The sequence below is a fragment of the Podarcis vaucheri genome (assembly GCF_965113315.1).
Source record: "Podarcis vaucheri genome assembly, chromosome: Z".
NCBI lineage: Eukaryota > Metazoa > Chordata > Lepidosauria > Squamata > Lacertidae > Podarcis > Podarcis vaucheri.
In genome coordinates, this window is record NC_138758.1 from 14216194 (window position 1) to 14504551 (window position 288358).

At 42.3% G+C, this 288358-nt stretch overlaps 2 long non-coding RNA genes across 2 annotated transcripts; both read right to left on the bottom strand.

The window, feature by feature from the left end:
• Positions 1–123883: 123883 nt before the first annotated feature.
• LOC309523847 lies at positions 123884–128348 on the bottom strand. Its single transcript, XR_014215668.1, has 2 exons — positions 128243–128348; positions 123884–124179 (listed from the first exon to the last, which is right to left on the bottom strand). It is a non-coding gene; the product is annotated as an uncharacterized lncRNA (long non-coding RNA).
• A 130167-nt stretch (positions 128349–258515) lies between these two features.
• On the bottom strand, positions 258516–259997 carry LOC309523508. Its single transcript, XR_014215425.1, has 3 exons — positions 259882–259997; positions 258871–258943; positions 258516–258548 (listed from the first exon to the last, which is right to left on the bottom strand). It is a non-coding gene; the product is annotated as an uncharacterized lncRNA (long non-coding RNA).
• Between the last annotated feature and the right edge of the window lie 28361 nt (positions 259998–288358).

The following is a 288358-nucleotide window of genomic DNA, read 5'->3' on the forward strand; positions in this document are numbered from 1 at the left end:
TTTCCCACTCCACCAACTCTCTATTTCAGTTTTTAAACTCAGTCTGGCTCTGAAATTGCATCCCCCCTCACAGACAGACCTGTCCATTTAGATCTCTCTCAATTACTCACTTTTATTGTCCACATCAGTCCATATATATATATATGTGAATTTGTGCTCGTCTCCTAATATGCAAATGTTATGAATATTACTTATTTGTGTAGCTGAAGCCATTACAAAAACAAAACAAAAACAAAAACCAAGATACATAAAACAGAATTGCACAGTTAGAACAATTATTAGGGCCAGGCTTTCAGTAAGACAACAGTTTGCTCCCCTGAATAATGTAACTTATCCCCACAAGCTTTTATACTTAAAATTGCCATTCTAAAAGCAAAACAGGCTACTTTTTCAGAAATGTGATAGGACCCATCACCTAATAAAAAATTAATCAGATACCCAATCACTTGCTCAATTGAGAGATTTAAATATTTGAACAAGACCTCGTAGATTGGGCAAACCAGTAAGTAGTGTGGTAGATCTTTAGGCCCCTTGTTTCCACATGGGCAAACTCTTTTTTTCACAAGGAATCCAGTGATAGCATCCTTAAATTATTCCAGAATGCATAGACTGGAACCACAGAGCCACAAAGGTTTTTCTCCATTCAGCATTTGTGATGCTCGTTACATCTTAAGCATGAGGGGCCTGAATTGGCGTGCCAAGGGACACATTTGGACAGAAAGGCAGACGGGTGATCAGTACAAACACCATAATTTAAAATATGAGATTTCATGTGGTGATGCCATCTCAGTGCCTAACGAACTCAGAATGCCCAAAGAGAGACCACACATGTCAATAACTTCATGATTCCAAGATAGAATCACTCCATTGTTAGACTCAACATCTCCTTGAATGCAGAAAGTGCTAAAATTGGTCCTATCACCTAAATGCATGGCCTCCTGAGGCTCCAGAGTACTAGTGTGGTATTTTGGGGTGGGTCTATTTGCTTTCTTAAGTTATCTTTTTTTTTTAGATGTAACCTATCTTGGGACCTTAAGTTGAAAGGCAGGTAAACAAAAATAATGAGTGAATGACTAATGTCCCATTAGTGCATATATGTATGCTTACACAACAGATCCCCCCCCCTTCTCTTGTATGTGCCAGGCACCATCCTCAGAACTACTTCAGAGAGTTGGGAGAACCTCTAGAACATATTTAGGGCCACAGAGGTATAGGGAAGGGGAAGAACACTGTGCAAGCATAAATCACTGTGCTAAGTAAAAAGCTACTTGGCAGTGTGTTGGAAGAACAATAACAATATAATGGAGTTGCATCCTGCTAAGACCTACTCAAATAGACACATTGAAATTAATGTAGCCCAGTTAATCATGTCCTTAAATTTCAGTAGGGCTAACACTGGATACAGCATATCATCCCCAAAATTCTTGCATGGATTTTCACATATTAAGATGTCCCATATGGCACAATCAAGATACTGTATTGTGTGCCCACCAATTCTTCATTTCACCCGAAGAGAGGAGTCATTATTGAGGACCCATGGGGGTCATTATTATGTTGTGACATTTCCAAGAAGAAGGCAGAGGAGATTATCATATATATATAGAGAGAGAGATATTAGCTTTCATAACTGGGGGCAAGTCTCTCAGCTTCTTCTTGTACATTAAAGCCACAGGCAGGTAGCAAACATTTCTTTTAAAAAAAAATCAAGGCCAAAGGATTTAAGACAAATAATTAAAAATCAATAATGATGGATTTTATGTTCATCTTCCAACCTGTTCTGATGATTTGGAAAACAACACCACCAATAACCAATTCAGGTGCTCAACCACAGTCTTTTGACCTTTCATAAGAATGTCTCTCTCAGAACACTAAGAGAAGACCATTCTTGAAAACAATGGAGAAAATACTCTTTTTTTAATCCCAGCAGTACTGAAACATGAATCCAGCTCAAATTCCTTGGCTTGAAATATCATTGTTTTTTAAACATCACATTCGGTTACATCACTCAGGTGCTGCTATGCTAATTTATTGTGATGAGTCCCAGAAAAACTGTAGCAAGCCAACAAAACTCGTTGAGCTGCGTAGGGAATGACAAGCTTAATGCATGACGATGCAAGGCCAGTTCTCCAAATGCATTGCCATGAATGGCAAGCTTTTTCTGGAGTCTTGCTATACTGAGAAGATCAGAAGGGGTGGGGTGGGGGAGGATTCGGGCCAGCTGGTTATCAGAAAGCCCTCCTGAAATGCGCCAACAATGTACCAACCTCCTCACCACTAGGGATGGGGAAGGGGAGAGAGAATTTGGTTTGGTTGGGGTTTTACTGCAAACCTACCTAACAATGAGAGGGAACAGAAGGATTACCAAACACATTTGAAAGTGACATGGAACAGGAATAGATGGAATTGTGTTTCCCAAATCACACAATCTCCTTTCCTGGTAGAAGAAGAGTCCCAGTCAAACTGTTGGAGTTTGACAGAAGAGAGAAGAAAGGTGCAAGTGTGACCTAGTAGAGGAAAGAGTGCACTTAGCTCCAGGAACTGAAATTTCACCTCAATGTCTGGGCACATTTAAAAAGGATAGCAAAGAAAACACCACATCAAGGACACAGATCAAAGAGCAATATAATCCTTAGAACTGCACAGAGGAGACCATTTGCTGTGACCATGAGTACCTCCACGATGGTCATGGATAATATCACTAAAACCCTTCTCCTACTCTCCTTTCACTACCGTTTCATTCAACAGCTATGTCTTGTCTAACTTATCTATTCCAAAGGAAATACAGTAGTGAATCATTTTGCATTTGAAATAAATAAAAAAATAAATAAATGTGCTCTTCCAAAGAAGGCTTATACTTTTAGCTAAGGCTCAACAAATTACTAGTCAATACCCAGTTTCAGTCTAAAGTCATAAATGTTTAATATAAACTTTTAAATGTGTGTGTGGATTTGAATGTGTGTTTGCAAACCATACAGTGCCTGCAGGTGCCTAAGTGTACCCAATGTAACCAGTTGTCAGTAAATTCATGCACCATTCATAAATGTAGCTGATTTTTTCTGACTGCTGTTCATCTGGGCATAAACACATTCAATCTAATGGTTGCTAGCGTTTGATATATTTTATTTTTAGGGTTTCTTTTAAAAGCAATATATCTAATTATGTATAGCATCTATCCACTTTTTAATGAATGTCTTGGTGGAGAGTCGATCTGCCCTCTCCACTTCCCAAATTCTAATCAGAAAAAAAGAAATTATGGGTGGGTTTTTTTGGAACTGACATTATGCTGAGGCTGGGAAGGGAAGGGAAGTGACCTGCTCTTGATAGGGTTGCAATCCCTCAGAAGGAGCAGGTAGACAGCTTGGGGGTACTTCTGCATCCATTACTGTCACTTCAGGCTCAGGTGGCCTTGGTGGCACCAAGTTTACTATCTACATGAGTGAGGTCATTCAGAGTTTGGGAGCATGTTGTCAGCAATATGCTCTACTTTGCATCCTTTGCATCTTCAGGTGTGGCAGGAGATAAGCAGGGCTGTTGTCTTGCCTCAGTAATGGACTGGATGAGAGTCAACAAACTGAAGCTCAATCCAGATAAGACTGAAGCACTGCTAGTGGGCGGTTCTATAGACTGCTTGCATGGGAGATGGCCTGCTCTTGATGAGGTTTCATGCCCTCTGAAAGAGCAGGTATGTCACTCAGGGATGCTTCTGGATCCATTGCTGTCACTTATCTGCTTGTCACTCAGGTGGCATTGGTGATATGGATTGCCTGGTGGCCCAGCCGGGGCCCTTTCTGGATATGGATAGCCACCCATGCTTTGGTAACCTCTAGGTTAGATTACTGCAAAATACTATTTGTGGGGCCGCCTCTGAAGATGGTGTGGAAACTTCAACTGGTGCAGAATTCTGGTGCAGAATTCAGCAGCCAGGTTGACCACTGGGGCTAGATGGTTTGAGTGTATAATGTTAATCTTGCCCTGACTGCACTGGCTGCCAATTAATTTCTGGGCCCAATTCAAAGTACTGGTTTTGATCCACAAAGCCTTAAATGGCTCAGGACCTCAATATCTTAAGGGCTGTCTCTTTCCACGTAAACCTATCTAGACCCTGCTATAATCATGTGAACCTTTTATTTGTGTGCCTCCTCCATTAGAGGCCAAGGAGTTGGCAACACGAGAATATGCTCCTTTCTGTGGTGGCTCCATGCTTCTCCCCAGGCAGGCTATCTCACAATTGGTAAGTAACCAATGAGATTTCCCTACCAAAAGCAGCAAAGCCAATTGACAGTAAGGGCAGTAATCCCTAGCCAATCAGGGATCAAACAGTGAACAAGACATGAGTAAAATACTGTGTAGTTTTGACCACATGATGATTCAGAGAGCAATGGCATTCTTACAAACAGTACCAAAACCTTTAAGACAGGTGGCCCTTTTCCAGCACTGCTGAAAATGTTTGTGAAAAGCTGTGAAGACTTATGCCCTAGAGATTCAGTAGGGTGGGTCCCTGTAATCTTGCCATGCTTTTATCACCAAGCCTGTGATGAATCTAACCTGCCACTGGATGTCACTTTTCCATGACAGTTGAAAGACCACTGACACTGAAGAGAATATTTTAAAGCAAATTTCTGCCATAGAAAAATCTTTCTCTCCCCCCTCCAACCCATAGATTAAAAGCGAACCATTTCCCTCCCTCTCTTCTTTTCATGTTCATTGCTTCATAAGCCTGCATTTAAAACCACTTTCACAAAAGAGGAAGCATACTATTGCTCTCTCAGAAGACTTCCTCAGGTACTTCACACAGATTATTCCACTTAGAAAAAGAGGGAGCACAGAAAAGGGCAACAGTGTTTGCCATTACTACATAATGAATACCTTTGCAGTGACTCAATAGGCTGACATGATAAGGAAAGCAGAGATGAGTTCAATTTAGGATTTAACACTTCATTTAACTACAGATACTTGGTAGAATCTCTGAACTGGCCAAGGCTCACAGCTATAGAGGGTGTTGCATTATCAGGGCGTGTGACGGGGTAAGCTTTGGATATGATTGACAACAAGGGGGAAATTTCCTGTAGTGGTATTCAGAAATTCAGTGAGAATTGGTAGCAACACCTTATTTTACCTCCCTTAAAATTTCCATGGATGCTCTGGTAATGCAGGAAGATATTAATAGGAAGCATGGCAAAATGGTTAGGACTACAACTAAACATTATGGTAAGAAACTGGTATAATATACAGATTTAAATAACAGCAGCAACAAACAACACATTCCCTTCTAAGCAACCTTTTTCAGCTCAAATGCTAACAGTGAGCAAAGTGACAAGCAAAAGTGGCCAGAGCAATGAATGCATACCCTCCAAAATTCTTCAGATGAAAATAGGGACATTTCTCACTCCCTGCACCAACTGATCCTCCTTAACCCCCATTTTTTGCCCCCCTCTGCCATGTAAAGCATTTCTATCACCACAGCGCCAATGGGACACAGCACATGTTATGGCTTGGCCTCTCCCACAAATGTGAGACGACTCTGGCTGTTAATTATTTCAGATTTATTGCTAAAACAACAAACAAGAATGGAGCTCCTCTACTCATCGTCCTCCCCAGAAGATGGAGTTGCCTAGACTGAGCTCCTCCCCCTTCCCAAGCAAGGAAGCCCCCACCTTCTTTTCCGGTATTTTGAGAGTCTACGAGATTTGGGAGAGAATGCTTCCTGCATTCCAACATCTGACTTACTATTGGAGCTCTCACACAGCCGCCTGTCACTCTGGCCCTGTCTTTTGTCTCCCCTTTGTTCAGAGCTCAGATTACAGTGGCTCGGCCCCCTCTTCTCTGCCTTCCACTGTTAACTGTTCTCTCTCTATGCCTGCATCTTCTTCTCCTCCTGTCAGCACCTGAGCTTCACTGACAACCCTCCACTTTCCTAAGAAAACCCCTTAATTCCAATTTTATCTCATTCTTTTCTATGGTAGATTTACAAAAAGAGAAACCCACACCAATAAATATTGTAGAAAGGGGGCAAAGTTAGACATGGATGCACAAAGCATTAAAAAAAAAAAGACCACCAAGACAGCTTGTGCTCCATTTTGCTCCACCTATCTGCCCATCCTGGGCAGCCCTGCCCACTGCCTCAGAGCTGGCACATCACACAAGCCTCTTCAACTCTTGGCGATTCTCCAACAACTGTTGTGAGCTGCCCAAGGGAGGAGGCTGGCAGTGGTGGCTATGGAGAGGCAACAGAAAGGCAATGGGATGCTCCCTGACAGCCACAGCCGCCATCGCTCAGGAACCGCACTGGCCTATCCTCCTCCTAAAGCTCAGCAGCAGTGCCATGGCAGGAGAAATAGGGACATTCTGGGATCAAATGAGAAGCTGGGATGGCTTTTGCAATTCCAGGACTACCCCTGGAAAATAGTGACACTTGGAGGGTTTGTGAATGTTATTGTTACCTTTGTACAGATTTGTTTCTACATACAAAAACATGGACATTCCTCTAACAACATCTGGAAGGCACCAGTTTGTTGTACACAATGCTGTTGATTGAGAATTCTAATGGAGCTATTGTTTGCTTCTGCCTAAAGGTAGACTGAAAAAATCACTTCCAACTTTTGTGGATCCATCTACAAAAGTGTATGTGTGTGTGTGATCTTCTGTCATGAATGAGGGTAGGTAAAAATCAGGGGATTGGGGTGTGGCTGCAATGTTCACTCTTCTTGCTTAGTTCCTGTTTGCACTGACTTGGCCACTCCTATATTGAACACCACTCACTTAAAGATGCCTATGCCTCATTGACTTCCAGAAAGAGTTGTCCACAGATTTATCCATTGCAGACCTACTCACAGTGACCCCTGCCACAAGGAGAAAAGGCTTAGACAATGTTAGGCCCCTTCATATCATATGGCCTGAGCAGTACCTTAGCCTTGATGTTGAATATACAAATTTCAAACAGACAATTCCAGAGTTGGGGAAGAAATTACCTAGCTTGTTTCCTCATTGCATGTTTCCCTTTACCCTATGCTGTTTCATAATAGCTACATTTCCTCCTGTTGCCTCCCCATACTTGCTTAATTTGTTTTATGTTTAACTGGAGCAAATAGGCTTTTTGGACGCAGGGAACACATTGTTACTTCCCTTGAACAGTAGTGTGTTAATTCCGCATGCTGTATAAATAGTAAATAATAACAATAATTCCATCTTATTATTTGGCTCAGGTCCTGCTTAGAGTTTATTATTATAGCCTCTGGATTCTGCAAGCTTAACAAAGAACCAGATCCAGCATGTTTCAAAGATACAGTGTTAGTCATGTAATTATACTTCAGGGCATGCTAAAAAGTATTATGGAGATCAGGAAGAAACCTAAAATGAGCTTAAATGAGCACAGATTTTGAGGCTTCGCTGCCTGCCTTGTCAGGCAACACATGAGTGCCAGGGAGAGGGTGAACTGCAGGTGAAACTCGTAGAGAGATGGGTGTTATAATAGCTCTGTCTCAATAAGAATGTGCCTGAGATGTTTCTCTGCATTAGTGATGCACTGGCCCATTTGCTGCTTCAAAGGTGGCTCTGCTTTACCCCCACAGTTAGTTTCAGTAATGCTTCTGAATTCCAGTTGCTGAAAACCACAGAAAGGAAGAGTGCTTGTATCCTGCTTGCAGGTTTCCCACAGGCATCTGATTGGAAAAAGGCTGCTGAACTCAGAACCAGCCCACCAAGGAAGCAAGGTGAGGCGACTGCCTTAAGTGGCAGAATCTATAGAGGGCCTGAAATCTAGCCTTCAAGGAATGCATCACCCACTGCTGCTGCTGTGGAGGCCCAGGATGCCTCAGGGACTATCTTCCCCTGTATGTCTTGAAGCACTGTTAGTGAACCAGAAACATGACTGATAGCTATGAGGAGTTACGACTTCAGTGTAAGGGGCCTAAATCCCTCCCACTGTCTCTGCTACCTTTTAGATGCCTGGTTAAAGTGGTTTTATTTCAGGAGGACTTTGCACTGTGGTTTAAGTTTTGTACATGGTTTAAGTTTTATAATATAACTTGTTTGAGACCCAGATGTGGTGAAAAGGGGGTTAGAATTTCTTTAAATTCACAATTTTAAAGAGAAAATTGGATAAGGAGTACCTAGGAGCTGAGCCTTAGTCTATTAAATCTGGTTTCACTTGTTATGTAGGCACTGCACTTTTCTGAAAAGCAAGCAGTTTAAAAATTGGGACAGGCAAAGTTCGTTGCTCACAATATGGATGTTATTTCAGCACACCAATGAGACTGTTGTGTTGCTCTGTTATCTGATTCTATTGCAACAATAATCCATTTTAAACATTGTCACAAGAAAGTAATATATTACACTGACAGCTACATTAAACTACCATGGTTCCTTGTGTGGTGCTCTTGACTTTACAAAACAGTGTTAAGATGTTTTTAAACCAATTTCCAAGATGAAAATAACATGGTGTCAAAATATTTCTTCCCCTCCTAACTGATCAACAGGACTGAAAGCATCATAAGCTTGGAGTTGCTATGACAACTCATCCCAGATGCTGAAAGATTGATCCAAGCTATCCAACAGAGAATGTTCCAATATGAGGAATTATAATTAAAACAACTACTAAACAGTATGCCACCACCTCAATAGGCATTTACAGTACTAATTCTAGACATGACTAAGTTTTGCCTGAAGTGAAACTTTGAGACAAAGTCGAAGAGCTGGTATAACATCTGGAAGCTCCCAGTATAACAGGTTCGAGAGTCCATTTACTGGCCACAACTTTCCAGGGTATTCAAACCAAATTTTTCTTGTCACCTGCTGCCAGGGATGGATGTCAATTTCAGTTTTTCTCATTTACTCATTTATTCCAGTTTGAAATCAGTTCACCTTAGACAGTATCCAACTTTCTCGTCTTGTCAGCACAAACAAGAGTTTCATTAAAATTAGCGGCACCTGTTGCACAACCGAATCCAGAACTGGAGATCAGAATGTCTCTTGCAGACTAACTTGAGGACAAGATAACACAAAATTATGAAGACTTTTCCATGTAAGCTTAGAAAGGTGGGAAAGTATCAATGTTCTGGAACAATGTGGGACCAGAGGTTTCATGTGTACCCTCTTGAGAAGCATGGGAGGAGCATCATTAACTAGTTTCCCATGTGAACCACACAAGGATATAAAGCAGCAACAACAACTATGTAACGATTTGTTTTATTTATTTCAGAAAATGTATACACCACTTGATTATAATCAAACCCCCCCCCCCAAGATGAAACAATTATACCATACAAAATTTAAAATACTAAAACAGGTTAGAATTCCTACAACTTTGTAAGGGTCATCTAAACATGAATGTTTTTAGCAGGATCCTAAAAGAGTACAGTGAAGCCACCTGCTTGATCTTAAGAGGTAGGGAATTCCAAAGTGCAGTGCTGCCACACTAACTGTGTTCTTATGTGGCACTTTTAGTAGTGCCAATTCGACCAATCAAAACAGTTACAACCAGGTATTTGAGTCCCTCCACTACACTGGGAGTCAGTAACCTCTGGGCAATCCGAATTAACTATGTCAGACAGCTACTAGAGGATGCAATGAGACCTGCAAAATAAGCCTTGTTTTTCACAGACTGCATTGCCACATGGTATGCACAATTAAATGTTCTTATCAGTGTTTGGTGAGCTTCAGAGCAAGATTTAATGTGACTTACACTCCAGTCTTTGTCTAGTATGTTTCATCATCTGGAGCTCCTCAGAGAATGAACGAGCTGCTTTGGCTCAAAAATGCTGGAGAGGATTGTGCAAAAAAGAAAGAAAGAAAAAAGATTGTACACACGCACACCTTCCTTGCATAGAAGAAGGGATTTTTTAAAAAAGAAGAAGAAGAATGAAAGTGTGTTAAATTTGAGTTCACAATTTAAAGATGTTATATAATGACTGATTTAATTTGATTTCAGTAAGCACATGCAAACATTGTATGGACATGATTTCTTTCTTTGGCTCTAGGAGCAGACACGTTTGTGCTAAAGCAGTAGTAGATGTAGGTAGTATATGATTCTCAATTGGTTGCAAATTAAATTTGGGATAAGATTGTAAGATATCAGTAGGCTATCGAACTGAATAATATTTTTTTATGGTATCCCATTTTTAAATATGCAAATTCTAAAAATCAAACCACGGCAAAAGCCCATGCAGAACTAAGGAATGGCTTTTGTCCCCTTATGATTACAGGAGAAATTAAGATGTTGCTGGCCAGTCTGATCACATGAGTTATCCTCACTTTGTTCTTCCACTTTGTTCCTATCCTTTGATCTCTTAATTTCCCTTTATCCTTTCATCCACACTTCTATAGCAACATTTCCCCACTTACGCTTTTTAATAGGAAGTCCTAATTTTTTTATTAAAAAAAATATCACACATGTACACACAAAAAGGAACAGAGAGCTCCATTGCCCTCTATCAGTGAATATGTGATCTCATAATTGGAGAGTGAAGGTGACAGGCAAAAGAACCAAGGGCCCCTTCAGGTATTTCCACAATGTGGCCTTTCCTAATCCTAGGTTAGATTACTACAATGTGTTATATGTGGGGTTGCCTCTGAAGATGGTTCACAGACTTCAGCTGGTGCAGAATTTGGGGGCAAGGTGGTTTGAACCTATAATACTAACCCTGGCAGGATTGCGCTGGCTGTCAGTTAGTTTCTAGGCCTAGTTAAAAGTGTTGGTTTTGACCTGTTAAATAACACAGGACCCCAATACCTCAAGGACCACCTCTCCCCATATGAACTGATCTGCACCCTGAAATCATCATGTGAGGCTCTTTTTCACATGCCTCCACAAGAGGAGGAAACATGAGGCAAGTCTTTTCTGCCGTGGCTGTGCATCTTGTGGAATGCTCTTCCCAAGGAGGCTCATCTGTCACCTTTGTTACATATCTTTAGGCACTTGGCAAAAGGATTCCTCTTCTCCCAGACCTTTGGCTGATTAAACAATCTATGGTCTTTCAACATAGGGGTTGGTCATTGTTTTTGTTTGTTACTGTGTTTTGTATGTTTGTGTTTTATTATTGCAAACTGCCCTGTGATCCTCAGATGAAAGGCAGTAATATATATATATATATATATGTGTGTGTGTGTGTGTGTGCATATGTATATATGTGTATATATGTATAGTAGTACCTCAGTTTCAAACGTAATCTGTTCCAGAAGACCGAGTTCTGAAACATTTGAAAACGGAAAACTCAATACAGAAAACTCAATATGGAAGCCACGTGACATGTTCGACTTTCGAAGCGTGTTCGAAAACCTATTATTTAAGATTGAACTGGATTAAAAATCACCTCAATGTCCACCACAAAAGGAATTTAATTCACATTCAGGTCACCCAGAAATTATAATTATACTACTTCCACATGTACTTACAGAGATTTGCTTCCAGATATTTTTTTTGAATTAATTCAGTTAATTAGTTTATCTGAATTAGTTCATTTCAAGCACTGGCCACACCCCACCATTGCATTCCTCTGCTCAGTTCAGTTATTCTCAATGTTTTGGAAGCATCACTTCAACAGCAGAGATACCCATTTAGCCTCACCTCTTGATTTTGAATCCTGAGCATATAGGTTTCAGATTGCCTCTGTGACATGCAGAGGGCTGATCAAACAATCTATGTTCTTTTAAATGTGTTTCTGGGAAGAGATTGTTTGGTGTTGTTCTTGTTATGATATGTATTTTGTCTTTTCATTTTGTGTTTTTATGCTGTAAACTGCCCTGTGATTTATAATGAAGGGTGGTATAAATTTAATACATAAATAAATAGATCCAGAGTGACAGGAATGTGGCAGAGGGTACAAGGCAACAAGGGGTTTTTAATCTCTCAAATACCCACCCCAGTTCTAATCACGAGTTGTATCCATTCTGACTCAGAATGGACCCATTGAAGTGAATGGACATGACTAAATTAGGTCCATTAATTTTAATGGGTCATGCCTGAGTAGGGCTATTGTTGCCATCGACCTGGGGTGGTGTAACTTAAGCCCGAATTAACCAACTGGTACTGATAAACCGACTTACATATGAGTAATGCAGTAAGTATTTCAACAATTTGCAGATAAAATTGTCAGCGTATACAACTTCTATCGCAAAAGAAAAAGACCCATGATTCAACCTGCTTGTCTTTTCCAGCCACTTTAAATGACCAATTTAAGAAAATAAAGTTGAGTAAACAGAAACTCTTCCATGATCATGGGATCTCCTCTCCTACAGACTTCCATTTTCTTAATATGTGCCTCATTTCCTATTGTTCTGCAAAGCCATTGTTTAGCGTCTATTTTTGGAAAGTCGTAGTTCATGAAGCTCTAGAAAAGAAAGCAGGATGTCGGCGTGTCCTCCCATGTGACTGCAGCTTTCTTATATGACTGTAGCAGTGCAGGAATAAGAGCTTCTTTGCCACCCCATCAAAAGAGATCCATAATGCATCCATATATTGAATTAAACTTTTTTTTACCAGCAAGGAAGATGGGGAAATAATCAGTTACTCTATCACATTGTAAGCAAAGGCAGATAAAAATGCAGATTGGATGAGTCAGGAGTTCTGTAATGAGTCATAATGAGATAGTAGTGCAGGGACAGAGAACCTGTGCACTTCCAGATATTGCTGTTGGCCCTCAGCTCAGATCACCAATAATCTTTGGTCATCCTGAATTGGAATGATGGGAGTTGGTGTCCAACCACATCTAGAAGCCAACAGATTCCCCCCAACTTGTGATTGATATTAACTAGGACCTTTTGTGTTCTGGAGCACTGCACGGAAGGAAAGGTTCCACATATTGTATTGTATGAACCAAAGTTTAGTTTCAGGAAACCATGCTGATCATTAGTCCTAGGCTGAAGGCTGGAAGAGCAGAAAAGATGCTGGCTTAGTGTATTTTAACGCATGGATCATTCTTTCTATCATACAGTTTTGAGGTAAATGAGCACTATATCTTCTTTTCTAGATTGGTATCTTGACAGTTTCCACTTCTCTGATGGCAGTACCAAAATAACCCCTGGATGTACAAATTCTGGTTGCTCCCTATTCCAATTAAAAAAGAGAAAAGAGAGAGCATTTATCTCTGTGACCCATCTGAGCCCTGCTGAAAAAACACAAAATTATATCAACTCATTATCTCACATGTGTAGGCCATAGCCATATTTGAACCTCAAAGCTTTGTGATTCCATTGCCATGGATATTGGGCAAAGGCCATTCCAAACAATGGCCAAGAAGACAGTAATAACACATTACTGGTGAGTTATTGTTGAACACATTAGTTTTGCTTCATTATTAATAATTTTCTCAGAACCTCTGCAATCCTCCCACAGCTACATTGTTAAACTATGTATTGCAAAAAATAAAATAAAAAAGTGTTTGGTGCAACAGAAAGTAGAATCAGCCAAGTGTGAAATGGATTTGTATTTTTATAGGGCTAATAATGACACATAGCATATAGTTCTCTCTAGCCCAGCATATTGGTTGCTGAGAACCTTGACTTTGATGTCATTGATGAATGGAAACATGGTACCAGTAAGAATTTGAAGCCTAATTGCTGACGGATGGTCAAAAATTTCAGTGTTACTGCAAGATGCATATCAACTCAGAAATTGAATGCAGATGACAAAATGGTCACCCGTCGCACCACTCAAAATCTATTGAGATCTTTTGTCATGTCTGTCATTTGTGTGACCTTCTCAAAGAAGGTTAAAGCAATCAATAGGTTTCAGTATTTATGTGTATGTAGGACACATAAAGCTTACGTGATCTGGATCCTTCAAAGGAAGGCAGACAGACAGTCAGACAGTGACTTTGGCACTCTTTTCAAAACTATATATGAACTTTCAGCACTTGTTTCTGGATTTTGTTTGTAAACTTAACTAAGAAAACTTAGGTGGCCAGGCCAAATGGGCTGTATCCAACATTAGTCCTACTCAGAACAGACCCATTGAAATTAATGGACATGAGGTAACCGATGAGTCTAAAACCCTTGGTGAGTTAGGGACTTAAATTTGAATCCTGATTAAGGCTCTGGTGAATTGAATGGACAAGACCAATAGTGAATCCAATAGTCAAGAAGGCCATTTCTGCACGTGCTGTAGTGAGGGGTTTTTGCAAATGAGGGGCAGGTGGTGCTCGTCAACCTGGGAAGGCAGCCCATCTGGGAGCTCAAACCTCTGCTGCCTTGTGGAATATCTTCTGGAGAAGAAAAGGCTAAGGAGTAAACTACACAAATTTGAAGTGGAGTCCCTGAGACAGTTGAATGGCACCTTGTATGCCTCCTTTTGGCAACTCCTGCAGCCAAACTGGTGCTAAACATCTTCCTCTGTTTCTCAGGACTGCCATACACAGGACTGCCCAGGCTTGCACCCCAGGGGAAGTCACTTTGGTGCTCCTAATGCAGCCGTTTGACTTCATCCCCAGAGGCATACTCCATTGTCTCTGGAGACAGATGGATACAAACAATTTCAATGTGCCTCCTCTATTTTGAAAGAGACTTTTTCAAAGACTTCTTTCACATGGGCTGAATTTTAAAGTCTTATTCCTTTTTCTCTCACACGCTTTAAAATTCTCCCTGCTTTCAGCATTGCAACATTACACCAAATCTTGAAACTTCATTTCAAGCAGTTTTTCAGGGCCAATGTGCCCAGAGAATTGTGTCATCTTCCATTCCATGTTTGGCCCACTTCATCACTCAAAGTTGAGGTTAGTTACAACCCAAACACAATTCATACAAAACACTTAATATTAATGTCACTACAACCCTCACACTATAAAGAATGTATCCAGGGAACTTTTATTTATTATAACTCCAGTCAGTGCTTTTTTCTAAAAAAAAAAAAAAAAAAAAATGTTTAGGGGCACTCTCATTTTCCTACTCATATTTAAATACTGCCCCTCAATGAGGACAAACTTACATTCTCAAAATGTTTAAGGGTATGCGTCCTGTGTACCCCCAGAAAAAAAGCACTGACTCCAGTTATCCCTGAAATTTATCTGTGCTGGCTAGAACAGGTGGGAATCTGAGGACATATATGGAAGACTGGAAATTCCTCAATCATGGGTAGAGCTTTCGCCCATTATGAAATGAATTTACTCAAAGTATCAGACAGTCACCAATTTTGCACATAGTACTGTTCAAAACCAAATGATGACTTGCATGTGTGAAGCAGGATCTCAGATCACCTATATACACAGCACAGCACAGCACAGCACAGAGTCATTCTTCAATTATGACAATTCTCACATTCATAGGTGAGTTACTACTGAGTTGTAATCCACTGGTTGATGCATGTGGATTGGCCCAGAAAACCCCTTTCTGTGCCCTCAGTTCAATCCTGGAAGCTTGTATGGAATAACCAAGAGGTCTGCCCCAGATAGTCTGCTAGATAGTGGCTAGAGGTTAGCCTAATTCAGGCAATTGGAATTTCTGGGGGGCGAGGGACACATGAAAATAGTCATTTGGGTAAGCTGAATTGCACAGCAGTAGTGACCCATGTGGTGGGGCAGAACTGTGCAGCCCCCATCCTAACAGCAGCACCACTGCTGCTATTCCTAAATGGGGCTGAGGTGGGGTAGTAGCAAGGCTGGGGGCCTGCAGTTCTATAGTGGGGCTACTACCACTACCAATTTGGTGTAGCCTTGCTGCTGCTCTACTCTGTTCCATCTGAATAAGTAGCAGTGATGCCAGTGTTAGGATCAGCTGCTGCTATAGCCACATAGGAGGCAGTGTGTTGCACTGGTTAGAGTGCTCAATTTGGACCAGGGAGACATAAGTTCAAATCCTGATTAAGTCATGAAGCTCATCAGGTGCCCTTGGTCCAGTAACTATCTCATGGATTCATTGAGAGGATAGAAAGAGTTGAGAGGGTAAAACCTTTCATTTCCTCACCCCAAGAGCAACTTGTGCTGAATGTTGGGTATAAGGGACGTGGGTAGCACTGTGGTCTAAACCACTGAGCCTCTTGGGGTTGCTGATCAGTAGGTTGGTGGTTCAAATCTGATTGACAGGGTGATCTCCCATCGCTCTGTCCCAGCTCCTGCCAACCTAGCACTTCGAAAGCATGCTAGTGCAAGTAGAAAACTAGGTACTGCTGCGGCAGGAAGGTAAATGGCATTTCTGTGTGCTCTGGCTTCTGTCACGGTGTTCCTTTGCACCAGAAGTGGTTTAGTCATGCTGGCCACATGACCTGGAAAGCTGTCTGTGGATAAACACCAGCTCCCTCAGCCTGAAAGTGAGATGAGCGCCGCAACCCCATAGTCACCTTTGACTGGACTTAACCATCCAGGGGTCCTTTACCTTTTACCTTTTTATATGAGATATAATTCGCTTGTGTAAATATTAACTTCACTTTACATAGCACAGAAACACAATGCATGTGTCACTCTATCCCCCCAATTAAATCAATACTGGAATAAAAACTTGGTACGTTATTGTTCCTCTAAATATAATATATAAGAACTGCAAAAAAGGAAGTCATTGTTATAATTGATTTTGTTGATTATCTTTTTATGGATATTTTAATTGTTAATTACTTCAGGGAGGTTCATGGGAAATGATTTATAAATGAAATTAAATGAAATGCAATAAGAAAATAAATAATGGAAGGCACGTGAAATACAAGTAAAGTAGTGATGGGTGAACACGAGTGGATTGCCTAACACACACACACCAATTTCCTTTAGTGTGTTCTGAAGAAACCAAATCACCCCCCTTCTGCTGCGCGTAAGCGGGTCTGACTCTGGTCAGTGCCTAGTGGGAGATCACCAGAGAATCACATGTATGGCTGCATTTAGACAACTTTGAGAACATTAGTTAAAATAAAACCCACAATTATTGGCCTCCATTCAGCTACAGATTTGATAGGGGCAGCTGGGGCTTTCCTATATTATTTCCTTTGGCTGCTGGAATTGGTGGGAGCAGGGAGCAGCCATTCAAAATTCCCCAAATGCCCTTGACTGACACTAGTAAGGTGTGCCTGCCTCTATCATTGTTAACTTTCAGGAAGAATTTGAAAACATTCCTTATTATCTATGCATTTGGTGGCTGAAGAATACTGCTCCTGGCAACCCTGAGATCATTGGGTGGAAGAATGCTTTTAATAGTAATAGCTTTTGGAATGTTTTAAACTATAATTGCTTTTAGATGTTTTCAATTGTAATTGTATTTAGAATGTCCTAATCTGTTTTAGAATGTTTTTGCTTTGTAAATTATGTTTGTAAATTGCATATTTGTTTGCTGCCCTGGGCTCCTTAGGGAGGAAGGGTGGGTAATAATAGTAGTATTAGTAGTAGTAGTAGTAATACACCAGGTGAACTGAGAAAATCAAAATGATGACATGCAGACTCAGGAAAGGTATCAGAGGTTCCTACTTGGGATCTGGCCCCAGAAGCTGCCCAAGGGTTTTAGCACTGGTCTTCCCTCTACCTTACCTGGGGGTGTTTATTTATTTATTTATTGAAAAGTTTGGCATTTTATTCAAATGTTCCATTTCCCCCTATTGAATGCACTGTTATATCCAAACAGACAAATGCATTTCTTTTTTCCTAAAAGAATTGCCTTTTTCTATTCTTTTTTTGGCTTGGTGGACATTGCTGGACCAAAGATAATAATCAAACAGGGAGCATAATTCAGTTTGATGAGTTTTCAAGTATGAAAAATAAATGTTTTTGAGCATTGATTCCAGCACATCTTGCCACAATCTTTCCAAGTTTCCCTGATTGATTGACCCTTGGAGCACACATTTATCTGAATGAAGTACTCATGCCATCAAATCAATATACTGTTGTGTTCTTGCATTAAATACTTTCTTTGGATGGGGGATAGAGAAGCAGTGGGTGGGTGAGGGTATGAATCATTGAAACTCCTCTGAAAACAGATGTCACAAATTTACCTCCAGTCTGGATTGTATATAAACAGTGAAATTCCAAGAATAAAATCTTGTTTTATAAGGTTGATATCAGGACTGAGATACGTTAACTAGCAACTAGATTGAACACATCAGGTGAGAGAGCTTTAGGAGTTGACTCATTTCTCTAGCTAGCAATTCTCTTCATGTGGTAGAAGAGGAAATGCATGCACGCAAAGACCCCAGATTCACACCTTCCTTCTGATAACCTTTTAATGTTGTCAAGACTTGGGTTGAGCACAAAATGGCTTCTAAAAATTCTGCTTGTGAGTGGTGGAATGTGGGGTATTCATAGAGGGGAGAACGACACCTTCAAAGGGATTTCCCCCTTGAAAAATTGTTTTCTAAGAATGTTGTTTTAGTTCGCATTGGATGAAGGGAGCAATGGGAACTAAGCGAAGAAGACTAAAATGAACAGGGCTTAAGTGCTTTCCTTCCTTCAACAACATTAAAATACAGTGGTGCCTCGCAAGACGAAATTAATTCGTTCCGCGAGTTTTTTCGTCTAGCGAATTTTTCGTCTTGCGAAGCATGAAATCCCATAGGAATGCATTGAAATTCAATTAATGTGTTCCTATGGTCAAAAAAGTCCAAACAAAGCCAAATTTGGTACAACAAGAGTTTATTAAGTGCTCTTTAAAGTCACACATACTGTAAAGAGCATTTCAAAAACTGAAGGAACAATAAATTAAGTTTCTAAACATGACAGAAAAACTTTTTTTTAAAAAAGAACAACATGGCCCAATGGCCACAGAAAATCATAAAAATTCAGAAAACACCACACAAGCTCCCAGATTCTTGCAAACCCCTCCTCAACTGTTCCCCCAGCCACCCACCACACAGAAATTCAAATCCAGATTTTTTTTTAAAAAAACAACATGGCCCAATGGTCACAGAAAATCATAAAAATGCAGGAAAAACACACACACAAGCTTCCAGATTCTTGCAAACCCCTCCCCAACACCAAGTCCTTGAATTCCAAACATCCCAACCCAAAATCCAACCCCCCAAAAAAAGTTTTAAAAGAAGTTTTGGAAAAGCTTCAAAAATCACCAAAAACCTCAAAAAAGGCTACCACACCGCGTTCTATGAGTTGCTCCTCGAAGTCAAGTCGCAACTGTATTAACGGTGTTAAGAAAAAGGAAACAAACTTGCAAGACGTTTTCGTTTTTCGTCTTGCGAAGCAAGCCCATAGGGAAATTCGTCTTGCGAAGCAGCTCAAAAAACGGAAAACCCTTTCGTCTAGCGAGTTTTCCGTCTTGCGAGGCATTCGTCTTGCAGGGCACCACTGTAATATTGAACAAAAGTATATCCATGGTTGGGTTCAAAATGCATGGATGGGGGATAATTTCTTTGAATATGCTCTGGTAGGGATGAAATGCTTCAACAATTCAGGAGGAGCTTAAAAAAGAAATAAATAATTCAAAAATTAGTGAGAAATTGTTATTCGTATTAACTTTTTGGGGGTGGGGAATTCCTGAGATTTGTTGAAGTTCAGACACTTTAAAATTACACCCCTGCAATGTGAGGAGTATCAGATGGACAACAAAAGCAGAGCCCTTATGGCTGCAAAGGGACTTCAAGGTAGGAAAGAAATACTCATCATCTGTTACTCAATGGTCTAAAAGTCCTATTGCCCTTTCTACATTTAAAGATATATCCTATAAATCGTGGTCCTGTGTGTGTGTGTGTGTGTGTGTGTGAAACATATGGACTACTTACATTAATCCATATGTTTACATTTGGATTTATGGTATAAATTAGGTTTGAATGATTATTCTTATTGCTAATGTGAGCTGGCATGTCTTTATTTTTTCTTCTGTTATATATTTAAGATAATTCTTTTCTGAGAAAATTCAGCTCAGCACAAGTTTTAAGAAGAGTTGGCCAGTGTGTTTCCCCCAAATATAAGCCTTGTTGTGTTCAGCACTGACCAATTTACATACTGTGCTCAAAAGGCTCATAATAATTGAAACAGCTTGTTTTTTTCAAGGTATAGTGTAATAACATCATGTTCATTTTGACCCCATTAGCACTAAGCTTTCCAGACCCATGCATTCCTAGAGCCAACACAGTCTTGCTGCACCATTCAGATACCAATTCCTGCCCTCTCCTCTCCTCATACACTGCTTTACCTTGTTGCACGGTAGGGCCAGTTTCCTCATTGATTCCTGCTGCTCTTTGCTATCTATGGATCTTTTCCAACCAGCATCTACCTTTTCTGTAAGCAGCCGGTCAGCTTGCTGCTTGTAGCCCTTGATTCAAGGTTCTATGATCTGTCTCTTCTGTTTGTCTTCTTCCTCCTGACTGCTTCCTTCAATTCAGCTTCTCTGAAGGCCCTGTTGCCTTCACTGATTTGGGAGACAGCCCAATTCCCTCCATACTTTTGGTCCACTTCCTCAGAACTAATAAAAGTGCTTTGAGGATATGCATGAAAGTAACTAGCCAGCATCAAATACAAAGACTATGCCAAACAGCCATGTGGAGCACCAGCTTGGGAGTCTGCTTCGAATTAATACTTTGTCCTTAATTGAAGGTAATTTGGTGGACTGTATGAAAACAAGCATACTTTGCCCAGATGATTGATGGCTGACTTTTGCCCCGCAGAACTCATGTCAATAATAATTTTGCTCAACTCCTGTTGCTAGCTGAGATCTGTCTGCTAAAATATACACTATGGGGAATTGATTTACCATGGAACTATTAAAATTGATATACAGATGCTAGCAAGTTAATATGAAGAATTGGTAAGGAGAGGCAAGGTTCAGTGACCTGTTAGATATCAATATAGTCTAAATAATATCATTACAAGGCTACAAAACAGAAAAATTAAAATGAAACAGAAAAGTAAAACATGGCAATCAATCAATGGGAGCGTGAACAAAATCCATCTACAAATCCTTTCTAGAAAATCAGCATAGAGGTTAGGAATATATTCCAGTCTGGCCAACCATTTGGGAGACACATGCTAGTAGTGGACAAGACCAGAGGCAAAAGTGGGCAGAGCAAGAGATGTATTTTTACCATTGTGAAGTAGGATAGTTGCTACAATCTACAATCCAGGCAATCAAGAGGCATTATCAGAGTTCAAGACTTCTAGCCAGGCAAGAAGAATAAATATGTATAGCATGGCCAGTTAGGGATGTGGAGAGAATTCTGGTGGCCATAATTAGAGGGCTTCCTTGGACCCTGTGCCTGAGGTTGCCACTCCTGGTTTTGCAAACAATTCTGGGAATAAGCCATCAGAAGGTTCTCCTGTTTAAACAGATGGGAAGTGCATTAGATTGTGCCTTTCACCCCTAACTGTCCCTACAAAAAGCAGGGAAGGAATCATGTGACATCAAGTCACTGCCAATCAGTGTAGATCATACACTAGATGGACCATGGGTCTGACTTGGTACAGAGGTGGATTTAGGGAAACATGACTGGTTCAGCAGCACCAGGCATAGAGCCTTGAGGGCGCCACAGGCTGCTCTGCAACTATGACGTACAATGGAAGGCAAGAGGTAGGGGGTGCTGAATTTTGGCTTTGCACAGTGTGCCACTGAAATTTGAAAGCCCAAGGTCCTCCACCGCTCAGTATGAGGCTACTTCCTATGTACCTGTGGCATTAACTGAGTTCCTGTTCCCTAAATTTCATTGTTTTTCTGGAAACAAACTCCTTCCAGCTTTCTATGGATTTGCTTTTAGTCTTGTTGTGGTTTTCATTAAATCCTTGGAGTTTGATTTCTACTTTAAAAACAACAACAAAAACAAACCATACTTAGTTCTGCCCAAGTCTGACCAAAAGGCATCTTCAGGAACCAAGGCTGAACAGTATCGTCCTCTACTAAATATGTAACCAATCATGCTATGCCTCTACATTCTTATCCTTCTCCTTAATATTTTGTTATGACCTTGTCAGAAATAAGCTTATAGAACTTGGAGGAAGAGTCAGATATATCCTTCCTCCTCCTCCTCCTCCTCCTCCTCCTCCTCCTCCTCTTCTTCCTCTGAAACTTCTCAGGAAATTGCTGGATCATGTTAACAACCCATCTAGTCTAGCATCCTGTTCTCACAGTGCCTGACCAGCTGCCTGTGGGAAAACCACAAGAAGGGCATGAGTGCAACAACAATGTGCCCAATGATTCCCTTGTAACTGATATATTGCTGAACTCCAACTCCAGTCAGCCCCAGCCAGCATTGCCAATGGTCAGGGATGATGGGAGTTTTAGTTCAACCTCATCTAGAGGGCCATAGCCCCCCCCCCCCCGGCTAGATAGTTGCTTGAATGGATGGTCTGGTTTGTTTCAGCAAAGTGTATTGCTGGATATGGAAAAAGAAAGGTATACAAAATTTTGCACATGCAAATGTTTTTGCTGGTAGATGGCTAATATAAAAATCATTCTAATACTGAAGAACTCGAAGAAATCATTGCTGATTACTAATTTTTAGAAGTTTTTGGCAGAAGGGTGAATATTTGCATTTATACATTTCTTTAATGCAGGTACAGAAATGACATCTTGTTTTCAAAATTCTAAACTGATGTTTGCCAAAACTTGGAGAGAAGAGTAAAAATAAGTAAAGGGTTATTGTTCATGCTTAGGATTTGCATTGCTACCTAAAAACTTTAAATTGTAAACCTAGCAAAAAAGGGCAGAGGGAAGTTTTACAAAATCACTGTCTTAAAGTGATGCTAATTACTGTAATTACTTTTGATATTTCCTATACACAGAAGCCTTGATTAAAGGTGTCCAGTAATTGTTGAGTTTTCTATTTTTGAGACACTGTTTTGGAAGTCGATGAAATAAATTCTGGGATTCAGTCCAAATGTTGAGTTCTTTGTTCCAGTGGAATCTGGAAGTGTCCAAAGAAGCATCTGAATTTTGTTGCCTGATCATAAGCGGTGTCCATGCCAGGGACAAGGTTGGGGCCAATGTGGTTTTGGCATTGAAGAAGATACTGTAAGAAACCTGGAGTATGTAAAAGAACATTGAAAGTACCCTACCCAGAGATACAAAATGAACTTTTATCAAGATCTGTTGAATCCTTGCTAGCTGAAGATACTTAATGATATTTGATGGCTGGAGGCCGTTAGCTGTTAGACACACCATACATCCTTGGACAAGGGCTGAGGTTAGCCTCTTGAGTATAGCTGGAAATAGAGATAAAAGGCATTCCTATGCATGCTTACTCAGAACTAAGTCCTGCTGTGTGATTTATTCAATGGGACTTACTTCATAGTCTGTGTGTATTGGATTGCACCCTGAATTTTACAGCTGGTTGGCAAAATTTTGGGACCCCTGAAGATTGAACTGCTATGGGGGCCCCTTCACAATGAGGTTTGGGTAACTGCTGCTATCATCTTCAGTGAGGTTGTTCCATGACAGATCCCCACACTTGTACAACGTCTCTGCTACTGACTCTCAAACTTTGGGATTGTTGAAATGTATACAAAATAAATAAATAAATGCATTTGAGTTGTGCAACTCATATTGTGTCTAGTAGACCCATTTTTTTAAGTAATGTGTACTAAAGTCACTTCTGGGGCCCTTCCAGATTAGGGGACCTGAAATTTAAGATTCATTAGTTTCATAGCTCCTCCCCCGGCAAGAAGCAGGTTTAAGGGATGTTACTTCAAAAGTATACTGTTTGCTTTGGGGATAATTTATACTGCTTTAAATACTGGTATCATTGCTTGTGCATGGATCTTTCTGCTTTCAGTTGCTTAACTTGGGCATTACAAACCATCCTGCAGCAAAGGAAAGGGAAACTTTCGCAGGTGGTTGTGGCCACCTACATACAATCTTCTGATATCATGATGACATCACATGTCTGTTTCAAAGGGTTTGCTGTCAACTGTGCTGATCAGCTGCTAGCTGCTAGTAGTGAGCCCTGCTTTGTACCTTCGGAAGTGTGGTTTGGATAAGGCATTTTGCAATGTCTGAATGTACTGCAAATATACATGTTGCACATAAGTGGAGGCAGACAGTTTAAGCCTGTGGGCTCAATGCTTCTGATACTTCCCTACTCACCTCACTGTCCCCTTGGTCATGAGGTGCTTCACCATTTGAAATAGAGCTGAAGGAGAAAGTTGGAAGAACGGTGCTTTTTCCATTTCCCTTTCAGCTCTATGTGCTTTTCAAGGCTCAGATTAATTCTACTGGATCAGACTTCTAACCAGATCTCTGGGGAAAGCAAAGTATCTATGTGAAGTTTTTCTCCTGTTCTGACTCCCAGAGGGGTGGGGGGTGGGGAATGATCTGAGGGAGGGGAAGAAATGTGACCAGAGTGGGTAGTGCCCCATAGCACTTGCTTAACGATACAAATGTTTCCACAGGCCTACAAATGTTGACTACCCTTGGCTTGAACATCAAATCCACTGCCCCACATTTTCCATAGCTCAAACGTAGCCCTCTGCTGTTTCCTTAACACCATCCAAAAATCTTAGTCTCTATTGTTTCCCTCAGACACACTTGGGTTTCTCCTTTCCATCTGGTTTTTTTTCTGGGGGGGGGAGGGAAGTTATGATGAGAGATGTCCAACTACCTCACCTGGAGATTTACCTGTGATTTCCCTAACAAAACACGTGCCCATTAACTTGATTTATTAACCCTTAAGGAACTTTACACAATCATTATCAACCCATTAACATCTTCTGTCCAAACTCCAGACTCTTTTGCTGCAGCAATCATATAGCAATCTCATAGCATTATTTTAGATACAAGCACAGGAAGCACAGCTATCTAATATTGCCAGGTTGTTACTGACTTCTTGTTTCCTAACAACCACCCCCACTTCCCATCCTCCTTTCAAAATGTCATTCAATTTGCAAGCATTGGCCTGTATAAGATGATCACCTTTATAGGAATCAGGTAGCAGCAGCCTCCAATCTACTGCAGTTCCTTGCAGGCTCCTTGCAGGTTTAGTTTGCCTCTTTGAAATTCCTTTATTTGGCAAGAGCTGTGTGGTGGTGTTCAGACTGAATTCCTCCCTTGCAACTCTAAGGCCTCTGGTTTGAGACATGCTACTGGCTTAAATCTGGATAATACTGAGGAATAATCCTACCATTAGTCAAAGGGAAGTGGCTGCTTAAGGTAACAGAATTAGTGGCGAGGTGTTGAAAGACAATGATGCCCTGCACCAAATAAACTACCCTGCTAGCCTGTGAAAGAGGATACCATCTCATTGCTTTTGTTAAGTAAGTCTCAGCTGGTGGTCCTGTTAGTTTCTGTAAAAGGGGGGTGGGATCTCTATTGTCTTTCTCCAAATATCTTGAGCCACTTATCTTCCTGCCCCCCACCCCATAAAAATCAGCCTTGAGGAGCATTTGAGCTCTGCCCAAGTCTACCATCCTGTTTCTTAAAAGTTTTCTTCCTCTGCCAAATATGATTCCTCCCCCCCATCCTCTTAAGAATCTCCTTGGAACTTCCCTACAGGAAAATAGGATAAAAATGCCAGTTTCAAAGTGCAGTCTCTGCTGACAGGAACCTTGAGCTGCCTCTTAACCCTCATCATTCTTGAATGAGTTGCCGTCCCTCATCAGAGGTGCTTTTCAAAACTCAGGGCTTCTCCACACTTACATTTCCTCCATGCTTCCTAGGTACAGTTCATGCTTTGAAGTGCTCCAGAGCATACCCCACAAAAACCCACTCTTTAAAGCTGAACCAGAGCAACTGGCAATTCATAGAAAACCTGAATTGTTGTTTCTTGCACTTCTGCTTTAAAGAGGGGTTTTTCACAGGGATAGCTCTGAGACAAAAAGATTGGTCAGACATGGAGCTTTAAAGTGCATACCGTGCCTGGAAAGAGTGGGGCAAATGTAAGTGTGGATAAGCCCCTTGATGAAAGCTTGAATTTGTGTCACTAAAGGGAGATTGTGCCCCTCTTGAATATATGTTGCACTGTTAAAGCATGGTCATGGTGGCTGGGAGTTCAAAACATCTGGAGGGTACCAGTTTAGGTGCAAACTGGCAAATATCTCTCCCCTCAAGGGTGTCTCTCTCCCCCTTTCCCTCTCTCATTAATAGAAGTCTGAATATTTTCGTCTTCTCTGCATCTAGACAAATTTCCCACTCTAAACACCACTCACTCTTCTTCACAATAAGTTTTTCACACCTTTTTTGGGTTAATGCTAGTTTCTAACCACCAGAAACCTGAAATGTAAATCACAAATTTGAAAGAAGTTGTCAAGAATATTAGAACCCAGAGCCAGGAACAATATTTTGACAGGCAATCACATTTAGCAAAGGTTGTTCTCCCACGATAGTTCACTGCATTACTTCCAAATTACTTAATGTTCTATTTCAGGAGTTCTATAACTGGATCTGTTGCATATGCTTTGCTTAATGTTTCTGTCTTGAGTGGCGAGCTCATCCAACTTTAGAATGTAAGAGCAGAAGAAAAGCCCTGCAGTATCTAGGTAAGGGCCTCTCTGTTTCAACACCACATTTCCCACAGTGGCCACCCAGAAAGTGTTGGATCCACACATTTTCCCAAAGGGGACAAATATCTGTACTGCACCACCAACTGCCCTCCACTGTAACCACCAAGATAAGGAAGTTTGCCCTGTGGGCCCTCAGCAGCCAGGTGTGACTCCAAGCTTGATCTCAATCAGGTGGTCTTGGGAACAGAATCCTGCCCTCCCAACACTTTGAAAACACTGAGAAGTGGTGTCTCACTCTGCCCTAGGGAATGACATGCAAGGGTGGAGGTGGGGGTAGCAGCAGAGACCCTGATGGGCAGCAATCAGTGGCCGGCTGGCTGGCTGGGAGGCTGATTCAGTCAATACTCTCAGCAGCAAATCTCTGTCTCTACCCCCAGTTCCTTGTAAAGCAGAACCTTACTGTTCTCCCCAACAGGATAGGTCCAGCTCATCCTTGCTCCTCCCAAATCAGGTGGAGGGCCCTCATGAGCACAACAATTTGTGTGATGTCCCCACCCCCTCATGCATGACTAACCATAGAAGCTGCTGTCATTGCTAGCAGACTCTCGCTAGTGCTGGCAGCTCTCCGGTGCCCTCGAGACCCAGCCAGAGTCACCTAGATGAACTTGTCCCACCTCATAATGTGCCCCACCCACAGCCAAAGAGAATGCCAGGCCAGTGCTATAACCTGACCCCCTTGCTTGTCCTCACCTGGCTTGGCTTGGCTTTGCAGGTTGCTCCAAATCCCAAAGCCCGGCAGCCTCCCTATTTCCCCACTGCCACCAAGGTGAAGACCAGCTGCAGTGGCTCCCAACACCTGACCTCTGGTCTAAGCTGCAACGACACTGCCACCAGGCAGCCTTTGGGCACTCGTCTGCAGTCCACTGATAGAGATCAGCACCACCCCAAAGGATTATGGAAAGATCTGCACACACATATTTACAGCCCTCTGCACTCCAAGAATCTGGAGGAGGACAAGTCCTATGGAAGGGTGAGGTGAGGTTTGCAATAGGAGGAATAGGGCCTTGGGAAGAAATTCCATGGCTGGCAAGGACAAAGTCTTTCTCTCCTTTATGCCCCATCTCACCACTGCAGCTTCTAGTGAGCTGGGCCTTTCAATGGCCACATGCCTCTGTTTTTCCTCCCCACCTAACCTGCTGTCAGGGTAACATGGTCAGAAGAAGAGGGCGGATCCTAAAAACACATCTCTCAACTGTCAGAGGCCAAAGTAAAGGTGTGTATTTTGAGCACATTATAGATGCAGCTCTGTGGTGAAAACTGACATAGAAAATGCCCTCTCTTGTGCCACTTACAACTAGAGCTTCTGAGGGCACTGGAATTATCAGGAGGGCCCCCTCTGCTGATCTCAACACTCAAGAGGATCTGTAGGGAAGGAAGCAGCCATACAGATATTTGGGGCCTAAGTTGAGAAAACAAGTAAAATAATAAAACACTAGCATGAGCACCTTGAATTGGGCCTCAAAACAAGCTGGCAAGCAAAACAACCAACCCTTGCTGTAAAACAAGGGTTACATGAGATCTAAATGGAACTGCAGCCAGTACAGTGGTACCCTGGGCTACAGACACTTCGGGTTACACTTTTTCAGGTTGCGTACCGCGGGAAACCCGGAAGTACTGGAAAGGGTTACTTCCGGGTTTCACTGCTCGCGCATGCGCAGAAGCACCAAATTGCGTCACACGCATGTGCAGACGTGGCACTGCAAGTTATGAATGCTGTGGGTTGGAGACGTGCCTCCGTCACAGATTACGTCTGCAACCCGAGGTTCCACTGTAATCTCGCTGTTGCGAAATTTCTAAATTAGACTACATTACATTAATCCAGTCTGGAAGTTATTAGAGTACAGAGTTACAGTGGCGAGGTCTGTCAAAATATGGCCATTGCTTGCTGTCAGGGAACTGACATCAGAGGGAAAGGAGGTGATAGGGCTCCCAGAGACGGGGAGAGACTCAACAGCCAAAGCAGGGACCAGCAGGGGGAGCGCGGGGTCTCTGGAGGAGGATCTCAGTAATACTGAGAGAGACGCAGCAACGCAGGCAGGAAGCAGGGGAGAGAAAGGGGTGAGAGACACGTCCAGCGAAAATAGTGGGGAGGTGTCAGAAGCAACTGCAGGGAGACCCATGCTTCGTCGGAAGCTGTCACGTCGTGAGTCCAGGAGACGTGTTTCCGTTAAGGAACTTCTTTGTTGGAGGCGTTTCCGCAAACAGCCACTGTCGGACTCTAATAGTGACTAGAGCAGACATGTCTGAGGAGCTCTGTCACACACAGAGGTTTGTGGGGCCGCACAAACTCTGAAGGGGCACCATTTTAAGCACAAGCAGCTAATCATCCCCTGATAGCAGTCCGACAGTCTCTGTACGCTGCCTGTGCAGGAGAAAGCATCATGAGCGACCCAGCCGGAGCCGGAGTAGCAGGGGGAGGAGCTGATCCAAGCTTGGAAGAAAGATACCGAGCATTGGAGGTCCAACTGGCGCTGCAGACGGCGAGGCTCGAGGAGAGGAGGGCTCAAGATGCAGACAAGAAGGGGAGAACCACTCAGTTCCCCAGAAAGGTACCAGGATTGGTGCAGAAGTTTGGGGGGGACCCCAAGGATTACCATGCCTTTAGGACTGAAATGCAATATGCCCTGAATGTCCAGTTTGATGAGTTCCCTGATGAGGAATCTCGAGTTGCTTTTGTAATTGGGCATCTTGAGAAGGGCGCGCGAGACTGGGTTCGACCCCTGATGGCAACGCACAACGATATCCTAAAGGACACTATGAAATTCTTTCGTGCAATGGATATCATGTTTTCCAGCGACATTGAGGAAGGGGTGGTGCGCAGACAGTTAATGGCTTGCAAGCAGGGAAGCAGATCTGTCCGTGAGTACTGGACTGAATTTACCATGCTGATTCACAGATTGGGGTGGGATTTATCGGCAGCACCCATTCAGATGCTATTTGAAGAAGGTCTTTCTTCAGCTGTGAAAGACGAGCTGGCCAGGAGCCCCAGGGCGGTGTCTATGGATCAGCTGACCAAATCTGCGCTGACCATTGGAGCGCGCCAGGAGGCAAGAGCCTTGGAGAGGCGGGAAGGGAGAGGGGAACGTTGGAAGGAGTTACGCATTCCAGACATTCCTGAGCCAGCTTTCCCGCCGGCAGAGCCGATGGAAATCGGAACAGCCCGCGCGCGCGCAGTTTCAAAGCCCAGTGAGGGGGCGAAGAAGGAGGGAAAGGGAGCCCGGAAATGCTATCTCTGCCAACAGCCAGGCCACTTTGCCAGAGTCTGCCCCCAGAGGAAGGAATGGCAAGGAATGGTGGGAGCTGTTGAGGGGGAAGAGCAGGGAGAAACGGAGCAGGTAAAAGCCAACGCCTGGTTGCCATCAGGGCACTGCAGCCAGGCCAAAGAGCAGTGAAAGTGCCCCTTCCCCAAGTGCCAGTGCCAGAAGCTCCTCGACCTGCTCTAGTGATTGAAGTGTCGCTAGAGCTGCAAAATGGACACCCCCTAAAAATAAAGGCACTGTTGGACTCAGGCAGCTCCTGCAATTTTATGAGCAAGGAGTTTGCTGCTGAACACCAGATACAGACTATCCCTTTAAGCAACCCCCTGCAGGTGACCACGATCGATGGCAGGGAACTGTTGGGAGGAGGAGTCAGCTTGCAGACCATCCCAATGATAATGAGGGTGGCAAGGCACACAGAACTGATAGCGTTTAATGTGGCCACCTTGGGAGGTGCTCCCATTATTTTGGGAATGAGCTGGCTAGCCCTACATGATCCGCTGGTGGGCTGGCATCAAAGAGTGGTTTCCTTCGGTTCCGCACATTGCTTAGAACACTGCAGGGGGGAAAAGGGGTCAGCAGGGGCCCAAGCCACCCTGGCAGGGACTGAAGTAATGGAGAAGGGGAAGGTGCCACCACAGTATGCTGATCTCAGCGACGTGTTCAGCGAGAAGGAAGCTGACCAACTACCTCCGCATAGACCCTTTGATTGCCAGATCAATTTACTCCCCGGAGCACAGCTTCCTGTAGGCAAGTTGTATGCCATGTCAGACAGGGAAATGCAGGAGTTGCGAGCGTTCATTGACAAGAACCTGAAGAGAGGCTTCATCAGAGAGTCCAAGGCAGCGGGGGGTAGCCCAGTGTTTTTTGTGGACAAAAAACACACGGACAAGCCGAGGCTGGTATGTGACTTTCGGGCCTTAAATGCAGTGACCGAGCCGGCGGCTTTTCCTATGCCCAGGATTGATGATATTTTGACCAGGGTGCGGAAGGGAAAGATTTTTACAAAGCTGGACCTAAGGGGGGCGTACAACCTGATACGTATAAGGAAAGGGGATGAATGGAAGACCACCATGTTCACCCCTTTGGGGGCATTTGAATACTTAGTTATGCCTTTTGGATTACAAACAGGCTCCGCGTGTTTTCAAGCTTTCATGAACCACGTACTGGGGCCTTTGCTCTACAAGAATTGCGTGGCCTTCTTAGATGACGTGTTGGTGTATTCGGAGAATGAGGAGCAACATGTGAGAGACGTCAGAGAAGTGTTGAGCAGGCTGCAAGCCAACAGACTGTGGGTGAAACTGGAGAAGTGTCAGTTTCATACCAAGGAGGTGGAATTCCTGGGGTACCGCTTGTCAGATAAGGGGTTGGCCATGGACCCCGGCAAGGTTCAAGCGGTGCTGGAATGGAAAACACCCAAGACCAAGAAGGATGTGCAGAGGTTCCTAGGGTTTGGAAACTTTTATCGTAAGTTCATCCGAAACTTCGCCCACCTGACGGCGCCCATCACGGACTGTCTCAGCAGCAAAAAGAAGTTTGTTTGGACGGGGGAGGCGGAGCGAGCGTTTGAGGAACTGAAAAGGGCCTTCGCCTCTGACGAACAACTTCTACATGTGGATTTACAAAAAAAGCTGAGGGTCGAAACAGACGCGTCGGACAGAGCCATAGGGGCGGTGCTTCTTCTGCAGCCGGGGAAGGAGGGGTCAGAGTGGCGACCGTGTGCCTTCTTTTCGCGAAAGCTGAACAAGTCTGAGAGGAACTACACGGTGTACGACCGGGAACTTCTTGCAATTTATGAGGCCTTCCGGAGATGGAGGCACCTACTAATTGGTGCACAACAGAAGGTGCAAGTGTGCACGGACCATAAGAATCTAGAGTATTGGAGAACTGCGCGAGTGCTCAACCAACGGCAGTTGAGATGGGCCCAGGAGTTCTCCAAATTTAACTTTGAGATTTGTTACGTACCAGGCCCGGAGAACGTTAGGGCGGACGCTCTCTCACGCAAACCTGAATATTTGGAGGGAGAGGGTGCACCCGAAGAGACCCATGTCATTCCCGAGGACCGCTGGGTGTGTGGGGCGGCATTGGTGGGGCAAAGGGAACTGGTAGAGGGAACGGGGCAGGATGAATACGCCCAGGACAAACTCAGGAGTCTTAGGAGGGAGGGAGACAAACCCGGGGGTTTTGAGGAGAGAAATGGGGCGTTGTACTACAAGGGAGCGTTATACATACCTGAAGGGGAATTGAGGGAAAAGGTACTCAAGCAACTGCACGATAACCCCACAGCAGGGCATTTTGGGCAACACAAAACCATGTGGCTGGTTACCAGGGAATTCTGGTGGCCCAAGGTTAGGGAAGATGTACGGGAGTATGTGAGAGGGTGTGACCGATGCCAACGAGCCAAGGGGGAGAGGCGGGCGCCGGCAGGTTTATTAGAACCACTACCCACGCCGGAAAGACCGTGGGAGGCAGTGGCAATAGATTTCATGACTGATCTGCCCAGGTCCAAAGGGAAAACAGCCATTATGGTGGTGGTAGATCTGTTAACCAAGATGGCCCACTTTATAGCCTGCTCACATGCGGTCACAGCAGAAGAAACCGCCAAATTGTTTGTGGAAAATGTGTTTAGGTTGCATGGCGCCCCCTTGAGGGTGGTTTCGGACCGAGGGAAACAATTTACTTCCAGGTTCTGGAGGAAGCTCATGAGCTTACTGCATGTAGAGGTTAATTTCTCTACTGCCCGTCATCCAGAAACCAACGGGCAGGCGGAAAGAGCTAATGGTGTCCTCCAGCAATATTTGAGGTGTTATGTTAATGACAGAGAGAATGATTGGGTGGAGAAGCTGGCGTTGGCAGAATTTGCTTTCAACAATGCAGAGAACGTGTCCACGGGGATGAGCCCTTTTTTGGCCAATCACGGGTGTCATCCCCGAGCCTTCCCAGGGGGGGAGGGGGAGAACTGGAGCGTTCCAGCAGCAGAACAGTTCGTTGAAGAAATGGAAGCGATCCATCGCCAACTCCAACTTAATTTAAACCGGGCGAAGGAGGAATATAAGAGGCAGGCAGACAAAACCAGAAGGGAAGGGGAAAGCATTAGGGTGGGAGACCAGGTGTGGCTGTCCACCCAAGGGTTACCATTTAAAGGAGGTTGTAAGAAGTTAAGACCCAAAAGACTGGGCCCATTTGAAGTCACGCAACAGGTCAACCCAGTGGCTTTCAGACTCCGGTTACCGAACCACATGAAGTTGCACCCAGTGTTCCACAGATCGTTGCTGTCACCGTATATAGGGGACAGAGAGGGGAGGGTCAATAGGGGACCAGCGATGGAGGAAAAAGAACACAGCTACCATGTAGCGGAGATTCTAGATTCCAGGTGGAAGGGAGAGCAAGTAGAGTATTTGGTAATGTGGGAAGGGGAACCGGAGTCGGAAAACACCTGGGTCAGGGCAGAGGATGTAGATGACGAGGTTCTAATTGAAACTTTTCATCAGAGATTCCCTCGTAAACCCCAGCCAGTGGCGAGGTTCCGGAGGGAATACTTCGCCACCACCGACGAAGAAGAGGAGTTGGAGGGGTTCTCTGATTCCGAGGTGGAGGAGGATTCAGCGAGTCGGAACGAAGACCGATGGAGGGAAATGTTCGAGACGTCTGAAGATGAAGAGGATTCGTTTCGGGGTTTCAGCTCCTCACCGCCCAGAGGAGAGGGAGGGGGCGGGGGGGAAGGGGGCCCTGGAGGGGAGGTGGATGTCAGGGAACTGACATCAGAGGGAAAGGAGGTGATAGGGCTCCCAGAGACGGGGAGAGACTCAACAGCCAAAGCAGGGACCAGCAGGGGGAGCGCGGGGTCTCTGGAGGAGGATCTCAGTAATACTGAGAGAGACGCAGCAACGCAGGCAGGAAGCAGGGGAGAGAAAGGGGTGAGAGACACGTCCAGCGAAAATAGTGGGGAGGTGTCAGAAGCAACTGCAGGGAGACCCATGCTTCGTCGGAAGCTGTCACGTCGTGAGTCCAGGAGACGTGTTTCCGTTAAGGAACTTCTTTGTTGGAGGCGTTTCCGCAAACAGCCACTGTCGGACTCTAATAGTGACTAGAGCAGACATGTCTGAGGAGCTCTGTCACACACAGAGGTTTGTGGGGCCGCACAAACTCTGAAGGGGCACCATTTTAAGCACAAGCAGCTAATCATCCCCTGATACTTGCAAAAGGAACTCCTAGCTAGAGAGGCTGCCGTGGCTCCAGTGTCATTTTTGAATCCAGGAGTATTCCCATGGAACCAGTTCCTTCCAAGGGAGTGCAAACCAGTCCAGAGCAGGCCGCCTTCGCACACCCTAGATTTGAGAACTTTGGACAAAGAGCACCTCTGTTGTTTTAGGATTCAGCTCCAATTTATCCAGACCATCTCTGCCTCTCAGTAGTTGTCTGCTTGTGGGCTACCCAAAGGCACATGGCTAACCAATGTAGTAGCAGAATACTGCACTAAATAGGTCATTCATCAGATCCAGCAAGGACCTTCTTATGAACTTGAGCTTCCTAGGTATAGAGTGATAGTTCCAGCAACCAAGTCTGATACATTTATTCTTACATATAATGAAGTAATGGGGTCTTCCTGTCTTTATTTTTTATTTTTTAATGATCCCGAGGAAGTCACAAGGAGAAAGGAAAATGAGGCTTTGCAGGCAACAAACACCGTAATCTCCCTACTTTAAGCTCCTAGCCATTTTTGTGACACTTCAGCAGCTGTGTTTGCAGTTTCCAAATCATTTCAAAGTATTTTGTAAAGATATTCTAATCTTTGCCAAGACATACTTTTTTTTACAGATTGGAAGATTGGGAAACTGTAGGGAATAAATTCTTTTTAAAAATACTTCTTCATTCCAAAGAGATTTTGGAGCTGTGCAAAAGGAAATTGAAAGTATTTGATAGTTATTTGTAAAGTATTACATCCAGACTCATGAAAGATTTTAATAGCATGCTACAGTGTAGATAAACTATTTCTTTAGTACAGGTGTTTCTATATAATCTCCCAAGGATTCCTCAACAATCTCAAAAGTAATTGAAAGGATTATGAAAGTATTTCAGTATGACAATGGAAACCAGCTAAAAGCATACATTTGTGAGCAGATAAGGTTCTTTTTTCAACAAACTTATTCCTCTAACAAAGTTTTTTTTTTTAACTGCTCCATTGCAAACTGCAGCTTGATATGCCGAGAGCACTTATTTCTAAATCAGATATTTACTGGTTATTCATAAAATGTAAAAGAGAAAATGGAAAAGGTTACAAAGTTCAAAGGAAATTACTCCCTGCTTGCAGTTTGACATAGCTATGATCAGTGGAGGCTGGGTGAACAGGGCACTGTTCCACCAACCTCAGTCTGCCCTTAGCCAGCCCCTACCTGCCTCTCTCCTTGCTTACATCTGCTCCAGAGGTTAGCACAGCCTGTCAGTTTCCTCCTCCTCAGTGCTGCCTTTGTAGAATTCAGCAGGGAGAAGGATGAGGACACAATTTGAGTTAGTTGACTCTGCCTGTCATTGGCTCAAGCTCCATCACCTCCTCCTTGCTTTCTGCCCTATTACCAGCTACCAGGGCTTGCCCAAAACATTTATGCACCTGATGAAAACTAGGGTAGAAGTGGGGAGTGAAGACCTACATCAGAAACAAGAGGGAGTGAAGATCTACACTGGGAACAATAAAATCAACGTTACCCAATGATTGAAGTGGGACTCAAAGGTCACTGCAGGGGGGGCCCTCTGAATTATGGGTGGGTGCAGACCCCAGAGGGCAGCCCCCACCATTTCCTTCCTGGGGGTGGGAGGAGACCAGCAGACCTTCTATTTGCCAAGAGACCAGCAGACCTTCTATTTGCCGTAGAGGTGTCATGGTAGGGAGCTGCTGAGGAGGTGGCAGATCTAGCCTCAAAGGAGTGTGAAACAGCAGCAGCAGGCATTGCATTCCTTTGAGGCTGGATCTGCTGCCTTTGTGGATCCTGCTACCTGAGGTGGGCACCTCACCTTGCTTCATGGGTGGGCCAGCCCTGCCAGACACCACAGGATAACATACTGTACAGATGAACAGTTGTAAGAAAACTTATTTGGCAGACGTAAGTAATAGTTGGGGCCAGTGAACGTTTAGTGTAGACAACAGGTATGTTCACCACTCATTGGCTGCAACATCAAGTGGTGGACTTCAATCTTTGTATGGCAAGTCAGATGTATGACAGAACTTTCATCTCACCCCAAACACAGTTTTGTCAATGGATTGAGTTCATATTTCCAGTGATCCTTTTTTAGATGTTAAGGGACCAAATCTAGGGGAGGAGGTGAGGAGAACCAAGACCACAAACATTGTCCCAACTACAGTACATGTTCTTCCATAAATATCAGTAGAATCTATACAAATACAAGTGATACATGCATAGCTTCTCTCTCCATGATTGGAACCACTGCAAAAAGCAGGATATCTAATTGCACACATAGACCTATGAATGCACATATAAAGATCTCCCTCTTCTTTGACCCAAAGGAAGGAAGGAGCAGTCAAAGCCTGAGTATCTTGAAAGCCCCAATCCTACTTCTTACAACAAAGGAGGATTGATGAATCTCTTGCTCCTATATTAGGAGGGCCAGGACTCTGCTGATTCTTGGGCTCTCATTTCTGTATATCTAATTCCTGCACAACTTTCATTTCCACTGTTTCTTTATATTCTCCCTAACTCTGTGGAGTGCCAGTTCTGGGTTGCTGATTTTCCTGGCTCACCACTGGGTTATTTTACCTAGAAAGGAAGTGCCTGCTGAAATCCCTGAAATCTGCTATATTGCCTCCTACACTGTGGCAATGATAAGGATGGAACTATTCCTTGGATATGCTGCCACTACTCTTTCAGCTGTCTTTCCCCATAAATTGGAACCAGTGTGGGTCAGTAGGGGTGTAAGAAGGTATAGTTTCCCATTCTACCCTGTTCTCATCACATGCAGCACTGTTTCCATTTTACTATAGTTCCTCTTCCAACAAAAACTACATTATTTCTTTTGTAACTTACATAATTTACATATTTAATCTTCCCCTGTCTTCCGCAGCCCTAATCTGGAGAGGATGAGGCTTGAAGATTGAGAGAAATCATGTGTTTTAAATGGTCATTTCATGTGCTTCAAATATATGGTGTGGATATGACCAAAGTTGTGTTTAAGAAAGAAAGAAGGTGAGCAAGACTAAGAAGCTGAGAAGTGGGAAGGGAAACAAGTAGGGGTGGGAACCCACATTTCCTCATCAGGAATCTCCTGAAGACAACTGTCAGGGGTTCAGGAGCAGAGGCAAGGGCAAGGGAGGAAACAGAGAGCGAGGGGGAGGAGGCAGAAGAAAGGATGAGTGATGACGACGACCCGAGATCTCCGAGTCTTTCCAGTGAATCAGAAGATTCACAGAAAGGAGCACCAGTGGCCAGGGCAAGGGGGGAGCCTAGGGGGACACCCCAGGAGGAAAGGGCCAGAGGGAGCTCAGAGGGGAGCAGTTGGAAATCGGGACCAGCGTCACCAACAGGGAGAGGAAGGGAGTCAGGTATCAAGCGCTGGCAGCTCACAACAGGAGGGAGGGCACGAGTCAGGAGTGGCCACACCTCCATCGGGGAGCGAAGAAATGGTCAGACGGAAAGTGGAAGGTTGGGCGCGCGCGCCAAGTTCAAATGCACAGGAAGGTGGCGCAGTAAGCAGCCCGGAAAGGGAGCCAGGTCCTAAAGCCCGGCGCAAGGAGACAGAAGGGTCCAGGGGGTCAGCGTCAGAAGAGTCCCGGAAGGAAGAGACCCCGGGGGGCAGAGGGACCCAGAGAAGAACAGTCAGGCGGAAAAGGTGGAGTAAGGCTAGGATATTAAGTTGGTGTACAGGAGGCGGGGACCCAGACAGAGCTTCGCCGATCTAACCATAAGACGTAGAGTTGCACGCAGCAGCTTGAGAATGGGAACTGTAACTCAATAAAGACTTTTACTAAATGATCGCTGGCTAGCGTGATCCTCTGTGAGCTAGGATCAGGGAGCAACTCTGACAACAACATACTACTGATCAGTGTAACTGGAGGAAAAATGAATGTGACCAAAGACAAAAGTGGGCAGTCCAATAATTGTTGCCCTGGCTCCGTCATGGAAACAGTATTTAGACTCTCGGCAAAATTATTTGCAAAAGCTTTCTTCCAGAATTCACCACAACACACAAACACAGATCAGGTTATAAGGTACACACACCAGTGGTTAAAACAGCTCTAAAGTTCTTGTCTAGGCATAAGCTAAGTCATTGCCCCAACACTTGACACTCACTCTGAGCTCCCCTTTTTGAAAAGCCGGGCAGACACACTTAATTGTGTGGGTTTTGTCCCCAAACCAGAGGCCTAGGCAAGCAAGTGAGAACTTCTACAGGTGGGCTGGGTCTGCTTATCCGACCCAAGTCACATCCTATCCCTGGAGACAGAGGCAGGGTCAACAGTGTCTGTATAATATTCGGTTCAGGCTCCTATGCCTCTCTGAGGGTGGGAATCGCTTCACTGGCAGGAGACAGAGCAGAGTCTAAGTCAGGCAACACTCCCTTGAGGCTCAAGATGTCCAATGGTACTGAAACAGGGTTTTCTTCCAACAACCTGATTAGCCTCTCCCAGGATCAGGCACTACACTGTCTTCCCATTCCTCCTGACCCTCTCACCAGTCTGCCAACGTGTCTCCAGAGGCCTGACAACAGATGTGCTACTTTTCTTTGTACATTTCAGCCACACATTCCTGCACACTCTTCCCATCTTTCACCCACTTCAAAGAGAGAGTCAAAAATCCCACAGGGTGCTTAAAAGCTTTTGGGCTATTAGGAGCCCTTGGGCATGCCTGAAGTAATACCTTGCACACAATCATAAAAATAAATTAATCCAATAGCTCTTTTTCCACAACAAAAACTTCACTTGGAGTCCTTGTTCTTTACACTGACTATTATTAAGGCAGGAAATACCTAAACACACACACACACATTCTTACAACACTTTTTCATGTTTGGAAGCTGCTCACTACATCAAAGCACATCCTATTTTATTAATCGTAAGCATCTTTGGCAGCAAATTTCTCCAAAAGCGCTCCTTCCCGTAGAACCAAAAGCGAGTTTATTTAATATACAACATTGCAAAATATCATTTTACTTCTGCTATTTGCCCAAAGGCGGTTAATTTCAAATATGAGATTCTGACACAAAATTTACAGCTCATGTATCACAACTTTTATTAAAGTGAGTAAGGGATGATGTCGGGGGATTTAAGAGAGAGAATTAGCAATAACTACTGCCAATTTAGCCCGATTTGGCAGCTTATTGAAAAACCAAATATGAAGTTAGAAAAAGAGAAGTTAATCCAGTTGCACTGGGTGGAGGAGGGATGAAAATATAAAATGTGTACACCGAAGTTTACTAACACTGCTGTGCTGCAGTGTTAAGATGTCTGGATTTTAATGTATTGTTTCTTCCCAAGAATGCAAAAACAATTAAGATAATTACACTGTATAGATAATATTTTCATTACAGCTAAACTGAAGCTGCAATGTGTTCTGCAAGTCTTTTTTAGCAATGCCAGACACACCTCCCCTTCTTTTCTTAATTTTTAGGGTAATCATTGAAAATGGCTTGCTTGTTTATTTAAATTGCCCTCACCCTCACTTGCCCTCAGTGATGTCACCCTGCAACCAAGTATCACAATGTCACCCATTCACTGTGAGATATTCTACTATCTATATATAAGAACAATAAACATGAAAGAAATGCAATGTGACATGCTAGTATATTGGTCAAAGAGCCTCAGTTCCATAGCACTACAGGTACTGAAGAGTGAAAGGAACATTAGTGAAAACAGGACAGCCCTAGTATTATAATCAGGAAAGCTAGCACAATATTCCCCACATCGGAATGCACCCCAGGATGAGATTATATGTTTGTCATGTGATTGCCTCTCCAGGACATCTAAATGCAAACCAAGTCCAATCCAGCTGAGCAAAGCTGACAGACAATACATGTGATTGGGTATTCACTCTCCCTTTATATATATGTGTGTGTGTCAACCAATATGGAAATAAAAAGAAAAACAGAAAAATGATTTAAAAAACAACAACAGAATAGATATGATTTTTCCTCTTCCCCTATGTTCTATAGTCCATACACCTGATAAATTAGAGAGGTTTGGTGGTAACACAAGGGTGTTTGGTGATATATTTGTCTCAGATCATGCATCATATTCTGACATTTTCAAATGATAGATCAATACAGAGAGGGGGGGGAGAGAGGGAGAGAGAGAGAGAGAGACCCTGTAGTATTTTATAAATAATGAGAGGTTAGCAAAAAGTGCAGGCAACAAAGAACAAATCATATTTCTACCTGAGGATTTTTTAAGATCATGCCTCAAATGTGATAAATGTGGTGCATGAGAGTTCTAGTAAAGCTATTAATATGCTGGTTAATATAAAGAGTTTCAGAAATCAGAGTGTTTGTGAGCACAAAACAAACTAAAACATCATAAGAAAAGTTCTGCTGCATCAAACCAAGGATCCATCTCATCCAGTAGTCTATCTTCAACTCTGGACAGTAAGATGCCCTAAGAAGCATGCAAGCAGGTGATTAAGACAATGGCCTGGCTCAAATTCCAAGTTAAGCTATTCTTAAACCATTATTTATTTAGGTGAAGAGTGGGGAAACTGCTCTAGCCAGTGGGCAACATTGCTATCTCTCCTATCCCTCTGGGCTGCATTTGGGAAGTAGGTTGTGCCATTCACCTGTCAATCCCCTGACAGCGCAATGGCACCAGGTCATGATGCTTAGGACTTCAACACACCACAAAGTGTAAAGATTTCCAAAGGTACTTTGAAGTGCCACTGACCCACAAGTTTGAAATCACTGCCCATCAACTGATGGATGGTGATTTCTGTATCCTCCAACATTCCTCAGATGAAAATAGGCCATTTCTCACTCTCCCCTAACTGACCCTACTTGACCCCTTGATCCCCTCCCCAGCATTTCCTATAAGAAGGGTGAGTGCCACCTTAGGGCTGGTTTTATTATTTATTTACAAAAAGAAAAGGGCACACCAATAAATAATTTTTAGAAAGGAGCAATATTAGATGTGGATGCACAAAGTGTTGTTGCTTTTGTTTTTTAAACAAGACTCCTTGTGCTTCGCACCTCCTTTCTTCCTGCCCCACACCTGACACATACATTGAATCTCATTTTCAATCTTGTTACCTGTTCCAGCTTGTCTAGAGAGATCCTACTGAAGTGGTTCACTATCTGATTAGGTGTTCATCCAGAAAAAAATGCATATATTACAGGGAAAGTGTGCATAAAAATGTGTTATATTTGTGAAAATAAATAAAAATGTCCATTGTCATAGGGAGTATAAAAATGTATATTGTGAGGATTTGAACTAAAATTCTGACATATTTTCATGGGGGATTTAAAAAAAAATAAAAAATACAAACCCTGACAAATTATAAATAAATGAATTTAGAGTTGGAATATTGAGAACCCAAGAGAAACTGAAATTGACACATTCATCTATCTCTTTTCATAATTCCACAGTTGGAACACTATACAAAGTTTTGGTAACTGCTCAAAAAACCTTGTACAAAAGCAACTAAAATTATTTTGAGCCAAAACACTTGTCTTATGAAGAAAAACTAAACCATTTTATGCTTCTTTGTGGGGAGGGAATGACTAAGAGTCCATCCACACTTCTGTTTGTAACATGGTTTTTCTTTGGCCCTGCCATTTCCCCCAGGAAAACCCACTCTTTACTGCTGAATCGGAATAAATGTCAATCTGCAGAAAACCTGATTGATGTTTGTTCTGATTCAGTAGTAGACAGCAGGTTTTCCTCCGCACCTCTTGTACCAGTGACTTGAATTCATGGGACAAATGAAAGTGTGGATGGACCCTAAGATATATTGGAGCTTTATTAATGGTATGGAAAGATACAATAGAAATTGATTTTTCTCTCTTTGTCTTATATTAGAACTCAAAGAAACTGAATGACCCAAAGAAGCTGATCAGCAGTAGGATGAAAATGACAATAGAAAATGTGAATGTCGGGAAAACTCTGCTATAGAATGTGGTACACAGGGCACTATGTTGGATGTTTCTGTTTGTCTGTTTTAAATTAAATGAATGTATGGTGGACAGGCATACCACAACTAGTCCCAATATCTGCATGGAATCAACATGTGCAGAGTTGATATATATAGTGGTGGAAACATAAAGCAGGGGAGAGCTGGTGACTTCATGCTCTGTCTATACACTTCCCAGAAACATCTGGCTGACCACTGCTAAAATATTGCATGAGCACTGTTGGTGTGATATTGGATTAGAGGAGTCATCATCAATGCCTGCTACATAGGGCAGGGAGGGAGGGCTCTGCTTTGCTTTCGGTTCCCTTCCCTGGAGGGCCTTCCTCGTTGCCTCCAAAAGAGGGAGAAAAATCAATGCCTGCTACATTTGGAGCTGATGGGAGATGTAGTCCAAAACAACTGGAGGGCACTAGGTTGCCAAAGGATAGACTAGAAGTACCCTCGCTCAGATCCAGCCGAGCTCTTCCTATACTCTGATTTTAGCTCTCACCACTATTCTACGTCTAAAAATCATAAATGGTCTTTAAATTTATTGGCTTTTATTGCAACCTCAGATGAGGCTAAGTGCTTTCCAGATATATATCAAAACGAACAGAGACTCTCTTAGGTAAATTAACCTCAATCTTCAGCAATAACTTAAAAACTAACTGTATGACTTTGGGGTTGGTCTGATCTATCTGTTATCTGCCAGCTATAAAAATCACTTAATGAGCCTGCAAAAAGGAAACCTAATGCTTCCCCCCAATTTTGAAAACTTTGTTCAAACTAAAGCAGAGGCTTCCTCCTCTAATCCACTTTGCTCAAACTAAAGCAGAGGCTTTCATATACATTCATATGTACGTACAAACCATTGGGGAATCTGGCAATGTTATGGCATACTACTTTGTGACTAATTTTAGACAGGTAGTTGTGCTAATCACAGCAAAGCAAACAGAGGCTCATTCCAACAACTTGACCCAAAATGATTATTTTGGGAGGGGCCTTTACATCTACTGCCAGATATGAGTAAGGAATGAGTAGGGAATGCTCTGGCACATGTAGAAAGGGTTGGGGTCAAGACCAGGCAAAGCCATTTTGGCACCTGAAGCGGACCTCAAAATGGTTCTCCCCTCCCTGCCAAGGAAGAAAGGGTGAGAGAATATCTATATCAGGAACAGGGGAGCAGGAAATATCTATATTGGGATCTGCTGCCCCAGTGAATCCTGCCATCAGAGGCAGTTGCCTCACTTTGCCTCATGGGTGGAACTGCCTTGGAATGGACAGGCAGAGTGTTTTAAGCCTCCACTGCCCCCCAAAGGGATCTCTTTTTGACATTTCATCAGATCTTGCCCATCCTCCATATGGTATCTCTGTAGAATTAGCTGTTTGCATTTGGTCCTTGAAGAAATGCTAAGTAGCGTGGCTTTAGGAAACTGGTTTTTCACTGACTCTGCCCTGATCACTTAAGCAGGTTCAGTTCTGAGTGCCTGGCTGGGTGTTTGTGTGTCTATTAGCTCCGTTCATCAGCTCTGTGTATACCATGAATAATGAGACAAATCATGGAGATTCAGGTCATGAGTTCACATTGCCAAGTCAGATTGTGCCATTAACAAGGCACCTCAAGGTAGATAAGAAAACTCTTAAGCTTCAGAGTCATTCTGTTGCCTCCATTTTTCAACAACAACAACAACGAGGTTACATACACAATCTCTCACTTCTTTTCTTTTCTGATAAACAAAATCCAGTTAACTGGGTAAATGACCAGGGCTCCAGATGGGAGGGAGTGGTGAGGGAGGGTTAGGGAAACCTGCCTTTTTGACAGACAGGTCAAGCTTTCAGTCATAATGAATTGTTTTCTGCAGTCCTTCCAATCAGAGCAATTTGGAGGCAGGGATGTGGAGTTGTTATTTACATGGGTCAGTCAGCATTCTCCAAAGTATGTCTGTGAGAGCAGGGGGTAAGCAGGGGAGTTAGACTGTTGGGGTGACCTGCTTCTTTTCTGATTCAACTACCTACCCACCCACCCCCCAAATAACAACCAAACGTTTTAAAACCACAGCTCTCTCTTTTTTTCTGAAGTGTACTTTCAGGAAGGGGGATGAAGAAAGAATGTGATTTTCTACTTTTATAAATAAATGTAAAATCACTTAGCACAATGGGTCCCTAAATCTGTTATTCTCTAAACTTTGGCAGGTATCTTACCCAGGGAGCTATACATATGTTGGAAGCCACCCAGAGTTGCTGGGGCAACACAGATGGCATATTATTATTATTATTATTATTATTATTATTATTGATGACCCTGTCTTCATCAGATAAATGTTAGAGGGTATGACAGAGGCCTTATTGAGGTTATTCAGCTGTATAAGCTAAGTTTGAATCTGCAGCATTCTACATGCCAAGCATGCCAGTGAACAACACAACATTTTTTAACTAAGTATTTTATATAATGAATAAATTCAGCTGAGTACAGAACAGAATGGAAATTCTGTTGCTCTAGCTTCTGACTGCTTCATGACTTAAAGGGCAGGGAGGTGGGGGAGGTGGGCTGTTTGCACTCTGCTTTGCAAGTCTAAAGATCTATTTCCAGTATTTAGAGGGGCCTCAAACTTGTTTATTTTGTACCATCTACTCTTCCCCACTTAAATGTTTTGAACGCATTAATCAGAGTGCATTTCTTTTGCACTCAACCCCAGAAGAAATATTTATTAGGGCCTAAATGGAATATTTTCTCTACAAGATGTCATCTTTATGTATGCATTTGTTTTTATTTTGTACTCCTGGTGTACATTGCATAAAATTCATTCATCTGAAGCTTTTGGACACCCTTTTAAGTTGATGAAAACAGCAGTAGAACTGGGGGAAAGACACATACCAAAGTAGCAAAGCTTTTTTTTTTTTTAAAAAAAAAAAGCTTCTGTAAAACCACAATTTAAACTCAATCCAGACCACAGTATATATTACCCATCAAAATTTCATACTCCATAAACAGTCACTTCAGCTCCAATATATCTTCTGCCAATGTCCAAGCAAAAGAGCTTGCCGTCCAGCATGATCTGAAAGTCAACAATCCATTATTGCTTACTATGACAGAAATGCACTGTGCAGTTAAAGACCCTTCGCTGAAAATATAGCCACCATTTCTTCTTTATTAAATGAAGGTGACTCCAATGTCAAGTGCCTCTATTTGTCGAAAGTGCAGCAGGAGAAAGAAGACAGTCCATTAGGCCAAGACATGGTAGAGTTTAAATCATTACTAAAATAAATATGAACTAACAATCTGCCCCTGCTGCTCATTATTCACTGCTGTCTGCATTTCTAGATTTAAATTTGAATCATCAGGAAACATATATACATGCATGCCCACACCTACATACACTCTCACTCTCACATACATCATAACTGTCAGGACTCATGCCCATGATTGACTTTCTACCTGGATGTGTTAGACAGCGATTTGTCCAAGAATCTAGGGATCATCTATAACAGCCAAGAAAATCTGCTTTCACAAACTGGTAAAATGGTTCACATTGTGGTTCCTGGTCCACCACAAAAGCTTTCAGGACAGGCTTGTTTGCTAGCATGTAAAATAGGGGACTCTGATCTTGCTGCTCTTTATGCCAGCTACAGACTGTCATTAGCCTTGTCCTCAACTTGACAGAAGAAATATGCTTTGGAATCTAGATGTGCAGTATTCTCATACAAAGGGAAGCCATGTGGAGTGAGGTATGAGCCAAACCTGATCGTGATCTTGCCAGCAGCATCACTATCATCACTATAAATCAGTGGCAGGTACTATTATGCATATATTACTTTAACACAAATGGATTCAAATCTGCTTACATGCAGACATGAAGAGGGAGGGTCGAGTGAACAACCTGATGATAATAGGGGCCACAGCTTTACCGAAGCTTTATGGGTATTGAACTGGTCAGCAAGCTGGATGGGGGAACCATCTGATATGCCTTATAAGAACTGGATATGCAGTGTAAACAAGTACTAAACAAACACAAGGGGGGGGGAGGAATGCAAAGTAATTCACCAGGGAAGCATTGCATAAAGAGATGAGATAAGGGTCAGCGTTGTTGCCAAATTCAACAATGATGCAAAGCTTGGCAGTATATTTTGGAGTCCAGACAACTGGAATATGCCATGGAATTATCAAAAGGGATCATTTTTTGGATCTCTCATAATGCCAAGCAACAAAGAACAACTGCAGGACCTCTAGAATGTGTCATGAACTAAATATATCAATTCCACACACCATGGTTTAAGGCCTTTTGTCAAGAGCCTGACAGAACAAATCATTCTCCAAAACAATGCATCAGATATCCTAATGTTATCCCCCCAAAAAATGTACATCTAGAACAATGTCAGCAAACCTGATTGGCTCATATGCAACAAAGAGGGGAAATCTTGGATCCTATGACTCAGTAAAGAGAGAGGCTATTGGTTCAACTGAGAAGGATAAGCCTCAATATATTGAGGCAAACAAAGAATGCTCCATTTTTTTCAACCATGGTCTGAACTAATGCTTTGAGATATCATGTAATCCAAAGGAGGCCCTCCCTGGAGCTGTGAAGGAAGAAATCAAGGCCAGGGGGTCGACTGGTGGACAGGCTTCACTACTTGACCAGCTGGAAGCTATCCAACAAGAAACCCATGCTGAGGATTCCTGGGGTCCCCCCCCCCTTTAACAACTAAGTAACATGAAATTAGGCCACAACTTCCTACAAATCCTCAAACAAATATACTCCCAAGCTTCAGCAAAATGCAAAACTAACAGTATGGACTCTAATACTATAGCAATCCAAAGAGGCATGAAACAACGATTTATCCTGGCTCTGGAACCCTTAGCAATCCGAATCGGAGCAGCCACAGACATCAAGGGAGTGGAAATAAAAGGCAGAACCTATAAATTGGGGCTCTTTGCAGATGACCTAATGGTCACAACACCAGACCCTGTAAGCACAGCAACCTCCCTAATCAGAAAACTCAACACATTTGCAATGGTGTCGGGCCTACAGGTAAATTTTGCAAAGTCAGAAGCTATGTGCTTCAACACCCCTCCTCACACCCAAAAAGAACTCACTAATGTCACCAAAATAAAACTTGCCCACCAAGTTCAGATACCTAAGGGTAAAAATAACCAGAAACCTCAATAAATTGTACCTCCACAACTACAAGCCCCTGTGGCAACAAATTAACAGACCTAAAAACATGGAACAACATGAATTTTACTCTCTCAGACAAAATAGCCATGAACAAAATGATCACCCTCCCAAAACTAACCTACCTATTCCAAACCCTCCCAATCTGGATTCCCCCAAACCAACTCCACAGATGGTAGAGAAAACTACTGTATTTCTTTGCTCTATAAGACTCACTTTTTCCCTCCTAAAAAGTAAGGGGAAATGTGTGTGTGTCCTATGGAGCGCATGCAGGCTGCGCAGCTATCCCAGAAGCCAGAACTCCTGGCATTACTTAGGTCAGCTCAAAAGTAAGAAGAAACCAACTTTTAGTTAGGTTCTGGTCATGAATGCAGAACACATTCAGGACTATCAACACTATTCATAGTCCACTCCGTTTCCCTGTTACTCATCAGAGGACACATATGTGGGATTGGGCTCTAGAACCAATCCATATAAAACAACAACAACACCAAGCATTCGTTCAATCCAAGCCTTGAATAGCAAGAAGCATGTAGGATTCATTTATTTAAGGAGAGAGGACAATAAAAAGAAAAAAAGAAAATTTCCTCCATCTTTACATTTTCCCTTAGGGAAACACTCTGGAATGTTTGTGATGTGGGGGGGATCTTTTTACCCATTTTTTGTGTTTGGTGTGTGTGTGTGTGTGTGTGTGTATATATATATATATATATATATATATATATATATATATTGGAAATTCTTATCATTGTTGTTAAATCTTTTTGCAGGAGAAAGTGCCTTTTATTATTCATTTCATCAGACCAAAGAATCTGCGGGCCTGAACAAGAGCAATCAAAAGGGGAGAGAGGAAATTAAACAAAGTGGTTATGTGTTTGGAGAAGCAGGATGATTGAAATTCCATTATTCTTTTGTGAAGAAATACCGCTGTGTTTGCAAAGCCTTTGGGCTCTCTGGTTGTGGGGAGGGGGTAGAACTAGAAGAAACTTTGCTAAGGGATCACATATCCCCCAAAGGCTGTTTTGCTACCTGTCTGTTGCAGCTGAGTCCAGAACAAAAGCCCTCTTCATCCAGCTTATTTGTCAGGAATGATATGCACAGCTGGTCTTGAATTTGGAGTTCCTGGAATGGCTGGATAAGGACTTCCTTTCTGTTGCACATGTCAAAGGTGTCTGATGCCAACCTTACAACATACTCTGACTAGCCAATGAGTCTCCTGATGTGATTTAGACTGTGGAGTCTGAATGGATAAAATATACCTGCACATCCAGCTTTCTTTACACAGTTCCATAGCTGGAACGTAGTACTTTATCTGCTTCCAGCCACTTGCTTATGTGTGTGTGTTGTAAGTACATCTCTAAACTGTATCATGGGTATGAGGATCATTCTCCTCCCCACCAGCCCAATAGCCCCATTCCCTGAAAAGCAGCTTTTTAGGGGCCACATGCCATTTGCAGGTGGGGCCAGAGCCTATGGATGTCCCCGTCCCCCCCCACTTTTTTTTACAGATTTTACTATCACTGCTGATGCCATGACAATCCTGTGTTCTCAACAGAGCCAAGAAACAGCATCACATTTTCTGAAGGGTGACAATGAGTTTTTAAAAGTGACTTTAATGTCTAAGGACATCATAGAATTCTGAACAAAATGGAAACAAAAGCAGAAATTGCCAATGTTCATTTATTCATCCCATGTCCAGAATGGCAATCGATCTAGCAAATATCAATCCATGTTCCCTGCTGTTATTTTCACCCCACAAACAATAAGTAATTGGTGAGTCCCCGCTCCCATTTAAATTGTTTTGCCTTTGTGTGGCCTTTACATTGAAATTAATGGTGTGGAAAGAATTATGTGAGTAATTATGTCAAATTTGTGAATTGTGAAAATAAGTCTGCAAAGTGTGTTAAATAGCAGACAGCAAGGCAAAGAACACTGAATTTGTCAGTAAAAGAACTGCACCAGATTAAAAAACAACAACAACCAAACAATTCTAAGGGCACATTCAGTTGTGGGTTGTCCTGCATTCGTTTTTCCAGTTATCATGCTAGGACTTATGTTCCAGTTTCCAATATTCCTTTTACACTGCACTATTTCTTGCATTATAGAACTGTAGCTTTTTTATTCATGCTAAATTTCGCTCACATCAGTGGGTGTGGTCTGACACAACAGTGGATGTTATTGAACATGTAACCACTCTTTATGCACGTACATGTTTCTGTTTTCCCTATGATTCGGCCATGAAAAGGATGGGAAAGAACTGTATACCAAATGTCATCCATGAAAACCACTGGGACATTACAATGCAAAACGCCTACAATTTTCTGGGTTAATGGGTTGCAAATGGATTTTTTTTGGGGGGAAACAATTAACATGAAAATGAACTCAAGATGTCCACTAGAGATTATTTTATGTCCTGTGAAGATCACATAAAGTGCAGAATTTTTTTGTTAAGGAAATATCAGGGAAATGGAATAAAGTGCTGTCTTGATGCAGCCTAAGACAGCTAGGAACAGAAATTTCTGCCTTCCTCCATCCTTGTCCGCTCACATAATCAAACCACACTACAGACTGTTCCAAAAAGCTAGCAGTGGATGCCTCCTTCCCTCCCTTCTTCAACTTGCTTTCTTTGTTTCCAGGATTATTATTTTTTTCTTGGTAAACTGCAGTTTGTTGAGATGCATAACAGCATTTCAGAATGGTCAGGCTCTGAAGTTTCTGCTTAGAACTCTGTGTGAAGTGAAAGCTGTTTTTCTGTTTCTAGCCGGAGCTATTCATCAGTGGAAGGAACGTCTTGTAAATAATACAGTTCTTCCTCACCTCTGGTGCACTCCCTTCTCTCTGTCTCCCCTTTCTCCTTGAAAGTGGACCACTTGCAAATAGGCCCTTGGGAAACAAGCTTCACAAAAATTCATCTATAATTCTGTGGTCATATTGTGTTTTTTTATGAGATGCATTTCCCCCCTCCCTTTGATTTTCTCAGCAAGTGTCATGCAGACATAATGAGGATGTTGTTGAAAGCTCATTTCTCAAACACATCACTACTATCCCTCCACCCCCTGCAAAAGTCCTGAAACAGCAAGGTTCAGCCTTCACTCACTTTGAACTGTGATATGCCTCCACATCAATAAACTAGTGCAAAATACATAATGCCCAATCTTGGTTTGTGCAGAAAAATATAAAGTAGTGTCTTTCTTTTTCCTTTTCATCCCACTAAAACGGAGCTTGTAAGAAGTACAGTAACCAAACCTGTGCCAAATAATTCGGCATCTACCAAGGTCATGTCCACAGTCCATCCATGAGGTGGGCTTGGGCAGCAGAATCCTACAGGGCAGAACATGGCAGTGGTTGGAGGTTGCAGCTTCCCATTTAGCCTCAGGTGGCAAAATGGGGTGGGCTACCCCTGCTTTTGGCTAAGCTAACAGATCCCAGCATGAGACTTATGCAGGTAACCACTGGCTGATTTCTCAAATGCCAAGCTCATTGTAACCTCCAGGAGTGTATTCCACGTGCTCCTTTTTGGTGTCTTCAAATGATGCCTTTCCTTTATATTTGGGTAGGGTATAGCTCAGCAGAAGGCCACTTGTTTTGAACGAAGAAGCCTTCAGATTCAATCCTTGGTACTTCCAGGTAGGGTTGGGAAGGACTCCTGCCTGAAAACTCTGGAGAGTCATTGCTAGTCCCTCTCAGTTTAGACAATACTGAGCTAGATGGAGCATTGGTCTTTGTGTGGTATTGTCTTATGTTCCTATGATTCTCTCAAACAAGTGGGTAAAATTCAGTAAATGAGGAAAGACAATGTTGCATTAGGGACTGTTGTTTGAAAGACATTCAACCTAGTTTCTGCCTATGACCTCAAATGGCTCATGGAGGGGACACACACAAAAAGGCTTCAGATGATTATCTGTAGTGTCTGGGTTAGTTCATATGGGTAGAGGTTTTAATTGAGGTATTGCAGTCCTGAATCATTTAAGGCACTTTGAATTGGGTTTGGAAACCTTGTGGCAGCCAGTGCAGTTACTTCAGGACTCATGAGCCACCTGGCCACTGAATTTTGCATCAGCTGAAGCTTTCAGGGCAGTTCCAGAGGCTGCCCCACATATAATGCATTGCTGTAATCTAACCTAAAGGTTAGAAATGTAGGGAACAGATTAGGCTATCCGTGTCCTGCTAGGGGTGTAGTTAAGCTACCAGCTGAAGCTGGTGGGCCACTGTGGCTACCTGAGCCTCAAGCAGCAGCAGTCGATCCAGAAGTACCCGCAAGCTACATACCTGTTCCTTCCAACTGATCTAGAGAACCATTCACTAATAATGCCTCAATCTTATCTGGATTGAGCTTCAGTTTCTTGGCTCTCATACAGTCCACTACCAAGGCAAGACAACAGTCCAGCACATCCACTGCCACACCTGAAGAGGTAAATGAGAAGTAGAGCTGTGTGTCACCTGCATATCACTGACAACATACTCCAAAACTCTGCATGACCTCTCAGCAGTTTCATGTAGATATTAAACAGCATGGGAGATAAAATTGAATCCTGAAGAACCCCACATTGAAGGTTCCATGGGGCCAAATAGCACTCTTCACGCATCCCCCTCTGGAAACAGCCATCCAAGTAGGATCAGAACCACCACAAACTGGTACTACCCACCCACATCTTGGACAGTCACTCCAAAAGGATACCATGGCTGATTGCATCAAAAGCTGTTTAGAGGTATATGAGAATCAACAAAGACACATTTCTCCTGTCTCTTTCTGAACAGAGGTAATCATACTGGGCTACCAAAACTGTGTCAAAACTGGGCCTAAACTGGATCTGAATCTTGGGACTCAGCTAGATTGGTAAAGAAAAGGTGGTTTATATGTGTTGTCTATGTGATACAACATTGTGCCACCAGACGGCGCTGTGGAGTCCTGTTTTTCTCTACCTGTTTTCCCTGTTTAAATTTACAATGTGTTTGACTGAAACGCTTATTTGATGTGTCTAGATCCAGCCTTGGTGTTCCTCCAAGAGCACCTGGATCTGTATGCAGCTTACAGAGATATAAGGAAGTCCTCAAGGGTGCTTGCAACACTCAAGAACTCCTCACTTCATCCTCCCACAACCCAACTGCCCACTGTAATTATTGCAAGAGGCTGAGAACCTTTGCCCATGTCTTTAAACAAAATCACCACCAGAGCTGGATGGAGGGGTTCAGCTGTTAGAGCTAGATTTCTGAAGCTTATTAGCAAATTGCCCTAAAATGCTTAAAATTCAAGGAACACAGAGACAGTACAATAAAGTGCAGAAGCTTCCATATGAGGGGTGAAAGTGACAACACATCAAAACTCAGGTGACCCCACACCTCACCAAAAATCCTACCCCTCTTTTCAATAGGTTTCAAAAAAAACACCCCAAAACCCCTAGGCAAAATGAAAAGCAAATCCATGTGAAGTTTTACCTTCATTATGTGATTCTGCATAAAGGCTGAAGTAGGATGATTTCACACATTAAAGAATACTGTACATACTCCCCCCCCCTTTTCTTTTCTTTTAGCAAGACAGTCTGCTGTGTAATCTCATGGGTGTATTCTACCCCAGCTTTTTACTAACTCTTATTTTTCCTCTGGTCTGTTAATCTGTAAAATGCAACCCAACTCATATTCTCACTCTTCTGTCTAAATTCCTTTCTTCTGTTCTACTTTCTCACTCATACAGATTCTAACATGGACACATGTGTGAATGCACACACGCAAACATCATATATGTGCTAAACTCCAGCTCGTATCCACAGACATTCCCCACATTGGCAGGAATGTTCACTACAAAAGGCACACAAGAACAGCCCGTCACTTTTCTTGTGAGTGAATAGTGTTCTATTCTGTAGAGGGCAGCCTTGTTTCAGAGAGTGAATGAGAGAATGAGAAAGGGAGAAAGAATACAGAGTGTTCCCCCTCCCCTGTTATCATGTGTGCGGTAGCTCTAATGGCATTTTGTCATGTTAGAGATTGTCACATCTGTGCAATAGCGAATGACTTTCTCTGATGGTGATATTACAATGCGTGGAGCGGACCTGGGAAACAGAACAAAGCACAGCTAGCAAGGGGGAGCTCACTCACTTTTCCTTTTCAAACAGTATTAATGCCTCTCTCTTCCTTTTTGCCTTAACAACTGATCATGAATTTAATTTGCTGCCAAGTACTACATACTTATCTGTAGCCATACTATCCGTCTGCCATTTCTTTATTATTATGATTTCGTTCCATTTTCTTCTTTATTCTTTCTTTGAGGGTTTCTGTCTTCCTGGGATTCAAAGGGGCTGGAGGAATGTTCGGGGGTGGGGGAGAGAGAATGAGAGCTCAGACTGGGATAAGGTAGGGACACATTGCCTCTTTATTTTTTTACATTAGATGTCCATGCTCTCGAGCTCAAAGATTTCAGAAATAGAGACTTCAAGGGGGATGGAACGATCAAAGGTGTCAGAAAGTGGCACAGCTCCCTACACAAACCAATTCCATTCCACAACGCATGCCACATACAATAAAAAAATGGGTTATTGTCACTTGTGCTACATTGCTGTCATTGTATTCAATGCAACAGAGCAGAATTGACAGTCACAATGGTGTAGTATCTGGGCAGATGTACACCCTCCCATTTCCCTGGCTCTGTGCACTGGAAGCTATGAATCCCAGCTGTTTCTGACCTTCCCTGGAGTCCAATATTGATTCTTAGGTCATCCATCTAAAAAGACATGTCTTTATAATGATCTAGAAATTCCTGCCAGATTCCCACATGCATTTTCATTGATGTAACCTGAAATCTATGGTGGGGTAGCCTGATACCCCATTTAGCCTCACAAAAGCATAATAGGAAAACCCTAAAAGGCACGATCACATGATGGGCAACATGGAAATGCTCCAACCATTACTGCAGCTCTCTTAGCATGACATTGTATACAATGGTGAGCTAATCTAAATGGATACACTGGTCCAAACTCTTATTAGCAGAGGTCCCACTTCGTTGGGTTTCAGTAACAATGGTTATGCCTAGAGAAATCAGGTAAGTTGCCGAATGTGAGCACACTTACACTTTCACCAGTTCTTCTGTTGAAAGGGTCCATGCCAAGATAGGGCCAGCAGGTACAATCTTTTTTCATTCAGGGAATGTGCCCTATGTGCAATCTGAGCAAGGATGATGCCCGTGATGAGATCAACGCCAAGAGTTTATTCTTCCTTCCATTTGGCAGCAACTTGTGATAACACTGATTTCTTCATTTGGAAACCAATTAAGGAATAATGCTGTTTAATGATTATATAATAATGCAAGCTGATCTAAAATTGCTGACAACAATCGATTTGCCATCCTGCACTGAGATGGCATCAGATTTCCAATTCCCATAATTTTAACCTTTAATATTAATAGCATTCAGGAGATGCAACAGTCTCCTGTCCCAGTTCTGCAGAATAAACCTCCCTCTGAAATGGGAAAGCTTGAGAGAACAGTTGCAACATCAGTGCAGTTTGGCTAATAAATGGAGAACGTCTTCCACAACAAGAATTGCTAAGTAACCAGTATTACTGATGCATAGGGATGCTGAAGAAATGAGTTTCAATTCACATCTGAAGACAAACCTACCCAGTTCATACTATCCAAAACAAGTTTTGCAATGCAGTTCTCCAGCCATTGTGTACAGAAGTGTACACACACAGAGACACACATGAGGGTAAAGGGTTCATAAAACTGTATATATAGGTGAAATTAATATTAAAATGCATGATATTGGGGGAATGTGTTTTGTAAAAACACACACAAATATTATATATTACAAGAAATTCACCCTAAAATGCAGATGCATTTTCTTGAGGACCTTTTTATTTTTTATAAAATACAAACTGATGTGGAAATGCAGAGAGCTGGGATTAAAGTTGAAAAGGTGAGAAACTGAGAGAAATTGAAATAGAGATCCACCCATCCCTGTTTGCATCATTCACCTCTTTTCGCAATACCTCAGATACTATGCTGCTTTCTAGTAAAGTAAAGCCACACATTCAGCTGGCTGCCATCATGGGTAAAGTAACAAAATATACAGAAATCTACAACAATATGTACATGTGTGAACCAGACCTTGGAGCAACAAGCTGTCCTTTAGCTGCTGCAAACTAAACAGTGTAAAGTGACCCTGTGTTAATTGGATTACAAACTCCTCAAGTTTTCATCAATGAAACTGCTTTGATTTCTTTCTCCTAGGGATACTTGAGGAATTTAATATTTGCAGATTCCCTTATGAACCAATGCAATCCATGTTAATAGAACAATTAATAGAACAATCCAAACCTCCCTTCCACTGGGCTGTGTGTGAGAGGGGTAGCGGATTAAGTTAGAGATGTCACTCCACTCAGCACTGCTGGCTGAGATTGCTTCCTGCTGGCCACTGGAACATTTTGGTGGGAAGGAGGTCCACCAGTGGTATCCCCTCCAGCAGCACCCAGCAGAAACTCCTGAAAGTCTAAATCATTGTGGAATCCATGGGAACCTCAGGGATTCCTCAAGTATCCCTAGGAGAAAGAAATCATCCATGGTACAACCATCATCATGAATCTGGGCCTGACAGACCCTCCAAGTGTCTCTATTTTCCAGGGACATCCCCAGATTTACAAAAGCCACCCCAGTTTTCTGAGTTAATACAGGAATGCCCTGCTTTTCCTTAGGACATCCCCATTTTCATCAGAGAAATGTTGGAGGGTATGGAGTTATGCCAACCCCGAGTTAAGGAGATAAGGAACTATGCATCCTTTAGAAGACATCTGAAGGCAGCCCTGTATAGGGAAGTTGGGGGAGGGAGTTTAATTTATTATACCCTTATATATGTTGGAAGCTGCCCAGAGGCAACCCAGCCAGGCAAGGTATAAATAATAGAATTATTGTTGTTATGGAATAGAACACCCTTGTTTCCACTGGGGAAATGTTGGAGGGTATGGTCTGAAAGCCAGTCTGAAGCTGGTGTAAGGATCACGCCTGATTGTCCTCCATACCCCCACCTACCAGTTTGACCTTCCAGGCTGTGGACGCAGCAATGACTATACCACTCCGCAATGCCCTGGTGATAGGGTCAGGGAGTGGGAGTTTGGACTACAGCCTTAGTTATCACCTGGCTTTCACACTTCCCAAATCAAAATACATTTGAAATGTATATTTAAATAGTTCTATCTTTAGTAACAAGTCATGCAATTTATAAAGCCTGATTAAACATATGTGGGAGACAGGAGAAGGAGACACACATCTTGTTTTCCTCGCCTCCCAACTGCCTGACTATACAATCTGTTTGTGACCTGGATTTGGGTTGGTTCTGCTATGGATCATCCCAAGTTGGATCAGGGCTGCTCCAAAGAACTGGATCAGGTTCTGACTCAGATCAAGGTGGTATGCACAACCCTAACAAAGATGTGCTTCAGACACACTATTTAAGTGTGAATTTCCATGCACACACACACACACACACATATATATACACACATACACGGTTGTCGCAACGAGTTAGAACTGATTTATGAGCTAGCACATGCAAACACGGTATAGCTTTGGGGAAAAAAACAATTTTCTCCCTTGTAGAACAAAGACAGCAGAAACTTTTAGAAAGATGTAAAGGTGGGAGGAATTCACTCAGGAAATATAAAGAAACTATTATTGCGCAGCATTTATTTTCTACCTCAACTCCATTCAGGTCATCCAAGACTCTTGTAAGGTCAGAAACAGATACAGCATTGTACTTCAGATGTTGAAATGAAGATTGCAATCCTAGGTTCCTACTGGGTCAGGCTAACCTCTACTCAAACAAGTCTGAATAAGGCCTAAAGATGTCTTAGTAGTCGCCTCTTCTCTCCTTCTCTTACATTCTTCCAGTTGCAAAATCTTGATAATGGTTTGATACAGGCAGAGGCATACCTAGTGGTTGGCCCAGGGGGCGGGGGAGTGACACAAAAATCACCCCAGAAATTTGTCTGCAGTTATCTGTTTAAGGTAGCGAGTTTAGACAAGAGCTGGAAGCTGAGCGGTTGGAGAAATGACTCCAGGAGATGAAAACTATGGAATGTGACGGTGCTGTCGCAGTGAGATCAAACATGGAAGAAGCTTCCTGTCCTTCTTGCACAGTGACACAAAGGCAAGGATCCCCCCTCCTGCCCTTCCTCCTTGTCTCACCATTACTTCTGATGCTTCAAGTACTTAGGTAATATGAAGTCTGCTTAGGTCATGTAAAGTGTAGTAATTACTAATGTGGCTATTGTGGTACAGTATATTCAAGGCATGTGGTATGCTGAGGTGGACAATGTAGCTATTACCTTCATTAATGCACTAATCTTCCAGGAATGTGAGTCAATCTAAGCATGGTCCAGGACCTCTTCAGGTTGAAGGTGCCCATTTCTGGATTTTTCTGCAACCATTCAAACCTTACCAGAATTAAGGCACTATGAGAATGTTTCTGACGAGTCAGAAATTGCCATTTCAGACCATATTCGAATGTTTGCATATTCTATTATTTAGAAACGTTATTGTTTCATATGTTGTGATTTTTCTTGATGCTTCTTGTTTAATTTAAATACCTGAGTCCCATATTTCACTCAAGGTTCATGAACCTTGCAAAGCTGTTTTCTTTCTTTTGGAACTGACCTTGTGTTGTTTGCCTGCACGCCTTATATTTATATTTACGTATTTGAACAAATGAGGAACATAACAATGCATACAAGCAGCTTAGAGAGAAAACCTATGATTTGCAGAGTTGCTATTGAGACCTTGCAGCATGTGACTCAGTTCTCTATGCCTAGGACGTGTATTGTGCCATGACCCCATTAATGCCCCATTGCAATCATCTTCATAAAGGGGAGAGATTTGCAGAAAGGACATCTTGAAATGGGCAACCAAAAAGTTGTCCGAAAATAATCTTGTTCCATGAAGAATACCACTGAGTTTTTAGTTTTCATGTTTGTGCCTTTTGCTGAACAAAAGGTGTCTCGATTAATATGGGTGTTTCTGTTTGCACTAAATTACACTGCCTGACGGTGATCATGGTAACTTCAACATGACTCATGCACAGAAATTTAGAGCCTGCTGGAATGAATAAGGTGTAACTCAGGTTCCAGTCAAAATATGGGTGTGTGGTTTTTTTAATGTAAATGTCTTAAAATCCTTAGTACCCAATGTTCCAATTTAATGCTAAACATGAATAAGTTCAGTGTGACACATAGGCACTCACTATGGCAACCCCAACAGTGATGTGCTAGAATCCAGTGCAATGATTAGTCCAAACCTTAAATCCACAGCGGTTTTGATATTTGAGTACTTAGCTAGTGCTTTAAAAAAGAAGCAGTAAAAATGTGACAATTTGTTCTTTGAAAGAAGTACATCTTTTGTAAGGTATTTTCTGTTCTCATTAGGGAGGGAATTCAAATAGGGCAGGGGACCCATACAACTGTTTACCATTCTATTTGACAAAAAGGCAGTAGCTTGAAGGCTTTGAACAGTGGTTTTGAATACAAAGAGCTTCAGGTTCAATCCAAGGCCAGTATCAGGAATTAGCATTGTTTGGCACTTACTGAGACGCCGTATTCTATTAGAGGGCCCACTGCCCAACTGAAGAGGAGCCTCACCTTGTTCCTCCTCCTCCTTCCTATTATTGCTGGTTCACCTGTCCTGTCGGAATATGCAAGCAGTGAGAAGAGCTTTGCCCTTTCTGAAAGGGCAGTGGTGGAAGCAGCAAGGTGGAGAGGATAATAAAAGAAGGGGTGTCCTCTAGGGGTGTCTTTGCCAAAGGTCCCGCTAATGCTGGAGTTGAAATTCATTCTATCCATGGCATCTACATCTCCAAGAAGATCCCTGGAGAGCCACTGGCTATCTGTGTGGCAACTACTGAGCTACTGCTATACATCTGCCTCCTCTGATGAACCACAGAACTGTGGTTGTTTTCTGGGTACTGAAGTATTTTAAAGCCTCTGGACTGGTCAGTCTACACATCCTAGACAAAAAGGTCCTGTAAGAACACGGGGAGTTTCCCATTTCTAACCCAGGTTGTTGTTGTTTAGTCGTTTAGTCGTGTCCGCCTCTTTGTCTTTGCCTCCTGCAGTTTGGTCAAACTCATGCTGGTAGCTTCGAGAACACTCGTCCCTTTCTCCTTGTGCCCTTTATCTTTCCCAACATAAGGGTCTTTTCCAGGGAGTCTTCTCTTCTCATGAAGTGGCCAAAGTATTGGAGTCTCAGCTTCAGGATCTGTCCTTCCAGTGAGCACTCAGGGCTGATTTCCTTCAGAATGGATAGCTCCTGACAATTATCATGAGATTTTGTGTGTTCCCATCAGCCACCACCATGCTACTTTCTATCACATCCACCCTCTGTACTACTCTGTTGAGTGACAAAAGGCAGCAGGAACAAGAGCCACTTCAAAACTTGCCTTCCTCTGCTGGATAAAGAGGATATATTTAAAGCACTATGACACCACTTTGAACAGTCATTGCTTTTCCTCCCAAAATCATGGGAAGTGTAAATTCAGCAATGGTGCTTTGAGTTGTTAGGTGACCCCCTTTCCCCTAACATTTGCATAGCTGGAATGTAGTATTGGACAAAGGTGAGAGTCACATCCACTCACTTTTGCTACTGGCCCTGCCCATCACAGGAATGTGTCACCATGAAAGTTGCCTAATGTATATACAGTGGTACCTGTGGATGTGAACGGGATCTGTTCCGGAGCCCCGTTCACATCCAGAAGCGAATACAACCCATGTCTGTGCATGTGCGCAGGTTGCTATTTGCCACTTCCGTGCATGTGCGTGACATCATTTTGAGCATCTCTGCATGCTTGAGTGACAAAACCTGGAAGGAACGCATTCCGTTACTTCCAGGTTGCTGCGGAGCGCAACCCAAAAATGCTCAACCTGAAGCAACTTTAACCCGAGGTATGACTGTATCAGGTGAAATAAATTTCCCCACACTTGCTCTAGCAGGATGAGATGCCAGCTTGTGCTGGAAACAACTTCAATGCATCCAGCAACCCACTATTTCAGTAGGGACTAAGTCACAGGAAGCTCATGGTGGAGGAGAGCTTGATGTGTGCAGGGGAGGGCTTCCAACTGTCCTACCTAAGGCTCTCCACAGGAACATAAGATGGATCGGGACAGAAGTCCACCTAGTCCAGCATCCTTTTCTCACAGTGGTCGACTTGATGCCCATGGGAAGCCCATAAGCAGAACCTGAGCACAACAGCATTCTTCCCTACTGCCCTTCCAAGTGACTGGTATTCTCCCAGAATGTCATTATGAAGAGGATTTAAGAATGGTGGTCAAGCCAGAGCTCTAATGGTGCCAATTATAACAGCAAAAATAAAAGCGTTGAAGAGGAATAAGAAGCTATATTGACACACACAAACACAGACAAACACACATCTCATAACCCGTAAATAGAGAATCTCAGGGAGCCATTTTCACTCTGTGCTTATATACTTCAGAGCTAGGTTTGCAGCTATGCCATTTGTCAGTCCTGCCCTTCCTGTACCATCACGCAGTGTCACAATGGGAGCAAGAAAGTGTGTGTGTTGGGAGGAGAGAATAGAGACATACAGACAGTCCAAGTTCAGAAAATCTGACCTTTGGGTTTTGTTCTGCTTGCTTTTGAAAAGGAATACATGAAAGCAGTAACCTTGGCATCCGGCTATTGTTTAGGACTCTGCTCCTATTTATTAAAGGAATGTTCCTATTCAATTCTCTCTGCATGTGAAACAATTAGGATGGTACTAAAGTCCCACTCTTTTGAACATGACTACTTACACAAATCACACTCCTGCTGTATAATTATATATGTCTTTTGTGTTGGATGGTTTGAGTGAATTAGGGCTGAGGGTACACTGAGAAAACAAAAAAAAAAAAACAGCTCTTCATCAATAAATACGATAAAGACATCTGCACATAGGTATTCTTTTCTTGCATATTTGATTATGCTTACAAGGTTAGGGTCTACAAAGGATGTATAAAACTGGAGAAATCTGGGGAAGGAGAAGAGGGGTTCAGGAACAAGAATGATAATTCTGTGCAGTTGGAAGAGACATTTAATTGTATGGGGAAGGATGAGGAACTGTGTAGACTGGGGATAGGCGCAAAGTGTGGTCTGAAGGCATTTGAGGCCACAAATTCTGAAGCGGAGTGATGAGAACTTTGGAATCACATGTACCCTGTATTGGATTCCACATGGAAGAACAGTGAATACAAATGCAAGAAAACATGTATTTCTTCAATATACTTTTAAGTATAGCTGTACCTGAGCCTTCTGATCTTCTGAGGAAACCTCAGCTGTAATTCCACATACAGCAGAAGCAGGCAGATATTATTAGTAGGAAATTAGCTAAGACAAAGAAAAAGGATAGTCATGCATGCACAGGGAGGCAGCACTATGGAGTTGGCCACAGCTCAGAGCACACACTTCACAAGTGAATGGCCCCAGGTTCAATCCCAGCATCTTCAGCTCTGACATACTAGAGAAAGTGTGTTCTCCCTCATAGAGAGCACGTGTTGCATTGGGGTCTGCAAGGCCCTCCTCTGTTGCCAGGCAGGGTTACTGAGGTAGCCTGTGGTAACGATTGGATGGCTGGGTTGCTGGGGTAAATTCCATGTTGCAATTTGGTGGGAGGGATCGAACGTTTTAAATTCTGTGCATGCAGCTTTGAGCTTTCTCTTTCGCTGTGTGCATCGGATCACCCGCCCTAATTTTAGGGGTTTTGTGTTGACCTTGCTATGCCTGTAATGGGGTCATCTGCCATTGGCACAGGGGCCCGGTAGGAATTTTGTCCAATTGGCTGAATGGCTGGTGCCATTAGGTTTTTGCCTACTGCATAGCAAATCATCACAACTTGTAAGGTTGCGGTTAGGCATTGGTTATCAATTGGTTGGAGGAGGGGCAAGGATTGGCTGGGCCTGCCCCTCCAATGCTGCTGCAGAAAGGAATTCCATTAAAGGAATCCAGGGGCTTGCCATCTTTTTGTCTGAATCCCTGGAATGGGGTTAGGGCTGGCAAGCCCCAGGGAGCATGCGGGGAGGTCCTGTAGCTCAGCTCCATTTCTCCCCATTATTGTTTTCCCTTCGCTGGAGTCCAGAAGTCAGTTCTGTCCCCAGGCAGGGGGACAGATAGTCTTAACCAATGCCGAAGCAACCACTCACATTTATGTATTTTAATAAAGTTGTGGCCAAAATTATGCCAAAAACCTTAAACAAAAATTATGTGTGAGTTGTGAGTTATTTGAGGGGTGGCTTGGGGACCTTGACACACAACTACAAGCAGCCAGTGTTTGCTATAGATGGATAAATCACCTGACTCAGTATGATTTCTATGAAGTACTGGAAATTGTTCCACAGTTTCAGGCGTTTAAAAAGATGTTTAAGGAAGGTTGAAGCTAAGGGACGGAGCATCTGCTTGCATGTTGAAGGTCCCAGCACCTCAAAATTCAAGAAACACAGAATTCCTGGCATGTCTAGGTATAGCTGGGAATGCCTCCTATCTGAAGTCACTAAAAGCAGCTGCTTGTCAAGCTATATGGAGAAGTGGTCTGACTCAGTATAAGACAGGTCCTTATGTCGTTGTTGTTGATATAATAAATAATAGCAAATATATGTTTCTATTGTTATTGCTGTTAGTTGCCTTCAGTGCTACATGCAGAAAGGTGAAATGTAAAATTAAGCTAATGACAAATGGCTATTGTCAGGGAACTGACATCGGAGCTAGAGGCGGAGGGAAGGCTCTCAAATGATGCTGGAGAAGGGCCCAGCAGGGAGAGAGGCAGCTCCGCAGATGGGGAAGCAAATCAGCGCAACACCAGGGATATAGAGGGGCTGATGGGGGAATCGGCGAGAGGGCTCCAGGACTCTTCACCGGACACCAGCGGGGAGAGCACGGGTCCTCCGCTACCCACGCCCACCCTGCACAGAAGACTTCCGCGCAGAGAGAGTAGGAGGAGACTGGGTGTCAAACAACTTTTATGTTGGAAAAGATTTAAGAAACGCCCACTGACGGATTCTGCTAGTGACTGAGGCAGCCACGAAGTAAAGGGCTGCCCAGACTGAAAGGTTTAGCAAGGCAACAAAGCCTGGAGAGGCGGCAACTTACGCACGAGCAACCCATACACATTACAGCTACCAACCTCTTTCTACTTTATTTTACAAGGACTGCTGAGAGTTTGAAACAAAGAAAGCAGGGAGGCCTAACATGAGCTTGCATTGCAAAGAGAGGGAGTACTGAGAAACAGTCCCTGCCAGCAATATTCTTTGTTCACAATCTTGGTGTCTTCATTACATTTTTCTCTCCATCAAAACACCCCAGACATCACCCATGAAAGAGCAATACAGAAAGCAGAGCAATAATGGAATATATCATTGACAAATTCATGTGCTGCTTGAAAGTGAAGCAATTAGCAATTCATGTTTATAGAAATGTACTCACCAATATGGAGCGTGTGGGGGGGGGGAGAGAGAGAACTGGAATCATTTCTTATCACAGGAAGGAAAATTCTCTACATTTCAACAGAAAGTGTTGCGTATGTATTAGATCGTAATGGGGCTCAGTTTTATGAACCAGCCTTTTATCCAGTAAATATATTACTTTCTGAAGTAGTTATAATTTATTCTTTGTATATAATTGATTTATGCATGCACTTTAAAATATCTTTTGAAATTCACATTAGAACTCTACTGTAACATAATAAAACTGAACACTTAATTTCAAGTTAATTATTTTCCATTATTCTGCATTAGTAGACAGAGCGAGAACTTGAGCTCCATAACGGAACATAAAAAGTTATTTTGAACTTAAAATAACATGTGATTACTGGTTTAAATATGAGGCATCACTCATGTAAATGAGGAACTAACTAACTGAAAAGGTATTAACATTCTGGATACCGGAAGGCAGCATGCAACCTTATACAAATGTTGAATACCAAGACAATGATTTCACCTTTAATAATGTGGTTTGTGTTGGCTGGTGAAGGTAAAAACAACCACATTTAGTGCTGTGGTTGGGTTAATTAGAAGGCTGGGTAAGCAGGAGTGCTATTTTTAGTGTTTTCTACAGACTGAGCTTCCTGTTGGTGAAAACCTCAAGAAAGGTGTGTTCTTGAGGAAGGGCATATCCTCTTGAGTCTAAGGATAACTTACAGCAGAGAGAGGCAGCCAGAGGCCTACTGGCCCATCCCACACCACAGTACTCACCATCTAGTTCCAGAGTGACCCCTGATCTCAAGGGGGAAGCAACCCAATCATTTTATTTTATTTTATTTTAAAAATGTATAGTCCATCTTTTTACCAATGGGCCTCAAAATCGAACACATATTTTGAGAAATGGTTTGTTTACTGTGCATTTGAATACCTCTTAAAATATATGCTAGGAGTTGTTACATTTTGTTTTCCAATATATTTCTTATCCTTTAAAAAAATGGTGTGGTGTGAGCACATTTTTATTCTGAAAGTGTGGCCCAGAAAGGGAGAGGGGGGGAGTTTGAGGACTACCGCCTTAACCGAATACCTCCTCAGTTATTTAGCCCACCATTTCTTGACTGGACTTTCCTGCCTGGAATAACAGCCAATCAAAACACACCATCACTTCAGCACATGACTCTCAGCACCATAAAGTAGAATCATAGAATCATAGAGTTGGAAGAGACCACAAGGGCCATCGAGTCCAACCCCCTGCCAAGCAGGAAACACCATCAGAGCACTCCTGACATATGGTTGTCAAGCCTCTGCTTAAAGACCTCCAAAGTAGGAGACTCCACCACACTCCTTGGCAGCAAATTCCACTGTCAAACAGCTCTTACTGTCAGGAAGTTCTTCCTAATGTTTAGGTGGAATCTTCTTTCTTGTAGTTTGGATCCATTGCTCCGTGTCCGCTTTTCTGGAGCAGCAGAAAACAACCTTTCTCCCTCCTCTATATGACATCCTTTTATATATTTGAACATGGCTATCATATCACCCCTGAACCTCCTCTTCTCCAGGCTAAACATGCCCAGCTCCCTTAGGCAAAGAGAGGAGTGCTGAGGCCAAGCAGGGTCCACCTCCAAATTTCTAACCAGCAACCAAAGCCCATAATGGACTTTCCAGGGGAAGGCGGAGCATGACAAGTTCATCCCCACTCGAATGTGGAACTGAATGGGGAAGCAGTTTTGGTTACTTCTAAGTGACATATAGGGGACGCGGGTGGTGCTGTGGGTTAAACCACAGAGCCTAGGACTTGCCGATCAGAAGGTTGGTGGTTTGAATCCCCACAACGGGGTGAGCTCGGTCCCAGCTCCTGCCAACCTAGCAGTTCGAAAGCACGTCAAAGTGCAAGTAGCTAAATAGGTACCACTCCAGCAGGAAGGTAAACGACATTTCCGTGCGCTGCTCTGGTTTGCCAGAAGCGGCTTAGTCATGCTGGCCACATGACCCGGAAGCTGGATGCCGGCTCCCTCGGCCAATAAAGCAAGATGAGCGCCGCAACCCCAGAGTCGGTCATGACTGGACCTAATGGTCACGGGTCCCTTTACCTTTTCCTAACTGACATATAGATTCCAGGGTGTTTGACTGCTCTTGTTTCAAAGCATGTACTTCAGAGTCAGGCTTTGAGAATATTTTTTTGCCGCAGAAGAAATGAGAAGAAGCTCAGTGTTTGTTTGTTTGTTTGTTTGTTTGTTTGTTTGTTCGCTTGCTTGCTTGCTCTGCGGCTTGCTTTCGGTATGTGTGAAGCAGGGACCACTTTTCATGAAACAATCCACATGAACAGAAGAGGATGTCTTTTTTTTGAGGGGTGTTGTTTTTTCCTTTCGGTACAGACTCCGATCAGAACCATTTGCATTGCGTTTACAGGCAGGGAAAGGAAGAGCCAAAAAACCTTCATTTGTTTGGCAGCAAGGCAATTGAAAGTTAGCACGAGCACTGGCAGATATTCATGTGTTTTAGTCCCCTCACTGTGACCACGGTATGCAAACAAAGGGTGCTTCATGTCATGCAAACCAGAGGCATTCCACACAGTTAGCCCCTAATCAAATGTACAGATGTTGCAATATTCATAATTGTAATAAAACACATTGTAGCATGTGTGCTCGTGATGACCGATAAAGCATGATGTATATGGTGTTGGCTGCCAAATTAGCAAAATTGCCTGCACTTAACCAGCAAAGAAGAAGCACTACAAGTGAAGGGACAGTTGGATTAAAATTTAAAATTGGAGGAATAAAATCTGTCCTACAAAGCAAGAGGAAGTTAGGCCTGGAGAGGTGACTCAACAAGAACAAAAATGTCTGCGGCCCATATTCATTCCCAGGGACTCTGCAAATCTCCATCATTCCTTCCAATAGTGAACACAATATTCCATGTTTGTGAGGATTGCATCTAAAATGGGGCCACTAGGAAACAAGATGGAATCATAAGCATGCTAGGATGGATCCTGAGTTGAAGAACAAAAACAAGTAAATAAATAGGGAACAAATCTCCTTAACCCCACCTGGCTCAGATAACATTGATCGTCTGTGAAAGTTGTTCCATTTGGGCAAATGCAGAAGTGCCCCATCAGCCTCCAACTGCCCTCAGTCAGTTCCCATCTGCCTCCTTTTTGCTTACAACCAGTGGTTAGTACTTCCTATCAGCTTCCTCTGTGTTTCCCCCTGTGCAAGTCAGCAAGGGGGGAAGCAAAGGACAAAACTAGAATTAATTGACTCCGACTTTCATTGGTTGTTGCTCCACCTACTGTTGGTGTCCCTGCCTTTCACTCTACCAGTCCCAATCAGCTGCTGAGCATGTTTGAGGTCTCCCAAGATCCTTGGAAAAAAGCATGTAGGTTAGGGGATGGAGATGAAGAAAAGCAGAATGGAGCAGTGAGGAGAATGACTTTTTAGAGTTCACTTAACTTTATAACATCAGGGAAGGAGGCAGGCATGACTGGCTGGGATCTTAAAAAAGAGCACACTCGCTGAGTTTGCAACATTTTGTTGCAAACCACACGGTTGTTGTAGATAAGTTTACTGAAAAGTGTTTTTTTAAAAGAACTTTGTTTTATATATTCCACGAACCTAATCTGTGTCTTTTCCAACCGTATCAAGCTTCAGGTATCACCTCCAGTTCACACATCTGATCCTTCTACCAGGTGTCATGTCCTTTCTGGTGCGAGTCTGTCTCCTTGAATGATACTGCACTCCATCTTTTTGTAGTGCCTTTGCTCTGTATGGCTGCTTTCTTGCCCCAATGGGAAGCTACAGCACAGCAGGCATATGGCTAGCTACGCAGCTTGAATTTTCTAGAATTTTGTTGACTGCCAATGTTTACATGTGAATGCTGCTGAATGCCTCAAAATTGACAAACACAGGCCCATCTTTTAGAGCGATACCAAGCAAATTCTGATCATCACATTTAGATGACTGTCAGCAGTCAATGGTATATGTCATATTTACAAAGTTTGCCTGGGATGGTCCGCATTCACTTGCAATTATGGACATGTACTAACTTGAAGACAACAGAAAATGAAGAAAGCTATGTTGTATATATGAACTAGTATTTGGAAAAGTACATTCCAGAAAAAAAAGATAACCAGGAAGTTAGTGATACAGCAACAACAACCCCTTTTGTGTGCAGATATATTTCATATTCATAGTTGATTCTGTGCAATATCCATTAGGACAACTCTTTTCTATTCACATATGCTTTTATCACTTTTGAATAAGCATCCTTTGCCATAAGTCATTCAAGAGCCAGGTTTTTGTCATCCCCCCTCCCAACAACGCTTCAATTTGTCCTTCAGTCATCATCATAATGCTGTCTCTTTGAATAGATCTGGGTGTAAGAGGGCTGAATGCAACTGAATTTTATTTCCAAAATGTGTGCATCAATAATGGAGCCTAATTAAGATATCCATTAAAGTCTAGAATGTTAACTTAACAGGAAAAATTCAGCGTTCTATTACATTTCCCCCCATTAAAACTAATGTAGTTGGTTTTTAACACAAATTCTAATTAGATATCATTATTAACGGCTTTGTTCTCAATATGTCTTTATCCTGTTTATTATTATTACTGCATATGCTATGGGGAAAAGCAATTGGCTTAATACATTTTATTAAATAACATGTTGTTGCTATGTGTTTAGAAAAGAAAAATGGCTTCCTCCTTTCCCTTAATGAGTTATCCATGTTGCAATTTTGAATAATGTCAGGGAAAACAGAGTCAGCGCAACTGGAGCTATTGGTGTTGATCCACTGCAGTTGTGACTGTGAGAATTAGCCTTCCCAAGAGTAGCTGCATATGAGTGCTGCAGCACTCTTTGACACATGTGTCTTGCAGCGTACAACAACAGGCCAACAAGCCCCAAACTGCAGACAAGAAACAGGCAGAGGTGCCCAGTGTTGATCAAAGCTGAAACTACTCAACAGGATGTCAGGTAAAATATACATACTTGGTGGATAAGTTTGTTAGAATCATTGGTGGGTGCAAGTCTAGTAGCTGAATGATAGTGTGAGAAGGAAGAGGCCTAAAAGTTACTGGGGTGGTTTGTAGGACAAGAGGGGTAACCTCCACCACCTCATTTGATTTATCAGATGTTTCTTGGCTTAGATTAATAAACTCGACTGCTTCTGTTTCTTTGAAAAAAATCACTACAGTGGTACCTCGGGTTACATATGCTTCAGGTTACAGACTCCACTAACCCAGAAATAGTGCTTCAGGTTAAGAACTTTGCTTCAGGGTGAGAACAGAAATCGTGCTCCAGCGGTGCAGCAGCAGCAGCAGCAGCAGCAGCAGCAGCAGCAGCAGCAGCAGGAGGCCCCATTAGCTAAAGTGGTGCTTCAGGTTAAGAACAGTTTCAGGTTAAGTACCGACCTCCGGAACGAATTAAGTACTTAACTCGAGGTACTACTGTACTATGCAATCCACCCTTACAGTTTGAAGACACATACATCAGTGGAGGCTAGTCCATGAGGGTGAATAGGGCATGGTCAAACCAGCCTCAATTTGCTCTCACCCAGCCTTCCCCCCCTCCCTTTGAACTTGCAAATAGCTCAGAGGGTGTCTTCTTTCAGCAGGAAGAAAAATGGGAACAAAGCTTGATGGCTCCTCCTGTCACTGCCCTACCAATCTGAATGGGCATCAGCCACTACTGGAATGCATTTAATTCTGAGCGATTGTCTTCCCTGCCACTTCCTCCTTGGCTAATTGACATACAGGGTCTATCATGTTCTGGGGACATACAAGCACACACACACATTAAAGAAAGCAGAAGCAATGAAGAACATTCTACTGGTTTGCTCTCCATGGGCAGAATGTTAGAATACGGTCACTCACTGTCAAAATAAGCTAAACATTTGTCAATGCCAGTGGATTAGAGTTAGAGGCACATTTCTGCATGGCCTGTGTATTAATGACAAATTGTTATTTCATCACTTCTTTATTATAAGTATGTGGTTCTGTTTTTACTGTAGAATGGTGTGGAGGGGAGAGACAGGGACATATACATATTTTCCTATTCTTTCCCCTCCACCTTACCAGAAAGATAAAATTAAGGCCCTTATCCAGCCTAAGAAGTGGTGTAAATGATTCAGTAGTAAATTTCTTTCTATCACAGCAATAGATGACTCTGATCTAAACAATTTTTTTGGTCACAGATGTCAAACCAGTGCACTGGGCTCCATCCACTGTGACACTATTGATTCCCTAATGCAGGGGTCTGCAACCCGCGGCTCCGGAGCCGCATGTGGCTCTTTTACATCTTTGCTGCGGCTCCAGGGCGGATACTAGCGAGGGGAGGAGGCGCATTGTGCGCCCCAACACTCCTCACTGTGGCGGGCGCTGTACTGGCTGTGACGTCGCATGGGGGCGGTGCGTGCGTTAGTCACGCACCGTCCCGACGTCACCTTCCCACCTGCTGTCAGATCGCGGCTCCGGAGATATATTTGTTTCAAATGTCACAATGGTTTTGCGGTTCCCAGTTGTTGTTTTTTCTTCGGAAATGGGTCCAAGTGGCTCTTTTTGTCTTAAAGGTTGCAGACCCCTGCCCTAATGCATATACCTTGTTCAATGATCACACTCAATAATGGACAAAAGACAGATAGGAAAGGTTGCACATAGTAGCAGTTGTGCATCCAACTTTTGTAACCAGATGGCACAAGGCGAGCATCAAAACTCTCTCTCTCGCTGTCATAGTAAGGTAAACAAGAAACTTGGTGGACAAAGAAGACATAGCATTTTTTTGTTTTGTTTTACAGAGCAATCCTATGCTTGTCTACTGAAAAGCTGGAGGAGGAGGAGAGGACAGACAATGAAGAAAGAGCTATGAGTGCAGGGGGTCCTCTTCCCATCCTGTGAATCCCATGGGAAACTGCAACCCCTGCCACAGTGCTACACCTGGAACTCGGTGTGGAGAGTGCAGCTGAATTGAACACAGCTGTGAGCAACCTGAGGAAGTGTCATCCACTATGGGCCTGCTCATGAAACCAGATGAATCAATGTGAAAGAATATTGCCGCAAGCAGAGGTGCCCACCAGTCAATATTGGACTTCAAAAGTTCTGGGGGCAGGTGATCAATGCCTGGGGCTTTATTGTTTTTTTAGCTGAGTAATTAGGTCTCTTACCTCAGTCATGGACACTGGGGGCCAAGCTGGTAAATTTTCTGGAGATACTGTTTAATTATGTTGAGCATCCTGGTCTTGGTAAAGTGAGCGGTAGTACTGCGTCCATTCTTGGGGTTCAACAGTGCAAATTGGCCCACTACGCTCATGCTCCAGAAGGCCTGATACGGTATGCCAGAAACAGGATGTGTCCTTACCGTGCAAGGCCTTTATTAAGCTATACCAGGCATTTCTTTCGGCTCTCTGTCTTTTCCATTTTATTAGTTATTTATACTTCCGTCTAAGAGAGACGTATGCAGTAAACAAGAGAGGTGACCTGGAGGTCCTATATTTATGGTAAGCTCTCTTCAGGTGTCCCTTTGCCTGTTTGCATTCAGAGTCAAACCAGGTGGCAAATTCCGTTGACCTTTTTGTGGCAGTGTTTTGGATCACGGTTGTTAAGTGTGGTTTCAGCCTTTCTGTCAGTGTCTTGAATAGTTTCATGGCCTCAGCAGCGGAGTTAGCCGATATAATAGCAGTATGGATGTCCTTTAGCTCAGCTGTCTGAAGAAGGTGAGTCAGGGCTGCATTGAGTAGGAGGGACCATTTGATTCTTTTAGCTGCAGATATGCCAAGATTTGCATTATACAAGATATTGCAGTTTTACAATAGAATTGTTGAGGAGTGGACCTGCAAAAACCAGAGTTAAGGGTAAGTGGTCGCTTTCAATGTCACAGCCCACTTGGAACTCCATGACAAACTTGTATGCAAATCTTGAGATTAGGATATAATCTATGGCAGTACCGCCAAACTTTGTGAAGTGGGTGTATTCCCCAAGGCGACCCCCCTCTATATTGCCATTTAATATCAGCAGGTCCCTCCACTTTGCGGCCTGGGCTAAGCAAAGCCCTGGGTGTTTGCATCAAAGATCTTTAGAAAGGTGGGCAGTGCCTGTATCTAAATGGATGTCAGAGTCCAGAAACTGGTTGTAGTGGGTGTATAAACTGTCATCATTTGCACCCATGTGTGCATTTAAATATCCACCGATAATGAGCAGAGCAGCAGGATGGATGGATTTGAGAGACTCTATATAGGACTCTAAATCTGCCCAAATGTCCTTAATTGTAGATTTTTTTCTGCAAGGAGATACTGTATATAGATGTTGACCAACAATAAAGAGGCTCTCCTTAGTTTGAGTAGGACAGCAATTGCAAGTGAGTTGCAAGTGGTTGAAGCTGTTGTAATGTAGTCTAGCGCTGTGGAGATAAAACAGGCTAGACCCCCGCTGGACCTTCCTCCCCTCGGGGAGGGGGTGGCAGGCAAAGAATGGCAACTATAGCCATTGAGCATAATAGGGTTGCTATGCCATGTCTCTTGGAGGAGGAGGATGTCAAATTGCGTAAGGTAGGACATTAGGTGTTGGTTATTATATGTGTGCCAGCCTGCTATGTTCCAGGACATCAACTTTAGACCCCGTGCCCTCTGAGACCTGTTTCTGTCATTTCCACCTTGTCTAGGAGCCCTATTTTGTCTGAAAAAAACCTACCCCCATTTGTTCTATCGGTGGGGGTCAATTTAGTATAGCTGTAGAGTTCCTTTGTTCTTGGTGGGGGGTAGCTATCTCATTTGGAGACAACCTGAGGTAGCCAAGCCAGGAGCTTGAGGACTTCACATCCAGGTTGGCCCCTGCCATGTCATACACCAATGGAGGCTGGGACTGAAGGTCCGCATCTATGCATTTGAATGAGCCTCCGGACATCCTCTTGCCAACTAGACATTTTGGAGAGATGGGCCACAAATGTGGACCCTCCTTGGCCCCATTGTGAGCATCCTTCCCAGCCAATCTGTTTCTTGGTGTTTCTAGTCTTTCCAAAATTTCAGCTTGGGCCGAGGACGGCAATGATCAAAATCAGCTTATTAGAGTGTTTTCTTCTGTAGAGAAAATATCCTTTCACTCACTCATAGGGTATTGCGAGTCGTATAGGGATGTGCCTTTCCTTTTTGATTTTGGTGACTCTTGTTTATGATGGTCAAGCTGGACCTTTTGAGGTTGGTTTTCATTTTTAGATTTTTTTCTGATCGTCATTTACCATTGGCTTATTGCCCTTGGCATCAAAGAGGGAGGTCTTTGGTACCCTATTTTTGAAGTATCTTAGTATTGCTTTCCTTTCCTTTATGAGTAGGTGTCTTGCTCTGTGGATAAGGTTGGCCAGATTTTGATCATGGAAGGTGATAATTGCTCGTACCGAGTGACCATCATAGTATAAATACTCTATAGAAACTATATCAGTTGGCTTTACTACACCTGGCAGTATATCATTTAAGATGTTCAAGAGATGCTTTATGTGATCTGTCTGTGGGAGGAAGCCCTTCGGTTTTGGGTAGTTGGCGAATACAAGTTTTTGGGGAATTAATACCAAGCTCCAGCCTGTTTTCTGGCTCGAAACTTGCCAGACCTGTAGTATGTTGACATCGATATTATGGGTCACCACCTCTCTACTACCTATGTTGCTAGTTGGTATCCTTCCAGGGCTCTGGGAAGTTACTTCCATTGTTATGTTTGTTTCAGAGCTTTGGTTCGAGGTTTCTTTCTCAGATATAGACTGGGGCTTTGCCTTGATTGTTCCTACTTTGCCTTTCTCTTTACTGCCCCATGAGGTGGATTTGTTTAAGCCAGGTGTGGAGGGTGATGAGATTAGGTTGTAAAGTTTCTGCCATTGTTCTTTGCAGACATGATGGGTTATCTTTGACTTCCTTAGTGTTTTGATATTTTTTCTTTTGTCGTATGGACAATCAGACAATCAAACAGGTCAAAGCTTTCAAATATTTGGGCCTTATCTTCCAGTCCACGGGTCATGGGGAGCACACCAAAAATGCGCAAAAGAAAAGGCATCCCAAAGTGCCAAGACTTTGACTCACTTTTTCCATACAAGGGTGGCAAACATATACCATCAGCCCTAGAAGTCTTCCAAGCTAAACCCCTAGCACAGCTACTATACGGGGCTCAGATTTGGACTTAGCACTTTCGAAAGTGTTGAATCAAAGTTTCAAAGGCAGATTTTTTCTGTACCGCCATGCGTCCCAAACGCATCATTGAGACTGGAGGCAAGTCTCCCTTCAGTAGAAGTACAGACTTGGCAAAGAACTCTTAACTTCTGGCTCCACCTAAACTCACCCCCCCCCCCCGGTTTACTATCCTTAGTACTTATAGACTCCCATAAAAGTGCCTGGCTTAAAATCATCTATCAAAAATTTTACTCTTGTGGCCTATCCCCACAACACCTACTCACTATGGGCCCTACTAAAGTAAACAGTCTAACTGGTCAACGTCTAAAAGATATCGAGCATCACAACAACCTGGCCACTATAAGGAAATTCTGACCTTGGTATGTTCATTTTCCACCTTTCCACTTTGATTCTCTGGCCCCATATGTGCACAAACTTATTATCCCAAAATACAGATGTGCTTTTACACTTGCAAGACTGGATGTTTTGCCATCTGCGGTACTTGAGGGTCGATTCCAAAAGATCCCACCTGAGAAACGTCTTTGCCCCTGTGGAGACGGTAGCACCGAAACAGCGGCACACATCCTCCTGTCTTGCACTCTCTACATAGACCTGAGGAATGAGATCACCACCCCACTCGAACTAACCATCCCAGGGCACTCAACCACTGCCACAATGTCCTTTCTTCTATCAGATCAAAATGAGCAGATAACAGCAAAGGTTGCTAGGTTCATAGCAGGGGCAATCAGAATAAGGGCCACTAACTGACTGCTGATTCAGGACTTTAAATTGTGCTCTTATATCAAATTTCCCTTTCTGCGTACACTGTAATGTTTTGTGGTTGCTATGGCCATTGGCTAGTGTGAATAAAGTTTTTATCTATCTGCTCATGAATAGGAAGTCTAGAGCAAGTGACTAAGGTGATGTCTGGTGTTTCCAGGAACTCTTCTCATTTTGAGACTTTTTGTAGGTGAGCTGAGAGTTTGTTTGGACCCTGGGTGAGAATTTGGAGGCTGAGAGGAAGGGTGTGTCAGAAGGAAAATCAATTTAAATAATTCAAATAATGAAATTAATAAAATAATCAATCAAAAGAAAGTTTCATTAACATCTGTGAGCCTCACTTCCCAATAAATACATAGGATTTCATCCAAGCTCTCTTTTACTGGGTTGGAAATAATGTGAATGTATCTGTTATATATATATATATATATATTGTCAGGGGATGGTTAGCTGCTTGTGCTTAAAATTGTGCCCCTTCAGAGTTTGTGCGACCCCACAAACCTCTGTGTGTGACAGAGCTCCTCAGACATGTCTGCTCTAGTCACTAGTAGAGTCTGACAGTGGCTGTCTGCGGAAGCGCTTCCAGCAAAGAAGTTCCTTAACGGAAACGCGTCTCCTGGACTCACGACGTGGCAGCTTCCGGCGAAGCATGGGTCTCCCTGCAGTAGCTTCTGACACCTCCCCGCTATTTTCGCTCGAAGTGTCTCTCACCCCTTTCTCTCCCCTGCTGCTTCCTGCCTGGGCTGCTGCGTCTCTCTCAGCATTACTGAGATCCTCCTCCAGAGACCCCGCGCTCCCCCTGCTGGTCCCTGCTTTGGCTGTTGACTCTCTCCCAGTCTCTGGGAGCCTTACCACTTCCCTTTCCTCTGATGTCAGTTCCCTGACATCCACCTCCCCTCCAGGGCCCCCCTCTCCCCCGCCCCTACTTTCTCCTCTGGGCGGTGAGGAGCTGAAACCCCTAAAAGAATCCTCTTCATCTTCAGACGTCTCGAACAATTCCCTCCATCGGTCTTCGTTCCGACTCGCTGAATCCTCCTCCACCTCGGAATCAGCGAACCCCTCCAACTCTTCTTCGTCGTCGGTGGTGGCGAAGTATTCCCTCCGGAACCTTGCCACTGGCTGGGGTTTTCTAGGGAATCTCTGATGAAAAGTTTCAATCAAAACCTCGTCATCTACATCCTCTGCCCTGACCCAGGTGTTTTCCGACTCCGGCTCCCCTTCCCACATTACCAAATACTCTACTTGCTCTCCCCTCCACCTGGAATCGAGAATCTCCGCTACATGGTAGCTGTGTTCTTTTTCCTCCATAGCTGGTCCCCTATTGACCCTCCCCTCTCTGTCCCCTATATACGGTGACAGCAATGATCTGTGGAACACTGGGTGCAACTTCATGTGGTTCGGTAACCGGAGTCTGAAAGCCACTGGGTTGACCTGTTGCGTGACTTCAAATGGGCCCAGTCTTTTGGGTCTTAACTTCTTACAACCTCCTTTAAATGGTAACCCTTGGGTGGACAGCCACACCTGGTCCCCCACCCTAATGCTTTCCCCTTCCCTTCTGGTTTTGTCTGCCTGCCTCTTATATTCCTCCTTCGCCCTGTTTAAATTAAGTTGGAGCTGGCGATGGATCGCTTCCATTTCTTCAACGAACTGTTCTGCGGCAGGAACGCTCCAGTTCTCCCCCTCCCCCCCTGGGAAGGCTCGGGGATGACACCCGTGATTGGCCAAAAAAGGGCTCATCCCCGTGGACACGTTCTCTGCATTGTTATAGGCAAATTCTGCCAATGCCAGCTTCTCCACCCAATCATTCTCTCTGTCATTCACATAACACCTCAAATATTGCTGGAGGACACCATTAGCTCTTTCCGCCTGCCCATTGGTTTCTGGATGACGGGCAGTGGAAAAATTCACCTCTACGTGCAATAAGCTCATGAGCTTCCTCCAGAACCTGGAAGTAAATTGTTTCCCTCGGTCCGAAACCACCCTCAAGGGGGCACCATGCAACCTAAACACATTTTCCACAAACAATTTAGCGGTTTCTTCTGCTGTGACCGCATGTGAGCAGGCTATAAAGTGGGCCATCTTGGTTAACAGGTCTACCACAACCATAATGGCTGTCTTCCCTTTGGACCTGGGCAGATCAGTCATGAAATCTATTGCCACTGCCTCCCATGGTCTTTCCGGCGTGGGTAGTGGTTCTAATAAACCTGCCGGTGCCCGCCTCTCCCCCTTGGCTCGTTGACATCGGTCACACCCTCTCACATATTCCCGCACATCTTCCCTGACCTTGGGCCACCAGAATTCCCTGGTAACCAGCCACATGGTTTTGTGTTGCCCAAAATGCCCTGCTGTGGGGCTATCGTGCAGTTGCTTGAGTACCTTTTCCCTCAATTCCCCTTCAGGTATGTATAACGCTCCCTTGTAGTACAACGCCCCGTTTCTCTCCTCAAAACCCCCGGGTTTGTCTCCCTCCCTCCTGAGACCCCTGAGTTTGTCCTGGGCGTATTCATCCTGCACCGTTCCCTCTACCAGTTCCCTTTGCCCCACCAAAGCCGCCCCACACACCCAGCGGTCCTCGGGAATAACATGGGTCTCTTCGGGTGCACCCTCTCCCTCCAAATATTCAGGTTTGCGTGAGAGAGCGTCCGCCCTAACGTTCTCCGGGCCTGGTACGTAACAAATCTCAAAGTTACATTTGGAGAACTCCTGGGCCCATCTCAACTGCCTTTGGTTGAGCACTCGCGCAGTTCTCCAATACTCTAGATTCTTATGGTCCGTGCACACTTGCACCTTCTGTTGTGCACCAATTAGTAGGTGCCTCCATCTCCGGAAGGCCTCATAAATCGCAAGAAGTTCCCGGTCGTGCACCGTGTAGTTTCTCTCAGATTTGTTCAGCTTTCGCGAAAAGAAGGCACACGGTCGCCACTCTGACCCCTCCTTCCCCGGCTGCAGAAGAAGCACCGCCCCTATGGCTCTGTCCGAAGCGTCTGTTTCGACCCTCAGCTTTTTTTGTAAATCCACATGTAGAAGTTGTTCGTCAGAGGCGAAGGCCCTTTTCAGTTCCTCAAACGCTCGCTCCGCCTCCCCCGTCCAAACAAACTTCTTTTTGCTGCTGAGACAGTCCGTGATGGGCGCCGTCAGATGGGCGAAGTTTCGGATGAACTTACGATAAAAGTTTCCAAACCCTAGGAACCTCTGCACATCCTTCTTGGTCTTGGGTGTTTTCCATTCCAGCACCGCTTGAACCTTGCCGGGGTCCATGGCCAACCCCTTGTCTGACAAGCGGTACCCCAGGAATTCCACCTCCTTGGTATGAAACTGACACTTTTCCAGTTTCACCCACAGTCTGTTGGCTTGCAGCCTGCTCAACACTTCTCTGACGTCTCTCACATGTTGCTCCTCATTCTCCGAATACACCAACACGTCATCTAAGAAGGCCACGCAATTCTTGTAGAGCAAAGGCCCCAGTACATGGTTCATAAAGGCTTGAAAACACGCGGAGCCTGTTTGTAATCCAAAAGGCATAACGAGGTATTCAAATGCCCCCAAAGGGGTGAACATGGTGGTCTTCCATTCATCCCCTTTCCTTATACGTATCAGGTTGTACGCCCCCCTTAGGTCCAGCTTTGTAAAAATCTTTCCTTTTCGCACCCTGGTCAAAATATCATCAATCCTGGGCATAGGAAAAGCCGCCGGCTCTGTCACTGCATTTAGGGCCCGAAAGTCACATACCAGCCTCGGCTTGTCCGTGTTTTTTTTATCCACAAAAAACACTGGGCTACCCCCCGCTGCCTTGGACTCTCTGATGAAGCCTCTCTTCAGGTTCTTGTCAATGAACGCTCGCAATTCCTGCATCTCCCTGTCTGACATGGCATACAACTTGCCTACAGGAAGCTGTGCTCCAGGGAGTAAATTGATCTGGCAATCAAAGGGCCTATGCGGGGGTAGTTGGTCCGCTTCCTTCTCGCTGAACACGTCGCTGAGATCAGCATACTGTGGTGGCACCTTCCCCTTCTCCATCACTTCCGTCCCTGCTAGGGTGGCTTGGGCCCCTGCTGACCCCTTTTCCCCCCTGCAGTGTTCCAAGCAATGTGCTGAACCGAAGGAAACCACTCTTTGATGCCAGCCCACCAGCGGATCATGTAGGGCTAGCCAGCTCATTCCCAAAATAATGGGAGCGCCTCCCAAGGTGGCCACATTAAACGCTATCAGTTCTGTGTGCCTTGCCACCCTCATTATCATTGGGACGGTCTGCAAGCTGACGCCTCCTCCCAACAGTTCCCTGCCATCAATCGTGGTCACCTGCAGGGGGTTGCTTAAAGGGATAGTCTGTATCTGGTGCTCAGCAGCAAACTCCTTGCTCATGAAATTGCAGGAGCTGCCTGAGTCCAACAGCGCCTTTATTTTTAGGGGGTGTCCATTTTGCAGCTCTAGAGACACTTCAAGCACTAGAGCAGGTCGAGGAGCTTCTGGCACTGGCACTTGGGGAAGGGGCACTTTCACTGCTCTTTGGCCTGGCTGCAGTGCCCTGCTGGCAACCAGGCGTTGGCTTTTACCTGCTCCGTTTCTCCCTGCTCTTCCCCCTCAACAGCTCCCACCATCCCTTGCCATTCCTTCCTCTGGGGGCAGACTCTGGCAAAGTGGCCTGGCTGTTGGCAGAGATAGCATTTCCTGGCTCCCTTTCCCTCCTTCTTCGCCCCCTCACTGGGCTTTGAAACTGCGCGCGCGCGGGCTGTTCCGATTTCCATCGGCTCTGCCGGCAGGAAAGCTGGCTCAGGAATGTCTGGAATGCGTAACTCCTTCCAACGTTCCCCTCTCCCTTCCCGCCTCTCCAAGGCTCTTGCCTCCTGGCGCGCTCCAATGGTCAGCGCAGATTTGGTCAGCTGATCCATAGACCCCGCCCTGGGGCTCCTGGCCAGCTCGTCTTTCACAGCTGAAGAAAGACCTTCTTCAAATAGCATCTGAATGGGTGCCGCCGATAAATCCCACCCCAATCTGTGAATCAGCATGGTAAATTCAGTCCAGTACTCACGGACAGATCTGCTTCCCTGCTTGCAAGCCATTAGCTGTCTGCGTACCAACCCTTCCTCAATATCGCTGGAAAACATGATATCCATTGCACGAAAGAATTTCATAGTGTCCTTTAGGATATCGTTGTGCGTTGCCACCAGGGGTCGAACCCAGACCCGCGCCCCCTTCTCAAGATGCCCAATTACGAACGCAACTCGCGATTCCTCATCAGGGAACTCATCAAACTGCACATTCAGAGCATATTGCATCTCAGTCCTAAAGGCATGGTAATCCTTGGGGTCCCCCCCAAACTTCTGCACCAATCCTGGTACCTTTCTGGGGAACTGAGTGGTTCTCCCCTTTTTGTCAGCATCCTGAGCCCTTCTCTCCTCGAGCCTCGCCGTCTGCAGCGCAAGTTGGACCTCCAGAGCTTGATACCTTTCTTCCAAGCTTGGACCAGCTCCAACCCCTGCGTCTCCGGTTCCGACTGGGTTGCTCATGATGCTTTCTCCTGCACAGGCAGCGTACAGAGACTGTCAGACTGCTGTCAGGGGATGGTTAGCTGCTTGTGCTTAAAATTGTGCCCCTTCAGAGTTTGTGCGACCCCACAAACCTCTGTGTGTGACAGAGCTCCTCAGACATGTCTGCTCTAGTCACTAGTAGAGTCTGACAGTGGCTGTCTGCGGAAGCGCTTCCAGCAAAGAAGTTCCTTAACGGAAACGCGTCTCCTGGACTCACGACGTGGCAGCTTCCGGCGAAGCATGGGTCTCCCTGCAGTAGCTTCTGACACCTCCCCGCTATTTTCGCTCGAAGTGTCTCTCACCCCTTTCTCTCCCCTGCTGCTTCCTGCCTGGGCTGCTGCGTCTCTCTCAGCATTACTGAGATCCTCCTCCAGAGACCCCGCGCTCCCCCTGCTGGTCCCTGCTTTGGCTGTTGACTCTCTCCCAGTCTCTGGGAGCCTTACCACTTCCCTTTCCTCCGATGTCAGTTCCCTGACATATATATATATATATATATATATATATATATATATATATATATATATATATTTGCTTTCGTAGATTTTCACGGGTATAGGAATGCAGGTTTTGGTGTCTTCGGGTGTCTTCCCGTGTAAGAGTCGGGGTGTCTGTGCGACGTTTCGACGAGGTCTCACTCGTCATCTTCAGGCTGGTGCTTTCGGCTTCTTGTTACTGGAACAGAGCAGAGTCTGGTGTTTGAGTTCCTATAAATACTGTTGAGGGGTGTGGTGTATAGCCTCCAACGTTCTGGGTAGAGAGGAAGTTCCTAGATTAGTGTGCCTTTTCTTCTTTTGTTCCTTAATTACTTGAGGGATATCTTGGGTGGTTTTATGAGTGATATTCTGAATATCACTGGGTGGGTCATTAATTACTTGAGGGATATCTTGGGTGATATCATGAGTGATATTCTGAATATCACTGGGTGGGTCATTAAGTGTAGATTAGTTGCTAAAGCTCTCGTGTCTTGACCTCTTGAGCTTGTGAAGAGTTTTTCTGAGAAGATGGCTGTGCTGCATTTAGTTGTGCTCTGGCTTGGCTTCGTGTATAGGGGCGAGCTATGGTTTTGTGCCATAGCTCGCCCCTATACACGAAGCCAAGCCAGAGCACAACTAAATGCAGCACAGCCATCTTCTCAGAAAAACTCTTCACAAGCTCAAGAGGTCAAGACACGAGAGCTTTAGCAACTAATCTACACTTAATGACCCACCCAGTGATATTCAGAATATCACTCATGATATCACCCAAGATATCCCTCAAGTAATTAATGACCCACCCAGTGATATTCAGAATATCACTCATGAAATCACCCAAGATATCCCTCAAGTAATTAAGGAACAAAAGAAGAAAAGGCACACTAATCTAGGAACTTCCTCTCTACCCAGAACGTTGGAGGCTATACACCACACCCCTCAACAGTATTTATAGGAACTCAAACACCAGACTCTGCTCTGTTCCAGTAACAAGAAGCCGAAAGCACCAGCCTGAAGATGACGAGTGAGACCTCGTCGAAACGTCGCACAGACACCCCGACTCTTACACGGGAAGACACCCGAAGACACCAAAACCTGCATATATATATATATATATATATATATATATATATGCTTTCGTAGATTTTCACGGGTATAGGAATGCAGGTTTTGGTGTCTTCGGGTGTCTTCCCGTGTAAGAGTCGGGGTGTCTGTGCGACGTTTCGACGAGGTCTCACTCGTCATCTTCAGGCTGGTGCTTTCGGCTTCTTGTTACTGGAACAGAGCAGAGTCTGGTGTTTGAGTTCTTATAAATACTGTTGAGGGGTGTGGTGTATAGCCTCCAACGTTCTGGGCAGAGAGGAAGTTCCTAGATTAGTGTGCCTTTTCTTCTTTTGTTCCTTAATTACTTGAGGGATATCTTGGGTGATTTCATGAGTGATATTCTGAATATCACTGGGTGGGTCATTAATTACTTGAGGGATATCTTGGGTGATTTCATGAGTGATATTCTGAATATCACTGGGTGGGTCATTAAGTGTAGATTAGTTGCTAAAGCTCTCGTGTCTTGACCTCTTGAGCTTGTGAAGAGTTTTTCTGAGAAGATGGCTGTGCTGCATTTAGTTGTGCTCTGGCTTGGCTTCGTGTATAGGGGCGAGCTATGGCCGGCACAAGGCACAAAACCATAGCTCGCCCCTATACACGAAGCCAAGCCAGAGCACAACTAAATGCAGCACAGCCATCTTCTCAGAAAAACTCTTCACAAGCTCAAGAGGTCAAGACACGAGAGCTTTAGCAACTAATCTACACTTAATGACCCACCCAGTGATATTCAGAATATCACTCATGAAATCACCCAAGATATCCCTCAAGTAATTAATGACCCACCCAGTGATATTCAGAATATCACTCATGAAATCACCCAAGATATCCCTCAAGTAATTAAGGAACAAAAGAAGAAAAGGCACACTAATCTAGGAACTTCCTCTCTGCCCAGAACGTTGGAGGCTATACACCACACCCCTCAACAGTATTTATAGGAACTCAAACACCAGACTCTGCTCTGTTCCAGTAACAAGAAGCCGAAAGCACCAGCCTGAAGATGACGAGTGAGACCTCGTCGAAACGTCGCACAGACACCCCGACTCTTACACGGGAAGACACCCGAAGACACCAAAACCTGCATATATATATATATATATATATATATATATATATATATGCTTATTGAATATTGAATACTGTATATGAATCTGAAGAATGACAGCAAAAATGCCTAAAGCATCCATAATCCAAGCAACAGGGAACTTGTTTACATATTTTTACATCAAATAAAACAATAAACAACCTTTCAGCCAGGTTGCCAAACAATAACAGCAATAATAAAACTATGTTTCAAAAACACAGCCATAACAACTGAAACTAAAACAAACAAACACCTAAGAACAAAAGAAAAGGCAAACTGCCGACAAACGTATTGCTTTAAAAATACTTGGGCAAACAATCTTCAACTGGCACTGAGAATATTGTAATGCTGATTTCAGCCAAACCGCTATTCCCAAGTCAGGTTGGCACCAGTGAAGAGGGCCTCACCTTCATACAAGCATCGACCACTTTGCCAAGTGACAGAAACTGGAGAAGGGCCAAATATGAAGCTCTTTTTATTTTTAATGCAATTTATTACTTTTATAAAAGCAAAAAAAATCTTAAACAAAATTTTAAGCCATAATTTTTAGCTCATCTGTATATGCAAACCATAACATCACCATACCCTTGACTTCCCTTCACTCCCCGTCTTGGTTCCATTGTTTTGTGCTTATTCATGCACATCCATGAAGCCTTATATTCTTGACAGTCTAATTTTAAAACCTTATTCATCTTATTACAAGTGACTTTTAAAAGTTCAACTAATGTAGAAATCTATACACAAAGCTTTAAAAAAATGCATTCAACAAGTCCTCTTTCTTTCTTGGGTTTCAAATTATCTAATTTGTCCTGCATAGTTCACTAATCTTAATGGTGGCGTTGTGGGTTAAACCACAGAGCCTAGGACTTGCCAATCAGAAGGTTGGCGGTTCGAATCCCCGCAACGGGGTGAGCTCCCGTTGCTCGGTCCCTGCTCCTGCCAACCTAGCAGTTCGAAAGCACATCAAAGTGCAAGTAGATAAAAAGATACCCCTCCGGCAGGAAGGTAAACACCATTTCTGTGCGCTGCTCTGGTTCGCCAGAAGCGGCTTAGTCATGCTGGCCACATGACCTGGAAGCTGTACGCCGGCTCCCTCGGCCAATAAAGCGAGATGAGCGCCGCAACCCCAGAGTCGGTCACGACTGGACCTAATGGTCAGGGGTCCCTTCACCTTTACCTTTTAGTTCACTAATTTATTTTACCAATCTTCTTTATCTTCTCTGGCGGTGGCTTCTTCCTTCTGTGGGGGTGGGCTGGGCTTGGCCTGGCATCTGTTCTCAAATACAGGGTATAAGTTCATCAAGTCCTGTACATATATCAATATCATAGCTTCAGCTTTTTTTTAAACAAAAATCATTTTCAACATTCTCTTCAAGTCTTTATATGTCATTTCCCAGGCCTTTTTAATAGCATTACATTGCCACCACATATAGTAGCCTCTCATACCTTTTGCCCTCCCTTCCTGTTTCGTCTCTATCAGAGTCAAAGCCTCTAAAATCAATGCACATGAAGTGCCGGTTTTATCTTGGACCACCCTTACTTTCCCTTGCATTTCCCTTAAACCTTGCACCTCTACCTTCCCCACCTTAGTAGTTTGTACATTCACCTCTTTGAATGGTCCCGCAGCCTCTGAAAGTAAATTGGTATTTTTCTGAATTTGAGAAGCTGCCTTATCAACATTTACCTTTATCTGATCAAACACTTGTCTTTAAAATTCTAAAACCAAATCATATAATTCAAATTTTATGTTCTCTTGTATTATGGCCTGGCTGGTTTATTCTAACATTGAGATTTCTTTCTTCTGCCATTTCTCATTTGGAATGAGGGGGGCCAGTTCTCTCCCCGTTTCCCAACTTCCACTATAAAATTTGATTTCAAAGCAAAAAGTCTTTTCCCACCAAGGAAGATGCTATTTTTAGCTTTATCGGTACTTTGTCAAGGCCATTTCACTGGACTCAGTAGAGAAAACTAGTACTTCCAACCTATTCCCTCCCCCCTCCCGCATTACTCACAAATACAAATTTTACAAATTTTAGCAGTTATATATTCTAATCTTTACATCCATTTACATAAAAAAATATCCAATATAAATAAATATTTAATATTAATATTTATTTTGAATCTGATTTAATCCAATATTAGCAATGAATATTATACTCCTCTTCTTTTAGTCTTGATTTTTAACCAGCTGATGCATTTTAATAGAAAAAGTCCACAATTATAACTCCATTAGATTAGATGTCTTCAACCCCAAACCTCTTCCCCAAAAGTAAAAAGAAATCCTGTCTTTCTTCCAGAGAAGAAAGTTATAGTATTCTTCCATTAAATAACATTGTAATCCTTCTCAGATTTATCCTCCATTTTAAGTCAAGTTCAGTCACACCATAAGATAAGATCTAGTTCAAATTAAATTCATATCAAGTTCGTTGTTTTTTTAAAATCTTGAGATTGGTATGAACAAAAGCTATGTGAAATCTTTAGTCCTTATTGTTCATTAGTTAACTTAGCTCCCAAAATGAGCTTCATCAACACTTCACTTGTATGGATTTCATGCTTATAGCACCAAGAACAGGAGCGGACTTCCTTTTAGATCTCCCATTTTTTCTTGTTGGATTAGCCAAATTAATCATTCCTCACATTTACAATTGGCTGGAATCTTTTAGAAAAGTAGACAACTGTACGGCCAGTTTAGAGACTTCACTTCCATGTTGTTGACTAATCCGTCGGTTTCCACACACACACCCCCCCACTCCCAGCGCCTTTCGGCGCTGGGGCAGAATTGGGGTTTTCAAAGCTGCTGTTTGTGGATCACAGGACCCCTCGAGACCTCGGACAACCTCTGAGGCTTTTTGGGGGGAGCGCTTCGTCCTGGCGCTACTCCCCGAAGCTCTGTGAAGTTGGGTCTGACAGAGCTGTCAGAGCCGCCACTCGTCCACCATAGCGCGGCTACCCAGAAGTGACTACGTAGTAATCATTGCAAATATGAAGATCTTAATGCATGAGCAGATCTAGAGGAAGAGCCTTTTTCAACTAGAAATCACTGGAACTGAGTTCCGGCACCTGTTTTGTGCATTCTGGCACCATGGGGTTTTTCTTTCTTTCTCTTTCCCCTCATAACCTATGGCAGTAGTTTAAGGTGTGATAACCACTGCATTTTTTAACCCTCATGCCTTATGTATTAAATGCTAATGAGGAGATCTTGCAGATTATCACTTATAAATCTAGCTGTTCATTAAGGTCATTTGGGGCCAAAAGATTAAACATCTAGCTGCATTGTTCTCTGGAGAAAAATAATAGCAGGAACACGATATAAATATCTGATATTTTTCTTTTCTTCTTTTTTAATATTCTCATTAAGGCTCCTGCACAAACATCATCAATCAGCACCTAACCACTGAGTTTGAGATTAAAAGTAATACAGGTATTAGGAGAAATTTGAAATTAATGTTTGCTGTGCTACTAAACATCACCACATCAAAATACTTCATTTGTTATGCTCCCATTTCCTTGTAAGAATGAAAGTCATCTCATTATCATGCACAGAGGCATCCAGACACGATAGATGGTAGTTCAACTCTGAACCAGAGGTAATTTCAGGAAAACAACCAATAGGTATAAATGACCAAAATTATAATGATGCTGTCCCTTGTCTTACTTGCAACACCATTTAATCCTTGGCCAGTATAATTATCACTAGTCCTTGTAGCGATGTCATTATTTTATTCTGCACCTAGAAATCTAAGAAGGTCCATCAACACAGAGAAGGAACTATGGCAGCTTATAATTAACACAGCAGAGTTAGTTAACAATGAGTGCAGATTAAGGTGTGTGGGGGGGCACTAAAGCGGCGCAGTGTTCAGCTGTCTGTCTGTCTTTTCATCCTTGACGTAGAGAAATGTGTAATATTTCCTCTTAAGCAGCTCCCAAAATGAAGATTTACATAATTAACCAAGCTGACATGTTTTTTGGGGGGAAATGGATCCAGGTATAGCATATCATCTGTCAGATGGAAAGGTTAATTATGGCTGGTCAGAGGCACAGGTGAAACTGCCAAAGCCATCTGTTAGATCATATATAGCACGATTGATAAAAATGAGGGAAGCCAGGGATAGAAATGCAATTCAGAAAGTGCAACCACTAGATTAGTGGTACCCAAACTTTTTTCAAAGGGCCAGATTTGTTGAAGTGAAGGGCCGTGAGGGCTGACCAAACAGCCAACCAAAGTTCTTAACCTTTTTTTAGGATTGACGTTGTTGAAGTTTAGGATTTTACCCCAGGAAATAAACTGCCATGGGGGCCAGATTAAACCAACTGGTGGGCCTGATTAGGCCCCTGAAACGGACTTTGGACATGCCTGCTGTATGTTTTTCTTCGTCTTACAAAGACTGTCTGCCTCTTGTCACGTTTCTCTGCCTGGCTGGGACAAAAAGAGCATCCCAGAGCCTTGGAACAAGCTGAGACCCAATGACCAGTACAAGGTATGGTACGAAATACTTAACTAGGGTTATGATGCTGGTTATCCTATAGGCAAAGGATGGGGAGCCTGATGTCCAGCAGAGATTGTTGGGACTCCAACTTCCACCAGCCCCATCCCTGACGTCTATGGATGAAGGGCAAATAATAATAATAATAATAATAATAATAATAATAATAATAATAATGGCCATTTGGTGGGAGGAATAATAAGCTTCATCTTTGGAAGGCCTGGGGTATGTGATCACAGCATTTTGGGGTTGGGCTAGATGACCCTCGGGTCCCTTCCATGATTCTTCACTCTCCTCTCCAATCTTCTAAACTCTGACTGATTCTTCCTGCAAAATGTCTTTTAAGGCCATTAAAGCTGAATGGTTGGAGACATAGAGTATAATTTCAGTGTATGCGAGGCAGAAGAATCGTAATATTAACTGCCTGTTTAGGGCTCCTAGGCACTTAGTAAGTTTCTTGCAGTTCAGCTCTGAAAATGCTTCCTTGTTTCTTGCTCTCAGCCCCAGCAGCTGATTTTCAGGGTGGAGCCAGGTGCAGTTGAGTAAGGATAAACAATGAAAATGAGGTGTCTGGTCTTGCATAATGTCACCGTTTGGGTACAACTTGAGCTGTTAAACGGTTTAAGGGCTTGTTCTGGGAGTTCAAAAGCATTCAGTGCAATCCATAGAAGAATTAAGCCTGGCTTGAGTCTACTGAAATAAAAACCTAAAATGGAGCACTTCAGATGGGCAGGATATAAATCATTAATAATAATAATAATAATAATAATAATAATAATAATAATAATAATAATATTTGGCTTTCACAAAATGTTCTTTCACCATTTTGTGATCTATAGCTCTCAAATGACTGAGACCTAAAGGAAAATAAAAGCTTCGTTTGGGCTTCAATGTTTAAATACTCAATGACTTCACACTTCCTGTTTGTCTGCCATGATGATCGGCTGTGTCAATTACACCGGAGCCCTTCCATGCTGGTAATTGAGGATAATATGGGAATAATTATCCCCCCAACCCTCCCTGGGTTTGGGGGGGGTGCTCCACCCATAGATCATCGATACTTACTGTCCGTCCAGAAGGAAGAGGGGACAGGGGCCGCTGGATGTAAGTCGCACAGTTGTGGCAACTCTCCAAAGCTGGTGCCATGAGCAAAGGACACCTGTTTTTTAAGATAAAAATTCGGACTTAACTAACAGGCATGCTCTGAACCAACGGAGATAAAAATAACTTGCTGATTTAATCAGCCACTGAAAAGGATTTGATCTGGGGAAAGACCTTTGTCAGGACCAAAACACAATGGCTTGAGTGTTTAAAGCAGCTTCATAGTACGTTAAGTGGTGTGGATGTTGATGTGGCTCTGGCCTCCCTCACCCCACTGCCTCTTATTCATGAAGAATCGAAAGGATTTCCCCATTCAAATTTCTTGGACACAGGAAATAGAAAGAAGAAAGACTTTGTATCTCATGCCATTTTGAAATGTCTTAACTTGAAATGCCAGTAAAGGTATTTGTATTTGTATTTGTATTTGTATTATTTGTATTTGTATTTGTATTTGTATTGTATTGTATTGTATTGTATTCTGATTAACATGGGAAGTGGAATGGTAAACTGTTAATGAGGTGGACGCAATAATTCTGTAAACTGGCACGCCCCTTCTTGTGGGCATAGAAGGAGGGACTTGCAGCCGGAGAAGCAACTTTATAAAATGTGTTTTTCCTGATGAAGATGTGCCTGATCTTGGCTTACGCCACTTGCAAGTGTGTACAATAAAAAGGTTTCCTAATTGACCCATTTTGTCCAGATCACTTTATTTAAAAGGATCCAGAGACCTTAAGTGAAAGGAACCAGTTTATTTATTTGACCGGATATCCCCAGCCAATGTGGACAGACTCCTCCGAGCTGGAAAGCCTGTCCTCTTGACCCGTGCCAGTCCTGGCTGATTAGAGCATGTCCACACGAGGTGCGGGGCCCCCTAGGGGATATCATCAATTTGTCCCTTGGCACTGGGACATTCCCAGGGGAATTGAAGGAGGCAGTGGTGCGCCCGCTCTTAAAGAAAACATCATTAGATCGTTTAGATCTATCCAATTACCGCCCGGTTTCGAATCTTCCATTCCTGGGTAAGGTGATTAAGAGAGAGCGGTTGCTGAACAGCTTGGTGGGTTTCTGGATGAAACATCGGCCCTGGATCCATTCCAGTCCGGCTTCCGCGCTGGTCATGGGACCGAGACGGCTCTGGTCGCCCTAACAGATGATCTCCATAGGCAGCTGGATGGAGGCGGCTCGGGGCCGCTGATTCTTCTAGATCTGTCAGCAGCTTTTGACATGGTCGATCACGAACTCCTGGACCACCACCTTGCCGACATGGGGATCCAGGGCACAGTCCTTCAATGGCTGTGCTAGTTTCTCTCTGGTCGGGGACAGAGGGTGGCGCTTGGGGGGGGAAACTGTCATCATGCCACTCCTTGGTGTGTGGAGTGCCTCAGGGTGCAATACTCTCCCCGATGCTTTTCAACATCTTTATGCACCCCCTCGCCCAGCTTGTCTGGAGTTTTGGGCTGGGCTGCCATCAGTATGCTGATGACACCCAACTCTATCTGTTGATGGATGGCCATCCTGACTCGGCCCCAGACACACTGATCAGATGTTTGGAAGCTGTGGCTGGATGATTACGTGGGAGCCGGTTGAAGTTAAATCCTTCGAAGACAGAGGTCCTTTGGCTGGGAAGGGACGATATGGGATTGGGGGGGGGCAACTCCCATCTCTTGTGGGGGTGCAATTAGTGGCAGCACCGGCCGTTAAGAGTTTGGGTGTAATCTTCAACACCTCCCTTTCCATGGAGGCGCAGATTGCAGCTATAACAAAGGCGGCATTTTTCCATCTCCGCCAAGCTAAGCAGTTGGCTCCTTACCTCTCTCGCCCTGACCTAGCCACTGTGATCCACGCGACGGTCACCTCCAGACTGGATTATTGTAACTCGCTCTACGTGGGGCTGCCCTTGAGACTGACCCAGAAACTCCAGCGGGTGCAGAATGCCACGGCGAGACACCTTATGGGGTCCTCGCTGCAAGATCACATTCACCCAGTGCTATACCAGCTGCATTGGCTCCCGGTGGGGTACAGGATCAGGTTTAAGGTGCTGGTTTTAACCTTTATTTTTTTTTTAATAATTTTTATTACATTTTTTCCAATTACAGATAGAACAGAAAAAAGAAAGAGCATAGAAGATAAAGAAAGAAAAAGAAGAAAATCAAACCATTTCAGCAACTTATTCCAGATTTCTATCGAACTTCCTCACATCTCCCGCATAGTGCGTTCTTAACAATAAAATTATCAGCAAATTATACCCTTGTTTCATTTGTTTCTTTGTACTTTCAATTACAGTTTAAGTTTAAATCCCTTATTTTCCATTTACTCTAAAAATATAGCATATTGTCGTTTTTACCCATTTAAACTTTGATTCTTTCAAAAATATTATCCAATTTCATATATAATCCACTCTCGTTGCTGGGGCTAACCTTCCAAGTCATGTGGCATCTTAAAGTTCATATAACTTATAATACTTTTGCAAATAGTCCTTAAATTTTTTCCAGTCCTCCTCCATTGCTTCTTCTCCCATATCTCGGATCCTGGCAGTCATCTCGGCTAGTTCCATGTAGTTCATCAATTGCGTCTGCCAATCTTCCAGTGTGGGCAAATCTTGAGTCTTCCAATGCTTAGCGATGAGGATTCTTGCTGCTGTGGTAGCATACATGAAAAAAGTTCTATCCTTCTTTAACACCTTCTGGCCGACAATGCCCAGAAGGAAGGCCTCCGGTTTCTTAGGGAAGGTGTACTTAAACACCTTTTTTAACTCGTTATAAATCATTTCCCAGAAGGCCTTCACTCTTGGACAAGTCCACCAAAGATGAAAGAATGTCCCCTCAGCCTCCTTACATTTCCAACATTTATTATCGGACAAATGGTATATCTTAGCCAGCTTGACCGGGGTCATGTACCACCTGTATACCATTTTCATAATGTTTTCTTTCAGAGCATTACATGCAGTAAACTTCATACCGGTGGTCCATAACCTCTCCCAGTCTTCAGACATGATATTATAACCAATGTCCTGAGCCCATTTTATCATGGCTGATTTAACTGTCTCGTCCTGAGTGTTCCATTTAAGCAGCAAGTTATACATTCTCGACAATAACTTGGTCTTTGGTTCTAACAACTCTGTCTCAAGTTTCGATTTTTCCACCTGGAATCCTATTTTTTTGTCTAGCTTAAAGACCTCATTAATTTGGGCATAATGTAGCCAATTTTGCACCTTACCTTTTAGTTTTTCAAAGCTCTGCAACCTCCAATTACCTCCAATGTTTTCTATTATTTCCCAATATTTCGGCCAGCTAGCCTCCATATTAGGTTTTTTCCGAGCCTTGGCCTCTATTGGTGATACCCACCTCGGAGTTTTACTTTCCAATAAGTCTTTGTATTTTTTCCAGACCATAAATATTGCTTTTCTGACAATATGGTTTTTAAACATTCCATATGTTTTTGCCTTGTCATACCACAAATACGCATGCCAACCTAGCGAATTATTAAAGCCTTCCAGATCTAGGACATCAGTGTTTTCTAACAGAATCCAATCTTTCATCCAGCAGAAGGCCGCAGCTTCATAGTATAACCTTAAGTCTGGCAGGGCAAACCCCCCTCTCTCCTTTGCATCAGTTAGTATTTTAAACTTTATTCGGGGCTTTTTGCCCTGCCAGACAAATTTAGAAATATCCTTCTGCCACTTTCCAAAACATTCCACTCTGTCCACAATCTGCAAGGCTTGAAACAAAAACAACATTTTTGGCAAAACGTTCATTTTTATAGCTGCAATTCGGCCTAACAAGGATAATTTCAGTCTTGACCAAATTCTAGATCTTTTTTAACTTCTGACCAACATTTCTCATAATTATCTTTAAATAAATTCAAATTCTTAGAAGACAGATTGACCCCCAGGTATTTCACTTTTTTGACAATGTTTAGTTCTGTTTCCTTCTGAAACCCCTCTGTTTCAGTAGCTGTCAAGTTTTTCCCTAACACCTTAGTTTTTTGTTTGTTCAGCTTAAAACCCGCCACCCGACCAAATTTCTGAATCAATTCCAAAACTCTTTTTGTACTAGATTCTGGCTCCTGTAATGTTAAGACCAAGTCATCTGCAAATGCTTTCAGTTTATATTGTTTCGCTCCGACCCGTATTCCTTGTACCTGCCGATCCTTCCTTATCATGTTCAGCAACACCTCCAGGACCGAAATAAATAATAGAGGGGATAGGGGGCACCCCTGTCGTGTTCCTTTTTCAATATTAAACCCCTCTGTCACCACATTGTTCACTATCTACTTAGCCTTTTGTTCTGAATAGATTGCTTCTATTCCATTCTCAAACCCCCGTCCCACTCCCATCCCTTCCAAGTTTTTCTTCATAAATTTCCAAGAAATGTTGTCAAAGGCCTTCTCCGCATCAATAAAAATTAGCACTGCTTTAGTGTTAATATTTGTTTGTAAAAGTTCCAGAATATCGATAATATTCCTAGTGTTGTCAAACAAATGTCTACCTGGGAGAAAGCCTGCCTGGTGCTTATGAATTACTTCATTTAGTACTTTTTTAAATCTATTTGCCAAAATGTCTGCAAATATTTTGTAATCCATGTTTAGGAGTGAGATGGGGCGGTAGTTCTTAAGTTGAGTCTTTTCAGTTTCCACTTTAGGTATCAGTGTGATGAATGCTTCTTTCCACGTTTCTGGTGCCCTCCCTCCCCCCATGATCTGGTTGCAAACCTCCATTAGTGGTTGTATCAAATAGTCTTTTAACGTCCTATAATACTTGGAGGTGAGTCCATCAGGGCCTGGAGATTTGCCTAGCTGCATATTCTGAATGGCATCCTCAATTTCCTGTTGTGTTATTTTACAATTCAAGATTGATCTCTTCTCTTGGGATAGTTCTGGTAGGCCATTGTCTTTCAAGAATTGTTCTATCTCAGTCACTTCCTCAGACCCTTGGGTGTACAGTTTTTTGAAGTATTTCTGGAAACACTTTCTAATTTCTCCCGGTTTCTGAATATTTTTCCCTTCAACTTCTAGGTTGGTAACATAATTTAATTTTTGTCTCTTTTTCAACTGCCAAGCTAGCAGTTTCCCACATTTATTCGCAGATTCAAAGGATCTTTGTTTCATTTGTTTAATTTTCCATTCCACTTCTTGGTTAATCAATTTCGTATATTGTGACTGGTGGAATTTAATTTCTCTTAAAGTCTCTTTTGATTTTGGATTCAATCTTAATTTTTTCTCTCCATCTGTTATCTTCTCTAATATCTTGTCCTTTTTCCCGTTCCAAAGTTTTTTCTTAATCGTGTTCTGTTGTATCAGAAACCCTCTCATAACAGCTTTACTTGCATCCCAGATTATTCTTTTTTCCACCGAGGTGTTCAGGTTAATTTCAAAATAGTCCTTTAAAGCTTTTTGGGCCTTCTTTACAATCTCTTGATCTCTTAACAGGTTGTCATTCATTTTCCATCTGAAGGAATCGGCAGTAGTAAATCTCATTTCCATTTTCAAAGTGTTGTGGTCGGAGCAGGTCTTTGGGCAGATTTCCACTCTTGTAGTCTTAGGTGCCAGCCCTCTAGTTGTCCAAATTTGGTCGATTCTTGTCCATGACAGGTGAGCCTCAGAAAAGAAAGTTCCTTCTTTACCTAAGGGGTTTCTCGTCCTCCATAGATCAATCAAATCCATATTGTCAGTTAGTTCAAAAAAAGTTTTTGGTAGTCTTCCATCCTTGGTCAAGTTCTGGTTCTGTGACTTATCCATATAGGTAGAGACCACCCCATTCATGTCTCCCATCATAATGATGTTAGAATAGTCCAGATAGTCCAGTAATGTCTCATGTAGCTTCTTGTAAAATTCTGATTTCCCCTCATTTGGTGCGTAGATTCCTAGTATCAAAACTTTTTCTCCTTGGGTTTGTATTTCAATTGCCAGGATTCTTCCTTGTTCGTCTTTAAACAAAAATTTTGGTAATAGATTCTCCTTTGCGTAGATCACCACGCCTCTCTTTTTAACTCTGTCTGATGAAATAAATTCTTGGCCTAATCTTTTGTTTATTAACACTTTCCTATGGAGCCTGGTCACATGGGTTTCTTGCAAACAAATTATGTCCAAATGTTCTTTCTTCAAAATATGAAAAATCCTTTTGTGTTTTTCCGGGGAATTTGCACCATTAATATTCCAGCTGTACAGCTGCAGAGACATCCTGTATCAATCTGTTGTTGCTCTTTATGGGGCGTCTTCTTTTTTGTCCAAATCCGAGGGTGCTGGTTCTTTTCCAGATTCTGGTGGAGGCCAAGGAACTGCTACTCCCTTCTGCAGGTCTTCTCCGTGGTCGTGTAGAAACTTCTGGCTGTCCTCTTTCGTTTTGATTTTAACCTTCTTTCCTTTGTAGTTGAATGATAGGCCTTGTGGAAACTCCCACCTGTAAGGTATCCCGTTACTTCTCAGAAGTCCAGCTAGATCAGTGTAGTTAGATCTGAGATCCAGTAATTGTTTAGGGATATCCTTGTAAATTTCCGCTCTTCTGTCCTGGATCTCAAGTGCTTTATTGAAGTGTAGGTCAAGTAATTTGTCTCTCTCCTGCTTGGTCCTTAAGATGATCAAACAGTCTCTGGGCCTGTCTTTCCTGGCAACTCTTCCCAATCTAAATGCAGTTGTTATTTTAAAGTCTGTATCTTCCTTTATGCCCCAGAATTTTGAGAATTCTGTTGTCAAAAAGCCGGTCAGATCCTCTTTCTCAATCTCTGGGATGGAGCGTAATCTTAAATTATTTTCCCTGTTTTTCAGTTCCACCATAGACAGATAGGCCTGCTGATCGCTAATGTGTTTATGTAGTGGCCTTACCTCTCCTTTCAATTCGTCCACTTTCTGGATTGCTTGATCAGCTTTTTCGTTTGCAGCCTTGGCCAGTTTCCAATTCTCAGATGTGGCGTCCTTTAAATTCCCGATTTCTTGTGAATGCTTAGCCACTTGTTCAGATAGTTTGGTGATTGAAGATGTGGCTAAGTCAATTTTTGCTGTTTGGTCGTCAACCTTCTTATTTAAAATTGCAAATTGTTGTAGCATTTCATCTAGAAGGGTGCCAGATCCCCCTGCTGCCATATCCTCAGTTGTTGGCTGTTCAACTTCCTTGGATGGAGCTGTTGTTGAAGGTACAGCTCCCTGTAAAACAGCAGGGACTGAGGATCTGCGAGCCTGGGAAATCAAAGTTGTTTGTACAAGTTGGCCTTTCCCTGCTTTCGACGCAGCTCTTGTTTTTGGAGGGCCACTCATTCCACACCTGTCTTTGGATTCAAGGTCAAACTGTCAAATGTTCCATGGGAAAGACAGGCCTCGAAGTAGATAACCAAACCGCAGAGAGCCAAAACAAAGTTAGTTCTCAGGAATTTGTAAATCCCAAACTCCACTAGAGGGAGTATTGTTACAGTTCAGGAAAGAAGGAATAAAGCTTTAATCGCCATTAAAGTTCCTGCAGCTGGATAAGTTAACAATAATCCTTAAAAACTATTTTCCACTTGCAGAGCCCTTTCAATGTTACCACGATAGTCCCATCTGAAGGTGCAAGATACAGTTGCTTAATTGTATCTTCCAGTGATGCCTCTATGTATCCATTTCAACTTTATAAATGTATCCGCAAAATCCCTTTCCCCCCTGCCAGTCCGGGACTGAGTTTTTTAAAGTTTTTAAAATCCATGAGAGGAGAAGGTCTCCAAGTTAAATCAACACAGTAACATAAAGAAAACAAGAAGGCTTGCCTTTCCTTTCAGTTGCTAGCTCCGCCAGACGCATGATACTTCCCGTTTTAAAATCCCTTTCTATTGCTTCCAGCTTGTCTGTTCCTTTGCCTTTGATCTCTAAGCGCTACCGGGAGACGGACTTCCTTTTTCTCGTCTCCCGCTTTCAGCCAAATTTCCAATTTGCAGTTCCGAATTAAAACCCTTCTTACTCACGAGTAGATGATTTAGAGTCCAATGCTTAAGGAAGAAAGGTCGGCGCTCATCAGCAACAGCCGCGCGGCTTCGCTCCCGCAGAAAGAGCGATGTACTCTCAGCACCGCTTCCCCTCCGCGCTTCCGGAGCCCCTTACGGGGTCCCTTCTTCGTTTTGGGGGTCGCTCCAGGTGCCCGCCGAGTCCCACGGCCACGAGCTCACTCTGCTCGTGGTTTTTCTTGATGGATCGTCGCTGTGCCGTAGCGAACGATCCTTTCCTGCGGAGCCCCTCTTCAGAGACTGAAGAGGACCGCCATTGCCCGTTTCGCGCCGCCTCCGGAAGTCTGGTGGTTTTAACCTTTAAAGCCCTATACAGCCTAGGACCCTCGTACCTACGGGACCGCCTCTCCTGGTATGTCCCTCAGAGGAACTTACGGTCTTCAAATAAAAACATCTTGAAGGTCCCAGGCCACAAAGAGGTTAGGCCGGCCTCAACTAGAGCCAGGGCTTTTTCGGCTGTGGCTCCAATCTGGTGGAACGCTCTGTCACAAGAGACTAGGGCCCTGCAGGACTTGACATCTTTCCGCAGGGCCTGCAAGACGGAGCTGTTCTGCCAGGCCTTTGGTCGGGGTTTAGTCTGACTCCCTCTCCCCTTTCATAAGAACTTGCATGAAAGTGGCCTCCCAATATTTCTCACAGGCCCATATAAGTTCAGCACAAACAGTTGGGCCTCGTGAGCATTTAAGGTCCCTAACCCTAATATGCGGGTTGCCATCCGATTGGATTTTATTCTGATCCTGATCTGATTTGAGGATGTATTTTAATTGATTGTCTGATTTTATGTTAGTGTATTATACATTTGATGTTACCCGGCTGTGGCTGGGGAGGGCGGGATATAAATAAAATTTATTTATTTATTTATTTATTTATTATTATTATTATTATTATTATTATTATTATTATTATTATTATTATTTCTCACAAAGGGCAAAATAAATAAATAATAAAGGTAAAGGTAAAGGTACCCCTGCCCGTACGGGCCAGTCTTGACAGACTCTAGGGTTGTGCGCCCATCTCACTCAAGAGGCCGGGGGCCAGCGCTGTCCGGAGACACTTCCGGGTCACGTGGCCAGTGTGACATCGCTGCTCTGGAGAGCCAGAGCCGCACACGGAAACGCCGTTTACCTTCCCGCTAGTAAGCGGTCCCTATTTATCTACTTGCACCCGAGGGTGCTTTCGAACTGCTAGGTTGGCAGGCGCTGGGACCGAACAACGGGAGCGCACCCCGCCGCGGGGATTCGAACCGCCGACCTTTCGATCGGCAAGCCCTAGGCGCTGAGGCTTTTACCCACAGCGCCACCCACGTCCCTAAATAAATAATACCAATCCCTAATTGCCCAAACAAACGGTCTTGCAACACTGTAAAAATTAACAAATTTTCGGGGGACCTTTTTTTAAATGTTGGGGTCAGGGGGTCTTTGTGGGTGCTAAGGAAGGTATCTTAGGGTGCCATGGAGTCTACATGACACACACATCACAAGGGGGGGGGCTCTCAGTCATTTGTTTATTAATAAATGCCCCCCTTGAGGCCTAGTTTCCCCAGCCCTGTCCATGGATGTCACAAACAGGCATAGGAGCTGAGGGGAAAGAGGCAGTTTCTTATTCTAGAATTTCAAACACAGGAGGGCAGGAGGGGGACATTTTTCAGCCCAGGGGTTGCATTTCCTTCCACACAACACTAGTCCAATGTAGAAATGAGCAGAGCAATGAAGGCAAGCCTTATCTTTGCACAGGAAGCTGTTCAAGGAATGACATGCAGAGATGAAGCACCACACCCAATTAAACCTATTAAGAAATGGCTTATCGAACCCCCTGGAACGCAGGGAACTCAGCTGAAATTTAGGAAACATTTGTATTTCTGCATGTGTTTATAGTATCTATTTTGCTATTCGGAATATTCGCAATGGGGGGGGGGACCTCAGCTCCATACCCACCTCCCTTCACTTTTTTTTTCTCCTCCACCTGCCCAGCAGCTTCCCTGCCTGCTATTTCCCCCTGCATCATCCCCCTGGCATTGCATCCTCCCCCAGCCCCCCCCAGCTTGCTGCGCCCCAAGGCATTTTGCACTCACCTGAACCCTTGCAGGGAAAGGGGCAGGGCACAATGGGAAGGGGTGGGGCAACCGGGCTGCTTAAACCTTGCCCCTTTTCAATGGAAGTGGCATGGGGGGGGGGGTGGGCTCCAAGAGAGAACAACAGAACAGAACAAAGAACAAAGAAGACAGAAGTGGCACACAGTTCCTTACAGTTCCTTCCGTTCCCTCACTTCCAAAGAATGGAATGTCAACACCCAGAGTATGTGATCCAGTAGTCACACACACTCTGCAGCACAGGAGAAAATGAAACTCCGGACATCCAGCACCCCCTTCTCTGCTTCTCTTGAACTCTTTGACATTAACCCTTCAGTGGTATCCAAACTTTTTTCAAAGAGGGCCAGATTTGATGAAGTGAAGGGGCATGAGGGCCGACCAAAGTTGTTAATTTTTCTTTAGGATTGAAGTTGTTGAGGTTTTTTAGGATTTTACCCCAGGAAATAAACTGTCACAGGGGCTGGATTAAACCAACCAGCGGGTTAGGCCCCTGAAACAGACTTTGGACATCCCTGCGACTAGATCAAGTTGTATCACTTAGGCAAAAAAGTGGCTTCTATACAAATCTGGAAGATTACTCTTTAACTCCACCCATTTCTGTCTTTGCGGCTACAGTGCTAACTCCACTCACCTGGAAGTGAGTTCCATTGACTTACTTCTGAGTATTCCAGGTTAAGATTGCAGTCTTTGTTCTCTTACTAGCTGTAAGCTAAACTTAGAAAACTCAATTAAAAAGGCACAAGATGTTTACTGTTTTAGGTTGAGATTTGGCACTGCCTTGTAGTAATCAAATCATTGATCCATCTAGGATCATCTTGTCTACTTTGACTGGAGGGGCCTCTTTAAAGCCTGAATCATATGTGTCAGTCACCATTCACTATCTAACCCTTTAGCTAAATACAGCTGATACAGTTGGCCTGCAAAGCATTTGTTCTACATTCAATCCAAGCAGAAAGATTAGGATGGGTTAGAATCACCCCAATGCAAAATCACATTAAAAACAAACTTTTTTTTTTGTCTTTTTGTTATCCTATGACCCATAGTAACTGCAACAGGTGTCATCCTTTCGGTCTTTAAAGCACCTGTCACATACGACCTGCAGTTAAACTTCCTCAGAATAATAGACTTGTACAGTTGGAAGGTACTCTGAGGGTCATTTAGTCTGACCTGCTGCATTGCAGGAATATGCATCTGTCCCAGACAAGGGATCAAACCTGCAACCTTTACATTATGAACACCACAGTCTAACCAACCGAGCTATCAGACTTTGTAGCCTCTGTCCAACAGTAACCTTTCTCAGAATGGCCACAGAATAATGTTATTTTCATTTCATTTATATGTTATTATATTTCTATTTCCTCCAAGGATCTCAAGGAAGTGCACATGGTTCTACCTGACAATGTTCATCCTGACAATGGCCTTGTAAGCTGGGTTACACTGAGAGTTACACTGGTGACTGGCTGAAGATGAGTTTCATAGTTGGGTTCCTAGCATCTCCAGGCAGGGCTTGGAATGGCTCCTGCCTGGAGAGCCACTATCAGTCAGCATAGACCATACAGAGTTGAATTCACCAATGATCCGATTCAGTATAAGGCAGTTTCTCATTTTTTGTATGAAGTGCTAGAGTGCACTGCATTTCTTTTTCTTTTTAAAATATTTTCAGCCTGCTCTGGTCCCAGCTAGAAGAGTTTGGATTTGGATTTGATATCCCGCTTTATCACTACCCGAAGGAGTCTCAAAGTGGCTAGCAATCTCCTTTCCCTTCCTCTCACACAACAAACACTCTGTGAGGTGAGTGAGGCTGAGAGACTTCAGAGAAGTGTGACTGGCCCAAGGTCACCCAGCAGCTGCATGTGGAGGAGTGGGGAAGCGAACCCAGTTCACCAGATTATGAGTCCACCGCTCTTAACCACTACACCACACTAGCACACTCCCTGCATTGCAGGAGGTTTGGTTAGATGACCCTTGGATCCCTTCCAGCTCTGCTATTCTACAATTCTATGTAGAAATCAGGAGGAAGTCATGATGTAACATAGCGTGGCTGACAGTAGTGAAACTGCTGTTCCTTGTGTCACTGTGGGTAGTGCGAGACAAGTTTTCTAAAGACTAGAAAGAAAGATTAACTAGACAACTTACTAAAGAAAACCCCAGCAGTAAAATTGGCCACTTCTTACAGTTATGTAAGTGATATGACAAATGCCCTACTCCCTCCCCCCACAAAAATTCCTTCCATGGAAGCAGCTAGGAAATGCCCCAAAATTATCACAGGGAATGAACAGATACAAGAAAATGTGTGGCTAGTTTTGGGCATAGCACTAAAATTGAAATTTTGCAAGGGATATCTTGTTAAAGACTGCCAAAGATGTTTATAAAAAAACTAGTTGCTGCTGTTGTTGTCATTATCATAATTATTATTATTATCACTTCTACTACTACTATTATCAGCATTTTTCATTAAGTGGTTGCTAAAGTTGCTGGGTCCACTTTTTCACAAAGGAGAGGAAAATGGAAGAAATTCAGCCTCACTTTTTTCATACATTTGCTCAGTGCAATCTAATTCTTAACAGACTGGATCTTTTTGATGAACCCACTCTGGTGCTGAATCGTAGCAATTCCATACAAAAAAAAAGAAAAAAAAAAGCCCCCACTTTATCAGCTTCCCATCATTTGTGCAAAGGTGATATTTTGTCATGGGACATTTCCTCTCAAGCCTTCTTTCACCTCAATTACAGCTTATGTAGCACAATCCAAACTGTTCACATAATAATGGGGCTGCAGAAATGCCATATGACTAAATGATGTGAACTTATTTGAGATAATCCCTTCCGCAGGGATCTTTTTTTTAACCTCTATTTCCTCTGTATCACTTTGGATTTCATCAGTAGTTAATCCCTCCTGAATGACTATTTTCTCCATTGAACCCAAAAGTAGCTATTTCTTTGCACTTTAGATCCTCCTTGCCATACAATTCTAGTCACAAACATCTGTACATTTCAGCTTTTCTTCCTTTGTGAGGGCCGAAGAAGAAACAATGCACCAGAAATTGTGTGACTTCCAAATCCTTATTAGAATAGGCAGGGTGACTTAAAAGCTGGTAGAAGGAATCTGAACGCTTCTCCTGCTCCCATTTTTTATTTTTTTTTTGTTCCCTGAAATTGCTTCTCCTTGGCCAGGCATTGGGAATCCTGGGCCCTCCAGAATTTGCTTCACTACAACACTGTGACTATTGGCTATGGTATCTGAGGCCTGATGGGAGCTGTAGCACAGCAAGACCTGGAGGACCACGGGCTCTCCATCCCTGTCTTTGGCCTTCTCCTAGTGGGAAGATGGGATAGACGGATCATTCCAGTGCTTTTTGTGATGTTACTCACTAGTACAGAGAACCATCAACACTTTCTTTGTTGCCCATGACACTTTTATCAATACAGTGGTACCTCTGGTTACATACTTAATTCGTTCCGGAGGTCTGTTCTTAACCTGAAACTGTTCTTAACCTGAAGCACCACTTTAGCTAATGGGGCCTCCTGCTGCCACCACGCCACTGGAGCATGATTTCTGTTCTCATCCTGAAGCAAAGTTCTTAACCTGAGGTAATATTTCTGGGTTAGTAGAGTCTGTAACCTGAAGCGTATGTAACCCGAGGTACCGCTGTATATGGATACTTTCACCTCATTTTTTCCATTCTGTTTCCAATCCATGCCAATTTTGCATTTGCTCATTCGTGTCTGTCCCATTTCATTTCCATTTGGGGCAGACTCGAATGCCAGCTCTGACACACGGTTTTATCAGGACTTAATAATGGAGAATTTCCCAAATGCGTTTACCAAAAATGTTGGGAATCAAGTAAAACTTTTAGTTTCCAGTATGGCCGCATCACCATATGTGTCTGAACAAGCTAGGACTGTTTAAAAAGGTAAAATAAAGTAAAAACTGTGGTGACCAGAATCTACCATTCATTTGATCACATCAGACAAGTTGTTCCCATATACTGGTGGCAAAAAAAAAAAAAAGTTTCTCACTGGAAAAATCAATGGTTGCCTGGGACTACGAAATGTATCCAACCTCAAAATTCAAGGTAACAGGCCACTTGCACTAGTATTTCAACCATATATAGTAACACACTAGGATTCGTCCAGTGTGTGAGACCAGCACATGCCCATATGGACAGGGATTCTGACACCCTCTATTGCTTAAGACACAACTTGGTGATCACTGATGCAAAAAACACCTACTCATTTCCAGAACCAGCAGAGTGAAACATTTTGTTCAGAAAAATTAATTTGTAAGGGGCCATTGCTAGACAGCACCCATCCATCACTCTGCAACATATATTAAATGCCTTGGACATAAATGGCAAAGCCAACAAAAACGCTACAACAAAACATTGATGCACTTTAATGCCAGAATGCCTGGAATGTTCATTTGCTTCCACAGCAAGTGAGCACAAGATATAACATTCATTATGTAAACAGAGGCCAAACAAATTACACCTTTTCTTGGGATGTCGTATAAGCTTCAGTTCTGTTTGCCTTTTAATTTTCCTGACTTAGTGGGAGTCTCAGTTGTCTTTCTTAGAGCTATACTTCTTTGGCTGTGAATTGGATTGTGTTGTTAAAGAAGATGCTGGTATCTACCCATTGTACTGTCAAGAAGCAATGCACTAGCATTCACAGATACTGGTAATTGCTCTATGATGCAAAGTGGTTTTCAAACAAAACTGCAATAAGAAGGGTAACCAATGGAGTCCAGGATATTTTCAGGCATGTCTTGTCCTACCTATGTTTCCATGTGCACTGGTGTCCTCAGCTTTGGTGCCTGCTGCCCACTGGGGCTGGTAGAGTGGAAGGGATAGTGGCCAAAAGTAGGTAGAGCCAGAACAGGCAGTGCCAACTGATACTAGTTTTGTCTTCATTGCCCTTCCTGTTGAGTTCTACAAAGGCAACATTGAGACTAAGGAGGAAGAACCTGACAGGCAGAGCCATCTCCTGGGTCAATGTTACGTAAGAAGGCAGTGAGATGGGGAAGGAAGGAGGACAACCTGAGGTTGGTTACACAGGCAGGGGCACCAGGCAGGCTTTTGTGATGTTGCCCAAGAATAGTAGAATGAGTGCTGCGCTGAAAAAAAATCCTGCACATTTCTTTTATCATCATTCTCCATCAACTAATAAGAACATAAAATGCACCCCAAAGTTATCAAATTGGTTTCTTTCTTTTTTTGCAGCAATTTTCATGAGTGAGATGTGGGGTTTTGTGCATTTGTCTTGGTTTTTGAGGTTATTGTGTGTTTCATTCTGCAGATAATCTCACCAGCCTGGATTCTGCAGCCTTCCTGGGTGTTCATGCATCAATCAGAGCCCAGAAAATGACATAATGAGCTAAGTCCTTTCATGGGACTTTTTCATATCAGGATAGCCACAAAGGGTGCAGAGTGCTGCAAAAGTTTAAAATGGGAAGCTAAAATAAAACTTTGCCCTCTTCAAAATTCTAAAGAAATGCTCAAGTACCCCAAGAATGAGGCAGAAAAATAGTAGCCTTTTTTGTAAAGGAAAAAAAAAAACTTTTGAGAAACTGGAGAATAGATTTTGGCTCCACAGTTATTAGAATGCTCTCCTAAAGATGTCCAAGTGTGTCTTTTTCAATCTTCATTTCAGAAGCAGGTTAAGTTATTCCTTCTCACCTATACTTTCTGAAGTTTTATTGCCTTTCATTGTTATACAGTTGCATTAATTTATTGTTACAGTTCTATATATAACATTGCTTTGAAAATTCACATTGAAAGTTGGATAAAAAAACCACTAACAAGTGCATTTATCTGGGACCTAATGCCAGCCATTCGCAAAACTAAATATAAACTAATACATATAATCCTAATGCTAAATACATTCAAATTCAAACTAAAATTAATCAGTCCCAAAACAACCAGTAATTCATTCAAGTGTAAACTAAAATTCATCAGCAACCCCACAGAAAAAGCCTAATCTCAAGTGAAGGTCATTGAAAGCAGATAGGTTTTTAAGCCCTCTTGAATACTTTCAGAGAAGAGGGTGAATGGCATCCACCAACACCATAAGCAGCAATGCATTGCAGAAATGTGGAGCCACCTAATAAAAGGCCTTTACTCAATTCCTGTCAAACTAACCACTCACAAATACAACCAGGGTTTCCTGATTATGTAATTTTAAGGCAGGATGATGTGGATGAAGTTAACTACATCCTTCACTGCAAATGAACAGCCAGGCTGGCATGTCCATATAGTTTACAGAAAATAAATCCTATAAGGAAATGAATTGATTTGGAGTGCCATGTAATACATTACCCCCTCCTGATTTCTGATACCATTTTGGAAAATGATTTCTAGGGGGAAGAATTTTCAAAGGTGCAATAGAAATGCTACACAACAAACCCTTTTGTGTAGTTACTATAGCATCTAAAAATAAACTGCATGGCTCTTAAATAATTAATCAAAGCAAGTCAAGAATTTCACTTAAAAGAAAGCAGGATTGGCTTGAGTCTGATAGAGCTGACATTAGTATCATTGGAGTGATACTCTATTTGAGGCACTGATTATTTATTTTTAAGTCAGAACAATATGTTCCTGATATGTGTAGAGGGAGGTACCCATATCTATTTACAAAGCTTTTTGATGTCAATTGTAATGGGACTCCTCCAATTGATTTGAAACCGGCTGATGGTTTATGAGCTTTCTCAGAGAAATGTTGGAGTCGGGTGGGGGAAAACAGGGACAAGATAATTGATTGGTTGTGTGCCTAAGCATTGTGATCTGGGTGGATTCATTCTCTGCAATAAGTAATGGCAAACTTTGGAAACAGTCATAATGAATTCTATCAAACTTGTCAATGCAAGCATGCAATGCATCTCTTCTATGGCTTTCTAGGGAAATCTTACATTCTAGAGTAGCTCGTGACAAAACAGCTTTGGACCATCCTTTGTGGGGCTTACAAGCTAAAACATTGTTACATGACTGAGAAGGGAAAACTCCTGTCCTTTTTATAAGGGTACAATAGCCGTTGCAGAGTTGACAGTCCAGAGACATGGATGAAGGTTGTTCTTCTGTTAACTACATCATTCTCTGGAAATGAATGAATTACTGAGTAAAATAGCAAGGAAGGTATTTGCTAGTCCAGCACCATGGACAGAACTCAGCACTGATAGCGAGCTCTGAACATTCTGTCTCATGGGAATGAACTTCTTAAAACTATAATTTTAGAACCACAATCATCACAAATCTCCAAGCCTCTTGGGTGTGAATGGATTCTGCTCTATTAGTGATAGCACCGAGTTTCACATTTCCACTGCATTTCACATTACATTTGTGCTGAATTGGGGACATCTGGGAGGAAGTCATAAGAACATAAGAAGAATCCAGCTTAACCAGTCAACATCCTGTTCCCCACAATAAGTGACCAGATTAGGATCCCACAGGCAAGACAATGGTTCTTTACTAATGTTGCCCCTTTTCCACAACTGGTATTCAGAGGCAAGGAGCCATCATGACTAATAGCCATTAGTCTATTAATTTCTCTAATTGCCTTTGAGGTTCATCTAAGTTTATGTTAGCATGTTGTAGTAGTACATTTTCTAGCATGTTGTTGTAGTGCATTTTCTAGTTTAGCTACACACTGTGTGAAAGCGTACCTTATGCATCTGTAATGTCTCACTAAAGGCTAAAGAAGTTGTGAAAGCATGATTTATTTCTTATTTATTTACAGCCTTTGTATCTTGTCATTCTACCTGGCAATGGGTCTCCAAAGCAGCTAACAATAAGTGAAAAGGAGTTCCTTTTAAAAAAACAAACAATGATGATATATGAAGGCTCTGCAGAACAACAATGGAAAATGCCATGTCCCCAGGTTCTAGCTGCTGGTAGTGGTTGTTGTGGTGTGATTATTTCAAGGGCAGCTCCTCAAATGTTCCATAGAGTCCATGATGGGTGAGGGGAACCACTCCAGTTGTTTGCCATTTAGCAATGCAAGACCAACAGTACCAGATGCTTAGTCAATGGGAGGAGGGGGCATCGCCTCACATTGGCAGCTGGACAATATGCAGATTCTAACTCTTCTTGAAGGTGAGGTGGAAAGGTTGATGAATGATCTGGGGGGGGGGACATTGTTAAATGGGGAGCAGCTAATACAGTCCATAATGAAAACCTCTGTGTTATTATTGACTACTTGGCTTGCCAGAGCATGTTTTGGTCAGACACTTTATGGAGCGGCACAGTTTCAGAAGTCTCGCTGGATTTAGCTAGAGCTAGTGAGTATGCATGTGAGTGGGTGTGATATATAGCTTAATTTGAGCAAGTGATCAGAACGCAGACAAAAATAGATGAGATTTTAAGTCAGTTGAATATCAGTGTAGGCCTTTTAGGAACTGGTGACCCATTTCCAAATAAAAGCTGAGAGGAGTTAGCCAATTACTATGTATAACCCTTAAAAGAGCTCAGAGAAGCATCTATAGAATTTACATGTCTGTCACCAACATTTTTCAGTTTTAAGCAGGAGAAGGAGGCAGTTATTTTTATCACACCCAAAAGTTACTTTTTAATAAACCTACCATGAAAGGAAATCCAGTTCTCTCCCTTTTGTGAAAAGTTTTGTTGCAGAGATTTCATTCACTTGCCACCTAATTGACATATTTCCCTATCCAGACTTCTCTTCATCTTCTTTGAACACCTCCTGTCAAGCCCAGCATAGATACAAAACAAAGCTAATTTGGTTGAATCTCCAATTTGATTCCCTAGTGATTGAAACCATTCTGTCAACAAAATATATTGGGCATATTCAGATTCCTAATGCATGCACATTTTGCAACACAAAGAAAAGAAAAGTTTATTGAAAGATTAAGCATTTTAAATATGACTTTTTTAAAAAAATAGTGTTTCCTTAAATTATCAACTACATATTTATGCTGCTCTTCTTCCAAGTAGTTCAGGGCAGCATGTATGGCATTTCCACTCCTGTAATTTAACTGTGATGTAAGTTAGATGGAGAGCTGGCAAGCATCTTAAGATCATCCATAGCTGAGCAAGTCTTCCTAGTTCTATTCTGATAGACTGAACATTGCATCACAGCTAAAGCATTGCCCTCTGCCCCCAATTACAAATTGAAGCATGCTTCACTGTTGCACCCACAAAAGTTTGCTTTTAGAGTGTGTAAGAACTACCCATGTGTGAGTCACTCTCCTGGGTGTGCTTCCTCTTAGGTAATACTGTTACATCTTTACATTGTGACTACTTGAGTTATAAAATCAGACCTGGTGAATATACCTTACATTTTTTAAATATATATTCCACTTCTTTTCTATCAGAGAACTCAAGGTGGTATGCATGTGGTTCTTGTCCCAGACACTGACCAGGAGCTTAGCTTCAAGAAGATGTTGGTTTCATGTACCTTCAGACCACACCATGGAACCAGATAAGAATGAGACAAGACAATACAATGGTACCTTGGGTTACAGACGTTTCAGGTTATAGACACTTCAGGTTACAGACGCCGCTAACCCAGAAATAGTACTTCAGGTTAAGAACTTTGCTTCAGGATGAGAACAGAAATCATGCTCTGGCAGTGCAGTGGCGGTGGGAGGCCCCATTAGCTAAAGTGGTACCTCAGGTTAAGAACAGTTTCAGGTTAAGAACGGACCTCCGGATCGAATTAAGTTCTTAACCTGAGGCACTACTGTATATCTTTCTAGTGCCCCATCCTGCTTCTTGCAATGGCATAGCAAACATCTCTGGAAAGCCCATAAGTAGGCTATGACTACAAACATTGACAGCAATAAACAAATGTCTATGTATGTATCCAACAATGCAATGGAAGGTTGTCCATTGGGGTGAATGGGGCACCATCCCATGCATATCATTCTATGGGTAGTCAATATCATCAATACCTACCTTCCAATTTACAACCAGTCTATTTTTAAAAAATATTTTTTTATTAACCGACCAATCAAATCAAATCAAATCAAATCACATAAATTCCGAATTACAAAGCCGAATTTTAATTTTTTGCTGGGGGGCCCATATTTCAAGTTCCGAGGGGGGATTCCGATCATCTTCTTGCTGCTGTGTTAATATCCACAAATCTGTCCAAATAATGTTCATACTTCTATCCAGTCTTATCTTGCTGTTTCCATATCTCATCTTGTTCGTATATTTTTCTTTTTTCCTTTATGATCTCTTCTCATAATCTCCTTAAGCAGGTAAGCACCAATTATAATCCTATGTGAATTTTCCGTTTGTCCAATCCTCATATCAAGATGGTTTCCATATATCATCGCTTTCATAAATAACATCACTCTTTCCATCATTAATCTCGCAAATCTGTCACTCTTAAGCCCCCCTGAGAAGGCTCACCCACAATGTTCCTCCTCCCAGGCTTAAGTCTTCCGACAGAACTTACCAAAATGGCAACAGTATTTTTTACTGCGTCATTCCAAAGCTCTTATACTTTCCACAATCTTCTTAAAACATGCTTTGGTTAGAAAATTATCTCCAAACAGCCTTAAATCCACAGCTTAAGCCATTTAAACGGCATTTCTGACTTGTGACGTGACTTGGGGGGGGGGGATTCTTGGTTAATCACATAGAGAAAAGAAAGGAAAGTTTCCCCCCCTCCCCCATCCAGTCCTTGCCTTGGTGTGTCTTCTCATGATTTATTCTTGTTCCTCCGACCGGTCTTGTTTATCAGAGATCTCTTCAGTTAGCAGTCTTTACTCCCCCTTCTTCCTTGAAATATGTGCATTCGCTTCCTCCTAATTGTTTCTTTTGAAGTTACTGCAGCTAGGGGCGTGGACCAGAGACAGCGTCTAGGAGTGCCGAGATCCACAGGAGGGCTTTCTGCCTAGTTCCCCCACAAATTCGGGGGTGGTATAGGGCACAGCAGGCAAGGGCAGTCCCCCCCCCACAGGCTTGGGGGGGCAGGGAGGCTGTTTACTCCCATCACAGCCTCTTAATTACCTTGTGTGGGTCGGAGAGATGTTATTGTCAGCCATCTTCCAATGCGCCCCTAGTGGCCCCCCTCAATTTACAACCAGTCTAGGGGATGGTACTGCCTGATCATTTCCTCCTTGTTGTTAGTTTCAGTGTTGTCGTTGTAGTAATCAGCAGGGAGGAAGGTGGAGACAAAATTAAATTGAGTTGGTTTTGTGTCTGCCATTGGCTGTATCCACCTACTGTTGGTTGCTGCGCCTTCTGTCCTACCAGTCCCAATGGACGCAAGCCACCATTGCAATAATGATAGTCCAGTAAGTCAACAAACTGCTGTACTTTCTCATTTCCCCTCCCTTTATCTGGCTCCCTCTTCTTAATTAAATCTCTCTTTTAAGCTTAATCAAATGATTCGGCAAATTAGTGCAAAGCAGCTGCAGCCACTGATCATCCAGGGGGGAAATGAAGGCTGGAAGCAAAGAGTGACAGTGAAAGTGAAAGATTTCACACAATGAATGGATTTGCTTGTCTTTTAGGAGTTTGCCCGCTGCTGAGTGATTGAAGGTGTCCTGGATTGGGAAAAGAGAATGCTATGCTACAATCATTTTAGCGCACAGCTTGATGCAATGCTGGTCCAGGATGTCAATGAAGGCATTCTGGTTGTGGGATGAATTTGGACCACCAAGGCACTTGCCCCCATCACTTTATCTGGCAGAGTGGTCCAAAGTTGTACACCAGCAGCTATTGACATACAAGTATATAACCATGTTATGTATTCCATCCTATGCCCTTTTAAAATGTGGGGGGGGGGTTGGGGGGATTATTGGGTTGTTGTTTTTATTTTGATTATATATTTTGTGGTTTTGTGTTCAGGTTTTGTTCTGTGAGCCACCCTGAGACCTCCAGGAATAGGGTGGTATATAAATTCAATAAATAATTGTGTTTTTATATTGGAAACTGCCTTGTGTAGCTTCTTAAAGAACTCTGATTTTCCTTCATTTGGCGCATAAATACCTATAATCAGAAAATTCTCTCCTTGTAATTGAATTTCAGTTGCAACAAATCTTCCTTGATCATCTTTGAATATGAATTTTGGTGATAGGCTCTCCTTTGCATAGAGGACCACTCCTCTTTTTTTTTACTTTGTCTGATGAGATAAATTCTTGGTCTAATCTTTTATTACTCAATATCTTCCTATGTAGCCTTATCACATGTGTTTCTTGTAAACAGATCAAGTCCAAATGCTCTTTTTTAAATAAATGAAATACTCTCTGCCTTTTTTCCGGGGAGTTAAGTCCATTAACATTCCAGCTCAAAACCTGCAACGCCATCATGTAGTTACTCTGGTATCCCCCCAACTGCACCCAATGCTTGCTCCTCTTCTGTTGGTGGCGATGGTGACACGTTCACTGGGAGGTCCAATCCAAAGGATAATGTCGATATATCCAGTATTCCCCTGTTTGGTGATCTTCTGTCCGATGCTCTTTGCTCTGGTCCTCTATCTGCTGATCTTCTATCCAATGCTGTTGGCTCTTTTCCAATTCCCTTCTGCAGATCTTCTTCGTATTTAATCAAAAACTTTACTTTATCTTCTACTGATCTTATTTTTATTTTCCTTCCTTTGAAACTGAAAGATAGGCCTTGGGGGAACTCCCACCTGAAGATGATTTTATTCCTTCTCAGCAGAGCAACAATATCTCCGTAGTTAGGTCTAAGATCCAAAAGGTATTTCGGAACGTCTTTAAAAATTTCCACTCTTGACTGTTGTATTTCTAGGTTCTTCTGGTAGTGCCAACCCAAAATTTTGTCTCTCTCTTCTTTGGTCCGGAGGGAAATCAAACTGTCTCTTGTTCTATTCTTCTCTTTCCCCCCTCCTCTTCCAAGTCTAAATGCCCTCACAATTCCAAACTCTTCTTGACCCAAGTCCAATTCCCAAAAATCAGCAAATACCTGTGTAAGAAAATCTATCAAGCTTTCCTTCTCCAATTCAGGTATGGCTCTAATCCTCAAATTTGTCTGTTTTTCTTTAAGTTCAATCATAGCAAGCGTCAACTTGTGTTCGTCAAGTTGCCTCTGTAGGGTTGGAACTATCTCTTTCTCCAGTTGAGTTACTTTGCATTCAGCTGTAGCTGCCTTATCCCTAGCTTCCTCTGCAGTCTGCCGTGTCAAAGTAGATTCCTGTATCAATTTCTGGATGGATTCTGTATTGGTGTTCACCTTTTGTCCCAAGTTATTTATGCTTTCTGTATTTAAAACAATTTTATTAGTTGCAGCATCCACTTTCTTATTAAGCTGTTCCAGTGAATTATTTATCTTACTTAATGCAACTGCTAGGGCCTCTTCTGTTGACATTCCTTTTGATTTTAAATGTACTGATGCAGAAACAGCAGCCACAGAAGAGGCGGAGGGGCCTGATGTTGAAGCTCTCCTGGGTTGCTGCCAAGTCTTACCAGATTTCAATGTTCCCCCAGCTGTTGGCTGGTCTGTTTTTCCCTTTTCATTTGCCATAACACTTAACAAATTCAAGGTCAGTCCCAAAGTCTCACGGTTTTTTATCTGTGGAAATTCCCCTAGCCCAGCTCTTATAAAGCAACCAATTTCAAAGACTTCCACTAGGGGGAAACAGTTTCTATTTATAATAGTCAATTAGTATCCTCTTTCAAACACAAATCCGAAGTTAGTTTCAATTTTTCAGTTACTTTTACTCCTTTTTAGTAACAGTCGGAGACAGTAGAAACAATGTATTTCTCTTATTTTACTAGCTGTCAAAGGACATTCTAAGCGCTGTCAATGATCATTCCAAAACGTCGGTCCTGCTAGCAGCCCGTTTCCAGCGGCGGTATTTTTACTCTCATCACTCTCTCCTGCAGGTATACTCTGTCCACCACTTTCCCCCCTCTTTTCCTGCCACCGGGGGGGGGGGGTTTATACTCTTTACCGATGGAAATTTAGTCTTTTACAAAAGGCTTTCCAAGACTTTAGCTTGCAGCCTTATTGCTTCCGTCTATTTACAAATGGGGAAGGCGGGCTTCCTGTGTTGAGCCTCCCCGTTTCAATGCCAAATTAAACGTTTAAAGTCCAATTCTCCCATTTCCACTCTACTCACGGGTAATTACTTTGAAGTCTAATAGTCCACAGGGAAAAGTCAGTGCTCTCCGGCAACAGCTATGCGGCTTCACTCTGTGGAAGAAGCAGATGATTCGAAGCACCGCGCTGCTCACCCCACTTCGTTCCGGATCCCCGAAACTGGGTTTCCCCACGAGTAGGGGAGGCACAAAAGGTGCCCGCCGAATCCCATGTTCACAGGCTTCTCCTGCCTGTGATTTTTTGTGGGTCTCCGCCTTCGCCGTGGCGGCCAGACCCAATTCCCACGGGGCAAATTCCTCCCGATCAGAGGAATTTCGCCATTACCGGAGGCACCTCCCAGGAAGTCTTATCCTTCAGTGTGTATTATTTCACACATTTTGGTACACCTATTGAGCTGAGACATAGATTGCAAAACTCATAAGTGTAAAATACAAAGGATAATTGCATTACAATCTGAGTATTAGTCTGCATATATGCAAATAAGTTCAGTTCACTTAAAAATTATACTAAAAATGATTCTGTTCCCCGGCATCCCAAGGACTTTATTCTGTCCTGTAAAGTCCCCACTGACTCCAGGAGGTCAAAATTGATCAACTGGAGAAAAGCCTGGTTTATGGTATACACTCATGCCACCAATATACATTGTGCCAGAATGCAAAACTCACTTGCATCAGTTCACTTTCTTTACCAGCCTTAACTTATTTGAAATTATGCATTCAAAAGGTGAGTAAAATTTGTGTTCTCTGTTTTAACACAAGCTGGCTCCAGGCCACCATTTCTCCTGGAATGAAGCTAGTTCCTTCCTGGTTTCAAAGTTTTTGGCATTCTGCATCCTAGAGAGACAATGAGCAATAAGAGAATTGCAACCATGACTAACAAAAACACTCCCCCCCTTCCATACCCACAACTATTCCCCACATTATTCACACTTCAGACTATAGGGTTGACTTGGTTGGAGTTTAGTTTGTTTCCTATCTGAAACACACAGTGTCACAGTTGTTGACAGCCGGCTAATCTGGCACAAGATGAAAGAGGGATGTCAATGCGAGAGGAAAAAGAACAAAGTCACACTTGAGTGATAATGTTGACATTGCTACTTCAGACAGGGGCAACTTTTGGTAGAGTCAGCAGGCACATTAAAGCGTTTAATCCACAGCTACCCGCTCCGCTTTACAGCACATTTTGGATGCAAATGCAATTAGTTCTGAACTTTTGAAACACTGAAACTTCCCACATGTAGCAGAAAACCTCACATTTTGGGTTTGTAGGTTGCTAAAGGGAGACATAGCAGGTGTAGGGAGAAGGAAAGAAAGGAAAACGGTTGGCTCAATTGTACTACTTGTAGGAGTAGAAATAGATGCTTTAATGGAGATGGGTCTACCATAAAAAAATGGCAGTTGAGATCTATTCAATGATGCTATCATGTCGTGTGCTTTCCCACACCTCCATACTCAGTCCGCATCATTGACTGTAAGTTATATACTATATATAGAGTATCTGAACGTTCACAAGAGAATGTGAATGCACAAATTGTGTTGGGAGAGGCCAAGGTTTAGCCATGCAACCCCCTCACACAAAATTTAAATGTGGAGGAGGGTCACCTGAACCCATAACTGTGAGATACTGACTAGCTTCCCAAGATCATTATATACTCCTGTTCCTGACCTGGGTTGACATAGTGTAGGTGATCCACTTTGAAATTTCCCCTCTGCAACACACACACACACGTGAAATTCTAAACGGTCTTATATATGGTGAACACAAAGAGTGCAGAGTTGACATGCAAGGATGCTGTAGCCAATGCCAATAAGATGCTTATGGAAATAGAAAGACTCCTTAGATAAAACCTAGAACTTGAAGCGTACTTTTTATTATTGATTGCACTTATAGCAATCTCAGCCTAGAAAATACATGAGGCCCACTTCATATTTTTCCCTCCCAAAGGCTAACAGTTATCCCTCCCATTCTACAGACTCCTGAAAGGCCACACAATGTGTCCATGCTGGACATATTGCCTAAATCACTCACACTGAGAAATTAGTGTTAAAGTCCGTTCGAAGGTGCACACTTTTCTGTTACTGTCAGCTGGCTGAGCTGGTAGGTGTTCTGAAAAGAGAGAGAACTATTCAACATTTCTCTTCCAACTGCCAAAATTCCTCTTGCCATCCTGAATTCTAACTATGTATTGTCTGTTCAGGCAAGCCTGGGCTACAAAGCTATCTATTCTTCGGGGACTACAGTTATGAAAATGAGCTATGAAGGAGAAGAGAAAGATGTGCCAGGGTAAACAAATGGAAACAGGGAGAGAGCCATAACTCATTCACAGAGCATAGGTTTCCCTTGTAGGAGGCCCTAAGTTCAATTCCTGACACCTCCAGTTGAAATAAATAGGATCAACTAGCACGCAATAGAGAATGGGAAATGCCCTATAAACCTGCTGTCAGTCTGAGTAGACCAGCATTTCCCAACCTGGTGCCCTCCACATGTTTTGGACTTCACTTCTCATGATGCCCTGCCAGCATGACCAAAGGTCAGGGAAGATTGGAGTTATTGTTGGACTACAACTCCCATCTTTCCTGACCTTTGGTCTTACTGGCAGGACATCATAAAAATTGAAGTCCAAAACATCAGGAAGGAATTGCATCAAACAAGACAGGAGGAATGGACCAATCAGATCTATAAACAGATTTGCAAAAAGGCAGAAACTGCATAGAAAGAACTTCTTGCTTAATGCAGGTCTTCCAATGAAACTTGATGTGGGGAAATACAGAAAAGACAAATGTAATTACTTCTTCATACAGTGCGTAGTTTAACTGTGGAATTCACTATGGCAATACGTAGTTATGGCTGCCAATTTAAGCATCATTAAAAGGGAGTTAGGCAAATTCATACAGGATAATCCTATGGGTGATGGCTATGTTACCTTCAATTATCAGACCTGGTATGTCTCTGAATACTAGTTGCTGGAAATCAGGATCAGGGAAGTGTTGTTGCACTTGTGGGCTTGGCATAGGTTGCAGTCTATGTTGATGGAAATAATACAGGAGTTGACGACTATTTCAATGATATTAATATGACTTGTCTTTGAAATACTTTATGATGCTGCTAGTTCATAGGTTATTTGCTTCAAGTAGCAGCAGCAGCCATAGAAATGTGTAACCTCAAGCGGTTTTTTAGTGCTTAACTGTGTAAGCACCTTTTATGTCATTTGCAGTTGGGCATTATGGATTCCAAATTATCAAAGGATAGTGTCCCAATAAGGTCATAGTCCAGCTCTATTCTGTCTTGGTCAGATCTGACCTGCAATACTGTGTCCAGTTCTGGGCACCACAATTTAAGAAGGATATTGATAAGCTGGAACATGTGAAGAGGAAGGTGAACAAGATGTTAAAGGGCCTGGAAGACAACCCTTATGAGGAATGACTGAGGGAGTTGATCATATTTTGTCTGGATTAGAGGAGGCAGAGATGAGATATGGCAAATACCTCAAGGGCTGTCACCATGTATAGTCCAGAGGGTTGCATGCTTATTTATTTATTTGAAGTACTTGTAGTCTGCTCTTAAAAAAACTGTCCCCGGGCAGCACACCTCATGGAATTAAAATGGCAATTAAATAAATCTACCCCTCTCCTGTTGGAGTACAACTCTCACTGTAGGGCCATAGGTCCAGTGGATACATAGCTCTTCCCATTATTTTTCAAGCATTTGACCAATGTGCCAAAATAACATCATGTTTCTACCTGGGGAAAGAATAAATAACTACTTCTCAATTTTGTCCTGAGACAGAAAAGAGAACTCTCCCTCCTCCCGCCAACTTGCATACACTTTTGAGCAGTGACCCTGACAGGTTTTCCATGTTTGAAGATTTTATTCTGCCAGTGACATGTCAAATGTGTCAAGTGGCAGAGAATGGCTGCCCCTGGGAACAGATCAGTCTTAAAAAATAACGATAAAGCTTTCCTTTGCTCTATTCAACTCATCTCTGTGTTAGTGCTGAAAGAAAGCAAAAACTTAAGCCAAGATACCTGTCTGGCCTTCTACAAAGACTTGGAAATGCAAGGGACTAGCACCAATTATTTTATTGTTTTAAATTTTATTTACTTTACAGATTTATAAACAGCTTTGCAGTAACAAGCTATTGAAACATTGCACAATCAGATAAAATAAGACAAGATAAAAAGATGCGAGAAGCTAAAAACAAATTCTACAACTGTAATTGCATGGTTGGTAATCCATAGAGTGGCTAGGCCACACTTCAGGAAAAGTCTTCTTAACAAAATGCCCTTAGTAGCTTCGTGACTATGAAGATAGTGTTTTGTATAACTTCAGCTAGGAATTGATTGAAGAGGGCTGGGGACATAACCCACCTCTACAAGATGATTCCAGAGTGGCTGGGGAAACCCTGCCAGATTGATGGGTGTAAATAATAATAATAATAATAATAATAATAATAATAATAATAAGATAAATAATAAATAGATAAATTTACAAAGGCTAAGACAAAATGTTTCAGAAAAGGATTTTTATGAGAATTTTTTTTGGGGGGATTCCTCAAAAATAATAGAAAATATACCTCCCCAAATTATTATTATTATTATTATTATTATTATTATTATTATTATTATTATTATTTGGATAGCATGGAGAATTTCAGGAATAACAATGTTTATATTTGAATATTGCTGACAGAATTAATGTCCATAGTCCCTACTCCTTCCCTCCATAGCCTATTTTGTCCTGCATCCTTCAGAATATACTAAGAATAGGATCATACAGAATAAGCTGAGCTGAAATTCCTAAAGAAAGAAATTTCTGAGAAATTTCTCCTGCCCACTCTCAAACCCACTCTCCTTCAGTGTTGCAGTTCATAAATAGGACAGTGAATTTTTGGAGGCTGTTATTGCTCAGACAGCCCTAGAACTGAGCAGTTTTCAGTTTCTATGCCTTGTACTCAAGGGTTATGAAATGGCATGAAAATATTGTGTTTATTTATTTCCTGACATTAACTTCATATGATTCTCCACCATGGAACCCAAGATGGTGGACATTTGGTTGCTAGGCAGTCACTTGTCCAGGCACTGAACAGACTCACCAGGACATATTTTATTTGCTTCTTTTTCTTCCAAGTGCTGGACAGAAAACTTAGCTCAGATCCACACAACTAGTTCAAGAATCAGTTCCAGGGTGGGTTTACTTGGGGGGGGGTGTAGGTCAACAAGATGTTCTCAGTAAGTCTCCTCTATTAATATTTCATCCTCCTCTTCATCAGCACCACTGCTACCATTGCCTAGTCAGTTTCCTCTCCTTCTGGGTCCAATTCACACCTCTCTGCAGGGAAGTTATTGCTCCCCCCTTTCTTTATTGCTTTCTTAGAGAAGGTGAGTATATAAGCAGCAGCAGCAAATAGGAGGAGGAGCAGGACACAGAGGCTCCAGGGATTGGCAGTATCCCCACTATTGAAGCAGGGGCCTTATGGTGTCCACTCTAGATGCCAACATTTCTCAGAGGAATGCAATATTATTAATTTAACTTGTCGACATAGCATTCATTTCCATTAAGCTAAAGGGCCAAAAGCCCTTGCACTCAGTTCCTGTGCATGAAGGGGTTCTTATCCTGTTATCCAGAAGAAATGCAGTAAAATAAGAATTTCGTGGATCAAGCCAAAGGCAAATCTAGTCCAGCACCCTGTTCTCAAAGTGGTCAAACAGGATTCCCAGTAACTATACTGCCTCTGACAGTTGTGGCCTTATCCTCCAGGAATTTGCTCAATCCTCTGTTAAAGCCACCAAAACAACTTTTGTCTCCCTTTTCCTTCCTTCCTTCCTTCCTTCCTTCCTTCCTTCCTTCCTTCCTTCCTTCCTTGCAGCCAGTGCATATAATGTCACCATGACTATACAGATCCATAATGCCTAACATTTTTTGATTCACAAATCACAAATACCAGTCCAACTGGTGGCACAAATGGAGCAGATCTTATTATATGTCTTTTTTACTTCAACCAAGAGAAAGATGGGAAGGCTGGAAACTACTGTAATTGGAGTTAATTGGGCATTCATTCCCCAAATGATTTTGGCATTCAAATTTTGTTGGGGTAGACCAGGTGGAGAAACTTAGGTCAGGTGCGGGGAGCAAAAGTGTTCATCTGTCTGGCCCTCAAAATTCCACCCAGGCCTATCTCCTTCCTGGCCCTGCTTCACGCCCTGAATGTTTTTGCCTAGCTAGAATGTGTCCTTGAACTCTTATATCAACTCTTGCTTGCTTGGAAGGAGGATAGAAAGGAGTGTGTGCAAAAACTAACCTATTGTACAAAGGTTTACATTAGTTTGCTTTATCTACTTTTGCTTATGGCCATACACATCACTGGCATGTGGCCCTTGGAAGATTATTCAGAGGGCAATGTGGCCCTTGGAGTTCTCCACGCCAGGATACGCATTGAATACACCAAAAAATTAACAGCCAGCTTCAGTCAGCATCCACAACCCCTTCAAGTAGCATGTACTAGTTTACTTAATTCAACTTTCCATTATTTTTGTTGGTTTTTGTTTTTCACTTTTTGTCATGTTCAGATTCTGGTAGCAATTGGAACTTTGTCCATAAGACTATTTTTGAAACAGTGGCAGGATTGAGGCAAAAGAAAATAGAAAGAGAATTGGATCTTCTATAATCCCATCTTTTCTTCTTTTTTAGTGAAGCTTTGAGAATATAATATCAGAACCAGAGTTATTTAAAGAACACTCTTAATTTTTTCCATTGGTTTCAGATTTGTGTGCAACCTTTGAAGCTTTTTTATGTTGAGATGGCCTTATACATATTTAAAATATTTAACAGTAATATTTCCTCTCAATAGATATGTCCCGTTTCAGCTCAACATTTTATTTTGGACAGGGTTAATCCTTCCATTAGGCACATTGTGGTGGATTGCCTCAGGTGGCATAATTCAGGGTGCCGTTAAATGGACAGCAAATTTCCTAACTATGTAGTTTGTCATTTTTATTTTATTTTATTTTTACCCCCATGAGGTAATTTTTATGTGTGTGTTTTCTTTTGTTTTGCCTCAGGCAGAAAAATGTCTTGGTCTGCCTCTGGCTTTAGGCAAAAATCAGTGGCAAATGTATTGTCTGGGGATCATATTAGCAGCCATCCTAATAGCCATTTCATTGTGCATCCATGTGTATGGTCAGGCCAGCCTGCTGTTCCCAAGGTGTGAGGGGAAAAGGTGAGATTAACTACCACAGGTGCTAAAAGCAATAAGAGCTCAGAAAGTCAACACTTTAGCAATTTGTACCTTCTGAGACATGGTTTGCAACCTTTGTCTGGAGTCAGGAAGGAACGTCAACCTCACTTTTATCTGTGCCATTGTGGCTATATATTGATCTTAAAAATAAACAGATGATATCCCTTAAGTGTTAAAACCCATTCCTTGTAAAGAGAAAGTTAGCATCATTCCAGCTTGGATCAGGGGTATTTTTAAGCTACAATAGGATTGGTTTGGGTTGTTTGTTTGTTTTAAAAAAAGAATAGCCACCATCTTGGTGGGGCTATCAGCAAACTACAGATTTCTTTCAACTTTGAAGCTTTGGAGATGTAATCTATTGCCCATATGCCCTGTGGTGAATAAGTGAACAGGCCTCTTTGCCACTGGTTGACAAAACCTAGTTGGTTTTAAAACAGAGGGAATGTTAATCAGCCTTGAAATCTCACACTTCAGTGGTTCCTTTGTGGAAGGGAAATGGAACTCCAAAAATTGCTCCCAGGGATGGGGAAAGGTCATAGCTCCATAGTACAGCATCTGCTTTGCATATGGAAGGTCTCACATTCAATCTCTGGATTCTTCATGTAGAATTGAGAATTTGTCCTGTCAGAAACCCTGGAAAGCCACTGACAGTAAGTTGATGAAGACATACTGAGCTAGGTAGACCTGAAGCAGTTTAAGGCAGTTGCCTAAATTTTTATGCCTCCCCATTCATTGCTCACCTTTGAATCACCTCTCTAATACAAGGCCCCTGTAGAAAAGTTTCTTCTTCTTCTTCTTCTTCTTCTTCTTCTTCTTCTTCTTCTTCTTCTTCTCAGTCAGTCACAGCGGCGTAGCGTGAGTTGTCAGCACCCGGGGCAACGCAAGTAATTTGCGCCCCCTAACCCGGGGCAAGGCAAGTAATTTGTGCCCCCCGCTGCCGCCCAAACGACGCCGCTTGCCCGGAGGAGGAGGGGGGCAGAGAGGCGAGGAAAATGCAACGGCCCAGCAGCTGCAGCAGCACCGGCGGAGGCGGGGCTGTGAGGAGGGGCTGCCTGGCGCGTCCTCCGCGGCGAGCGCTGAGAGCCGCTGCCTGCCGGGCGCCTTCAGCCCGGACGCGCGCACAGCTCGTCGGTTCCGCGAGACATGCGGCTCCGCTACAGCCTGCGCCCGAGGCTCTTCGGCGACTCCGGAGGCAGCGAGCGCACCCCCCCAAATGTTGCGCCCGGTGCGGCCGGCACCCCTGGCACCCCCCACGCTACGCCACTGGTCAGTCAATATGTCCTAATCAACATTTGCTAGCTAACTCCATTAAATTAAACATATCGTATTTAAGATACAGTAAAATATATTTAGGACAGGAGCGTTGATGGTAAAATATCATCTTATTTCTGTTTCAAAAATGTAACAAGTGGCACAAAGGTATCTGCCAACCCCGGGGGTGTGTTTTGTCCTTTCTGTGCAACCCTCTTCTTTCCCTTGGCACCATCCATACCTGCAGGCAACTCCCACAGTATTCTGCAGGTGCTTCAGTGCAACTTGTGAAACCCTATCAAGCTTATATATTGTTGTTAACATTCAGCAGTAATGCAACATAAAAGCAGCACTTCTAGAGTGATTTTTCTGTATTGCTGTGAAATATTTAATTAAGGTGATTTTAAGATGTTTTGAATGCTGCTCACAGGGTTTTGCAAATATAGAGCAATAGTAAAGGGATGGGAGATAAATTAATCTGTGATGGGTTGCTTGGGAGTGGTACTTTTAAAACAACAGCAACAACTCATGAAACAGATAGGTACCAATTAAGATAAAGAAGTAAAGAAGAAAAAGAAAAGAGCCAATTCTGCAAACAACATTCATCCAGATTCTTTTGTGTTAGCTCAGGAGTACATCCTATTAAGTTCAAATGGTCTTGCTCCCAGGAAAACAAGAGGATTTTAATCTTAGCCTCAGGCAATATTGGTAGAAGACATTTGGTTGTCTGAGGTGAAGGGAAATATGGTGCCCCATATTCCATATACAGATATTAATCAGATTGGCAGTTGAGACTAGGGATTGACAGATCTAGACAACCAAGTGTTGGTAGCTAAATATTTCAAAAGAAAGGGAGTTATTCTTTTTAAAGCAAAAAAAAAAAACACAAAAAACCAAACAAACAAAAAAAAACCCAACTACACTCGCCTATTCAAAAATCCCAAAGTAAAAGGCAGGAGTTGTTTCGGAAGAGCTTTAACTTTAACTATTTATATAAGCAAGTAATTTAATCCACAGTCTTTTCTATTCTTGCATTATCATTTGTTGGGTCTGCACTTTTGAGGTGGGAAGAGGAAAAAGCAAACTGACAATTGCTTTATTGCAGACTGTTCCAATTACTTAGGCACTTGATGTGAAGCATAAATAGTATGAAGATCATATTAGAAATGTTTCAGGATGTAAATAGCTGTTGACAGATTTCCACCTATGGGATACTGGAAACACATTTCATCTTGAAGCAGCCAATCATGCTTTGGGAATCTCCTGTAAATTCCAGCAAAATTGCTTGATGCACTGATTTATTTTCTCAAAGGTTTTTATATAATTTTATTAAACAAATAAACACCAACAACTAAGAAAAAGAAGTCAATCCAGACTCAAACATTCCATCTGAGCAGGCAGAGAGGTGGTATGCAGGGTTGATACAAACCCACATAGAGATGATTGATTTTCGTATTTTGCAAGGCTGGTGATTTAGATGGGCTGAACAATCCTAATAAGGGGTGGAGATGATCAGAGTAGCAGAATCATATTTACCTGAAGCCCTGCAGGTCTAGCTCCATCTCTGCCTCTCTCCCAGAATGCCCTGTCTTGGAACCCCCAAGCCTGCTGCTGCCAAACAAGATGACTGCTAATAGTAATTTCTCACATCTTGGGATGTGATGAAGCCTCTGCCATCACTGATGCTCCAGTTTGCCAGTAGAGGCTGGCAGAGAGGGGCCAAAACTTCATCCACCACCACCCACCGCCATTTATCAACCTTACAGAAGCCTCAGTCAATGTTAGGTGACTTTTATGAAGCAGGTGATGGGCAATGTGATGGCTGTTATATCTGCACATGGAACAAGGTCTTGCTTATTGCAACTAGCCTTTACAGAAGGAATGAACCATGTACTCTCATGGACCATTTGGGGGGTTTCAGTATGGAGCAGGTGTGTGGTGAGGCTACATAAAGCATGGAATGTTAAAGTAAGCAAAAATGACAGTCAGGATGATGACCAGTTGCCAGAAGAGGGAGACGGTAGAGGAGATTAATTGGGTGCAAACTGGTTTTACTGATTTCTGGCTCTAATTGTGTTCAGCTCAGACTTCAATTTACTGAAAATTTGTTTTCATCGTTCTGCAAATAAACACTCATCTTTTGTTAACCTCATGTAATTGCGAAGGAAGACTTTCCCAATACCTGCACCTTACACCAGAGACTGGGAACTGCTGACCCATGAGTCAGAATTTTCCAACCAATCATTATTTTTTTGGCCCAGCAGCCACATACAGAACTTTGTGGCAGTGGCAACTGTGGAGGCATTAACACTAAACACACACACACACAAACCCATAGAGGGTTATTGGGTGTGATAGCGGGCTCACAGTAATGGTATTGTAAGGAGTGGTATGGCTGGTGTTGTTGCTACCAGTGATAGCAGTGGTATCAGACGCAGTGGAGGTACAGCAGCAGTGGCAGCATCACTAAAGGTTTTTTTAAAAGACACGGATTCTGCTGAGTCTTGGGAAAACTGCCACTTCTGTCTTTGTGAGTGCTTGGGAATCTTCACTGGGGCATTTCCAGAACACTTGGGAATCTCCACCAGAGCACTTCCACAGCACTTGTGGAATATTTGAGGATCATCACAACCCCTTTGAGGCAAATCAGAAACAATGTTCCTCCCACATAACCCTTCACTGCTCCCTTTGCCCTGACAGCTTGAAACGCTCATCCAACATCAGATCAACATTATAAACGCTACCTTAAAGGGCGATATTAAATCTTGATGAGCAACTCCATTCATGTAAATGTCGCTGTGGGTGTGACATGGATTGCCTAATTATAAATTCATTTTATTTTCAATTAAATTCATGGCAGTTTATTTCAGTTCATTATGATTGTTGCAAAGCAGCTGGAAAAGCATCATTAAATCAACGTGGGAGTGTGAATTAATTACAATTTACTTTAAGTTATTTGATTCCATTTTGTGCAGTGTATGGCTTCTAAGGTGCATGCCTTGTAAAATGAAGTGTTGGGAAAGGCTCATATAGGAACCTAGGTCAGAGCTTTGGCCCAACTCAGTATTGTCAACATTGACTGATACCAGCCTTACCTGGGAAAGCTGAGGAATGAACCTGAGATCTTCTGTACGCAAAGCAGTTGCCATACCACTGAACTATGACTCTTCATTAATGTAGTAATTGGCCACAGATTTGCTTAAGTCACAACCAAGAGCAGGAAGCATCTGGGAGCTCATACCTCCTTTGGCACGTGGTGCTTATGCCATTTAATACCACCTACCTGCTGGAAACAAAGATCCTCCCAAAGTCATCACTGCAGAAATATTAAACAGAAAGCACATTCATGCAAGATATGTTCTACCCTCCTTTCTTTGAAATGTGATTCAGGGTGCTTTTAAAAAATTCTGCTGACACTTTCATCCTGCTTCAGAAAGCCAGCTCAGGGCCACCCAGGAGACCGGCAGACATGCCAGTCAAGTGACCCCAGTTCAAGAAAGAGCCAGAGTTCCCAAGTCTCCAGCCATTGGAGGCCGTCACAGCAATGACACTCTGACTCCTGGGGCCTTGCCATTCCAACTGCAATGTATTCCTGTTTGTTTCATTGTCAGGGGCTTCAGAGGGAACCATTCATCTGACCTGCCATGCAGAGACACAAGAAGTTGCAATCTCACCCAACTGTGATTGGAAGTTGATAAAATAATGCAAAGGGTATTTGAGAGAAACAAGCTACTACCTTAGGCAGATACAGACCCCCACCCCCTGGAACATTAAACCAGTTTTGCTATTTCACACACTTCACAATTTATGACCAGAACTAAAGTAAAATTGTTCTAAAACAAACTCTTCATTACATTTTTGCATTGTACACACCCTAGATTACACCCCTTAGTACCCTCCAGATATTTTTTAAAAAGAATTGTTGCTGTTGCTGTTTTTGTCATTGCTTGCGAACTTAACAGAGAAAATGAAGGTGGGAAGAATAAAAATAAAGTCAGTAAAATCAAATAAAATTTGAAAACAAAAAACAAATAATTATACTTGTTGCCACCTGTCTGTCTCAGGAGACAATGCAGGAGTTCACCTTTGGGGTTGGAGCCAAACTCAACCTGTTGGAAGATAATAATAATAATAATAATAATAATAATAATAATAATAATAATTTATTATTTGTACCCCGCCCATCTGGCTCTGGGCGGCTTCCATAGAAACCAAAAATACACTAAAATATCACACATTAAAAACTTCCCTGAAGATGTCTTCTGAATGTCAGGTAGTTGTTTATCGCTTTGACATCTGATGGGAGGGCATTCCACAGGGCGGGCGCCACTACCGAGAAGGCCCTCTGCCTGGTTCCCTGTAGCTTTGTTTCTCACAATGAGGGAACTGCCAGAACGCCCTTGGCGCTGGACCTCAGCGTCTGGGCAGAACGATGGGGGTGGAGACGCTGCTTCAGGTATACTGGGCCGAGGCTGTTTAGGGCTTTAAAGGTCAACACCAGCACTTTGAATTGTGCTCGGAAACGTACTGGGAGCCAATGTAGGTCTTTCAAGAACGGTGTTATGTGGTCTCGGTGGCCGCCCCCAGTCACCAGTCTAGCTGCCGCATTCTGGATTAGTTGTAGTTTCCAAATCACTTTCAAAGGTAGCCCCACGTAGAGTGCATTGCAGTAGTCCAAGCGGGAGATAACTAGAGCATGCACCACTCTGGTGAGACAGTCTGCGGGCAGGTAGGGTCTCAGCCTGCGTACCAGGTGGAGTTGGTAGACAGCTGCCCTGGATAGTTAAACCACTCCAGAAAATGTGAGAGAAATTGTGGGGCTCCTAATTACACGCAGCACCCTTAACAAGCTACAGTTTCCACAATACTTTTGGGGAAGCCATGACTCTTTCAGTGGTACAATAGTGCTTTAAATGCATGGTGTCAGTGTGGAATGAATATCTATATTAGGCACCCAATGATATTTCATTTCAGTATTTAATATTTGCCCACAGACACTTGAGCATATTTGGTAAATTGGGTGCCCCAAATAGTAAAAATCTGTTCTATGGTTTCTACAATGTTGTACCAATAAGAACGTTCTTAAAACATTCGGAAGGTCATACAAGTATGTAAGGGATGTGAGAAAACCTACATTGGCTCTGTTCCCCCCTGTCTTGACCTGTGAGCATGGAGATCTGATGGAAGATTAATTTGAACATGGTAATACAGTTGGATCCTGAACACTCTGGAACTCAGACGTTTTGGCTCACGAATGCTGCATACTTGGAAGTGATTGTTCCGGTTTGCAAACGTTCTTTCTTTTGGAACCCGAACATCTGATGGGGCTTCCACAGCTTCTGATTGGCTGCAAGAGCTTCCTGCAGCCAATCAGAAGCTGCAAATTGGTTTTTGAATGTTTTGGAAGATGAACGGACTTCTGGAATGGATTTTGTTCGACTTCCAAGGTACAACTGTAATTTTCTTTCACACTCAAAATGCAAAGGACAGGGGAAGAAAGGGCAGGGCTGGTATACAGGGGGACACTGAGGGTGGGGCTTACACATGTGCTTGCATGCACCCTATCTAGTTTGAGCCCTCATATGTTCTTTTGAATATCTGCAGGTGACTAAGATCCCTTGCCCTACCATTTCAGTATTGAGCAATAAACATTCCTTATTTGCCATTTTCCTAAGAAGAACAGGTTAAAATACTTCAGCTGATGGTTGTTTTTCCTTTCTTTCTTTTTTGGTACTTCATTTAATGGGCCCACTAATGAATCTCATGGATATAATGAATTAATGAAAAGAAAGGTGGATTAAATTACTACTTTTCTGGCCGTAAGTCATCAATCAAACTGCACTACACAGCCTGAAATTTCATTACAAGGAACTGTTTTGTGAATCAGTTTTACCTCATTCATTTTAATTAAATGAATATTTATATATTCATTTTGCCAAAAAATATATACATATGTCCATAAATCTCTTGCCGTAGAAGATGGCAGTTTATTGAGGACCAAATTGTTACAGCTTTGTTGAACAGGAGACTGAAATGGAGCTGATGAAGAATAACTCTTTAAGGATGCATGGATCCCTTTGTATTTGTTTATTCAATTTATTTCAGAATTTATACATTGCCCTTCATTGTCAGAATGATCTCAGGGCAGGTCACAATACATTATAAAACTATAGAGAATCAATAATAAAATGTTTACAAAATCTGTAGCATGTAATGTTTTTACTTCCTATTATATTTCTTACCCACCCTTCATTAGAATGTCCCAGGGTGGATTACAGTATATAAAACACTAAGCAATTAAAGCAGCACTAAACAGCAATCCCACCCATAAATATCACCCCAGAAAATGCATTTCAAGAATATCAAAATCAGTTTTGTAGCTCTCAAAGGCCTGGGTAAAGACAACTATCTTCAGCAACTGATGAGAGCTGAAAAGAGACAGTTACTCTGGGGAGGGAGGTCCACATTTGGGGACCCACAACTGGGGGGGGACCCTCTCATGATCTGTGAAACCCTTGAATCTCAGTTGATCTGAATCCCCAGGCTTGAGGGGAAGCATTATTTGTTTTTGTTGTTCTTGTGTTTATTATGTATTTTGTATTTTTCATCTTGTATTCTTATGTTGTGAACCATCCTAAGATCTGGTACTGATGAAGAGTGGTATACAAATTTAATAAATAATCCCCTAGGTCATTGTTCACAGATTGATTGTCTCTGGGCTTCTCCCTCCTCCTGAGGAGATCCTTCCTCCCAAGGAGACTCCTGCCCATAAAACATCCTAGAAAAGAAATAAACATTCTTATGCCAGTTCTCGGCCTTCCATAGGCTCCACTGTGGCCTCCATTCTTGAGATAGAGGTGATTAGGTGGGAGAATCAGCAAGTGAGGAAAAGTTTGGGATTTAGGTGGAGGGATGACCACAGGCAAGATAAGAGTAAGTCTAGGTACCTTGGGTTGTTTTAGGGCTACAGCAGGTTCTTTGTTGTCCACAGTTTTATGGGCAACAGGCCCTCATCTTTTCTTCAAAGAGAAAGGAAGTCTCCTCAGGGTCCTGGTTAGGGAAGATTGTGACACCAAGGCAGCTTCATGAGAGATCCCCAGATGCAGAAGTGAACAGATCTCCTACATTTGCACCTTCAGTAGCTTTGCCTATTTGAGAGGATTTCAGCAGGTTGTTAAGTTATACCTATTGAAATGTCCTCTTCTACACAGTTATTAAACCTACATGAGTAGGAGGGTCATTTTAGGCGACAAAACCTTTTTTCTTTTCTTTTTTTGCAAATTTCTTCAGTAAGGGGTCTTAAAAATATGTTTTTGGAAATGAGGAATTCAAATCTGCTATTATTTTTCATGATTGGATAACATTTAGTTTGGTAAGCCCACATTTGATGAAGAGGCACTTATCTGCTTTCTGAAAACCAAAGAATTTTAATTTTACCTTCTGAAAAATTCAGGTAATGCCAAAAATTCAACATACCCTATTACAGGAGCCCCATTCTTTCCAAAGCTAGCTTCACATGCTCACTAGAATCTATTAGCATTCCTTCCATCCCAACGTAATTGCTTATACACAGAATAAATGCTTCTTAATGCACTTGAATTACAGCTACTGTGCAAGTATAACCAGCTCCATTGTGAGATTAAATACACTCTGATACTGAAAAAGAAAAGAAAAAGAAAGCCATTACTGACAGCTGACTTACGCATCGACTTCAGAAGCCACCACTCAGAAGTCATTTTGGAGAAAGCGACTAGAAACACCTTCAAATGCCATAATGAAGCATTTGATAACACAATGAAAATTAATCCCTGCAGCTCACTCATAAGGCATATGCTTTTCATGGCCCAATAATTTGAATGTCCAGTTCAAGAAGTAGGACGTGTGCTTGAGACCCTGGAGAGAAAGCAGACACAGGACTCTGTCACAGTAGACAGTGTTCTAGATCATGGGTGGAGAACCTTTGACACTCCACCTGTTATTGGACTCCAACTCCCATCAGCCTTAGGGAGTATGGTCAAAGTGGGGGCTCTTGGGAGTTCTAGTTCAAGAACATATAGAAAGCCACAGCTTTCCCATTCCTACATGAAGGCAGATTCATGGGTTCATAATGGTTTGTGTCAGATTTTAGAGGAATGGGGAAGGTTAGAAAAGAAGCCTTTGCTACTTTCAATGCAAGTTTTACACACAAATCACCACCACCGTCCTAAGATAGGCCTAAACATGCTTAGCTACTTTCCTGGCCCAACGTAAAGGTCAGGGGTGCCAGCCCAGTAATTCTCAGATCTCACACATTTGAAATGCAAATGTTAAGATATTGATTTTTCACAGGCTGTAAATGTGTAGCCATGAAGTTCAACTAGCCTAAAAATGTGCACCTTAAATATTTATAAATTGCCAGTCTGCTGAATGTGAATGGCTGGGAGACTGAGCATCTAAGCCCAAACTTTCGATTTGGTCTTTTGCATATCTGGAAGTCTGAACTGTCTGCAATGTGACCCTCAAACCTTGGTCAGCAGCTATATTGCCTAGAGGGCCAAACTAGTTACAAACATTGAATCTCTCTCTCTCTGTCTCTCTCTCCCTCTCCCTCTCCCTCTCCCTCACCTTCTCCCTCTCCCTCTTCCCCTCTCCCTCTCTCTCACACACTTTGCTTGCCCTTGCCCCACTGCAACCTGCTCCAACTACAGTACTCACTTGGAGGAGTGCATTGCAGCTGTTCCTTCTGCCACCACCTTCAACATGAATAGCACGAGAAGTAATAAGGCTAGAGCTGGCTCAATACAGTTTGGTACCTGAAGCAAAGGCCTCTCCCCTTATTCCACATACAGATGCCAACTGGACTGGAAGATGAATCCTATTTCATCACTGACAGTAAACCATACTTCTCCATTGAAAGTGAGAGAAGCAGGATAGCTTAAGTAGGCACAGAGCAGACCACATGGCCCACACAGATTTGTCCTTCAGCACCTCGCTGTCGCCGCCTGCCCATCAGCATCTGCCACCCAGGGCAGCTGTCTCATTCTGCCTAATGGTAGAAGACAAGGGTCATCCTGTTTAATGCAAATGTACATTCCACCCCTCCAGAAATAGATAAATTGGGGGGGGGGGAGGCATTTTACCAGCTCTTCAGATGGGAAGCTAATACCCATAATATCACTGATACCTCTCTCAAGTGTTCAGATGAGGGTGGCCTGATGTAAAAGAAGGCAGAGCTCTGACACTTTTAATAGCTGTGTGGCAGAGGGGATTTCAGCAGGGGCTTGCAATACTTTTGAATAATAATTTTTAAAAAAACAGGAAAGGGCAAAGATCTAAAGCAGGGGTGGGGAACCTTCCCCCCAAAAAAAGGGTCACATTCCCTCATGGAGAATCTTCTGGGGGCCACATCTCAGTAGTAGGTGAGGCAGAGGAAGTGAGCAGAGCAGTGGATATGACATCTTTCTACTGTAAGTAGAAGAAGTAGAGAGCCAGTGTGGTATAGTGGTTAAGAGCGATAGACTCGTAATCTGGGAAACCGGGTTTGCGTCTCCACTCCTCCACATGCAGCTGCTGGGTGACCTTGGGCCAGTCACACTTCTCTGAAGTCTCTCAGCCCCACTCACCCCACAGAGTGTTTGTTGTGGGGGAGGAAGGGAAAGGAGATTCCCTTAGCTGCTTTGAGACTCCTTCGGGTAGTGATAAAGCGGGATATCAAATCCAAACTCTTCTTCTTCTTCTAAGCAGATCCACACAACAGTCAGCAGAAAACCGTAAATTATCTTTGGAGAGACATACTCAGCCCCTGTGTTTGAGGTTCCCCTGCCTACATGGATCCTTCAAAACCTTTGGAAAGGTAGGTCACCTGCTAATAAGTGGTAGCACCCACTTGTCCTTGCAATGCAGGAGGAGGAAGTGTGGTAGGAGGGCAAGATGCATGGCTGACCCAGTGTTTGACTTAATGGAATGTGCATTTTTCACACAAATTGCAAAAAATGCTGAAAGAAACCAGGCTGGTGCCATAAATTAAGAAACCTACTACAGCTTTTTTTTTTTTAAATGTTATTTCCCTTTTCACCCAGAGAAGGTCCGCTTGGCTAAGCAAGGCTTCAAGTTTAACATATAGGAAGGAAACATGCACAGAATGAGAAAAACTCAAAGACCTAATAGGAAACTTGGACGGGAGATGCAGCATGGATAACTGACACTTCAGAAATGTTAGAAGGGGTATTGTGTGATGATAATGAGGTTTGCAGCACTTGAAGGGCTGTTCCTCTGCCTGAATTTTTCATCATCCCCCAAAATGGACAATGTGAAAAGGCAGAGTGACTATGAATGATAGAGGTAACCCATCTGCTGGTTGCAGTGTAACTAACAATTAAATAATTTTGGTACAATAATCAAACTGAAATAAGTAATCAGGGGAAAGGGAAGGAAATGAATTCATAGGAAGCAGAACAGTGTTCTGAATAATCTGGCAAACACAGTTATTGATAAGGGGCAGTTATTTTTGATCTACAATGAAATAAAGCACAGCTCTATGGACATTGTTGAAGGCATACAGCTACTCATTTGTTACACAATTAATTAGGAGATACCGAACATAAAGAGCTAATGCTAGGGGGAAAAGGAGGAGAAAAAGTGCTGGGGCAATTTTGTGGTTCAGTAAAAACCATGATCACCATCATCTTCCTAATTAATTTCCTCTTGGATACAAATTCTCAGAGGAATGTTTATGAAAATATTTCCATTCCTTGGAACTGGAGAACTCTCCTTGATTTCCATCTTCTGGCTTAAATCAGCACACAGGGTATTGAGCACACTAGCCCTTCCCCAATCACCATTTGGGATGGAGAATATAGTTTGCCTCTAAACCTGAGTTTACCTAATTTGCATTTTCCAAAACAACACACAAACCCAGAAGTTGTCACCCTTCAAAACTCTCACTTCTCTAAATTTCTCAATGCACTTCTTCAGCAAAGTAATGTGTAGAAACATAATGAGGTGCAGTATGAATAAATATGCACATTTTAGTGGGGGGCGGGAGAAACCACTCAAAAAAGCAGTATACTACAAAACATAGCTTTGCAAAAATGTGTACATTAGGCAAAATTACACGCAAAAAAGTGCATACCAGGAGAAATCTCCACTAGAAAATGTGGGTGAATTTTCATGAGGACCTTTTTTAAAATTGCAAACTGGTGTGGGAAAGTGGAGAACTAAAAATGGAAAAATGAGAAATTGAGAGAAATTGGCACATCCGTCCATCCATAATTAGCTCCTCATCTGTCTCCACAAAAAGGGCAAACATCAACAGCAGGGAGCCTGATCTAATTGTATAGTTTATTTGTATAAATTAGAACTCTGGGAACTAAGCAGGAGACATTTTGTTGGTTGAGGCCCCCTGGCAGTTGAGTCTTACTTCAACACTAGCAACAGGACATCCTCCTGCATTTCACTTGCATTTTTTTTAAAAAAAATATGGCAACCCTAGCATATAAAGCCCTTAACAACTTGGGGCCAGTTTACCCACAAGATCACCTTACCCCACAAGGGCCCACCCAAGTGCTTCAAATGTCAGATTTGGCACTACTACCAATTACCACATAATACCACACTTGCCAAGAACATTATCGATTAGTGTAGCATCGCCTGCACTTTGGAACATCATTCCACTTGAGATCAAGTAGGTGACTTCAGTGCACTCTTTTCAGCACCTGCTAAAAACATTGCTTAGAAAGTTGAGGCAATTCTAATGTGTTTTAGTATTTTAACATTTATGTTTTTTAAAGTGTGGTTTTGAATTTTTCATGGTTTTATTGATTTATCTTCTGCTAATTGTTTTGAATCTTTTGTTTCGTTATTAAGCAGCGCATACATTTTGTGAACTAAATAAAGAAACAAATAGTGTAAGATCCTAAAAAAATTAAGAGAGGCAATTTTACTTTTTTAATTCCCTCAGTCTTGAAAGCCAGCTCCCAATTTTGCAATACGTTAGTTGTTCCAAAAAAATTGGGTGCGTAGGCTTATGGTAATCTAGATGTTGTTGCACTGCAGCTACCTTCAGCTGCAGCCATTGCACCCAATTCTCAGAAATAGGGATAGGGGTGGGGGGAACTGATATTGTTTGCATTTAATGAGAAACTACCCAATTTACATGTCTCCAACCAATATGCAAACCAAAATACAATTCTATTTTGAAATTTGCATCCAAATATTGCAGTACAATTGCCCAACCATACAATGCATGGGAAAATGAAGTGCAATGGTGGAAAGTGTGCATAAAATAGATACATTTGTGAAAATGTCATCCAAAAATCTATGTAACAGTAAAAACTACAGGCAAACACATGTATTTTTTGAATAAATTCACCCTAAATTGTGGAGGAATTTTCATGAGGATTTAAAAGTTTATTTATCTATTTAGAATATGTGTGTGTGTGTGAGCACGCATGCACACACGCACACACGCACGCACACAAAAATCAAAGCTTTTTAAAAACACATAAAACCATACAATAAAAACCATAAAAGATAACAATTATTAAAACCAGACATCAATTAACTATTGTAGAATGATGCACTCTTAAAGATGCCTGCAAAGGCCTGGTGGAATAGAAAAGTTTTTGACTTCCGGCACAGCCGCCATGACGACCTGCCAATCCCATGGTAGTGGATGCCAGCTGTGCAGGTTATTAAGGATAATTTAGGAGTAATTATCCTTGCAAGCCCCCTTGCAGGGTTGGGGGGGGGAGAGCTTTCTCTCATGGATCATCCGATTACTGCTTCTCGCTTCAATGGAATGCGGGGGCAGAGACACAGAGTGCATAGCACTGCATGTATCGGAAACTCCCCAATGCAGTCGCCATGAGCGGAGGTAATTCTGTTTCTTTTAAGATGTATCTGAATTCGGACTTAAGAAACAGACGTGCTTTGGAAGAAGGAAAAAGATAACCTGTGAAATGAATCAGCCACTGAGTGCCAAGGTTTTGATCTGGAGACGACCCTCGTCATCGTAATTGGAATGTTACATAAGTGAAGGGGAGCCTTTGTTCTTTTTTTTACATTATTTTTGCTGTGCTATGAATCGGCAAGCCTTCACTGAAAAAGAATCAATTATTAATGGAATGAAATTACTAATGGATTACAACTATATATGGAATGCAAGAGAGATTTAACAAGAATTTATAATTCTCTTTACAGAGTGCTTAAAAGAATAGACTGTGTGAAATACTGTGATGATTTGTAACATTGCCAACAAAAGAGAGCTCTAGTTCAGCTTTATTACAGTTTTTGTGAGACGCCAGCTCGTTTGAAGAAGCAAGGAGATAAACACTGGAAGTTAATCAGAAGTCGTGGCTAGACGCTGGATTGCTTTTGGTTTCAGAGAGGCAAAATGGAGCTGTGGCTTACCTACACATGAGTTTTCGAAGGAGGAGCAATGTTGAAGAAAATTGACTGATTACAACATGAAGGAAAAGAAGAAGGTAAACAAATATTCCACACAGCTACAGGATATAAATTCCATCTGCAAGTTAATGGATTTGGATTTATTAAACACGATTGAAAGTCATCACATCTGTGGCTGCTAGAACAAAGGATTAAGATCGGAATTGTGGAACTTGGACTAATTAAGAGAATTGGTGCAGGATCAAGGAATAACATGAACTCTTGATAGCTGGAACATGGGAAGTCATCCAAAAATGTTTAATTCAGAACTGTTTAATTGGCTCTTTCGATTGTATTGTGATTTGGCATGATTTGGCATAGTATGAATGTGGCCTCCATTGGATTGTTATTAATGAAAAATTAATAAAAAATAATTTTAAAAAATCTTTCAGCTGGCATTTAAAGTTGGAAATAATAAGAGAGAAACAGAAAAGCAAAACTGGCACTTTTGTCCATTCCTAGACAGGGATACTGCAAGTTGTAGCTAAGCAACATCTAGAGGGTCCCAGCTGTTCCAACCCATAATTGCCTGAGTGTGGGCATTGCCCAAATGTGGACATATAGCCAAATGTGGATACAGAAATAGTAATCGACCCATTCTAGCAAATGGGGATTATATTTAAGTAACAAGGTATATCTTCTCCATTAGAACTAATTCACTGCATATTGTTAGTTCTACAATATGTATAGCTAACACCTTCCAGCCCACTCTGTGCCTCTAATGAAGTAGGCTTTTGCCTACCAAAGCTCATGAAACAACAGACTAGTTATCCACTAAGCTGCCGTGGGGCTCTCTGTCTATTTGCTGATGCCAACAAGATCGCTCATCTGCTGGATCGAAGCCTTCAGGTTAAATTCAGCATTGATGGAAATGCTGACAATTCCCCCAAGTGTTAGGCACTTTGGCAAACTCATTAGGCTAACAACTTCTTTCATAGTGCAGTAGTACATGGCTGGCCTTTTGCGCTTTTGACACTTTGCTACATCCTCCCATCTCTCAGCCCACAAGCTTGAGCTAGATTGGCAGTTCGCACTCTCTCAGCAAAAGCAGCCACACAAGGGGGAGGGATCCCACATCATTCGACATTTCAGCCTGATATGACACATCCTTCAGACTTGCTGCAAACTCTTGAGCAGGTTCTTTGTCTAATTAGTTTCACAAGTCAAGCTCGTACAATCCTGGTACAAAGTTTCTGCCGTGACTACAATATTCTTTTTTATAAAGGGGGCCCCTCTGCAGTCGTTTCAGGATGGGTTGAAGATGTTGGGTTGAAAAAGGGAAATTTCACTCAAACTAACATGAATCAGACTTCAAGATCTTTGGAACAGAGGAACAAAGGGCATTTTCCTAAGAAAATATCTGAGATTTTTCTTTCTTTTTTCACCACCACTGCCCCGGAATTTTCTCTGAGTTTTCTCTGCCACTTTTTGTGGCATATACCATTTTTCCTCCCACAATGCTTTATAAGTGGTGCAAAATGGCAACTGGGATGCAAATGCAGTTGTTGCTGTTGCTGAATAACCCCCCCAACCCCCTTAAGAAATTTTATATATATATATATATATATATATATATATATATATATATATATATGCTTTCGTAGATTTTCACGGGTACAGGAATGCAGGTTTTGGTGTCTTCGGGTGTCTTCCCGTGTAAGAGTCGGGGTGTCTGTGCGACGTTTCGACGAGGTCTCACTCGTCATCTTCAGGCTGGTGCTTTCGGCTTCTTGTTACTGGAACAAGAAGCCGTTACTGGAACAAGAAGCTTGTTACTTGTTACTTGTTACTTGTTACTTGTTACTTGTTACTCGTTACTTGTAACAAGCTTGTTACTTGTTACTTGTTACTCGTTACTTGTTACTGGAACAAGAAGCCGTTACTGTTCCAGTAACAAGAAGCCGAAAGCACCAGCCTGAAGATGACGAGTGAGACCTCGTCGAAACGTCGCACAGACACCCCGACTCTTACACGGGAAGACACCCGAAGACACCAAAACCTGCATATATATATATATATATATATATATATATATATATATATATATATATAATGTCATTGCTAATGGTGAGCCACAATCCTAATTAATGCCTGGAGAATTTTCCATGCTTCTGTATAAATTTGGTAAAATGGTCCCTTCAACTTCTTTGTCCACGCACACAGTGGAGAGTTTCAAAAGGCCATTTTTGTACAATGCTACTTTGCCACTACAACCTGGCTACTATATAGGACTCATTGTTGCCATTCTATACCAGCTGCTATTCCTACACCTGAATCCTCAGTCCTCTTTAGTTATGTGTACCTATAGTGATGCTGAACATATAGGGCATTTGGAACAAATGAAAATAGAACTAACTGAGACATTTGGCTTCATTCTCATCCACTGACAGGATGAGAAGGTGTGATGACACAAAATGTTAACAAACATTCTTAGCAAACATAGTTAGGAGGTTTGCAGTTCAGATTCTGTAAGAGAATGCAAACCTCAGACAAGTCTGAAGGAAGGAAGGAAGAAGCTTTCAAGTGTTTGTTAAAATAAGTCTGAAAATAAGTCCCTTGAGGAAAAGGTCAAGGACCTCAGATGTAACGTGGCAGAAGTAAGGGTGCAGAGTAGTGAAGGACTGAGATACAGAAACCTGGGTGAAGGTTAGGTGAAGAAGGAGGAAGTCTAAAGAAGGGAGCAGCAGAGACAGGGAACCGAGGCAATTTCACATATTGACTTGAATTAACCAGACAAATCTCTGACTACAAGGTTCTAGTTTTCTCTGTAATTCCCCAGATCTGCCCGCTCCATTTTGCCCAAACTGCAAGTGATCATAGACAGTGTCAAAAGCTAAGATTACTTTGGAATGAGGTGACACAATCTATCAATTTAAACTTTACTAATCCCATTTTAGAAGTCAATCCTCCAGCACTAAGAGGTTCTCACAATTAACCCTGTTCTGAAACTTGACCTTCTTTATACCTTTCACAGATTCTGAAGGCCAAAGGCTGAACAGTTAATGCCTGACTTTTCCCCACATATACAGAGGTAGACATTTTTCAAAATTGAAGAGCCAATGTAGTAAGAACCAAAATGTTAACTTTTAAAAATTGAAGTGCATCAGTTTGGACACTGCATTATGACATAGGAGTGGATCCAATGTAAAACTGCAATCCAGAGTCCACTTATGTGGAAGTAAGACCCATTTAATTAAATAGGACTCACTTCTGAATAGTTTTAGAATTGTTCTTTTAGCCATGCTGAAAATAAATGTATGACTGAAATTAATGTGGGACCAAGTCTTGTTCAAACCTGTTGACAGTGCCAGTGCTCTGATGAGGTGAGTGCCTTACATGGCTCCCATGGTGAATAGTCATCATGTAACATTCTGGGGTAGTAATAGCAGCAAGCAATCTCCCTACTAAAGGGACAGTTGTAAGAATACAATCACTTACTGTTGTAGTATCTCAGCATGTTCAGTGTGGTTAGGTAACCTTAGAGCAGGGGAATCCAACCTGGTGATGTTGCTGCATGCCAACTCTCAGCCTCAGCAAGCATAGCCAAATTAAGGATAATGAGAGTTGTAGTCCAGCAACATATGGAGGGCACTGTGTTGGCTATCCCTGCCTCAGGATACCGTGGAAATGTTAAAAACTTCTGTTGCATCTACAAGTATGCACTGTGTTTCACATGCATTATCTACTTGTAACTTTTCCAACAAGAAAGACATTCAGAACCTGGAGAAGGTGACATTCTGTTCCTACTGTATAGGGGGAGTCAATATCATGTGAGTACTTGTGCATGCATACAACAGCTTGCTGTTTGGAACAGACTCAGGCAGAGAAAGTTGTAAGTTAGCTGATGTCACTCTCTGGAGATCTGATGCAGGGTAGTGGAGCTTCTTCCTTGTAGGAGATGGATATTTGTATATGTTGAACAGATGATTCTCAGGGCAACATGTAACAAACATAACCTTTCAGAAGTAACACACACACACTAGCAGTCCTCAGTTCTCTGGCTGATGAATGGTATCAGAGCATGTTTTCTTTAGTTACACGGTCCCAGGACAACTGGTAGTTCTGGGCAGAGTGTTATTTCTTTCAGGGATTGGCAAAGCAAGCTCCAAACAGCTGTTCTTTCTTTACCCAATGGATGGGACCAGGCTGGTTTTCTTCTTGTGGTGATGCTCTTCTTGGAAACTTCCCCATGGCCAGTGGAAGGGACTAGATGCGTTCCGCTTCTATATTTAGATATAAAGCAAAAATGACAAAGGCACATATGCAGTATATGCCTACACTTGTTTGCTCGGAAGTACCGTAAGTCTTGCTTTAGTGAGTGGAATTCCTCTTCAGTGCTGTCTCCTCTGAATTAACACAAATACAGGTAACCATATCCCTGGAATTTCTCGCCACTTGGAGAAACGGGTGTGAATGCGAGCATTGGGAGGTGGGGGTATCACACAGCCACCCAACCATTCTTAGAGATTGCCAGTTTTCCGTCCCTTTAAATAAACCCTTAGCTGCCCTTGCAATGTTGCCAGATCACATTCTTCACTGCCCTGCAAGCGAGGGCCCAGGAGGGCTTTAAAAGAGACTGACCTTCACTTTGATGCTGCACCAAGCTCTGCATCTCCTTTCATGTGCTTTTACACAGCTGAATGCTAATCACTCCCAGAAATATTCTGGGAGAGCCTTTGAGCACCCCAAAGACACAATGGAATGGAGACTGCATATTCCCTGCTCCATGCCTGCTCAAACTCATAATGTTGGTTATTAATGACTATCTCCTGGGCATTCTTTTCCCTGACTGAAATATAATGATAAGGCGCCATAGGCACAGAGAGTACAGCAACCTTTCTTCTCAACTAGCTATTCATATGTCACAACACATATCTGGCTCTCGCTGACTACTGAGGTCTTCTTTATTGGGAACAAGGAGTGTCTGATTAAATAAAATGTACATTTATGATTAGGGCTGAGACAAATGTTTTCCAATGAACGTTTGATGGCAGGCAAGGGTGGGGGGCATCAATTTTTAAAGGGGAATGAAAAGCTTTCCCAAAGGACCTACAAATGATAGCTGTTTCACCTGATTGCTGGTGTTCACACTCCCTACTGGCAGCTGTGTTTGAGAGAGAGAGAAAGAGACAGAGAGAGGAGAGACACACACACAAAGATTGGAAATAATAATTATTCTTCCAAGGATAATGATATCACAGACCAAAGAAAATTTAACTATGTCACAACACAATGAAGCCCACTCAGAGTGAAGGGAATGATTAGTCAGGAAACATTGTCCTCATATTGAGGACTCCCCTGCTCAGCGCCTGAGGGCCCCAATACTGCCACTCAACCCCTGGCCCAGGGTGGGGCCTGATGGGCTCTGTAAAGGACAGCTGCTGCTGCTGCTGGGCAGAGAGGGCTCCGTTTTGTTTTTGTTTAAATCGCTGTTATTTTTTTACCTATGTCATTTTAAACTGTGATATTAATGCTGTTTTCTTAGTTTTAGATTTTGATTTATGTGGAAATTGTTTCCAATTTGGTTGTGCATTTTTTGATGTGGTTTATTTATTGTTTTGACTTTTGTAATTTAGTAAATCTCTTTTTTTGTAATTTAGTAAATCTTGTTATGCTGTAAGCCACCTTGAGCATTGTTTTTTTTTTAACTGTGGAAAGGTGGCATACAAATAAAAAATGAGGAGGTGGAGGAGGATGAATTAGTTTTGTTTGCCTGCATCATTGTTCTCCCACAGCCGCAACTCATTATCCACATTGTGAGGCATTGTTTCTATGAGGAAGGAGAAGGCAAAGAGTAATTTGAATTGGGGGGGGGGGATATGCTAAAGTGACAGGTCATCAGGGCTGCAAAGAGTCTCACAGAGGGGCTGATTCCTGTATGTTGGATATGAATGAGTGTGTGAACTACCTGAAGGGGGTAGCTTGAATGTATACCAGGAGGGTGCATTCTTTCTGCATTGCTTAAAAAGTGCAAAAAGAGCCTCTCCAAACTGGAGTGTGTATTTCTTTTCATGGAAAGAATATTCACATTTTGGTTCAACCTAGTGGGGGTTGCTGCGGCCTAGGCCTAGAGGTTAGATGGGCAATGCCTAAGGTCCCATGCTCATCCCTTGTATTAAAGGAGGATGCAACAGACAAAGGATTTCAGGCAGCATAATTTCTTCACCATATATCCTTCACCAAAATAAAAATATAGCAATTACCCCAGTGTCATACAGTGAGCTTCATAACTGAGTGAGGTTTTGAACCCAGTTCTCCCAAGCCACAGTCCAACAATCTTACCATTGAAACTGTGCCCTGCAGTAACTCCATAAACCACAATACAATATAATTTGCTCCAGTATAGTTTTATTTATTGGAGTACATCCAATAACTGATGGTATAGAATAGCAGTGCCACATGAGGGGCCAGAAGGGCAGTAGCACTGGGATGAGGTAGCACAAAAGTTGGGGGAACTTCAGCAGCAGTTTGCAGGTGTGTGCTCACCTCCTGCAAAATGTGGTAGCCATAATAAAGATCATGCTACTTTCTTCATATACTGTGCAATATCTGAAACATGTATACTTGTATGCTACACGTATGGAGTACAATGTGTATAGATGTGTATTAATTTATGATTTATTAGCAGGTCCCAACCAACTGGAAAATATTAATAGGATTCCAGCCTTAGTTACAACAAGAAGTATGCTTCTCATCTCTTAGTGCAGGATAGGGAAGCTGAGGCCCATCAGATGTTCTTGGTCTCCAACTCCCAACTGTGCCAGCCAGCATGGCAAATAATTCAGGAAGATGGTAGTTCAATAACAGCCGGAGGGCCCCAGCTTCCTCATTCCTTCCTGAAAGGATAGTCTGAAACCCAGGGCTGAATAGTAGAGATGATAATGCTTTATGGTGTCTACACTGCCCAATAGGATAATGTGCTATTAAGGAATTAGCCAAATCATGTAACATCCAGTGCTGACTTTTTTATCCTATGGAGAAGCAAGTCTGATTTGCATATAAATTAAAATTTAAAAATAACAATGACACTTGCTTATAAAGTAGTTTGGATTTGCTTGGGGTCTAGAAAGTTTTGAAGTGAGTGGCTTCTCTGTTTACATCATCTGTTTTCATGGGATGCATCTAGAAACGAATGAACCTGTCAATTTCAATTTCTCTTGGTTTTTCATTTTTCCATTTTTAAGTTCAGCTAGCCACATTTTCACATCATTTTGCAATTTAAAAGAAATGTATTAAAAGACCCTGTGAAATTTATTTAGTATGGATTTTGCCTAATATTAGTATTGCCTAATGTTATTGTCATGATTATATTCATTTATATGCACACTTAACCCTAGTATATGCATTTCTATGTACATTACTTCACTGGATAACCACACTGCATGTAGAAACTTGTGAATCTGAAGGATGGCTATTTTCCATGTCACATACTATTTTAGAAAGAACAAAATAGTTTGGTTCATCTTTACATGTGAACTGAATTTATTCCACATCCCTAGAAGTTGCAGATGTCTGACTTTCCTATGGATGTTCATGCACATACATGAATGTTTAGGACAAAGGTGTCAGCAATGGCAGATTCACACACTCTTCTGATGCACAGTAGGAAGTGAAAAGTCAGTTTGTTTGAGGATAGGCAAGGGCCACAAGGGGGGAGCAGATGTGGGCCTGGAGAGAACAGATGAGGCCTGGAGGGAGTTGCAAAGGCCAACAGTAAGGCCTGGTAGGCTATCTCCTCTCCCACAGGTCTACAGTTTCTCACCCCTGCTTTACACAATCCCTAGCAACTCATACATGAACTGACCCTACTTATAGGCCTTTTCTGAACCAATAGCCTAAATGTGGAGAGCAGTGGAGGCTGGTCCATTGGGCTGAATGGGTCAGTCTCCCACCTGCCTGTCTTACATACAGTCAGCCAGGTAGCAGCTCTGTTTCTCATTGGTTCTGGCTTCACCTACTGCTGGTCTCCCCACCTTCCACGTCACCAGCCTAATGGGCACCAGCCACACCTGGGGGAGTGACTGAAAGGTGGTGGCAAAGAATACCAGCTGTCTTCAATTGTTCACCCAGGCTCTCTCTCTGTGTGTGTCTCTCTCTCTCTTCTCTCTCTCTCTTCTCTCTCTCTCTCTCTCTCTCTCTCTCTCTCTCTCTCTCTCTCTCATAAGCAAGCATGGAAACAGAAACAGCTGCCAGCATGGACAGTACAATGAGGTAAGGAAGCCCACCGACAGTGTCTTGGCTATGATCCCTTCAAAACCTGGATACTAGAGAAATTTGATTTTCTGTGCCTGCCCCCCCCCATAATTACCATTTGAACTGCTAATGATCTACAGCACTTCGAATAATGTGCAGATTGGAATATAGCTAATCATGCTCCTAAATTAGCACTTTTACAAATTTGGTGGTGCACTTTTCTGCTAACACTCCAACATATACATATATATATATATTAGTTTTTTTGCTTTTTCATGGAGGTGAGAAAATACATTTTAAAACATGAACTTTCATGTAACACTTCATGCATATTTATTTATTTATTATTTTTAAAAAAGCAGATAGATTCAGGAAAAGTTGTGAATGAGCATAGGGCTGGCAGCCTTAATGAACACACGACACAACTTTAATGGCTGTAAAAGAGGATTTGGCAACTTCGTGGAGGAGAAGGCTATCAACATAGTCATGTTGATGGCTATGTTCTGCTTACACAGTTGGAGGCTGCAGTGCTTCTGATTGAGGGGTTCCCACGGGCATCTGGGTGGCCACTGTGAGAACAGGACGCTGAGCCAGATGGGCCATTGGAAAAAAGACTTATTTGTCTGTCCCTACCTGAAGCCAGCGAAGACTTGATGCTTTTGAATTATGGTGCTGGAGGAGACTCTTGAGAGTCCCATGGACTGCAAGAAGATCAAACCTCTCCATTCTGAAGGAAATCAGCCCTGAGTGCTCACTGGAAGGACAGATCCTGAAGCTGAGGCTCCAATACTCTGGCCACCTCATGAGAAGACTCCCTGGAAAAGACCCTGATGTTGGGAAAGATGGAGGGCACAAGGAGAAGGGGACGACAGAGAATGAGATGGTTGGATGGTGTTTTTGAAGCTACCAGCATGAGTTTGATCAAACTGCGGGAGGCAGTGGAAGACAGGAGTGCCTGGCGTGCTCTGGTCCAGGGGGTCACGAAGAGTCGGACACGACTAAACGATTAAACAACAACAACAACAACCTGAAGCTAGCACACCCCACACCCCAAAATGATGAGTAGATGCAAGAAGGAATTCCAACTTATCTTCACTCCCTTGATGGGTGTGCACACCTTTGACATCAGATGCCTTTCAGAACACATGGCCATTGCCCTTCTCTAACATGTGAAGCAGAATCACTTATTTCCTTCCCAGCAGCCTCTCCCAAGAGAGTTTCTTCCCACCCCTCCCTTTGTACCTTCATATATTACTGGCTCTTCTGAGCAAAGCTCCATCACCTTTAGGCATTTCCTCTTACTTAACCACTGAGGAAAAGCTCCTTCACCTTCCCACCCTTCTGGCATGACTTCTCCACATTATTGTATCATCAAGGTTTTTATACCTGGAATGTTGTCTTCCTGACTGTGTGGGCCCCCCACTACCTTTGGGGTATTGTGAAAAGAAGACAAGTTTAGTATTCTGTAGATATTGTAGGATAATAAGAGGCACAATGACTACGACCTGGAGTCACTGTGTGGGGTGGTATGTAATATGCACAGAAAAGGAAGGAATCATTAAAAAAATGAAGGGCACGTGAGAAGCAAAACTCAAGCTGGTGCAAAATTCAAAGGCTTATTTATTCTTGCAAACCAAATGTAATATAAAGCCCAATGTGTTTCAAATAAAATCTTCAGTGAAGCAAAGAAATAAAAATGGTTTTTTTTTCCTTCAAAGGATAATTCTGTATGTGTTAGAAGGACAAACTGTATACAGCAATAGAAAGATAGTCAGCAGTGTGCAACAAATTCCTCGCTTTTATCTTATTTTTATACCACCCTCCCTTTGAGAAAAGCTTTAAGGCCAGCCCTACCATTAGGCAGAGTAACTCATGTTCTTCTGGCAGGAGATGTTTGGGTGGGGGACAGACAATGGTGGTAAATGTTGGAGAACAGAACTGTGTGTGCCACATAACCTTCCCTGCATAACCTAAGCAGGCTTGTTGCTTTCAGGCACAGTGGAGTCTAGCAGCATTGAAATAATATTCTACTGCCAATCTTGTCAGCTTCAGTACATGAAATCATTACAGAGGGTGCCATCACATCCTTTGTCTCAGGCAGCAAAATGTACAGCGCCAGAATTGATGAAGATTACCTCCATGGTCCTCCTCCCTTTTATGCTCTAAAGGACTTTGTGAGTTAGGTTGGGCTGAGAGACTATGACGGGCCCAGTATTACCCAATGAGTTGTTGCACTGAGTGGAGATTCTAACCCAGATCTCACTGGTCCTAGTTGAAAATTCTAACCACAACAGTACACTGGCTCTCCTTTTATAACACCGATCTTCACAGATTCAGACTTTAAAAGACTAATACAGTTGCAAAACTATTAAAGCACCAAATTCAGAAAAGTGCAAATTTCAGAAGAGAGGTGTTTCTTGGTTGCATTTTCCTTTGGGAAGTGTGGAACAACTAGTTCACATTCCAAACATATTTTCTTCCCCTTCCCTGGTTGATTGGCATTGGGAAATCCTTGTCTCATGCTCCCCAGAAGCAATAGCCACATATAGAGTTGACACTTTGATTAACATCATGAGTCTTTTCTGCAACTGCCACCCTTCTGCACAAGGGGATGCAGAAAGATGGGACTAGCAGCAAGAAGGTCTGTATGGTGAGGTGGAATGCTGACACCACAGTGAACCCATTAAGAGCTGGCCTCAAAACATTAGTGGAGTTATAGGCTCAAGTGGAAGTCTTGAGACCTCCCTTGTAAATTTCCCAGTTATGAATCTGGATGCATTCAGTACTAATATCTTGATTAATTTAAAGGCATGCTGTTATCTTTCAAAAACCATTCCTTCTGAAGTTTTTTCCTCCCAAGCAAATTTGAAACCATCCTTCCCCACTGGTTATTTTAGCTCTAGAATAAAATCTTCCAGACAAGCACAATGGATTATTGCAAGGATTACCAGGCACAGATTGAGCTGTTGCCAGCTGAGCCCAACAGCTTAACTTCTCCGTTAGGAACAGCAGCATGGTACATACACAATACACCACCAAATCTGATTTCAACTTCATGGAGTGAATTTATCCCCTCCCCCTTTCAAATAGATCCAATAAATAAATGAATAATGTAAAAGCATTGTGAATCTGCAAGGGACATTAATGCTTGCAGGGGACTTTTTAGCTTCTAAAGTCATAGTCTTAAAACCTCACATGCAGCCACAAACAAAATTCAAACAGAGTATGAGAGAAGAGCTATTTTCTTCTAGTAAATCCCAGAAAATTGCATATAATCAGGATGCATTGTGAAATCTCCAAAGCCCTTGTTTCTTCCCCCCTCTCAATTTCATGTGTGTCATTTTTTTAAAAAAATAAAAGAACTGTTTTCTAAGAACAACAACTTAGCTCTGATTCTTTCTCTTTTCTCTAGTATCATTCCATGTACTGGCAAGTGTGTTGTAGTACATGCACACTAAGGACCAGCTGCAACAGGGAGGGAAGGAAGCGGTCTCTATTATTTCACCTGAACACATACTGATTTATCTGTCAACCCATACTGATCTCTGCCAACTGCTAAAGCTGCAGTCCCATATTACTCACATTCTGAACAAGAGATCTGTTTGCAGAGGGAGTAATGGCTGCATGCATGGAAGGGAGTCTCCCTTTTCATGTCAGTGTGCTGCAGCAAGCATTGACAGAGAACAGGCAAAATAAGAACATAAGGCAAGTCTGCTGGATTAGATCAAAGGCCCATTTAGCCGAGCATCCTGTTTTAACAGTGGCTAGCCAGATGCATGTGGGAAATTTGAAAGCTGGACATGAGTAAAACCATATTCTCTTGCTCATCTGTGGACTTACTCCTGATGAAGAAGGAACAAGTGACCCCACATAAACATCCATATAGCTACCTCCTGCTGAGCATTCCACTTTGTGGATCACTAATATTCTAAGCTGGAAGCCTATGGAGAAGAAGGCGGAAAGGATGTGTCTCCATGGCTTCCTCTTCTATATAGTTGCCATCACACCCTGGTGCATACACACCAAGAATTATCTGGAAGGCCGGATAAGGCAAGAGGACGCATAATTTAACCTTCAGATGTTTCTGGATGATATGTCCCATCACCCCGACCACTGGCCATGCTGGTTGTGGCTGACGGGAGTTGGCATCAATAGTCAGAGGGCCAGAGGTTCCCCACAGCTGCCCTGCACTGATCCCAGCTCGTGGAAGCAATGACACTTTGCCCTCAATGACAATTCTTACTTGGATATAAAAACTCATTGAATTCAGCTAGACTTCCTTTTGAGTAAGTCAGGCTGTACCCTAGGAAATATTACAAGCATACCATGGCATTTTTCGGGGGGCGGGGGGATAAGGTTTATAGTTGATTGCTGACCATTCACAGTCTTACTGTCTTCCTAATTCAAAGGTAATTGCTCTGCCTTCTCTTACAAGCTGATGGAACAAATGAGCTAAATATCCAATATAGGGGGAAATCCTCTATACTGCTAATTTAGTTTCCTTCTCCTTTTCTGCTCTCTTCCCATAGCAGGATGGGGGGGGGGAATCTTGTTTCTTTGTAAAGAACGTCTGCAGTAATGATTGCTGGTTGATTCTTCAGAAACGAACAACAAAGCGAATGAATCGCTGAAAGAAGTCTGAGGGCTTCAGGGCATTTTGCTCTACACAAGAGACTCCTATAGAATCCAAAAGATGAAAAATACCTTCCTGGCTGCCGTGATATGCTCCAGTGATAGGCACAGATTGTCTGCTGCTCCACGGCTTATCAATAAATAGAGCTGTTCCAAATGCACAGGTCTCCTTGTTACCTTCTTGGCGATTAAGGTAATCTTTGATGTGGATTACAAGATGAAGACAGAGAGAAGGCGGACACAGGCTTTCCAATGTGCACATTAAGCATGAATCAGTATGCTGAGTCTTAATGGGAATAAGATAGCAAGCTTTCTATCATTGCATTTGCCGAGAGTCCCTTCCACTGCAGAAGCACAGAAAACTAGGTTTCGAAAGGCTGTGGTTTCTAAGCAGACGAGCCAAACTGCAGCATCTGATTGATATTATTTGGGGCATCTGCCATTCACTCTCCTGCCTCCCTGTCATCATGGGTGGAGAAGTTGGGCCCAGCCAACAGCTCTATTTGCTCAATAGTCAGTACAGTGGTACCTCAGGTTAAGAACTTAATTCGTTCTGGAGGTCCATTCTTAACGTGAAACTGTTCTTAACCTGAAGCACCACTTTAGCTAATGGGGCCTCCTGCCACCGCCGCACCGCTGCTGCATAATTTCTATTCTCAACCTGAAGCAAAGTTCTTAACCCGAGGTACTATTTCTGGGTTAGCAGAGTCTGTAACCTGAAGCGTCTGTAACCTGAAGCATCTGTAACCCAAGGTACCACTGTAATGGGACTCTAGTTTTGGAACAAAGGTCCATTTGGCACAGTCCTTGTCCATCTTTTGGAACCAGCTGAAAGCCATCCTCTTCCTCTGTGCCTTTGAGTGCTGGGCTCTCTGACCCAAACATATTGATTTATGTTGATTTATTAGCAAAATTTTGTTTTAATATTTTCACATTTTTATTTATGTATTATTACTCAGTGTTGTTACTCAGTTTGATGGGGTTTTGTTTTTGCTTTGTTTTTTGTTCTTGCAAAGGGTGGCATACAGATCATCTAACTAACAGAGAAATACTCATCTGTAGTGGCGCCCACCCTGTGGAACATCCTCCAATCAGATGTCAAAGAAGTAAACAACTATCTGACTTTTAGAAGACATCTGAAGGCAGCCCTGTTTAGGGAAGTTTTTAATGTTTGATGTTTTATTCTATTTTTAATATTTTGTTGGAAGCTGCCCAGAGTGGCTGGGGAATAATAATAATAGGCATGTCCATATTGGAACAAGGGTGTACTTTTCACCCAGCTTCTAGCTGCTGGGTTTGTCTTCTTACAACAACCACACAATTAATGTGGTTGCCTGTGGAAACCCAGTTGCTCAGGTGTGTCTAATGTGTAGAGCTGCTTCACCTGAGTGCTTGAATTTCTTGCAGACATAACACCAGAGGTGCCAACTACAGGGAGCTCGAACACCCACAAAAAATTGTTGAGGGTGCTCAGCACGCATACTACTGGGCCCGCCATGCAATTTCTGGTGCCTTGTGAAGCACTGGAAGTCACATCTGACCTTGGAGATGCTTTCACCAGAAGTCAAGTTCCAAGGCGTGCGTGTGACATCATGACATCACGTCACAACATGATGCCATGATGCCACGTGCACTGGGCACCCATAACCTGGGGCTCAAGTTGCCCCCCCTATTGTTGCAGGAAGAAGACACAACAAGGCGGGCAGGGCTTTGCATCCTATATACAAGTAAACATGAACAGTGCTAATATGGGCTCTGTGGATGCACGGAACTCCCCGTCCCAAAAGGTTAGGTTATCTTCCACACAACATTCCAGTATTGACTGATGGCATTTCCCTTTGGATTCAATTCTTGCTTAAATTAATTTGCTGATCGTTTGTTAACTTTATGTCCTTACTTTTTGATGCTGCTTGTGGTTTAGTAATTGGTGCTTATATCTGAAGCATAGACAAAGCTGGCTCACCCATGAGGTGGGGTGAGCCAGCTGCCTCAGGTGGCACCCCACAAGGAACATTACCCCTGTATCACCATCTAGCTTTGCTGCTGGTCTCCCTGGACTCTGTGGGCAGAGAGGGATCAAGTGCAAACTCTGCAGAATGTCTCCCCTCCTGCTGAGTCAGCAAGAGGGGAGGGATTCCACTGCCCATCTTTGCCACTGGGTGGGGATCCAGAAAGGAATACACACCCTCACCCAGCAAGGGAAACTCCTTATGAAGTTTGCCCCACAACACCATCATGGGGTCAGCAGTGGGGCATTTTGGCCTTGGGTAACCCCTAAGCATAGATTAATATTCTTATGCTTCTTTAAATATTATGTAAAGGCACTTTGAGTGGCTCCTTTCTTTCAAGGAGAAAAATTACTGTGTAAAACAAGTAAGCACTCTCTGTCTTCAAGTTTAATGCATTCATGAATAATTTGGATTCCTTAAGACTCAGAAGACTACAGAAAATTCCCCCAGTGCATACATCCTTCCATGTACAATTGTACTTGATCTTTAGGCAGAATTTTCTGCCCGTGGCTACTCGTTTCTGCAACTTACATTCCCCAAATGGCATTCTCTTAGCAAATGAGAGACAAACAGTGAGTAGGTTGACTTCATAATGCTACATAGTTAATTTAATATGACCAGCTAAAGATGCATTCCATTTTGCCCTTTCCTTGAGATGGTTTGCAGTCCAGTTGTCCCAGGTTCCATCACTGCCTTCTCCAGTTGAAAGGATCAGGTGGTGGAAAATAACCTCTATCTGAGATTCTGCAAAGCTGGTGCCAATCAAAGTAGTTCAGATATGGGAAACTCAGGCCTTCAGGGTCTTGTGAGACCTTCCAAGGCTCTCCGTTTGATCTTCAGGATCCTCCCCAGACCATACTCACTCCCAAGTCATACTGCATGTGAAGACTCCCAAACCCCCTCCAAAATAAATCACAAAGGACACAGAATATTTGTTTAATATTTTTGGCATTAATTTGGCCACAACATTATTGATTACAGCATGTGAGTGGTTGCTTAGGCATTGGTTCGGACTACCTGAACCTGTACCGGCAGGAGCAGGACTGACAACTGGAACCTCCAGAGGTCAGTAAGGGAGAACATACTGAGGGAGCACAGAGGTGGATTTCCGCCTCTTAGTTCACCCCAGATGCTCCCAGGAACTCTGGCATGGCCCTACCCCTGAGAGGGGATCGGACAGAGCAAAGTGAGCCCCTGGATTCCTTTAACGGAATTCCCTAGCAGCAGCAACAAATATGAGAGCAGGCACAGCCAATCCATAAGCCCCTCCACAAAACATCAAACCAATGCCTAACCACCAACCTTACAAAGTTGTGACGATTTACTATATGGTAGGCAAAAAACCAAATGGCACCAGCCAATCAGCCAAGTGGCAAAATTCATACCAGGCCCCTGCTCCAAAACCAGATGACCCCTAGACAGGCATTGCAAGGTCAAAAACACAACCTTAAGTTAGAGGAAGGGAGGGTGGGAGATCTGCTGCACAATGCGAAAGAGAAAGTACTTTGCTTCGTGCAGCCCCTTAAATAGCCCCTTAGTTGCCAATCAAACCCCAACTGACAGAAAATTTCCCCCAGCAACCAAGGTGCAACCAATGATGTGCAGAGGCCATCCAAATGGGCCACCCCAGCAACAAGAAGGCAGTTGGGTGATCTCACCGCAACATGTGGCTCTCAATGATTTGGAGGACACGGTTTGTCCCTGCTTCACCCTTTGTTTGAGTGGTTTTGGCTTGCTGGATTGAGTCTTTGAATTCTGATACTGTCTCTTGCTTGCCTCAATAGAGGCTATAGAGGGGGCATGTGCACAAAATTAGCATTATAATAATAATACATTACACTTTTACCTTTGGCCCCTCCCTCCACTGGCATGTGGCCCCCAGAAAGTTTCCCAGATTGGAATGTGGCCCTTGGGCCAAGGTGGATTTAGGAGAGCACAACCAGTTTGCCTGCACTGGGTGCCAAGCCAGGAAGGTGCCACAGGGACCACTGCAATGATGACAAACAACAGAAGGTAAGAGGTGGGGTGGGAAGCACCGAATTTTGGCATTGCACAGGACACCACTGAAACTTTAAAGCCCAGAGTCTGCCTCTGCCTTGGGATGAAAAGCGTTCCCCACCCCTGAAGCAGCTGATACCAGACTAGATGAAGAAAACAGTCTCAGATGGTATGAGGCAGTTTCCTATGTTCCTGTAACTTCACCTAGTTCTCTTGCTGCTTATAAATCTGAACTGCCACAAGACTCATAGAAGATAGTCTAGCAGAGTGTCCAGTGGGAAATCCAAGCAGCTGTCAGACAAGGGGCCACTCAAGACACTGAAAAACTGTGCTCAGGAGAGCCAGCTGATAGTGTCATTCCTTTGCCTTGAGTGTTTTCCTCTCTCCCCACCCCCTCCTCTCTCTCTCTCTCCCTCTCCCCCAGAGACTGACTGGGAACAAACAGAAGCTCAAAGACAACAAGATCTGGCAGTGTGAGCAAAGCCCCCAAACTACAAGTTAAGTGCCTCTGTTTCCTTCCCTTGGTGATTTCACCATCAGTTTTAGTTAAGCCATGTCCTTGATATTTCCCTCATGAAGAGCAAAAACACTGTGTACACGAAAACTGGAGGAGAATTTTCATTTCATCTGCATTTTGAAGGCAACCAACCTAAGTTGTACCTCCTGATCTAAAAGTGCCATTATTCTTCAGATTGCACATCTCTTCACATGTTGTGATTCACTCATAATTCTAAGCACCAAAATGCATACAAATGTGCATTTTAGGATACTGGAAATTCATGTTTAAAATACATGTATTTAATTAGATTATTTAAGGTGACTTTTGAATGACACATGCAAAATTGACACATATTTGACTGATCCAATCCCATAGACTGATCCAATCCCAGTGCACACACAGAGACAATGTATGGGCTGCCTCTTTAGTGCAAATTAAAGGCAGTTTAATAGGATAATGTGATAATGTTATGGGGACCCCTAAGGGTGGGAGGGGAAGTTTCATTTTTTAAATGAAATCTTAACTGTTTTGTATGTTGATTGCTACTGGGCTAAGGGCCAATGCAGATGCCACTCACACATTTAGCAGTTGCGTAGATGGATTTTAGAAAATAAAAAAATAACAGGTGCAGGAGGGCTGATCTGGATTCAATTTCATTTATTATTTGTATTCCGCCTTACATTACAGAACTCAAAGCTGGTTATAGCCTTAGAAATAACAAACTACACAATAAAAATTGCTCTATCACCTTCCTAGAACTACTCTAAATATCCTTTTAAAAACACAAATTAATGACACTTATGGAACAATTCTATGAACAGTATATTAAGATAATTCCAACAAAATGTCAGCAAATAATAATTCAAGAACACCCCCATCAGCTACAACAAATTTAATAATTGCAAATAAGCATGCCTCCAAAAGTATAATAGTCAAAATATTAGCGAGCATGCAACAAGAACAACTGAGCAGCTAGGTCATGTCTCTCCCTTCCCTGTTCTGTGGAACCTGTCCACTGGGGAAGGGTAAGAAATTTAGTTCAGTTCATATTTTAACATGGATATTCACACCTCCTGAAACAACACATAAACTGAGACACAGCTATGCTTCAAAATTTAGACTACCCTAGAATTTGGAATGCAGTTGTCCAACCAAATTACATGTACACAAATGTACAGAGTACATATTAGGAGAAAGTGTCTATAAGTGTGCAAGTATTAGTATTGTGTTTTTAATATCCGATTGGGAGCTGCCCAGAGTACAAAATAACATGCCAAAGTGTACTTTAATAGGGTAACTGCTCGCCAAAAGCTGTATATTGGGTAAAAGACACACAGATAAATGAATACACAAAAAGGTGTTTATTAGGAGAAAATACTGCTGAATTTTCATGATGAGTTTTTAAGGAACAAATTGCAATTTGCAAACTGATGCAGAAATGTGAAGTAAACTTAAAATTGTACGAATGAAAAGAACTGAGATAAACTAAAATTGGCATTTTCATCCATCTCTATTGCACTCCCAGAAGTGGGATGGTGATAACCCCACCCACCTATAATTCGCTCTCACTCTGAGAACCCAACATTGAAGGTTGAGATTATTTTGAGTTAGCTCTGCAGGTCTTGGTGCCATAGCATCAACTTCCCCAGTCTCTACTCACAGGTTCCAAATCTCAGAGATGACTGAAGTGAAGCCAAAGTGTTTGAAACCCTCCCACCACCCACCAAGGTAGCAATCTAGAATGGGCCCTTGTATCTGCGAGGTCAATAAGATACCTTGCTAAAAGCTGATAGTTAGTGAGGAAAGAGCTCCAGTTCAGATGTTATACTAAGCCAAACACTGGCCTTGCTTTGCATGGTATGGCAGCAAAAAAGGATTGGGGAGGGGAAACAAAGTTTAAGAGCTCCTCTTCAAGCCTGAAGCTGGATGGAAAAAGATAGTATGTTTGTGTACTGCGATACAATACACAAGTACAGTACACAATTTTATTTTGTAAGTAGATCACAGTCTCTTGGGAGTTGGCCACCCCTGCTCTAGAGAAATGACAGCAGGCTTTGAAATGTTCTAAGTTAAAAATGTTGATGCTTAGTACCTCCTAATTTTGAAGTCTAGCAAACCAATTGGCTACACCTTCTGCATGTGCCAACAGGGCAAAGGTGGTGTGAGACAGCAACAGCCAGCAAATGAGGAAGTCCTGTCTTATGTGGGACTAACATTTTATGCAACCCTGTCTGGGCTGTGATTATTTCCTAGCTGGCATGGGCTTCATTCAACCAGCAGTTTACCTCTCTGAGACTTCCCTAGCTGCTGATTTCTGCATTATATCTGAACTTTGGTTCAGCTTAAGAGCCTCTTCCAGAAATCTAGTGGAATGCAGCACATGATTAGCACTCATTTCCACATTGTCTGAGTACAGAAAATACATCTTCAGCCCCCTTTAACTTGGAAAATCACGGGAGTAAAGTGATTGTATTTGAGGCATTATATTGCCATACTGTTCTTTTCTGTTTTCATGTGGGGAATCATGGAGGAACAGAAGCACAGATGTGCAGAAAGGGTAAGGGAATAGTGATGTTGTCCAATAACGTTTATTGTAATGTCACGCGACTGGCGTGAGTGAAATTTAGTGCAACATGCCGGTACGCTGGACCAAAAAACCACAGTTCCACAACACCTCTGCTGTGTCCCAGAAATTCTTTAGCAAAGTGGCCATTGGAACATCTAAGAACTGGGAGGGAGGCATGTAACACTGTTGCTTCCCCAACACCTCCTGCATCTGCCAGCAGGGGTGGGGCTTGAGAAAGATCAGCATCAGGCACCGAGCTAGCCACCTGTGTATGGCTAACATGTAGCTGCTTCAACCATCAGTCTGAGGCCAAGAAATGAGGCCACCAGTTTGAGGCCAGCTGCAGAATGGAATTTATTGGATCATTGGAGAACAATGGGAGGATGGACTTATATACACATTTCCCCTGCTACAGTGACTATTGTAACACTGTCAATTTTGTTGCATTTTAAATACCTTGTAAGCTACCTTGTGAACTTTGGTTAGTAGATAGGGTATAAATACTCCTAAATAAAAGAAATAAATGTTTGCGCGGTGTGACCATGCTAAGGTTTGTCTTAGGATGTCATACAGGCCAGCTCATTTGCTTGCAACAAGTGAAGGGTCCTGTGGTCCTTTTGGGAAAGAGTCCATGAGGACTGCTACCACAACTCAAAATGCAGGGTTTCTTCATCTGTTTGTCTCACTTTTACAGCTCTGATGGGCTGCAAGCCCTTTATCCTGTGTGCAACGTGGAGAAGGAAGTATAAAATATTTACCAAGGTGTTAGAACATTGTGCACTTTGGGCCTAGATTTTCACTTTGCAGAATGAATCAAACACAATATCTATAATGAAGGTATGAAGGAAGGGAATAAGAGAAAGATGATTTCAGAATGTTAATGGCACAGCTGTGCTTTTCTGGCCCACATTTCATTTTCCTAAATCACAATAACAGGAGCTCGACTATGGGGGGCAAGCTAAAAGATTAATGAGTCGGTTATTACCACTGTTACTGCTGGTTACCAGAGTAATGTCATAAAGACCACAATACTATGATATATTGCTTTGCACCATTCTGTATCTGCTTGCCCATGGGGCATGGTGAATTTTAAGCCCATATACATCCCATGGCGTGCTGCCTGAGCATATATATATTACACCTCTAAAACAAGTCCAGTTATCACAATAAAACTCTTCCTCCAGACAGCCTGATTATAGGAGAGACAGCTAGTGGGCACAACTGTGATACTAATCTAAATTATGCATACCAACAGTGAAGTAGGGCAACACTTTAGGGAAGGGGTGGGGGCCACAATGCAGCCATCCAAGGCTCTTTATCCGGCTCTCAGGACTCTCCGTAGGCCACACCCCTTGCCAACCCTGTTTGTACCCTCATTGAGTGCTTATGCCTCTCTGGCAGGGGTGCCAACGTGGATAAAATATGAGGGGGGCAGGTAAGCTCCGCTCCACATAACTGATCACATGACTCGGTGCACACACCCCATTTGAATGGCAGTGCCCATCAACTTGGGGGGGAAGGGACTAGCTCCTTCAAATATTTTATTGTGGGGCTGAAATCCCCTTGGCCCCTAGGAGTTGGCGCCTATGCTCTCTGGGTTATACCCTCTGGATAATTGCTTCTTACTTGCCTCGGTTGATGGAGGAGAGGCCTGTGCAAATGTGTGTTGAAACAAAGGCTTCCATTCATATTCATGTCTCTGCCTACTTTTGCTCTGGCCATGTCATCCACTGGCATGTGGATACCAGAAAGCTGTCTAGAGGTGTGACCTGAATCAAATTTCTTTCCCCCTCTCCCTGTTGATGATATTTTGGACCTATATCTTGTACTACAGATTGCTGCACATATTCAGATTAGCCCCATTCTGTTAAATTGTTGTTCCTGTTTGGACTTTTTCTTTTTCTTTTCTTTTGGTGGATGCTTTTTAAAAATCCTGTACATGTGAGCACTGGCATTGCCATTCTTCAGGGTTCAGCTTCCGCCTTGGCAGCAATTTCTTGTTGTGGCCTCTTCCACCTCTGAATGCTGACCCCGGAGACCTCAAGCTGGTGGACAAATGCTTCAAGTCTACAGTCAGCTACGCCCACTCCTGGCCTCGCTGAGGCCCTGGCGCATGGAAGGGTCAAGCAGCATTGACACAAACAGTTTGTTTAATGTGCTTTCAACTTCTTGCTCCTGCTGATGAAGGAGCTGAAGGGAAGGGGAAGCTGAAATATGCTGTCCTAGACACAAGGCAAGTAGATATCCGGGTTGTAGCTTAGGGTTTTAGATCTTCTGATAGGGCAGCTGGATTGAAATGAAAGGATTATACTGCTTTTTTCTGCTTTAGCATTTTAGCTGCGAATCCAGATGTTTGTTTTGAAATGCAGTCATCACCATCGTTGTCGCTGTTATATTTTTACACCATAAAGATATTTATATTTTGAAAGGCACCTTTAATAGCTCTTAAATAAAGCTATATAATGTTTGATGCAAATCTATGAATTTGGAACCATTTGTACTTTAAATAAAATATTTATTTAAATAATGAATATATATGTATATGTATATTTGTTTGTATATGTTTGAATGTAGGCAGCCATTCCATCAGGGTGCAGAAGAGAGTGAGATGCCATTTAAATTTCCAACATAGCAATACTAAAATGTAGACATTGTGGAAGAAAACCTGCCAACATTGTTCAGAATGCTGCTGCTGTTCCCAATTAGATCCATTTGGTAAATGGGGCTCTGCCCCACCAACCTCAACCAGCCTTCACATGCCTCCCTTCTTACTTGATACTGACTTAACTGCCTACCAGTTTTTTTCTTCTCAGTTCAGTTTTGCTCTTCCTGAACTGAGCGGGAAGGAGGTTTGGGCAGAGCTAAAATTAGTTGAGTCTGCCTGTCATTGGCTCTGGTTCCACCTTCTTTTGGCCCCTCTGCCTTCTACCCTACCAGGCCCAGTGGGCACCAGCCACCATTGCCTTGAATGACTCTTTTGCCCTACATAGTATACCATTTGTTTGCTTTGCTTTGCTTTTAATTGTAAATTACCTGAGGGACCTTCACAGAAAGGTGGTGTGTAAATGTGGACAATAATCACAATGTAGATTAAACCTCCTTAATACTTTGAAAAAGAAAAGAAAGTAGCTTCAATGGGAGAAAATTTAGAAACAGAAACACCATTAGGGAGTGGATACACTGGAAAGGACTGGCTCACTGGTAAAGCACCTGCTTTGCGTGCAGAATGTCCCAGGTTCAATCCCCCACCTCTCTAGGCAGGGCTGTCTAAAGTATGACTTAATTCTGAGCCAGATGGACCTACGTAAGTTTCCTATCATCATATTTAAAACAGTTCTTTTTTTCCTATTCAGAACCGAAAGGACTGGACATCATTTATGTAGGTAGAAGGAACACAGTTCAGTTGTAGTGAACATGCTCAGCATGCAGAAAGTTCAATCCCTAGCACCACCAGGCAGGGCAGTAGAAAGAATCCTGCCTGAAAACCTGGGGAGCCATTACTAGTACTGCAGACAAAACTGAGCTAGATGGGTCAATGCAATCAGAATGGTAAAGCAGATTCGTATGTGCCAATGTTTATTGCTTTCCACATCCAACACTACTCGGCCCCAAAATACACAAGCTGCTGTCCCCTTACTCCAAACACACACACACACACACACACACACACACACAGGTGTGAAATAGTGTGAAGTGATGGACATGGGAAAAGTTAAGCACCTCCTCCTAAAACTGTATTTCCTTTGCAGAAAATGGGAAGTGGTGCTTAGTTAACCGCATGTAAAGTTTATTTATGCCCTCACTGAGCTATGCCAAGAGAGGAATAAACTTGAATCGGCACAGGCAGAGCCCTTCTTGGGTTTTCTGATTGCACGAGGCATATAACATAATTTACTCCATAAGGGAGTTGGCAGAACTTCTTTCTAATCTCATTTTCCTAACCAAGGGTCATCGAGTTTGTAATCTAATCTTCTTCTAGTTTGAGATGCCAGCAATTGAAAAATGACAGTGATATGTCATCGTCATACACAATAGCTGCAGACTTTTAATAACACTAAACCTACTTCTACAGCTTGCGGTTCTCCATAGGTATGTGGAGTCACATTTGTTGTTCTTCTTCATTATGCTTGGAATATAAAAAAAGGAAGCTTAAACAGGCATAAACACAAATCCATCTTCCATTTTAAAGCAATTTCACGCGCTTGTCTCAAACAGTATAAGTCCTCGTCAAGAATCTGGCACAAAGAATCTAACAGGTGTGGGAAAACAGTAGTCCAGCGGCTCTTGCAGGGCTACAACTACTCTCACCAGTAGCTGGGATTGGTGAGAGTTTGGAGAGTCACAAGTCCCCCACTTCTGAAATATAAAGTTACATGTTTCATTGGGTCAATCAACACACGCAGCACTGTTTTCACTCTGCTGCAGCTTGTCCTTTGCCAAAAACTACATTATCATCCTGCTGCCCACTGTGATGAAATAAAGAAACTCAATTACATAATTAATTATGTAAATTACATTATTACATTATTCAACACAACACATATTTCATTGTGAAGTAAACACAATGAAAATTGGGGGAAATATAATCAGTAATGTATCATTTGTGGACTGAAAGCAGCAGCAACAGTGAATACTGATTTCCATTCCAGACATAGGATGGATCAGCAATTTCTGCTCCTATGTCCTTTAAATAAAAAATAAAATCTCTGGCATCCCTGCTGCTAGTAGATGTTGAAGTCAATATGAAGTCTCACCCTTTCTCTTGAACAGTTCAGTTGGATATCATTGCAGGATCTAATTTTATTATTATTTCTATTATTTATTACATATATATCCTGCCCTTCATCCCAAAGGAGCCCAAGGCAGCAAATACATCAGTGATAAAATAATACAATTAAACATAAAATTAAAAAACCATTTAAAATATTTAGAACAATTTTAAAACAATTAAAAACAATTGCATATGCTCAGAGGTGATTATTATAAGCTTACCAGGAACACTATCTTTCATTCATCAAATGCCTGGGTGAAACAATAATGTTTTTATATTTCTCCCCCAAATTAATAAAGTCTTACAGATGCCAATGTTCCTTGCTGCCTTGGCCTCCCTTGGGAGGAAGGACAGAATATAAAGCTTAATTAAAAAATAAAAAAAATTAATAAATGTCAATGTGAATATTTACCCCTTCTCTGAAATCACCCAGATGCTAAATTCTTGCAGGATCTGATCCTGTGCCTCACCTGACTGATGCAATTGAATGAGAAGTAATTGGAGGAACATCCTATTTTCAGCCTGGATGCTGCTGGAAATCACTGAAGTCAACAATATTGAGAAAGAAAAAGAGACTAGCAGTTGCTGTCTGTTCACACCTCCCTGGGCCAAGAGTAGCTCCACACTGGGAGAGGGCAAGGAAGAAAAATGGACCAGCACAGGCCAGGCAGTAAAAGTTGTAAGAGGACACAAGTGCAGAGGGCCAAACTTAGCTAGGTTAAAACATTCAACCAGCAACTGTGTGAACCAAATCTGCAGAACAACACAGATAATATATTGAGTGAACTGGGGCAGGTAATCCTCAATATAATGTAAAGGTCCAGATTATGTTGTCTTGTTGCATAGTTTTGAGGGGTAATGACTCCCATGAACCAACCCTCCCAACACATAATCAGCCTTTCATTTGGACTGTCAAACTCACACTGGAGTCTACCTGCCTAAGGAATAATATTGTTTTGCTCTTCCAGTTACACTTCTACAGTACACCTCTGGCTGAATTCATGACCCAGGGTTTTGCTCCTGTGAAACAGCAGGCCTTACATAGCCCTAGGTACAAATGAATTTGATAGCCTGACCTGAAAGCTTTTAAAGGGACTTTCAACATGCAAGACAGGTTAACAACCCTGTTAAGCAGCCTTCCATTGGCCAATGCTTCAAGGAGGTGCATAGACTGAGTCAACCATCTGATGTCCTCCAGGTTCTGGACTCTTAGTGGGTATGTCCTTATAATAGTGATAACTCACATCATTATGAAATGGGAAGAGTTAATGATTAAGGCTTTTCTGTGAACAGAAAGCCCTACTTTTGAGGTCCCTCAATGGGGAGGGCAAGATTGATCCCACACTTGCATCCACTGACAATATTACACCTAACATAACAACTTTGGATCCTCATCTTTTTTGCTTAGGTAAAAGGTCAGATTAGGACTGTCAGCTGTGAAGAAGCTAGCTTTAGTAGATGATCTAAAACAGAGAATTTTGAAGGGTTCCGCTGAGAAAAATGGGAGAGCTTCCATCAAAAGTTTTCTAAAGCATAATTCTGAAATGAAAGTGAAAGCTTTTGCTTGGAAGGGACAACCAAAGGGATGTGAGACAAGGATACTATTTTTAATAGGACCAGTTCCACACCCCAATAAAGCTACACTGTTGGCTTTCATTCTTCTACCCAGCTGTTGATAGTACATGAGCTATGTCAATCTCAATAATCACTGCACAATTATAGCAGTGTAACACCATTTGAAACAGCCAACATTCTGGGAAATGTAGTTTTTTAAAAATAAGCTGAGGTTTTTTAGTGTATGCTCAGAGTTGTTAGGAGACCTCTTATTCCCGCAGTTCCCTTGGAGGAAGAATTGACAGATTTGTGGCTCTCAGCACAACTCTTAGTACCCTTTTAAAAAAAATCCTCAGTATGTTTAAATTGATATTATATTGCCTTAAATCCATAGTGCAAATGGGAACTAAGAGTCAGAAATTATCTCTTCCTCCTTGAACCCAACTCATTGCACTTTCACCAGCTGTGAGCTATTAAATTAAACAGAACTCATTATTATATTTCCTGACACACACACAATCATGTGGCTTTGTGGTAAGCAAATACTAGTGGAAATTTGTTTGTTTTTAATGACATCTAATGATTGTGTAATTATCCGCATACCAAGGAATGGCTTGCCATTTGTCTTTCTGGCCCTTTGCTTTGCTTTGCCTTGCCTTTCCTGGGCTGCAGCTATTATAATAAAGGGTTTATAGGGAAAGAGTTTAATTTAAGCAAGCATTCCTCCCAGGAACTATAAACCATGTTAACTTCTAGTGAAAAATATTCTCCTTGGGCCCAATCTAGCAATGCCTTTGCGCACACTAGTCCCAAGCTTTTAAGTTTGTTGCACCTGCGGGATGTACCATTTTAAGAAACAAGGCGTTCTGAAAATCAATGCTGAAAATTGTCTTTTGCATTTGTCTTAAATTTACTGTCAATTCCCTTGTGGTGTGGAAGGGGAAAAGCCCACAAAAGATCTTGGCTCAAAAAGGCAGCAAGCAGTAACACACTGGTCCCTACCTGGCCTCTGTGAGGGAGAGAATTAAGATGCATGCAGACTTCGCTTTTTTCATCTTCCCAACATTTCTTTACAGGTCACTTTTTGTGCTTTATGTGATCTTTCCCACAACATAAAAGCCACTTCTGGAAATCTAGTGGAATCCAGCAGAAGTTTATCACTCATTTCTGTGTTTATTGCTTTCTGAAAACAATCTGTTTGCAATCCCATTAGCTCAGGAAATTGTGGAAGTTTTGCATTGTGATTTCCCTGTGGTTTTCTTGATCATGCCACCGCTGCTCATGTGATGAAATTCGGGGTAGTATCCCGGTGTACAGTTCTTTCCTTCCATTTAAAATTGAGTGTAACATGGCAGTATATTAATCAAAAAACCACAGTTCCATAATGCAATGGCTACTGCAATGTAAAAGGAACATTGGAAATTGAGACAGAAGCACTAGCATTATAATTAGGAAAGCAAACACAATATTCTCCACACCTATATGAAACCTTAGACACACTCGTAACTATGTCTAAATTTATTCCTGGTTTTAAGTTTTCTACCGGAAAGCAACAAAACCCTACAAAGTAAATTTTAAAGCTGATTTTAACATCCCTGCTTTTAGCTGCCTGTTCTTAAACCCTTGTTGTTGTTGTTGTTGTTGTTGTTGTTCTAGAGAGCTATGTTACACAGTATAGTTCTAGTAGCTGGTACATTATTTTTTGCTGCCTGTTTTAACTGTCCTTTAAAAATAACTATAAATGTTATTGTCTTTGTCAGTTTTGATTATTTTTAGATTGGCTTTATCTACTTTGTTTTTATGATACTGTGATATTAGTTGGGTGGCCTCCAAAGCAGGATATTAATCGTTATAAGAGCAAATGAATAAGAAACCAAAGGAATAAACAAACACCTGGCTTTGAGGGCAAATCTGTTACTTCCAAGTAACAACCTTGAGTTCATATACATATGAAAGCTTTTTAGGCAGGATGGCCAGTTGTGCATAAGAAAACAGAGATCCCCCCACAAAAAAAAAAAAGAATCAGCATATTTAGATGCATAGATGTACATTTAAAAATAGTTACTAACTTAAATAGAAATATAATTTGTTTCTATGGTCAAAAAGGAATGTTTGAAACAACTTATGGATAATGCTTCAAGTACAGCACATGTTCATAAGTTTCAGTTGATGGTTATATTTAGAATCCCTGTTGGCTTGTGTGGAAGGGAGATCACCAGGCCTGGCCTACCCATGAAGCAAGGTGAGCAAACACCTCAGGCATATGGATCCCCAGGGGCAGCAGATTTCAATGACATTTTTTCTCCCTCCCTCCCTCTTGTTTCTGATGTAGATCTTTCCTCACTCCTTCTTCCCTGGTGAGGCAAGGAGGCACCACTTTGTGGTTTGCCTCAGGTGCCAAAATGTCTTGCATGGGTCTTGCAGATCACAACCCACAACTGGAACTTAGCAAAGAAGTTTTTGGCACAGATCAGTATTGAGCCCTTCAATTATCCATGGTAGGCATTTTGTTTCCCATGTTATATATTGTGACTAACTATTTGGTTTATTGCCTCAGGTATGAAATCACAGTTCTGTGTTGAAATGAAACAAGCATGTGAATCTCGTGCTTGGTAGTGTGTTTTTGTTAAATGGTTCACCTGTATACAATTATCAGTTGGACATTCTCATCCATGTAGTAACAGTCCTTTCAGACAAGCAAAAATGACATCTATTAAATGAGATCTGCTATTCAGAAATTATACTATGGTGGCAAATGAAACCCTGACAAAATATAGCATAAGATCTACAACAAATTGTTGCAGTGTTTCCTAGCATGGAGTGTTATGGCTCAGTGAAGCCAATGAGGGAGAAATTTGATTCAGTTCACATTCAAAATGTGAATTGAGAGGCCGAGTTTGCACTTCCCGAAATAATATGTGAACTGTGATATTCTTCAAAATTTGCACTTATCTGAATTTTGTGATGAAGTTTCCCAACCAAACAATGTTTACAAAAACATATGTGGTTGGGGAAATTGTGCATAAAAATGAGTATTTTGGAGGGGGCATACAAAAATACAATATATTAGAGTCAATTGCTTGTGGGAGAAAGTGTATATTAGGCAAAATTGCATACAAAAATGTGTATATTGGGAGAAATTCACACTAAAATGCTGATGAATTTTCATGAGAACCTTTTTTAAGGGGGGGTCCAAACTGGTGGGAAACTGAACTTAAGTCTGAGGGGGGGGGAGAAAGGCTGAGAAAAAACAGCAAATCCTCCCCCCTCCAAATAATGCCTTAGGACTGTATTGAATTATTGCCACACTTTGAAACAGAATGGCAGCTGAGCTGAGCCACGTCAATAAAAAAAAGTAAATCCTTCCCTACCCAAAAGCACTATGACTTTCACACAGACAACCCCAAAACTTCATTTATATCCTTCAATTTATGAATTGCTTCCTAGGAAAGACTTCTCAAAGCTATTTGACACCAAGAATTTTTTAAAAAGCAGAATCCGAGACCAGGGAGAAGAGTCGGTGGAAGAAGATTGGAAGAAATTTAAAGACTATTTACAGAAATATTGTAAAATTAATGAATGTTAGAATGATGTTGGATAGAAATTAAGGGGTTTTCAGCTGTAATACTATAAAAGAATATGAAAAATAGATTATTAATAGGTAAAAATTTAATGTTACAATAGCTTAAGATTAAAGACTAGGATAAACAAAAAGGGTAAGGATTTGCTGAACCAACAAACTGAACTGGAATATAAAAAAGGGAGGCGTGAGGAGGTCCGGGAAATAAGCTAATGAAAAATAAGTAATGGAAAGAATGAGTTGTTTTTAACTATTTTTATTTTGTATTTTCTTACTTTTTTATTTTTATTTTGTAACACTTTGAAAATCTTAATAAATATTTTATATAAAAAAAGCAATTTCATATATATGTACGTATATAATCAGGCCCCCTGGCCTGAACCATAAATTATGTCTCCATTCTCTGTCCTCATAAGTTCCTTGGTTCTCGATCTCTTGACATCTGTACCTATGGCACAGAAGCAATTATCACTTTAAGCTCATAGCCTCATTGCAGGTTTGCAATGTAAGGACTTGCCTCGGCTAAACACCACTCTTTCCCCCTGTAGCTTTTAAATGCCCATGTGGCCTATTTGGGTCAAGACTTGGCGACCCTCACACATAATAAAATTAAAGGGAACATCCCAGTGATTGCATGTAAATTTCATAACTTAATTTAACAGGATACTCGAGGAGGGATCTGCCCTCATGGCCCAACCGCTGTTATTACAAAATGGGGCACATTCATTCATTCGCTCAAAGCAGCTGTACATGTGCTTATTAGTGGGAAATGGTTTTTTGAGCAGGTCCCTCTGTTCTCAATTATGATTTATGATCTGACTATAAAAATGAAAGCTGATTTGCATAAACATCTGTAATTGCTGCTTTGGCTCCATTGTGGAGCACGTTACCTCATCGTTGCTTTGGTGAGAACTGTTGAACAGCAGTGCTCTTCAGCTAGGAATGAGGTGAAAGAGATAATTACATTTTCATAGAGTTCTCAACTGATGAATCCCCTTCAAGACACTTCACCTCAGTGCTGTTATTCCAACCACTGGAGTAGAAGTGAGTGTCAAAGAAAGAGGAAGCAGGAATAGAACCTTAAGCCAAATGCCAACATCTGTATGGTTGAAGGCAGAGTGAGCTAGACAAGACAGGTGGCAAATGAGGTAACCAACCAGGAAGCAAGTATGGAAGAAACAAATGGCAAGAAAGACATCACAAGGATGTTCTAGAGGCACAGAGGAGCATCTGAGTGACTTCTTTCATCATCCAGTCTGAGGGACTACAAACAAGCTTGGAAGATACATGACATAGGATGGGCTTTTCAGTCACATGGCTCAAGAATCATAAGCTTTCTGGCCTGTAGCAAAGGTTTAAGAACATAAGAAGCCCTGCTGGATCAGACCAAATGCGTATTTAGTACAGCATCCTGTTCTTACAGTGGTCTACCAGGTGCCTGCAGGAAATATAAAATCAGGGCATGAGTACAGTAGCATTATCCACTCATCATCTACAGGAACTGGAATGCTTCCTCTGATACTGGAGGTGAAATAGCTATCATGACCAGAAAGTACTGATAGCCATATTATCAATGATTGCATATCTAGTGGTGCAGGGAAGTAAACCCAAATAAGCTTGGCTGGCAGAGATGGACAAAACTAAATATTGAGTTCTCTCAGTTTCCAACAGTTTCATTCTTAAGTTCACCTCACATTTCCACATCATTTTGTATTCTTATTTTAAAAAGTCATTATGAAAATTGATCATTGTTTTAGAGTAAATATCTCCAAATATACATATTTTGTATGCAATTTTGCCCAATATACTTTTCCAAATCAGTTTTATCTAATATAATAAATATTTGCATGTTATTTTCATTCATGTGTACATTATTATACTCACTTTACCCCAGTATGTGCATTTCTATTAATGTTGCTTGGATGGAAAACTCCATTCTAAAGTTCAGAGAAATGTGAATTTTGATAGATGGGCAAGTATCAGTTCACATATTATTTGGGAAAGTGTGAATTAGGATTACCTTTAAAGGTGAACTGAATCAGATTTCTCCTCCATCCTTACTTGTAGGCAAACACAAATAGGGTTTTAGTGTCCTATAGAAAAACTATCATGTTGAGCCTTATTTTCACCTTACTTGCTCTCAAAAAAAGAGATTGTGTCCCAAGGAAAAGGTTGAACTTCAGCAACAAAGATAGGTTTCCAATAAAGTCAAGACAGTAGCACAACTTGAAATCACAAAGCACTGGAGGGGCCGTGGCAGACTTTCATTAACAATGTGGTTTAATCGGGTAGGAAACATTGCCTTGACTGGTCAAGTATGGGTTGCTGGAGGACAAACAGAAATTGACTCCTTTTATGAAGTTTGAAAGTTTTATTCCATTTGTTAATGTTGGCTCATCTCATCAAAGGCCACCAGAAACCTATGATTGGCTGAGGAGGGAGTTATTTGGTTGACTGTTAATGCTTCTGGTATATTGGTGACAAGTGGCCCCAGTCTTGGAAGAAGAGGGAAAGAAAAGAGAAATTCCATGTCTGCATGCTTACTAGTACTGAATACTGTGATGATGATGATTTCTTCAAACAGACCCAAACGTTACCTTCAACTGCCACTCTTCCAACCTCAACATATCACCTGTTATCCAATAGTAATTCCTGTACTCATGGATGATCCCTGGGTGCTTTACAGTGCTGAAAGACCATTGATCTGCCTTGTACTAGATCACACTGTTGGATCATCCAGATCAGTATTGTCTACAATGACTTGCAGCAGCTCAGGGGGTTTCAGATAGGGTGCCTTCCCAGCTCTATCTAGAAATGCCAAGGATTGAACCTGGGACCTTCTGCATGCAAAGCTCTGTCACTGAACCATGGCCCTGAATAGATCAGCTATGTGAAGAGCAGAATAAGAGTGCTTGTTTCCACTGTTTTCTTAACACTTAATAGTAATGCCAGCTGCCTTCTACTCATAGATCTTTCATTTCGGTGGAGGGTTGCATAAGGGAAGACCAATTTCAATGCAATGTATTCATGCCTATATTTATCCACAGCTTCTAAAAGCATGCCACAAGCAGTAATTCTTATGTAAAACTGGCTTTTACTTGAAATTTTGAATGATTTAATACTGGATATCAACTCCAACTTGCTGCTATCATTGATGGGACTGTGCCCTCTAATTAAGCAAAACGTGAGAGCAGGAGTACAATGACATTGTTAACTTAATGACCCAGTGCCACATTACTTAAAACTTCTTTGAATATGAATTTAATTGTAATAAATAGTATAGGGATTGAATGTTTTTTAAAAATGTGAATGACCTACAGCATAAGCTTAGGAATCTTCCTTTGTGTGTGTAGCTAATTAGATATTCATGTTAATGTCATTGAATATAATTAATCTATTTGGTATTTAAATGGATTATATTTAATGTTCAGTGCTGCCTTTCTGGTAGAACGACAGCCATGTTCTGAGACAAAATCAGTGCTGCCCCGACCCTTAATTTACATCCTCCAACTACATGGATACAGTGATAGATTGGATGTAGGCTAATGCATTGAGACTGAATCTAGACAAGAAAAAAAGTGTTTTTGTTCAGTACAAGACCTTATCTCAGCTTGGAGATAGGCCTGTATTCAGTGGAAATGCAAGAGTATTTGGGAAGTCAGAAACAAGAAGGACTGAAGAGCAAGCAAAGGATACATGGTAACATACTCCTGATAATGTTGCTGTTCAGACAAAGCTAAGCTCAAACTGTAAACCCAGGAAGATTGAATGGTCAGCCTGGATGTGTACAGTGAAACCGCTACTTACGGACATAATCTGCTCCGGAGGTCCGTCCACTGGCCAAAACTGGACGCTAGAAGAGGCATCTTGTGTGTGTGCACATTTGGCAGTAGCGCACGTCTGGACATGTGCAGATGGTGGCATCCACTTCTGCGCACACACAGATGGCAGAAGCCACTTCCACACATGTGTGAATCAGTGTTTACTTCCAGGTATGCCTCAGATGCAACTTGGAACATCCGTGAGACGAGGCATATGCAAGTCAAGGTTCCACTGTATTGTCAGTCAAGGTTCTACTGTATTGCCAATCCAGGCCCTAATTGCCCAGGTGGGTGCTGCAACCCATTAGCTCTGAGCATAGCTGTGCACAGAGACAAAGCCCTGGGAACTTTCTCATCACCCTGTGTACTTTCAGAATGGAAGCACAACAGGCCAAGTGTTACATCTGGAGAAGGCTCACTTGGGCTCTGTTAACAGAGTTCATGCTTTGAGATTCCTTGGTGCCTTACATGTTGTTTCTAATAAATCAAGGGAGTCTAGGCAGAAAAGCTGCTACTATGTGTGAATGAACTTTCTCATATTAGGGCACTATATTTTACCAGATACAGAAGAATAAAAAATGTGGTGGAGCACCCCAACATTTCCAGTGGTTTTCTAGACCCTATCAAATTGTAGGTGAGATGTTCATTGATCACAGGTACCATGAAACTTGAGAAACTAGAAATGTGCTCCTAAAAGTATACGGGCAGCCAAATCCCCAGTTTTACATAAAGGAAGGCATATAGGTGCAATGAGTTGCCTACAGGAGCAGTGAGTTCCTGGTTCAACAGCAAGGTAGCTTGGCCTGATATGGGATTTTCTCAGCTTATTTTCAATATGATGTCAGCTCTTGCATATAGCCTGGTTATTTGAAGAAGGTTTTAGGCAAGCAAATAGATAAACAGTTCTGAATTATCCCTAACTATGTAAAAAAGAGAGAAACCATGTATGTGTCTGAGGGAGAGGGAAGTTCTAATTGAACTAATATGCGGTATATCAAGTCACCCATTTGAAGTAATTATAATATAACAAGAAAGGGGATGTTTAATCAAACTCACATCATCCTGCTTGTATTTTTCCTCTGGACTTCTTTCAAATTGCTGGTCAAATAATGAAATGAAATGCTGTACCTTCACAGGCATTGGCAGTGCACACACCTACATAAATGCATTCACATCAGTTAACAAAAAGGGAGCGCTTATTTAAAAGGTTTTGTAACCCACCTGCTAAGTGTAGAAAGGGGAGTTTTGTCCCGGTGGGCAGCAATTTCACTTACCATATGTGTTTCATTACCTAACCACCAACTGTTTTGAATTCCATATAGTATATTAAGCGCAACAGGGGAAAAATCGCTGTGCAGGTTTTAGTCCTAATTTTGAACAAGACTACCTCAAATTCAATAGAAAGAGCACGTTTTGGAAACAGGGTGGCTTCATTATGCTTTCCCTTATTCCTGAAATGTTTGCTAATGCTATCAAAATTATTTTGATTCACTTTAAAATTCCCAGAGCTGTTTCACCTGAAGCTTCAGATTCACCTTGAATTTTGCTTCAGCAACATTCTAGAAATGTTCAGAACCTTCATTTTGATATTTGCTCAATTTCTTACTTGTCTTATTTCAAAAATGCTACAGTGTGCCTTTATTTTATGTGCCTTTCCTAATAATAATATTTTTATTATTTATATGTACACCACATCTTTCTACCCATAAGAGATCCTGAGTAAAGCTTACAGTAACAACAAATATATTTACAATCTCCAAACAATCCATATAAAGAAGTAGAAAGGGAATAGAAAGGGAAGCTAATGAAGTTTATTGAGGAATTAAGCAGCAAGCTACTAAGTCCTAGGCAACAACCCATTTGCCAACATGACTTTGTTCTGCTTCTGACTTGCAATCCAAGTTTCATACAGCTTAAGTTCCCAGTTCGAGCAACCAGTGGAGGCTGATTTGTTACGAAAAATGGGGCACTGCCCCAGGAAACTTAGTGTGTTTCAGCCAGCCTCCACCTGACTGTGTACCTAGACCACCTAGACCAAGGGGACTGTATGCTTCCTCCTCTTTCATTTCATGGCTTCTCTTATACAACTCAGCAGCGAGGAGGAGACAGAAGTAGAATTAGCTGGCTCTGCCTATCATTGGTTCTGGCTTCACCTCCAGTTGGTCATCTGATTTTTGCCCCACCAATTCCAGTGGTCACCAGCCACCACTTCCAGCAACCAATCTTAAAGACCCTGGAGTGGAGGACACTCATTTGAGTTCTGTATTCAGGTAAAGCCACCCATAATCCCAGCAGAGCCTTAGCACCCTCAGGAGATTTAGGGGTACAGTGGTACCTTGGTTTACAACTATAATCTATACTGTACAACTGTTGCAACTATAATCTATACTGTATTGTTTAATTAGTGTTTTTATGGAGCAGTCAAGTAATATCGTTGTCCCCGAAGGGGGCAATGACAATAAAGATATTATTATTATTATTATTATTATTATTATTATTATTATTATTATTATTATCTGTTCTGGAGGTCCGTTTGTAAACCAAAACAGGTTGTAACCCAAGGCACACTTTTGCCAATGGGGGCTCAAAAAAAAATTGTTCGTAATGCAAAAAATAAAATAAAAATGGGTTGCAATCCCAAAAAGAAAGGTTGCAAACCGAGTCACGCACTTCTGGGTTTGACATGTTTGTAATCCAAAACGTATGCAAACCAAGGTGCATGCAAACCAAGGTACCACTGTATTAGAAAATTGCCTGGTTAGAGGCACATAAGGTTACACAGGAGGTTGAGAGTCAGGAAATGGCAAAGCTTGCTGCTCCTGTACAAGCTCCCCATCCCAGGGAACCTGACTTGCCCACCCACCCACACATTGAGGGGGCACAGTCATGTGACCTGTCACATAACATGCCAGGTCACTTGATGCCACCCAGCATGTGTTTGGGCAGGGGCGGGATGCACAGAGTGCAATTTCCATGCTTTCTTGTCCTAGCTACAGTCCAGCAACCTAGGACGAGCAAAGCAAAGATCTCCCGTGCTGGCCTCAGCTGCTGCCTAGCTTCTGGGATGCTGAGCGGAGACTGGAGCTGGGGCACTCAGAGGGCACCAGCAGTGTGTGGGGGGGTGCCCCCTCACTATTGGGGGGGCTGCCCCTTGCCCAAAAATATTGGGAGAGCTGAAGCCCCCTCTGCCTCCTTTGCCCAGCACCACTGCTCACTGCCTTTGGTGGACCCTGAAGCTTGAACTGTTATGGGGCCCCTTTGCAACCAGCAATGAAGTCTGGGTAACTACTGTTATTTTTTTCAGTGGAGTTGTTTCAACCACCTTTACAACATCTGTGCTACTGACTCTCAAACTTTGGGATTGTTGAAATATACAACAACAAAAATAATAATCAATTTGAGACATGCAACTCAAATCATGTGTAGTAGACCCTTTTCTTTTTTAAAAATCAATGTGCACAAAGGTTGCCTCTGGGGCCCCTCTGGAATTAATGGCCTTGAAGCTTAAGTTTCATTAGTTTCATAGTAGATCCACCCCTGCTCATTGCTGATGCAACAGCTACCTTAAAGATCTAAGCTCAGACTTCCTGAACAGGGGAAATGGATATACATATTAGAAAAACAAAGTCCCTCCAATGTCCTGTAACTAAGTTGAGCTCTAACCAAGTTGAGTTGCCTTGTGGTTTTGAATGACTCATTGATGCTAAAGTATATGAAAAGCTTCAAACGCACTCAAGTCGTTACCTGCATGCTTGTGAATAATGAGCAAGACAGCGCTATGAATCACAGCAAACTGAGCACAGCACATTCAACCATGGAAATATTTGTCAAGCCCCTTTTATATTAATTTTCTTTTACTTGTTCCAGCCACAGCTTTAATGCAACTGATGGGTCTTGTGCTTTTATTTTTAGCTAATGGCAGGGTTTTGATTTCCAAACAGACCCACTGAGTTCCTTTTCTGCAATTATAATCTATCATGTTAATCTGCCTTTAGACTTTTACAGTCACAGGGAGCTGAATCAAGCGTCGCATTCCCAGAGGGTTAGTTAGATTTTTTTTATGCCTGCAATGTTTGCATGTAGACAGCGAGCTTGTTAAGAGAGAGAAAGAGACAGAGAGCAAAACAATGATTCTATATAGTAACAGCAAACTCAGTGTTAGTCCTTATATAGTGAAAATGACACCAATGTGTTTGGAAAAACTCAAGAGATATGAAAAAGTACCAAACACTTACCCCAAGAACTCCACAAGAACAGACCATATTCATTGGCCACCAAGTCATGGAGGGTAAAACTGATGGGGCCAGTGAAATGGACTATCTCGGAAGAGGGTGGCTGCAGCACTGAAGTGCATCACTCTACACTGCAATATTTTGTTGCAGGTCCCACTTGAAAGAAACCTTCCTGTGCCATTCTAAACTCTGTAAGGGTCAGATTTGTGCAGAATTCCAAGGCTAAAAACCTCTCAGTTCCTTCCTTCCCTTTGTGTTGATCTCAGAACCAGGACAGTTTGTATCTTTGTTCACAAAGGATTTACTGCACCTCTGTTATTTCTTTAGAAGATTTCATGGAAGTATACACTACTAGATTAATCTTGATGATCCAGGCATAAGGCAGCACCATTCACACCCACCCACCCACCCAAACATATGCACTGGATTTGCCCAAGTCCTGAGGAAAATTGGGCCTATTTAGAAGGATTCAGGCATCAACCAAGTTGGGTTGAGAGACATGGATTACTGCAAGTCAGGCTGGATGCCCCAGCACAATCTGGAGCTGTCAGGGCCAGGGTATCAGGCAGCAAAGAGAGGTGGGCATTGGACAAGAAAACACCACAGAAAGGCTGAGACCTCGCTGGCTGTGTCTTCTTGTAAGAAGGTAGGTTCCCAATGCTGCCTAACGCTCCATCCTTCCTGACACCTAGGGCTGGATGATGTTAGGTTTTCAACATCACAATTTATCATCAGCGAAATGTTGTGGTTTGGTGATAAACTGTGATGTTGGAAAAAGCTCGAGAAATAGAGTGAAACTGCCTCAGCTCTCATTGTGGGAGATGAGGCTCTTTCACCCCAGCACCTCACAGGCTGGGGCCAGATCAGCTAGCCCCAGCCTGCTGCTCACCTGGGGGGGGGGTGGAAAAGCTCCCCCTCCAGCTGAGCGAGGCCCAATGTCCCTGCTGCTGGCAGGTAAGCAGCAGAGACATTGGGGTGACTTTGCAAGGCTCAGCTGGGGGGGCAGGAGGGTTCCCTCCCAACTGAGCCAGCCCCAATGTCACTGCCGATTGTGCATCATTCACACAGGAGAAACGGCACAGCCCACCCTCCCAGGAAAAGTCCTCAAGGCACCCTATCTGTGCCTTGTGGAATGGGGCTGTCTGAGCCTTCTTTCGAGCGCTGGGCCTGAAACAGCATCAGAGAGGCTCTGCACCACCTGACTACCTTTGACCAGGAGGGTGGGCTCCATCTTTCCTCCTGGGATTGAATGAATGGGTTTCCCAAATCTAAAACCTGACTGTGCAGTCAGTCTGAAACGGGCCCCAAAATCCCATTTTTCCTTCTCCAAGGGTGCATTAGCTAAAAACCATTAACTTGAGCTCTTGAGCAAATGTATAACAGGAACACAGCTGTATAAACAAAGCTCTCTCCTATATCAGTCTGTGTTGCCTAATGAATGCCCTTGTCAGTTCCAAAGTGGAGCAGGGATGACACATATGGGTCTTATCTTACATCCTGACCACACTGATGCACAGACCTTGTCAGTCCCCCGGGAATAGCGCCAGGAGTGCTCTTAGAGTTGGTGACCTTCTTACCCCAAGATAAGGAATACAGGAGCAGGAACAACCTTTTATGGTCAAGATTACAGGAGCAGGAACATATGTGATGTCAACTTACATGTATAAGCTTACGTGTCTGGATTCCTGGGGAAGGGGGGAGAGGGTGCCTGGAGGATATATATACTGTATGCAATTTCTCTTGCTTTTGTGCTTGCTGTGAACCGATTCACACAGTGCCTTCTGCTATCTGGAGAGCAGAATAAACTCTTTCTCTGAACCAAACCTCGGTGTCATTTGACTCCTTCCTCCCTGTTCTGGGAGCAACGCTCACCCTACCAACCGGTAAAGTCTAATAAGGCTACAGGATGAACGACCACCATGCAACCAAGCAAGGCTGCCTCCACTCAGAGCTCTTGCGAGCCAGAGGTGAGGTGGGGGCTTCTTTAAACTTATTCAATGGAGAAGTGCGACTGAGCCTGCACCTCCCTAGCTGAGCAGCTTGCTTGCAAGCAGGAGCGGGATCAGGGCTCTCTCTTTAACTGTAATGGAGCCCCCACCCTATTGTTGGCTCGTGTGAGCTGGTGGTGGGTCAGGGCTTGGCTGCTTGGCTGAGGCAAGGGCAGCGGCGCACTCCTCAACCAAGCAGTGTAAAGAAATGGAGGGAGAAACAAGCTGTATTGCTCCTCACCAATGCAGTTTGTTTCTTCCTCTGCTGGTGTGAAGGACAAACTGCAATGGTGGTTTCACTCAGCAGTATATCACTGGTGAAACTGCTGCTGCTCTGGAGTCCTTCTGCCTCCAGCATTGGCTCTCTCCAGGACTGTGTTTCTCCCTCAGATTGTTTTCCCCTCAGCGTGCTGGGCACTAGTAGCAGAGGGATATACCACTGAGTGAAGCTGTCATCGCAGTCTGCCCCTCATATTGGCCCTGGGCGATATGTTGATATATTGCCCAGGCTTACTGACACCCTGTCCTTGAAGTAGCATGTCTCATGACTGATGCCTCTGTGCAACAACTGCTGAAAGGGGGCATCAATTCTGCAGAGTGCAGGATGCTCCCCTTTGAAAAGGTATCCCTCCATGTAAAGCAGCATCCCATGCTCACAGTTGGAAGTGAGGTAGGAAATGCAATATATCCTCCCCCTCCTGACGGTATGGTTAATTGTCTTTCGAAAACCTAATTAAATGTAAGTGTGTGTGTGTGTGGAGCCTGTTATAAATAAATTATTGATTAATATTTTCACAACACTTTCAATCATGTTCTCAGAGCAGTTTACAAAAAGATTAATACTGTATATATCTAAACAGATAATGTGCATAACAGGCAACCATTGCACACATTCACCAGGTTGTCTATGGGCCGAATACCCATCTGGTGACCCATTTGGTGCCACCTATGAACAGTATTTAGAAACTATGGGCATGTTTCTTGGATAGTATGCAAGTTGACTGGAGAATATGTATATTGCCGCCCCCAAAAAAATTATGAAACACTGTTGCAATATGTACGTTCCCCGTGTACTGATAGATATTGATTATAAAATGTGTGAAATTTCCCTATTCGTTATGTACATATTCTACAGGAGGCATGGTGGGCATGCACAGTGGGTGGTTGTTATGCTGCTCAGTTCACATAATTGTGGTTTCAATTTTATTTTAATTTTGTACTTGTTATTGTTATCCACCTTGAACACTAATGAGGGGAAGGGTAGGGTATCAGAAATCTAATAATGATGGCAACAACAACAACCCCTGACACAAACATGCACAACACATTCTAAAACACAAAAGGCATAAAAGCAGCATAAAGGAATCACCAGGATTGAAATTGTGTTTTAAAGGCTTAGAAAAGCAAAACAGGACTATAAAGCTGCAATCCCATGTTCCCTTGGAAAATGTAGTTGGAGAGAAATTGTTTGGTGTTGTGTGTGTGTGTGTGTGTGTGTGTGTGTGTGTTTCAAGGGGGGGCATTCAGTTAAATTGATCAGTAGTAAACTCAACACATAACCAAGCACTTCTTCACACAGCACAGAATTAACTTGCGTAGCTCATTACCATGAGATAGTGATGGCCATTAGCTTAGACAGATTTATAAAAGGATTAAATAAACAAATGTACAACGGATAGCTCTATCAATGGCTGTTCACCATGATAGCTAAAACGAACTCCGTGTTCTAAGGCAATATATCAGTGTGTACCAGATGCTGAGTACAAATAGAATGGAGCTTTCAATCTCTCTAGATGGAAAAATGGAGATTCAGTGCATTGACAACAGTTATTCAGTCGGTGAAAACGCAGTCCTGGAAAGAGGACTGAAAACACCCCCTATTGGCTGACAGGATTATGACATCACTAGTCTTTTTCTCCAAGCTACTGCTTAGACTATAGGGACATAGGAAGTTTGCCCCAAGTCAGACCATTGGTCCATCTAGCTCTACAATGTTTCAATCAGGAGTTTTTCCCAGCATAGCCTGGAGATCCTAAGGACTGAATTTGAGATATTTTGTGGGCCAAGCATGTACTCTATCCCTGAAATAGAGCCCTTCCCTGAAAGTCTGCAGCTGTTCTAGTCTTCTCTAAGATACCTGCTGAGGAAAGGAAGCTATCAGCCCTCATTTGAGTGGGAGGTTTGACTGAGGGAAACTGATGAACTCTGTCTTTTCCTCCCCTCATCTCTAGGGACATTGGAACCCTGGATTTGTGCAAAACAGAAGGCAGGGAATTGCATCCAAAAGAGATGGGAACAGAGCAGTGAGGCTATGACCTGTGTGGAGATGGAGATAGTGAGGGGACTGAAGTTCCTTTCCCTTGAAACCTGCTTTCTAAGCAGATTTTTGCCTTTTTTGTGATGGCCAGGATATACCAGTCCTTTGCTGGCACCTCGCCCTTTAAGTAGGCCATGATCTGCACCACCAACCAGGCAATGACCCCTAAGAAGACCACATTTGGGCATAGTCTGGAGACCTGCGAGGGAAAGGCAAGACATTCTCCATCAGCTACCTGATGGCAGAGAAGGAGCCAAGCTTCTGTACCTTAGGCAGAATGAAGTGTAGGAATATAGAGAAGTTATGAAAAGTCTCAGGGAGTGGGGGAACCAATTGTCAATGTGGGAAAGCAGGATGCCTAAATGTGGTCCTTGCTTCCCCCTTGGAGATGGTCTCCAAGCTGTTCTCCTAAGCCTCACTGGGCATGACCTGAGAGGGGATAACAACAGCCTATGCTTATATACTTCCTGCTCTCTAGAGCCTGCCAAGGGCATTGAGAAAGAATGCATCTCTTCTATTTGTTGAGGGGTGGGGGAGCCTCCACTGAAATCCTGAGGCACCTAGGAGGAGCTGTCTGCCCCTGGAATATTGGACTTATTCCTCAGGACATTCAATTGGAAAAAAGGAGACTTTGACATTCTGAAGAAACAACTACACTGAAAGAACCCCCTGGAAGAAAAGTTATGCTGAAGGATTTGGTGCTGGGATGAATCTGGGTCAGAAATGAAAGCATCATTTCTGGAATGCAGCTGATCAGGCATTCACTGGTGCATTTTCTTTCTTTATTGGTTTACCTCTGCTAGATGTGGCAATGGAAGGCATGGGACATATTTCCTTGGAGGTGCTGCTTCCCTAGGGCTATAAAACATTCCCCAGATGAAGAAGAATTCTGATATTATGGCAATATTTTTTAGAGGATGTTCAAAATTTCCTGGTATTCCTTTCTGGTGGTTAGACAAATATTTGGCAAATTTAATGTTCTAGTTTTGCAAAGTAGGTCTGGAGGCTGCCCAGACAATCCGAAAGCATTTCCTGTTTCCTTGTGTGCTTTAATACTTTTTTCCCCTTTGCACAGGATTTTCAATCCCTGAGCTGTGTTGCTCCTTTGAAGAGGATCATTTGGTATGGGCTGCACATTTTTCAAGCAATTTTGGAGTGTTTCTTACTTGTAGTGCAGGGATTATTTGTCCTTTCAGAATTTCATATTGTAAAGGAAGATGTTGATCTCTCACAAAATCCCATGCTCTTATGCAACCCACACAACCTGTTGAAGCTCAGCCAAGCATACTAGCACAGTGCAGCTCAACAACCATCTATGACAGTCTACCAGTGGCTGCTCGACTTCTAGTTTCAGTTGCCTGTCTGGGACTGCAAAATATGGGTGATGCAAAGCAGACAGTGGGGCACAATTAAAGATGGGGAGAAATTCAGTTCACATTTAAAGGTCAAACTACTTAATTTGCACTTTCAAAACCATATCTGAACTGAAACACAACCATCCTTTGGAATTTAGACTTCTTTGAATTTTGCAGTGCTACTCTGCAGCAATGAAATGCAAAATGTGTAAAGCGTGCAGATTAATGCATATATTAGTGAAAGCCACACAAGTTAATTATATTAGAAAACATTGTGTTTTAAAAGTGTATGGTGCAAGATTGGGAGAACTAAGCGGCTGCTGAATATTCAAGAGGACTTATTTGTTTGTGGGGGGGGGGAGTTGTGGCAAACAGAACTTAAGAGTGGGGGGAAAGCAATGGAGAGAAACTAAATTTACCATGGAGTAGAGAATTATGATTGAAGGTTTGTGGCAATTTGTGGTAGTGGTAGATGGAACTTACCAGGTTCTTTCAGTGTTCCAATGCCTTAGCCTTGTGGCTGCCATTTTTAGATATCACAAAATATTCTATTAATAAAAGGAATTTTGAAAAAATATTCACAGCGGCCAGAGTGTTAGCTCCAGTAAGTACCCCTCTTCAATTCTGAAAATATGAAAGAGGGGCAATAGTTTCGTCCACTCATTACCCAACATCCCCTAACTTCAGGCCAAATGTTCAGCCCAGGAAAGCCAAATCCAGCTACAGGGCTAGCACAAGACATTTTTATTGCCTGAGGTGAAGGACATGATGCTGTCTGTGTGATGTTGTGTGTACCTCTCCTGTTTCACATGTAGAAGCCAACTAAATTGCTAGTTGAATCTCACTTTATATGGAACTACCCAAAGGAATCCCATCTAGTATGCAAACTTCAGAAGGGGCTTTATGGATTAAAACAAGCTGCTAGAGCATGGAAGGAGAAGCTATACCAAATGCTCATAAAGTTGGGGTACACACAACATCACACAGACAAGTGCTTGTACATCAAATGCAAAAACGAACAAATTTCTTACGATTTGGCATTTTTGAATGTTTTAATAATTGCAACTTAAAATAACCAAACTACACAGAAACTGTGGAATACCTAAGAAGTAGAATTCAAGGAGCTGGGAAGATGGGCCTTAACCTCTGGTTCTAAAGCAGAAGGCTATTGAATTGCTTGGCAGCCTAGGGCTGAAAGAGGCCAAGGAAGTAGCCATGCCAATGGTGACTGACTTTCGAAAGTGTAAAGATGCGTCTGAAATCTTGACTGACAGTCAGTCATAGAAAAGCCCCTGTGCCTAACCACAACAACCAGAGCTGACATAGCAAATGCAGTGGGAATCCTAAGCAGGAAAGTTAGTTCTTCCCCTGGGAAGGACTGGACTGCTGTTAAAAGAGTGCTGACTGGGCCAGGACACAAAGTTTAAGAAATCACCATGTGGATTTCTCTTTTTGTTTGGAAATAGTTCTGTTTCCTGGGCCAGAGTCATAGCTATAACTGAGGCATGCAGAGAACTGGTCAGGGTTGGCCAACTAACTGTGGACTTTGGGTTATGTGGGCAGAAACCTGTGGAAGACAACCAAAGCTGTTTGAAATTATTTAAAGTGAGAAGTTCCATGCAATAACTTGTTGAATTGGCAAATTGTTAAACCAAAGATATGGCAAGGTGGCAAGGCTTTGTTCCCCTTCAGACTACCACAGAAGCTCAATGTGTGAAGCTCAGGTTGCTGCAGCTCAGACTTCATGGCACTTACAAGCCTCTCTTGAGTTCCTATAGCAATAATTTAGGAACTTTCACCAATGTAACTCAGTCAGGTTTTACTGTCTGTGCAACTTTTTCTGAATGCTTTATGGAAAAGCATGTGAATCCAACCTTTGAGGAGTAAGTAAACCATTTTTAATTTATCAAATGTGTGGTCTTTTCATATGCTAGGCAAACTGGGAAGCTTTGAAGGAAAAACAGAAGGCCATATTTTAAAGGTCTGAGCCTGAATTCCCATGCTTTATTTTGCTGCATATCTTTTGATTTTAAATCTCTGTTGAGGTTCTCTTTCCAAAGAGTACTTGCCCCAAACCTGAATCCTGGCATCCAGGAAATTATCCTTTTAAAGGGCATTCAAATCACATACATTTTAGGTGCATTCAAAGAACATATAAATTATATAACTTCCCCCAAAAGAATCATGGGAACTGTAGTTCTCCCTCAAAGGCCTATAATTCCCAGTACCCTTAGCAAACTACACTCCTGGTATTTGCTTTAAATGTTAGTTGGGTGTTCTTTATATGCAGTGAATCTGCCCTATATTTTGACCAATTCTTTATCCAAAATATGATTTACATCTGAACCAGAGCCAGAACCAATTAATGCAGCTTGGGGAGTATGATAGTTATTGGGGGGGGGGAAATAATGGGCATCCAGGTTAGGGTGTTTCAAACATTTTCTTATTATTCATATGTGCAATGCTGGGAAATGATTAGAAGAGTTGAATAGTGAAGGAAAGCATGGTTTAAGATTGCTGGAAGAGACTGGAGCAGTAAGTGAGGAAGGGCTATTGGTCAGTGGTAGATAATCTGCTTTGCATGCAGAAGGTCTCAGGTTCATTCACTCGCATCTCTTGGCTGAGAGAGAAACCTGTCAGAAACCCAGGAGAGGCAGTGTAGCAAATTGTCTCGTTGGATGTATGGAAGCTTCCCCCTAACAAAGCTAGATTTCTGAGCACCCTAATAAACTACAATTTCCATGATTCTTTGGAGAAAGCCATGTACAGTAGTACCTCTGATTACGTACTTAATTTGTTCCGGAGGTCCATTCTTTTTTTTTATATATAAAATTTTTATTAGTTTTACAGAGTTTTTTAAACAAACACACACATAAAAGGACATACAAACACGCATAGATTCATAACAATTTTTCATAAACCTCTTTTCTCGGACTTCCCCATACCTCCCCTTTCTGCATCCCAATGTTCATAGTTTTTTAACAACTTCCAATTAATTCTTTCCAACTTCTGTCATGTTAGTCTTTTCTTTAATCTAATCTTATATTACTGTAACCCTTTCTTTCTAAAAACCTCGACATTTTAGCATTCATCAAGTTTATAATAGTCCTTAAGATATACTTTAAATTTCTTCCACTCTTCTTCCGTCGCCTCTTTTCCCCGATCACGGATTCTGCCAGTCATCTCAGCCAATATCATGTAATCCATCACATTGGTCTGCCATTCTTCCAGGGTGGGTAAATCTTGTGTCTTCCAATACTTTGCGATAAGTATTCTAGCTGCTGTTGTAGCATACATGAAAAAAATTCTATCTTTCTTTGACACCAATTGGCCAACAATGTTGTGAATGTTGGCCGGAGGTCCGTTCTTAACCTGAAACTGTTCTTAACCTGAAGCACCACTTTAGCACCTCCTGCTGCCACCACGCCGCCGGAGTACGATTTCTGTTCTCATCTTGAAGCAAAGTTCTTAACCCGAGGTACTATTTCTGGGTTAGCGGAGTCTGTAACCTGAAGCGTATGTAACCCAAGGTACCACTGTACTTTAAATGTGTGGTGTGGATCTGCCTATAAACAGTAAAAATAAAAGGCACATGGGCTGAAAGAATGCTTCCCTGCTGGTATTGCATTTGCCACATAGCAGACTTTCATGGAAATCTTTTGAAACTTTCTTTCACTATTGTATGAAAGGGTCACATTGGAACCAGGCTGAAATCCGACTATGGGAAAGCTCGAGAAAGATCCCTTGCCTTATAGGACACCCACTTCACACCCTGAGAGCCACAGGATTGGACTCTTGCTATGTAATAAGCATTCAGAATTACTGTTTACATTCAATTTCAGCACGCTGCTCTGCCTGGTTGGTGGAAGGATTATCCCTCACTTTGGAGTTTTTATTCTCTTCGGCTTAAGTCTCTCCGGGGGTGGGTGGGGAATCCTGCCATGTCCTTCTGTTTGAATTACAGGTTGCAGGCAAGATCTCAGGCACCATTCACATTTATACCATAATCATAACTAATGGCACATTACACGACTATGTGTGGGATGAGTCCTTAAGACTCAAGGTCAGCCGCTCCTTGTCTGGGCCTGCAGGAGGTTTGGCAGCACTGAATCACTTTGGTTTTTCACTCTACTAAACCTTTTAAATCTCTGTCCTGCTGCTCTTGAGAAGTCAAGCCACACTGCACTGACTTTTCAGAAATGGTCATATTCATACTACAGTGGTACCTCGGGTTACATACGCTTCAGGTTACATACACTTCAGGTTACAGACTCCACTAACCCAGAAATAGTACCTCGGGTTAAGAACTTTGCTTCAGGATGAGAATAGAAATTGTGCTCCGGTGGTACAGCGGCAGCAGGAGGCCCCATTATCCAAAGTGGTGCTTCAGGTTAAGAACAGTTTCAGGTTAAGAACGGACCTCCAGAACGAATTAAGTTCTTAACCCGAGGTACCACTGTATAGCTAAAGTATAGCTGTATGACCGAAGTTCTAAAATTCAGGTGTCAACACTATTGACATGGTTGTTGTCAGTGTTCTGTGGACTGTAGCTCTGTGATAGAATGATGGACAAATCTGTCAATTTTGGTTTCTCGTTTTTCCAATTTTAAGTTTTGTTTGTCACATTTCCACATCTGTTTGCACTATTAAAAAAAAGCCTTTATGATTCCCCCCCCCCGCGCATTTTATCATGAATGTACATGCTTTTACAAGCACGTATGTGCATGCGTATGCCCACTTACACCAAATGCGTTGATTTTCTGTACACATATTTTGCATTGGAAAACTCTTAGCTGCAAACTTTGAAAAAGTGTAAACGTCAAAAGATGTTTCAGTTCCCATGTTGCTTTGGGAACTGTGCTTCACATACACTCTTCACATACAGACCTTCCAAATTCAACCCTTGGTGATCAGAAAGTGAGTGGTGTGAAAGAGCCCTTGCAGAGACCCTGGATAGCTATGGGACTAGGTGGTCAAATAATCTCACCTGGTAGAATAAGGCAGATTCATGTTCCTATGTCATCCAATTCTTCATAGGGGTCACAGCTCAGTGCTAGATCATCTGCCTTGGATGAAGAAGGCCCCTGCTTCAATCCCAGGCATCTCCCAGTAGGGTTGGGAGAGACTCTCTGCCTGGCACACTGGAGAGCTGCTGCAAATATATAAAACACAGGCGTGGGGACCCAATTTTCTGATGAAGTAAAAGGCGGCTTTGCTTCTCCCTAAGCAGTACTTCTCTTTGTATAATGTGGATCTCACCTGCGTATTAGAGCTTTTCATCTTCCTTGTTGCTTGGTACAATATGGTTCTGCGGGTGCCCAACATCATGTATCTTTCTGCCATACTGGCTACATTCCCAGGGTAGCTGCTGAGTAAATGGGATGGGGGAGGTAAGAGCAGGCAACAGCAGTGCCAGTTTTTCTTGCAGCTGGGGCCAGCTGGAGCTCCCCTATATAATGTTGCTTATACTGCAAGACAAAAACAGCAGTGGTGTCCTGGTATACTGCTGCGTGTTTAAAATATATATGGTAATTTCCTCCTTATTCACTTGCCTAATTAATCTGTGTTGTATCAGTTTTCTTGTTTTAATCCAGAGTTGTCAGACTATAGTCACTTTTGAAATGATACGTTCCACAAGGTTAATTGCATTTAGGAGAGACCAATTTTTAGTTACTGAGAGAGTGACTTTCAGCTGATGAAAATGGAAAGCAGAACTTCCTGTCTTGAGCTAAAAGTACAGTGATACACAGAAAGCACTATGTCAAAAAGAGAGGATGGCGATGTTTGCTACCTAAATCTATCTATTAGGGGTTCCAAAGGGGAGCTCAGAGTTTGAAAATCCAGATGTTCCTGTGTGAAGAAAAATAGCCCTTTCTCAATCTGAAATCTTCCAAGGTTTCTGATACGGAGAACCCACTATTTACGTACAAGTCCTGGTCAACAGGAACTGGCAGTGAACACTCTGCAGCAGGTATCTTCAACCTTTTCAGACCTAGGACCCACTTTTAACCAAACATGCATTTGGGGACCCATTTTGTCAAGCATATATTTGCATGGTGGTAATGCTTCTGTTGTGACCCACCTTGGATCAGACCATGACCCGCTAGTGGCTCCCAACCCACCAGTTATGACCTGTTATCTAGAGCATCCTGCCCTAACCCAGGGGAACATGTTCAGTGAACAGGGCTCGAGAGCTGATGATCCAAAGCATTAGGAGAGCACTTGGTTAGGGAAGGCTTTTTAGAATGCCCACAGGAACAGAAAATGGAACAGAAAATGACAAAACATATGCACATAGGTCCTGTTTATGTTGTTGTTTCAAATTATGTAAATAAAATCAGTCATAAAGCAGAGAAATGTACTTTCAGGACTGAGCTATAGTTGACAGTCTGGAGCAAGTCAGGAGCCATGAATTCTGAGTCAGGACCAATATGCAATCAGGACCAGAAAACAATCCAGAAGTCAGGTCGAGTGATGAGGAGAAATTGATGTTCCTTACCTGGAAGGGGTGGAGTATGCAAATGGAGAATTCTCTCACAGTATTTTGTGCAATGAGAATACTAGTGTTTGCAGGGTGGTAGGCCCTTTGCTGATCTTGAGGTCTGAGCAAATCCCCATTACTGCCATCTGCAGTTAGCCTTGGTTCAAATAACAAGGTTGCCTTCCTGTCCTCATTCCCACAACTATCTGTAGGAGGTTGTTTAAAATGGAACACGGGTCTTATTGAGAAAATCTTCATACTAACTCACAGGGAAGCACAAGAACAAGATCTCCAGGCAGAAGGCTGGGATCCTGTAACCATTGCAAATTCAGATTGCACAACCCAGAGGTAGGATATCCTGTAGTGTAGGCAAACCTTGAGACAGAAAGTAGTTACATAAAAAGAAAAGAAAGATGGGAGAGAACTCAGGGAGAAAGCAATGCTAAAAGGTAATCAATGCGTCTAAATTTTCATATAGGATCTATAGACCTTTATCTCAAATACATTTTAGACTGACATTGTAATTGACTTCATCAGTCTTGAAAATTGTCACTGCAAGTCAGACAGGCTGCCTGCACTGTTCCTGCAGTTGGGAAATAACATTAGCAAATGCTTATTGCTAAATGAAATTTTCTAGCTACAATTTATTCAACAGAGTAGATTTTATTTTGTTTTAAACATGCACTGGCAAAATGAAATCAGCAGACCAGAAGAGGAGACCATAAAGATTTAGTAAGAATGGAAAGTCACTCAGTGAAAAGAGACCCACAAAGTCCATAGTTACCCAGACTCACTACCTAGACCAGGAGATGGAAAACTGCAGCCCTCCAGATGTTGTTATACTACAGCTTCCATCATTTCTCATCATAGGCCATGTTTGTTGGGACTGATGGGAGCTGAAGTCAAATGGTACCTGTACCATACACCTGACCTACACAATGATAGTTCCATTATCACTGAAAGAAGGCTTTATTTGATGGAACATTTAGAGACCTCTTTAATATTATCACCCAGCAAAGAGGAATGGTTTTGTTTTTGATTTGAAGATGAAGCTAATCCTCATCTACCTGAGAAACCCTAGCACACTGCTCTCCATATGGTGAGAAATCAGAGCAGAGATTGGGTTTTCACTTGGCTGGGAAGCAGCAAATCTCAGCAGTAGCCACTAGTAGTGGTTGGCAGGGTAGTGCAGTTACATGGGAAACCTGATCTTCTTTTGTCAGAGTCACTGCTGCTCGTTGGAAGGGAGAGTAGGAGGGTCAAAAAAGTGGGGAGTTCAGTGCTGCACAAACACACTGGCAGGAGTATCATATTAGCTCTACTGGAAAATTAGCACAGCATCAACACCCCAGTTGCTGATACAACACCATCCCTCCCAGTAAACACCACAGACTGAGTAAACACTGGCAGCCCCCCCACCATCGGTCCCTCTCTCATTTCTTTATCCAGGAGTTGGAGGTATGTTTCCAAGGCAGGGATGAGGAATCTGTTTCTCCCCCCCCCTGCCCAGATGTCTCATGCCAAGGCCCCATGACCCACAGTTCCCTAGTGATTAATAAACACATGGACACAAGGTAATACCCTGATTGCTGATCTGGCAGATCCTTAGAGTTGGGGGAGAGGAAACTGGTATCCTAAAGCCCCGAGTGAAGCCCTCCCAAAGGTACCTAGCCAAGTTGAACTGGCTCCCAAGCAGCTGCAAAGGGAAAGTCCCCGACAATCCTGGTGATGGCTAAGCAATATGGCCAGGGAAAGGAATTGGTGAGATCTAAGATCCAAGCACTGAAGCAAAGCAAGATCCAGTGAAAGGGCAAGAGAAGAGGGTCCCGTGGCCATGCCTCAGTTATATTTCCCATGACCATGTCCCCTACTGATGCTGATTGGCCAGTGTGTCCACACTGGGCATGGCCCTGCCCAGTGCCAATGATGTGACCAGGACAGCATGAGGTGGGCGTCAACTCCCTGCCCCCACGCCAGATCACTGCAAGGGCCTGGATACCTGGCCACAAAACTGCCCACCCAGAAAGGTGAGTGGACTTGTTGGACTTCAACTCCTAGTTGCCAAAGACAGTATGGTCAATGGTCAGGTAAGATGGGTGTTAAAAAAAACACAGCCCACCTTGATGGTCACAGGTTGCCTATCCTGGTTCTTAAGTCACTCCCCATGAATGCTTGTGCCCCTGAACCATCTTTAACTACTGCATATCTATTTCTTGTCCATCTTATTGTGCTCCATAGGTTCAGCCAAGCCACCTTCCCCAATGGTGCAAAACCTTACAGCTGAAGGGAGGCGTGTATATGAATCTGCCCTACCACTGCAACCCATAAAAGATTCCGTCTGCAATCCTTAACTCACTTGCACATTTGTTTGGCCCTTTGGTAGTCATGGGGATGCATCATAGTCAGTGATCTGAGAACTATAGTCTAGATTAACTTCAAATCAGCATTGTGAAATGATGATGCAACAAAATAACCTACTCATATGCTTGTGTGTGTTGATGTCTTCCAGCTTCAGCCAACAAATATCAGGAAAGACAAATGTCAGAATCACCAACAAATAAATCATTTCAGCACTGCTTCACAGCCCTTCATAGCAGTCACAAAACAAGGCCCTGGGGAACTTGTCAAGTTGCCACTCACTCTCTCATCACCAAGAGCCTTGTACACCCTTTTTGTGTGTGTGAGGAATCAAGTGGGTGGAATGCAGAAATAGAAAAAAAAGGCTTTAACAAGACCTCTCAGATCTTTTTTTGTGGCAATTTGCTCCTTGCTAGGGAAGCTACGAAATTGAACTATGAAATCTTTCCACAAGGTTGTACACTGCCAAAACTCCAGGGGCAAAAATCCTCAAATTCACTAAGGTGCTGTTTCTTATTTATTTGTTTGCATTTCTTAACTTACCCATTCTCTAGGATCTCAGGATGGTGTAGATAGAGCTTGTTCCAACAAGCCTGAAAAGTGAGTGAGATTGAGGAACAATGGACTAAATCCGACTAAGCTATACTCAGAATACAGCCATTAAATTGAATGACCATTAATTTCAAGGGGTCTACTCTGAGTATGACTAACATTGATTATAACTCAATGACCAGACCAAAGCCATTAAGAGCTTCAGGGCTGAGTAGGAATTCAATCTCAGAGCATGTATAAGAAGCTGACATAATTGGCCACCTGTTGAGGACTTTGGTCAGGTAGGCTGCAAAACTGCAACAGTCCTTTGAGTTTACCTCTTATGATCCATACCATTGCCTTCTCTGAATCATGGTAGTGAGGAAGAAGTCTGAGAATCTTGTTAAAGAGTGGAATATAAATATCCCATTTTTTAAATCATTTATTCATACATAAGCACACACATATAAGGATACATATATGCTCTACCTCCTCTGTTTTTTTTTTAAAAAAAGCCCAGTAGCACCTTAAAAAGGTAAAGGACCCCTGACAGTTAAGTCCAGTCATGAACAACTCTGGGGTTGTGGTGCTCATCTCGCTTTACTGGCCGAGGGAGCCGGTGTTTGTCTGCAGATAGTTTTTCCGGATCATGTGTCCAGCATGACCAAGCCGCTTCTGGCGAAACCAGAGCAGTGCACGGAAACGCTGTTAACCTTCCCGCTGGAGCTGTACCTATTTATCTACTTGAACTTTGACGTGCTTTCGAACTGCTAGGTTGGCAGGAGCAGGGACTGAGCAACGGGAGCTCACTCCGTCACGGGGATTCGAACCGCCGACCTTCTGTGGTAAATCTGTTGACGACTGTTAAGAGCTGCAATTAGTCCTACAGGAAAAAGCAAGGGGTAGTATGCAGATGACCAAAAATAGCTTTAGCATATGTAATGAGACAAGAATCCAATATCTCTATTCAGATCAGATCTCGCCATAGTTTCTAAGGTGCTACTGGACAATTTATTATTTTTTATTTTATTTTATTTCGACTGTATCAGACCAACACGGCTGTTCTGCTCATGCTCTCCAGGTGAGATTCCCAAAGGCATCTGATTGGTCACTGGGATAACAGGATGCTGGGCTTCATGGACTATTGTTCTGACATAGCAGGCACTTCTTATGTTTTTATGTGGTATTTGGCCTTCAGACCATGTTCTGGGATGAACAGTATAACACAACAGAAAAAGCACTTATATGAAATATGTTACTAGGGCTTTTCAGTAGTGGCCTCTATTTAATACCCTTCCAAGGGAAGCTCTCCCAACACTGACATTGACAAACTCGTGGCATCAGGTGAAGACCTTTCTCTTCTCCCAGACATTTGAATGTTAGTTTTTAGCAGCAGTTGAATATATTACAGGACAATGTGTTTGGTGGCCAAGTCTTTGTGTGGTTTGATTTATGATTTTGTCATCTGCATTGTGTCAGTTTCTAAACATTGTATTCTATGTTGATGTTTAATTTTTGTAAGTCGCTTCAAGACTTTTGTGGGAAGCAATTCATATATTGAAATAATAATAGTGGCAACAAAGCCAACTGGATTAGCTTCTGCAATTTCTAATGGCATATCCCCATGTACCACCATGCCTCAAGCCATTACTGCCACTCTATTTTTTTTTTTTTTTTTTTTTTTGCAATGAAATCAGTAAGGCAACCTCTCCATCTTCTGATAACAACACATTTAATGCATGCTATTATTGCCATTTTGCTGCTGTGTCTAAATGAAGTTGGTAGAATCTGCCATTAGACTTTAATTGCTAAGTGGTTTTCTTATGAATTGCAAATCTATCCATGAGGATTCACTGACCATTTATAAAGACTGTTGCCCCTTTGAATCAACAGGACGACAATAGTATACAAGTTCAGCGAAGTGCTTTATTTAAAAATGCTGCATCGGAATATTGGGATATAGACTGTGCCTCCTTCCCAAATAATCATATTCTCCCATCCAACACTTAATGACATTTTCTGAGACATGGAATCTTAAAGAATCTTGTAAAGAAGCTGGTAAAATGCAGTCTTGACTATGCTGCCACTCAGTGGATTTGTAACTGGCTGACTGACCGAACCCAAAGGGTGCTCATCAATGGTTCCTCTTCATCCTGGAGAAGAGTGACTAGTGGGGTGCCACAGGGTTCTGTCTTGGGCCCGGTCTTATTCAACATCTTTATCAACGACTTGGATGATGGACTCAAGGGCATCCTGATCAAATTTGCAGATGACACCAAACTGGGAGGGGTGGCTAACACCCCAGAGGACAGGATCACACTTCAAAACGACCTTGACAGATTAGAGAACTGGGCAAAAATAAACAAGATGAATTTTAACAGGGAGAAATGTAAAGTATTGCACTTGGGCAAAAAAATGAGAGGCACAAATACAAGATGGGTGACACCTGGCTTGAGAGCAGTACATGTGAAAAGGATCTAGGAGTCTTGGTTGACCACAAACTTGACATGAGCCAACAGTGTGATGCGGCAGCTAAAAAAGCCAATGCAATTCTGGGCTGTATCAATAGGAGTATAGCATCTAGATCAAGGGAAGTAATAGTGCCACTGTATTCTGCTCTGGTCAGACCTCACCTGGAGTACTGTGTCCAGTTCTGGGCACCACAGTTCAAGAGGGACACTGAGAAACTGGAACGTGTCCAGAGGAGGGCAGCCAAATTGGTCAAAGGTCTGGAAACGATGCCTTATGAGGAACAGCTAAGGGAGCTGGGCATGTTTAGCCTGGAGAAGAGGAGGTTAAGGGGTGATATGATAACCATGTTCAAATATATAAAAGGATGTCATATAGAGGAGGGAGAAAGGTTGTTTTCTGCTGCTCCAGAGAAGCGGACACGGAGCAATGGATCCAAACTACAAGAAAGAAGATTCCACCTAAACATTAGGAAGAACTTCCTGACAGTAAGAGCTGTTCGACAGTGGAATTTGCTGCCAAGGAGTGTGGTGGAGTCTCCTACTTTGGAGGTCTTTAAGCAGAGGCTTGACAACCATATGTCAGGAGTGCTCTGATGGTGTTTCCTGCTTGGCAGGGGGTTGGACTCGATGGCCCTTGTGGTCTATTCCAACTCTATGATTCTATGAAAGATCTTGTGTATCTAACCTTGATTGGCCTCCAATACACTGACATGCTTGGAGAAGCTTCAAAATTTAAGCTTCTGAGATCTATATTTGTGACATCAGATTTGTGATAGTCCATTTCTACTTGCAAGCTATCTCTTGATGTTGCTACCACCGAGGGCTGAAATATACACGTGTGAACAAACTCTGAAGAAACACTGAATTTTTCATAGCTGCTTGAAGTGAAATTTTATGTTAGGGTGCTGTCACTCAGTTAAAGTTATCCTAGCCACCTACCTGGGAGTGAGTCCCATTGAATTCAAGTAGGAGTTATTTCTGAGTAGACATGTTTAAGATTGTGCTGTGACTAGTGTTGCCACCTTTGGTTAGGCAAAATATGGGTCAGATCGAGCAAAATAAAGGACAGATCATGGGGTGGGGATTGGGGAGCACACACACACTCATGACACTAAATCCCCCCCCACTTTGTGGAAGGGGATTCCTCACATTCAGCCTCCTGCCTCCTTCACCACCTTGCCCCCCCCAGCTGGCCCCACCAAGGATGAGGGCAAGGCTGCTTCCCACCCACCCACTTTGTGCTGTGTCTCATCTGCCTCTCCAGGCTGGTCACCAGCAGGATAACCCCATTTCCACACCTTCCCATCACTATGGATCTCCCATGCACCTAGGGCTCTGCTGCTCATGGCTCAAACGCGATCCACCCCAGCTGCTCCTCAGCCCAGCTACGCTGTGGTCCCATGCTCAGCCCTCCCTGCACCTGATGAACCTCCACCTTCACTGTCCCAGAGGCTGAAGTGGCTGAAGGTGAACCAAGCATTTCTTTCTGGGGGTTGGGGTTGAGGGATAGCAGGGCAGAGTAGCCAACAAAGCAGACCACCTAGCTTTGCAGGCAGCAACGGAGGTGGAGAAGGAAGGAAGCAGGGGGCAAGAGGATGTTGCTTCTTCCTCCTTCTCTCTATTGTTGTTTGCACCAGACCAGGCTCCTCATAAGCTGCAACCACAGCAGTGGAACCAGCATTTTGGGCTGGCCAAGCTCAAATATGGGAATAAAAGCATCCCATTTGAATATGGGAATAAAGGCATCCCATCTGAAGTTCAAAGGGACAGGGGACACTTTTGTCCAAAAAATATATATGGGGCAATCTCATTTTTATTGGGAAAAGGTGGCAACCCTAGCTGTGATTTGATTATTCCAGTGGTTTTTAATTGATGAATCACTGCCCCCCTTTCCCTGGCTCCTAAGGTGCACTGTGCATGGGTCCACAATGGAGATTCTGCTAGTACATATCTCATTCCACTGTCCAGAAATGTGCCCCCTTGCCTGAACTGGGCAAAGCTCTGAGGTGGTGTTGGAGAAGAGGAGCATTCCCTTATGCATATAAGAGAAAGATGAAAGCAGCTTTGTGGTGACTGACATACTTGATTTTTGTAAAATCTTGTTTTAAGTATAGGTAAATAGGGGTTGGTGTTTTGTTTTTGTTTTTGAAAAGAAATGTTAATTTAATAATATTAATGTGACACCCCAAAACCACATTCTGCATTTATTTCATGCATTCCTCTATAATGACGCCTTAAGTATAACTCTGTGATACACAGGGTATAACATGGACTAAAGCCAGTTTTTAGCCCAAGCCATAGCAAACAGTATATAACTAACTAATATCAAGTTCTCCATAATATATTGCTGCTAATATGTAATGTAGGTGCTTGCAAAGTAGCCAAGAAGCACTGAGCAATTTCTGTGACATTTTGTAGTAAGCAGGAATTGCATTCCCTTGACATGGAGAAGATGTTGCGTCCCTATCAGTGGTTCTCCATCCCTTCTTGTCTCCATCCTCAGAAATTGACCTCGAGGCTACCTCGTCTGAAATCTCCACTTGCAATTTGTTTTGCAAGGAGTCTTCTGTCTAGACCTTGAGGCTCCTGGATTAAAGGTACAATGTGGTATGGAAAGCAATAACTAGATTTTTTTTAAAAAAAATCACATACTGTAAAATACTAACAAATTCAGGTTAAAGATGAACACGAAAATATATCTCTGTGTATACAGGTTCATGTCTGCTTCAGCTGGTGAAGAATGAGGCTGCTTCATCATTCAGTGGCATGCTGCTAATATTCTACAACTATTTTCTGTGAGATGTGCTAACACAGAAGGGTCATAATTCAGTGGCAGATCTGTATTGTATGCAGAATGTCCCATGTTCAATCCCTGGTGTCTCCATTTAGGATGGGAAGACTCCTGCATAAAACCACAGAGGGCTGATGCCAGTTAGAGTAGACAATACTGAGTTAGATAAACCAGTAAGTCGACTTCCTGTGTTGCTTTCACTGCTGCTGATTTACAAGATCCTAAACAGTCTGAGGACCAAATGCTACTGAGAGCTTTGGAATGGACTTGTCCTGGGGTCTCACTTCTAGATGAGGCCTGGAGAACCTCACGCAATGACAATCTTGATTCTGTGGGCCTCTCTATAAAATTCCCAGGTACTAGAGGTGTGATGGCATCATCAATACTTCAGTTTCACCATTTAATGAAGACTCATCCCTTAACCTAGACCTTTGAGTCCTATTGAGAGTTGAATACTTTATACACAGATACACATATATATATATATATATATATATATATATATATATATATATATATATGCAGGTTTTGGTGTCTTCGGGTGTCTTCCCGTGTAAGAGTCGGGGTGTCTGGGCGACGTTTCGACGAGGTCTCACTCGTCATCTTCAGGCTGGTGCTTTCGGCTTCTTGTTACTGGAACAGAGCAGAATCTGGTGTTTGAGTTCCTATAAATACTGTTGAGGGGTGTGGTGTATAGCCTCCAACGTTCTGGGCAGAGAGGAAGTTGGAGGAACGTTGGAGGCTATACACCACACCCCTCAACAGTATTTATAGGAACTCAAACACCAGATTCTGCTCTGTTCCAGTAACAAGAAGCCGAAAGCACCAGCCTGAAGATGACGAGTGAGACCTCGTCGAAACGTCGCCCAGACACCCCGACTCTTACACGGGAAGACACCCGAAGACACCAAAACCTGCATTCCTGTACCCGTGAAAATCTACGAAAGCAAATATATATATATATATATATATACAAAAATGTACAAATGTTCATGAGGATTTCTTTAAAAAAAAATCATTAATACATGTAGAAATGGGATGAACTGAGTTTAAAACTGGAAAAACGAGATCCAAAGAGAAACTGAAATGGGTAGGTTCCTTTCAACCCTATCTCAGTGTTGTTAAGTGCTTAGAATGTGGGGAAATACAAATTCAACTCCTCGCAGAGCCGAGAAGCCCCCTAGGTCACCTTAGAGCAACCACCAGCTCTCAGCTTAACCTTTCAACAACTGATAGGGTTGTTATGTAGATACAATATTAGGATGTATGTGTGGAAGCGTGCACACCAGCTTGAGGTCCACGGAGGAAAGATGAGATATAAATAAAATGTGTGGGTTCTTACGTAAGAGTCTTCCCCAAAGTCAATAATATAAATGAAAATGTGTGGGATCTTACGTAAGAGTCTTCCCCAAAGCCAGTAAACTTTGGCTCAGAAGCAGATTGAAGGAAATTGTTTTGTTCTCTATGCATAGATTTTCTTAGGAGGAGGAGGATAAAGAAGAAGGGAAACAAAGTGTTTCTTGGTGTGTGTGTTTTCCTTCTGATGTTGGCATTTTAATAGGACATCCTGAAATTGCACATTCAGGTGTGCCTAATGAACACGTGGGCACTTAAGTGCCACCTTGAACTTCCAAATGGATAGCTATTAAAATGCTGTTCTGTGAATACTGGGCCCGCAGCAGCAATTGCTTTTTACCGCTCAGGTAAGAGTTGCATTTAAAACAGTTGCACTGCATAATGTGCTATGGTTGGTTTTTAAAAACATACTTTAGCCACTGTGATTAGACAAAAACCCTTCTCAGAAATATTCTGAAGACCATAGACAGGATCTCAGTCAGCGTTAATACTTAACCCCTGTCTTGAAGTAAGACATTCTCAAGCTAAATCAGGTGAACCAAAGCCCCACAGGATGTATCTGTGACAGGGCTATACCAACTGAGACTTCAAAGGGAGAGATTCAAGTGGAGGATCCTTTCATGGGCAAAGTGGGGTACAACCCTGCCAAGCTATGGTCCAGATTTTCTTCTGCCCCCACAATAAATATCAATACATTTTCAGTGACTGAATGAATTATGGAATCATAATCATACACCCCCTGCAATGCATGTCTTTCTTCTCTGCTTAAGTCAGTCATAAAAATCATGAGCAGTAGGTCTCATCCCTGTCTCTAAGGAGAGGTATTGAAAAGAAAAGAAAAAAGCAAGCAGTTATCTCACACAGAAAGGGCTAGGCAAGGGAGGATGGAAGAGTCCTTGTCCTTTTCTCCTGCCTTTCTCTCTCAGAAGCCATACTTCAAGGCACAAAACAAAAGTTGGGAATGTGTGCATAGAATCATAGAATCATAGAATCATAGAATCATAGAATCATAGAGTTGGAAGAGACCACAAGGGCCATCGAGTCCAACCCCCTGCCAAGCAGGAAACACCATCAGAGCACTCCTGACATATGGTTGTCAAGCCTCTGCTTAAAGACCTCCAAAGTAGGAGACTCCACCACACTCCTTGGCAGCAAATTCCACTGTCGAACAGCTCTTACTGTCAGGAAGTTCTTCCTAATGTTTAGGTGGAATCTTCTTTCTTGTAGTTTGGATCCATTGCTCCGTGTCCGCTTCTCCGGAGCAGCAGAAAACAACCTTTCTCCCTCCTCTATGTGACATCCTTTTATATATTTGAACATGGCTATCATATCACCCCTTAACCTCCTCTTCTCCAGGCTAAACATGCCCAGCTCCCTTAGCCGTTCCTCATAAGGCATCGTTTCCAGGCCTTTGACCATTTTGGTTGCCCTCCTCTGGACACGTTCCAGTTTGTCAGTGTCCTTCTTGAATTGTGGTGCCCAGAACTGGACACAGTACTCCAGGTGTGGTCTGACCAGAGCAGAATACAGTGGCACTATTACTTCCCTTGATCTAGATGCTATACTCCTATTGATGCAGCCCAGAATTGCATTGGCTTTTTTAGCTGCCGCGTCACACTGTTGGCTCATGTCAAGTTTGTGGTCAACCAAGACTCCTAGATCCTTTTCACATGTACTGCTCTCAAGCCAGGTGTCCCCCATCTTGTATTTGTGCCTCTCATTTTTTTTGCCCAAGTGCAATACTTTACATTTCTCCCTGTTAAAATTCATCTTGTTTATTTTTGCCCAGTTCTCTAATCTGTCAAGGTCGTTTTGAAGTGTGATCCTGTCCTCTGGGGTGTTAGCCACCCCTCCCAGTTTGGTGTCATCTGCAAATTTGATCAGGATGCCCTTGAGTCCATCATCCAAGTCGTTGATAAAGATGTTGAATAAGACCGGGCCCAAGACAGAACCCTGTGGCACCCCACTAGTCACTCTTCTCCAGGATGAAGAGGAACCATTGATGAGCACCCTTTGGGTTCGGTCAGCCAGCCAGTTACAAATCCACTGAGTGGTAGCATAGTAAAGACCGCATTTTACCAGCTTCTTTACAAGAATATAATGGGGCACCTTGTCAAATGCCTTGCTGAAATCAAGGTAGGCTACATCCACTGCGTTCCCTTCATCTACCAGGCTTGTAATTCTGTCAAAAAACGAGATCAGGTTAGTCTGACATGACTTATTTTTCAGAAATCCATGCTGACTATTGGTGATCACAGCATTCCTTTCTAGGTGCTCACAGACTGTTTGCTTAATGATCTGTTCCAGAATCTTCCCTGGTATTGATGTCAGACTGACTGGGCGGTAATTATTTGGGTCCTCTCTTTTCCCCTTTTTGAAAATAGGGACAACATTTGCCCTCCTCCAGTCTGCCGGGACTTCGCCTGTTCTCCAGGAATTCTCAAAGATGACTGCCAGTGGTTCTGAGATCACATCTGCCAGTTCTTTTAATACTCTTGGATGCAGTTCATCTGGCCCTGGAGACTTGAATACATCTAAACTAGCCAAATATTCTTGTACTATCTCCTTAGTTATTCTGGGCTGTGTTTCCTTTGCTGAATCATTTGCTCCAAATTCTTCAGGTCGGGCATTGTTTTCTTTATTGGAGAAGACTGAGGCAAAGAAGGCATTGAGTAGTTCAGCCCTTTCTGTGTCCCCTGTTTGCATTTCACCATCTTCTCCTCTGAGTGACCCCATTGTTTCTTTGTTCTTCCTTTTGCTACGAACATACCCATAAAAGCCTTTTTTGTTGCTTTTAACCTCTCTAGCAAGCCTGAGTTCATTCTGTGCTTTAGCTTTTCTGACTTTGTGTCTACACGTGCTGGCTATTTGTTTGAATTCTTCTTTGGTGGTTTCCCCCCTTTTCCATTTTTTGTACACATCCTTTTTTAATCTTAATTCAGTTAAAAGTTCTTTAGATAGCCACCCTGGCTTCTTTAGGCACCTTCCATGTTTCCGTCTCATTGGTATTGCCTGACGTTGTGCTTTTAGTATCTCCCTCTTAACAAACTCCCAGCCATCATGAACTCCCTTTCCTTTTAGTATTGTTGTCCATGGGATCTCACCCAGCACTTCCCTAAGTTTTATGAAGTCGGCTTTCTTAAAGTCAAGAAATTGAGTCCTAGTATGCTTGGCTACTCCTTTCCGCTGTATAGTAAACTTCAGAAGAGCATGATCACTCGCGCCTAATGATCCTTCCACTTCTACCCCACTAACCAGGTCATCAACATTGGTTAGGACCAGATCTAAAATGGCTGTTCCTCTTGTTGCTTCTCCCACTTTCTGGACAATGAAGTTGTCTGCAAGGCCAGTGAGGAATCTGTTTGACCTTATGCTCTTGGCTGAGTTTGATGTCCAACAAATATCTGGGTAATTGAAGTCCCCCATTACTACTATCTCCCTTCCTTTTGCATGCTTGGCCATCTGTTCCAGGAAGGCATCATCTATGTCCTCCGTTTGGCTTGGGGATCTATAGTAAACTCCCACAATGAGGTCTCTGTTATTCTTCTCTCCCTTAATTTTGACCCAAATGCTCTCACTTTGGCTTTGAGGATCTAAATCTTGGATCTCTTCACAGGAATACACATCCCTGACATATAACGCCACTCCTCCTCCTTTCTTGTCTGGTCTGTTTCTCTGAAATAGATTGTATCCCCCCATTATTACATTCCAATCGTGGGACTTATCCCACCAGGTTTCAGTGATGCCTATTATGTCATATTTAGTTTGCTGTACCAAGAGCTCAAGCTCATCTTGTTTATTTCCCATGCTTTGCGCATTAGTGTACAGACATTGAAGTCCATTAATCATTCCCCCGTGTCTCTTATTTAAGGATTTTTTCCTCCCACCACTAGGTCCGCGTGCTGTTTGCTCCATTTGGTCTATGACATTTGGATGATCATCTTCATTAATTGATAGACTCCTACCTTCAGGAGCACTGTCTCCCTCCCCCACATTAGTCAGTTTAAAGCCCTCCTGATGAGGTTTCTGAGATTTTTTGCAAAAACATTTCTCCCAACCGTTGTGAGATGCAGCCCATCACTTGCCAGAAGTCCATCTTCAAGAAACTGCAGTCCGTGATCTAAGAATCCAAACCGTTCCTGTTTACACCATTTGCGAAGCCAGCTGTTCACTTCCACTATTTTCCCCTCTCTCCCTGGGCCACGTCGTTCAACTGGGAGGACAGATGAGATGACAATTTGTGCATTTAGTTGCTTCAATTTCCTGCCGAGAGCCTCGTAGTCTCTATTGATCTTCTGGAGGTTATTGCTTGCAGTGTCGTTGGTTCCCACATGAACCAAGAGGAAGGGGTATTTGTCAGTGGGTTTTATGATTCCTTGCAGTCGTTCAGTTACATCTTGGATCTTAGCCCCGGGGAGACAGCACACTTCCCGAGACATCTTGTCAGGCCCACAGATCACTGCTTCTGTTCCCCTCAGTAGGGAATCCCCTATCACCACTACACGCCTCCTCTTGGGTTTGGTCGGGGTTCTTCCGTGAGCTGTCCATTCCAAGGTCGCCTGCACATTCCCTGAGGACTGACTTTGCTGCTCGTCTTCATATACCTGATCGACTGTAATGAGGGAGAGATCCTCAAATGGAGTCTGCTCTTCGTCTTCCATGCTAGGGGAGAGGACCTCAAAGCGATTGTGTATTTCTAAGCAATCAGAGTGAACCCTGGGCCTCCTACTTCTTTGAGTCACGTTTCTCCATATATCTGGCTCCTGTGTTGGTGAACTAGACTCCTTCTCAGGGGAGTCCCCTGTCTCCTCCTTGGTGGAGACGGTGTGCTCTGTTGCTTCCAAGAAGAGCTCCAGCTCTCTAATTCTTTGGAGCGTAGCTACACGTTCCTCCAGTTGCTGGACTTTGTCTTTTAAGAGGGCAATCAACATGCAATTGCTGCAGGTAAAGCTGCCTGCAACCTTTGGCAAGATGGCAAACATTGCGCAGGAATCGCAGGCGACTGCAGCTGTTCCCTCCCCTTCCATCTTGAGATCGTGTCGTTGGGGTTGGCTACAGAGGTCCTCCATCATAAAAAGCTTGAAGACAGGACAAATAACTTCCCTCACACAAAAAAACACCTAGATCTCCCTCAACAAACGTTTGAGACTAGCTCCCCTAAATCTAAAAGATGGGTCTAACTGCGCGCGCCGCTAGGCGCGCGCCGCTGCCCTACAAACTCTGATAAGCTCCTCCCACAGCTAATCCCCTGCCTCAACAGAAACCCTGCCCCCTCTGACCTTTACACAGGGAAAACAGCTAATTAGCCTCAAAGAAACACACAGACACAAGAAAACCCTTTTTGCTCCTTCTTCAACTGATGCCCTACAAACTCTGATAAGCTCCTCCCACAGCTAATCCCCTGCCTCAACAGAAACCCTGCCCCCTCTGACCTTTACACAGGGAAAACAGCTAATCAGCCTCAAAGAAACACACAGACACAAGAAAACCCTTTTTGCTCCTTCTTCAACTGATGCCCTACAGATCTCTCATCATCTGCCGTAAGCCTTCATGTGGCTGTTTGCTCTTTCGCATCTGTGCACATGGTTCCCTCCTAAGCTATCATGCAGCAGCTTGCCCGTGCACACACACACTTGCTTTGTACACAAAGCGTGCTCTCTCTCTCTTATAGCAACTACTCACCTGCACTTTAAAATTTCCATTTCACTTTCATGTTCATTTTATGAATAAAAAAAGAACAATGAATTATGCCCAAATTTGACAAATTAGGATTCAATAAATTGAAATTCTTTTTCTCCTGCTTGCTCCCAAAACTTTAGCCTTAATGCTGGAACCAGTTGTGACCCACAAATACATGAAATGGTGCAATTATAACTGAGGGAGTACAAGCTGTTCACTTCCTGTCCTTCTTTCACTATCTGTCATGGGTTCTGCCAAAGAGTCTTGTAAATTGTAAATTGTTGAAGAGGCTGAATATACTGTTTTGGAGAGCCCTTGTCCTCTGCACAGAGCTGCAGCCCCCAGAATTACATGGAGTGAAAGTATTGTTAAACCTGTTTAAGTTTGTTGAATATATAGGGTCTAAACAATAAAGTTTTTCCATTTTTTAAAGTTGTGTCCTCCATTCTAAAATAGCATGCATTCCCCCACCCCCATAAAGAAATACATTGGAACTCATGCCAAATATAGAATCCTATTTATTTATTCCCCTAGCTTCCCCACCCCTTGTTTATCACAGGGGTGTAGTACAAAATAAAAGCTTTCAGCATCAGCAACTTCTCTCTTCTTCTTTTAGCATTGTGATGACATCACTGTAATGGCCAAGATCATAATCTGTTGCCCAAGCAACAATTATGAAGATAAAGAAGATGAAAGAAGAACAGTAATTGCCCTGAACAGGAAATTGTGGGAAGGAGGGGAGAATTTTATGTAGACATTTACAACTGCAATGCATTCCTCAGGAAGTACTAAAGGAAAAGAGCCTGTTGAGAAACAAAGTCAAGAGGCAGTAGAAAGAAAATGATGAGAATGGACTGGAAATAGATTGCTCCATCTCAAAGTGAATATTGTAGAGGTGGATACATTGCATAAAGGGTGAAACCAATGGATTAAGGGGTTGCTGAAAAGCTAAAGCATTCAAAGGTTTTTATTATAGAAAAAAGATAACAAAAGAAGAACATGATAGAGGTATATAGAATTATATGCAAGGTTTGGAAAAAGTGGGAAGCTATATCCCCACAAGAAATAGGGATGGCCACCAACTTGGATGGCTTTAGAAGAGGATTAGATTAGACATAGAGGGCAAGGCTATAAATGAATGCTACATATGATGGTTCTCCCTCCAATGCCAAAGGCAGCAGTTACAGTTGGCAGGGCAGGGCAACAGCCAGAGCCACTAGCTTGTTAGGGAGATGGGGTGGGTGGGGATGGCAATGTCACACTTGTGGTGTCCTGACATCACATGAGTGAAGAGCCGAGGGCAGAGCCAATTGCGGTGGCCATGTGGCTTCAATGGCTAGCAGCTCCTTCTCCTCCTGGCAATGCTATGGGGAGGGGGGAAGGCTGCTTCCACCCTTCTTCCCTTCCATGGCAGGAGCAGGAGGAGAAGAAGGAGTAGACCACTGCAGCTGAGCCACACTTGGCTCTGCTCTTTGCCTCATTGCTCAATAGACATTGGGAGGCATCCCCACATCAAAATCTTGGGGGGCCCCAAAAGGCTCAGCTCCCAGGAGCTGGCACCCCTGGCAGCAGTGCTTACCTTATCTCCTGTCAATGGCATTGCTGTGACTTACCAGGAGAGAGAGGGTGTGATCCGACCATGAGGTTGAGAAGGTGCAAACACACTATGGAATAGCTGGATTGGTGGAACTTCTGTATCACACAAACGTCATGACCACTTTGAAACACATAAGCCCATCTCCCAGTAAGCCACATCAATGGCCCACCATCTGCTACTGTGAAATAGTGTGTCTCCGAATAGTTGTTGCTGGGAATTACAAGTGGGGAGACAGCTCTTGCACTCATGACCTGTTTTCAGGTTCCCTTAGGCCAGGATTTCCCAAATTTTATTCAGGTGGTCCACAGAGTGCCCACAGAAATCATCATCATCATCATCATCCAGGATCTAGAACAACATATTGTGATTGCTACAACAGGTATAATAATCATTAAATGCTCTGCCAAGACTCAATTTTTCAAATGCTATGGGGTGGGGAGTTTGGGAAGCACAACCAAAGTCTGACCCAGTAGGGTTTTTCATATGTTCTTATAGTTCTGATTAATTTATCCAATTCACCACTACAGGGTTTGGTGATAACCACCTTAGATGACATAAAGACAAATTTAAGGAGATTGGGTTGTTTGTTGACTCTTAACCAATTGAACTAAATCGAACTGAGTTCAGAGACTCTGCACTTTTGGATATCAGTTGATTGGGGCAAATAAGCAGGTGGAGCCTTTACCTTTCAGCACTGCATGTGAACATCATAAAGCAACTTGTTGGACACTCTGTGAAACTGGATGCAGAAACCTTTCAATGCTATATCCATGAAGTCTAGAGATTACAAAAGAATTTTTAAACAATTGAAAACCAAAAAACACAATATAGTGATACAAGTATAATCAAGAGTGGAAGCCTTGATCCTGAACATATTATTTTAAGTTAGTCACAGCTAACACCACCATTAATTTCATTAGGTCTACTCTGAGTTTTATTTAGTGAACCAAAACCTTTGTTACACACCCCATTCCTGGCACTTTGTTACAGAGCCCACACCTGACATCACTGTTAGTGCTACTAAATCCATATATCTCTTGGCATTATCTTAGGATAATCATCCAACCTGCCCCCCCCCCAAATGATTCCATACCTGTTATATTTGGAATGAGGATCCCTTCCAGCTACAGATTCTGGGGCAGCACATGATCATCTATGTTTTCTTGCATGAGGCACCATTAAAAGTAATTTTTTGGCTGTTCCATTAGTAGAATGATGGCACCAGCGAGGGGGGGGGGAATTCTTTATTTAGTACCTAGGGATAAATATACCATTGTGTTGGTGATTAATTTTGTCATCGGAGACCAAACACAACAAGGATTCACATTATATTCGACCTTGTGATCATTTAGTACCAAACTGGGATCTGAACACAGCTGTCCACATTTCCTTCCTGATTGGCAGAGAAAATTAAGAGAAAAGACAAGCTAAGGCCTTGCAATTTTTGTCAAGCATACTTCCAGAGTTTGGGGTGGGAGATCACACACACAGTTTTCCAGAATGAAGGAGGTTAGTTGCAGATTGCACAATGAAAAAGCATTATCTCAATAATATGTTACATACAGAGGGCTTCATTCAACAGAATGTTTCTTCTGATAAGCGGTTTTGGCAACACTTTACAGAAGTATTCACCTGAGGTAGGGTGTTGTTGTTTTTTGATGTTGTTGTTTTTTAACTAAAAGAAGCAAAAGGTAGAAAGTGTGGGGGAGAGACTAGCCTTTGGAGTGCAATTGTGTCTTCAAGATACCGTGACTGAGCTGGTTCTTCAAAACAGTGTGGGAAGGAAATGGGACTGTTGAAGCAGAAACTGGGAATGTTATTAAGTTTGTATGTGTGCATTTTGTTCCTCCAAACATATATAGAACACAAGTTTTATAGACCCAAAGCTGTCTACGCTGCACAGTTTAAACGAAACAATTACAAGAAGCACACTTATAGGCCACTTGAAGGCAAATAAAAAGAACAGCGATGTTGGATCAAAGCAAAGATTCATCTGCTAAAGCAGGGATAGGAGACATTTTCTAATCCACAGGCTAGATGCCTTATTGACCCCATGACCAAACCCCTGTCACCATTAGAACTGGGCCATCAATCCTCAACTCACTACATATCCTGTCTCCATCTCCTAGAGAACCTACAGTCACTATAGGGCAGGCATGGCCAAATTTGGCCCTCCAGCTATTTTGGGACTAGAATTCTCATCTCCCTGACCACTGGTCCTGTTAGCTAGGGATGATTGGAGTTGTAGCCCCAAAACAGCTGGAGGGCCAAGTTTGGGCATGCCTGCTCTAGGGTGAAGCATGCCCATTGCTGGGACTCCCCCCATGGGCTGTACTTTGGAAGGACATCCCTATTACTGTCTCCATGGTTATCAGACCCACCCACCCCACATGTTTTGCCTCAGTGTTCTCAAAATCCTGCCCGTGGAGATCTACATGCATTAAACTTTGGCGTACAAAGGTGAAGTACTTCTCTGCCTGTATGTACATTCTCACCACTGTCCCAGTTTTCACGTTGGCCCCAATGAACTGGTGAGATACAGCTTTTGAAATATCTAGGGATGTACATCTCTGGTAAGAACCAGGAAGCCCTTCACCTCTGATGCGCAGGCACAGCAAAAAAAGGGGAGGGAAATCTGAGCTGATTGCAGTAGCAGCTTGGTGACCTTTGAAATGCTGATGTTTCATTAATTGCAATGTTGTATAATACAAGTAGCAAACTGCTCCAAGAACATGGAGCACCAGCAGAAGGCAACTTTTTATTCACATGCAGATCAGCAAAACACTGAGTTTTTCCTTTAAATTTAAAAATAAAATTCCGAATGTAATCGATGTTGTTCTTACCACCAACCACGATAGCATATGCAGTCCTTGCCCTCTGGGCCATCCTTTTTCCTCTTATCTTCTCATTGTAGTTGATAACAAACACAGTGTATAATTGGACTCTGATTTTGTGTAAACTCGTTAAGATGTAGCTCCGGGTAAGCCAGTCAGAGTGCTTTTAACTCTTTGTGCTGCTTCAGTCCTTTTCCTCCACCATGAATACAAAAATATCTGGGTCATAACAAGAAGCAGCAGATACACACACACACACACAAAAAGAGGGGGGGAGCAGCAGACATTCCAATGGCTGGATCAGAACATTCATGCAGGACATGATTTCATGGTGACTGGGAGAAATAATCCAATGTTATATTTGCAGATTGAAGAATAATGTGCCTAGTGTTGTGATTTCTAAACTGAAGGTAGTTGGGGGAATAGAAAGGGAACGTATATACCTGCACCTTAGGTGTTGCTTAAGGATCTGAGAGGTTATTTTTGAAACACATTTGATTACAGCTGGGTTGGGGAATATTTTTCAGCCTGTATGTCTGATCCAAAAACTGGGCCACCCTCCCCAAGGCATCTTTGACAAGTGAATGGGGCTGCCCACCTGTCAATCACCTGATGTCATTATGGTGTCATCTTACTTCTAAGGTGTCTCACTGTCAGCACCAATCAGCTGTATCAACATTGAGAGCGAGCCTTGCTTTGTCCATTTGCAGGCATGGTTTGCATTCAAGAAGTTCCTGTAAACTGCAATGCTGTGTTCCAAGCCAGTTCGCAGGGGACAAATATCCTTTTGCAGGTGTGGTTTGAATCAGCTAATCAGCACTGTCGGTGGACTCTCCTTGTCAAGGAACAACTAGGAGTGTGCTTTAATACCCCTTTCAAACTTTTCAGCCATGTCTTTATCTGCCCCACACCTGAGGTCACATATAATATCAGATGGGGGGCAGGTAGGAATGATTTGAGGAAAACAGAAACATGGGCCAAACTAGGACACCCACTGGACTTATTTAGGCCTGCATGCCAGAGGTTCCCCATCACCAGAGCAGAGCAATCCAACATGCATAGCATTTGAAGTTGTATCTGATTTTCTTGTGGGAGCTAACAGCAGCTGTGCATGGAGTGTGTGTGAGAGAGACTTTTCTTAGGACTGTAGCACTAGAGAAAAAGGTTGTGCTGTGGTCCCTACAGGGACCAGTACAGTGGCTATTATGTGCAGTTTGTTTGATCTGGCGCGACTCCCGCTAATTGATTTACGATCCTCAATTAGCTCTTTACTGCCCGGCACACTTCTCCTGCCGCACGCTCTGCTCCGATCTCTCAGTCACGCCGTAGCAGAGATTACACAGCGGTGTAAAACTGTCATGTAGCTTGGCTTCCAGACAAACACACACAGTCCAGGTTTGTCTATTTACAGCTTTTATTCCAACATTTCTCAGGAATTTCCAGGACTATTTGCAGCCATGACAAAACTGCATCCTTTCCCCACAAAGTACCGAGTGGGACTGGCATACTCTTCCCAAGCTCCTCCCAAGCTTCCAAAATTGACGTCAGAATGGTGTGGCATCATGGGAAGAACTTAACCCGTTAAGTTCCAACCTCAACACCCCCCCTTGCTGCACCTTCTGACAAGACCTTTTTGAGCTCAACACCTTACCCTTTGCCTTGTGCTCCTTCCCAGCATCTTTTCCAGGCACCTGTTGAACCCTTTCAACACTCCCAGAATCACACTGTGCGAATCTCGCCCACGCACATGTTGCCTGGTATCTTTCAGGTGGAATGCCCTTTGTTGTGCGACTAGACCTTCTGGGCATAAACTCAGATGTTACCTCTGACTCACTGCCACCAGGAAATGTGTCCTCAGCATCACGGGATTCCCCCTCTGACTTAAAACGTTTTCGAATCCTCTCCATTACACTCACAGGAGAACTAGGCTCGCTTTTGGCCTCCCTTTTTACAACTTGTGGAGAAACTACCGATACCTCCTCCTGTTCCTGACTTTGGTCAGTTACCTGATCGTCATCATCAGACTCAGCTTCTTCTTCCTCCCCCTCATAATCTTCCTGTTCTGAATCAGAGAGACACTCTGAAAGAACATCACGCTTGACAGCAGCTTGTGTCTTTTTATCCTGCTCATAGAATTCAGCGTGTTTACTGATCAGTAACTTACTCTGATCACCTGATGGAAATGCAAACCTCCATGCACTCGCTGTTGGCTCATACCCACAGAAGATCATTTTTCGGAACTTGGATCCATCTGGCCCCTGCAAAGCAGCAGGTACCGGCACAGACGCACGTGACCCGAACATACGCAAAAAATGAATCTGGGGTTTCCTGCCATGCAACAATCCAAACGGTGTGTCCCCTACCATGGAATTGTAGGTGCGATTCCAGGTGAAGCTTACATACTTGATTGCCTCCAGCCAAAACCTTGGAGGTAACCCAGAGTCTTCCAGCAACACCTGTGCAGTTTTAACCAGAGCCTGACACTTCCGCGCTGCCACCCCCTCCTGATTGGGTGAAGTCACTGTGTGACGTATCCCTTTCTTGTGAAAGTACTTCTGCAAAGCAGAACCTGTAAACTCAGCTCCTCTGTCACTTGTGACAGCTTGCACTTTGGTGGAAAACCTTTGTTCCACCCCCTCAATCCACCCTTTGATCAGCTGTGCTGCATCATCCTTGGATTTGAGGCCATGTATCCAGGAATTCTGAGTAAAATCCTCCTGCATCGAGAGCAGAAACTTTGACCCTCCCAGACTTGGTTCCTTCACAGGACCCCACAAATCTATGTGAATCAGTTCAAAAGGCCTTGTTGTTATCCTTTCAACCTTTGGATAACTGCATCCTTTTACCTTTGCCAGTTTGCAAGTTTCACAACTTACAGCATGTCCACATTCTGAGATCTTACAACCATTGGAAACTTCCGGCAGCACCTGTAGTTCTTCAAGAGAACTATGAGCTGTACGTGTATGCCAAGCATGTACGCATGAATCATGATTGGGAATTGTAGCACGCAGTGCTTGTGCTTTCTCAACCTTCCCACCACCCTCCAGAGACGTTTTAAGAATGAAGAGATCATTCTGCCCCTTTTTAACCTTGGCAAGCATCCTCCCTCCTTTGGAGATTGTGCACACATCACCCTGAAAACAAACCGTAAATCCCTTTTTCAGTAAATAAGGCACAGATAAAAGACAGTGTTGCATCCCAGGAACAGTACAACACTCCAACGTTTCCTGTAAAATACAAAAATGCAAATTTACAGCATTAGTCATATTTCTTTTCTGTCCATTTGCAAACAGGACAGTTTTCCCGGCAGGAATTGCCGTGCAGTTCCACCTCTCGACAGCAGGTGTCTCTGGAATCAAATTGCGATTAGCTGCAGAGTCAATAACAAAACTTAGCTCTTGGCTTGTCCCACGGCTGTCTTCAGCCAACGCCAGACTAGCCGTGATCTGATAAGTCTCCTGACGTTGTTTTCCTCGTCCTTCTCTTGCGTTCCCACGCTGACCTCCCCTTCCAGACTGGTTCCCATGGAAACCCGACTGATTTCCATGGAAGGTGTCCTTGAAGCCTTCCTGTGCAGCTGCTCTCTGTGGGCAGTCTCTTTTGAAATGACTGTGGGATCCACACACGTAGCACCGACGAAATCCAGTGGAAAAACACTGCCTGGGGCTCCTCCCAGCTGGCCTCCTTCTCCTTCTTCCGGAGAAGCACTCCTTGCCAGATCCGCCCCCCCTGAACTGCCGCTCCATTCCAGCAGATTCAGTGGAAAACTTTTCAAACTTGCCTTTGGAACTTTCCGCCCCCCCGACTTGCTCACTAGCACTCCTTGAGGCTAAATCATCAGGAACAGGGGCTCCAGCCATCTCTAGGCTTTCAGCTTCCATCTGCCCTTGGCCTCCTGCTGAGCCTTCACACAGACGTTTCAGCACACTCCAGGCCTCACATGCAGATTCAACGTTTTCCAGGTGATGTTGCAAATTAGCATGAACACCTGCTCTCAACATGCAGACCTCAGCTCTCATAGCTTTCTCCCTCTGCATTCTCTCCTCCAGAGAAACAGACTTCAGCTTTCCTGCATCTCTGTCCACCAGTTGCACTGGTTCCCTCTGGGAAATGTCCCAAACCTCCGTGGCTATGAACCACGCTCTCACCCATCTTGCCCAGGTATTCCACGCTTGGGCGGTGAGTTCCTCAAGCTGTTCAAACGGAGCTTGAATCACCTCCTGGCCATCTGCCATGTTTTCCCGTTCTCCCAAGTTGGCCCCAAGCTGTACTTACGAAAGCACCAGCTCTTCTGGCGTGGAGAAACGTTTCCTTGCTGCTCTCAGCTCACAGCTCCACAGCATTCAGCAACAGCTTCTTTCAGCTTGCTTGCTTGCTTGCTTCCGTGCTCCTCTGCTAGACACCGCAGATTTCTCAGCTCCCGGCAGCTCTTCCGTGACAGTTTTACGATAGGTGATTTAGGGTACCCATAACCTGTGCAGTTTGTTTGATCTGGCGCGACTCCCGCTAATTGATTTACGATCCTCAATTAGCTCTTTACTGCCCGGCACACTTCTCCTGCCGCACGCTCTGCTCCGATCTCTCAGTCACGCCGTAGCAGAGATTACACAGCGGTGTAAAACTGTCATGTAGCTTGGCTTCCAGACAAACACACACAGTCCAGGTTTGTCTATTTACAGCTTTTATTCCAACATTTCTCAGGAATTTCCAGGACTATTTGCAGCCATGACAAAACTGCATCCTTTCCCCACAAAGTACCGAGTGGGACTGGCATACTCTTCCCAAGCTCCTCCCAAGCTTCCAAAATTGACGTCAGAATGGTGTGGCATCATGGGAAGAACTTAACCTGTTAAGTTCCAACCTCAACATATTAATGGTATGTTTTCAGTTTTTACTTTCAAGAGCAGTCATTATAGTATTGCTGCAAAGACTCTCCTCCCTGAAAGAGAGGGGAGGGGTTGTGGTCGGGGCCCGAGCTCCGGCTAGCAGGGGGCGTGTCCCCCTGCCGCCCGCTCACCTGGCTGGCACTCACGCCCCCTCGGTGGCTATCCAACCAGGAGCCACGGAGGGGGCGTGTTCAGCAGCATTTTGCTGCAGCGCCAGCCTTCCCCAGCCTCATTCTTCCGTCGACCATCGCGAGTCACCCACCCTCCACTCCCTTTTTAGTTAGGGCTTAGGTTTTTGGCCTTGCTATGGACCTTAGGTTGGTCGCCCTGGTTGCCCAGCGGGCCTGGTAGGAGTTTTTCCATTTGGCACTAGGCTTTTTGGTTTTTTCGCCTACCTCGTAGCAATCGTCACAACTTTTGTGGTATTGGTGGGTAGGTTAGGCATTGGAATAATGTGTTGCGGTGTGTGGCAGTGCTAGGTGTGGCCATCGCCTATGCCTTCAATTTTTAGGGGTATTCCGTTAAAGGAATCTGGGGGTCGTGTATTCCGTCCAATGCCTGCTTGGCGGGAGGCCTTGGCACGACCCTCGGTGACATCAGGGGTGAGCCTATAGTTGGATTAGCATCAACAGGCTCCACCTACTGGTGAATAAACCCCCCTTGTTTCTGACTCACCCCTCTCTGAGGGGGTGGAGTCAGCTGACCTAATCCAATGCCTAAGCCAATACCTTTTCACTTGCTGTAACCAATAAAGTTGTGGCCTTTTCTAGCCCATTAACCTTATATCACGTGTCCTTGTGTCTTTATTTCACTTCGCCTGGGTCGGGTCCTCGAACCACAAATCACACTTATAATAATATTCAGTTTGGCAAATTTCTAGAAGATTAAAAGAACAGAATGTCACACATCATACACAATCAAAATGAAAGAATGCTGTCATTCTTAGAGTGTTCCTAGTAATATATTGGATGCTCTCCTGGATTCTGTTAATTCAATACATTAAAAAATTCATTTTTCAATAAATAAGTTGTCTCTTCATCTTAATATAATAATGCATTTAACCATACAAACCAGATCCATTAAGATCCAATCTCCTTGTAGGAATTATTTGCTTTCCCCAGTTTTAATTTATTGTTATATGTGCTGTGGTTAATAGGTGAACCATCTTTTTAGTATCTACTGCTAAAACTTTTTTCTTAATGGAGCCAGAGAGTTTAACTGGTGGGTCCAATGACAATTTGCAGCCTTTTTAAAGAGTTTTCATTCCATTCCATCTCATTCTGATTGCCTCACCTCAAAAAAAAGATATTGTAGAGTTGGAAATTGTTCAGAAAAGCTCAACCAAAGCACCTCTATGAGGAAAGTTTGCAATATTTGGGTGCTTCTTAGTTTAGAGAAAAGGTAAGAGGTGACATGATTAGAAGTGTATAAAACTATGTATGGCATAGAGAAAGTGGATACAGACATTCAATGAGGCTGAATGCTGGACAAGGCTATACTATGCAATTTGCTCCCACAGCAGGTTGTGACGGTGACTAACTTGGATGGCATTAAAATATGATTAGACACATTTATGAAAGATAAGGCCATTCATTAGCTGTGATGGATATTCTCTACCTTCACTGTTGGAGACAACTGTTTCTGACTACCAGCACTTGAAATCTGCAGGAGCTCTTGTGCTCAGACCCTGCTTGTGGGCATCTGGTTGGCCATTGTGAGCAATGATCTGCATGCAGGGGGTTCAAGGTTCTATCTATGGCATCTCCAGTTAGGGTTAGGAATGATTCCTATCTGAAATCCTGGACAGTTACTGTGTTAACCCAACTTGTGGATCTGCAGGTATTGTTGTACTCCAACTTCCACCAACTCCAGCCAACCTAGCCAATGATCAGGGATTATGAAAATTGTACTCCAGCACTTCTGGAGGTTCCTCATCCCTGGTGTATACAACTCCAAGAAAGAGAGACATATTCCTTTGTATCTAGGTATCCTAGATACAATGTCTCTAAACCATGTAATAGGACATGGGCATGGTTGTAAATAATTTTGCTGCAAACAAATCCATCTGAATTTTCAAATGAGTTGCTCTTCTCACAACAGAGGATTTATTTCTGAATGAGCAGATTGAGGAGAAAACACTGAACCAAATACAGGTGTCTTATTTCGCATTGCTTCTCCTGCCAGCATTCGGAAACCTGGCAACAATTTCTCCCTGATTAGTTTCTAACTCACACCTGAAGAGATTAGAACAAAGTGTTTAAAGTGCATATTTTAAAACCCCGTTATCTGTATACTAAATCTCCACAGTGCCTTAGCTGAAATGCAGTATCTTTGTCACTGGGTGAAGGCTTGGATTCAGAACTCTCTGTTGTTTACAAATATTGCAGAACTTTCAAATGTAATCTAATTGTGTCTGTCTGTCACACACTTTCCACTTTCCCAAATCTCTTGGGTGAGACTTGCCTAATTTGTGCTTCCCACGTAAATATGAGAGTCAAACTGTAGCCATCTTCTCAAATCCACACTTCTCAGAATTTTGCAATGCATTTCTCCAGCTAAGTAATGTGTACAAATATGTATTTACTAGAATAAAAAATACCACTGAAAATAACATTAAAAAACAACAACCCCACCACAAAAACATTTTATTGGGGGAAATTGCTTTTTTTGGGGGGGGGATGTGTATATCAGGAGAATTCCTCACTAAAATGTTGGTGAGTTTTAATCTGGACTTGCAAACTAGTGTAGAAATGTGGAGAACTGTGCTTAAGAACAGGGGGAGAGAAACAGAGAGAAACAGAGAGAAACCAAAATGGACAGAGTCACACATTTCCTAGGATAGAAAGCTACAAACAGAAGACATCTCATTGGTGTCTGAGCTTTCTTCCTTATGAACTGTCAAGGAAAGTGCCTTTGGAGATCATCTTCCCAAAGTGATTTTAAATGCATAGCAATAGGCCTGCATGGAACAGCGGGGGGCAAAATAATAGAGGGTGGGAGTCCAGGAACTCATGCTGAGCACACAGTAGCTGAAGCCAGGGAGTTACTTAGCCGTTGCGTATGATCAAAAGGCTGTAGCTTCTCCTTCTTTCCATAGAGGTGCAGAAGGGTCCCCAATGAAGTTCTTTTTCAAAGAAAGCAGTTAAGTGAGGACACCTGGCTAGCCCTCCTACGGTAGTATTGGGATTTGGGTGTTCCACAGACCATTGACAGCAGTCTCCTGAGCTATTTTTATTTCCCTAGCCCTGAAATTATGACAGTGTTCGGTAACAGTAACTCACCATAATCTCTGGGCTTCCCGCGGCTCTTTTGTTCCCCTCCCGCTCTGTGAAGTGAAAATATAGCAACAAGGAACTGGTGAATGACTGCCTTATCACTTCCATTGTCAGGTGCTCTTTTGAAGTAAATTCAAACATGATGAAAATTTTCTGCTGAAACCAGACACATGGGGACAGTGCAAACAACCAAAACTGCAAAGTGATCCAGGCAGATTAGAGCAGCAAATACCACAGGTGACAGAAGGAAAGAGGTTCAGTATTAAATAAATGTAAAGTCTCTCCTCTCCCAGCGAGAGGAAATAATAGAAGTGCTACAAATAAACAGGAAAGCAATAACCAAATTTGGATTGATATGGCAACTTGATTGATCTAGTGAGTTCAAATATTTGCAGTCTGGCCCATTTCTCTCCACTCTGGGCAGATGACAGGAAGCTGTCTTATACTATGTCAAACCATTGGCCCACCCAGCCAACCTAGGGGTGGCAGGGACTGAAACTGCTTGGAAGGCATGTGGTCTAGCAGTAGGTTATTGCCATTCCCATAGCTCAGGGAAGGTTCATAGCTTAACAGTAGGAGATGGTAGGAGATGGGAAAGACCTTTGTCTAAAGCCTCAAAGAAACTCTGCTAGTGTACAGAGTGCTGAGCTAAACAGATGACTAATGGTCTCATTTGGTATAACACAATTTTATATGCTCTATACTTTTGTCCACCAAAAATCCATTCCCTGTCAAGCCCCTTCTAGTTAATCACAGTCCAGTCTCTTCTGTCCCTAGACCCTAATTGAGATCTTTCTCATACTTCTTTTCCCTCCTTTGTTCATTTCTATAGTCTCCCCTTTATCCCACTTTCAAACAGGTTGCTGACTCCTCCTGAACCAGCCATCTCTGCTGGCTCTATCTAGGGACATAGGAAACTACTGTACAGTATAGTGAGGCAGACCATTGGTCTACCTAGCTTAATACTGCCTACACTGGCTGGCAACAGTTTCCAGGGATTTCAGACAAGGATCTCTGCCAGCCATAACTGGAAATGTCAAGGACTGAATCTGGAATCTTCTGCATGCAAAGCGGATCTTCGTTTACCTTAAGAAACATATTTCTTTCTATTTTTTAAAAAAATACTGTTTACCATTATAAAGGAATATTGAAGTATATTACAGAGATAAAATATGTATTTATACCATTTGTAACTACAAAAACAGAGATGGATTAAAACAGATAATGTAAAAATATAGTGTGGTGCTAGTGGCTAGAGAAAGCTTGAGCAGACAGGTGAGTGTCAGAGACACTCAACAGCCAATGCCTCCAAAATAAGGGGAGGGGCATTCCAGAGAGGGTAAACACCAGCCAGATATGGCCTGCTTTCATATTGCCACCAGCTGACGCTCCACAGAGACAATCTGTCCTAGATTTTTGGGTTATTGTTGTATTATAAGCATGGATTTGATTCATGGGATATTCTGTTAATGTTAGTTTTTCCCGGCTACTTATGCCGCCCATCATAAGTTTGGTTCTCCACAATTGCACATCAGTTTGCTTTTAAAAAAATAATCACAAAAGGTCTTCACAATTTGAGTACTAAATTATCCTAATATATACATTTTTTTGCAAAGCAATGCATATGTTATTTTCACTAATATACATATTTATATTAAAAAATACAAAAAAAAATCCTTCCAGTAGCACCTTAGAGACCAATTAAGTTAGTTATTGGTATGAACTTTCATGTGCATGCACACTTGCACAGGAAAGCTCTAAGTGGTCTCTAAGGTGCTACTGGAAGGATTTTTTTTATTTCTTTATTTTCTTTATTTTGTTTTGTTTTGACTACGGCAGACCAACACGGCTACCTACCTGTAACTATATATATTTATGTGTGTGTTTGCGTGTGTGTGTGTGTTCACTGCATTTGTATGCTGCCTTTCTGCCAAGGCACTCAAGGTGGCTTACAATTTTAAAGTACTGAGGCAAATGATGCCTCAGTAACATACAAATTTGGGGGAGGCAATTGTCCTGCTGGAGCTTTCCTTCATGTTGCCTGTGCCTGCCTCTCTAACATGTTTCTTCCTCCTCACAGGGCAGATGGTGTCCACTGGTCCTGTGGGGGTGGAAAGAAGAGGGCTGTCATCTTAGCAAACCTGTCCTCTCCAAACATATCTTTGTCACTTAACCATAATGCAGGGCCATTGGCAGTGTACAGTCAGCAGCAAAGAGTATGTTTAATCTTTCCCCCTACAGGTGTTCTCCCAAGCTTTTCATTTGTGTCTCTGGCCATGCCCATACCCCAGTCAGTGCGGCCCATGAGAAGCATTTGGGTGAAGAACTAGAGGAAAGAGTTAAGCCATCCTCCCAAGTCTTCTCAACAGAGAGCCTCCACTCCCACATCACCCTTGTGAAGCTAACACCCATATGGGAACTTCTTTGCCTCAAAAATGTATCATTCTGCCCTGGCAGAGCTGCAGAATTGGCACCACTGAAATTTTTACCCTTGCATACTTTCTATACATTTGTACATTTATAAATAAACAGCTGATTAAACAGTAAGCCAATTCATGTGTATTCTCATCTCCAAAAGAAAGTGAGCCCACACAGGCTTCCTGGAACTTACCATGTACAACAAGCATTGCTCTGCCATGCCACCAACTCAACCATCTTGCTTGTTTCCCCATTTCTGCAAGAGCCTATACAGCTTCCTCTGTTGTGCACCACCTGCCTCTAACTAGCGCCTTTGTTACATGTGGAGTGTGTGAGCCACTGTTCTCACCCTGCCCTTTCTATTATACCAGCTAATAAACAGAGAATGGATAGAGGGAGGGGGGATGGTGCTGTAATAAAAGACAGGACTGCATGCAGCTGTGCCCACAACTACTAGCTTTAGTCATGATGAATGCTTTCTGAGCTCTGGCAATGAATTTGTCTTCGTAACAACAGAGCAGTAGGCATCTTTTAAGCAATCCTTTGTATTATTTTCTTTACTGCTTTAAAGTTTAGGCTGGTGGCCCAGAACATAATGAACACATGTTTCTAGGTGACAACAGAGTGACATAGTATTGCCTGTTTTCTGGACAGCAACAAGACCACAGAGGGGAAGCTGGAAAGCATCAGTTCTTAGGCTGCCATAGACCTTGGCTATTATCATCTGAAATCTATGCAGATCTACTCTGGAGTAATTTATGTGTATTCAATGGGCCTGTCTTTCAAGAAAAGTGCAGACTTAGTGAGACTTAGTCCTTTGGAGGTGAGCACTTTAGTGCTCACATAATGAGAAGCAGGGAAGGAAGAAAGAATGAAATCCTTAAACTAAATCCTTTGTATCCCATCATTTAAGCAGCAGCAGTGGCAGCAGCCTTGTAAAAACAGTACCTGAGTTTTCCCTTATTTAACTATATATTTTCATGCATATGTATTTATCTTAAAAATATCAAATGTGAGATTCTGTCTAATACTAGTCCTGATCAGCAGAGACCTACTTAAATTAATTAATGAATTTAGATATACCTGAAGGAGCATCTCCACCCCCATCGTTCTGTCCAGACACTGAGATCCAGCGCCAAGGGCCTTCTGGTGGTTCCCTCACTGCGAGAAGCCAAGTTACAGGGAACCAGGCAGAGGGCCTTCTTGGTAGTGGCGCCCGCTTTGTGGAACGCCCTCCCTTCAGATGTCAAAGAGATAAACAACTATCTGACATTTAGAAGACATCTGAAGGCAGCCCTGTTTAAGGAAGTTTTTAATGACTGATGTTTTAATGAATTTTTAATCTTTGTTGGAAGCCACCCAGAGTGGGGTACAAATAATAAATTACACTGGTCAACAACAAATTTGTTGTCTGCGTTTTTTCAGTTGATTTAGGATGAATCTGATGTGCTGAATCCAAAAATCACATTGTCAAGTTTTTGAGCTATGGCCACATGTCTTTTTTTACTTTTTTATTCACATGTACGCTTGTGTGGAGCATTTTAGAAGAAATTGGTGGGGATAAAATGCCATGTTGAATAATTGTTTTGATTGGAAATGATTATTTTAATGACAAGTATTCAGGTCCGATAGTTCTGGGTGATTATGTCGAAAAGGGATCAGTTTGAAGTCATAAAACCTCGAAATCTTCCATAAAGTGGTGCGCTGTGACTGGGATCAACAGAAAGAACCGGAGCAGCCTCAAGTATCCTGATCTTCAACCAGCACATTGTCCTGTAGCTCATTGTGATGAAATTCCAGTGCCTATCTTCGGAGAACTTCCTGACATTAGTGACGAAGATGCTTCCAGTGTTGAAGGACATGAAGAAGAAGAAGTGGTTCTTGAAGATGATGCTCCACATCCATTTTCCCAAAAGGAGTTGAATGATCTAGTTCATGACCTCAGCTTGTCAAAGGACTCTGCCAAACTGCTGGCATCTAGATTGAAGGGAAAAAAACCTCCTCTCTGACAGTGCTCGCATCAGCTTCTTCCGCAACAGGCATCAAGAGTACCTCCGTTTTTTCTCGGAAGAGAAGGACTTGGTGTACTGTGAAGATATTGCACAGCTTCTGCTCAAGCTTGGAGTGCCACAGTACGAGTGCCCAAAGATTGAAGACTGTTCATTGACAGCAGCAAGCGATCACTGAAATTTGTTCTGCTACACAACGGCAACCAGTTTGCCTCTATACCCCTGGCTCACTCGAGTACACTGAAGGAGAACTATGAAACGGTGAAGTATGTGCTGGAGAAAATTGGTTATGATAAGCATAAGTGGTTTATTTGTGTTGACCTGCAGATGGTGAACTTTTTGTTGGGACAACAGTCTGGCTTCACCAAGTACCCATGTTTTCTGTGCATGTGGGATAGGAGGGACCGTGCTCAGCATTACACGAAGAAGGACTGACCTGTGTGGGAGGAATTGGTGCCTTGCAGAAAAAGGAACATCATCAACGACCCTCTGGTGGACAGAGACAGAATACTCTTCCCACCGCTGCACATCAAGCTCGGCTTAATCAAGCAGTTCACCGAGGCTCTGGACAAGGATGGTGACTGCTTCACTTACTTGTGCCAGGCTATTCCAGGATTGACCATGGAGAAGTTGAAAGCTGGCATCTTTGACGGTCCTCAGATCCGCCAGCTCATCAGAGATCCAGAATTCAGAAACTCAATGAACGAAGTGGAACTGGAAGCGTGGAAGGCATTTGTTCTGGTAGTGAAGAATTTTCTTGGCAACAATAAGGCCAGAAACTACGCAGAACTTGTCAACAACATGCTGACTGCTTTCAGAAACCTGGGCTGCAACATGAGCGTCAAGATGTACTACCTATTTTCACATATGGACCGGTTTCCTGAGAACCTGGGTTCAATGAGTGACGAGCAGGGGGAGAGATTCCATCAGGACATGAAAGAGATGGAGACCAGGTATCAGGGTCGCTGGGATGCAGTCATGATGGCTGACTACTATTGGACTCTGAAGAGAGACCTCCCTGCCTCTGAGCATTCCAGGAGTTCCAAGAAATGGAAGTTCAAGCCCTAAAGTTTGAAAAATGGTGAAGCAACTTGCAATTTACGTGTACTTACCTTTATCAATGCCCACCATTCAGTTTACAGTAACCCTGACCTGATGGAGAGAAACGGATGCCATTTCCTGATTCAGCAGTGCAAAAATAACCTAAATCAGTTGTAGAAATCTAGACAACATTCAAAAAGGAAAAAAATGTTGCCCAGTGTTGTTGTTGTTGTTGTTAGGTCTGTTCTGAGTAAAACTTATTTGGTTGCAACCCTTGCAGATTAATGTTGAAACAAGATGCAACAGTATCAGATGGTATGGTGGAACAGTAGCACTCACCTGACTACATAAAGAGAGAAGGGAATTGCCCTTGAGAAGCATTTGGTGGGAAACTAGAGGAAAGAGTTAAGTCATCCTCGCAAGTCTTCCCAACAGAGAGCTTCTACTCTCATTTCATCCTTGCTGAATATCTTTGGGAAATCCTACACAAATCTGAAGTGGAGTCCCTAAGGTGGTTGAATGGCATCTTGCATGCCTCATTCTGGCAACTCCTGCAGTCAAGCTGGTACAAAATGTAATGCTCTTCTTTCCTTTGGACCACAACAGCGAGGCCAAGACGGGGCTTGTCATCAGGGAAGCCCAGACCTCCACACACACTGCCCAGGCTTGCATCCTGGGGAGATCACTTAAGTGCTGCTAATACAGCAGTTTGACTTCACCCCTGGAGGTGCAGTCCATTGTCTCTCGAGACAGATGAATGCCAACAATATATCTAAAAGAGCAAGAAGACTTTGCCCTATTAATGATATGATCTCTTTCCTACACACTGCAGTGACTGGAATATCTATCTCTGTCCCATTTTCAGATCTTCTTTAATTTGGCAGCACAAGGCTGAAGCCAATTGTCAATGTGAGCATCTGCTATTCCCAGGATCAGATAAATAAGCTGAAAAGATCTTTAAAATGCACATTAAAAAGATACTCCAAATGCAGCTCAGCACTCCACGATGCCATCCTTTCATATGGGTCTGTTCTGCTCTCCCGAGTCATACCTTTTTATTCTTAATAAGCCCCCTCTCAAGAACAGCATCACAGAGGTGGAAAAGGTACTGAGAGGCAGCAAAGAAAAATCATCATAGGGTTGGAGAACTTTTCCTATGAAGAGATCAACTGTTTCGTGGCTATTTTTAGTTAAGACAACTAAGGAGGATGTTATAGAGGTTTGTAAAATTATGGAGAAAGTGGACTGAGAGGATTTTTTTTTTTAAAAAAAGCACTGAGCAAAAGCTAGCTCTCAAAATTTCCCATCCTATTTGGAAATGGTGGAGTCAGTTCAGATATTCAATTATGTTTCACTGGGGTGTTGTCAGTAGCCACAGAATTTTTACCATTTTCCTTCTGTTCTTTCTTTTCGTTGCTTATAAATACCAGTTGGTGGGGAACAGCAAAGCCATTGCATTCAGGTTGTACTTGCTCGTAGGCTCACCAAAGGCATCTAAGCTGGCCACCATGGGAAAGACAATGCTGGATGAGACAGATCCTTTGTTCTGATCTGTTGGGGCTCTTCTTAGGTTCTTTAAAAAGAGAGACTGTGGACCCCAAACCAAGGTGGGGGCAACTCCAGCTCTTCAGGCCTTTCGGGCCCTTGGAGCTGTTTTCAGAATCCACACTCTTTATTCCTTTTGCCTGAATAGGCAGCTGCTCCAGCCTTGTAGCAGCCTTGTTGCTACACCCCATGGCTGCCTATTTCTGCTCCTTTCTGCACCATTGGGGCTTTTCTTATGCAGGTATGTTTTAATGGAGAATGGTGGGAAACCACAATTGCTGCTGAAGCAACAGATGCCCGTTTAATGCTTGTTGCTGTGTCTTAAATAGAACATGAGAAATGTGGGCTGTCACCAGAGCTCCAGAGCCAAGGGTCACCTCTCACCTTTGGTATTAAGTGCAAACAAATCTAACCCTTTTAGACAGTAATTTCTGGAGCTGCTGTGTAATTAAAGTCAGATTTGCTAAATATATAACAGTGTCATATGGAGGGGAGTGCAGCATTTGTTAACGATGATGATTATTTTTTAAAAATACATGCTTGGTGGTTAGAAAGCACAGCTTGAAGGAGCACACACCTGACCTTCATTTACCATACGGAAAAGCTGCCTTCTGATGCTGTAAACAACAAGAACGGAATCAGTGTTTAAAGTCAGACTGAGCCAAGATGGTGGGGGCACTTTTCATTGTCAGCACCATGAAAAAAGTGTGTGTGCATGTCTGTGTGTGCCCACTCCCTTGGCAATTTTTCAGGTGCCGTATGGAAAGGGAGCATAAGTTTTCACCCATCACAAATGAGGTCAATGTTTCATGAAGCATGCTTTCATTTATAAAAATTATCCCACTCACTTGCCCTCCAGCATTGCCATTGTAGCTGGGACTTACATGTTTTTTTCAGAGCCTTGTTCCTGAGGAAAACTCTAACCCCCACAAAAAATAAATCAGTATTCTGAATGTCTCTACCCCTAGTGTGACCCATTAATGCACAGACATATCCCCATGTTCACCCATGAAATATTAGAGGATATGCATTCTATTACACAGAATCAGGATGGTGTCATACAAATAATAGCCTTCAACTCTGATCCATAAATAATCAGGTATACCAGAATATATATCTAGATGCTGACTACTAGCATGGAAATAATGCAAAAGCTAAAGCTATTTGTGGACCAGTGGGTCATCTTTAGGTCTAGGCTGGTGCACCAAAGTGGGTAAATGTTGTTGTCAACTCACATCAGCATGAAGAAGACTCAGGCTGGGCATGATGTTTTACAGAATCTTTCTGGAAATCTCATTACCCCAGTCTCATATGTCAGCCAGAATGTGGGCACAGAGGAGAAGGAACCAGTCAAACCCATGCCACTTTCCCAGTGGAAGAACAGCAATATCTAGTTCCTGATATCACTTCTAACATCCTGATATTGAAAAAGCTCCCAGCAATCCTAAATAAGGACACCCTAAGGTCGATCCACTGAAAACAAGCTCTTCCAAGGAATCAGACTCTCCTCATTCTCTAGTGTCCACTCATTGGGTGAGAAGTCACAGAGAATCAGAGAGCTGTGTGAGCTGAGCATCATTTAGTTCTCCCTCCTGCAATGCAAGAATCTCAACTAAAGCATCTGTAACAGATGGTCATCCAACATCTGATTAAAAACCTCCAAGGAGGGAGAGTCCACCACCTTCCAAGGGAATCCATTCCACTGCTGAATAGCTCTTATTAGTGGAAAGTTCTTCCTGGTGTTTAGTGAGAATCTCCTTTCTTGTAACTTGAAGCCATTGGTTTGAGTCCTACCCCCCTTCTACCTCTTATTTCCTTCTGTATCCTTTTGCACAGTGGCCAAGAATATACAGTGCTCAATACAATTTTCCATCCGCTTTTCTGGTTAATTTCCATTGCTATGAATGCCAGAAGGGAATATTTCAGAAAGACCAGATCTTTCCCACTCTTAAAAAAAGAAAAGGCAAATTACCCACAGTAATGCAATTTCTTATTTTGCCATAGTTGTTACATAAAGCATAGAAGACCAATGACAAATCAAATTGTGCCCTTCCGGGTGCTTAATAAGTAAAGCCACAAGGGAAATGATAATTTTGTTCATTTTACCAAGGCAGCTAAAAATGGCTGGTTGATACTCCTGCCTGGCTGGCTGTAGTTAGAAACTTCATTATTATCATTGGACACCAGGAATAATGCAGAATGACAGAGTGTTAGTTGCAAGCGCTGTTAAAAACCTCCCCTCTCTCCTAACCTCCATTAGTCCCAACCACCGATACTGCTGCATCCTCATTTCATTAGACAATTGCCAAAGAGAACATCTCTAATGAGTGATGCAATTGCTAAACACCAGGAGCAGCAAAGTTTGATTAGTTTTATAAAGAGAGCTGATGAGTTGTCCTAAGCATGGCATTAATGTCGCACAAGGCAAAGTCATTTCTCCACTTTCCCTTGCTTGTCTCATTGATGATGGAAGAGGGAAATAATGAGTTAGGTGATGGGGTGCTTCCTATATGAGAATGCCTTAAGGAGTCCCTAATTCCAGCTCCTGCTGGTTTGTTAGCTATGGCTGCTCTTGGACAGAGCTGACTTGGCTACTGTTCCCCATGCTCTAATAAGCTCCAGGTTGAATATTGCAATGCTCTCTATGTGGGGTTGTCTTTGAACACAAGTTGGAAACTTCAGTTGGTCCAAAATTCAGGAACCAGTTTGCTTAGCTAGGGTTCCATTTAGAACTTCTGTGCATTAAAACAGCTGCACTGCTTGCCAATCAGGACCGATCAGATCATTAAGCAAACAGTCTGTGAGCAGCTAGAAAGGAATGCTGTGATCACCAATAGTCAGCATGGAATTCAGAAAAATAAGTCATGTCAGACTAACCTGATCTCGTTTTTTGACAGAATTACAAGCCTGGTAGATGAAGGGAATGCAGTGGATGTAGCCTATCTTGATTTCAGCAAGGCATTTGACAAGGTGCCCCATTATATTCTTGTAAAGAAGCTGGTAAAATGCGGTCTTGACTATGCTACCACTCAGTGGATTTGTAACTGGCTGACTGACCGAACCCAAAGGGTGCTCATCAATGGTTCCTCTTCATCCTGGAGAAGAGTGACTAGTGGGGTGCCACAGGGTTCTGTCTTGGGCCCGGTCTTATTCAACATCTTTATCAACGACTTGGATGATGGACTCAAGGGCATCCTGATCAAATTTGCAGATGACACCAAACTGGGAGGGGTGGCTAACACCCCAGAGGACAGGATCACACTTCAAAACGACCTTGACAGATTAGAGAACTGGGCCAAAACAAACAAGATGAACTTTAACAGGGAGAAATTTAAAGTATTGCACTTGGGCAAAAAAAAATGAGAGGCACAAATACAAGATGGGGGACACCTGGCTTGAGAGCAGTACATGTGAAAACGATCTAGGAGTCTTGGTTGACCACAAACTTGACATGAGCCAACAGTGTGACGCGGCAGCTAAAAAAGCCAATGCAATTCTGGGCTGCATCAATAGGAGTATAGCATCTAGATCAAGGGAAGTAATTCCATCTGTACCACCCTTCATGAATGTTAACATCTGCAGAGGCGGCGCTCTTGGTAGTTCCATCACCTCAGAAGTGTGAGGAATGGTAGCTTGAGAAAGGGGTTCTCTATGGCAGTATCTAACTAGTGGAGCTCCAGGAGCTAGTGGAGCTACAGAGATGTATCTAGTATATTCATTATACAGCTTTCACCATATTCAGAAGACTTTACCCCCTTAGCCTTGACCTTTAACAAATCAGGGTTTTGTTTTGTAGGACCCACCTCATTTATTAAACTTAAACTCTGTTTCATTTGGAATGGTTTTATTTGTTTCATTTGTTTTATTTGGAATGGTTTTATTCATTGTAACACCATTATATGCTTTTATAATTGTTGATTATACTATTGTAACCTGCCCTGGGAACTTATGGTGGAGGGCAGGTAATATATCTTATAAATATATAAATAAGGTCAGCTGGAGCAAGGACATTGAAAATGCAACTCTGTTTTATAATTTATCTTGAAGGATCAAAGGAAGGAGCATAAAAAACTAGTGGCAAAAACAGGGGTGAGAAACATGTGGCTGACCTGATTTTGCTGGAGTCCAACTCTCATCAGTTCCAACTAGAATGGGCAATGGTCAGGACTCTACAGGAGCCAGAACCTAGTACTAAAAGGGTATTGGAACTGATTCAAGAATTTGGACAGGTTGCAGGTTTCAAGTTGAATAAGATGAAAACCAAGGTTTTAGAGAAAAATTTAACTATGAATGAGAGAGAGAAGTTTCAGGAGGAGACAATACTAACATTGGTTTAAAAAGTGAAATACTTAGGGGTTAACATGACTGCTAAAAATGTGAATTTATTTAAGGATAATTATGAAAAATGTTGGACTGAAGTGAAAAAAGATTTAGAAGCATGGACAAATTTGAAGTTATCATTGTTAGGCCGAATTGCTGTGATAAAAATGAATGTGCTGCCAAGGATGTTATTTTTGTTCCAAACATTGCAATTTTTGGATAAGATGGATTGTTTCAAGAAGTGGCAGAAGGATATTTCTAGATTTGTTTGGCAGGGCAAGAAGCCTCGAATAAAATTTAAGATATTAACGGATGCCAAAGAAAGAGGTGGATTTGCCCTGCCAGACCTTAAACTTTACTATGAATCAGCTGCTTTTTGCTGGCTGAGAGAATGGCTGCTTGAAAACACTGAAGTGTTGGATTTAGAAGGTTTTAACAATGTATTTGGTTGGCATGCATATTTGTGGTACGATAAGGTAAAAGTACGTAAAGCGTTTAAAAATCATATTGTTAGAAAAGCATTGTTTAATGTTTGGATAAGATATAAGGATTTGTTAGAAAAGAAAACCCCAAGATGGTTGTCACCAATGGAAGCGAAGGCACAGAAAAAACTCAATATGGAGGACAAATGGCCGAAATATTGGGAAATTCTGGTGCAAGACGGAGATAGAATAAAATTGCAGAGCTTTGAAAAATTGAAAAACAAAGTGCAAGATTGGCTCCATTATTATCAAATAATGGAGGCATACAAATTGGACAAAAAAGTTGGTTTCCAGGTGGAAAAATCAAAATTGGAAACAGAATTGTTAGATCCAAAAACCATGAATTTGTCAAGAATGTATAACTTGCTGTTGAAATGGAACACTCAGGATGAAACGGTGAAATCAGCTATGATTAAATGGGCACAAGATGTTGGACATAACATAATGATGGCTGACTGGGAACGGTTATGGACCACAGGTATGAAATTTACGGCATGTAATGCCCTAAGAGAAAATTTAATGAAAATGATTTATAGGTGGTACATGACACCAGTTAAGCTTGAAAAAATTTACCATTTGCCCGATAATAAATGTTGGAAATGTAATGAGACTGAAGGTACATTCTTTCACCTTTGGTGGATGTGCCCAAGCATTAAGACATTCTGGGAGATGATTTATAATGAAATGAAAAAGGTATTTAAATATACCTTCCTTAAGAAACCAGAGGTCTTTCTCCTGGGCATGGTCGGCCAATTGGTGTTAAAGAAGGATAGAACTTTTTTTATGTACGTAACAACAGCAGCAAGAATACTCATCGCGAAGTATTGGAAGACACAAGATTTACCCACCAGGGAAGAATGGCAGATGAAGTTGATGGACTACATGGAATTGGTGGAAATGACTGGCAGAATCCAAGACCAGGGTGAAGAGTTGGTGGAAGAAGACTGGAAAAAGTTTAAAGACTATTTACAGAAATATTGTAAAATTAAGGAATGCTAGAAGAATGTTGGAATGAAGTGATGTGGCTTTAGTAGAAATGTTATAAGGAATTAAGTACAAATAGATTAATAGAGTATTAAAAGAAAAATAAGGTTGAAATGTGTTAAGATAATTATAGGATAGGAAATAGGGGAAGATGGAAAGGAATTGCTGAAATAATTAATAGAAGTGGAATACAAAAAGGGAGGTGTGAGGAGGTCGTGGAAATATGTGAAAGAAAGATAAGACATTGAATTTTTTTCCTCTCTTTTCTTTGTTGATGTGCTTTTAAATTGTTTTTGTTTTGTCTTGTTAGTTTAATGTTTTAGTGTAAGGTAGTGTCTTTGTATTGTAATGTATTGTTTTTTCTTTGTGTTTTTTTGTGTAGTGTTTAAATTGTTGTAAGAGCAATAAATATTATTTTTAAAAAAAGAATGGGCAATGGTCAGGAGCTGGGGAAGCTATAGAGCCAGTGTGGTGTAGTGGTTAATAGTGGTAGTCTCGTAATCTGGGGAACCAGTTCGCGTTTCTGCTCCTCCACATGCAGCTGCTGGGTGACCTTGGGCCAGTCACACTTCTTGAAGTCTCTCAGCCTCACTCACCTCACAGAGTGTTTGTTGTGGGGGAGGAAGGGAAAGGAGAATGTTAGCCACTTTGAGACTCCTCAAAGCGAGTGAAAGGCGGGATATCAAATCCAAACTCTTCTTCTTCTTCTTCTTTTTCTTCTTATAATTCAAGAGCAGCTAGAATGTTTCCCATCCATAGGCTAAAAAAAATGGGTTCTAGCACCTGTTGTTATCTGCCCTCAATCAAAGACAGCTGACTCCACAACTGATGACCCAGACTTTCCACACTGACTGAAGACTTGGGGGAGCAGGCAGAGTCCCTACAGCCAACCCTGAAGACTCCAAGAGTTTAGGGGGAATAGTTTGTAGGCTGCCTTGATAGGATCCTCTTGGGGTAAGTTCCTGTTCAACTGCCAGCGGAAGAGCCCCCTGACATAGGCTGAGGGAGAAGTTAAAGCATGCTCCAGCACTAAAGAGAGAGGGCACTTAAAGGTTCAAGTCCCAGGTCAATGATGAAGTTTGCAAATGAAGTCATTATGTGACTCTTTATCCCTCCTTACCTGGCACACAAACAACCACTCATTTCCGTAACTCCTAATCACAACAGTCATGTGTGAAAGGCAGCTATCATCTGGTAACTACGTGAAAGAAAGTTGGCAGGGAGAAACAGATCAAAACATACCAGCTGGAACTGGTCTTCTCCTCTTGCTCACACACTCAGTTCCCTATCTGCCCCACCTCCCATGCCAGTCCTATAAATTCTGGCTAGCTCTTTGCATGTGTGAGAGAGCATGTGCATGCATGCATGCAAGCACACACACACACACACACACACACAAAAGCACACTAAAGGAATTGTGTAAAACAAGAGTGAAATCAGAGCTAAGCCTCATGCACAAAGTCTGCAATTGTATGAACCATTACATGGGAGCAAGTCCAGTTTGACTCAGGAGGTGGGCAATAATGCCTGAGTCAGCACTTATTTGGAACTGAGCCATAGTTCAAACCAGTGTAGTTGACATATATAAGATTGGATTCAAGAATGGGTGAGGGTTCTTCTCTGGTAGAAATCTGAATCATAACATAGTGGAGGTAACTGCAGCACAAAAGAAGGCTGCTTAGATAACAGAACTCTGCAGAATGTGCATGCATGACTATTTCTGGATAGACAAAAATAGCTACTTGTCTAGATCTTCTATCTACATGAAACACAACCTGCCAAACAGGCCAGGTATAGCAAAATATATTCACAGGGTTTCTAAGATGACTACAAAGTAGAATTTCCTTCTTTTATATAATTTTGTACTCCATTTTTAAGAGGAAACAAAATTAAGCAGGGTCCATGTGTGACAAAGGTACAGTGGTACTTCGGGTTAAGTACTTAATTTGTTCTGGAGGTCCGTTCTTAACCTGAAACTGTTCTTAACCTAAAGCACCACTTTAGCTAATGAGGCCTCCTGCTGCCGCTGCACTGCCATTGCACGATTTCTGTTCTCATCCTGAAGCAAAGTTCTTAACCCAAGGTACTATTTCTGGGTTAGCGGAGTTTGTAACCTGATGTGTATGTAACCTGAAGCATATGTAACCCGAGGTACCACTGTATCTGCTTTTTTTTATCCAAGTGGTACCACCTATGATATCCAGGTTTCCAAGAGCCCTGCATGATATCACTTTGTTCACCATTTAATGATAAACAAAATGATGCAAAGTACATTTCCACTACGTCCACACTTCTCATCTTTATACAACTGTATATTCCTACCATTAACATTGTTCAATAATTTGTTTATTCATTCATCATCAATATAATTCATCACACATGTTATTTATTAACACCTACTTTGCCTCTGTCTTCACCCAAAATGAAAGCAATACCCAACCTGGTGATAACATGATAAATGAATGTAAGGAAGGAGCTGCAGTCCAAGATAGGAAAAGAGGTGGTAACTTTAAATGCATTCAAATCTCCTAGCTACTTTAAATGCATTCAAATATCCAGGGTCTGATGTGGTACACCCAAGAGTACTAAAGGAGCTTGTGGATGCAATCTCAGAAGGGGAAGGAGGTAACTTTTCCCAATTTCCCTTTCCCTTAAAGTGCTCTCCCCAACAACCTCATGCATTGTTCCAGCTAAAAGTGGGCAAATCTGTCAATTTTTGTTTCATTAACCTTCTCACTTTTTCAGTTTTCAATTCTGTCCTCCACATTTCTGCATCAGTTTGTGATCCTTTTTTAAAAAACTGATTTCCTCATGAAAATTCATCAGCATTCCACTGTAAATTTCTCCCAATATGAACATTCATGAAAGATTTTACTTTATGCATTTTTACAAAGCCAGTTTTCCTACTATAACGTATTTTTGTTTGTTATTGTAACTAATATATGCTTCCCTATGCACACTTTATATGCATTTTTGTACACATTATTTGGCTGAAAAACTGCATTGTGCTACAGTTTGTGTGCTGTTTCAGAAAGTTCAGATTAGGAGGCTTCACTTTTAAATGTGAACTGAACTTCTCCACTATCTCTACCATGCTTTCAGAGGGAGGGGTACAGTGAGTTCAGTGAATAAAAAAAAAGGAATCCATCACCCCAAAATCCTCTTCCCAATCCTGCAACAACAGTGTCCCATGAATGGGGTTCCACTAGCAGCAAGTCTGGATTCAACTCAATGGCATTTACTTTCGAGAAGACATGTTTGTGCTATCAATCCCTCTCCACACAGCTCCTTGCCCCCCCCTCATCTGTTTCAGTTGTCTTGTTCACACAGAATCCCTCCTCCCCAAAATTTCTTCCACTCTCAGTTTACATGCATGCACCCTCACATTCCTATCAAGCAAATACAGATCCTTCTACGGGGGCTGCCATATTTCAAAAAGTAAAAGCCTGGACACCACCAAGTTGTTGAGATTTATTTATTTTTTACAAAAATGCCGAAAAACAAACAAATATGGTTTTTCAATCGACTTGTCTAAGATCCAGGACAAGGCTTGCAGAGCTTTGAAAAACTAAAAGATAAGGTGCAAAATTGGCTACACTATGCCCAAATTAATGAGGTTTTCAAGCTAGATAAAAAAATAGGATTCCAGGTGGAAAAATCGAAACTTGAGACAGAGCTGTTAGAACCAAAGACCAAGGTAATATCGAGAATGTACAACTTGCTGCTTAAATGGAACACTCAGGATGAGACAGTTAAATCAGCCATGATAAAATGGGCTCAAGACATTGGTTATAACATCATGTCAGAAGACTGGGAAAAGTTATGGACCACCGGTATGAAGTTCACGGCATGTAATGCCTTGAAAGAAAATATTATGAAAATGGTGTACAGGTGGTACATGACCCCAGTCAAACTTGCTAAGATATACCATTTGTCTGACAATAAATGTTGGAAATGCAAGGAGGCTGAAGGGACATTTTTCCACCTCTGGTGGACGTGCCCAAGATTGAAGGCCTTTTGGGAAATGATCTATAATGAGTTAAAGAAGGTGTTTAAGTACACCTTTCCCAAGAAACCAGAGGCCTTTCTTCTGGGCATTGTCGGCCAGAAGGTGTTAAAAAAGGACAGAACTTTCTTTATGTACGCTACAACTGCAGCAAGAATCCTTATCGCCAAATACTGGAAGACCCAAGATTTGCCCACACTGGAGGAGTGGCAGACGCAACTGATGAACTATATGGAACTGGCTGAGATGACTGCAAGAATCCGGGACCTGGGAGAAGAGGCAATGGAGGAGGACTGGAAAAAATTTAAAGACTATTTGCAAAAGTATTATAAGTTGTATGAAACATAAGATGACGTATGATTCAGAACGCTAGCCCCAGCAACGAAATTTAATTATTTATGAAATTGTTAATACTTGTGAAAGAACCAAAGTTTAAATGGGTTAAAATGATATCAGGTTATATTTTTAGAGTAAATGGAGAACAAGAGATTTAAACTTAAATTGCAATTGAAAATATAAAGAAATATATGAAATAAGGGTATAATTTGCTGATGACTTTATTGTCAAGAATGCATTGTCCGGGGGATGTGGGGAAGTCCAATGGAAATTTGAAAAAAAGTTATTGAAATGGAATCCTTTGTTTTCTTTTCTTATTTTTTCTTTTGTTCTGTTTTTTCTTCTGTTTTACTTGTAATTTGGAAAAATGCAATAAAAATATTATAAAAAAAAAATAAGATCCAGGACAAGGCGCCACCTTTCGGAAATCCCCACCCCAACATCAATTCCTCCTTTTCCCCAGTAATGTCCAGGAAAATCTGGCCGTGTGGCCGTGCTACTTCTATGCTTTGTCCTGTGAGACAGATTGCTATCATTCTATATAGAGTCTACTATGTTTGTCTTGATTCTGGGTTGTGGAAATAAACTGCACTTAATTATGCATAGGGACAAATGATCAAATGAAGCCTATGAATATCCTAACAGAAGTCTTTTATCTTCAAACCTGCCACCCTGTGAACTGCCTAGGTTTCTGCCTTGGCCAAAAGGGCTGGGCATGATGTTCTCATTCTGTTCACCTTTTGATTTCAGGGAATCAAAGGTGTCCTGTTGAGCAGCATTCTGTGAATGAGAATAAGGTCCTGAATAAATTGCTCACAAAATCCATGCCAAGCTAAGCCCTTGATGGCTCCCAACGGCCACATATGCCTTTAACACAAAACTAGGCAATGCTCTGCCGACCTTATGGATCCATCACCTCTTCCTAAATAGGTCAGCAGAGAACACTCTGCTTTCCTCTTCCCAGATGTAGACTAAACAGTGTATCATCCCTGCCATGCAAATAAACATAATAATTGCAGTAGAGCTACTGAACTTCTTCCTAGGAAAGGCACTTTGACCTGTAAGATTTAAAAGGAGGTTTTTTAATATGTACCGTATATTCATTTTATTTCATTTTATGTTAGCACAGCATCTCACTTATTAACTATCTCAAAGCTGATCCAATACAAATGTTTCAAGTAAAAGGGTGTGGTGATACAGGATCAGAGCCAAAATCCTCCAAAGGAGAAAATGAAGGGACTCCTCCTGATGACAGAAAGTCAGAGACAGGACAATCAATCTGCGAGGGAAGCCCAGTGGGGAAAGTCGCCAGCCGACAGAATTCCATTGGCTTGCTTTCTCTTGACCTCTTTCCAGAACAGATCAATCTGAGTCTAGAATAATATTATCTTCAGTTCTTTCCCCAGCTCCTCCTAATTTCCGAAGTATTCTACTAGCTTTCAATAAAGACTCTGCAGATGCTCAGAAACTCTTTCATGTGTACTCCCCCATCTTAAAAGCGGAATCTGACCAAAATATTACAGCAGGGATGACGGGAATGTTTGTTTCTTTCAGACTGGGGGCCACATTGTCTCCTGGGCAACTTTTCTTTTATATATATATATAAGATATTTATTGAGATTTTCAAAGTGTTACAAAATAAAATAAAAACAGAAGAAAATACAAAATAAAAATAATTAACAAAGTAGAAAAAGAAAAAACACCAACCCCTTCCAACCATACGAATACAAATTCAAAAATAAGAAAAAGATACAGAAAAAAATACAAAAATACACCACAAACAATTAAGAACATTTAGAAACAAATTCATTATTCTCCAATCCTCAACTGTCATTACCTTCTTTCTTTGACCTCCTCCTCCTCCCTTTCTTTGTATCCTAGTTATTAATTATCCCAGCAAATCCTTTCCATATTTCATAATATTCTGTCATTACATTACCCTAAACTGTTTTAATCTTATCTTTCTATAGGAAAATAAACCTTAAAGCTTAAAACTTAAATCTTATCCTTACCAATTTCTCATAACCATAATATTCTTTCATAATTCTTTAAACATCTTTACTAAAGCTGAGTAATTTCATTCCAACATTTTTCTGACATTCATCAATTTTATAAAACAGTTCTAATGGTAAAAAAAAGAAATACAAACAGATCCAATCTTCATCCAACGTCCCTTCCTCCTGGTTCTGGGTTTTGTCAGTCCTTATTATCCCATCAATCTAGCCCATTAACCTGGCAACCTTGTATCCGAGGCCCTCAAGTCTCTTCCATGTCCCTTCCGCAGCTCTTCTTCATATTTGTAACTGTATTTTCCCTTGTCTCCTGCTCATGGTAACTCCAGCTTGGCAATATTTTTAACCCTTCTCGACAGATCAGCCCCTTTTCCATATTCAACACTGAATTCCATATGGTATTTAAAAGCATGTTTCAAAGACCCTCCAAAATTAAGAGCCCCCACAATCCCAAACATCTCACAGCCCATTGCCAGTTTGAAAAGTGCAAACATCCCAGCATTGGGGGGTCAATCCAGCCCCCCATTTCCAAGCCAAACCAAACTTTTTCTTTCCAAATCTGGCTTTTTCCAGGTTCATTTGTCAAATCCGAAAACTCATATTCCTGTTGGGCCTGTTCTGTCAGGACACACTCCTGATTTAATTCCTGGGTGGGCTCCACATATTTTCCCACTGTCTGCTCAAAATTTCCCACTGCCAGTTCAAAATTTCTAGTCGGAATCACCATCAAATTCGCCTTCTCATGTAACTGTTCCAGTAGGGCATTTGTTTTGTAGAAAGCACACAACAAAGCTTCTGAATACATTGTCCTGCAAGGTCAAATGCCTATTCCCACGATTGTAATCTGTAACAGCTGCTGGCTCACTGGAGTTGGTTACAGTTTCACAGTCTCCCTCTGGGGGGGGACTTCTATTTGTTCTTGCAACAAAGTTTCCCTTTTTGAGATACTTTGTCAATATTTATTCCTTTAAAGTGCGAAGGGAAGCAGTGGAATCACTATGTTTCTCTTCTTTTAGCTATCTGTCAAAAACGTTTGTCTCTGGTCAATGAACTTCAAACGTCAGTCCTGACACCCTGCTCCAGGATCAGGATGGAGGAAAGTTGCTTTACTTTAAACTCACCTTAAACAGTCCGAAAAAGATCCCCCTTCTTCTCCTGCTGTCGAAGGGGGGTTCCACAATTTTAAATGATGAAATCCAATCCTTTAAAGGCGATTTTCTGAGCTCTAGTTTATGTTGTCTTTGCTTTATTCTGTCTACAAAAGAACGGAAGGCTGACTTCCTGTTTAGACCTTCACATTCCGTACCAAATTAAAATAGATTTTTAAGATCCAATTCCTTTCTGCTCACAAGTCCCCATTTAATGTCCAGTTGTTCAAAGTCTAAGTACTCACGGGTGCTTATTTTAGAGTCCAAATTTTCCCAGGAAAAAGGCAGCGCTCTCCGGCAATGGCTATGCGGCTTCGCTCCGCAGAAATAGCAGTTGACTCACAGCACCGCGCCACTTCCCCCTCTTCACTTCGGAGCCCGTTAGTGGGTTCCTTAGCAAGTTGGGGGGCGCTAAAGGTGCCCGCCAAGTCCCATGGTCACAGGCTTCATCCGCCTGTGATTTTTGAAAGGGTCCCCGCTTCGCCGTAGCGGAGAAGACCCGTTTCCCGCGGAGCTAGTCCCTCCAGTTCAGAGGGAGTCCGCCATTGTCGATGGCGCCACCCCAGAAGTTCTGCCTCCTGGGCAACTTTTCAAGGGCCACGTGCCAAGGCTGGGCAGGGCCAGAGGCAAATCTGGGCAAAGCAACAAATTCAAAATGTTACCGTTGCAGTTTACACATACACACAACACTCTGTCCTCCACCCAGCCATGAAAGAGTCACTAGCTGAACAAGGGCACATCCCAGCTAGGCACAGAAACTCAGTATATGGAGCAGTGTCAGTAAGAGGTGTGGCCTGGGGAGAATTTTGAGAACCAAATACAGGGATGGGGGGCCATTTGGGCCCTGAAGCTGCCTGGATAATGTGCACCTACCTAATTCATACCTTCCTAAAACAATAGGTGAATCAAAAAGCAGCTGCCTTTCGTGATGCAGTTCTCCAACCATAGCACATGCACACATAAATGTATATATTAGGGGAAAGTGTATATGAAATTCACATATGAATGAAAGTAACATACAAACAAGGATTTTATTAGGGAAAATTGTCTGCAAGGACACATAGCAAAAATATGCGCGATAGGCGAAATACTGGTGAAAGTTCATGAGGGCTTAACAATAAATCACAAACTGATGTGGAAATGTGGCAAGCTGAAATAAGTACAAGGGAAGATGAGAAATGGAGTGAAACTGAAATAGACAGATTCAATAGTCCGTAATTGTGGTATTTTTTTGTAGCAAAAGAAACATCATCATTATTATTATTATTACTATTATTTCAGTCTTTAAAATTAATCATGAGCTTTGGAGTGCAGGTGCTAACTTCTTTTGCTGCTTTTATGCTGCATTAGGTGCTACAGCTTTATGTCCTTAATTTACATTGTTTTTCATTCTTACTGAAAACCATCCACAGAATTGTCATTACTGGTTGGCATGTAAATATTTTAAATAAAACAAATGTACAAAACAAAATCTTGTTTCTGTTCTCCTTAAAAGCATTTAGTACATGCTTAGAGGTACACAGCTTAAGGTGTCAGATTCTTATCTTAACATAGTTAAGAAGATGAGAAAAGTAGTAGCATGCTAGATTGAAGGGGCAGTGGACACAGTTACATAGAAACCCTTTTGTTTGGCTGCTGCTTGGCCAACTCCACAATGGAATTTGTGATTGGCAGAGAGAAGGCCATTACCTAGAGGAGACTGAAAATATGCTTTCTATTAAAAGAAAGGGGAGTTCTCATTAAAGAAGAGCAAGGTTCTTTATTGCTGGCAAGCTATATCACTCACAGCTGGCACAGATTTTGAATTCTCTGCTGCCATCATCCATTATCAAGGAAGCATTAGAGAACAACTCTGAAAAATTAAGGCCTATCATTTGGAAGCCAGACAATGCATCACAAGACATTTGAGTGCTGAAGGTGGTTTTGAAAGCTTGCTTTGCAATCCAGGTCAAGTTGGCCTGGGCTGGAGAATGGCAAGATAAATGCTGGCAAGGTACTTAAAGAGAGATCCTGAGTCAAAAAATCCAGTTGAGCTAAAACTGTCCATGGTCTTCCAGTGACCTGCAAAGCTGAAATTGCTGTGTGCCCCTAACAGCAGTTTCTTAGGATGTTATTCTGTCTTTGAAAATAGCAGGGGAAATATGAACATGGGTAATCCAATATATAATTTTTGATAGTAGGGATATATGCACCAAATGAGGGGAAATCAGAATTCTACAAGAAACTGCATGAGACATTGTTGGACTTTATGGACTTTAACATCATTATGCTGGGAGATATGAATGGAGTGGTATCAACAAATATGGATAAATCAGAAAGACAAGTGGTGACAAAAGATGGAAGACTACCGAAAACCTTCTTTGAATTGACAGACAATATGGACTTAATTGACATTTGGAGAACCAAGAACCCCCTAGGTAAAGAGGGGACATTCTTTTCTGAAGCCCAAAGACCTGGACAAGGATTGACCAAATCTGGATAACTAGAGGAATGACTCCCAAGATTCAAAAGGTGGAAATCTGCCCAAAAACCTGTTCCGACCATAACCCTGTGAAGATGGAAATGAAACCAATATTGACTGGTTCCTTCAGATGGAGGATGAACGACGCCTTGTTTAGAGATCCAGAAATCATTAAGAAGGCCCAAAAAAACTATAAAAGACTATTTCGAGATAAACTTGAGGACCACAGTGGAAAAAAGAACAATCTGGGACGCAAGCAAAGCCGTAATGAGAGGGTTTTTGATACAACAAAATGCAATAAAAAGGAAAACCCAAAATGAGAAAAAGGAGAAGATCTTGGAGAAAATAAGAGGAGAGAAAAAATTGAGACTTAAACCAAAGTCTCAAGAGATTTTGAGAGAAATTAAGTTATATCAAGTACAATATATGAAAATGATAAATCAGGACATTGAATGGAAAGTTAAACAGATGAGACAAAAGACCTTCGAATCAGCCAATAAATGTGGAAAGTTATTAGCATGGCAGTTGAAGAAGAGACAAAAATTAAACACGGTTACTAATCTCGAAGTGGATGGAAAGAATATTCAGAAACCACAGGAGATTAGAAGCTGCATCCAGAGATATTTTAAACAACTCTACACACAAGGGCCGCAGATTGAGTCGAAAATTGATCAATTTCTGAATTTAAATGGATTACAAAAAATTTCTCAAGAAAACAAAGGTTTACTGAACTCCAAAATATCTGAACAAGAGGTGGAAGGCGCGATTCAGAATATGCAACTGGGCAGATCTCCAGGGCCTGATGGATTAACCTCCAAGTATTACAGAACTTTAAAAGACTATTTAATCCAACCTTTGAAGGAGCTTTGTAATGAAATTATGGAAGGGGAAAAGGCACCGGAGACGTGGAAAGAAGCTTACATCACACTTATACCGAAAACTGAGTCGGAAAAGACACAACTAAAGAACTACTGCCCCATATCCCTACTTAATGTGGATTACAAAATATTTGCAGATATTTTGGCTAGAAGACTGAAAAAAGTTTTGGCAGAAGTGATACATAAAGACCAGGCCGGCTTTCTTCCTGGAAGACACTTATCGGACAATACGAGGAATGTAATTGACATTCTAGAAAAGCTGCAGGTGAACATTAATACAAAAGCAGTTTTGATCTTTGTAGATGCAGAGAAAGCCTTTGACCATATTTCCTGGAGTTTTATGAAGAAAAATCTTCAAGGGATGGGGGTTGGTCAGAACTTTGAAAATGGTATAGGTGCGATATACTCTGAACAAAAAGCTAAATTGATAGTAAACAATATGGTTACAGAAGAGTTTAAAATAGAGAAAGGGACACGGCAAGGTTGCCCAATTTCCCCATTGCTTTTCATTTCAGTCCTGGAGGTTTTGCTAAATATGATTAGAAGGGACCAAATGATTCAAGGTATTCGGGTCGGAGTTAAACAATATAAGCTTAAAGCCTTTGCAGATGATTTAGTTATGACACTACAGGAGCCGATATCTAGCACCAAGAAGGCTCTAGAAGTAATCCAGGACTTTGGTCAAGTGGCAGGTTTCAAGCTGAACAAAACAAAAACTAAGGTTTTGGACACCGATAGAGAGAGAGAGGTTTCAGAAAGAGACAGAATTAACATTAGTAAAGAAGGTTAAGTATTTGGGGGTGAACATGACATCTAAGAATGTGAATTTATTTAAAGATAACTATGAGAAATGTTGGTCAGAAGTGAAAAAGGATCTAGAAACTTGGACAAATTTGAAGCTTTCCTTGCTGGGTCGAATTGCTGTTATTAAGATGAATGTATTGCCGAGGATGCTATTTTTATTCCAATCATTGCAAATTATTGATAAGATGGATTGTTTCAAGAAGTGGCAAAGAGACATATCTAGATTTGTCTGGCAGGGCAAAAAGCCCAGAATAAAACTTAAAATTCTTACAGATGCTAAAGACAGAGGAGGGGTTGCCCTGCCAGACTTAAAACTTTACTATGAGTCAGCAGCTTTTTGCTGGCTGAAGGATTGGCTGCTTCTTGAGAATACGGATGTGTTGGATCTTGACAATGTATTTGGGTGGCATGCATATCTTTGGTATGGCAAGGTTAAAGCACATAAGGCATTTAGAAACCATATTGTCAGGAAATCATTGTTTAATGTCTGGATTAGGTATAAAGACTTTCTGGAGAGTAAAACACCAAGGTGGTTATCACCTATGGAAGCGAAAGCTTTGAAAAAACTTAACATGGAGGCGAAATGGCCAAAATACTGGGAAATTTTAGAACAGGAAGGTGACAAATTGAAATTGCAGAGTTATGACAAGCTTAAGGTGAAGGTGCGAGACTGGCTACATTATTTTCAAATAAGAGAGGTTTATAACTTGGACAAAAAAATTGGTTTCCAGGTGGAAAAATCAAAGTTAGAAACAGAATTGCTAGAACCCAATGTTAAGACACTTTCAAGAATGTATAATCTGCTGTTGAAATGGAATACTGAGGAAGAAACGGTAAAATCGGCAATGATAAAATGGGCTCAAGACATAGGCCATAACATCATGTTTGCTGACTGGGAGAAGTTGTGGACCACCGGGATTAAATTTATGGCATGCAATGCCTTAAGAGAGAATATTATGAAAATGATGTACAGGTGGTACATGACTCCAGTCAAGCTTGCAAAAATATATCATTTGCCTGATAACAAATGTTGGAAATGTAAAGAGACTGAGGGTACATTCTTTCACCTTTGGTGGACGTGCCCAAGGATCAAGGCCTTCTGGGAAAAGATATATAATGAACTGAAAAAGGTATTTAAATATACCTTCCCGAAGAAACCAGAGGCCTTCCTCCTGGGCATAGTCGACCAAGAGGATAGAACTTTCTTTATGTATGCTACAGCAGCAGCAAGAATTCTCATCGCAAAGCATTGGAAGACACAAGATCTACCCACCCTGGAAGACTGGCAGATGCAACTTATAGACTATATGGAGATGGCGGAAATGACTGGCAGAATCCGAGACCAGGGAGAAGATTCAGTGGAAGAAGATTGGGGAAAATTTAAAACCTATTTGCAGAAATATTGTAAAATTTCTGAATGTTGATGACATTGAAATGAAATGCTGGGGTTCTAGCAATAAGGTAAAATTTAAGATTAAACCAACAACAGATGAATAAATGGACTATGGATTTGCTGAACTAACTTTTAAAAGGGATACAAGAACGGGGGTCGTGAGGAAGTCAGGAAAATATGTGAATTTAAGATATAAAACTAAGAAAGAGGGAATTTTTGTGTTTTTCTTATATGTGCTTTTTTCACTATTAGTTTTTAATGTATGTATCTTTGTATTTTTGTATTTTTGTGCTTAATGTTTGTATTGTTGTATCTTGTAGTATGTATTTGGTGTCTCTATATATTTTTTTGTCTTTGTCCCTGTATTTTTTCTTGCACACCTTGCATTGTTAAAACTTAATAAAAAACTTTTTTTTAAAAAAAAATCCAATATATATTCACACTGGGGGAATAAAGAAAACTGGGCTGCATTCCCCCCATTAGGTTTTTTTGGGCTAAAAATAGTGATCTCAGGAGTGTTGAAACATTTCCTACAAAATATTTCAGTTGTGTGAATATTTATTTTGCCTTAGTCCCCTTCTGGCATTCTCTTGGTTGCTGCTATTTTAGTTATATTTTCCCTGTTGCTTGCTGCTACTTTCACCTTTCTAGATCAGAGAAACAAGTAATTCCTTCTAATCAGGGTTCACATGGTGATTTGTTATTCATTTATTTAGAAAAAGTATAAATTCACTGATGGAAAATTTCTCCAAGCAGCAATTGTGAATGACACCAGGACACTAAGTAGCCACAGTAATGATGCAAAATATTTTGTCTATTTTATTTTATATCCTTCCCTTCCTCTTAAAGATGGCCAGGGAGGTAAATGAAGGGCAGAAGAAGGCAATTTAAAGTAAACAAAATGCTTTCTGGATTCACTACATGAGTGATTCACGTAATCAGGATAATTTTACAACACCACTTAGCCAATCAGATTTGGCAATGTGAGGACATCACTAAGGGAAAGTTTATTCAGTTGAGGGTGAAAGTTTTAAAAGTATCATTTCAGCAGCCAACCATTTACCTGGCATTAGAGATGTCAGAGAATTCTGACAGAAATAGGAATGAAAATTGCTGTTGTCCATTATATGTTCCATGTTCATAACAGAAATCAATCCAGCAAAAGCCATTTGGTATTCTCTGTGGCTGTTGTTTTTAGTCCACAAATAATACATAATTGGTGACTTTCCCCCCTCATTTAAGCTGTGCTACCTTTGCATTGGAATGAATTGTTATTTTCTTTCTTTCTGTTTTATCATACTTATCTTCCAAGTAGATGAGCATTGCTTCCATGATTCTTCCTCTACAGTTTATCTGAGGCTAAGAGATCTCAACTCAGGTTTTCACAGACCTACACTGACATTCTAACACAAGGCTGGGGAACTTGAGGGCCTCCAGGTACTGCTGGACTTCAACTCCTATCAGTTCTATCTAGCATGGTCAATGACCAGGGATGATGGGGTTTGAAGACCAACATCCTGTGGAATAGCACATGTCCCCAGCTCTGCTCTAATCACAGGACCACAGTGGTTCTTATTGTTAAAAGTGGTAGCAATATTGCTTTGCTTCATACTTAGGAGAGGTAACATAAGGCCCGCCAGTCAGTTTAATCCAGCTCCTGTGGCAGTTTATTTCCTGGGGTAAAATTGTTTAAAAAAACAAAAAAAAAGCCTCAACAGCTTCAATCCTAAAAGAAGCTCAACAACTCCAACCCTAAAAAAAGTTTAACAACTTGAATCCTAAAAAAGGTCAACAACTTGGGTTGGTCCTTTGGTCAGCCCCCAAGGCCCTTCACTTCATCAAATATGGCCGTCTTTGAAAAAAGTTTGGACACCACTGACATAAGGCTATAAAAAGAGTCAAACTGGATCCAGCTAAAGGCCCATCTAATCCTTTATCCTGTTCTCATAGTGGTCAATCAAATGCCTGTGGGAAATCTGCAAGCAGGACCTGAGCTCATGAGCACTCTTCCATCCTGCAATTTCAGAATCATCACTGCCGCTGACCATGGAGGTAGAACATCGCTAGCATGGCTAATAGCCCTTGATAGGCTTATCCTCCATGAATTTCACTGTCCTCTTTTGAAACCATTCATGCTGGTGGCCATCACTGCCCCCAGCGGGAGTGAGTTCCATAGTCTAGCTTATATGAACTGGAGGAAGAAGTATTTTTTATCAGTCCTGACTCTTCCAACATTCAGCCTCACTGGATGTCAACAAGTTCTTGTGTTGTGAGAGAGAAACTTTTCTTTATCGTCTTTCTAAATCAGACACATGGATAGTCCCAACTGACTGCCACACATTGCCCACCAAGTTTATTTATAGCTTGTCATTGCTTTTCTTTACTACAATATTTTCCTGTCTTTGCTGAAATGAGCAAACAAGTCAAAGTACACAGCTGTGCAAATGAGCCGTGCTCAGGAGATAATATTTACACTTTCTCTGTGTGTGCATGTGAGCATCTTCTTTGTTTACCTTTTCCTTTGCTGCTTTTCCATGCCCATGCATATTTGCACCACTTTTATTTTTGTCCAGGATGAACCCCATCATCACCATGCACACACACTCTTTCCCTCCAGCTATGGTGGCTGGTTCCCATTAGGACTAGTAAGTTGGAAAACAGGAAGCCCAACTTGTAGATGGAACTAGAGCCAATGACAGGCAGAGGCAACTAATTTTAGTGCTTTCCCTCAACCTCTTTCCATATGAGTTCTGGAAAGGCAACACTGAAGCTAAAAAGGAGGCAGCTGACGTGTTATGCCACCCCACCCCAAAGAAAAACCTGGTTGTATGTAAGAAGGCATGCAGGTGCAGCCTAGCTAGGGCAGATTGAGGTTGGTGGAGCTGCTGCTCTCCACTATTTCTTTTTGATGGTTGTTACTGTTTAAGCAAAGATTATGGCGCAGCAATACCTGAGAAACTGGTCTCATGGACAACTCCTCACTAGATTATCAGGCTTTTTAACCTCTCTATACTAGGACTTCACTCAAGGATGGATAATTTCTGTGAAATCCATCCATAAGCAAGAATGCACATTTTCTTTATTTCTCTTTCTCCTCATCCATTCACAAACACAGCCCCTCTAGTCTCACACGCAAACACGCACCATAAATTATAGCAGGAATATATTCCTGCCACAAGGAATATATATATTAAAAATCCCTCAGATGCTTAGATGCTTTCTAACTGTTGGGTGGATGTGTTTCAAGGTGGGGTGTTCTATTCTATTGTATTCATTGTTCTACCTTTATTATCATGCTTAAGTTGGTAATAACAGTCCTTATATCAAGTATGAGGGCATTATCTTACGATTTTTACAAGGTTGTTGACATGATTGCTGAGAATGCATATATAGGGCTTCCCATAAGCATCTGACTGACCACTGTGAGAACAGGAGGCTGGACTAGATGGGTCACTGGCCTGATCCAGCAGAGCTCTGCTTATGTTCTTATGCATGCAGATAAAACACACAGAAAAATCTGTTTAATGGAGGCACTGGGAATGGTGTGTTGGTGTATGGGTGAAATTTTATGAAAAATCTTATAGTTGTTTTAACAATTTGACATCTGCTGGGAGGGTATTCCCCAGGATGGGTGTGACTACCCAAAAGACCTTCTGTTTGGTTCCTTATAGTATCATTTGTTGCACTGATGGAACTGCCAGAAGGCCCTCAGAGTTGGCCTCAGTGCCCAGACTGAATGATAGGGTAGAGGCACTCCTTCAGGTATGCTGGGCCAAGGCCATGTAGGGCTGTGTCAGGGTGCCCTCAGAATGCTCTGAGTCCCCTGACATACAATAACCCAGTGAGGCTGAACTGAACTGGCAGCAGCAGGAAGAGATAGCAACCCTGCCACGGTAGATGAAAGAGAGCCAGGTACAAGCAGGATTTTTTGGATTTACAGCCCACGGAGGGGGAGGGAACATAAAGAGGAGAGACGCAGGAAAGTGAACAGGCAAGTTCCCAGACCGTGCAAGGGTTAAGTTCTGAGTCGGGGGGGGGCAAAGACCTGAGTCCCCTTGTGCAAGGCGCATCGGGAGATTTCGTGAACGTAGGCAGAAGGTCATAAAAATTCCCTGCTTTAGCTGTTGGAAAAGAAGCTGTAAATCAGTGGGACCAACTGACAAGAACTATACAGACTGAAATTGTGCGGTCTCGTGCCCAGTTGTGTAAATAGCAATAAATGAAAGCTATAAAAATGGCCAACGTTGCCTCTTCTGTTTGTGTGTGAAGAGAGCAACTATGTGACCCTGACAGTAAGGCTTTAAAGGCCAACACCAACACTTGGAATTGTGATGCACTCCCTGCACCTGGTGAGATGCCAGAGCCTAGGTTGAATAGTGAACACTGTTGGTTGCACCAGCAGGAGGAGACTGAGCCTACTTAGAGAAGGGCTCAGTTGACTGCACCAGCCTGTGGCTCAGGATGGGACCCACATGAATGACTGTGCCTACCCTGCTGTTCAGAAGGAGAGTTCAGGATGTGTGTTGCATGCTGGGAAAACATCTTAGCTTACACCTAGCCATGAACTCTAGAGCTCTGCTTAAACCACTGATATGTGCACCTTGTAACCTGATGCCTATGTCTGGGAATTTTAGTGGATTCTAGAATACAGCTTTTGGAAGTAATTGCTGAGAGTCTGAGTACCATATCCATGAATGGGAATCTGGTCAGAAAGCTTCCCAGCTTGCTTCATCTTTTCATTAAAGCTTTATTGGTGGTGCCTTCATTAGCAAGGAGCGACCTTGTGGTCACAAATATAGCACTTTCCAGGACCTTGACACACAGTTTTGTCAGCTGCTGCCACCTAGTGAAGGCCACAGTAACAGCCCTGCTAATTATTTCTCCTACTGTGTGGGAAAGGGAAGGTGGCAAGGTTGCTAACACTGATGCTAGGACCAACTATTTATAAGCTAAGCTCCAATTTCAAATGCTGTTATTTATTGTTTTTCATTTATTTTTTTCAGTTACTTATATACCACAGAAACACTGGCATTTTAAAGAACAGTAAGATTTAAAAAGAAACCCAGTGATAAAATCAATCACACAAACTGAAAGCTTCTTAAAATGTCCACTAAAATAAAATGGTCTTTGTTATGTACTGAGTTGAATAGGATCCAAACTGCAGCAGTCTGATTGGTCCTAGAACAATGCAGCAATATGATTGGTTGGCAGGAACCACCCAATCATGCTCCAGATAGAAGTGAATCCACAACCTGATTGGCTTACAGTAGAATTCCGGAATTAGCCAATCATGTGCAGCCCATTGTGTAAATAATGTATATAAAGCAGATACTTTGAGGGGACTTTCATTCATTCCTCCTCACCACTATGAGCTGAATAAAGAGCATGAAATCACTTTGCGACTCTGAGTATATTTCAGTCTTCCTCAAAAGAACTCACTGAATGGGCAGTCCTTAAGGTATCCTGGACCAAAGTTGTTAAAGGCCTTGTAAATTGATGGAAATACCTTGAACTTGACCCGAAAACATATGTGCAGGTATTTCATTTCCAGAGTTAATCTCTGTTAGTAGTCTGCCCCTCCACCCCAACAGTCTAACCACAGCATGTTACACAATCTCATAATTAGACCTGGAGTTCTGAAAACTGGAAGTTTTATTTCAGTCTCCTCAGTGCCAAGCTTCAGTTGCATCAGTATCCAGAATAGTGTAGGGAAATAACATGAAATGTTGTGCTTATTAATATGAAATAATATGCATCCACCTAACCCTGTCAACTTCTGAAGTCAGCCATGACAGAAGCTTTACTAGGATAAAAGTCTTGCTAGGTTGGTTGTATCCCACAGGCCTTCCATCAACATATACTTAGCCCTGGAGAAGATGGTGTGTGCATGTCTCACCCTCGAGAGGCTACAAAAAGTTAGAGAGCCCTTGGGGCTATATTGCACCATCGATTTCTGTGGCACAACTCCACACTGATTTCAGTGGGGCTTTCTGCTTAGAAAATGGATGGTACAAGGCTAGCCCCAGGTGTCTCATAACTTCTAGGGCCTTAACATACCTGTGAATGAGCATGAACCTGTGCACATCATCACCCAGGGACTGAGATGAAAAACACTCACATGGCTTCCATTCAGGGACAGGAGAGAATAACATATTTATTGCTTTGATGTTTCTGTTTTGGGGCTGGGAGGGGGAGAAGCAGTTTTGCCAAATTATCTCCAGGCTTCAGAAAGAAAAGGGTGGAAAGCTGCTGTGATATTTCTGCATGCTCTTTAGTTACACAAGGCTCAATTCTCTTTCATCCTAAAAGCATTCTGAGATAACAGAGCACTATATTACATCTAAAGACTTTGGGTTTATAAAAGGTATCATAGGAGAAGCAACCTCATTCTGAAGATTTATGGGAATGGTCAGCATTTTCCCTTCAAGTATTTAAGGTAAAATTAGCTGCTGTTCCATGTTGGGCAAATTAAGTTCACCAAAATTGAGCTCTGTTTCAGAAAACTTGCTATTTCCCCACTGCAAAGCAGGGGTGTGTGGAATCAAATGTTGCTACCTGTGATCTCTAGAATGTATCATACAATCAGTATTTATTTATGGCACTGTTTCTGTTAGGTGGAATATTTCCTTTCCCAAATAAAGGTTGAGAACAGCTTGGTGCTGTTAAGCACCAGATCATTATAGTGTAGAATGAGATTAGCCAATATGATACCCTTCATATTTTGTTGGACGGCATCTCCCTTCAGCTCCAGCCACCGTGGCCAATAGCCAGGGATTCTGAGAGTTGCAGTCCAACATCCGAAGAGTAATATATTGACTATGAATGTAATAAAGCAACTTTTGCTGTTATGGTGCTAAAATAAAATCCCATGAAAAGCCGAATATAAAATTTTTATGGATAGCTCTCCAATTTTTCCTCTAACAAATGTGGAGTGGCATGCATGTTGACCCAATTCCCCAATTTTATCCCCACAACAACATTGTGAGGTAACTTGGACTGAGAGGTACGGACCATTCTGAAGTCACTCAGAATCACAGATCTGTAGAGTTAGAAGCGACCGCAAGGGTCATCTGGTCCAAACCCCTGCAGTACAGGAATCTTTCACCCAACATGGGAATTGACTGAGCTATTCCCTCCTTGAACAGAAACCATCAGCAAGCTTCATGTCTAGCAGGGAGATTAGACTTCGTTTTCCCCAATCCAAGCTAAAACCATTAACCACTTACATGGTACACACTTATTCAGCATTTCATGACTAAATACTGCAACATGGTTGCAGACAGGAATGGAATCCTTTCAACATGCTATATCTGCGTTCAAAAATCTGTACTGGTTGTCAGTTTGCTACCCAACCAAATTCAAGGCTTTACTGTTGGCATAGAAAGCCCTTAATGGCTTTGGACAATTTACCTTTCTTCATACACCTCTGTTCCACTGCTTTGATCTGCAGAACATGCACTTTTATAAGTGTCATGTGCTATTTGTTCTGCATTTGCAAGGAATCTCTCATTTTGTGTGGCAGCATCTATGCTTTGGAACTTCCTGTCTATTGTCATTATGCAGGCACCTGCTGAACACTTTTTATCTCAGCAAACCTGCACAGACATATCATTTAGTTACTTATATTTGTTTTAAAATATCTTTCAGATTTCTGTGTTTTACTGATGAATGTTTTATGTATACTTGTTCTTAACTATTTCCCCCACTGATGTTATCTATACCTTGCTTATTATGTACACTACTTAAGAGAGTTTTCTGGTTAAATGGTCTATAATTCTTTTTATAAATAAAATAATAATAATAATCAACAACCCTGGCTGCCATAGAAAGTCTACCCTATTGAAACACTTTCTGCTTCCCACATAACTCCTCAAATGAACAACATTAAATTTTCCCTTTCATCAAAACTTTGTAGCAACACTAATGAGATGGCAACCTCTGTTTGCGTTAAATAATCAGACTTAATATGCCTGTTCTGGGTTGGGTTGTATTAACTCCATAAAGGATCAGGTATGTCAAATTTTACTAGTGAAATGGTTTGGGAAACCTTTTGCCAAAACACAGCTATCTTGTCACATGTGACAGTATGTTCCAACTGTCTTACATCCTCTCCAACAATGGTTGTCATGCCTTTTAGTAATCCTATCTAAACGCTGAGGATATAGATACCATCTATGGAGTAGTTTAAAGGAATTTTTCATGGAAATTGCTTCATGGGACTTATTTAGCCAAACGTCCCTGTCTCAAAATCTTCTTCCCAGCATTATTAAAAGTTATTGTTAAAATCCACAACAGTGCAAGAGAGAATTTTATAAAATTTTGAAAATATGTCTGAGTCCAGTATTTCAGGATTATATATTAAAGATTCAAAATAGGTTCATGATTTAGTAGCTTAGTTTGTTTGTTTTTTAAAAAAACTTCCAGTAAGTTAAGCAAATGTCGAATTTGATGAATATCAAACCAATTTTTAGGGAGATTTACTACTTGTACATTAATTTGGGCACCTGTTAAAGGAGGCACATGCACCCAAGCACAATTAATAATTGAGAAGTCCACAGTGTCCTACTGTTTAAAGTGATGGTTGCTGTCAGGATCTTGTAACAAGGGATGCTCCAAATTGGAGTCATGGGGGACAAAGAAGCAGCCAAAATATTTCTCTATTGTTTCCATAAAACCAGGTCCTGATGTACAAAAGTGTTGGAGATTTCACTAAGAGTCTGAGGGGGCAGTATTTTAAGAGTGGTTAGATTTCCTTGTTTAGTTCCCATGGTTAGGCAAGATGACTGTTCATTTCCACGTATTATATAAAGAATGTTCCTAAGGAGGAACGCATTGTAATACCATTTTAATCAAGGAATACCTACACACCTCTCTCAGTGAGCATAAATAATACACTGTTGTGGAGTCTGGACCTTTTACCTTGATGGATGAAGGTCATAATAAGCTTTTGCCATTTTTAAAGAACCCAATCTTCAATTTGGATAGGGATCGTTTGAAAAAGAAATTAACTTTTTGAAAGTAATATCATCTCAGCAGCTGGAATCCAACCCGACAGAGACATAGATAGATTCATCCAAGTTTTCATTTTAGCTTTAAATTCCATAATTACTGGCTTATTATTTCAATTTCAATAGATTTTTTGGAATAATAGTACCTAGATAGTGGAATTGTGAATTAAACAGTTTAAGGCCTGAGATTCTTTGGAGATGCACACTTAAATTAGGATAACTCTGATCTGATAATGATGTAAGATCACACTGGTAACCAGCAGAGTTGTGCCACGGTGCTTTAGAATCTTCATCCTTAACCATTGCCAACCATTTCAGAATTGGTGATGAAGAAAACTGCTTGCACATACAGCATAAAGCGTTTTTATTGCCCCAAGTAACAAGACAATTATTTATACAATATACATAAAGTTAGGAGATGCTTGTGCATCATGAGCTATGCATTATATACCAATTAAGCAAAGAAAATTGGGTTTCCTTCCGTATCAAAAAGAGTCTGCAATCAAACAGGAGATTGTAGTCAAACTGGTAGCTTGACTCAATATGGAGGCTTAAAGGCTGGTGGTTGCAGCAAGCTATAAATTACTTAATACACACACTCACATAGAATTCTCCCCTTTGGCGAGAAAAGGTGGGAGTGAACCCTCACTTGAGCAGTTTTCAGGAGATCCATGGCAGCTGGCATTATAACTCTGAACAGAAATCAGACAAGGTGGAAGGGCAGAGACAGACCCAAGAACAATTAACTGCCAGTGTTAAATTATACTGACATATAACATGATTTTATTGTTGTTTGGTCATTTAGCCGTGTCCGACTCTTCATGACCCCATGGACCAGAGCATGCCAGGCACTCCTGTCTTCCACTGCCTTCCGCAGTTTGGTCAAACACATGTTAGTAGCTTCGAGAACACTGTCCAACCATCTCATCCTCTGTTGTCCCCTTCTCCTTGTGCCCTCAATCTTTCCCAACATCAGGGTCTTTTCCAGGGAGTCTTCTCTTCTCATGAGGTGGCCAAAGTATTGGAGCCTCAGCTTCACAATCTGTCCTTCCAGTAAGCACTCAGGGCTAATTTCCTTAAGAATGGATAGGTTTGATCTTTTTGCAGTCTCCTCCAGCACCATAATTCAAAAGCATCAATTCTTCAGTGGTCAGCTTTCTTTATGGTCCAGCTCTCACTTCCATACATCACTACTGGGAAAACCATAGCTTTTACTATACGGACCTTTGTCGGCAAAATGATGTCTCTGCTTTTTAAGATGCTGTCTAGGTTTGTCCATGGAGTTTTCTTGGCAGGGATACTGGAGTGGCTTGCTGGTTCCTGCTCCAGGTGGATCACATTTAGTCAAAACTCTCCACTGTGACCTGTCCATCTTGGGTGGCCCTGCACAGCATAGCTTATAGCTTCTCTGGGTTATTCAAGCCCCTTCGCCATGACAAGGCAGTGATCCATGAAGGAGATAACATGAGTTGCTATAGTTTAAACCCTGAAACTATGCCATAAGTTCCTGGAGAACTCTGCTAGCATTGGAACCATTGCATTGGCTTCAGAGCAGTACATGGAAGAATATCAGTTTACCAAAAAAAAACAAAAAAACAAAAAACAAAAAAGGAAACAGCGAAGCACAGTACATCCTTCGAAGGGTGATTACTCTTGGGCATTACGCTTGTCACATTCTATGACCGTGAGCTGAAGCTGTAATAAAAAATATTGCACATTTCAATAACGCTGATGAAGTTTGCTTGATGAACACATGTTCAGTCATAAGTGGCGGCACAAGGGGTCCCTTTGCACTAGCAAAGAGAAAGAAAGGAAGAAAATGTAATTAGCATAACATGCAATTACCATCACATTGTGATGCCAAGTTAGTTAGAGCATAAATGTGTCAGCAGTGACAGTTTACATTAAACCGTTCCTTGCATTCTGATGGAATCATAACTTGATGCTAATGATCGAGCCACCAAAGAAATCCATAAAGTCCCAGTGCTGGTGCATAAAAGTAATCAAAATCTTCACATCACTGCATTTTCTCTCTCTCTCTCTCCAGCTTCAGCTCTGCAGCCCACACGTGTAAGAGACTTCCAGGGCTGTGAAGAGAATCTGTAAGATCTGTAAGCTAAGGAGTTCAACCTCAGGAACATTAGGTCCAGAGTAGACACATATCTGTGGCAGGGGTGGGGAAGTTTTCAGTCCCAGAAGTCAGACAAACAGGAAATATTGTCTGTAAGCCATCTTGAGTTCCTGTCAGGAAAAAAGAGTGTATAAATAGATATATAATAATATCACCACCACCATCATCAAACAGGATTGTGTAATGGTTGTAAGACCTGAGAGACCAGGGTTCAAACCCACATTCAGCCATGAAGCTTACCATTTGAGCATGGGCCAATCACCATCTCTCTGCATAGGGTTGACATTAGGAGGGGGAGAACCGTGTATGCCATATTGAGCTCCTTGGAAGAAAGGCGGAATATAAATGTAATAAATAAATCATCTTAATATAGAAAGATGGGACAGATTTAGGCTACCTTGTGATAGCATACATATATAAAGATGTGCTAAAATAAAATTTTGAGTTTCTTTAAAAATTAAAAAATCACACTATAAAACAATTGTATATATTAACTCCAGTTGTTGGTCAAACTGGAGGTAATATACAATTGTTTTATAGTGTGACTTTATTGATTGGTTGCCTGAATTTATATACAGCCCTATGCCCAGGGGTCTCAGGGTGGTGTGTGTGTGTGTGTGTGTGTGTGTGTGTTTTAAAAAATTCTCTTACATCATGGGTGTTGGCAAGTCGGTTTTTAAATGGCTAAATAATATTAGAATTGCAGCTGTCAGAGATCACTTACAGGACTTCGCATCCTTTCTCTATGCAATTGTTACAAAAGCCTTGGGATTATGATTCCCATTTTGCCAAAGGAGCCAGGTTGAGAGAGAACAATATGCCTAAGGCTCCTCTTACACCTTTAGAGTCAAGTTAAGATGGATGTCTCCATGCTGGCTCTTACTCAGGTGCAAACTTCAATGGGAATCTATGTGCTCACAACAGCAAAGTAAGGAATGGGAGATGATTAACTGATGTTGTCTCCCGGAAGGCTTTTTAATTGTAAAATTTGTCAAAGAGGCCTTCTTAAGTCTTTGCTCCTGGTCCCTGGCTTGGTGATTGGCTATTGTCCGGGTACCCACTTACAAGTAATCACTCCTAGGGGAGATATATTTAGCTTGCATTTCTAGCATAAGATTCTGAAAACCCAATCAACACTGGTGAAAATTGCAAAATCTATTGTCATTTTCCACTTGAAAATGGCTTCAAATCAATCTAAATGCAATATGCTTTAGGATAAGTACGATCTCCCTACCCCAGGATATGGCCATTGTTTACCAGCTGACTGTCAAATTTGGCTTCAGACTAGTGTTTCTGATCACTGAACATCTTTTTAATGTTGCCATTGAGGGTTTGCTTCTTATCATAAGGTCAAATAAAACCTGTATTTCTTTCCAGAAACCTATTGTCAGGATCCGACTTTAGGAACATAGTAAGCTGCCTACATCAGATCAGACCATTGATTCAGCTAGCTCCACATGGTCTGCACAGAATTAAAGATGGGGCTTTCTCTGAGCCTTACCTAGAAATGGTTGGGATTGAACCAGGGAATTTCAACATGCAAAGCAGTTGTTCTACCACTGAGCCTCTCCCGTGATAGGACTTACAGAGAAACAGAGTCAAGAGTCTCTGAGCCCAAGGTCCTATGAAGAGCTGCGCAAGCCACATTCTAAGCTGGGCTTCTGATTGGACAGAGCATTTCTTCATTACTTAATCCTTTTTCACTTGAACACTGACCTTCAGACTGAGTGACAAGACAGGGATGCCAGTCATGTAATGGCTTCTGACTGCATTCAGCCAAGCATGTATAGATGCTCCTTTCATACTTTCTCATACAACACACAATACACTCTTGTCTGAAAGTTGACATCATAGGTGCCAACTCCCTGGGGCTCTGGGTGCCTGAGCACCCACAAAATTCCCCATGAAAGCGCTGGGCACCCACAAATTTCAGTGCCAGGGCCATGTTTGGACACCAGTCAGTGGGACATTGGGCCAGGGATTGTGTTGTGCCACTGTCCCTACGTGCTTTTAACCCTCCTGTTAGTAAAGAGGGCTTTCTACTCTTAGTGAAGCAATTGAATTAAGAACATGGTAGTTTGCTGAATCAAGCCAATGGCACATGTAGTCCAGGATCCTATTCTTACAGTGGCCAGCCAGATGATCATGGGAAGCCCACAGACAGGACCAGAGCACAGCAGCACTCATCCCTCCTGCTGTTTCCAGCAACAGGTATTTATAAGAATTACTGCCTCTAACAGTGGAGATAGAACCTAGCCATTTGGAGGGGAGGGGGCATATTTTGCAACATGTTATTGATGTCATAATGGTGCATTAGTGGAGGGGATAGATATAGGACCATCCACATATTGTGTTATTGCTGTCTGGTGGGGCACTCTGTAGCATTACAGAACCAGGATAAATGGGACATTTGTGGTATAAAAAGTTGCAGGGTTTTAGGACATGCATGGGACATGCACAGATTGGAAATGAAGCAGTATTTCCACCGCAGCTTGTCTGAAAGCACAAAGAGAGATTGTGTATAACTACCCTGATATTGTCATGAGCACATATCATCATGGATGCACAATAAAAAAAGGATGTCTGGAGGAGCCTGTAATGACCTAAGCCATTAGGCACCACTTTCATAATATTTTGGATTATTTTAAAGTTGTCTACTTACGTCAACTGTGTGTGTGTGTGTGTGTGTGTGTGTGTGTGCGCACACACACACACACACACACACCATTAAGTGAGAAATGAATGTGTGAGATGAACATTAATTGCTGTTACTAGAAGTGAGGAGGAAATATAAAAACATCCACCAGAACTTCTTTTTTGAAATGATGTAAAGTAATATTTTGCATAAATTTAATTATAAAAACCACAGACACCAGCAAACCTTTTAATTGGGCTAAGGGAGGGGGGATAATCAAGTCTGAAAGTTTATATTTACCAAGTGTCCATGAAAGAGATGCCACAGTGTCTGTAAATCTAAAAATAATAGTAGCTTTGAAATATGTGATAAACAAGAAAGCCGTATGCTTATTGCCCAATTTTAGTTCTCTTCGCAAGTTTACTTTGGAAAGTGCAAAACATAGAGAAAATGTTTTGTATGTTGTTGTATTTAAAGAGCTACTATTAAAAATTAAAACAATCCATCTCTACCTTTATCCATATTTAGTACTGGGCAAAATAACTGTACAGATATAATAGATTACCACTTAGTTCAGAGCTGAGGACCACCATCAGCTGACAATCAAATGCCAGGCTTCTGATATAGTGGTATCAACTAAGGCAAATTCCCTTCCTTGGTCAGGGGCAGCCAATGGCTGATCTAGGCAGATGAAATAAATTGTGCTAGAGCTCAGGAACCTTCTATTGTTCTATTCAATAGCTCTAATCATTCATTGCACAGGAGACAGATTGGAGGGACTTCATGGTCTTAATTTTGGAAACCTATAATGCACTCTATTTTAGAAACATATGGAACACGCTGGTGGCTATTGGAGTTTGTTTTGCATGCAAAGACTCCAGGGAAGAGGATCCCAGAGGAAATTCATTGTTATCCCCTGCAGTCCTGGAAATAACTGGTCATTTCCCATCCATTTTGCCATATACCATTGGCCTGCATAAGGGTCTTGAGCCTTAAAAGGGTCTATTGGTAGAAATGTCACAGCTTTCCCTATGGAGATTTCCCAAATTATTATGCAGTGTTGAACCTGGTGTGCAAACATTCCCTTGCATTGTAGAGTGTGGGCCAAGCTGACTAAAGCTGGGAAGCCCCCAGCCTATGTTCTTCAACTGATCTGAGAAGCCCTTGTTACTCATTTGCCAGCCTCTCTTCCTCCCCAATACAAAAGTGACATCTTTGGGAACCACCAAAAGGAAGCCACTAGAGAAACTGTGAAGTTGGGAAGAAAATGCCTGAAATGAAGGAATGAGTTTTACATTTCACCCAGGAAGCAGCAAGACTGCATGACACCCCAATTTTCTCAGGTAATGAGTGCCAAACCACAGCCTTGCTTCCATTGCACTCTTTCCCCCTTTTTTGGAGGATGACAGCTTCCAACTTATGAGGAATGAGCCTTTTTGAAAGCCACAAGCACAGAAATAGAAATGACCTTTAATACTACTGTCATCCAGCACCCTGAAGAGTCGCATGCAGACCTTATATCTAACCCACCCTCCCTGTGCTAACAGAACACTAATGTTCTCCTAAGCTTCTTTCTGGCTGGGGAAAAGGTGCTGCATTTTGGACTAATTGAACTTTTGTTAAGGTTGGAATAGCCTTGCTTGCATAATATAGTGAATTTCAATAGTTGGTTTGGAAGCCCCCATGTATTGATTTCCTGTGAGTGCAATGATGTTTGGTAAGGCAGGGCACAACCTCTGGGAAAGTCTAGACAGAAGAGATCAGAAGGATGTTGGGAGATAATGCTAATAGTTCAAGCAAAGGGTAATGGAAATGGATGTTGAAGCATAACCTGTGGAAGAGCATTCCTTCCACATATATGCTCTCACAATTGCCTAGAATGTGGAAGGCATCTGAAATAACTTGAAACAAAAGGTTTGTGTCCCTTTTGTAAAAGTGTAGGAATATAGGACTGTGCCTTATACTAAGTCAGACCATTGGTCCATCTAGTTCAATATTGGTGACTCTGATGGGTAGTGACTCCAAGGTTTCAGACAAGGAGCATTCCCAGCCCTACCATGAGATGCTCAGACACTTCTTTCTCTGTTCAACACCAGACATCATCTATGATATGTGGGCAGGCCTTGGCCACAGCAGTCTTATGGGCCAAATGGGCCAAACTGGTTGGCCTAATTAAGCCAGTGGGCCAGAAGTTCCTCAACACAATCCAGAAAATGGTTATTTCACTCTAGCTTCCTCTTCACCATATTAGGTAGGAAATTTTAATCATTGCTATTACTTCATCCATTGGCTCAAAGGCAGGAGCTGGCTACTTTCTCACAAAATGAATGAGAGGAACGATGCTCACATATTATGCCTTAAATCTTTGTTTCTATTTACAGTGGTGCCTTGGTTGTCAAACTTAATCCATTCTGGGAGTCTGTTTGACTCCTGGAACTGCTCGAAAACCAAGGTGCGGCTTCCAATTGGTTGCAGGTGCTCCCTACACTTAAGGAGATGCCACGTCGGATGTTCAACTTCCAAAAAACGTTCGCAAACCAGAACACTTACTTCAAGTTTGTGGTGTTCCGGAGCCGATTTGTTCGGGAGCCAAGCTGTTTGAGAACCAAGGCACCACTTGTGGCGATCATACAAGGTCCCTGGACGTTTGACGGTCTATTGACCCCTGTGCCACCACTGTGCTCGCTTCCCCACTGCCACCAACCTGCTACTCTCGGGTACACACTGAGTCCAGACAGTTGTTAAAATTAAACCAAATAAACAAGTTTATTTTATAAGCATTAACACGTTTATGGTTTCTCAGATAATTTTCTTGTCACTTTCTTAACCTTAGTTTCTTTACCGTCCTATACCTTCCTAATACCTTCTGACTGATTATCTCAACTGTTTGACTGACTCCTCTTAACAGATTCTCTCACTCTCTCACATCAGACTAGCCCAATCCACAGACTTATCCTTCCTCTCTCTTCTCTAACTCCAGACTGACTTCTTAACAACTCTAACTCCTCCCCTTGGGTTCCTATTGGTTAGTCATTTTACACTTAGTTAACCCTTTCCTTATGACCCAGTATGATGTCACACACCTAGGAGAGCCACACCACTGTACTTTTTCCTTTATTTGTTATAGATGCAAATTGCAATCTAGGGATTATGATTCACCTAAAGAGAGAAAATGCCTTCTTGTACCCTCCCCAATGGATAGTCATAATCATCTCCCCAGCAATCTCTAATTGCAAGTCTGTTGGATATTATTCTGCAGTGTTTTATTCTAGTCTGTAATGGAGACATCCTGCATTAGCCAGTGCAACCTGGACCATGAATGAAAGGCTCTTCATAGGCAAACTGGAACACAAGACTATGTGCATATGTTTAAGAAATGATTGTATAAATCAATCATCAACTGTGTTTTGCAAAGTCTAGACTTCAACATGGCCAAGAGGCAATTATGGTTATTAATACTTTACGAAGCTTGAAACAAAAATCAAGGTTCAGAGTGAAGAGAGAACATCCACCCTCAGAATGGTCACAAATTAATAAGTTAAAAGAGAGGCTTTATTATATGTCCAATCATCATAAAAAACCTCATCCAGTCAGCAAAGGTGGTCTGGGCGCCATTCAGAGAGACAATCATTCTGTTTGCCTCAGTCATATATCTGATTCAAAATCCTTTAGGGATCAGAGAGAAATTAAGTTCAGCTCACATTTAATACGAAACTACCTGGTTCATACTTCCTGAAACATGCAAAATGAAGCAGTTATCCTTCAAAATTCATACTTCTCTGAACTTTCCAGCGCAGTTCCTCAACCAAATTACATTAAACATTTTTATAATATGGAAGCGTGTGGTTAAAATGGGGATATTGGTGTAAACAGCACAGAGGAAATCACAGGTTAAAATATGTATATCAGGAGAAATTCGCACTGATGAATTTTCCTGACAAAATATTTTTTCTTAAATAATTAAGTCAGAAACTGAGATGAAAATGCGAATAACAGAAGTTAAGATTGGAAGAATGAATAACGGAGAGAAACAAAAATTGTCGGATTTGTCCATCCTTCAGGCCATTCCATGTGGGCTATCTTTAGGAGGAGAACAAAACTGCATCAGGCTCCTTCTGTTGTCAACGCAGCAACACAACACAACACAACACAATACAAATCTTTACTACGGTCATAGACCAGCATTTAAAATCTAAAAAGCACTTTAGAAAGCTAAAAGCTATTAAAACACAAGGTGAATATAAAAGTCTATAAGAATTTAAAAACGCTAAAAGAATCCAAAATAAGAGTGTGGAAGAGCACAAAAGGTTGTTATATAAAAACTTTAACTGTTGTCTGAAGCAGCCATTCTTTCAAGCTGTAAGAGACAGGTAGAGATGGAACTGCTGGGTTCTCCATTGGCTCTGCTGAAAAACCTGCAACCTTTGGATTCTCTCCAAATTTTTACATTCCTGCTATTCACAACAAGATCATGACAATTAAAAACTAGTACCTGAGGTTGTTTTCTTTCCCGTCCTCCTCCCCAGTCCTTTTTCTTTTCTATTGTTCCTCTTAGATTGTGAAGGGACTGACTTTTACTGGTATTTCTAAGCTGCTCTGGGAGTGGGAATATGGGTTGGCATTCATTTGTCTCAGGAGACAATAGGGGCCTTTGGGAGTGAAGGCAAACTGCTGGAAGGTTACAGCGCCTGCTGTGGCTATAATAATGATGATATAAATGTGGAGCAGAGCTGCCCCAGAAGATCTTTAGACATAGGCAAGATGGTTTGGGAAGTGACAAACCTTCAGATGTTTAGATCCTACCAATCAGGTAAGATGGTGTGGATAGGATTTGTTTGTGGTCAGGTACACAGCCTGGATAAAGGGTATCAAAAGAAAGATGTCCTGTGCTTTTGGGGCTTTTTGAACCTGTTTGCTGGACTGAAATGTCAAGGATACTAGGAGACAGATAATAGTGTGGGTCACTGGGCTACAATTCATATGTCCTTTGTCAAATATTTGTTTAGAAAGGATGTGAGGTTTTAAAGCAACGAAACCTTCTGGCACGCATCAAAGATTCACACGCTTGGTATGCAATATATTCCTGGAGCACAGACCTAACCCATAGACCATCGGAGGATCACTTGCTTTGGAGGATACTGGATTATTTATACACAGTTCATGTTATTTATAATTTATGCCAGCTTGTTTGAAATGTCCAATCAATTATACATTGAAATAAAGCCAGTTAAAGGCATCTTCAATGATGTAGTGCTCAGGTACTCTGCTTTTAATTTTGTGTTCATAAATGGACTTTTCCCTGTATAGAATCAAATATTGCTTCTTCATAGTCTGCTTTATAATATAGGAACAGACTAAATTTGTTTTTACTTAATTTATTTCAGTTGGCTGTGCAGATCCAGAGCATTTTGTTGCTGTATTGCTACATCTTTTGACAGATGAGCAAAAGTCTTCCATCATGGGTTGAAAACAGAAGAAATTACCCTACCTCAAAAAAGCTTATGAGCTAGCACCCCACACAATCATTGCCTCCGCAAGGTGCAAGATGATCCTTCACAAGTGGCTTCCCTGTGAAGTACAAAGGACACCCCACAGAATTGATTTTTCTTGCTCTTAGTTTGTGGGGGGGGGGCAGATTTGTCAAATTATCCTAGGACAGGTTGGCCTGACTAGAGGGGCCAAATTGTAGACACAGGATAAACCTCAGGGGCTATGCACAGCTCTAGTGAATGTCAGTAATATTGCTGATTGGCACTGTGGGTTAAACCACAGAGCCTAGGGCTTGCTGATCAGAAGGTCGGCAGTTTGAATCCCCATGACAGGGTGAGCTCCCGTGGCTCGGTCTCAGCTCCTGCCCACCTAGCAGTTCAAAAGCACGTCAAAGTGCAAGTAGATAAATAGGTACCGCTCTGGTGGGAAGGTAAACGGCATTTCCGTGCACTGCTCTGGTTCACCAGAAGCGCCTTAGTCATGCTGGCCACATGACCCGGAAGCTGTACGCCGGATCCCTCGGCCAATAAAGCGAGATGAGAACCGCAACCCCAGAGTCGTCAGTGACTAGACCTAATGGTCAGGGGTCCCTTTACCTTTACCTTAAGTGAATATCATCAGGGGCCACTTCCATTTCAGTTTTCTTCAGAATTCTCTGGCATCTCTTGACATCGGCCAAAACCAGTGCACTAGTCCATTTTCTGCTGGAAATTCCTAGCTGGTAAGCTGGCCTGTGCTACAAGTGTTAAACAGCCTTGTCATTTGGTGAATACCTCACTAGTATTTAATAGATATCAACATCCACTGTTTCTTGCTGAGGATCAGATTGCTGGGAGACACTTCATCAGTAGCACAATGCAGCCTTAGGAGGCTTGCTTAGACAAATCTGTCAATTTTAGTTTTCCAGTTTTTCCAGTCTTAAAGTTTGCTCTATTTCCACATAAGTTAGCAAATTGTTTTTTGCTTGTTTGCTTGCTTGTTTTTTTAGCCTGCCCCCCAAAATTGCATAGATTTCTTGGGTGTACATTTCTCCTCTGTACATCTTCAGTTTTCACTGCAATCTTGCCAAATTATGCACATTTTTGGGGTGGAATTGCATTACAAAATTATAAAGGTACAAATTTTGAAAGATAGTTGTGTTGGTCCAATAATGACAAATTAATGCAGTTTGTATTAGCATGCAAAACAGACAAAATTCTTCCCCATCCCCACTCTTGCCTGTGATGTATGAATGTAGATTCTGAAATACATGGATCTGACAATGCAACACTCTATTTTCTTTAAATATACCACACAGATTGCTCTTCTGCTCACATTAGATGGTACACTGTTGTATGCTTGACATACCATGGTCTCCATTTTAACTAGACATTTTGTCTGTAATCAGTGAAATGGCAATTTTCTTTGAAAGAGAGAAAGTAACTTGTCATGAGATCACCTGGATGGCAGATTACAAGTAAGGCCTCTGCACCTGTATTTCTGATGATGGTGCTCGAGTGAGCTGAGGGTTTTTCTTGCCATTTACTGTCAACAAGATGTACAGCACGTAACAATTACTGGATCCTGAACATCAAGCAAAGCAAAGCTCTGTCCCATTACCTGATGCATGATGAGTGTTTTTCAGGAACCACATACTGCTGTGAAGAAATACAACTTCCTTGTTGATTGATTTATAGCTCTGCTTCAGTGCTCATCTTTGTGTTCTTTCCTAAAAGTTTTCATTTTTCAAAAAAAGAAAAACCACATCAATGTGTGCAGCCAAAAGTAGACATTTGTGTCTGCCAGGACTTATGGCTCATGTGCTGTTGTTTTTTAACTAGAGTTTAGCAAAGACCCCAGTCATAATAGTTATGGGTGTGGCAGCAATTCTATTAGAAAATGTAATTTGTTATTCAGAAACTAAACAACCAGCCTGGCTCCTGAAAATGTTGCCTGCAGTGCAAGACTGATATAATTTATTAAGGCAACATTCTGCATTAAAAGACATTTTTGCACTAAATCACTGTAGATGAAAAAAGTGTGACATTTACCTTTTAGGAATATAGACAGTGTTCCAGGAATCAGAGAAGAGTATGGCCAAATATTTATCCACTGGTGAATAACCTATATTAAGAGAAGAAAGCATGTGGAAAGCTTTCAAACGGAACTTGTAAAAGTGCTAACAGGTTGTACCTTGAAGATGGAACAGACACTGAGTTTTTAAAAATAATAATAGTAATAATACTGCACATTTCTACTCTGTTCAGAATTATTCACATAGCTCTCCTGGTGAATTCTTAAGAACCAGAATAGGCAACACATTTTCTTTAGCCGGAATGGGAAGCTGAACACTGGCCTTCCTGGCTGGGGTTTAAAAGTGCTAGATGTTGGAGTCAAATAACATTTGGAGGGCCACAGGTTCCCCATCTCTGGTGACACAGACTGGCAGTGACTTTGCAGGATGTCCGATCAGAATCTTTCCCAGCCACATCTGGAGATTTCAGGTACTGAAACTCTACATGCAAGTCATTATCATATCACAACATCCTACAAGATTAAAAACCCTGGTGGATCAACTCAACTGCCTCTAGCAAAGGATAACTCACCATCTTCCTATGAATTATGTTCAAGTGTCCAATAGCCATGACAGTTAGATGTTTTCTAACTCAGCCTAGTATACCTGAAGGAGCATCTCCACCCCCATTGTTCAACATGTACACTGAGGTCCAGTACCAAGGGCCTTCTGGTGGTTCCCTCACTGCAAGAAGCAAAGTTACAAGGAACCAGGCAGAGGGCCTTCTCAGTAGTGGCGCCCGCCCTGTGGAACGCCCTCCCACCAGATGTCAAAGAAATAAACAACTATCTGACATTTAGAAGACATCTGAAGTCAGCCCTGTTTAGGGATGTTTTAATGACTGATTTTTAAATGTATTTTTAATCTTTTGTTAGAAGCTGTCCAGTGTGGCTGGGGAAGGAAACCCAGCCAGATGGATGGGGTATAAATATTATTATTATTATTATTATTATTATTATTATTATTATTATTATTCCTTAACATTTACCTGAAATGTCTACTCATTTGTTCTGGTCTGCTACATCCTCTGAGGCACCACAGATATTTGAAGACAGTGGCCATGCTTCTCCTTGAACATCTCTTCTCCAAAATTCTGGTTTCCATGTTCCTCAGCATACTGGCCACCCTCCTCTGATCCAGATAATTATTCCCTTATCTGAACCTTGTACAGAGTATTACTCAATAAACTCTCCACAATAAGAAAAAAGAGTTCCAAAGTTTAACTGCAAACTGTATTTAAATGTGTTACAAAAAACATTGCAAATACAAATCAACACATTGTTCTTAAACAACTAGCAATGCAGTCCATTTTTATTTAGATTCTTACTTGTTAATATCTAGTCAAAGAACTATTCTCTCTCGAGTCCCAGAGAAAGAATGCTGGCACATTCTGAGTGACATCCAGATTCCGAGGATGAATAATCAATTAACATAAAAGTTGAAACAAAGACTTATCCCATTTGTTGCAGCTCTACAGCTGCACAAGCATCCTTTTTGCACTTGCTACAGTTCTCTGCAAATCAGATATTTGGTAAATGCAAACCTCCACCAGCTTTCATACACAATGCACATAAACATAGCATTTTATGCACTTTAAACTTATATCTTTTACACTGAGCACAGTACTTAAGGTGTGGCCTTAATCGTTCAACGTGTGCAGTTCTGTGAGTGCTTGAGATTTTCAGGAGAAGCAGACAGTGCCCAGTCATAAGTCCAAGTCAAACAGAAATAATACATGACTTTGGATAATTACAAGAGGCCCTGCTAAAAGAGGCAGAAGAAACAAAATCAAGAGCCAAATGAAATTGGAACGCAAGAAGCTTCCTTCTTTCACCTCAGACCATTGGTTCATCTAGCAGGTAATGCATCTCCAATGTGCCAGGCAGGAGACTTTCCCAACTGTAGGAGCCAACTCCAAGGGACTGAGCTCCCTTCACCTCTCAATAAAATATTCCAGCCCCACACCCCCATGATGGGCATTGCTATTTAAATGATGTGCATGCATGGTGTATTATGATCAGTCATGTGGGGTGGGGCATACCATATTTATCCGTGTATAAGACTAGTTTTTCCCTTTAAAATAATGTCAAAAATTAGGGGGCGTCTTGTACTCTGAGCCATCTCCCCTCATTTTCTTAAATCTGAGTCCCCCAAAATAGGGGGCATCTTATACATGGGGGCATCTTATAGATGGAAAGAGATGGTACTTGCCCCATTCACACCCCTGTTCCCAACCCTGCCTGAAGGTGCTCTACGAAGCCTTATGTAGGCTGACCCATGCTGAAAAGTGAGAGGCTCTGCCTTTCTAGAGGAGCTTAGAGTCTTAAATAATATTTACGATGCCAAAATAATAATGACATACACAACTCAATATGTAATTCTATTGCATGTCATTATTATTTTGGCATTGTAAATATCATTTGAGATTCTAAATATTGGAAAGTGTTGAATTTTTTGTACATTACTGTCAATGAATTTTTGAGGACCACATATGGAGTTATTTAGTTTGTGATATACTTCTCTGTATCTCTTGGAAAGTGGTATTCCTAGAGGAGCTGGCTGGCTGGTTAAAGGGCCATCATCTTGTTTTGTAACTTTTGGCTTCTGTAATAAAACTTGCTAAATAAATAAATGCCTTATCAATCTTAATGGGAGCCATCAGTGGATTTAGCACTTGTGGTGTCTTGCAGTAGATGAACTGGGTGAAAAGAAGAACTGAGTTCTCATGGACAAACCTCCTTATAGATTTTCTCCTTTCACTTGTTTACTGAAGTTATTCCACTGAAAACAAACTGCTCAGCTAGGTATGAAAAATGTCTCTCTGAAGTACATTTCATCATTCTTTTTTCAGCTTGCAGTGTTTTTATGCCCCCACCCCCATTGTTGTGCAGGAGTTGTTGTTTCTTTAGAGGGGGAAACACTGATATCTGTCTAAATATGTCTTCTGGTTTAAGGCGTTCCTATCAGAGATTATAGACTGTCTACTTTAATTGTTTCAGGGGCTCTCAACCCGAGCAGAAAGGCGGTTAAGTGGGTAGTATTAAATTCCCCATGCAAAGGTCACTTTCTCTTTCACATGGATGCCCTCCTTTGTTGAAATATGTATACACAAATATGACTACTTAAAACAAGAGCTGTCATTCCTGCTGTTTTTAAGGCAGTGCAGGAGAAAAAGGTGAAAGACCCTCAAACTATATCAAGCACATAGTGAAAAGTACAAAGTGAGCAACTTGATTAATACATGCCAAATGCATGTATAAAAGAAGGTGGAATTAAATGGCATCCTTCCATCACCTACTACCATAACCCTTTTCAAAAAATAAAGGCACTGGAGAAAGAGTTCCCACAGTTGTTTTTTAAATCATACACTACTATTTGATATTTTTTGAGAACCATAGTTATTTAAGACACATATATCCCACCTTTTCTACAAGGAGCTTACAATGCCATGCATAGTTCTCATCCCTGGCCAACCGAGCTTAGGGAACCCAACACAATGGAAAACACACCAGAGTTGCCACCAGAGTCTCTGACCTGGGTGATACTAAGACTCATAACTTCCTGCCTCCATCACAGGAGGAATTGCTAAAATTTCAGTTTTGGTTTCTATCCATTCCTCATTTTTTCCATTCTTTAGTTCAGTTCTCCACATTTCTACATCATTTTCTTTTAAAGAAGTCCTTGTGAAAATTCAACACTAAAATATTAATTTGCCCTAATATACATATTTGTATGCAACTTTCCCTAATATACGCTTTCTTTTAAAACATTTATCCATGGAAAAAAATGCATTTATGTTGGTTATTACCTTTCATGGATATCTTAACCTTGGGCACATCACTTGGCTGGAAAAGTGCACTGCAAAATTTGGAAAAGTGTGAAGGACAATTGTGTTTTGATCCTTGTATGATTTCAACAAGTATAAATTAGATAGGACCGCTCACCTTCCCCCAGTGGGCGGCATTGTGGCAGGGCATCTGGGCCTTGCAGTGACCTGGTGGGAGGATGGAGGGGATGCCACCCACATCACCAATACTCCCGGCCACGTCATGCCCCCGGCTGACCAATTGGGACAGCCAGGACGTGGCCAGTGGCCATTTAAACTGTGGTGTGGCTGGGGGTGCACCCTGCTTTTCACCTCCTCACAGGATCTCCCAGCCCACCCATCCTCTTTTTAAAGCTTTGGTATGACGTGACCTTGCTATGGACATATGTCAGCCGCCATATTGATGGGGCTGGGTAGGAATTTTTCACACTTGGCAAATTGGCACCAACCATTTGGTTTTTGCCTACCTTGTAGCAATCATCACAACTTTGTGAGGTTAGGCATTGGGTAAGCCTTGTTTATGGGACAGGAGGTTGTAGCCTCCACCTGCCCCTCCTCGATAAGGGTATCCCGTTAATGGGATGCGGGGGTGTGGATTCTGTCTGGAGCCTGGGCATGGGCTAAGGCCATGCCATGACCCTGGGGGTGCCCAGATTTAATATATATCATAGGACTCCCCCTACCAGTGGTTTACCCTTAGGAGACTCCCTGCAGGAGTCAGGATATAGTCTGGTTTTACCTAATGCCTAAGCCAAACCACTCACATCTGTAACCAGTGGCCTATTTTATCCCATTAACCTAAATTTTTGTGTCTGTGTGTTTATGATCTAAGGGGGCTGCAGGGGCGGGGCCTCAGCACACAAGTCCATCCTCAAATGTGAACTGAATTTCTTCCTCACCCCTAAGTGCTGGACACTTCAAGTAATCTACTATTGGTGGCTACCAGACATTATACCTATGCTCTGCCTCCACACTTGAAGGCAAAAATGTTTCTGAATACCCATTGGTGGAAACCACTGGAGGAGAGAGTGCTCTTGTGCTCAAACCCTGCTTGCTCCCACATGCACTGTTCAGCTCCTGTGACAACAGGATATTGGATTAGATGGGCCATAAGCCTGATCCAGCAGGGAATTCTTATGTTAATAATTAATAATAATAATAATAATAATAATAATAATAATAATAATAATAATAATATTTTTATTATTTGTACCCTGCCCAACTGGCTGGGTTTCCCCAGCCACTCTGGGTCGTTTCCAACACATATAAAAGAATAATAAAACACATACTGATACAGGGCTGCCTTCAAATGCCTTCTAAAAGTTTTCTAGATATGGATGTGAGGGCAATCTGGCTGTGACATCTGTCACCCCATTGATCGCCAGGGTTGATTCAGCTGATTTGGCTGGCTAGGTGGGTGTCCCCTTCCTCCCTCACCACTCCATGTGCGTCCCTCCCGAAGCTGCGCGCTCGGTGGAAGAGGACGACCATCCCAGATAGAAGGAGTGTACCGTTCTCCGGTCAAGGGATATTTATCCCATTGACATCTGATGGGAGGGCATTCCATAAGGTGGGCACCACTACCAAGAAGGCCCTCTACTTGTAGCTTCACTTCTTCCAGTGAGGGAACTGCCAGAAGGCCCTCGAAGCTGGATCTCAGTGTCTGGGCTGAACAATGGGGTGGAGATGCTCTTTTGCTCTTATGTCCTTTTGCTCTTATGCTCTTACTGAACACGAGGAATGAAAAGTGATTGTGTAACCCTTTCCTGAAATTCCATTGTTATTATTAGTAGTGGTAGTAGTAGGTAAAAAAGGTAAAGGACACCTGGATGGTCAAGTCCAGTCAAAGGCGACTATGGGGTGCGGTGCTCATCTCACTTTCAGTACGTGGTCTAGACCACTGAGCCCCTTGGGCTTGCTGATTGAAAGGTCAGTGCTTCAAATCTGCATGATGGGATGAGAATTGGTATTGCTGTTATGGGAAGGTAAATGGCATTTTTGTGCACTCTGGCATGCGTCACAGTGTCCCGTTATGCCAGAAGCAGTTTAGTCATGCTGGCCACATGACCCCGAAAGCTGTTTGTGAACAAACACCGGCTCCCTCAGCCTGAAAGCAAGATGAGCGCCACAACTCCATAGTCGCCTTTGATGGGACTTAACCATCCTGGGGTCATTTACTTTTTACCTAGTAGTAGTAGTAAAATGTAGAGTGAGTAGTCTACTACATAATATTAATTTGGTTGGTGGTTTCAATCCACTGCTTAACAAATGCATACCATGGTCTGCCTGCTTTGAAGCCATGTCCTGAAAACACAAAAAAGATGGTCCAACATTTGTTGATGTGTGAAACCGAGACATTTGTTGCTGTGCTTGCTCAGTTCCTTGGCTACAGTTGTATTTTATGTGCCGGCCAACTTGCATGACTGAAGAAGGTAGCTAATCATTTATCAAGAGCCAGCTGGCTTACTGCTGGTAAGATGTTCCTTATTAGATAGCTATTAGAAATCACTCATCTGGTCCAACATGTTGCCCTTTGAGTAAACAAAGCACCCATATTAACATGACACAGTCATGATGCCAGCTTTGATGAAGATGGCTTTAAGGCGGAAACAGGGCAGGCGTAGAGAAATCAAATAGCATCACTGAAACTTTAATGGCATGTGTACAAAATTGCATCTGCTCTAAAAGACTTTATTAATTTCTTTATTTTATTTTAAAGAAAGCATAATCATCTCCCTGTGTTGCAAAGGAGATCCAGATGTAGAAGGGACTTCTATTTTTTTAAATATACATTTTTATTAGTTTTTACATATATTTTCCAAACAGAATATATCATCTCATATCATCTTATACAACATTTTGTCTATTTTAGCCTGAGACTTCCATCAACCACATCTAATGGTTTTCAAACCTCATCTCTTAATCTTATATTTGTTATCCTAACTATTACTTTTAATAATCCATAACTTAAAATCCATTCTCATAAATCTTTTCTGCAATATTTCATATAGTTCTTCTTACAAAACTTCTTGTAGTCCTACAAGTGTGGTCAGTTGGTTACAATTGTCTTTCACATAATTCGTATATTTACTCCAATCTATCAAGAATTTCTGGTCCTGCTGGTTTTGAATTCTCCCTGTTATTGTATCCAATTTGGCATAGTCCATCAATTTCATCGGCCATTCCTCTTTTGTCTGTAGTTCTTCCTGCTTCCATTTCTGTGCCAATAATACTCTTGCTGCAGTTGTCACATATAAAAACAGTTTTGTATCTTGTCTGTTAATGTCAGTGCCTACAATACCAAGTAAAAATGCTTCTGTTTTTTTAACAATGTATATTTCAACATCTTTTTCATCTCATTATAATTTCCCAGAAGCCTTTCACTTTCTTATATTCCCACCACAGATGATAAAAAGTGCCTTCCTTTTCCTTACATTTCCAGCATTTATTACTTATTTTATAAGGTAAAGGTAAAGGGACCCCTGACCATTAGGTCCAGTCGTGACCGACTCTGGGGTTGCGACGCTCATCTTGCTTTACTGGCCGAGGGAGCCGGCATACAGCTTCTGGGTCATGTGGCCAGCATGACTAAGCCGCTTCTAGTGAACCAGAGCAGCACCCGGAAACGCCGTTTACCTTCCCACCGGAGCGGTACCTATTTATCTACTTGCACTTGGACATGCTTTCAAACTGCTAGGTTGGCAGGAGCAGGGACCAAGCAACGGGAGCTCACCCCATCGCAGAGATTCGAACCGCCGACCTTCTGATCAGCAAGCCCTAGGCTCTGTGGTTTAACCCACAGCGCCACCCACGTCCCTACTTATTTTATACATTTTAGCTAATTTCACTGGGTAATATACCATCTATACATCATTTTCATTACATTTTCTTTCAAAGCATTACATGCAGTAAGTTTTGTTCCTTCTTTCCATAATTTCTCCCAGTCTTTTAGCTGTATATGTAGACTTCTATGTTTTATTATTTTATTTGTTATTAAGTGTTCCGATGACATGTAAAGGAATGGACATCTGTCCAATACTAAGCTGCCTTGATGGTTCCCAGAAGGGAAATGTTCACCCTGTGGTCAGCTCAAGTGGGACATTATGTTGCCCCCAAAACATCATTGCATTGGCTGTGAGAGGGGGTGGCTGGCTCAGGGAGCAACAGGACATAAACCAGTGGGCAGCAGCATAAAATTCTCTAATCACTCTTACTTCACTCTGTGATTTTAAACTTGATTTGGATGTTTCCTTACCTGAAGAGGAATGCTGGGATAGATAGATGATAGATAGATAGATACAGGTACTCACTTAAAATATGACACTGCACCAGATCACAACTTAATTTTAATTCAAACAATTTTTTCCTCTGTAACCCATGGGCTGGTAGACAGTCCCAAGTCCAGCTTAACAGCACTCCAATTAAGCACCAGAATAAAATCCATTTTCATTTCATAAGCAAAACTGTCATCCACTCTAAATTTCCGTAATTAAGCTTACTTAAAAATATCCAGATGACTAAACATTTGCTTCAAATCACAAAAACTCTACCCTAGGAAGAACTGTCATGAAACAAGAGGCTTTCTGAAGTTCCTTTTGATGGCAGCTGGGATTACATTAAAGATGGGGGGAGGAGGGAGATGGGTGAAAACCCAGAGAGTCAATGAGAAATACAGATATAGAAGATAAAACAATACTTTGTTAGCTACACATAATTATAATTTTGGTTGCCTGTAGAAACAGCTCCCAACATATTAACCAATCGTCCTCATTTTAATTGAATTTTGGATTGCACACATCTTTTAATCTCTATCGGATAATTAACTGATTGCTTGTACGGCGGTACCCAAAGAAAATGTCTGGCTTTTAAATTAAAATGCTGCAAAGATCATGAGAGCCTCCAATGACCAAAAAAGACATACAAGGCAAAGTGGAAATCAGCAAGAGGCGCTGGTATTGGAGAACATATCATGCTCACAAATAATTTTATTTTACTTTATTCAATTTTACTGGAGCCAAGGTTCTTTTATCTTGAGCTCCTAATGGATGCTCTGCATGTTTTTTTCATCATCAATGATATGCAGGGTTTTCTGAAGGCTTACAGAAAACAAATGAATAATTACATTAAAAATTAAAGCCAGAGAAGTGCAGAGAGAAACAAAAGCACCGAGGGAGTAAATGAGAGCCTCATCTGGTGGGATCAGAAGTGCTGTGGTTGCTGGCCCTACATACAGAGGGAAGTGTCTCAAGAGAGAAGGGTGAGGACAGGCGGCCATTGAGCAAGGCCCAAGTGTACCATGGTTTACTTACCATGATTTTCACATGGCAGCTTAGCATGGATTCATGTAAACTGTGTGAGAAACTTGTTGCCTGTGGACAGAACTGGGGAAAATACAGTGGTACCTCTGAATGCAAACAGGATCCATTCCGGAGCCCTGTTTGCATCACGAGCAGAATGTAACCTGCGTCCATGCATCTGCACGTGCGCAGGTCACGATTTGCCGCATCTGCGCATGCACATGACGTCATTCTGAGCGTCTGTGCATGCGTGAGCAGCGAAACCCGGAAGTAACCCGTTCCATTACTTCCGGGTCGCTGTGGGACGCAACCTGAAAAGATTTAACCCAAAGCGTCTTTAACCCAAGGTATGACTGTACAGAATTTCTACACACATCCTTTGCTACTGAAACGCAAAGTACCGGTGAAGATACTTGTGTGTTGTAAAAAAGAAACCATAGGCAAAACCAACTTGATCTCTTTGGGATGATGTGATAGAAGTGCATCAATCAATCAATCAATCAATCAATTAATCAGGGCCATAGCCATTTCTCATCTCTACCTTTCCCTTGCAACTTTCTTCCTGACCATTTTTCCTCAATTGCCCAGGAAACATGTACAATGTCTGGGCCCTCTTGAGGGACTTGACATATATCTGAGAATCTACCTTGGGGCAAGAGGAAGCAGACTGAAAATGACACTACAGACAGATAGACTGTGCACACAAGAAAAGAGCTAGGTAAAGCATCTGTTAATATTGCTTAGCATTTCTCCTCTCCAATGTCAGAGCCCTCCTATCTACTCTTCTGCTCAATAGTGTGGAGCCAATTGGCTGGGCCTACTATTAGGTAGAGAGTGAAGCCACTACCACAACCAAAAGAGGCTGGTAAATGATGTTAGGAGGCCGCAGCATCAGCTCTCTGGCCCATCCTGCCTGAGCCCTTTGGCCATTCCCATGTGCTGGAGGACAGAGCTGTCTGTGCCATGTGTTCTTCCCCACATTCCCCAAGGCCTTTGCAGGGGAGTATTGTTTTTCTTTGCTACTAGTTTTTTGTGCTTTTACAGTGGTACCTCGGGTTAAGTACTTAATTTGTTCCGGAGGTCCGTTCTTAACCTGAAACTGTTCTTAACCTGAAGCACCACTTAAGCTAATGGGGCCTCCCGCTGCCACCGCACTGCCGGAGCACGATTTCTGTTCTCATCCTGAAGCAAAGTTCTTAACCTGAAGCACTATTTCTGGGTTAGCAGAGTCTGCAACCTGAAGTGTATGTAACCTGAAGTGTATGTAAACCGAGGTACCGCTATATATTGTAACATACCGTGTGATACTCAGATGAAAGGCAGTATCATACCCGCCCCAACATTTCTTTGATGAAAATAGGGATGTCCTAAGTTAACAGCAACAGCAGCAGCAACCACCACCACCACAACAACAACAACCCACCTTACTGAGTTGCCCTAGTCACTCTGGGTGGCTTCTAACATATATAAAAACATAATAAAACATTTTTTAAAAAAAGAAAAACCTTCCCTATACAGGGTAGCCTTCAGATGTCTTCTAAAAGTTTTGAAGTTACTTACCACCCTGGCTCAGAGGTTGCATACCTCCAGCATTTCTCCAGTGATAATAGGGACGTCCTAAGGAAAAGTGGGTCATTCCGGGATCAAATCAGAAACTGGGATGGCTTCTGTAAATCTGGACTCTCCCTGGAAAATAGGGACACTTGGAGGGTCTGTAGTACAGAAATTTAATTATTAATAATAATAATCCTGTCAATTCAATTATTTCCACCTGCACAAAGGGACTTCTGCTCCTTATCCTCCCAGAGTATGCAGGTAGTGGAGGAAAGTGAGGGAGTTCTAACACCCCAAAAAATCCTTGCACTCAGCGGCGTAGCGTGGGTTGTCAGCACCTGGGGCAAGGCAAGTAATTTGCGCCCCCTAACCCCTAACCTGCCGCCACTGCCAGCTTCTTCTTGCTGCTGCCTGAGCTGGTCTGATGTGGTTCTCTCCCGCGCTCAGCGCTGCGCTGGGCAGCCGCTGCACTGTCCCTCCCCCAGATAGTCTCTCTCTCTCTCTCTCTGCACTGCACGCCTGGCACCCACCCCCTCCACAGTGGGCAGTGACCCAGCGGCTCGGATCGGATTCGCACAGCCAGCACTGCAGAGAGAGAGTGAGTGAGCCAGGTAGGGGCAGAGAGTGCGAGCGCCCCCCCCCAGATGTTGCGCCCGGTACGGACGGCCCCCCCTGCACCCCCCACACTACGCCACTGCTTGCACTTAGTGCTGCATTGGATCAAAGCCTTTGAACCTGGCCCAGGTAGAGATGTCTGAAGGGCCACATTTGTCCTCCAGGCCTGAGAAAGGAACAAAACCACTATTCTATTTAATGCCACTAGTTAGTTGCAGACGTTATGTGTATAAGAGTAATAAGAGCCAGTTGTTGTTTCCCCTATGTTTTCAGGGAAGCATCTATCATCCACATTTGCTTAGTGTTGCACTCTTGGGACACTGGGATGTTCAGCTACGTACAACAGCTTTAACCCGATTAAGCCAAATTCAAATCCAATTTCCATTGTAAAGTCAAGAACAAGAGTTTCTCTCTGTGTGTGTCCTCTGAAAATGTGTGACAGATTTATAAGGCCTGGGATTTATTTCGAAGTGCAAAGGCAAGGTAAATTCCCTTCAACTTTCCATTCCTAGTTTTGCATGTTTAGTAGGTTTGCACCAACAGGAATTTAATTTCCCTTCTGTTCGCTCTCGCTATCTCCCCCCACCCATCTCTGTCACTTGTGCTTTGAATTATCATTAGATGTACACTGTATTATTTACGTTGCATTACACATTCAAAACCTCTGTATCATTTCCCACTCCCCTGTTCACAAAGAACACACTGTTTTAAACATAAGGAATGGAATAGTTCTTGGTTGTGTATGTGTGCTTTTTCTTTGCATCTTTCAAGGTGAGTACACAACTCTAAAAAACATGTTGACTTTGGGGATAGTGAAGCTTTTAGTATCAGGAATTCACTTTTGCCTCCACTCTAACATTCAATGCATCCTTTTGGAGCAGTTAAATTCTGGGTCCCAAGAGGCAGCCAGTATACTGAGTGCCATGATGGCTATGCTAACGGCTGCATTATCAGCACCTTCAGCATGAAACTGGGAAAGGAAGAAGAAAGTGCGTTTCTTAATTGCGCTGTTGGCCAACTCTTTCCCTCCAGCCTCCCATTGCAAGCAAAGATGCTGACAAGCTGTATGTCCTGCAGGCAGATTAGCAGCTGCCTGAGCTGTACTTATTTGGCATCCAGATGTTTGCAACTGTGCATTGCCTCCCCAAAAGCTTCCTCGTTAGATTTCCCTTGCAGCATTTGCGAGATAGGATGAAGTGATGGTGCCAGCCCTTTTCCCCCAGTGGGCTCTTGGATTGCTGTTGTTCTCAACAATTTGGATGACAGACACAGTTGGCAATGATAGCATTCAGCATGGCGCAAGCTTGGCTGAAAGAAGACACAACATTCTTTTGTCAATGCCCTGAATGGGCTCAATTTATTGCAGGGGTTGGGGGAGGTGGATCACCTCCTCCTCTTGACTTCCTCATATTGTGAATCAGAACAGCTGTCACCATGTCCCAAAAAAATTGACAAAGTTGTACTGGATCTCACACAAAAGTGAGACTCACTTTGTCCCCCACCAAGCCACACATACCCTTAGGTAAACATGGCAGCTGTTCCTCAGAGTACAGCAGCACAAATCAACAGGAAGGGAAGAGTGTTTGATGGATTCGAAACTGCTGCAGAAAATTAAGGCAGCAGAATGTAATTACCATGAGTGGAATTTGTCTAAGGCCATGTAATCATCACCTCTGTGACTGGCAAAACTACTGGAGGATCTTTCCAGGGCAAAAATAATTAAATAAATACTTAATACCTGCAGTCTGCTGGCACAAAAATGAAGTTGGTGGGTCCAATTTTTATGAAGTGTGTGTGTGTGTGTGTGTGTGTGTGTGTGTGTGTGTGTGTGTATTCCCAGTATCTGAAATGAAGAAAGGAGGTGGAAGGAGGCACCAGGTATAGGTACATCAAAGCTGAACCATGGACAACCAAGATTATATTCAGGAACCAAAGTCAAAACCAGGACAATAATTACCAAGAAAAGACCCCAGACAGAACAGAAATACATATAGTTCTTCCTGGTTTGAAGAGGCAGGGCCTATCACAGGTAGGCAGAGTAAAGTGCCGTTTCTCACTTGAGGTCTCAGGTGAGACCACTGCAGGTGTGGTTATAGCAGTGAATAAAAACATATTTCATAACAATCAAGAGTATATGATCTGTGCTTTGATGGCCACATTAAACATCTCTGCTGGCCATATATGAAAAACCTCAACCAGGGATCAAAGCGAAATTTGATTTTCTTTGCACTTTAATGGGAAACTGGCTAATTTTCAAAGGGGGGCGGGCAAAAAAAGGAAGTCACAAATGCAGTTGTGACCATATCAAGGAGACCAAGTAATTGCTAACAATACAAGAGCAATGTCTAAAGTTATCCCTCATTCATGCCAAGGATCGATGACGCTAAAATGTCTGACCAGAAGGATATATGACCTTCAGATATATGCCTAAGAGAGACAATCCTTTACTAGCTTGTGAAATGAGAGGAAACCCATTGTTCAATAAGGCAGTCTTTATGTGTAGTATTATTTGTTATGTCAGTTTGTCCATTAACAGAGCAACCCTATACCTTCATTACTCTGGAACCAGTGAAACACTGCTACTACACTCAATGCAACAGTTGACACATCGAATGGAGGAGCATCTGCCTTGTGTACAGAAGGTCCCATTTTCAATCCCTGGCACCTCCAGGGTATGTCCTCTGTCTGAAACCCTGGAGAGATGCTGCCAGTCAATATCAACAGTACTGAGAGAAACAGACCAATGGTCTGTTATAAGGCAGCGTCCAATGTTCCTAATTTAATGAAATGAAACGAAATGAAATGCAGTGTACACTGCAAGATTTATTTGGACTATGGGCAGCTCAGCAACGGAAGGGAGGGGGGAAGCACACAAATGGGCAATACAAAGAAATGGAATAAAAACTAGAGATGCACCCAAGCATCCCTCTAAACACTGTCACAGCCACCTGTCATGGACTGTGCTGTGACATGGCCACTCACTGAACATTGGAACAGTGAGAGTTTTACTGTGTGTTGATGTATTGACTATAATTGTAATTAATGCTCTGCTATATCTGTACTGCTTTTTAAGATGCTTGCAAGCTGTCATGGTCTCCAGCCAGAAGAAGAACAGAGTTTATAAACCATAAATTAATTAATTAAAATAAATTAGGGACTGTGCCAGTGCCTACATCCCACGTCTGTACCTCCAGAGGTTTCTGAACTACAACTCACATCATCCCTGGCCATTGACCATGCTTGCTGCAGCTGATGGAGTTGTAGTCAAGAAACATCTGAAGAGCCAAAGGTCCCCTGCCTCATCTGTTGTTGTGGAGCAGCAAGAGCATTGTGGAATCTTCTTGCATGTTGTTTGTGTGATGATGCAAGGTGTGTGCTGGAGAGATGCCCCCCTTGTGGTGTGTTGCCTGGCTGCCTCTTTGGAGAAGGAGTATGTGGGGGTGGGGAGCATCACCGGTACCATTCCTAATTGATGGGTTCTTGTGTAATTTCCAGGGGTTCCTGACTGTTTCTATCTGTCATTTTTTTTTTTTTGTATTTTCTGTTGCCTGTATTTTCCCCATTCTCCATCAAATAAAGAGAAAATAAATTGCATTGAGAACGTCAATGCTCATGGCTGAGAGGGGTTCATGAGTGTCCTTCCTTTCATTCTAGAAATAATGTCTCCAACAGTCTGCACTCTGCAGCCACCTCAGCTTCCTGCATTTCAGCTAAAACAAGGAACTTGGGGGTGAAAATTCTATTCACAGAAACACAGCCATCCTTCAAAATTCACACTTCTCTGAATTTTGCAGTACAGTTCTCCACCAAAGTAATAAATTTTAAAAACACAAATACTAGTGTAAAGTGGGCATAAAAGCATACAGTGGTGAAAATAACATTAAAAATGTATTACATTTTTTGGGGGGGTTGCTTTTCAAACATGTATATTCAACAAAATTGCATGCAAAACTCTAAACTAGGAGAAATCTGAACTAAATTGCTGGTGAATTCTCATAAAGACTTTTTATTTTTAAAAATCACAATGCAGCAACATGTTGGAATGAATTTAAGATTGGAAAAACGAGAAACTGAGAGAAACTGACAGATTCAACAATCCCTACTTAAAGCCAAGGGGAAGAAATAATGAAATAATGCTTCCAGAAGGGAGAGGGGGCAACGGGTCCAGATCTCTTTTTCTTCATCCTGCAAGATTCCTATCAGTTAGATGACAGTGCTGTAAATGACCTTTCCTTTGCCCCTAACCTAGCCAGCTATCTCAGGTGCTTTGTAGCATGCTATTTGCTCACCAGGCCTCTGTACATTGAATAGGGAGGGCAGTGTGACTGCTTCTGCCACACTGGGCATAGAGCCTAGGGGGCGCTGCAGGGCACCCTAACTATGATGTAGTGAATTGAACAAAAGGCAAGAGGCAAGGAGTGGATTCTGGCCTTGCACACGGTGCTGCTGACATTTGAAAGACCTAAGTCCACCCTGATGTCATCTTGTTATTTGCCTCAGGCGGCAATATATCTTGAGCCAGCATTGCTTAATCAGCACTGTGGTTCAAATTTAATAAGGTGAAATAATTGCTTATGATTTTTGCTTCCCCAAGGAAACCAATGTCATTTCACTAGTCAAGGAAACTACTTTGGTTATCCTTAAATTTCCTCAGACACTCCACCTGGGGAGAGAAATCCCAAAATGTCTTCAAATTTCACTTAGAATTAAATGTAGCGGCAATTCTGAATGCAATATAAACTCCCATTGCAGATGAGAGTGGAGGTTATCTCCGCCCATCACTATTGGTCTCCATGAATTCATGTCAGGCAACACCCAGGTTTCTGGATTATACCCTCAGCAGTCCAGTATGGATTTCACATTAATGACACATGGTACTCTGCTGTCAAGTGTGCAATATCCCTTATAATTTGTCATTCTCCCTTTCCTTTACTACTACTATTACTTCTTTTCTTCTTAACTAGCCAGTTGATGAAAAAGTCATTGGTATGCAACCAATAAGCTTACCAGAGTTGCCTACATATCCTTTGCTTGCACACATTCTAGAGAAACATCTGTGTTTGTTCACTTTGTAAACGATCAGCAGAGATCCCCAGAGTGAACTAGATGTTGTAAAACCAGAATAAAGAGCAAACATGAAAATCTTCTATGGGAAGAGAGCCTTCTTGAAATGGAGGCCATTCAAGTAAACACACTGTAGAGTTGATCTGGCTGTTCAAGATCTGTAGTTTGTAATGGGACATCCCTAGGCTTCAAGCAGGCAGCCAGTTCCTATTAGCATAGCAGCGGTTTTGTTAAGGGCAGGAGGAATCAGCCACAGCTTGCTTGCTTGCTTTTGTCAAAAACCACAGATTTACTTTAGACTGCAATTCATGTCTGCAAGCTGCATGTTTTAAAGCTGATTTGACATCTTCCTGGATGGTCCTCCCACTTCAAAACTGTATAAACAATAAACTAATTGGCCCAGTCCTATAGCATGCTATACAAGAAGTGAGGAAAGGGATTTTAGGGTCACTTTCCATAAGAAGAGAAAGTATTATCAATAGCTGTACTACATAAGCTTTGTAAGGCAGGTCTGGCCAACTATGCCCCTGTCCCAAACCATAACAGCAGTAGCAACAACAACAATCCAGCTTTAACAGCAATAACAAAACAATCCAGAGTCCTCCAGTGCTCTGCAAGCAACGTTTGGACAGCCTCATGTCTTGGAAAGCCAATGGACTTTGAGAAACATAGAGATATAGAAAAACCTGGAGCTATTCCTTACAGAAAATAACAGGAATCTTAAGAAGAGATTAGGGGGCCCCTAATCTGACTTGAGAGGTATTGCCGTTGTGCTGCAACTTGGATAGATCCTCTGGGCCCTGTATTACCCTGATTCATCTTGTTATTTGGCCTGCACACAAAGCTAACGCACACCACTAGTGTACGGCATTTCATGTCTTATATTGAACACTGCTAGTAGAGCCAATGCTGAAGAACAGTTAATAAATGCTTTCATTACAATAATAAACACAGGCAGATGTGGTCCAGACCACAAACACAGGATCCTGGCTGGCGGTCACTTTCTTCCATTATTTTTATTATTATTACAACCCACCCATTACCAGAAGATCTCGGGGCTCCGTCTCGGTAGACCACGTGTTGCTGTAGCCCCTAGTCAGGATGGGAGGAAGGAAGTGAGGTAGGACCCTGATCCTACCACAGTGTGGTGTAGTGGTTAAGAGTGGTGGACTTGTAATCTGGGGAACCGGGTTCGCTTCCCCGCTCCTCCGCATGCAGCTGCTGGGTGACCTTGGGCTAGTCACACTTCTCTGAAGTCTCCCAGCCCCACTCACCTCACAGAGTGTTTGTTGTGGGGGAGGAAGGGAAAGGAGATTGTTAGCCGTTTGAGGCTCCTGACGGTAGTAATAAAGCAGGATATCAAATCCAAACACTTCATCTTCTTCTTCATCCAAAACTGCTGCCCTTATCAAGCGTCTCCCATGTTGCCTCTGAAGGACCTGCCTCACATTGGCTCTTTATAGAGCTGGCCCTGCTGGGGCTATTGGGAGTTCAATATTTGGAGGACCACAAGTTTCACTCCCCTGATTTAGGGCACTAAAGGATAGCACCAGCACTGAAATCCGGGCCCCAAAAAAGAAAGAAAACTCCCTATACACTTTTCCTAACTGGAATCCATGGGGGGTAAAGCAAGCACTTCACATTGAGTAGCAATAGCTATACAGAATAGTAGAGATGGCAACAGACTTCTTTTTATCCTAGTATGTTAAAAGACAGGCCATGATCTCATTGAAAGGAGGAAAAATATATATCCCATCCTCTCTGTTCACATCATATCAGGTCAGATGCTCTTTCCAAGTTGCATCCCTTGCCTTTGTTACTCAGGAAGGTCAGCTGCTTAGCTTGCGTTCCAGAATAAAGTGAGAAATCTTCTAATATATCTTGCCAGTGCTGGATCTATTGTTGTCTGTTCGCTCTGAGCTTAGATTGCAGATCTTACTCTTCAATGTGGATAAAATAGAATGTATTTTTTATTGTTATTACAAATCCCAAACATGCTCATATCGGCTTCTCAGCGTTCCCTTTTCTTTCCCAACTCAGAAATATATTCCTCCAGTTTTCATTCAACATGTAAAAAAATAAGAATAATACTTAGGTTGCAAATAAATCTAGGTAACTCTGCAGGTCTTGTTTGACAATGTCTTCCTCTCTTATTCCATTCTCTGCACAGGCTTCCTGACTTGCGATATCCCTGACAGATTTCACAGCAGACTTGTATGTTAGATACTTCCCCCCACCCGCCTGCCCCCCGCAGTTTGCTCACAGATTCATGACTTTATACAGCAGTCTCTGTAATAAAATGTGCTGGCTTGTACTGTACAGCTAAATCTGTCGCCCACTCTCCCATTTGCACTTGGAAAAGAAAACAAAATGCCAGGAAGGAACACAGATATTTCATCTCTTGGCACAGTGATGCCATAGATATCTACAGCTGCAAAAAAGGGGGAATAGAAAGACTTTGAGCTCCAGCTGGAATCCTAGGCTTGAGGCATGGGACAAATACATTCTACAATTCTATTTCTCGGTTGTGATCCCTTCACAGAAGGCTACCATCCAAGATATGTTGTGTAGGGCTGAACTGATTTACCTGGTATTATAGTAGCAAATGGCCCAAGGTTTTTTGGTACCTTTGGCAGGAAAGCTACATTAGCCTTCTGAAGGGTGGCAAAAAAACACCTTCAAACAAAACAAATGACACAATGGGCAATGATGCACCCCCAAACCAACACCCGAGATAAATGAACTCATCACCATTCCATACCTGAGATGTTGTCTAATGGAAGATCTGGTGTGCTAAATTAGTAGTCCCAGATTATGACTTGCAGAAAATCCTGTTGATGTACAAACATTTCTGGGTGAGCATAGGAGACATAACAAAAGGGAGAGACTGGCTCAGTACCTTAAAGCTAGTTACTTACTAACCTTAGAAACAATTGAGGAGCCAAAGGCATTTTGGCACCTGAGGCAGACCCTGAAATGGTGCTTCCTCCCTCCTCCTCACCAGGGAAGAAGGGGCCAGGGAAGATCTGCATCAGGAAGAGGGGACAGGGATGGAGAAAGATCAGCATTGGGATCACCTGCCCTTGTGGATCCTGGCACCAAGGTGGTCACCTGTGGCCCTGATTGAGCAGAACGTCACTTACAAGCACACCATGTTTGTACTAGTCAGTTTGGCCTTCTACAGACATGGGTGTGGAGCTGTGACCCTTCAGATATTGTTGAACTCCCAGCTCCCATAAGCCTCAGCCTGCATGAATAATGATAAGAAATTACCTTTTTATCCAGAGGACCACAGTCTCCCCATCCCACCTCATGAAGAAAAGCCACTGGTCCTCTAGATGTTGTTGGACTGCAACTCCCATCATATCTGCCCATTTGCTCTGCTGGCTGGGACTGATGGGAATTGGAATACATCTGCTAGGGCCACAAGTTTCCTCCATGCTCTAAATGGAAAGGTAGAAGGGCAAATCTTTATCCATAAAATCAATGTAAGATCCCTGAATTTAAGCAAGACTCTAGAACCCCTAGATTCCCAGCCAGATCTTCGGTGGCAACCACAGTACATGTTATCTTAGAAATGTGGACTCCATCTGAAGCAGCATCTGCATGTCAGACCTGACACAGAAGCAAAATTTGATCTGCTTCCACTGATCAGTGGAGTCCATTGTCAATATATTATTATTCTCAAAGGGACAAGAGTGTTCAGAACAGATATTACCTGGATCATTTTGATAGCTCATGCTATTAAATTTAATTGTTATAAAATTATGAGACAAATGGATAAGGAATGAATAGAGAGAAGAATAAGAGGTCTCCAAGGCAATCTAGATCGTGCGACTGAAACAAACCGCATGCTCTGCATTCAGAATATTCTTTCCAGTTCAGATTTAAAAGGATCTCAGGAGAACCTTTCTACCTGACAGCAAAAAACCTGTGGTCTTCCTCTTATTGTTGGTCTACAACTCCCATAATCCCTGACAATTGACTATACATTTGAAGTCCAACAGTACCTAGAGGGTCACAGTTTCTCCTTCCCTTTATTAGAGAGCTGATAGCACACAGAGTGGACTCAACTGAGCTAGTTAAACAATGATTTAACTCAGCTAGAAGTTGTGTGGTACAAAAACTTTCTATAGAGATGCAGTCCCACACTTACATACATATACTGTAATTGGATGTGTGCTTTGAAAAATATATCCTCTCCTCCCCCCGCCCTTAGTTGTTTGAGGGCTTTGTTTGAGACCAGCATGTATTCTATGCATGGTTCCAACAAACATTCTCCACGTTGGAAACAAATGCATCAGAATATAATGAATGTAGTTGAACTACTTCCCCCATAATGAGGCAGCCAGTATGGTAGCTCCTCCAGATGGTATTGATAGCAACCACCATAATCTCTAACTATTTGGTCCACTGCTCATAGGAGTTGTAGTCCATAATCTGAGTGGCGTCATCTGGCTCCAGTACATTATCAGCAATGCTGATGACACACAGCAATACTTCTCCTTTATATTTCAGGTGTGGAAGGGGAATGGACTGCTCTTGTTGGGGTTGCACTCCCTCTGAAGGACCAGGAGTTTTGTGGTACTTCTGGATCCTTTGCATAATTTGCACTCTCTGAAACTATACTTATGGATCCATTGCTGTCTCTTGAGGTTTAGGTGGCCTTGATAACATGGAGTGCCTTCCATCATCTTCAACTAATGGCCTAACTATGCCCCTGTTGGGACAAGGATAAGCTAACTTCTGTTGTCTAGGCTCTAGTCCTAACCCTTAAGTTAGGACTCAGCTACATTTGTAAAGATAAAGCGCTTTATATGTGTTATAACACTGTGACACCAGATGGTGCTGGGGAGTCCTATTTTTCGCCAACGGGATTTTCTTGTATGAAGTTTAACAAGCATTTAACTGAATCGCTTCTTTGATGTGTCTAGATCCAGCCTTAGATCATTGCAATGTGTCATATATGGGGCTGCCTCTGAAAGTAGTTTGGAAATTTCAGCTGCTGCACAATTCAGTGGCCAGGATGCTCACTGGGGCAAGACAGTTTGAGCATATTACTGGCCCGACTGCACTGCCTGCCAATTACTTTCTGGGCCAAATTCAAAGTGCTGGTTTTGATTTATAAAGCCTTAAACAGCTCAGGACTGCAATACCTCAAGTACTACCTCTCCCTATATGAACCAACCTAGACCCTGTGACCATCATTTGAGGCCCTTCATTGAGTGCCCCCTCCACAAGAGGTCTGCAGGGTGGCAACATGGGAACAGGCTTTTGGGGGGTAGATCCCCATTTGTGGAATGCTTCTCCCAGGGAGGCTCACTTGGCACCTTTCATTACATATCTTTAGGTGATAGGCAAAAACATTTCTCTTCTCCCATGCCTTTGGCTAATTAAGCAATCTATTGAGTACTTGATGGCAATGGAAGAAACACTGCCCTAGAGGAATAGAAATACTGCTGTGTACACTATAATTAGCTGGCTGGGCACCTAGGCTGAAGTTTAGGCCTAATTTCTAATTTTCCCAGTATGTACAGTGCAGTACAAGGTTTTTCAGGGTTCCTGAGCAGAAAAATCAACTCAACAAAAAGAAAGAAAGAAAATCAAACTGCTTTCCACTTGCTTAGTTGGTCCTTTATGTAGAAACCAGGTAAAATGATGCCCCTTGATTACTCAACATGAAAGGAAATCTAAAAGTCAGAAACAGGACTAGAGGAGGGACCCTCAAGAATAGGTTAACAAACACACTGTATCAGTTGGTCACATATTTTAATGACTCAAAAGTCTGTCCCTCCCCCAAAAAAATTTTTTTTGCTTTTTTTCTTGTATTTGAAAAAGAAAGGGCACCTAACATTAATTTTGATTGTTTTGTTTTGTTTTGTTTTGTTTTGTTTTGCATTAATTCTAGAGGGGAGACAAATGTTGCAACTGTTCTAAAGTACAGATTCTGGGGCTATGCATTTTTCCCGCTCTGAAAAAGGTGTATTGTGAAACTTCTATTCAAAAAGATTTCTTGCAAGTTCATCAAGCGTTATTATAAGGTCACCAAAGGGAGACTATTGTGCAGTACACATTTTACAAAGTTAAGGATTCAGTCTCATTGACTTCAGCAAAAAAGTCATACTTATTGTTGTCAGCACCAGTCTCCCTAAATTTTTGACTATGATTTCATTGTCATGTGTTCTTGCTCTGTTTATGAACGTAATAAAAAAATTCCTTCCAGTAGCACCTTAGAGACCAACTATGATTGTTATTGGTATGAGCTTTCGTGTGCATGCACACTTCTTCAGATACCAGATACTGTTTATGAACGTGTGTGTGTTAGGTTTGCCATACATCCAGGAATTCATGGACAGGTCCTCTTTTGGAGGTCCTACATGCCCATCCAGGAGGAATTTTACATTTTAAAACAAATGTCCTGGATTTGGGGGGGGGGGGTGTGCACAGGTGACTCTAGTTCAGGCTCTGGCATGGGCAGACCAGGTTCTGGTTCTGGTGTGGGTGACCTGGGTTCTGTCTCTCTCTGTCTCTGCTATGGGCGGCTATTTTTGTTTGTTTGTTTGTTTTAACTAATTTGGTATTCCCTTTGCTCGTTGCATCCTTACCATTCCCCCCCCATATGTTCTCCACTAGTGAGTGGTGGCAGGTTTGACCAGCACTATGAGCCCTCCCACCTACTGCCCCCCCCCCAAAAAATGCCACCCTAACAAGGAAGGTTGAATGCAGGGATGCCATGCATAGAAATGTGATAAACACATCAGAACACTGAAAGTTTCCTTATCCCAAGTAAGATCATTGGTTCATGTATTGGCTACATTGACTCTTTAGAGTTTCAAACAGGGGGCATTCCCAGATGTACCTGGAGATGCCAGGAATTGAAGCTGGGATGCAGTGATATCATCCCAGCATGCTATGTGCAAAGGCATCCTGTGCCAACTCCACAAAATAGGCAAGAGGCACACACACAACAGGGCTGGGTTTATCACATATAAGTGAAGTAATAAGCAATATCTGTAATACACATTATCTACCATCAAAAGACAATTAAGTCCACAATCTAACAGTACCTGTCTGTATGCAAAGCACACAGTCTAGCTCTGATCGAGGCTCTTCCCTTTCAAGGCTATGAACCAGGAAAACTATGATTGCAGATTCTATTAAAAAAAACCAAAAACCATATTATATTATCTTGTAGTGAGGGGGAAAGGGGGATTTTGTATATTACAGTAGAACCATTTTTATTTTATTTTTTAAAAAGGTAAATAGCTGTAAAAAAAAAAATCTCTAATGACTCAGCTTGTCATTTTTATCTGCTTCCTTTCAGACACATAGCTGCAACTGTGATGTGTTATCAAAAAATTAAATCAAAAATTAAAACATCGGGGAGTCTGGATGTCTGGTTTCAGGGACACAACAGTCAATACCATCTACTTTTTTTACAATTTTCTGGTAGAGCTTGGGTTTTTTATTGCAATGTTTAATAGTTTCAGTGTTAAGTTGTATACAAGGCTGTGTTTCTTTAAAAAGTGATCTTTCTGGCTTGATATCTTTAAATTCCATACTAATCAAGGCATCTTTAGCTAAATTAATAATGTATATAAATATCTTATTCTGCACAAGTATTTAGGAGAACGGGGAGCTTTACAGAGCAAATAAGCCATGTGGGACAGGGGAAGGGAGGAAATCATATATATATATATATATATATATATATATATATATATGAGAAAAGATAACAAAATTATTAAATTGAAAAGCCAAGGATTCAATCTGCAACTCATGTGGCTTGAATTCTGAGGCTTCAATTGCAAATCTTTTGACTTGAGCCTGAGATCTGGCACTAAAGCAGATATGTGAGGGGAAACATATGTATGTGTCCATATAGTTACAAATTGGGTGGAGGAGGCCTATTTTTTAAAGCAAAAACAAAAAGAAGGGCAATGCTAAAATTTGATTCTTGTCATTATAGTCAATGAGATGATGGGGGGGGGCATTAGATTGCTTGTGTATTGCTTCACTGATTTCTAATGGTCTTATGGTTGGCCACTTCTTTAGCTATCTGAAAGGCTGTACAGTTGTACCTTGGAAGTTGAACAGAATCCATTCCAGAAGTCCATTCGGCTTCCAAAACATTCGGAAACAAAAGAATGGCTTCCGATTGGCTGCAGGAAGCTACTACAGCCAACCGGAAGCCATGGAAGCCCTGTTGGACGTTCAAGTTTTGAAGAATGTTCGCAAATCGGAACACTGACTTCCGGGTTTGTGGCATTCGGGAGCCAAAACGTTCGACTTGCAAGGCATTTGGAATCTAAGGTACAACTGTATTCCCTCATATGAGCCTGCCCAGGTTCTGAGATCTTCAGGGAAGACTCAAGCACCCCCACTCTCTCCTGGCTTATATTTCCCAGCAATTGGTACAGTTTAAGACCCTTACAAGGGACGGAGGTGGCGCTGTGGGTTAAACCACATAGCCTAGGGCTTGCCGATCAGAAGGTTGGCAGTTTGAATCCCCGCGCTGGGGTGAGTTCCCGTTGCTTGGTCCCTGCTCCTGCCAACCTAGCAGTTTGAAAGCATGTCAAAGTGCAAGTAGATAAATAGGTACCCCTCCGGTGGGAAGGTAAATGGCATTTCTGTGCGCTGCTCTGGTTCTCCAGAAGCGGCTTAGTCAAGCTGTACGCTGGCTCTCTCGGCCAATAAAGCGAGATGAGTGCCACAACCCCAGAGTCGGCCACGATGGACCTAATGGTCAGGGGTCCCTTTACCTTAAGAACCTTACAAAGAGAGGGAAAGAGCCTGAATACTTTCCATAAGTGTGGAAGGTAGTTTGAGAGTTGCAACATTCTTTTTGGTTTCTTCTGCATTATGTTCTCCTGGGGTGGCTTCTCCTCCTCCTCCAATATTGGCTGGTCCTCCACTGTCTTTGTGGGTGAAAATGCCATAGGGTTTTCAGGAAGTGCAGCCACCCAGGAAGACTGCAAAGTTCTGGCCATGAGAGAGATTTTTTGCAGAATGAAAGAAAAGGCATCCACAAATGCCTCTCAGCCACATCAAAAGTAAGGTAAGCACAACAGAAAGTCCCATACCCTACCATCAGAATTTTGTTGGAATTTTACGTCCCCTTTTATAATTTTCAAATTCAATTTGTTTTCCCAGCCTTGGAGATGCTGAGGATTGAACTTGGGACTTTCTGCATGCAAAGTGGATACTCTGCATCTGAGCTATGGCTCTTCCCCAAGAAGCTCAGTCCTTCAATGTGCAGGCTGACTGGCATCTGGCTTCCTGACTAATATATGTGATGGTGGTCCAGATACTTCCTTGTCCCAATGTTGTATTTTGGTGGTGAGGCGACTCATATTAAAATAATGAATATGTACTCACGCCAACAGCAGCAACATCTTCCAGATAATCTGCTGCATCCTAACAAAAGCTTGAAACATGTACTGTAAGCCTCAATTGAAACAGACTGAGAAGAAATGGAAAGAACATATGTTGTACTGCACCGATAATGATCCAGATAGAATTCCTGGCTTAAATGTACATTTATCACCTATTGTGATTCTTTAAATGCACATAGGTTCCCCCCTCCCTTCCCCTTATCTGCTTTATATAATGGAGTTTTTATTACAATATGAAGTGGCTATCTATCTAGCAACATCTCTCCTGGAATTTGTAAAGCAGAAAGTAATAGAAAATACATTTACCTTCAAATGTCCTAAACACATTAAAATACACGTAAATATATTCTGAATGGTTTCTTTGGGCACAGCTCCAAGAAATGCCTGGAAGGGGCTTGAGAGTCCATCAAGAGGATTTCATTTGCATTTAAATGTGTATTTGGGGGTGCAGAGGAGAGAGAAGACAAAGAAAAGAAGCATAAACTTCTGGAACCATCAGAAATAATGCCTTCTAAGGTTAAGCATGCAAAAATAAAGGAAAGAATTGATATAACATTCCTGTTTGTTGTGTGCTAGAGAGGAAAACTGATTTTCAGGTGTACTTGGTTGAAATGATTCAATGGTACCCGTGCATAATATACTATTTCACTGTTCAGGCTGTGTGTGATGTTGCTTATATAGCTAAATCTGCCTACATACTCCCATTAAGAGCAGGTAGAGAGTTTGGAGGTGCTCTTGCATCTGGTTCTGTCACTAGTTCAGTGGCCCTACATAGCTAGGAGTCACACTTGATTTGAAAATAGGAAACTTCCACAAAATGAAGGGATTCGTAAAAAAAGGAAGTTGAAAGGCAAAGTCAAGAAGGTCAAGTCACTCCAAAATTCTAGGTAGTTGTTTAAAAACACATCATTAGAAGCTCAACTGGAAGGTATTCTGCAAATCACAAGAGGTAGAGTAAGGGGCCAAGATAATCATGATGCCACTATGCAAATCTATATTTCTGGTTGCCTAACCACGAAAAGCATATTGTAGATTTGGAAAGGGTTCAGAAAAGGGCAACCAAATGATCAAGGGGATGGAGCAATTCCCTTGAGAGAAAGGCTTGCAGCTATTGGGACTTGTTAGTTTAGAGAAAATGTGAGTTAAGAGTTGATGTGATAGAAGTTTATTAAGGGTTGGTGTTTTTGAAAGTTTCAGAAGTCAAATGGACTTCTGGAATGGATTACATTTGAAAACCAAGGTTCCACTGTAGCTGGGTTGCTTGTTGGGGCATATAACACATTGCTAGCAAAAATTGCTCTGGTTACTGATCTGCTATCAGTCCTGGTTACTGGTCTGCTATCAGTCCATCATCCTGTGTGTGTTCAGGATGATGACATTGTCTTAATACAGGGATCATAGAATTGCAGAGAGGGAAGGGATCCCAAGTGTCATCTAGCCCAACCCCCTGCAATGCAGGAATCTCAACTAAAGCATCCATGATAGATAGCTATCCAACCTCTGTTTAAAAATCTCCAAGGAAGGAGAGTCTACCACCTTCCAAGGGAGTCCATTCCACTGCTGATAAACTCTTACCGTCAGATAGTTCTTCATGATGTTTAGTGAGAATCTCCTTTCTTGTAACTTGAATCCATTGGTTTGGGTCCTAGTCTCCGGAGCAAGAGAAATCAAACTGGCTCCATCCCCCATGTAACAGCCCTTTAGATATTTGAAGATGGCTATCATATCTCCTTCCAGTCTCCTCTTTACCAGGCTAAGTATACCAAGTTCCTCATAACAGTTCCTCATAATATTTGGTTTCCAGACCCTTAATCATCTTGGTCCCCCTCCTCTGCACACATTCCTGCTTGTCAATATTCTTTTTAAATTGTTGTGCCCAGTGCTTGGAGGAGTGCATAGAGAAGAAACACCATGGTGTATCTTCATCACCATAACTGGACATCTTCATCTGCCTCCCCCCCCCAGCTGCAAAAAACATTTCTTTCCCTGTAAACTCCAACAGTTGGATTTCACCCCTAAGGGCACATACCTCCATTGTCTCCCAAATCAGATGGATGCCAACAGACGAATTGCAATATGTTGTTTCTTGAGAGCCAATGTGGTGTAGTGGTTAAGAGCGGTAGTCACATAATCTGGGAAACCGGGTTCGTGTCTCCGCTCCTCCACATGCAGCTGCTGGGTGACCTTGGGCCAGTCACACTTCTGTGAAGTCTCTCAGCCCCACTCACCTCACAGAGTGTTTGTTGTGGGGGAGGAAGGGAAAGGAGATTGTTAGCCGCTTTGAGACTCCTGAAGGGGAGTGAAAGGCGGGATATCAAATCCAAACTCTTCTTCTTCTTCTTCTTGTTCCCACTCCCCCCCCCCAAAAAAAGTGTTGTCTTTTCTACAAAATCATTATTTGCAGAATACCTGTTATGCTCAGTTATTTCTTATTAACACAGATTAACAAAGGAGTGGTGAACTTTTAGACCTCTGAATGCCACACTTTTTATCAGCCCTGGCTTAGAACAATAGTGGGGAATTCTTGGACTACAATTCCCATCTTCCTGACTTTTCACTGTGCTGCCTGGGGCTGATGGGAATTTATGTCCAAAAACATCTGGAGGCCCACAAATTCCCCACCTCTGGCTTATCATATACTTTCAGAGAAATATTTCAAGTGTGTCCTTCAATGGAAATGATTGCTACAAGAACTTCATCTATATTGTATCTTTGTCTTGGTGGGAATATTTGATGGCCTCTTTATTTCCATCCTACTGTTTCATGGATGTTCCATTTTGACTAGGGATAACCCTTTAAATCTACAGTTGCCTGCATACAGATTCTTTTGCCTGTATTATATGAAGGGAAAGGCCAAGAGACTCTGGTGTGCTGACATTTAGATTCCTCTAATAGTGTTCCCTATCAAAGAGCATCGAAATGCTATTTTAGCTTCAGGTTTCAAATAACAACAACAACAAAATTTCATTGACATTTGATTGCCTATCAGGTGTTCTTAGCTTCAGAAATATTCCAGATATATTATATATAAGGGGAAATGCATTTTACACAGGTTGTCCCATGAAATGGTCCTATTTCATAAGAGCTGAATGTCAACCTGTTCAATTCTAGTGATAAGCTAACAAAGAGTTAGCTATCAAAGTGGGCCTGTTCAAAATGTTCTCTAGATTTATCATTCGGATTGAAGTGTTACATCATTTATAAGTCTTTATTTAGTGTTATAGTGGATACAGGGATGGTAGCCAGCAAAGGGCCATTTTTGTAGGGGGAGAGAGAGATTAGCCTGGGGAGCTACCCTCCATCTAGCTCCCCTAAAGTATGACCCAGCTGAAGCAGCCACACCCTCTCCAACCTGTCATGGGGGAGGCAGGATGCTACTCAATGACCGTCATGTCCCAAGGAACCAAAACACAGCTGTATCTCCAAATAATGTGACACAGAAATGTATACTAGCAGAAAGTGTGCATTAAAAATGCACATACTAGTCAAAATGTCATTTTAAAAAACAATGCATGCTTGCAAAAATGTGTATACAGTTGTATCTCAGAAGCTGAACAGAATCTGTTCTGGAAGTCCCTTCAACTTCCAAAACATTCGGAAACCAAGGCACGGCTTCCGACTGGCTGCACGGAAGCCCCTTCAGACATTCGGGTTCCAAAGAACTTTCACAAACCAGAACACTCACTTCTGGATTTGCAGCATTCAGGAGCCAAA